This window comes from Achroia grisella, unplaced genomic scaffold (assembly GCF_030625045.1).
Source record: "Achroia grisella isolate CSIRO2021 unplaced genomic scaffold, CSIRO_AGI_Agris_v1 utg487, whole genome shotgun sequence".
NCBI classification, from domain to species: domain Eukaryota; kingdom Metazoa; phylum Arthropoda; class Insecta; order Lepidoptera; family Pyralidae; genus Achroia; species Achroia grisella.
Window position 1 is genome coordinate 18,636 of NW_026712891.1, and position 286,278 is coordinate 304,913.

Here is a 286,278-nt window from a genome sequence, read left to right on the forward strand (position 1 = left end):
TATTCCTATATATATATATATACTCGACTATACTCAATTATGCGAATTTTAAATTATGTAAATCGCAACATTATTAGAACACCTGATTAATCTTTAACTCTAAATTATAGGCAATTCAAGGACGTAGTAGACATGAATTCTTTATCGATTGATTATAAAAAAAAAGGTTAAGTAGTTATTTTTTAACGATGATTGTATATGCTTATATATTAAATAGTATTTAGTTTTAGTTTTTCTTCACCACAAAACCTATTGATGGTTACAGGTTCGACCCTGCAAATATTTATAATTATGAGCTATGGCTTTATACACACGATATACTTATATACCTACGGAATAGTAGAAAAGATGTAGAATTAAGCTTTATGTAAGAGTCAGAGCTTTCGTTTTGCTAATCTTTTCTTTCTAGCAAACTTACGAATGCGGAGTAACATTTATATTCATTTGAATGTTTGTATATGTTTGTATTATATTACGTTTATTTAAGTATTTCTATTATCCTATTAGTTGTTTGATAAGTAGGTATAATAGAAGATTCGGGACTTTTCAGTTTCGGGACTTTAATCTATGGTTATATACCATTTATTTTTTATTAATTTAAGTTTAGTAATTTTTTGCTCGATCATGTAAATAAAAGTGTAAAAAGTTAGAAAAATATATTTAGATTTCTATTTTGTTTCTTGGTGTAAGTGGTGGCGTTAGAAAGAAAATCTCAATATAAACCACTGTACCACTTTACCAAAATGTGTATTGTACATTATTATCTTCCTTCCTTTTGTGGGGAAAAAATACGTGTGCTTCCGTGTACAGTAAGACTGTGTTTGTTGATATGGCAATTATAAATCTATAAAAAATAAATCAGTAATATGTTACATTATTATTACATTTTAGACATACCTAAATGATTTAACTATATAATGGATAATCAAGCTGAATTCCTTTGGCAGTCTGGCAATTTCAATCCTAAAACAACATTCGATTAAAAAATATAACTTTTTACGATTTTTTACATGTTTAAAATTATAGTAAATTTGCCGTATTTTTCTATATGAATGCATTCTTGCATTTCAATGTCGTACCTGCGTCAAAGTATGCTGGTTATAGAACCGGCTCTATTAACTTGTGAACTGGAATTTCCACATTGGTACTATTTTGACTTAAATGTCCACAAATGTATAAACAAATGAAATAAAATTTACAACTATGCAACATGCATTAAAAAATAAGTACTTAAACCTAGTCTTTGGTACCTACATAGATATAAATAAAATTCTGTAATGGGATACAAAACTGGAAAACGTTAACTACAAAATATAATTATGTCCTCTATCGGCAAAAGTTCATGTTTTTTAAAGCAGTAGAACTTCCGTAGTAGAAGTAGAAGAGCTAAAAAAACTATGGCCAGTTTGAGTATAATTTGATATGTTTTTTTAACTTTAAATATACTAAGCATGAGAACATTCTACTTTTATAAAAACTTATTGCAAAAATGGAAATACCTAAATTAAGATATCATAAAATAGACACTAAATATATACATTATACATAGTTATAAGTGATTTATTTTAACTACTAAACAAACACACACAAACATACTGTTATCTAAAATTCCGAGAGATAATTCATGTAATATCTTTGTGGTTACAATGAGCATGAATATAATACATATAACTATTTATATGATACTCTATTGTATAACTACTAAACTAATGAAATCTTGATTTTGTATCAATCAACTAAATAGTATCTTTAATGCTATTTTTATCAATTTCCGAACGTTTTCTAAAAGTTTATGCATTATAGTTAGAAACTGTGAATAAAAATTTAGTAGACTCAATTAGAGGCCATAGTGTCTAATTTAGGTTTTGTACCTGAATTAGTTGACACACAAAGACAGTAAAATCTATTTATATACTATATTGCTATCTGAAGTACCTAATCTACCTAGTTTTAGTAGTGTGAGACTGTAATAAACATTCTGATGTACCAAGTGCCTACACAGTAATATAAATAGAAATTTATGCTTATCTGCAGTGCAATGGAAACTTTTACATCCCTACGCTGCGTAATAGCAGTTAGCAGATATAATCGTGGGGTCGACGCGGATGTCATTTCTTGCGTTAAAAGCGCACTGTACAGTAATGTACACGGAGATATTTGTGTCTTATGTGGTACAGTATTACAAATACATATATATAGACCTTCCAAGTTAAGTCTTTTTAACGTAAAATTTTTTTTTTTGCGTAGAATAACATTTATCGCGAACGTCACAGAATATTTTGTGATATTCGTGAGCTGTTTGCCTCTTGGCGATAGTTACCATTCACACGAAGAGGGTCGTTATTTTCTTTGGTTTTTTCAGTTTTATAAAAAATATTACAAAGCTAATAAATTATAATTAGTCTTTATTCTTTTATTTAAAGGTTGGGTACATGTTCAGTAATGGATATTGTCTTACCTGTGGTAAGAGTTAGCTACGAATAGTAATATTTTGTGTAATATTATTTTATCCAGTTGTAAAAACTTGATAATATTATTTTCATATTATATAGTGAATATTATTGTTTTTATTTCATTAGCATGAAAAGGGATTACGTTGTGACTGCATAAGCAGTTTTTATTATAATTATAAAATTATAATATCTGCTACTCTTATTTTACATATAGTGAAACTATTTTTTAATTGAAAGTATATACGTTCGTGACCTATCTATTTATAGTAACGTACAATAAAGTTAGAGTGGTTGTATAGTATATCACAAATCATATTTTATAACGTGTTAATAAGTTTACACTTTTCACAATATTATGTTAATACATATGCAAACTCGATAGTTTGTGGGAAACATAATTATTTTGATAGACAATGAGTTATATTTTTTGTCCTTTATTAGGATATCTATGAATGTAACTTTTATCAAATAGATATTAAATGTCTGAATTATCTGTCCTTATTTATTAATATATAACAGCTTTTCTTTACCGCATCTTTGGTATCTTGGGTAAATATAAATATGATTAATATTTTGTTTTGTATTGGCAGATAGATATCTACCGTTTGCTGTTTATATATGTATCTACACAGTTTAACTGACAGGCATCTTAATATTATATATAGTTTTATAAATGAAAATAAATAGTCTATTGGACATGATTCACTGTTTCTTTTTTTAATCTTAAATATCTCTATAATAAATTTAATTCATAATCATACAAACAGTTTAGGTATTCATAAAAATAACCGTTGGTTGGGACGTCACCTTTTTTACTTATGTCACGTATTAATGCCTCGTCAGTTTGTAATGTTCATTTTTTATTTTTAAGTATCTATCGTGGATTCGGTGTACAAAATTTTAAACCGTTAATATGTTCATTAGATCATGAGAATGACACGACTGCACAGTGACTATTTATAAGTACTTAATGGGTAGGGTGGTGACACGGGATATATAAGTATGTAAGATTGTATAACATAGTTACACTTAGATTTATAAACTCGTAAATGTTGGTATAAATAGATAAAAACTGTAAGTCTGTTAATGTTTATAGAATCATCTTAGTACTTAGTAAGTTTCCTAAATAAAAAAAAATTAAAGATGAGGTAAAGAACAAATACATTGCAGTATTAATACTTTGCAGATTATATTATATTAGAGTTGCCACGTCTTTATTTATCTCGTTATCTTATTCGTTTTATAAATTTAGTGTTTAAAAAATACTCTCGACGGCAATCTCAAATAGACGTATGTATTTCGATGTAGATAGGTACACTATCAATATTGTGGTGAACGTTACTCTGGTTGCGATCACTTTGAGTACATTTCGTATGCTTTTTGTATTTGCTTACCATAGAGTCCATGTAGGCTTAAATTACATAACTATTACTATTTTCGCTTTCAAAGTCAAGCTAATTGTTATGATGAGATTGATATTGTACATATAATACGTCTTTTACAATTAACAATACTTTGTGTAAATTACTTACTGCTAATAATCCTCTAATTTAATTCTGGCAAATAAATCGAGACTAATGACTTTCTTTTAAACAGTTATATCGGATATACCTACACCTAACAGCCTAGAACTTGTGAATGTATGTAACATGATCAACTGAGCCATACAAGCTTATCTTCCAGTTAATGATTACTTACCTCGCGACCCTCGACAATTCTCGATGACATTATGGTAGAAAGCTCAATCGAGTGTACATTAACACAAGAGGCTTACTTGAAGTATAATATAATATTTTCTATTACAAACATTAACTTATCTGTTTTATAAAATATTTTAATGAATCAACAAATATCAAATGTATCAATTTAACATAGTCATACATTTACTAAGTATGTTAAGAGGACTGGAAGAGATCTCTTTTAAAGGTTTGATCATAGCTCTAGACTGGAATAGATTATATCTATAACAAGAATATCGTAATACTCAAGCCGAAGAGAAGATAACTTAAAAGAACATTTTTGTAGACCTTTTGATGATAATTAAGTTTATTATATAACTGTAATGTCAGACAAGCTAACAGTCCACCTGATGATAAGTGGTAACCATTATCTATACTACAGTATATGCAATACTCCATGTAATACCTATGGTACCTACCATCACCCCGCATCCCTCCGGAGGGGCGACGATCTTTTGTTGTCTTTTGGCTCTTCACACATGTTAAAAAAAATTGGCCCATGATTAAATATCAAGTAAAATAACTCGTAGTTAATAAGCTGTATATATTCGTACATGTATATACATATACAATATGTATATGAAAAGTATATTCCACATACATTCACATGTACAGGGATCTGTTATACATGTACATATTCGCAAGCTCAAGTTGAGAAACTTACGGGACTCGGCAGATATAATAAAGTTGTGGTTTTGTCCAAATAGCCTTTACTTCATAATATACGAATAGCTTTAATGTGTACCCAATAACCTACACAGGACAGTAACGTGTAAATACTTTGAATATGCGAACTTGATATATACATGGATAGGCAGGGTAGTTCATACAACAACTTAGTGGGTATTTGCATATTTAAAGCTGTTTCTAACGCCGGGTTTAGGCTTAATGCTAAAATTTATAAGATCAAACTTTTGACGTAGTCGAGTACTCTAATTGTTCCTCTGATTGAAATCAATTTATGTGCATAAGACGAGTTATGAAACAGAATGAAGCATGACTTGTGGGTTAGGATCTAAATTAATGGCACTTGATTCTGTATGTCTACTCCATATCAGAACCCTAGTAGATAGGTTAAATATAATGTTTTCATTAATTAATTAATTTTTTGATTGGATATTGGACGTAACGATGACAAAATTGTATAAAATAAATATTTTTTTAATTATGCAAACCAATGAATCATAATGAAGTATCCTGGATAATAAATTCCAATGTGTAGTGTATATTAAAAGTAGCTGCGACATGAACTGATGTTATAAAGATAATAACTTTAGATAGTGTTTATCTATTGGCAATTTTGACTTTTATGGATAATGTATTCTAGTGAAATCTTGTCATTTCCTTAGCATAATGAACAATATTAAAAGGTCCGCTAAGTGTAATTGGAGCCTGAGCAGCAAAGTGCTTGGTTATGCGGCCGGATAATTACGTATAATAGGCGACTTTTGCAACACACGCGTACTCAGAATGTTTAACTCCACAAGACAGAACTTTTGAAACACTATATAATTACGATATGAAGTACATAAAACGATTAACTTAAATATTGTTATTGTATATTCTCACTAAAAAGCTAATAATAAAAGGTCATTTCGGGAAGTAGAATGTAATTGTCTTAACACGTCTATTATAAAAAATCAAATCACTATATTATATAATAATGTTAAATGATAATAATGTTTTAAATTTATTTAGATAATTAAGAAAAGAAAAAATAGAAATTTTCTATAAGGCTCGTATTTTGTCAATTGTTTAAAAAAATAATTGATAAATTGCTATCACAATCTATGCAATTAAATTGTCTTGTATTTTGTATTTAAAAATTAGGAATTTTTATAATAGTTCAAAAAAAGGCAAGACTGTTAAATTAGTAAAAATTATACTTCTAAAAATATAAAAAAAATGTCATAGGTCTGTAAAATGTATACAATCTCTAGGATGTGTAGTGGTGTTTCCTACTCAACTATAATAAAAATATAGTAAAAAAGTAAATCTTCGTTAAATACATGCCTATATTTTTCATTATACTTATATTGTTTTTGTATAATAGCATCAGTCTATTAGAGTATTAAACGAGTAGTCCGTTACTAGGGCTTTTGAATGTTTAGTACATTTAAAAGCTCTGGAAACATCCCGTCAATAATTTAGTATTTCCTGTTTAGTTATTTGCTAGAAAAATCCTAGTTTTAGGCATCGAGGCACGCCACAGTCTTCAAGGCCCTGTTGGGCGGTTTTTGCCCCTAACTTTGCCAGTGGTCAGCATTTTCATTGCCCTCGTTGTTTAGGTGACCGGAAATATTTCAACGTATTATTATTTCTGCTTCCTAGCGAGTAGTAGGTATCCTTATAAAGATTTGAGACTTTGTCACACAAAAAGAAGAAAGGAAGATATTAAAAAGATATAGATATATATACATTTACTTGGCTAATAAAATCCTAGTTGTAGCTGTGAATATGTCCATAAACGGATATTTTGCTAGTAACTCTTACCTGCCTTAATTTATGTAATCTACATTAAGCATTGACTTTTTCGTATAATCGTGAGGTAACGAGATGCTAGTGGGTTCATTTCGGATATTTCTTTAAGTACGCGGCGCATTTTATTTAAAACAATGGTGAACGTGGTCAGAATATAACAGTGGCGGCGCGGCAACTGCGACAGACATGTCTTCACCTGCCAATCAATTGCAAACTCTATATAGTTTGTTTTTAGAATGTCTTATAGGTACTGCGCTACATATTTATTGATGAGAAACGAAATTATTTTTTATTTACAATTCTTCAATTATTATAAAATTAGGAAAATAAACACATGTATTTACTCCTTTAATATAAAATTAAATAGGTACCTTTAATCAATTAGAATGTAATAAATACAAAGATTTCATCTAAAATAATTGGGTATATTACTTGTAATTAAAGATTTACAGCTACATCGCAAGATGTCACTATTAAGCTTCCGCTGTTAATAAAATTCAGTTCTTCGCTCATAGATGGCGCTGCCAGTCATATCTCCCTATCGTTGACTTAAATTTAGGTAGTTGGTTTTAGCAAATAGTTCTGATATTAATATATATAGTAGATAGATAGGTATAGTATCAATTTACACTATCGAATGTTAATTAAAGTATAATTAAGTGTTATAGAAGAAATAAAGTCAATGTTGAAATTAAATTGTATTAGGTATCATTGGCATTACAACTATTATTTAGGTAAATTATATACTATTTTTAATATATTAGGTATTACCTAACTAAATATAATTGAAATGAAAAGTAAAAAACAGTAATTAGAAAAATCAATAATAAAAAGGATAGAAGAATAAGAAAGGAGACATAATAATTCTTACCCTATCACCATACAGGAACAGATTGTTTTTGATACAATTTTATATTATTGTAAAAGAACATATATTTATAGGCAGAACCGTACTAGACTGGACTGTGTAAGTCACACCTTATTCATTAGCTTATTTATTAGCTTTATTGCTGGCGATATACAGAAAACGCATATATTATATGTATTTAAACTGTTATTATCCATGCTGGTTTATTACCAAGTATTACAATAAATCATAGAGTAAGGTCTTTGTAATGTGTCAATATAAAAATATTGTTGTTACTTACATGTGATTATTCACTAGTAAATTGAAAGTCTACATGCGTATTAGTATTAAACTAACTGGCTTAAAGTTTTCTTAGTGCTTAGATATCATATCCATCGCGTTATTGACCTTAATCTTTACAATTTATGGTCATTCAGTACATAGTACCATAAACGTTTTATTGACAGTCGTTATTTGAATCCGTGGATAAGACGCGTTTTATTGCAATTTGCTGTTTGTATTTTATTAACGCTAGTGTTGTGGATCGCTCCGGTCGTACTCGTGCCACTCTCGTTATCGGTTCGATCTCATTTGCGCTGCCGAATTCTGTAACGTTTTCGAAACCAGTTAAAAATGACAATATTACGTCACCTTTAATTTACTTGCCAATGTAAAATTTTTCCTTTCCAATTGACGCAAAAAGTAATAATGTGTGTCGTAAACATTGTAATCTCTTAGGTATAATATATATGTACTTGATTAAGAGTATTATTTATGTATATAGAGCCAGCGGATTCCTTCTTTCAGTTTGACACAATAAATATTTGCGGTTTAAAAATGTATGATATTTGATATAGCAGTCTGCCATTAATTAAATATTAGACATATAACAGGTAAATCTGTACCGAAATTTGCTACATGGTAGAAGTAAATAGTTATTAGGGAAGTAAATATTTTAATACAACACATTATATAACGGCATATTTGTTGTGATTTTTATTATACAATATACATAATTGTAATCAACAGTAATAAAGTTTCAAACATTGGATATGATTGTAAAGAGCGCACTAATGCATGCATATTGGGTTATTTGCATAGTCATTGCGAATGAGTCAGCCGCCGTCGTTATAATATAAAGATAATAATTTAGATTTTATTGTTTTTATTACATTACATCATTGTTGATAAAAGAAATGATGTTTAAACGTTTCAAATTTTAATTTCCTTTTATTACAATGTTATGAAAAGGTTTTAAAAAGGAAAGTCCACAATAACAGAGTAATATTTTCAACATCAGGTTAACGAATTTTGATGTCTTTTATTGTAAAGGATTGTTGTCATTCAGATTTTATTGAAATTAAAGTCAGTTTTTTGTGGAACAAAATATTAAATTGTATATATTTATCTTACACTCATGGCATTGAATATGTAATTATTATTGACATGTAATGCTTGTATCAGATAGATATATAATATACGACGATGATAAGTACTATAAGTACTAGTGAGGGTCAGGGAAGGGTTGGGTTGGGGGTGGGGAGGGATGCAACTGTAATAACATGGGCAGCGAGACCGCGAGTATGTACAGTCACGTTTCCATTGTTCGTGGGCGACAGATAAAAAGTTCACGGCGAACTAATAATTAGGGATCGGGAGTGAAATCGCGTACTTAACAAGAAGCTTAATTAGCGGTCATAAAATAACTCTATGTATTGCAATAGGGTTGCATTTTGCGTAGCGACATCATACTGGGAAGTTAATAGGGTTGCTTTAAGGTCCTTATTAGTAGATAGTGACATTCCAATTGAGATAATATATATAGTTTTTATACAATTGCATCCTTACAATACTTTACAATATCTTGTAATGCAATACCAGATGTTTTAAAACAGCGTCTTCGAGGTATTAAATCGGTTCTAGAGCACTTTATTATTACAATTTATCTGATTGAGTTTTTTTTGGGAATCTAGAAAAAAGGCCATGAAAATCATCAGTATTAATGAGCTAAAGAAAATCATCAGTATTAAAAGCTAAACTATTAAGATTGGATTCTTTTAACGTATCATTAATTTAAAGTAGTATATTTTTACTTAATATTAAATGTGATGTAGAACAATGTTATTAATTTGTAATATCCAAATACTTTATTTATTTTATTATTCAGTACTGAAATAATAAGTGTTAATACTTATTATATCAGTAGTTAAAATATATGTTATTGTGAAGTATGATAATAAGATAATCGTTTTATATTTAATTGTTCAGGAACGCGTTGATGTCTTTTCTATGGCAGCCCTTAATTATTAAGCAACATGCGGAATATTCTGATTGTTTTAGTCGTAACGGTAAAGTGTTTGAATCGTGGTCAACCGCACGCTGTAGAGTACTGCAGTCTTTGTTCACTGTCTGTGGTTAATTATATCAAGTATATTCGAATTACATACTTTATAAAGTATGTAATTCGAAAATAATGGTATACCATACCAGTATGATTATATAATTATATTCGTTTAATATTAATTTTGAAAATTTGTTTTTATTCCTCATCTTCTTAATAGTATAAATCTGATATGGATCGTTTCACTAACTTAAGCTTGGGCTTGTTGCCAGTCAAACGGTTTTTGTTAATAAATATATGATTCTTACGTATAGGATAATAGCTGTAACATGTGATTTCCCATACACAAACATTCGTCTTCTACATATTTCATCACCATCTATATTATTTTATTAAATAAAATATAGCCAGTCCGTACCCATCATAAATGTTCATGTTAAATTTAATTATTATCCGCCCGAAAAAGTGACAATCATATACACTTTGGCATTTATAATATTAGTATGGACAATAAAAATACTAATAAATATATTTTGTTATAAATATAATTAATGAGCTGATGTGTGTTATGTGATATAAATTAAATTCTTAAAATGTAAAGTAAAACTCGGTATAGTTCACAAGTTAATCAAGTGATTATCGTAACATATTTGAAACGATTTTATATACGTATGCATCTTCTAAAACGATAATCATCTATCATACTTTTGCCTCCAATTGTATAACGTTGTGGGAGGTGTCAATTGTAACTCTGAGCGGAGACGCTCACGCGTTGGTACTTACTACGAGAATAAGTCACGTTTGTAGCAGGTTGCTTATGTGTCAGTCCATATATATACCTATTTACTGTTGTAATACATTTGCCTGACACGTAAGCAAAACGCTTAAATCCCGTTCCGCCCTTCGTGTTAATCGAGTACGAGAATAAATCTCAGAGAATCGAGTACTGTTGGCCTGCACTTTGTCGCAATTCGTCACCGTTGCGCGGCCGCCAGGTGAAAAACCAAACGTGATTCAGTTATTACAACGCACTAAACGAAGCACTTAGACGGCTCATTAAACAAATTTATTCCATTCGATACGATTAGAATGGCTAAATCTGGTCAACTTTTAATTAATTTAAATTGTGTTTGCAAACTTATTGAGTAAATGTGATCATACAGTATGAAACTATGTAGACATTTAATAAAGTCATTGCATGGATACATTTATCAGACTCGTTTCAGTCAGCTGCAAAGCATCTGTGTAAGCAGAGGTTTAATATATACCAGTGAAATTAGAGCATGCATCTATCTATGAGGGTATCCTATATGTATTGCCATTCTGAAGGACTAAAATCGCCACATCATTTGATGGTAACATATGATGACGTGACGATCTTAGTTCTTAGACGACGGTTGCCTCGTACCATGAGGTGGGCCGTCAGCTTGTTTACCATTCCAGTTACATAAATAAAAAATGTAGGCGGAGGTGCATTGATTATATGCAAATTACAGTGATAATTATAGAAATCGACAGATAGCAGCGTCCCGGATCATTTCAGTCCGCTCTGAATAATTGCGTGACTAAATTCTCAGGCGTAGGTTCTGTATCACACTCGCAATTCATTCGCGCTGAGCCACATTCATAATTAATGATACTATATATTAGATACGAATTCGTTTTGGGTCAAAACCTTAGATCTTTTTATAGGCGCGTCGATGTAGCAGTAATTTTATGATATCGATCTATCTTAAAGTCAGGTTCTTTATGATGTTATTTTCGGTGCATTATAATTCCTTAAATTATGTTATAACAATTGATTGTAGTTGAATCCCATGTAAAATGGATGTGTTTTTTGTCTAGTCGGAACGAAATTCACTGCAGTACATTTTTATTGTAGATTTAAATCCAAATACCAGACACAGTGACTTTTTTTTTAATAAATGTAAAATAAGATATAAGCTATATATTTATTATTATGATTTCGTAAATGTAAGATGTGTATATATTTTTATACCTAAATGAAGAGCAGTAATTAGTTGATACTGTATTAGAGTTTTTTACTTCACGTGGATGGATAGACTACTATAATTAACACTGACTAATATTAAGGGTTCATACAGCGCTTCGTATAGCCAAGCCCGGTGTCGGATCGGGTCATAACTATACGACTAGACTAAGTTCCGTTTAAACCTACTATTGATTGGACACATGCCTCATTATTACTTAGCATCGTAGACGGATACATAAATAAACTGCTTACGATTCTCAATCGAAGAAATAAGCCCATGGTACTTATTTATACTCATAACGTGAGATACGATCTTTAGAAAACAGAAATCATTTTGGAATAGTTACTAAGTATAATTTATAAATCACTGGTAACTAAAAACATGCTAATTATGGTAGGTATTATTATAATTTCTTTCCAAATAACTTCTTTGGACGTTTTATCACTCTCTCACGGTCGAACTTCTAACGGCCAACACAATTTTTAATTAGCTTCCAAAATAGAGCCTCCATAAATTTTATAGCGACATGGGCGTATATGTTGTGTAGTGTTGGGCATCAGTAAGAGCCTACTGCCTGCTGCCCGTTGCCCGCTGCGTGTCCACAGTCGCCGCCGGCGCTCATTTGGGTATCACAATTTTATGATAGCATTTATGATTGATTAATCAGTCACTCCAAAATTTGATCACTTCCGCACTTACAGCCTGTGATTGCAAAACATGCCGCGTTTATTTAACTTCATCTTCCAGCATGATGAGACAGAGGTACTAGAGGTACCTATATGTCTGAGATTGCACTAAATCTATTTACAAATTTTGATGACCAATTTGTTCTATAAACATACAAGTTATATATATTCTTTATTAATTTTTCCAATTGATTAAGATCCAATTATTTAAGACGCAACAAAAAAGTAGTCATTTGGGATATATAATCAAAGGTTTCACTTGTCGCATTAAAAATATAATATAAATAATAGACTTCAAAATTCGAATAGCTTTTACTATTGGTTAGTATTGAGAAATAAAATTTGATGCCTGGAATGTTGGTTTGCTGTATGTTACACAACATTAGTAAGTAGCTGACAGATATTGTATTATTATTCATATTCAACATTAAATCAGATTAATTTAGATAGGTACTACTTATAGCACGACTTCAAACTTCTATAATGCAACTGTCATGCTAGTGGGTAAGTCATAAATAATTGAGTTCAAACAGCTCCCAAGATAAAGATCTAAGTTTGAAGAATATAAGATCGAGTATTAATACTCGAGAATACAATAGCCAGTTCAGTAAACGTATCTCGTAAGACTATAAAATATTATTACGTGATACTTAGTGTAGCACACATAAAAATTATCCATTGACCTAGTAGACCGCATACTCGTATCTTAAAAAATTGTTATCTAAAAATATCCAAACAAAATTATATTCCTGTATATTTTTTATCTGTGAAAGTTAACTACTTTCTTAACTTTTCTAAGCTCACTTGACGACACTTTTAATATCTTTTGTGACTTTTATACTTTGTCATATAATGTATGTAAGTCATAAAAACGGCATGTCCTGTCTGTATAAAAATAATATTCTTGATTTCTAAGAAATTTAGATGTGTGATATGTAGCAAATGTTAGACATCGCAGTACTCCCCATAATTTTCTTTGACCCTGAATGTCTTTTGTGGACAAAAATTACACAGTAGAGAATACGTTGATATCACTTGAGCATCTGACCGTATAATATTGCAATAGCCATTACGGACACACTGTACCATCTTCAAAGTACCTCGTAAACACGCTACACGGCTACTAGAAATGTAATTTAGCGGTACTGGGAAAGAAGTGATGTCTATCTTCAGATGAATGAAGCAGTGTTAGTACACCGTAATACATTTTTTCTGTTTAAGGTGTTCTTGAAACTTATCTCTCAATCGTGCAAGACAGTATATATAAAATATAAACATATTTTTCAGATCTCTCCGCCTTGTTACATAAAACTTTCGAAATGCGCATTCCACCGTACCAATAAATAGGAACATGCAATACCTCTATGCATTTTCGTCAGTCAATCCTGTTTATATGTATATCACCTTCAATGTTAAATTTATTACGAATGTGTAATGCTAGTATCGGTCAAAAAAATTATTTGAGTTAATAAAAAAAAATATTGAATTGAACGACGACGCATGAGACAAAAAATAGAGATACTTTAATTTTAATTTAATTGGTTCGAGCGAGAGTGACATTCGAGGCTGTCAGATTTAAGTCGTGTTCAAGGTGATAGTCTCTCTTGTGTCGAACTAAAATGGCGACCGAGTTGGCATTTAAATGCCATGCATTTTTAAATTCATACGGCGTACTCAATTAACAATTGGACTTCGATTACTTTGTCATAAACGCGTGTGTGTTTATCGACATCACCCGTTAGGAAGCTAGTTGAAGTACCTGACACTATTAGTGTGGAATTAATTTTATGATTTCTGTGAATATTATCAAGGAATAACTTATTTTATTTACGAGAAAGATTATTGTCGTTTTTATTTTATACACATCGTCCATGACACAACGTAAGTACTAATTTACTAAAGATGATAATGAAGTCTATATGCGAATTATTAATGTAATATACACTTAATCATATAATGCTGCATAAAATAATCGACTAGGTACATAAAATAATCTACTATCGAGCATGTACGAGTACTTGGACATAAAGAAAGAAGAAGAAAAAGAGGTTAGCTCTTTAGGTGTTTTTTTTTAATTTTGTATGATGAGGAGATTTTGGATGATTTTTTTAATTATGTATGAGGTAATGAAGTTAGTTCGTCTAGAGAATTTATTTTTATTGTTAAATTTTTGTCCATATAACACGATTTTTGCTAGACTTTTTTTGATAATCTAATTGACTCAATACTAAGACTTAAGGATTTCAGGTCTGATTTTGTTTCTATCATAATATGTTACTATATTTTTATTTGTTCTATTATGAAAATAATGAAATTGGTCAAAGAGTACTATGTTATTAATGGAGTCTAGTAGCCACATAGCTAGTAAAGTATCCTATCTGGTCGATCTCCACATGGTCTCCTATGCATCGTTGTTTTTACTCAGTTAATTCATATATATATAGGCTAGTAAATCCACTGGTGTCTCGCTAGAGTAAACCGCTAGTTCAAGCGGCTGTACCAGTCTATATTCGTCCATTAAAAATCTATAAAAAAGTGTTATCAAGCAATATATTTGTTATAAGTAAAGGTAACTTTGATAAGATTAGTAGTATGAATTACTATAATACTTATAACTATTTTTTTGCAATTATCTAATACCATCTATATTACAGCATTGCATAGGTACAAGTTTAATATAACAATTAAATAGATTTTTTATTCCTTGTAATTACTGTTTTCATGAAAGTTTCACTCGATCTTATTGATTTTCATTAATGCTGAAGAAAGTGGGCGTACTCATATGCAATTTAGCTTTAATAAATGTTCTCACAAAATATTAATAGGTGTGATAAATCGACATAATTATATAATTTATAATAACTTAGACGCCGGTAGCGGGTGCAATTTTATATCAATTGTGGGATGATCGCGACACATCCCGTCTTTGCCGACAATCAATTATCCACAATCCATAATCACGAACAATTAATTTTTTCTTACTGTAGTTAATAGGACCACGCTTTCGTCGCTTATTTTCTCGATAAGAGTCAAATTGACCCGCCCGCGGCCTACTCGTATGTGAACAAAACGAGCAATTTACGGCACTCGATACATTATGGTTTTTATTATTATTGTACTTTGTTGCTTATCTTGTTACAAGGGATTTCTCGAGATAATAAAATTGTAGATCGAGTAATATCTTCTTGTACTTAGGCACAGAAGATATAAGATGTGGGTAATCTAATCATTTTTATATTTACCATTCCCGTATGTTCGCTATGTTTTTACATTTTCTCAGATATTACAAGCACAGAAATCTTACTCGTACTTAATTCAGTGCATTCTAATAATAGAGAAGATGGTGCCAATTAAGTAAAGTTCTCCGAGTTGACTATAATATCAAATGATGGGGGACAACTGTTGTTATTGCTTATTGAATTATATAGTAGCTATGACTATTAGGGTCTTTGTGCATATATATTCTTTATGCGAATTAATATCGTACAAAAACCGTCGTTGTAAATATTGAAATAAAGTAAGCAAAGCAAGTAAAATAAGGCACGCATATACTGTAAAAAAGGAAGTGTTGAAGACGTTCACAATTATATTTGTTTATTTTTTCTTGTTTATTAAACAATGCATATGACACTTTAAAAATAAATGTCAGTTTCATTATTATTAATAGTTAGTTAATTATACCTGCAGTTATTGCTAATGTTTATTACATATTTATTATTATAAACTACTAAAATTTAACATAAGTTAAAATGTATATATGATTGACGTACACCCAATATTCATACACAGTTGCTTTAGGTTTAACTATCTGTAAATATTTTGTCATGACAGTTTGACTTGTCTATTACACGGTTTAGTACATTTCGCAACATAAAGGGGGTCTTTTTTGATAAATCGTCGAAAAGAAACAAAGGGCGCATAAATTTATCGTCGGCGAGTACCTTATCACGATCATGTGAACTTTCTCTGAGTGTCTGTGTAGGTACACCAACAGAGTGCAGTGGAATGTTCTGCATCACACAAGGCTTGTGCTCGTTTGCAAGTCATTACGTCAGGTTCCTGAGTTTAGGTGTTTATATATGGTTCTACCAGTATTGAAAATTAGTACCAATACTACTGCCATTATAAACGCGACATTTTGTGCGGATAGAGCGATGGTGAATTAGTGTTTGAATGCCTATCACTCTTTACGTGACGCTGTTGAAAATTTTATTGAAATTAATTACGCAGATAGATTAACTCCTAGATTAATACACAGGATATTCGTGACACGGGCCTACATATGTGTTGTCTTTGATTTAAATATTAATTTAATGTACTATTCTTCACAGTAGTTTCTATTATGTCACCATGATCATCATAATAATCCATTATCATACAAATATTGACCACAGATCATTTGTCATAGAAATGTTATTATGCTGGTGGTGACGTAGTTTAGGGTTTCATTTTAAGTTTTTTCTCTTGCATTGATTTATTTGTACTTTGATAGTCTCTTTCAACATACTTGAGATAAATGGAAGTGGTGACAGATTATATTCTTACTCATATCTATCACTCGGATATAATGATTTAAATTATATAGTAAAAATATTTACGCAATTAGTAGTTACGAACCCGGAAAATTTTGTGACATTTTTACATCCGTCGGATGTTCCTAAATATTTTGAAATCGGAACGAGACCGGAGAAACCCGGATGTCATCTATAAATTAATGAACGGTTAACTGAATAAAATTGACCGTCGAATGTACTCGTAGTACTACACAACAGGTGTGGTTCAATATAACATCTATTATAATTAATAACATAAATAATATGCTGCTGTAAACGTAACGAAATAAATAATTATTAAAAAAAATATATTGTAGTGGGTACTAAACTATCCCCATATTTTTTTTAAAAGACTAAATGTTGAATTAGAATATAATACATGTATACAATAACATCAGTCGTTATATCTACCCTGTCCTAATAGATAGTTATAGGAGAATACTGACCGTTTCGTTATTCAAATGGATATCGCACATTAAGAGCTGTCTTTCAAAGCGATTGAAATCCGAAAAGGGTTGTTATTTCTTGGGGAGACAATATCTAAACAAAGCATTCGATGACCACCGATGACCAGTACCCACGAGTGACCAGTGTGGGAAGAAACGTTCCTTGTTTTGTGAAAGCTTGACCCCTTCTTTGTTAAACTATAAGTTACCTTTCATTTTGTTAGAGGAAGGGGTCGCGTTGATGAAAAGAATAGCAGTAGGTACATTGATTGTTTATTTTTTGCGCGCTTAAAACGGTTAGGTAAAGTAATAAGAAAGATAAAAATGTTCACGAACAGATATCCCATGCATGTATTTTTCCACCTATAATTATGTGCACTCGGCATGAACTCCTCGAGATATTTTCGTGCGCACGACGTGAAGGGCTTGCACAAGAACTGTTCAGGCGATTCGGAGAACAGCAATGTGATAAATCGGACCCTCCAATTATTATTGCATTCGGTACGCGAACATACTCACTATACTTATGCCGATTATTGACCAAAATCGGTACCTGTGCTCGTTACGCCAATCATATATTGGGACTCTGACAGACATACCTGTAACTGGTGTAGGTACTCTATATGTAACATATATATAGCGGTATATTGTATATTTTGTGATATAATTTTTATTTATGTGATATTTTTTAAATGGCACTCGATTTTATTCGTCTACACCGTTTCTCTGGGTATGTGATATACCTACAAAAATTAAATAATGAGGAAAAATTTTGTTATTATGTTCCCTGTTACTTAGTAATTAATCTTTTTGAATCACGTTACTAAGTCACGTTACTTTTTGAGTTCCGTTGTTGGTAAGAATATACGGTGTTTCAAATATGACTCCCGTGACCACTCGGAAATGAACAGAATCTAGATTATTATTTACTACACTATTAAGTAAGCAGACCCCATTTGCTTAAGAACACAGCGGAATTGTTTACCTTATAGTATATACATATATTGTATACTAACTGATTCACACCAACTTTGTATGCGTCACATTTCTCCGTTTTTACAACATTTTAGTACCGGAGATTACCATACTCTTAAATTGTACCTCTATGTAATATTAGTATATATATGATATATAATATTATGTACAATATTCATACCACTTTGATTAATTTAATTTACTTGTTTGATGCATTGTATGCATTAATTAGACTTATATTAATATTTTGTAATTACTAGATTATGTATTATAACATAATCTAGTAATTACAAAAAGAGATCATTCAGATTTTAAAATTACATACAAAAATATATAGTAGAACTTGAACACATTTGTTTTCGGCTGAACACTACCTATTTCACTTTTGATTACATTGATTTAAATCCAACAATGAATATAAAGTCTTTCAGTTAAAGGTTTAATAAAAAAAATGGGTTCGTAATAAATTTTATACACAAAAATGTCGCGTAAGTAATAAAAAATAAAAATAAAATTTTAGTTAAACCAAAAAAGTTAAATTTTAAATCTATAATTCAACTAGTTGAATAATTTACACGTCTAAATTAGTTATTCATGCGCCATCGTACAATCTAAACGTGCAACTAACTAACTGTATTTAATGATCGTTATCAATGACCATTAATATAAGATAAGTGGTGTTATACTCTTTTCAAATTTGAAAGGTACCTCATTCTTTGTACCCATTATTGCGCTTAGTCGGAATTGAAACTATTAAGAGTCATATTGGAATCCCATTAGCGATTCGGTTGACTAGTTAGCGTTATTTAGCTACTTATAAAACAAACGTGACACATTATCTACGGCAATCCATCTTGTTCGAATGTGCTCTTCTAATTTTGTTGTGAGCGGCTTGTGTGGGTGTGCCGACCGGTATATATACATGTATCGTAAATATAAGGCATAATTTTGTAATTATGTAAAACGGTAAAAAAACCAAGTCTAAATCGTTTGCTATCTGTAACGCAATATAAGTTAATGGCCGTTATAATAAAACTTGGAGACGGCAAATGTTTAAAGTCGTTTTGGTTCCAATCAATTGACGTAAGTGTTCTACTTTTATCATTCAATTAAGCTTACATGATATAGATGTTACATGGACTCAGGTTTGCCGAGTGATTATGAGGATATGTACAATTATTAACTATAATTGACTATATTATATTAGGATTTTTTTTAACTGTGTCTTTGGTTCGTATGCCTTTGAGTTAGGTCACAATGTGCACTAACGCTCATGATTTGACAAACATGTAAAGAAAACTCGGGTTATTTGCTGAAAGTATGAATGTGAAGTAGTCTTAGTTAGCTTCTAGTTGAATAACAATATGTTAAATGAATAGAATAGAATAGAAAATCATTTATTCAAATAAACTTACATTGAAGCACTTTTGAATAGTCATTACATTTTTTTTAATCTACCGCTCGTTCGGAAAGCTGTCTCATCACAAGAAGAACGAGCAAGAAACTTGCGTGTTGCTCTTTTAAATAATTTTATTATTACTTTACATTTTTAAGTTTAAGAGTGTGAATACAAACCACCAATTAGCACTAATTCAATTAAATACTCAAAAAGAAAAAATATTGAATATACTATAACCAACTGGTTAAACAATTATTAAGAGGAAATCAGTCATAGTGATTAGAGCAGACCAGTCCCTACAAGCAGCACCCGTTCACGAGTATGACGGATGAGCCAGCATCACTGCGCTCGAATATTAAAGTGAACACAGACTATGTAATTTATTTTATCCAAATCCACTTAATTTTCTATGCGTAATTGAGTAACAAACATCGAACAATTCCAAAAACATTAGCATTTATAATATTATTGAGCTAACATAATTATAGCAGGTACAATAGGATAATAATATGCTAATAAGAAAAGCCCAGTAGTCTAAAATAAACTCTCTTTAATATACTTTGATTATGTATGTATATTTATCGAAGTGCATATAAGTAAGTTAAGATACTTATGACATGGTAATTACTTGGTAATCTTAATAATTACTATGTAATAGTTAATAGTAGCCAAGCTTACTCGGAAGTTGATATAGAAATAGTTACCTTTATCAGGTGCATAATATAAAGCTTAACATAACGTCTGAGATGTATCAGAATGCGAAATTATTTGCGTAGCAGGTTGTATGCATTTTTGCAATATTATTTTCTCCTCTCATCCAACTGCGATGCGCGGCAGTAGATAATAATTATTCAAACGCTTATAAAGTAATGGGCAATGACTTCCGCGGTCGTCTCCACGCCTCTATGGCTTCACTCAAATTTGACTTCTAATTGCCTCGCCACTGCCGACGTTTTATGTTTCCTTAGGCCATTATTTTAATTAATTCTTAAGCTTTTCTCACGCTGTATTATCGTAATTTGACATTAGACTTTAAAAGATTTTTCATCTTGTTAGTGATACCTATTGCTACGCAGCAGTTATTAGATAAATTATGTGTAGGTGCATTCCGTGCTGCAACTAAGTGGGATGTTGTCATGACATGCTAATCTAGACGTCCATGTTTGATTAAAAAATATGTTGTAATTAATTGTAATTTATTAAAATGGTCTCTTTAGTAGATTATTTTAATGGATGTTTTGCTGTTTTCAATTTAGGTAATTTTATTTTCGTGAGAAGTTAAGCAGAATAAAATAACTAATCCAGAGCAGTGACTAAAAGTTTAATGTCATTATTTGGGATATATTTAGTTCATTTTAAAATTGAGTATATATAAGATAGTTTCGAAGATGGGTGCCGGTCGGGACATTAAGACAGAACAAATAAAAGATAATACAATAGCATCCTGTATTAACGGTCGGCAACCCTTTACGGCATCGAACAATGAGGAAGAATCGCGATGTCACCCTTCTCTATGTGGCGAGAGAGCGCTCGCCGAGGCCCCATACAAGTCGTGTGGGGCAACCTTGCGACAGGCGACGGCGCAGTAGTGAGCGACGTCGCACCCGGACCGCACCGGCGCTAACCGCGCACTGAACCGTCGCGGACCGTCATACCAACCTGTTTCGAAACGAACCCCGCCGGACACCGGGGTAGGGTGGACCGGACATCGTATTGTGCAAAGTGACCCCTATTGGACGCGACCAAACAGTGACCGATGGGTGTCTAACAGCGTCATGCAAATCGTCATCGGTTGAAGCGGGGTTGCCCAGCTGCCCCTACGCGACTAGTTCTTGACCCGTTCTACAGGTATTTTCGATTATTGCCATTCTGTATGTTTTGTACAGCAAATATATTATTATGTTTAGTGCGATATCGTTCAGCTGATACTACGATAATGCAAAGTTTACCCTATTAGTATATTGTTTAAATATGGTATTGTATAATCCTAGTACTATATCAATTTTTTACCGACTTCCAAACTGAAGACAAGAAGTAGTAGTTCTCAATTCGGTTACATTTTTTTTGCTATATAATATACACCGATTATGTATGATTCTTTTTACAGCAGATATAAGCTATATCTCCCTACTGCGTTTACTCCATACTCTGGTTATCTGTAAGAGATTGCGTGGAATAAAGGTAGTGTTAAAAAAGTAAACAGGAAAACCTACACCGCTCGTATTCATCTCAAAGTCTAGTTAGATCTAAAACTACAACTCTACTTCTAAAAAACTACTAAGAAAGTATTAATATTACTCAGATATTAAGAATATAAACTAGTTGACAGTTTATATCTACGTATTAATCTATGAAATTTATAGGTAACTAGATCAATTTCTCAATATTACATGATATTAATGCACTATTCAAAGCCATCAATATCAATAAATTTATATCTTATATCACTTAGGAACAGGCCAGTGTGATTAATATTCTCTTCTAACCCTTATTTGTAATTCTTAAATGTTAATGTGTCACAGACTTTACTTTAATCAAGTAATTTCAGAACTTGAGTAATATCTCTGTGTGAGTGCACTGTTATCAACTGATGACTAATATTTACTTTTCTGTAACTTATAACATAATCTGAATAAATATGCTAATTGTATATGAAAATCCGAAAATATTCTGTGAAAATTACATTATAGTTACAACACAGTTACATTACATTAGTTGGTATGCAAACTTGCAAACTAGTATCTATTTATAAATATTGGACCTTAGTGCAAGTTGCATATTTATATGACATTGAAAATTTTAGTTGCGTATTAAATCGTTAAAATTATTATGGCAGAATAAAAATGGAGGTAGGTAATGGCATATCACTTAAATATTCAGAGGCTGATATACAATATAATTAAGTGGTAATATCTGTAATTTACCCATTATATATGTATTGTACTTCCGCGTTGCGTGGCACCAGCGCGCGCGCACAGTCAGCCCGCGTCAACAGATTTTATAGCGCATTTGACCGTGAGAGCTGAAGCGTGGCCGTTTTTTGCCTAATGCGTTATTTATTAAAATTTTATTATAAAACAACCTAAGTTAATTTTATAAGATGGCGACTTGTCAAAACTCCACACATTACACATAAATATTGAAGACTATGTTAGTAATGAATATGTATGTACCGGTATTCGATATATCTTGATGTATACTCGTGTCATTAGAGCTTAATAAATAATTATAAAAAAAAGGATATAGATATTACGTAAATAGTATTTTTTTAAGAATATAAGTTTGCTATACTGTAAACGCGCTGTCACGTGCTATAATGGCATTTCATAGATAAAAATTACGTATAACGATATATTTCAAATTCAGAAAATAATTTTCAATTGATGAAATAGTTGATTATTCTGTAATCCACATCTCTTTTCTTTAAGAAAATGAATTTATAAAGGTACGCTAAAAGTTCTTATTGCATATAAATAAATTTATTTATATTATAATACTGTTGTTTTGCATTGACAACATGATACCTAGAGATATACATTGTTAGTTTAGTTTACTAAATAATAAAATCCTATATTAATAGTTTAGTTTTTTTTTATTTCTGTTGCAATTATGATTAATTTAGTGTTATTGCATTATACTCTGTCAATAGCAATGAGAATCATGCAATCAAAGCAAATACGTTCATAAAAAGTTATAATGTCCTACAAATACATACCTACTCACATACTATTACAGTGCATCATTATTTATTCACACACTACCTGTATATATACGTAATCTTCCAAATTAAGAAAATAGAACGAAATTTAGAAACAGTAACCTAAAACATGTTGATGTTGTCATGAAAAAGGGCGTATCTCAAACAAAGTTTATTCATGTTAGAGACGTTTAATCTATGTATGCAGCTCGTTCGAGATCAAAGTTTAAAGAACGGGATATGCAGCTAAGACGATCGTTGTTTGTCTCTTACGCTCTATTGACATTGTAAGAAGTTGGGTTGATGCCGACAACATTATAGTATCTTATATGCATGGCAATATTATTTCGTTAACTAATAGGTATTATTTAGCCTTTTAGCATGTTGATATTGATTACTTTAATGAATTTTAATGTTCATAGTTGTCTAAGTATTCTTACTTATAATATTATTATCTCTTTTACTTTAATAGATTAATTTCCTACTTAATGGCAAATGTGGATAGTTAGATAGAGAGTTACAGTTAAAAAATGTAGTTGATATTAATATTAAGACATTCGGAACATTTTCCTTTGCTGTTAATGTTTATGGAAAAGATGACTAATTTTGATAATAAGAACTATTGTAATCTTATAGGTACGCTCCAAAAATAATCTATTTTTTATTTGATGGTATTTAATTATGTACCGAATGAAGTTCAATATTATTTGATAATGCAAGGGTTTTCATGCTTTAGTTCTTTATATTATTCCTGGTGTTTTGTATCAATAAGAAATTATAATAATGTACTACTATTTGGTAGATCATAAAGGGAGAGCCGTGACATAAAGACTATTTCATATAATGCGAAAGCTGTAGTTGTGAATATTGTTTTTACTAAAATAATGATACATTAATATTATTTTAGTAAAAATTATAAAATATTTTCAATTTATTTTTTGGTATTGTTATAATCCGCCATGTAAGTCATACTTTATAAATAAAGATATGTAATTTATAGATACAAGTAAAGTAGAAGTATCTGTTTAAAATTTAAAATTAACAGTTTTGAATGTCAATAGAATAATTATATCCAAAAACTACTTCAATAATTTTTGTTTGTCTGTCTTTTCTTGCTAATCTCTGAAAAATCCTGGACCGATTTTGACGGGACTTTCAAAATCGTAGCTAGGTAATGTTATAAGTAGTTAATACTACGTTTATATGTTTTAAAAGAAATATGCTCTAAGTTAATTATAACTTAGAGCATATTTCTTTTAAAACATAATTTATTTTAATAAAAGGAAGTTTAATTCCACGCGGACTAAATTGTCGGTAGCAGCAAATAACAAATGTTAAACATATTTACAAATATACCTACCTAAAAAGGAATATAGAATAGTTGATTTAGACATGGTGAAATACATTAAGATAACACTCAAATTACAGATAAATGAATCTTTTATTGTTTCACTTCATTCGTGACCGGACATCTTACCGAAAACTTTAAAGAAAATAAATGAAAAAAGTATAATATCGAATAGCGCTAAAATGTCACGCACGTAATATGGACAGAGACCAAAAGAGCCGCTAAAGTGCCAGATGCGTCAAGTGGTACCCATGTACCACGACATACATTAGAATAGTATTTTCGAATATCAAATATTGATTTTGGCGGCGGTCGTTGTGCAAACAATTAATGTTTATTTCTCTAAAAACATCGGCGCGCGAGCGCTCACATTTTTGTTTAGCTAATGATTGATTTTTTTATTTACTCCCTCTGTGTAGCCGTACAAAGACAATGGCAAATAAAGTCTGGAATATTTTTCTCACGGAGCACAGATCGCAATAGAACCTCCGTTATATTTTTTTATTTTTACTTTAAAACACACATGTACTTTAAGTAACGTCTGGTAGATGTAGCAGCGGTGACCGCACGGCGCGGCGACCGCGTCGCCAGAGCTCGTGTGTCACCCGTCAGATCGAATATTCGAGATAAAATTAAAACTAATGTACACTCAAAGCTTTTCACAATCACTGGCGAGGGCAATAAATAAAGCTTCGCCGAAGAACGGGAGCAATTAATATGGGCGCGCCCGTCTCACGTGAAAGTAGCAGACGTTGATCACATGTGTGTACTACCTCATACATGTTATAGTGTCTACTAGCAATAAATATTACAAACAACTATAACATACCTACTTTTATTTATATATGTGGGTGTTTATAATTCGCAATTTCAATCTAAGGACCGGACATGTACATATACTATAAATAATAATAGAAAGTTATCTAGTTGCGGTTTCTACATTTAAACCTCATCGACATTTCATACTATAAAGTTTTTAATTATTTATTACTTTAGAAATAGAATTGATTAATAAAGAATTCAAATAAATATTACGCTAAGATATTTCAATGTTACTAATTAGGTTTAGTAGGCAAGTCTATTTAACTATGAAGTTAATGTATTGTACTATGAAGTGGGATTGTAGATATTTAAAATATACTTTTAATATAAAATTTTAATATAAACTAAGTATTCTACAACTACTACAAAAATAATTAACTAGTAGTCGGAATTATACGTAGTCTAAATAGATAACATAAGTCTTGAATTGGTGAACAATAAATCATGTTATGTTTTTTTGTATTTACATGTACACGTTAGCATATGGGAGGTATCTTTTCTATGTAGCTAAACTAAGTAAACAAAAGTGATACAAATGACGCTTTCTAAAGGAAAGAAGGATCTTACTATTGATGTAGTAGTTTGTAAATTTTTACCCATCCCAAAAGTTAGGCGTTACTTATTTATATTTTATTTTACTCATGTATATTTTTATCAACGTATAAGGACGTCAGTTCTGTAACAATTTTGATGTTTTTTTGTTTTATCTCGTATAGGACATATTATTACCAACACGAAAGACCGCTATTATAATATACATAATTACAATAATCTTAACACTGTCGAAGTAGATTTCGTTTTAATATAATGTATCATCACAGTTCTTGAGAACATTACCAAAGAAATCTGTGGACGACTGCAAAAATAAAATCAATTCACTCATAATTCTTATATGTGCGAACGATAATTACGAACATTTATCTTTCGGTATGTATATAGCTGTAATTGATAATGATAATATATAATATATGTAAGTTAATCATAGACTACGTTGCAGAGGATATACCTGGACACATAAATGCCTCATAGGTATAGGTACAATTCTATCCAATTATTAGAAATTGAACTAATATTCGATTGACCTACATCAAAAGTATTTTGCGTTAGTACCACCTACGCACATATAGACGGCATATCGAAATTGGTGTGTGTATGTATAATTTGAATATGACCTCAAAGAGCGATGACGATTTCAGCCTAATATTAGGGTTGTCATTACTTAATACTTGCATTTCGAATTTATAATAAATCGAACATTAACAGTGTTTGGAGATACTAATAAATTTATTATTTAATACTTGTATTTAGCCAGATGCTATCGGTTCTGTAAATAGCAAGAGTAAAATAGACAGATAAATAGTACATCAGATTATTGCACTCGAATCTTTTTACTTATCTCATAATAAACCTGCTGTGAAGTGGAAGAACTAAAATAATTTATGGCTGTTATTGATTATTTTTTACGTAAAATATTTAATTTGGCGAGTTTTTGTGGATACAATGGTAACCCTAGATATTATACACGATCGCAGGCGGCTCTACGTATATATACGTATATACGCCCTGTCACACTTTGTAGATAATATACCGTATCTGAATGTATGCAATCATTTAATAATATATAATATATATAATAAATACAATTATGTGGACTGCGGTAAAGAAAAAGTATTAATCGTAAAGAAAAAGCTACGAAGAGAAGTGTAGGCAAACATAAGTATACTTGCATTTAATCTACAATCATAATGAATTTATTATTGAAGCCGTTAATAGTGACTACACTTTTTATATTTAATAGTTACGTGATCCTTACACAGACTTTTCAGAAAAACCTTTATACTAAAAAAAGTATTTCGACAATTCAACTTATTTTACGTTTTTATTTTGAAAAAGCATAAAGCATCTAAGATATAATTATGTAAGTGTTCATTGTATCTTAACGTAGGAGCATGTTTTTTATTAGTTAGCGTCTTCCCGAGAATCCCACGCGCGTCGTGTCAGTTTTTCTAGGTATGACGCGTGAGTGCAGTTCGGAATGCAGTCCACAATCCAATGTCTCTCGACCGCATTTGTTAAAGGATAAATACTCGAGGTCCAAAATATTTATCACATTTCAACCCACGAAATTGACATATAAACCTCTGCTGTAAATAATTCTTTGAGTATTATGAGTTTCCTAGATGTAAATCGATGTGATTTAGATCGGTAGATTTACGTGTTTAGGATGAACTGGTAGTAATACGCATGCAAGTAGGCATGCAGATATACACACAGAATGCAGTGTAGCTACGGGCTACGCGCCGTAGATCATAATCCGACGAGTATTTATTGGTGCCTGCACTTTCTAAAGCCCTGCGCCGCGCTAAAGCTGAATACTCACGAATGTCAAATGACACGCGATGTTACGCTTAAGCGGTGTATAGATACTTACTTTGTTATTTACTCCAGTGACCAACTCTGCCATATTTTGAATGTGAATAAGCTGTACTGAGTGGCAGGTGCCTGCATTAGGATTTACGCATTGCCCTTTTCTTGTAACTTAAAAGAATATTAAACATGTTTTATTTTTATACTTTGGTATTAAAAATTATATATATATGTTTTAATAAATTTTTATATTATTCATTTTATTTGTTTCAATAGGGAAGTTTTATCTTATATTTTTTATTATACATATATTAAATATCAATAAAATATACTGATAGTTAATGTATACGTGCAGTCTAAAATAAATGGATGTTTGATATTGGTTATTTATACATTTAAGTGATACACATTGCACATACAAAACTATTTAAGTTAAAAATAATTTCTATGAAAAAGTGTTTCCTTAATGATACTTATAATATGCAAATAAAATGATATTGAAACGCTCATGGGCCATTTGATATTGTGCAACTACTTAGTGGGGATATTCGAAATATTTTTTCTATTTATGTTTATTCAAGTGAAGAGTGCCTAAAATATCATGAAATCATGATATCATGATAGGAAAAGTTAGATCTAAAATTGATGACTTCCTTTTCACAATGACATTCTATTTTAAAACATGACAAGAGCCGATCTAATGAAAACAACTTCAAAAATAATAGCTCGCGTTAGCGTTGTAAATGACTCTATTTCGTTCTCATTATATAAAAAATATACGTTGATTTTATTGAACAACCGGCAGTAACACGATTAGAAAATACGTAGACACAAAGCAATAAAATTAGGAAGTTAGTATTAATTGAATTTTTATTACAGTTGCTTATAATTTAAGACTCTACAGTTCATCAACCGAACTACATACTAATAATTAATAACATTTTCGATATATTCTTTACAAAATAATTAAAGTGATTGAATGACAACAATTTGTTAAACTCTATATGTTTCTGACCCTTTATTCTAGTTAGACGCTTAATTTTTGGTAGTCTATAATAGGTGTAACTAATAATAATCTTATTATTAGCAATCACAGTATGCCGCTAAGTATTTAACGAATAGCGCTGTTAGCGTACGTCCCATCAACTAGTCTGCCTACTCATTCTTGACACTTGTTTTTCTATCGACAGTTAATTTAATTCGATGTGGCCGATTTCAAATCATTAATTACGTATACATAAGTCTTTTATACATTTCTCGGTGACGAGTATCTCATAAACATCATTAAGAAAAAAATATACAAAAGATTGAATGAATGAAAAAGTAATAATAATTAGAACGGTATATTTAAGGTGTTTAACCATTAAAGGTGTATTTATGCAATATGTAGTAAAAGATTATGTATATATATTAGATTGGATTTATATAAATAACACTATTTGTTAAACTTTATAAAATGAGTTGTTGTAACTAATAAAATGTTAAATCTGTATCTGGATCATCAACCTAATATCATTAATACGTTTTATTCTATTTATCTCTAATTTCGGTCGTTTTAGTAGGTATATATCTTTGTCTCCTATATTTTAAACATATTATTAACACACATTTGACAAACCTTTATAAGGTACCAACCGTCGAAAAAAACATCTCTATTTCTATGCATTTCATACAATTCATGAGTATTGTATGAAGTGCATAGAAATAGAGATGAGATCCAAGAAAAACACAATACTGTACTGTACTGTAGCAATACTGAATGTTTTCAAATCTTTTTTAATGTTCATCTCGCGTATTTGCTATATATATAATTTTTTCAGCACTTACCTTATAGTTGTAGTAGTATAAGACATTAAAACATGACTGAGATTGAAACAAATCTTATTAAAAGTCATGTTATTTTATGTTAATGAATAATGTTAATGATCGCTATTTTTAATAACTTGAAATTTAATAGATTGCTATCCGAAAGGCCATATGTCAAATATTTTTTTTATAATAATAAATTATAGGAGCTAATTCTATGCATTAATATATATATATATTAGTAACATCAATTTTGTACTAAGACGTGTAAATCGCAGTATGTTTTTAGAGCGTTGATGGCCGAAGGGACTATTAGTGGGGTTGCGGCACAGTGCCTACCTACCTGCGGACGCAAGGAGCGTGTGAAGTCCGGTGCACACGGGGGGTGCACTTTACAAAAGAATATTCAAATGCGCTCCTGGACGCGGCTCGCATGAATGTACATTACCCTATGACCATATTATTTTTAACATGCGAAGATAATAGCTCATCGGGGCGATTCCTAATTTTTTATCGCTTTCTTATGCGTTTCAATCCTTTGTAAAGGGCCCGCAATGCTTCAGGGTATTTGCGCAATCAGCGTATGTTGTCATTAGGGACAACATTTGCAGAGAAGAATCTATTGTTTATAATAATATTAAAATTTTTATAGTACCAACATTATCTGTGGTACCGATAATATCGGTTTATTTAAAGTGATTATAAATGTAGTCTCTAATGATAACATATGCTGGTTAAAAAATAAAAATATAGGTTCTGTAAAAATACCGGTTTTGAAGTTTTCAAATAAAACTTCTATTTGAAAACTTCAAAACCGGTATTTTTTATGCTTAATTACTTATTTATATCTTTTTATTTTTCTAAATTAACTTGTATTCTTGAATAATATCAGCAAATAGCAATAACTGTTTTTAAGTCAGTAATTTTGATAAATTCAGTTACTGTATATTATTTGTATAGATAAAACATGGTTTTATTTTTTCCATGTAAATGAAACATATAATTCTTCGTCTAAGATGTAATTATATTCCTATCGCGGTAAAGAACAATAATGAATAATAAATATTCTCAATGGCACCATCTACCACTGATGTTTATGACACTACCCTGTAATTTGGCAATCAGATTCGTAACACCACTCCTGTGCTATTGTAACCCAAGTATCGGCGCGGAACTAGCCCGCTGGGATGGAATACTCACTCTGTAATTTTGTGGTAACTCGCAGGTGTTTATTATAGTATAGGTCTACCATTATGGTGAGACTTAAATAGAAAGGATGGAACAATGACTTCGCAAATAAGTTTATCAAAATTTTGTTAAAAATGTCATTAGTTGCATTACTTAATTCATTTTATTAGTAGAACGTAATTTTTGGTAATTTATGCAGGTTATTAATTATTTTATAACATCTTTTGATAGTGTGTATTCTGCATCATTCATTTAAATAACTTTCTATGATTTCACACGGTAAGCGATGCACTGACCATTATCTCTGTGTCATTATATAAAATTGCAAGCAGTCTCTATTGTTGATTCTTCACCCCTTTCTTTATCCTGTGTCCATGAGCGTTATGGCGAGCTATGACAATATCTCACAGTCGTGACAATCGGTCCATAGGGAGATATTCATTGTTTCGCAGCATCTGAGGGTCCTGCCGAGAATTTATGCTTGCCTGTCATAACATAATGAATTTACGCATTGTGAATCAATAAAGTGATTTCATCTATAGAAGCTCTTTGTCTCTACGCGTTATAGGTTTACGTAACGTATTAGGATGTCTGTAAACAGTAACAGATAAGTGGGTACTTCCAGTTAAGACAATAGACGCACATTTATATTGTGCCAAATTGATAATAACAAAATAACATGTTATTATATTCTTACAACATTTTGCACTATGTATTAAATAACAAATGTCAAATTTAAATAGATTCAATTATTTATTTACTCGCAATCAGTAGTAATAATGTAGACAATAGTTAAATTAATGGATCAATAAATATCAAACTTATTATATTCGAGGTGCCTAATTGTATATAATAAATATGTGTATAACGAATTTAAATATAAGTCGATATTATCTATACATGTGTAAACATACGAGATCCAGCGGTAAACGCTTTTTTTTCATATATTTCGCCTACCAGCACCTCTTGTTTACACTCAATACTGTAATTTCATAATTCAAGCGTTTAAATGCATAGCTTTTCGTGAGCGTTCGTAAAAAAACGCAGAGGCTTGCTGGAGCGGCGATTACGGCCCTTAAAATAACATCGTACGTTTAAGTTAATGACAGACACACCGACAAAATGCACTTATAATTGCTTATACAAAGAGTTTTGGTGAAAAATTATCATGTATATGGTTTTACGGTGGTGTTCTCCCACGGGATGCAGGGATGCACTTAAATGCTTCCTTGGTATAGCAAATTACTTTTTCAAATACCATACTGTATTTTGCTCGGTTGTAAATATTAAGTAGATAGCTTTAAGTCAAATTAAAGTCTTTGTATAAGTTTTAATCAAACGACACCAAAAAGTATAATTATTATGACTATTTTTTATGTAAAGTTGTCCGAAATGATTTGAAATATTGTGTACTAATTTTACATCTATATACGTGTGGATTAATATACAATATCTGTGTTGAAAGTAAATTTACAATGTTCTTTATACTGAAGTGATAAGTGAACTGAAAAATGATCTACTTGATGGAAAGTGTAACCTTTGCCTATGAACAGCACCACATACTCTGTTAGCTGTTGTCGTACCACATACATTATCATTTTTGAGGCATTATGCCTGTCGTCTGTAATAACACTTTATATCTTGTTTAAAAAACGAAGTACTTTAGACATTGTGCCCCTGTTTTAAAGAGGGCGTAACCATAGTATAAAGAATAAGTGAGAAAGTGGCATTCTTTTTAAGGGATAAATGTAGAATCATAGAGCGTCCTATGGTGTACAGGCTGGCGGGACACCACTGTAGGATGAGTGTGGAGGTAGGTCAGTAAGCTCATCGTGTCGGATTAACTACTATGGTTTCCGTGGAACATTACTAGCAGTTGTATCCCCATTACTGATAATTCCGTTCCCCTAATCTTGATAGTGGCATTTATGTTTCTACTTTGTACAAAGTTTTCAAACACAAAGCCCATATTATTTTTGGTTTAGAATAATAAAGGTAATTATTGGTATTAAAGTAATTATGAAACAATATGATAGCCATATTCAAGAACTCTATTCATACGCGTGTACTCTGACCACTTAGTAATGCTGATAGACGGCCGATTCTCGCTAATTGGTGCATCTGTCAATGACACCACAAGCGGATGTCGTATTTTTATGAGGCCGCTGTTTACGTGTTTTTCATATATTCTTGCATATCTACTATTTAGTCGGCAACCAATAGGTATGGTTATAACTTATGCCTAAGATGTGATAATTAGATTTAATATTTATAAAAAATAGATCATCGTATTTTATACTTTAGACCAGGTTTACTAAAACATAATTAAATTATGTTTTGATAATTATGCTCTTTCTTGTACATATGTGTAATTTTGAATTTCATTGAAATGTTACACGAACTTTAGAGAAAAATTGTGTGTAAGTAGAACTTTTAATATTCTTTTTAACGTATTACGTATCTAGATAAGATAAAAGCATTATCATATTTATAATATGTGATGAAGCTGAAACTTCACATGTACTATTAGTTAGATTAACTTGAAAGACGTATACCCATATGAGCAGGCAGGTATTTACAGCGAGTAATAAATTCTCATAACTAGCCGGTGGTTACTAGGCAATAATCGACGTTGCCTATATTTGCATAATTGTGCACACTAAGTGTTCGTATCTACATAAAAGGCATTTGTTTTTCATGATTCCCTAATACTTATATTATACGTTGTTAATAATGCGTTTCATACATGTTTTTATATGAAGTAATAATATACAGGGATAAGTTTAGTTAGTAGTAGACATTTGTCAACATATCCATTAATATCCATTAAATAATTCGAATTGGATTTTTAAAATCTAATTCTATTGTTATATTACCAATAACCTTAGTCGAAAAACTAATAAGAATATTTAATAATAATAATTATAATAATAATTATAATCTCAGGACAATTCACACAGCGCCATCTAGACCCAAGTTAAGCTAGCTAAAGCTTGTGTTATGGGTCCTAGACAACTGATACAAATACATAGATAATTTTTTTTTTCGTAAATACATACATATTATACATAGAAAATACCCAGACCGATACAAACAATCATACTCATGAATACAAATGTTTGTGCCGTGCGAGGAATCGAACCCGCGACCATCGGTCGTAAAGCGGTATGCTAGACCGCTAGACCACCGAGGTCGTCGAATTTAGTTAAGTCGGTCGTCAGTTTAATTAATTTAAAACATTGGACACAACAAACAACAACTTAACTGGCTAAGGTTGTCATATTCCCTCATGTGGACCGTTATTTAGTTTGATGCCATTCTAGGGAAGTATTACACATAACGATGAATTTATCTAACTTACAGATAAATTCTTGCTACAACTGATTACGGTAAATGAAGTAAACCTTATCCATATTAATCGGTCGAGGTTAGGGGGCGGAAATAATAAGAAATAAATTTTCTTATTCAAATGTTAGGTATTTTATTTTATTATGCATATCGATTACACCGTTACTGCTACAAAGATATAGCTAGTCGTTGAATGAATATTTATAATGTTCTGGATTGAGATGTAAATAAATGTATAAGATCCATTAACGACTGACACTCAGACTGTTTTGCACCGGGTGTCTGTAACAAAATGCAAAACTGTAATTTTATTCGTATTTTCATTACTACAGGGTAAGTTAATATCTTAGTCCCTTATAAGGTATTTGCGTATTGAATACAAGAAAACGAAGTGCTTATGAATTTAGCGATTATTACTAATGCTATATTTATGCATGAATAATTTAAACATATGCATCTGTATTTATTGACATTAATATCTCTACAATTTCAGTTGTATTATATATTATGCACTGTTATAGTATTTGTCAGTCTTGTCTACTATCTTCGTAGGCTAAATATTTGAATTAGGTATCACATTGATTAACGAGATATCTAAATGAATATTCTTGAATATATATTATATATAATATATTATATACTATATTTTATTATTATTATATACTTGAATTGGGAAACTATACATATTTGCGACGTACCCGAATACTACTCGACATTTATTATACATATATATACTTAAATTTGAAAAGTATATATGGTTAGAAGGTAAGGTTTTAAGTTATGTATCAAATAAAAATTAAATAATATCGTGTATAGTTATAAATAAAAATATTTATATAAAAATGAACTCAATATTATACTATCTTCTCTACAAAAACTAGAATACAAAGTAGGTACCTACTGTCTTGCACGATAATCGAATCAAATTGGAATTAAATCAAAGTCATGTATAATAAATGTCAAATAATATTGTAAATACGATCTATTCAGATTTAAATGTTTGTAAATTAATCCAAAATGTAAATGAAGCTGCGATAATACTATAAAAAATAGCAGTTGGTATTGATAGTGTTTTACTTTTGAATATACCTAAGTCATTTACTTGGATAAAGGATGAAATCGAAATGACATATTTCAATCTCATCTTATTTTGGTTCCGTCGAAAGTAATTCTATAGTGTCATTGTAGGTTGATTCAATTTTAATCGCGTTATCACAGATACATTTTTAACAATTGACATGTATCTGAGTAGGAATTAGATAAATAAATACACGGTAACTAATAAAAAAGTTCTGAATCAAATATAAAAATAATTTATACAAAAGTCTTTAGATACAGTTAGAAATATCTAATACGAGAGTATAATTATTAATAATTATTGTTTGTGTGTTTAGTGACATCATGCAACAACATGCGTCAAATGAGAACGGAAGACACAAAAAAAGTGTAACTGAATACAATTTTATTACAGAGACATTTCCGTTCGATTGGATTGGAGATAATTTTTAACCACGATACTTGAGATCGGCTAATCTAATTAGATTCCAACTAGTACGACTTGTTCATAAAAACTGTTATGAAGTTGAACTTGCGGCAACTATGTGTCGCTATCTGATTGCCCTGCCGCGGCCACGTCTGTTCTCGCTCGTATTATTAGCTATGTACTTATATATTGACGAAAGCAATAACCGTGTATTTAATTCGAATATCTGAGTCCTTTATTACAAACACTGCCTTATTGGAAATAATTTTATTGTCATGTTGGACCTTGGGTTTATTGTAATAATAATATTAGTGTACGTTCAATCTGTACTTTGAATATACATTTAATAAACGTAGTATAATGTAGGTGCTATATATTTTATGTAATTTCTAGATGCATTATATTATTTGATTCTAATTTTAGTCAACAGAAGCTTATGTCCTTCTTAATGTCGCATACGCATACATATATGCATGCAAAATTAAAGAACCGTTAACACGCATAGAGGCAATAAATATACAAACTCTTTTTGTAATATTGGGACAGATTTTTATTAATATAATCTTTTTGTCGCCAAGTCACGCGACTATAAGATTATATTAATATATTTTTTTAAATTGTACCTATAAATTTTAGTGTGGTATCTGCATATGATGGTGGTGCGATGTATGGCCGGGGCCCGAGGGCGTCTGTGCCCAGTGGATAACGGTACTCAGACTGCGAGGCTGATTTATCGTGGACATCCACCGAACCTATCCGATTTGCATTTAGATAGCGCGGCGGCGGCGGCAGCGGGCGGCAGGCGGGGCGGCCGCCGACTCATTCAACTCCGCTTACTCTATCGCACGTAAATTAACTATAAAATTATGTTTATGCAAAAAAAGGTATTTGTGATAGCTTCGCATCGAAATAATGAGAGATTTAATCACCCGATCACGAGTAAAGTTTAAACAATTTGCACATCAATAAGGCCTGATAAATTTATCAATATATTAACAAAATGGACAACATATATATTAACAAAATCGTTAATATATTGTTAAATTCATCAATGCTTTACTAAGATTACAAAATATGACTCTTTACTTATTTTAAACTCGATGTGTCATTATTTTATTTGTAATATTAAGAAAATCGATTAACAAAAATATTCATTGAGATCTGCGAGGTGTATTGCGCTAAAGTGTTTTATCGAGCGAGTTACAGTAGCAGCAACAAACGAAAACCTATAATGGTAGACGATTATGTCTGAACATAATTTATTTATTTACCAGCAACCCCCGCTCTTATATAACACTGGCAAAATTAATCAAAATTTGGTAATATTCCGTGACCTTTTTAATTTTACGTGTAACTAAGGCGTTGTATATTAGAAGAATTAAAAAAATATAAATACTTATACTAGAACGTTTTATTCTTATGAAAAGAGTCTTGGCTGTGCAATAGAATGTTTCATATAATATAGCTTTTATACCTTCTACTGTCTATAGCTGTGGTATATAATTTATTTACATTTACTTATCATAGTACAAAAAGCAGATTGATAGACAATGCTATATAATTGAAGATTCTAGGAGTTTAATTAATTAAATAAGTGAATTGGATAACTACTTTAAATTTCTTGATGTAAAATTGACATCTGACAATCACAAGTATTATTTTAATCTTGTTGTAACTAACCTTATTGGATAATTTTATCTTATATATATGTATATATATAAAATTTAAAATGAAATAGGCTGTATAAAATGGCTAAGTAGGTATTTGTCTAGGACTGTTACGCAGTGCTAACGGATAGCTAGTGATGGCGGCGGCGCGCAACTATTCAGGCTGCTCGTAAATTATCGACCTCCGCAATTAGCGGCGCCGATTTGGCGCATTATGCATTTCCTACAGACTAGCTAGCAAATATACACCCTAGTAAATGGTTATTGCCATTATCGCATTAGGCCGTTGTACGTGTAAGTACATAGGCAATTTAATAAAACTTAACTCGCAAACGCCATGTGTACGCCGTTGTCAAGGTACAACGGTTCAATAACAGGTATATTATGTTTAAATATATTGTCTTGCAATGTTACTAAAATCTGTTGTACCTTGGTTATTGTTTATAAACTTTTCGAAAATTTGATAAATATAACAGTAGAAATATATTCATCGTGTATTTTTTTTTTATTAAACATTTAGTTGTTCCGTCTAAAGATGTTATCCAATGCAACAAACCTGACCACTTCAACGCGTAAAAGGAAGAAACATACGCCCCTAATTGCGAGATATCATCGAGTATCTCCTACGATATGTAAATAGTGGTCGGAGGTAATTAAAAGCTTATCTTGCGCCCTTCCATCGAGTTGCCGTTGATTGCTTCGTAAAATGATTGACATGCTATTTTAACAGTGAACCGATAATGAAAACGTTCCTGCACAGTTTAATTCATGCTTTATTTGTTGTTGACAATTACTATTTACACAAGATAATTGATCGAGTTCTCACAATTGTCAGTTCAGAAGTTGTTCGTTTTTTTTATATGTAGCGACGACGCGCCACCGCGCTGCGTCGCCGCCTCGCGCCACGCCGCCGCCGCGCCGCCGCCGCGCCGCGCCGTACGCTTCATTCTATCCACATAACACCACTCAGAACCCGTAAATCCTTTTTTTGGCACTTATTTTTTTCCACGCGATTGCAGATAAATTATTATCTTAATACGACAAATATTTACTTATTTTCACAAAGCGTATTGACTTGTCTATCTTGTATAGGTATTTCTTAATCGTTTTGTAAACTTTTTAAAACGGTTTTTCGTCTTACAGAGGAATGATGTTGTTTGAATAGCGGTTTGTACACTTTGAGGTTAGGAATTTAAAATACAACTTACCGTTGAACAAAAGATACAGTTGCTGATAGCTTTTGTCTTTGTTTTAACTTCGAAACATTTTTTAATATATCCTTTTTTTTGTTTTAATTCTAACATCTATTGTCCGATAGATCTTATCTATGCTTCTTTCTTAATTTAGATGGATTTTCTCTAAATTCTATAGCTGATTATCGGTAACAGCGTCTTTCGGGTATAATGGCTACGCGATTTAATTATAGACTATAAAATATAACATAATCGAGCATAAATCACTTATATAGATACCTGCCAGCCACAACCTGTTTCAATTCGCACGGCAGAGCATTGTGTCGCGGCAGAATGCTGCATTGTGCTCAGGCGCAGCCAGCATCGTTCCTAATTTATACCTTCATGCTTATTTACAAAAAGCCGTCAAATTCATTTTGATGTGTAACGTATCAAAGTTTTTACTATTATCCACAAAGAATAAAATTGCAAATTCATTTTATAGTATCGTATAAAGAAATGTATTTGTGCTATATGAGATTTATAGAGTATCGTCCCTTTGTTCGATCTCTGTTTTGTAAGTAAGCGCTCGTTTAGCACACAATCGAAAGCATTAACATTTCCATTGAAATGTGCGTGCTTTAAACAGTTGAAGTAGAGCCAATAAGTCGCTCATTCCAATGAAACCTTTCTGACAATGTCGCACATGGTATTTAGAGTAATTACTTTAATTTTAGAATTATTAATACCAAAAATTAAATTTACTTTTATACTTAACTTGTTAAATATACACATACGCTGACGAATAGATAGGTTTTACTAATCACTCAAATAGACTAATAATAAATAATTTTATTCATTTATTAACTGAATTTACAAATACTACACACTCAGCTCCAAATAGATTTCGGTGTCAATTATGATCAAAAATACTATAAGAAATATAAATTCTATTTTATGTAGGTAAGTGCACTACAGGAGTAACAATATTGTTGTAACTACATTTGTTTATCTTATTTATGTGAGCAATTTATATTCTCACTTTACTGTTACTAACCCACATATTATTTACTTACTTGTTAGCTAATATATTTTTAAAGACGACTGTACAAGTCTCTGGTTGTTGCTTTTCTAGTTATATAGTTTACAGTTACACTTTTTATTTTAGACTTTGTTATATATATATTGTTGAATTTGAATATTAGTTATTAGTGGGTTTAATTAAATTTTACAATTTTAAATTTCATGTTACTTACTGATTTACGGGAAGGCTACGATTTATTGAGTAACTACTCCTAATATACACGGACCACACACGAGTATACGAATTAGAAATGCCAAACAAAACGGAAATGATGCATTTATTATGGTTTTACTGAATAGAAGGCGCCGCGGGCGTTCCTTCTTTCTAAGATCGTAACTCTTCTAATAAGACACTTTACGCGAGCTTAACTAGAGCTTAATGCGTGCAACTTCGATTAAATATTTCATTTTGATTTGTTGAATGCCCAAAACAGTTGTTCGTTTCGAGTTTCGCTCGTTAAGACGATTAGTGTAATAATTTCTGTGAGATTGTGTCTTTTATATTCGAAATGTACACTATATGTCATATTACTAATATTGAGTACTTACCTATCGATTTTTTTACTGTTTTATATTAATTAAACGTAATATTTATTTATGAATGTTAAATTTAGATGAAATAATTTTAATAAAGAATTTGCATGCAATCGATAAATTTTTTCTAATACTTGTGAAGTTGTAATTCGTTGTATGTCTGCAGAATATTAGGTGATAATTAATTAGCTTCAATGACTTGGATACAGTATAAGCGACTTTGTTAATATACATAGTTTTATGATGGGCGAGGCTCAGCGCGAACACAGCTCTATGAATAGATGCGGGCGACCTTCAATATCGTTTCCATTTCCGCTGTCCACTGATGCTATATTATAAAAACAAAATAATTATGTTTTTGGAAATAACATATGTATAAGTTTGTATTGATCAAAGTAGGAAGTGTTGTTTTTCTCAAATAAGGTACCTAATGTACCTAAATGCTGTTAGTTTATACATAATTTAACATTCTATAATTAATTGTTTGTCGCATATTTTTACAAAGATATTGCGATGGTGGCGGTCTCATGGCCATTATTTATTTTTTTAAGATTTTTGTTTTGGTTAAAATAAGTATTTTTATAATGACTCTTTATTTTTTAAATAGACAGAGTTAGAAGATAAGAAGGAAGTAGACAGAAATTGTTTGTCATTCTGAAATCGGTCGGGTTCAAAGATTTTAACTAGGCTAAGAATTTATATCTATTAATAATCGTATTAATTGTAAGTTTTATTGTTCTTAAGATAATATTTAGGTAACGAAATTCGTTACTCCAAAGCAAATCAAAGTTCTAAACTGTTTTCTAATTTTAAATGCGATGACATTTTAGTGCAAAAGATTTCCATTTTTATACTCTCTTGTGTGTTTAAGTGGCTATTCATTCCGTGACGATGGCAGGGAACACGGTTCTTCTCGGGCGACAGAATACTTAACAATGAAAAATAATAGTTCATATAAACGGGAGTTCATATTTTTAACTTATTCATTGAGTCCATGTCAACCGCGCGTTTTGTGTGGTGTCACTCAACGGTCACTCAACAGTTTTTATTAGGTAGAATAAGCATCTTTTGTAAAATTTAACAGTCACATCGAGTGTCCGTTTTTACATATAGACATATGACATCTGTTATTATCGTGTTCCTTCGTGAATATGTTACCTTTTCTTATGTAATATTACAATATATTGAAGTTTGGTTTTATCTTACTAGCCGTGCCCGCCGATTCTGATGCGTCTTATTAATATTATAAACGCTAAAGTTTGTTACTCTTTCACGCAAAAACTACTGAACTAATTTAATGACTTTACAGTAATGTAACTTATGCATCATAATAACATATAGACTATGTTTTTTTTATTGAAATTAAAAGTAGGTGAAACCGCAGGCGAGCTAGTAAGTTGTATTATTGTAAAGTTTCATAAAATTTTTCCACCTTTGTGTGAAAGAGTAACAAACATCCACCCCATCCATCCATATTCACAAAATTTCGCATTTATAATATTAGTAAGTTCATGTTAAACTCAACTAGTTCCAAATAATAAAACGAGTATAAAAACAGTTGCTAAATATTTGTGCGTCTTTACTCCCTTGCTATCATGAATAACGCACGAATAAAAGATACAATATTTAATGTTGCATAATGCAAACCGACCAAAGTTATCATTATTGTTCTCAAAAGATCATTTAGTATCCATAACTGAAACCTTTTGTGTATAATTATTAGCAGTCGTTAAATTTTCATATTATTCGAACCCTACTAGTTACGCGGACAGGAGACATGACTTATTTAGTGCCCATGTTGCGTTTCCATCCTTAATCTGCGTGGGCGCATATTTCTGAGAAAACATTTCTTGTTCACTGTACGTAATGCTGCTAAGAAAACAGAAGTAATAATGTTGGCCATACTTGTATGGTGAAGAACTCCGTAAATGAATCATCGCATATGCGTTCCTCGTATGAGCACAAAAAGAGGTTTGTCGAAAATGCGCCTCGTTTAGAGTGCTCTGTACCCGCGGGTTACTGTCTGTATTCATCCCTTATTTATTTATGGTATGGAGAATGTATGAGGTATGTGTAGTTTTTGTGATGCCATAACAGAGCTCGCCCAGCGTCCAGTGCAGTACGAACCAACTCAGTAAATTCTTTAATTGACGAAATGCAGCGACACTGCATTCCAAGTTGGATCGTTAGCTTTAATGTGAGAATATAAAATGGATTAATAATTAGATACAAATTTTCACTATTGCGAAAGAAGCATTCTTATGCTTATGAGCTTAAGAAATTAGCTAATTAGTTTACAGTGCAACCTGTTTTGTAGCTACTTATTGTAGTATATGTAGGTATATTTTTTTAGAAATCTGATGAAATTCGTTCATACACAGAAACAGAATTTCTTAATGAAGTTAACTGAATATTTTTCTTAAACTAAGAGTTGCTATGTTACATTTATGAATGGCATAATATTTTGAATTACAAAATTATTCAGAAGTGGTTACATTTAAGCACTACATACGTAAGAATATTTTAATACACGTATGCAATTAAATTCACGTAATTATACTTAATGCGTGTCTACCTATGGTACCAGTAATGCTAAAGGAAAGCTTACATTTAGGTACCTATAGGTAAGATAAGTTGAGAGTTTATCAAGGCGTCCTACCATAAGCATTAGTCTGTGCGTTTATCTTTTATATGTTGCTAAAATGAAGTGGGTTGTTAATATAATATGCTCGTGTGATAGGTAGCAATTTTAATAATACGGTAATATTAATATCTTAGTGAGAAAAATAACAACCGTTAAGGCATGTTCATTTTAATATTATCTCGACGTAATGAGTCGTTAGTTGCGGTCGATACTAGTTTCTCTTATCATCGATGATAAAACATGCGTAGATTTGAGCCCCACCCTACACTTTCTCCTGCGGGTACTCACTACACCTGCCGGGTGAACGAGGTGAAGCTGTACAGCCTGTTCCGACGCTAATGCCTGATTCAATATATTCTACGGTCCGGTTCACATTTATGGATATGTAGCTACGTGAGGTTATTGCATACGAGTCAGGTTAAATACACTAACGCGAAAGTTTCCCATAAACTTATAAACAAATGTCCAAGCATTTGGAATAAACTTTTAAACGCGATAAGGAAATTTTAGACAAATATTATCTGCTGCCACTCTAGGATTTAATTAAGATATTGATAATGATACTTTGTAGCGGAGAGGCAACGACCGCAGAGGAAAGCGCGGCTGGCGGGCGCACGCAACCCTGCCAGACGTGCGTGCCGCTCCGTTACGACACCTACACCAAATTTTTCCACATGCCCGAACAGCAGATAAGCGGCGAGTGACGCCAACGTGTTATTTATTAACGAACCGAATGATCGATAGTTGGACGCGTCGCCGGACGTGGACGATGGAACGTCGCCTTTCGAAACTCGTTGCTGTAGCCGACAGCCTGATATTTTCATTGTAACTTTACAAGTAATACATATATTGGAAACACTCAGTGCGCAATGTTACCCATGTCAATATTTATGTAAATTACATTTAGGTTTGCCGACATCATTCGATAAAGATATTTTTCGGATTTCTGTGGTATATGTATAAGATAAAGTTATTTCAGTTACCACTGTAACTTCCCACATGTAGTGTAGATACAATGAAATTTAAGTATTCCTGTTATTACAGAAATATATTTGAACGGACTACTCACTTTCATAATAAAAATGTTTAAAGAACCCGTCTATCCTGGTGACCACTCGGATCAATTCCTAGTGGATTTGTCATGTGTTATAGTGTAATAAGGGTCATAATTAGTCCATAATGTATCAAAACATGAATTAAGCACCTGACCTTATGGTCACCTCTGCATTGTTTATTGGTTCTCGCCATTGTACACCGCCATTGTACACCGTTAGAGAACGCGGAATTACTATTTCATTACCCATCCACAAAATATATATTTTAATAATTATCCTAATTTGTATAAATTCTCAACAGATTATTATCTGTGACGTAATTATAAAGGTATCACAAGCCGGTAGTATGTTGCACAGCAGAGTGCGGCCATATGAGACTTAATGACGTTTACAAAAGTGATTAAATAAATTGCCAACTATTAATAATTCTTCTACGGCGATACCCGTGTAATGCGATTCACTTCTTAATACAAGGTTAATTTTTAATATACTGGATAATAGGTAAAAATTATTTCAGATAGTGCCATATGGTGTAACTATTCTCACTCTATGTAACTGTAACAGTATACAGGGAATATACTCGTATGTTAGTACCAATATGTATACAATTACAAAGATACCATTTATGTAAATTAAATCTGTGTAGTATCTTTGGTAGATAGTACAGCGAATGGTTAATCATTGCCTATGTATATGAAGCTAACTACTAAAAACACTTATGAATAAAATTAAAATAAAACAGACGAACAATTTAGTTTCACTTTCGTGAGTGTCGTCAATTTATTGTGTCACTTTTCATCAAGGGTACGCAACTCATCTGAGAAACGGTCGTGCACTGAATGGCCGTGTCGAATGCTTTGTTTGTGTAACTGAGACTCCTTCAACCCTTGCGCGGAGCTATCCGTTCCGCTCTAGCATACGTCACGTCCTCGTGACAGCTGTGTCAGATACTTTCTAATCGCTCCATTGAATAGACAACGGCAAACAAACAGTCAACGAGTAGGCAACTTGCGAAATCCTAAATAGCTCGAACAATTGACAGCGAAGAAAAGAGTAATCAATTAATTATTTATAGAGGTGCCAGCCAACAAGCGGTTTGTCAAATTGATTACGTAAATAGAGACGATGCAAGCGCACATTTAATAGTCGTATAAGCTCATAATGTAAACATGAGCTCGTATGTATACGTGTATCGGTTCGAGGCGAACGTGATAGGAAACAGTCGGAAATTCGAGGTTCAGCTGCGCAGGGCAGGTTAGACCAGTCCCGATGGCCTCGCAAGGACCCCAGCAAACCTGTTAGATTCGTTGCACGATTTTTACGTGCGCACCTACCGGAATCTCATTCACGTGGTGCACCCGCGCCGCCGCCCGGCCCCCTGCGCCACCGGCTGCCAGTTAACTCGTCAAATGACTCACGCTTCGGTTAAATGCCAGAAGCTGGCTTTTCCAGTTCTCTGATCCAATTCGCGTATTCTATTCTTATCTGGTACAAACACAGTGTAGATTTATTATATATATAGTAGTATAGCCTCCATGAAGGATCGAAATTATAAGAGGAATTGATTGGAAACTATGTAAATTAATATAAAATAATAGATATTTGAAAACTACAATAGTGATTATAGGTTTTATAAATTTAGAGAACTCATATTTAGAGAAATTTATGATAATCTATAAATTACTGTAATCAACACAGATATTCTTGCAAGTGTAATTTGATATATACTCGCAACCTTTAAAAAACAAGACCAATAAAATCAGAGCATTTATATAGTACTTGATAGAAGTACAGTATGAACTTGGGCGTCATAGTGTTGCGAATACTGCGACATCAACCAACAGAAGTGAAACTAGTGAAAATGGGCATGTACCTCCTGCATTATCTAATGCAATGTGTATTGTTAATCTATTTATTACGTAAGTCATAACTACTTCGATTTTTTATAAAAAGTAATGACCTCCCGAGACATAAACACGACCAGGAACAGGAATCAGGTAGAACTACTATCCGGTCAAACCCGTCCGACGCGTGCTTCCAACATTTTTTATTTATTTGTCTGCATGGTCGGATACCGCTGAGTGTGACGTCAGACGACCTAAACTGGTTAGTGAGGGAGCAGGGATTTGCCTTGTATCCTTCCGGTTCTGCGAGTAGTTTGGACCTGTTCTACATCAGGTTGTGAGGCAGCAAGCAATCCAGCCAGCATGACGTATGACCAATACGAAGAACTGTTATCGATCCACCCGAATAAGACTGCTTCCAACGCCTCCGCAGCGCACTGTCTCCGCCTAATAATTTCTCATTTCACTCTCGAACTGGACACCTGTCTTGCTGACTCACGCCTCTGTGTACGCAACAATTAGCAAACGTAGCGTCGCATTATGCAGACGACCGCTGGTGGGTACCATCAAAGGTCAGTATCCGTACCAAAATGGTCACGCCTAATAACTGGTTCGGAAGTTGTACTCGGTCGACTCGTAAAACTACAGGCTTGGGATACCAGTATTTTACGCTATGTTTACTCGATTGATGAACTGAATGAAAATTTATGTTTGCATTATATGCTATTTTATTTCTTGAAATGTACAACAGAGTCGCTGTGAGAAAGTGGTTCTGATTTTATTTTTAACCATAAATGTTTTGTTTTGTTAACAGGAGACGCAAAGAGGCAATGGAAGTGGGGGGAGAGTGGCGCGCATACTATTCCAGTGGGGCAGAGCATCCGCTGAGTGCAGCCACGTCGGCAGTACTCGGGGTAGCGGACGATACGCAACCCCAACCTCTGGTGACCGAGTACTACAAACTACCACCGCTGGCTCAGGACTCCCACCTCAGTTTACATAAAGAAAACCCGAAACTTATTGATGTCTGGCCGTGAGTCCAAGAATTTTGTTGATTCTTTATACATTACTATAATACTTAATAAACTACTTAAAAGTATACCTAAGTAGATTTTACTAAAATATTTTAATACTATAATTATTATTATTGCAATTTGTTAGTAATTTATTAATAGCCACGACTTCGTCCGCGTGGTATTTAACTTTATTTTTCTAAAATAAATGTAGCCTAAGTTACTCTTTATTACATCAACGACCTGCCAAAAAGCCAGCCATTGCAGAGATTAGCTGGAACAAACAGACAGACAGATAGTGAGACAAAAATTGTAAAAAATGTTATTTTGCCGTATGTGACGTATTTAGGTATATTCATATGCAAATAGTAAAAAATGGTTTCTTCAATATTACAAACAGGCACCCCAATTTCATTTATATGTATAGATAACTTCATAAAATTGAACAAGAAAACGATCCAATTATAGTTTATATCTACATCTATTATATAAAATACTTTTATCTAAAGGAACATCTAAGGGCGCCGATATAGAATAATCTGTCAAAATCAAGTGATAAATATCGTCAATATTTCTTAACATTAAACTTGAAAATAAGAAAATGATCACGGAAAATCAATTGCCGCTTCTCACGGCCGTACATCAAATCGAACATTCGTGTATCGGAGCAATTATTATTATAATCGGTGAATTTAGAGGCGCGGTGAATACAGAATGAATTCGCGTAAAATTTATATGTAAACTATGATAATAACTATGCAATCTTTGTAACGCATAGTTTTTGTACAGTTACTAGCGGGGTTGTGTTCGTTGAGTCTCACGGACGAATACACTGAGACAAGACGCCTCGTGGCTTCCGGCCCTAACGAAAGGTGTAAGAATAACAAATAATAAAAATGTTAATGTTCCACTCAATAAATCATATGTGCTCATTTGAATACCTATAGCGGGATTAAAGAAATGGGAGTTCGCAACTGCTACGCATGATGAGATTCCTTTGTACCTGCTCACAGATTTTATTTGTAAATTAACATATTTTCGCAATTTGGTTAAAGCTTGCAAAAAAATACTGTAAATATGCCAACTTTAATCATTTGACGATAGTAGTAACTGATACTATAAAAAAATATTTAACAGGAGATTATTTTGGTATTCTACTCTACAAAATTGTAATGAAGGCCTAGTTTCATAATTAATAAAAAATGCATATCTACGTATTTCATCTAATACTTCATTATTGATTAAAAAAAATAATTTCTATTTAAAAATGTTGATAGTTTCAGAAAATAAAAACTGTAACTTCTGATGACATAACTTCATACAGTTGGATGCACATTCATCTTTACTACGTATTCCCATAGAAACGTGACCCCGATCAAATTATGCTCGCTCTTTGAAAGAAGTTGTTAACAGCATCCTCTGAATAGCCGCGTAAAAGTGAGCAAACGCCGTATTACATTCTTAATACGAGGAGTGCATAATGTTAATTTGATCCTGTACGGACCGTTTACTTATATTTATGAACGTTTTATTTTATTCCACGAACACAGTTATGACGGTAACTTATTTGTAACCATAAAAATGTTAATTTTATGTATAACATTTCGAAATAAAAGTCTATAGGTATCTAAATATTCCCTATAATTGCGATGGAGTAAGTTGTTGGATGTGCACTATATATTACTGTGTAACAAAGATAACATTTGAGGTGGTAAATAAATTCCTCCTACGTAGCACCGCACACGTCGATGTCGCAGCAGAGGGTCCACGCCTGCCGGGACGCCTATTGCTCTTGCTTCATTAACGTTAGCGTTGTGGTATGCAAAGGCGCATTTGGTCTGTCATCTTTGTCACTGTTTACGGGAGTGCATAAATACAAATAGTGACAATAGACGGATGTGGATAGAAGCGGCTCACATTGACAAGGACGGCCAGGACTTGTCTCGGCTTGTTGTCGGCACGCGTCCCACGCGCCCGGTTCAACGTGCGCTGCTATTGCTCATTCATACATTCAAAATTATAACGAATGCTTAAACTCGCCCGCACCCATCAGAACGCGTCGTGTCTTCGAATGCGTTTGTATGCTAATCGTTCAGCGCCAGTGCATCGTCAGGTTTGGGGCGCTATGTTTGTTGTCTAAATCGCTCGTATTATTTGAATTGAATGCTCAATTGATGTAGGAATGAACTAGTTCCGTCCGTATAGGTCCCTTCGAGATCCGTACTCGTGGGTGTGGACGAGTTTCGTAAACGCATTGCGTAGTAAGCGGGCGCTGTTTGCCTTCTCTCCCAGACACTACGGATATAATACTAACTGATAGATACAGCGACTGAAATCATTAATAGTTGTCGGACAGTGTCGAATACTAACGTAAGGATTAGCATAGAAATGCGCTGCGGGATGCCTAGGGGAGGGCCGTGTCCTTTTGACCCTATCACTGTTCACACTTGCTACGCTAACGGTAAATCAGTTTCTCTGTAGATACCTGTGAGTACATTATACTACCTAAGTACATGATATTTAAATACTAACGTGTAACACATTATCGATTGAAATTGCATCGAATAAAGATGACAGTAAGGTTAATTTAAGATATTTGACTAATATTTATTATTTTTAAATATAAAAAAATAATTCATTAATTATCAAATCCTTGGTATTTTATATGTTACTTAAGTGAAATTGTAAATCCGCACATGATTCTTAATATTAACGTATCTTATTACAATAACTATTAAATATTAGTAGATATGAAAAATTAAAAAAACGTCATTGGCAAGTGTTAGTTTAGAGTGTATGTCGCTGGTGTCGCGGTAGTTTAACAAAAACTCAGGGAGCAGAAACCGTGTGACCCATTTAGCACTAGAACCGGTTTCTTCGTGAAGATACGTCTCCATTGTTAATGTCATCGTCGTTAATACCATTGAATTCCCTTAGAAATATCCAACCCTCTTACAAAAATATAATGCATAAAAAGATAGTAAAATCTTTTTGTCCCTGACAGTCGTGGTCATCGCGACGCAAAATATGAAATCGAGGTTTGACCATTCTTTCTTGACCATTCCTTTTTATGCGAACTGCTCATTCATTGCGCAACCGGGTCCAGTGTAGCCCTTAGAAGAAATTATACATACACAAGCTCGCGAATTATTACTTAGAGCCCTCTGATAAGTATTATTATCATTTATCCCGTGTCAGTGGGTAAATACCGGTAGATATAATTAGACTTAAGGAAAATTTAACGGAAAGTTTAATTACTTACTTAGTCATGTGTAATGGACGATCATTTTAATGACATAGACAAATGGCGAAATCGATTTCAATTAAAGTTTTTGATAATGTATTAGTTCCGTGAGAAAAGTAGTAATAAACCTACATTTAGTCGAATGATATATTCAAATAAAATGGTTGCTCACATCCGCTGCAAGCGCCTCCTTCATCTCATTTTATTGGCCGTTGATTCTAATCTATTCGTCAACCTGTGGATAACCGTCGTCGCTTTAGATTTTCTTTGCGATATCACTACGTAAGCGTTATATTTCATTCGTGTTATTTTAAAGCTTCAATCTATCACTCTATCGCTCTATATAAAAAATATTGCCGCTTTCAATGCGCACAAAACGTGTGATGTATTCATTAAATATCAATAAGACCCAATGAGTCAGTCATAATGAGATTATTACTGGCCATACTATTTCCTTTGGAATGTCATATTAATTCAATAATTTAATTATAAATGTAGAATAAACAAAATAGTGGTTAAACTGTATATTGATAAACATAATATGCAAAAAAATAGTACTTACCTAGAAAAAATCGTAATTCCTAGAATAGGTTGGCCGTAAAAATCTTAATTTTTTTTATTATATTTTCAGATGCACAAAATGTCGTATCGCAGTACGAGTACATGTATTGCCTTCGTTGTATGTTTACATTTAGTAAAATTTTTCTTTAATTTTGTCCGCGTTCTTATCGAGAAATTTAAAACTTGCACTTCAGTGATCTCTTTTGTGATTCATGAATAAATAGTTTCCATACACATTGAATATGTAGGGTTGTTGCACCCCAGTCTGACATTGTTGAGATCTCATCATCTGTGAAAGGGTGTTAAGTAAACATTGCAAATAATTATAATGGCAATTGCATCCGAGAGGTGCCCCGATTCAACTCCGATAAGAAACTGCGTATTTGCATGTAAATCGATGCATACAGTTATAGATGAGGTGCTTATTTTTACCTTTTATAACTTGCAACTGTTATGGTAATTTTCCTGCAATATGACACTGATATCAGATTAAAAGTTTTGAGAATGTTTCATGAAGAGCATGCCGCTTCTTGATTTAATATTATTGAATGCGGATTGTTAGTTATATGTATGGGATTGCTTTAGGAATGTAAATGTCAAAGACATTTGAAACATTTTATTTCCTAGTGATGTAGAAAAAATAATAATAGGTATATTGTTAAATTATATAAACAAGTATAAGTCTGTACGGTAATTAGAAAGATAAGGTAAATGGAAAAATAAAATTAAAAAATGACTATTAGTTGTATTAAAATACAAAACGGTGTCATATATAAGGTAGGTATACCTACCCCAAATATCTCCATAAAACGTTCACATGGTTTTCTAAATTAATTTGTTTATATTGTTACTAGCTACTCGCCCCGACTTCGCGCGGGTGTACATGTGTTATATATAGAAACCTTCCTCTTGAATCACTCTATCTATTAAAAAAAGCAGCTTCAAAATCCGTTGCGTAGTTTTAAAGATTTAAGCGTACATAGAGGGACAGACAGCGACAGCGACTTTGTTTTATACTATGTAATGATGTTAATTGATGTAATTGTTAGTAGGTATATCACTTGAAATGCAAATTTGTTTATGCGCAGATTGGTGGTGCCGATGATAATTACCTAATCGAGCACCCACGCCACTATCATTGTGCTAAGTTTACAAGTTGCAGTTTTACAACGCATACCGTTAGGCAACGAACATGGATAATATTTTGTAGAGCTCTTACGGGATGCTTGCTAGGAGTATTTTGTATCCTATTTTAAAACATTTTGCTCTGTGTGTAGGTGTAGTTTATGTAAAAAAAACCGTTAGTTTCGCTCGACTTCAAAGAAATTGTTCAACTTCAGCACTGTTAAATTGTATGAGCTAATGCTGTTAGCTGAGAGTTGGGATTCAGCTGTCAGCAGAGATCGCTTTGTGTCGCGTTTTTGCAGTGCCAACAATGAACGACAAGCAAACAACGTATTGTGTGTAGCGTGCACGTATGAATAACGATATCTCGCCGCCGGCGCATAGTACCGTGTAGAGTAGGTACTACCTGGATTATCAGACATCTGATTTGCATGTTATGCAATTATATATATTGAAATAACTTATATATACCCAGGATTATATGTCTTGCTGAAACGAAATTTCGTTTTTTTTAATTTGGCTTATCATAACATCTGGTATTTCACACCCGTCGCATTTCTTTTACAAATGTCTGGCTTATATAAATTCGCAATGAAGGATCTGAGAAAGAATTATAATCAGACATGCTCGGTGGAACATCCAGCTTGCGGGAGGTCGCGCGTCCCGGCCAATTCGGACGCATGAAATAGTGCCGCGCGACTCGCTTATCTAAAATAAACATCTGAGCGCCAATGAAACATGCCTTCAATTATCATAAATCGGCGCGCACTGACATCGACCGACGAAAGCCGCGCCCCGCGCCACTTGCGGAGGTGGCTGCATTCACATGCAAACAAATCAAATGACTTTAATGTACCTACCTCCCTACCTAATTGCCTATGCAAACTTTGATATTTACCGTTTTGCGATGTGAACGAACAAACTTGATATAAAACGTTCCTTTGAAAATGGTGGAATATTTCCAGCTAAAAGCGACTATATCTATTTGTTATTTATAATTTATTACTAGAAATTTATGAATAAATTGTAAACTAGCAGTAGGTATTATCAAAGTGATTTAAGTTTTGTTACAATTTATTGAGCGATATTCATAGTAGCATTCGAAATACAATAGATATTTCCGTATTTTATTAGTGTTTAGTTACATATACTATCAACTAAGTGTATATTTAAGTGTAAGTAATAAGTGAATATTTTTAGTTTAGTGTAGATCCCTATTTGTGTAAGTAGGTTTGATATATTGATTAAATAGTACCTTTTATGAAACAAGTTTTTTCGGTCTTATCGAAGCTCCATCGATCTATTAGATCGTTGATTAAGAGTACATCTTCTGTCTAGATTAATAAAAAAAAATGTTAAGTTAAGTTACACCAAAAATGTTAAGAAAAAAGATTAAAAAATGTATAGAGAACTGAATATAAGTATTGCCAAGTCTCTTAAAATTTCTACTTTCATACACTGTGAAAAGTCATATGATATCATGTAGAGCCAAGCCTGTAATTTTCTTGAATGCTCAATTATAAAATAATGAGGAATGGGTAGATGTTACTTATTAATGTGCCTACTACGTATTTACTATTATTACTGAAATGACGTACTGCTGAAATTTGTACAATTATATACCTGCATATTTAAAAATCTCATAAATTATTTTATTCATTATCTTTTTTGATCTTTTTACCTATTGTGTAGTTAGTGGAAGGTAGGTACCTGATAAAAACATGATATTTCTAAAGAAAATATCAAAAATATTTATAAATATGTATTCTGTTAAAAGTCAGCGTGAGTATTTACCTCAGTCTCCCCTATTTCATCCGTCAAGCAGCTTGTTTTGTGTACTGTTTCGGTTTTAATGTGCGATTGGATTGTGAAATTACAAGATAAAGTATCTTAGTTCTTTCCAATAGCATGAGTGGTATCACTAGTGTTACATGATAATGTGATGTCAGTAGAACTGTTCCTGTATAAAGGTACCGTTTACTGCTTATCATCTGGTGGCCCGCTAGATTGTTTGCCATTCCAATTACATAGAAAAAATAATAAATTACTAGTTATTGACTCTTTACAATAGTTATTAATACAGATAAGAAATCTGCAAATGACAGCAGGAAATTGGAATTACTCTTCATTTAGGGACCCGGTAGGGCTCGGTAGTATTATCGGTTAGTATTTTTATTATTAGTATTAAACCGGTGACTGTTTTGGAGAAACGACTGATATTTATTTTTATTGGACTGATGTTACAACTTGTATACAAGTTCGATCTCTACCTTATTGAATACTAGCTACTCACCCCGGCTTCGCACATGTACATGAATTATATATATAAACTGTTCTCTTGAATCACTCTATGTATTAAAAAACCCCACTTCAAAATCCGTTGCGTAGTTTTATAGATTTAAGCATACATAGGGATGGACAGCAAGCGACAGCGACTTTGTTTTACACTATGTAATGATGGTAATTGTGGCCTTTATCTACATGAACAGAATATCGGCACGGATAGCATAAATATAATTATATTTTGCGTAAAAGTATATCGTAACGCAACTCTGTAATATTTTTTCCTCTGAAGAATATAGGGAATGGTATAATTTCTGTTTCATAATTTGATTGTAATTATAAAGTCAATTGTTGCTTAAATAATTTATTTAGAACATTGATAAATGTTCTAAGTAAAGTAAGTAAAGTCTGTACTTCGGTACAGGCATCAAGAGAAAGCATTTGGGGTTTACCAACGTGTCACGTGAAGATGTAAATTATGTATTGGAATCAAAATTATTTCGTATTATCGTTTAGATATAAGTTTTGTAGTCGACGTCTAGGTATTTATTATTAGATGCATGTTTTTCCTCCATTCCATATTATTATGATAATGATATATTTTAATACAAATTAATAATGTTGCATTTAAAGTATGCGTTGTAAAGATATATCTATATTTATTGGTTGTTTTTTTTTGTACAAATAATATTGAGATGTTTATTCTCCACCTATAATAAACGTACATACCTATATTTATATTGGAGTGATCACTTACTTTTTTTTCTTACCTAATATATGTTATGCTATATAAATATGTAGGTACAGTTAAGGCAGTACAGGCTTAGTATATATTACTTTACATACTAAAATTAATGATATGGGAATGTAATAATTACTTAAGTATATCTGTTTGCTTAATTATTTTAGTTAATTAGATTTGTATTATTTCTATGAAATCTATAATAGGCAGTATAAATTTCTATACTTTTTTAAATTAAAAATCAAATCTAAATTACATCGATCTTGGGTTAGAGATTAAATATTATAGTTGATATATAAAGATGAATGACGAGTTTAGTCAATATATATAAAATGCATGTCTTAAAGACAATAAAGAAGAAACGTAGATAGAGTAAAATTGATAGTGTAATTGAAGACGAATTTGCGCGCGCACGACGAGGTCGGCTGTAGAAATAGGTGCGCGCGCGCAGTGTCGCCAATCACGCCTATCTCCCCTCCGCAGGGCCGGCGGTGCGCTGAAGGCGGCCAATGGCGCGCACGGGGCGGAGCTGAGCGAGCTCTCGGGCCTGCTCCACGCGGGGCTCGTGAAGCGCGAGCCTGAAGACCTGAGCCGCAAGGTGGTCGACGAGCCCGAGCCGCACGCGCTCAAGCCGCCGCGACATAAGGTGCGTCACACGTCCGCACGCCGCCGTCGCGCGCGCACGCACTCACACACTTCCCTTACCGCTCACTCATGTATTATTTATCGCGGTTAGCGTACGATGCGCCGAGCAGCGCGCTCGCGACGCACTAGCCGCGCCCGCCCGCGCCCTAATCGGCCGGTCAGTGCTGCCCGCCCAGTGTCCACCGATGCAGGGGACCCAAAAGGACCGCACTACATCCCGGAATACTTTCGCTTTACCCGCTTTTCGTGAACGTGTGACATTCGAATAATCTTAGTGTACGTGAAGCTGTGAACTGTGATTTGACGCGGCATGTACGCGTCGACGTTGAGAAGTGGACAGTTGTCGTGGGAGAACGCGTGTAACAGACGCGTGTGTCCTCAGGTGGCGGTTGGCGAGCACAGCGAGGCGGCGTCGCCGTCGCCGGTGCCATCGCGAGCCTCCTCGGCAGGCTCGCTGCTACCGGACGCTGCCATGTATGCAGCGCAAATGTTCGCGCCGCCTGGTACCCCCAGCCCCACTCCTTATGGCGACCAATATTCGCGTCAACCTGCGACCTTCACTGGAGAACCTTATTATAGAGAGTACTTTGTTGCTGATGGTTACCAGCAAAGGGCCGCGCCGCCCTATGGGGACGCTGAGTCAGCTCCGACTTCAGCCTTTGGCGATCGATATGCGGCACCTCGATATCACAGCAAGAGTGTAATCGCAGCCGCTGGTCTAACAGTTGATCTGCCATCTCCTGACAGCGGTATTGGAGCGGATGCTGTCACTCCTCGAGATCATACCACCGTTCAGCAGGTCGGTGCCACGACTACGACGGATTTGGGCGCGGGCGGGCGGGCTTCACACATTCTTATCACATACTCGTAAACACACATCATACACAATCAGCTTTATAACAGTTGCGGACAGAACGATGAACTACTTATTCACTGAAATTTCACCTATTTATTCGTGTTTTATTTACATTAATAACGATAACAAAATATACGAACATTAATCACCACATTTATTTTAAATACTAAAATAACGACGATAATATATTCTTTGATAGATTATCATAAATGCTTTAAAACCATAACAGCTGAAGCCCACCCGCGCTTACGTACGTCATTGTAACATAATTTAGAAATTACGGTTTAGTTCTTAAGCTTTAAGTAATAGTATAATTTACAATTTAATTTTGCCAATAAGTATAGCTATACCTAATTATCGTAACAAGACGCCTACTGGACTCCAACATGAAATCAGCAAAGTGCGACCTATTTTAATAATGCATCATATTAGAACACAAACGGCAATAAGTATTGGTTAAATTGCAGTTACGTAGGTAGAAGAGGCATAATGGTTAGGTTCTGTTAATTACTGCTCCATTGATGTTACTACAGACAATAGACTTCAGACACCACGCGAGACCTTCGAGCAAATACATCAACCGCCCAGCATTGACTTGAAATTTATGGGTTTACACATTAAAATAACAAATTGACATGACTGTAACCAGGTTAAAGCTAAGTGGTTTTGAAGGACAGTTTGGCTTCAGGGTGTGGCGATCACGAGCTAAACACTACAATGATCTAGTATTTAACGGTTACCTATCTACCTTTTGTTATTAAATTTATGTTAAGGTAACTATATTTATTTGCATACCTTGGAATTGCTCTTTTTGCTAATTATCAAACGTTATGTGTCATGTCATTTATTAATAATGGCTAATATGAAATCATAATGTAATTTAATTAATAGTAAGTTGTTAAACAAAGTTAACGATTTGTATTAGTTTTGTGCAATCAGCCCCAGAATTAAATACTTATGTAGTGACGTTGTTGCATTATCAATGATATTTTAATGTGAGACCATTATCATAAATTAGTGACCAATTAGACTTAATTTATGGTAGATTGTGACATAAAAATCTCTTCATTGCATTTGCTTATAGGTTCGCTCGTTATGTTTTCCTTAAATTCATTCATGTTCAATACTGCGAGCCCTTGATATTTAATTATTCTTTCCGCATCCGAAAATTTTATTCATACGAATATGTATAATTCTAATTAAAATGTGTTTACTATATAATATATAATAATAATAATAATATAACAAATAATGATAATATAAAAAAGTTTCACTTTTGAAAATTTTAATGACTATTTAGAAATTCATATCATTTCTGAAGTTCAAAGGTGTCAATGTAATTATTGAGTAAGTAAATTAAGTGCTTATTTAAATACTTACATGGCATCTTCCATTTTTCAGTTTGTTCAATAAAAGGATAACGAATTCTGATTCGTTATCCCAGTTGTTTAATACATGCTACCTACCCAGAAGGAATGTTAAATATGAAATTCTCGTAACCAATACTTAATATAAATGAGATGTAAATGTTGTGGGTCCATGTGCTATTCTTCATATACATTATCTGAATAAAAATCTAGAAAATTGACAATGTCTCATTGTTATCCCCACACAGAGCACAGGTGGGTGTATTGTCATCACTCCATAACAATATTGCAAAGAGAAGAACTGTGTTCGACACGTCATAACAAAATATTTGAAGCTTATAATACTAATAGTGTCTTATTTAGCTAGCTAAATCTACATTATAACAAAATCAATTTTCATTACTATATCTACTATTAACCCCTACTTGAAGGCATGGCCCGCCTTAGTCATATATCTTTAAAAATTTATTTGTAGGGTTTCTAGAGTAAACAAGCTCTTTTTATAAAACTTCATCCTTTATTAGAACTTCGATTCAGTAAAGCTACTATTTATATAACCATATTACATAAATTTTAACTTTAACAAATTGGATTACGTACCATAAGTAAGTATCTACAAACTAAAAATGTTGGAGTCCTGTATCCTGGGATCTTAATTTTCTTAATTTTTTGGTATACGTCGACAAAACGACAGTGTTAATGTTAGTCAATGTAAATAATTTTACAGTATGTTAACAAATAATTATGGTAGAGAAAATATGTATACACCATACAGGCAAGAGAAATCACTACAATAATCTATTTCTGTTGAAATATGTCCATGTTTATACCATTAATTTATGTTTGCGCAGTCGTTCGACTACACCGTAATCTGCCAGCAGCCCGGTGTGGCGGAAGATGGACGGGGTACACCCTCAGCTCATCATTCGCCTGCACAGCCCCCAAGGACGCGACCATGGCATGACTTTGGCAGACAGAATGACGCAGACAAGATACAAATACCTAAACTGTAAGTAAATAGATATATATAGGAGTAATGATAACGGATCAATACTTCAACATAAACTAACTATTTTATTCCATATCGTTTTAATTGCACTCATTGTATAGACGAATATTTACCGCGATTATTATAGGAAAACTCTGTAAGGTAATGTTGCTGTTACATTAATTATGGTAGTAGTTGATTTGAATTTTGGTATTAACCAATAGTAAACATAAAAACGATATTTTATATACAAACTTAAAATATAATCTAAAAAGTCGAGGTGATAAAATGAATGGTTATTTGTCAGGAGTATCTAGTTTTGTATAGAAAAACACTAAGTAAAAACTATGTGTGTGCAACTGAAGAATACAAAAACTCTTGTACCTATTTACTTTAGTAAAAATATACTTGAAAGTAAATAACTTAACCAAAATGATGCTAATATGCACTGGGTTTGGAATATTGAAGAGGTAGAGCGATTAATAAAATATTCCATTTACTACCGGATAAACTAGAACTTTAAAATTTAAAAAGAAATTTATTCTAATTGGACAGAGTAATTAGAGTACATTAAACAACACTTATTAGAAAAAGTATTTACAAAAGTAGTATAGAACTATTGAAAGTCAACTTCTTCCTTCTAGTTCCATGGTACTACTCTTATTACTACTGATAAGACATGAGACTGAGTTACGGTAGTTCTGCTTATACAAAACTTTAGAGGAAACTAAATAAACAATTATCTCAACTATGTGTAGTGTAAAATAGAAAAGGAAGTTCAGTGTTTCTTGATGATATATATTTATATAAGAGGGACTTAATCGAATATGGTTAATAAACTATTAGTAGAAGTATCTAAGTATAACTATTAGTGCGTTTTAATAGTACTTTTAATTTTATCCTATCCATTGAATAAACTACCTAACCAACTTTTAATAATTTTATTAATTAGGTAACTTAACTAAAAGTATTATTTTACTATTTATTAGACTTTTTATTATGTAGCAACTTAAGACCGCAGTAGGGACATTAAAATATATAGTGATTTAATAGTTTAATATTTATTCATGTTGATCCGGAAAATCTCCGAAAATGGCCTTTGGAATTCTATCTAATTTACATAACGTTTACGTTACATTTATTAGTTTATATGGCCGCTATATGTATTTAGTGTAAGAAAATAAAATGGGAACAAAACGCACAGTTAATTGTCGTAAATTGATAGCGTAAACATACAAAACAATTTTATCAAACCGTTTTCCTGTGTAACAATGTAATTTGTTAGTATGAGTAGCTAGGCATCAGCCAACATTTCGAGCGATTGTTTACCGACCACTTTGCACCTTCCAGGTTGTTATAACGTAGCCCTTTCTAAGTAAGATGCTTTGATCCGTACACCTATCCAAAGTAGACTTTAATCAACGCAGTTAGCGGCATTAATGAGTTAAGTACCGGATATTGTTTAGTTAGAATTTTAGTAATCTATCGAGATACCCAACAATAGTCGTAAACTCAATGTGTATCAGAATAATGATGTTGATACTGATATTTATTAAAGCATTAAATATTGTATTTAATACTTGATGGAAGTTACGTTGAAGTATTATTTATATGAAGTCTACATATTATATAAACATTCATATCCATGTCCAATACACGAACTGTTCTGGTATTATTAAACTGCATAATTAATTTATTAATTTAGACATATATTTTAGGACCGGGATATGTTTATATATGTCTTATATAGGTATGTTAAGATAATTTAGATGCACGTGAGAATTCTTATTATAACTTATCAACAACTTAAAATTTGTTTGTCATGTGTAAATACGCAATTACAAAAATAGTATTAGGTATGTATTTATTATTTAATTGTTTATGATTTATGATAATCAGAAGTAGCCCTCAAGGTTACGTAGGGCCTTCCTTAATTGAGGAAGAAGTTCATTATTTTATTATTATTAAGTACGACAAATGCAGATGTTATATGTATATGTAACAGTATATATTACAATTGCACAATTTTAAAATTTGCTTACTTATGGGAGATATAAGTTCGTTTAACTAAAGCACTATAATCGTTTTAATTATCTACATTTGGTAATGCCTGTTTATAATGGTCCACCTGATGATAAGTAATCCAATTTCCGTTGCCAATATACTAAAACGGCACTACAGATATAATGCCCACGATATCACTCATACATTGCCGATCCTAAGAATGTCATGTCCCTTATCCCAAAATTTCACTGTCTTATATCCCCTATTAGTGAAACATATTGAAACCTAGTTGTACTTATTAGTAGCCTTGGAAGTCGAAGACCGATTCAGTAAAAAAAACTTATTACAACAATACAAGAGAAAGAATTCAAAGAAGCCGGTTTCATCAATATAAATTAGTATACAATTTATAATATCCTCCTCTTTTCCTCGTGAAATTGAATCTCGTGCTCTGGTTCAATAAGTTTTAAATTAATTTCATTAACAATACGAAAATATTTTTAGTAAGTGCTAATTCTTTCTTTATATACTTTATAATTGTCGTTACTACTGAGGAATGTGTAATTGGAATTTGTTACGTTGTAAGTAATGTAGTATTTTAGTCAATAGATATCATAATATGTATAATATACAGTAGGTTATGTTCAGGCAGTTATGTTTATATTACGCGAATGTAAGGTAGTATCTGTACAACAAATGAGTCACTAATTGGCAAATGTAATTACTAGTAGGTATATAGAACGACTAACATGTATTAAACACTATTCATTTATTATTTACTTACATAAACATGGAAACTAACGGATATTACTTATGTTGTAACTCACTGTGCCGCAAATATCGATAGATATTATTTTTACAAATAAATAGTTTATTAATATATTAAACATACTTTACTGCTATTGACAATACCTAATTTAGAGATTTTACAAATTTTATATATGTGTGTGCAATACGTATACATATGTAGTTAGTTACACATTGACTCTGATAATGTAAAAGTTTAGAGTGTATGTACATTTACATATTTTTTGGAATGGTAATGGTACCGTGTGCTATCCACTCATTTAGCTTCAAAATTTATTTATTAGATAAATATATATTTGAAGCCTGTATTAGTAAACAACTTATTGCAAATACAGGGATATGGGATCTCAGTATATTTTTAAAGATTCTTTTATATTTATTATAATATATATCAACAACATACATGACATTATATATGATGAATGATCATGAATTTCTATTTTTTTACATGCAAACGTATAAAAGAGGAGCACATGTAAGTATGTATAAATAAATAATAATATCAATTACTATTCATTTTATAAAATCGTTACAGAATCGGGCAAGTTTTCATTTGAATTAGTCCATTTACAGTAGCCAGAGTCCCTAACCTAAGAAAAAGTAATTTAATTTTTGTTTTGAGAACAAGCACCAAACGTAAAATATAAGGCTGTTGACAATCGGTAGATACCTTTTGAACAAATCGTTAAAGAAACCGCGCAGGCGACACGGCGGAAGCATTCGTCGACATGATAAGTGCATTAGCATTATTATCTCCATAATTACTTGCTTGCATTTGGCCCAAATAGCTCGGTCGCGTCTACCGTCTTAAATTACCTCGATGCTGATACGCGTTCGATTACCAGCCCGGGCAGACATCACCTTCTTACGAACTCATTCCGATGCCCTCACGAATGTGTAGACTATTACTTACCGAGCAGTTAAGTATTTTACGAAGACCGCGCGATGCACCAATAGCCACTTTATTTACTCGTCGAATACTCAAAGCAGGAACGAGCTTTTAAAAGGTAGTAACTTAATCAAGTAATGTGTGCGTATGTGGTTATCACTTCGAAAACCTATTAGTTTTGACGGTACTTTCGTCTTCATCGGGAAATAGAATTTTTGAATTTATCTTTTATTGTCTATTTACTTTTTACCCTTCAAGTACGCATTTTTAGATAGGTTGTATGTAATAGATCTTTACTACTAAAATTCGAGTAGCGGTCAATTTATTTGGTTTTCTTTTTTTAGTGCTAATAAAAAAATTAATACAAATCTCTTCTATTTATGGCCTTAAAGAATTCTATTTAAGTGTTCAGTATGCGTAATTAGCAAATATTATAATAATATTCGTCTTTCATTAAACACCTTCATTTCGTCTTATTATGAAATATTAATATGTATAGCAGATGGTAATATATTTTAGGCACTTCCAGTAATCTGTTTTCATAAATAAATTAACCATAAAATACAAGTAGAGATCGCGTAGTTGTGTCAGTATGTTATTATGTGTTCAAAGGCAGACACGCCAATCAAAGCAGCGCTATTACGTTGGTTAAGCGTTCTCATTAACTTCTGTTCCCGTCTGGCCGCCTGCCATGATACCTCCCTACCCTTTATCTGCTATGAACTATCTACTCCTTGTAATCATTAACAGATAATGTACACATTCAATCTTTTTAATATAGCTAACTCGTTTTGTAAATATTTAGTATTACGTATAACTTTCTTGATTAAGTTAATATAGTTTGTCTTTGACTCCAGATTCTAAAAGATGATAGATGATTTATGAAATAAAAATATTTTTACGAGTAAGATCCTATTACCAGAACAACAAGGTGACTCATCTATATAGTTTACCTATATAGTAAATATGAATTATACATACATATGAGTACGATTAATTTTGTATGACCAACCGAATTTCAGATAGATGTCTTACGCTTAAGATGTAAAATTAACAGTCTATGTAGTATAGTTTCATTAGCAAATTATAAAGTACACAGTAACTTGGATTAGATTCTTGTAAAGAGGCAATTCTATCTGCTTTTACTCCTTGTATTCAGCACAGATTATTTTTAAGTATGGTTTGTTAGGACGATATACGAGATATCTTCGGACTGACAATGTAATATGATTGTTTTCGCGACGCGGTAACACGTTTATTATAGACCTTTATAGTCTGAAATATATTTATATATTTCAGTGTAATTGAAGAGAAACTTTAATCTACCCTGTTGTAATTATAGAAAACATTAATTTTGATATCTATTTTCACAGTAAAAATAACAACTCTACGAGTACATATATTTTCGCAAACAAAAGTAAACAATGTGCTGATTTATTGTAGTCGCTGATGTAAGTAAGGTATCATAAATGTATACAGCCAAAAATAAAATGGCTTTAGTGAAGCGACAACCTCTGAAATTCGTAAGAATATAAAGCATCGTGTCAGGCGAGACATTCGTCTCAGATACACAATGGTGCTTTCATTTCCATCATCCAATTCGATGCAACTTACGTGTGTCCATTGCCTACTTATAGCGATGTGCCACTACCACTTTTTCAATAACTTATTTTTATTTCTCAACTACCAAGATTCCCATGTGTATGGTAATTAACGTAATTATTTTTTACTACTGCATACTTTACAAATTAACAAAGCTCAAAATACTTGAGATAATTAAAACGAAAGACACGTACCTATATAGCAGACCACATATGATGTCAAGTATTTGCTCATGAATATCGTCCATGTAAAGAATACGTCAGCACCTTTAAAATATATTTTTAGTTAATTATTTATTATATAAAGGATATTATTATGTCTTTCTTATTTTTAAACTTTCGGGTTTAGTACACATTATTAATACAGTTAAACGGGTTTTTACGCGAATGTTAATTATTAATATGCCGCGTTTTTACGCAGTAGTATTAATGGATTAATATAAAAACAATTATTTCATAGACAGTTAAATATAAACACGTGCCCACTAAATAAAATCGTATTAAATAAGTTATTTAATAAATATCCAGTCATTCATTACTTCTGAAAACGATCAAGACTATCGGCAAAATTTTAAGAAAACCGTGTCTATAATGAATGCTTATAATAGGCAAATGTGTGATTGAAATCTAGATAGAGTGGCAGTCGTAGTATACTCGTGTGTTGCACATTTGACACTATTTAATTTTAAAAATAAGTTCGTAAATACTAAAAATATATAGCGCAGTAATAAGTTCAACTATCATAGAAAGTAATGTTAATAGGCATTTGCAAGGTTTTGTGCTTAGTCTGTATGGGTTTCAAACAAAGCCGGATTTATGCGCATCTAATTTGGCAGCGGTGCACGCGTCACCGCTGGACGCCAGACCTCAGCATCTTATCGCGGCATGCGTTTTTATTGTGAGCACTTTGTTGTCGCTACGTTCGAGACTTTTTGCGACTCATCAATTTCCTCGCCTGCTCGATTGATTTATTCATGAAAGGCCCTTGTCCTCACGCAGGAAGTGCCTTTTTTCGGTTGCTTCGTCGCTGAAATTTGTAATGAAGCTCATTCGAAAACAATGTGTTATTTATTTTTGAATAAGATGAACTCACGTTCTCGTCTGTAAATCTGGACTTGAATGGCCGTATATAAATTGGAAAATAATGGCTATTTTTCAGGTTGTACCAAAAGTAAACAGTTGCATATTTCAAATTCGTAATAGGCTGTAAGATAAGGACTGGTCGTCAAGAATAGTAAGTTAACAAAGGGTAGTTGATACGACAATAGAGAGCAACGTCGCAAATGTAAATTGTGCTTGGAATCACTTAGAGAGCATCAGATAGGCGTGCGCCGCTGCGACCGATCCGTCACTGTCGGTCTGCGTTTGCATTACACGGCTTTTATCTGAACGAGCTCAGTTTAAATCGCAAACATCAGCGGGGCTGTTCACCAAATTGTTTTCAATAAAGCTTAAGTAATGGTGCAACCACAAAATGTAGTTATCGATACAGGACCGCATAACTATCTGAGACTCCGGTTAAATTTATTAGCGGATTAAACATTTCATAACAATTTATAGCTTTTTATCGTGTTACATAAGTTATCATGGGGTACAATGGACCGGGTTTATAATGACTTCGCCATTTCCTACTGTAGTTTTCTCTTAGTATTTTGACGTGGGCGGTGTTGGTTGAGATCAGCGCAGAGACAAGAAGCGGTGGATTACGCGTGCAGCTGTGCTGACACGCTGCTGGCCCTGGTGCACTAGCGCGTAGCATACTTTAATATACAGCTAGACAGTGTCAATACAACGAGTCTCGGCACGCGATGACCACAAAATTAGCGGGGTTTTCCTTCCGTCCAGTCGCGAGCTCAGGAAATCACGAGAAAACACAGTTTTTCATTGCGTACTACGAACTGGATTTCCACGCCTTTATGTAACGACGCCGCTGTCAAGCTTTACTAGCAGTGCAATTAAGATTTCCACTTTTTGTGCACTTTTATTGCTTTACTTCATGGAAACTTTATTGTCGAGAACGTGTATCCGTAGATAAATATCTCAAAGAAGAAATCGCACTTTTTCTAAATGTCTCACAAACCAGCTCTAATTGTGCATTTTATTTTCTGACAAACATTAATAACAAGTCACCTACTGGGCCATTCATGATAAGTGTACGCTTTGGATGCTTATCTTCATCTAGAACACGGATAAGGTGGTGTTTACATGTCGTGTCAACATGTCATAGGTATTTGGCGTTTTCATAACAGTTACCTCTCATTTTACATTTCTATGCAGGTTTTCCCCGTACGGCTTCAAGTACCACCTGGAGACTGCGAGCAGTAGTTCACAGAGGCGCGAAGATGACAGGATCACCTACATCAACAAGGGCCAGTTCTATGGCATTACCCTAGACTACACGCATGATCCGGACAAACCTTTAAAAAATCAAACAGTCAAGGTAAGATGTTTTTGTGGTATCTCATATTATTAAACTTTACTTCATAGGATTATAAACTGTAAGTTCATATAATATCGTTATTATTATATATACAGCAGGAAGGTGTTATATTTATATTAAAACTAGAAGTTAATATGGGATCTATGTTTACTTGATTTTATAGTAGTTATTATATTGTATAATAGTATTAGGTAGAGTCAAAAATATACATGATTTATGGAGTGCCACTTATGGATTTCTGATATTGATATAAATACATAAGCGCTATTGTACAGTACGTAGAAGGTATTATTCAAAAGATTATTTATTTTTAATAATATAGTTATTCTTGGAGAAAAAGTATATATGTAAAAGTATGTAGATTTAAAAAATTTCTAACTGCATACTCATCATTGCGTTGTTCTCTGGGTGTGAGTGAAACAAAAATAATTAAATATACTATACATTTTGTACAAATTTCTATATTTCGTAACTGATTCTTAATATTGTTTGAACATGGGTTTAATATCTGGGCATAATAAACAGAAACAGTTTTTTCATTAACGCGTAATTTGTAACAAACTCTTTGAAACGTCAACTCTGCTCGTATGGTTCCTATTCTGTGTGACATTGCACGGTTTATGAATAAGCAATAAAGCCTCTGATCCATTTTAACGACATTTATTTAACATTTAATGATTAAGTTACTACAACCTGTTTTCCGAGCATCAATCGTAAAGCACGTTTGACTTCAAACGTCTCAATTTATAACCAGATGATAGTGACAAGCATACCATATCAAAATAACATCTGGGTATATATCTTTTTATTATGGCAATACCACGATTTGTTTAATATTTTTTAGAATATCATTTACGTTAGGTACTTGTATTTGATTGCCTTTTTAACACATTTATTTACTAATATATAACTTTTCAATCGAGTTGGTACATATCGTTCCACAAAAAAACTTCCATAATGACAAAATTAAATCATTATTTTAAGCAAGAATATAAAACATTATTAAATAGTTTTATTATCTTCGAAGAGAAAATTATTTAATTTGTTTTTATTTCATTTGGTGTCATTCCTCTTTTGTACCAAAAAAATATATGTAATGTAATGTTGATTATAACAAACAAATTAATGCTCTTTCTCTTTTGGTATCACTTGCATTGTATATCTACATAATATTTCTTATTCATTCCACATATGAATATACAGTCCATGAATTATTCGTCCATTCGCCCATCCTTCACAGATTGTCAACTTGATGTAGAGAATTTTAGATTCATCATATTATTTTAATAATTTACAAAATAGTTCCTATGAAATTAAAATAAAACATTTCAATAATGTATTCACACATGTCATATATTTATTCATAATTTGTAATACAGATAATTCAAAATTAGTTGAATATCTATTTCTAGCACATTACAGACATTAAAACACCGTTAGTTATATCATGTTTTCAATTAACTGTAAATAATATAATAAAAGACTTTAGTAATAAAACGCAAAGAACAACCTAGTGTATAGCGTGACACGAATACACAATTATGTATATTGTGGGAAAATATTGTTCTAGACAAAAGATTGATACAGCATTGATAGCCACGTGATGCGTGGAAATCGGAAATCCCTCTCACATTATTGTTTCTTCACAACTTCCCGGGAAAAAAGTGACAGATTATGTGGGTAATACGTTATTTTTTTCAAACTCATTGGATTTTCTAGAATAACCGGACAATCCACATTCGGTAAACATGTTATTCTTAACACTTAATTGTAATTATGTGTTAACTAATTTACAACTCGCTAGTTTTCCCGCGCAACTTTGTCTAAGTTACATTTTCACCGTTTTTGGCAATATTTTACATTATAAGTCCGCTCCTATCATTCGTAGTATAATGTTAGGTATATAGGGTTCTCGATAAATTGGCTACCAAATGTATGAATGAATATAGATCAATAGTTTTGGAATATCCAACCTTATAAACTGTATTTCTTTATAATATTACAATATAGTTCGAGCATCTACATCTAAGATCTTATAATTCTCTTATTTTCGCTAACTTGTTAGGTATTCTGTAATGTTATGAAACGTAGTCGATATTCAATAGGATGGTTTTGTTTCCTTTTTCTTGTACCCAGTTACATATTCGAACACGGTTTATCTCGATTCAATGGCTCTAGATCAGAATAATCAGAGATACAATGCGACATACGTTTGAAGGTATTATTAAGGTAGTAAGTGGGCCGCGGTTCAACACTGGCAGCCGCGGCCGGCCGGCGCGCGGTGTTCTGCGGAGCAGCGCGCGGCGATGGCGTATCGCATTCAATACTCCAGTAGGTATAAAACGCGCTTATCTCGGCGCAATCGAGTCCGCATTGTATGGCCGTGCCCGATAATTAAGACGACGCTTTTGACATTCGCCATATACGAACACAATGACCGCCCCAGGAGCCCATGCCTCCGCAGGATAATATCGCTCCCTTTAAACAATAACCCGTATTTACGGTATTATGATAAAATAATTTCGATGTGGCAAACATTGTGTTTGTATTTTATTAACAGGAATTCTTTTATGGGCTAATATGGTTAGTGATTATAATAAAGTACAATCCTGAGTCTATTGTGGTGTAGGTTACATATACTACATATGTAGGTATATTATAACATTCCACGTGAATAATGAACAACATTATTCTGTACTGCAACTTAACTGTACGCGCGTGGTTAATTAATTATATCGAATTGATTGAAAGGTGTGTTTACTTTAAAAGTGCAAATAATTGATAACTTTTTAATTGTATTCGTAAACGATTTACAAACCATGGCTGAAATATTACCCACACACGCGAATCGAATATCTTGCGTGTCAGAAAGCGGTTAAGAGATTTAAGAAATTTTGGTAAACAGAGATTGGTAGTGGGGTCTGGGCCAGACTGTGGTTTGCGTGGCAAGATTGTAATTACCATTCGGCACCGCCCTTGTTTTTCGGTGCACCTTTGCACACGTTCGTGATGTTATCGCTCACACGATCGGCACTAAGCTAAATTAACAGCTAAAATTGAGATTTTGTATCTAATTAAATAATGATGTCCTATATAAACAAAAAAGTACAGCTTTTCCCTCCATTCGTAGTCAAAAGTTCTCACGAAACAAAATTAATATTCGCATTACATTCAAATGACAAATGTAGTTTTAAAATGTTATCAAAAGATGCATTAAAAAAGTTAGTTGAATCCATTAAATAAGTTTGGTAAAAAGGATGATAAAAAAATCGATCAATCACAGAATGTAGAGGTAATTAATCATCTGGCTAGGTAAGCGGTCCTGTTACTTAATATTACACGTTTTCGAAGGGGTTGCATCTTGCAGGTCGTATGTCTTCATGCATAAAAATATAAAGTTAAGTTTTTTAATGAGATCAGCGCTATCCCTCATTAATCATTGCAAAAATATTGAGCATAATAAATGACACCGTGAAGCATCAATAAAGATATCATGAAGTTGTTAAAATATGGAAGGACTCAATTGAAAATATTTTTTGCACGTTATTCATTGCTGTTATATTTGTTTGCGGTTTCGTTTAGTTATATTAATAATTGAATTTACAGTCGATGTATAAACCTCAATTACAAAGTACCTAAATATAGGTGCTTACTAAATTGTACTGGTATGTTCAATGTTCCTCTCTCATTATCTATAACAACTTCATTGCATTTCATTTAGAAAATTGCTCACCTCAATTATCTAGTCTTTGCGGGATCTGTTGTAAAAGTACCTGAAACTAAAAGTTATTAATCTAATTAGGGGAGTTCAAAGCAACATGATGTTACCTATAAACCATAGTGACTTATGTCATATGTCAAATGATATGTAATATAATTTGGCGCTTCTGATAAACCACCACTTAGTCAACTCTATAGTTATTTGAATCATCGATTATAAACCGTATCTTGCGTGTCCAAAGTGCACCTACTCATTCAGAGCATTTTTTACACGAGTTTTTATCGCACACTGACATCATTGTGTTCACTTTCGTAGCAACGGAAACTCGCGTAACGAGACACTTCGTTATTTTTTTTTAATATTTTGCGATTTTAATGATTGCTCCCGTTTGCCTTTTTAAGGTAATCGTTAATGATGGTTTTTGCACTTTACATGTTGCGCTTGATGAGGGATTATAACGGCTGCATTCTGACTACGTGGTTCCTACAAAAGTGCACCTTTTGGCCGACATTGGCGAGTGAAGGGCTGTCATACGAGACAGAGACAATATTTCTCACGAAAAGCATTTAAGTGTAAAGAATTTTTCGCGAATAAAATTCAGATGAAAAACTTTCATGTAGATACCAAGTTTTTTTTATTATTTAATATTTTTGCCCGGATGTCGATTTTCATGTTTCCTACTTTTTTATTTACACACACATTTCATTACATTACAGGATACGTCTAAAAACAGCACAACATTTTGTCTTACTAGACTATATTAATTACACAGTTTTGTGTTGTTGTTGTTGGATACTGTATACCTAAGTAAAAGCTAAAAACATGCATTCGTATTTTTAAAAAACAAGTTACCGATCATGGTAACAATCAATCACATGTCGAGAATATGGAGATGTCTTTGATTCGGCCATTGTTATTTGCTCACTATAGTGTAAAAAGTAGGGTGAAAATAACCCTTATTCTTCTGCCCTTGTAATAAGCAAATATACATGCAAAAATAATTTAAATGCTAATCGTAAAAAGATTAAATATTAATATTAAAATAACTTTTTTATTTAAGTTATTAAAACCCAAAACGTATCTAACAATGATATGACGTACATATTGGTAATTACACGGGCACATACGGATAAAAATTATTTTCGAAATTTTGAAGAATTATTATTGTTGTTGTCTTAACATTTGCATATCAATTACTTTTCCGCATTTCTTCAATGATAACATAATATAATTATGAATACATTTTTTTGCGATTCTCTATATGGTATTTATTATCAATAACATTAGTTCCTTAATATAATGTATATGTAGAGTTTATAATAATAAAATATATGATTTTAACTTTAAAAATACTACACATTCTTTAGGAATAATTCAAGGGAACAATCAACAATAAATGCAGAAATTCAAATTATATACAATAATGATATTAATAAATTGGTTTCAATATAACTTGTAGTTATGATCTAAATAGACATGTAAGTGTACATGAATATAGATATAACATTTGAGTATTTAAAAATTGTAAGAGTATTGCGCGAAGTTCAGCTACGGCAGGGTGCGCGCGCGCCGCTCGACCGAGCATGAATTTTCCACGTTTGGTTTCAGGTTCGCATAACGCTACTCGATAACTGTTACACTTTCGAAATATTACGTATTATTCGATAATATATGAATACGTAACCACTGAAACCACGTAACTACTCGTAATTAGTCATCCCGTAACTACATATTAAGCACCAATCAATAAAATACGATCAATAACACTTTCGGGCGAATATTATCTGCTTATCTGTCTGGACGATGATAATATTAGAATTTGCGAGCTACTTATTGCCATCAGATGTGTGACGAATTGTTTATATGCTCAGTCATTTTATAATAAGTCACAGAACAACTTTCACTTATAGTTTTTATTTCTCTACAAGGGTGACAGTCAAGCTTGGACGCAAATATAGCATTATGTAATTTAAAGTCCATCATTGTCTCTCAGATATTGAAGCTGTCAGACCGCATGCGTATTTAGCGTCAGTTTTCGATAGCATCGACGAGAATCGAGAACCACCAGTAATCACAGCGGCAACATTAGGTAGTTTGAGATCCAATTATGCAATCGCTAGGCACTACCCAAGTTAGCAGCGCGCGGTGTCGCTCCAAGCACTTATTTATTATATCGGATGAGATTACAGTAATAATAAAATGTGTGACTTAATTGAAATAGCATTATTATATTATCTTCTCTAATGTAAACAAAAATGTTGCGAAGTAATTTATAGAAAAAATTACTAAGTTTGCATAATTTTGCTTATAATTTTCTTTTATATCACGTAGGTGGCAAACAAGCATACGGCCTATCTGATGGTAAACGGTTACCGTAGCCTATGGACGCCTGAAACACCAGGGGTGTCACATGCGCGATGCCGACCCTTAAGAAACCTTAATATACCTTTCTTGAAAAACCCCATGCTGTAGTCTCTCCAGAAAATCTCGGCAGGTAGTTCATTCCAGACTCTAAGTGTACGCGGGAGGAAGCTCCTCTGAAACCGCACTGTCCGAGACTAGCATGTTCCATGACCAACAGGTTCCAGCATGTGGGGATAAATTCCCTGTTGATGGCGAGCTATGCGATGGTGAAAGGTAGCCGTAGGCATCATGTTAAACAATTCATCAGAACACAGTCCGTTGCTTAGATGAGAATTTAAGGGTAGCTTTTGACAGAAACGAATTAGTTTGAAAACCGAATACATGCGAATATTAAGTTAAATTCTTATGTTATTATGATTATATAAAGTCGCTGTAGGTAAATAATATAAACAGACATCTTTATTACATAGTTATATGCAAATATCATTATTATATTAAAACGTAAGAATATAAACGCATGAGTTGCAGATCGTTCAGGCAATGTCGTTGAAGCGACATCATTAATGTACGATTGTTTCATGTCACATTATGCAGTTAGTCATTTATGGGATCGGTATTATACAAACGTTTGTGTAAAGCGTGATTGAAAGCTGCGCTATAAGCGGGAGGTACGGCAAGTTAAGCCGCATCACGCCTCGTCCGGGCCCTGCACTTTACAATCTGACATTTCCTTTCGACATTTAAGCAGATTAGTGTTACGACGCGACTTCGGATGTTAATCCGACGCCCAATGGATTGCGGGAATTGCTCCGATTTAATCGAGATTTAGCGGTCACTATATCGATTAATTCTATATTAAGTCGTGCAATCAATTCTCCAAATAGTACGACCAGCTAGCTCTAGCTTTACACGGATACAGAAAGTACGATTTTATTATTGCACAAAAATAGAGTAGACAGATTCATATATATATATAGGGACGATTTTTGTTATATCTATATAATCTAAGTTTCGAATACATGTCTTAACAATAGCAATATGCAATTAAATAAGTCCACTTAGCTGTCATTTTACATTATTGGATATTAAAACTAGTTTTTTTCTCGTATTCCATAATACTAGATTTGTCTTAGTTAATAAAAACGTAGATGAGTACAAAGTAAAGGATATTTTAACTATTAGTTGCGTACGTACACAATATTCAATTAGGGGCGGCAACTATAGCGCCGGATGCTCAGAACACTGGGCAATTTGTCCGACGGCGGATGCCGCACATCTCTAACAATCTCCCGGACCCCGCAGCTATCCAACACGTAACACGTAGGTACCTACTCATTATTTAAACATCCTACTATATATAGTTGTCTCATGTAAACAGTTAAAAGTTTAAAGATACATTAAAAGTTTAAATAGAAAACTCTAATAGAATGCTCATGGAATGACAACTGTCATCATTTTATTTACAAAGTAAAATAAAGGCTCGCTGATATATTTCTATTGATGTAAAATAAATGTCGACACGCAGATCGTAGGCAACTGCGCGCAGTTACACCCACAGTTCCGCTCAGAATTTATGTCGAAACCAGCATTCGTTGCAGAGAACATTCGCAGCAAATAACCTAGGCGTTAAAACAACTAGCACAAACAACTAGCGCACTTAACAAACAGACGTATCCGTATCAGATATAGCGTATCGAGACAGCAGGACATTACTTTTGCTATATCGATAAAGCTCAACGGTAAGTGAAATAGTTTTCCAGCACTGCAAACATAAATAATTGTCATAAAATAGATAGGGGTTGATGGATGAGTGCCACACCAGGCCCTAGGTTCAACGGTATCTCGATTAGAAGAGGCATCAATTTTCAGTGCAGTGCACTAAATGACATTCAGTCTGCACACATTATTTAACTATTGAACAATACGATAGTATCATCCTTATCTTATAGTAATTCCATTTATACCGCCGCTCATGAAAACTTATGTTTTTTGTATAGACTAGTGGCTATAGTCAGAACATGTAACCACAAAAACGCATTTTTTGATTCGTAGAACTATGTTCATCTACGTTATTTTATATTTCTTGTTCATTTGAAAATCAAGACGTACAGAAATATAATTATTATAATATCACTGGAGAATTAATACATCATCTAGCTCTAAACTAAACAAAGCTTGTGTTATAAATGTACTGATAAATGTATATTGTTTTATAAATACATGTATAGTATACATAGTAAAAATCCAGATTAATACAAACAATGATATTCGAAGCCGCAACTATTAAAGCGTTAGACTAATGAGATTGTCAAATATACTTAGTTACAATTGGAACTGTGTACATATAAACAAATTGTGTATACCTATATACATTATAAATTATTCCGTAACTAATAGTCACGCACTATTATATAAAGATTCACAAGAGCGTAACAGTAACGCATACAGATAAAATCTCAAGTAATTGTTTTGTTGATACGTTAACGACGTCATTAACTTACAATTTATGGGTAACAATAAGGCAGGTGTGTAGCGCCAAGCGAGAGCTTTCTGACAACCTCACAGCCACAGCATCAATGAGAAATAGACTTCAATATAGGAATAAAGTATGTACATGGTCTGGGACTATTATTAATTGGACTATTTGTCTCAAAATCGTATTTACAACTGCCATTGAAAAATATGTAAACTGAGTGCATTATATATGCATTTAAGTATATAATTGCTTTATAATAAAATTTGACTGCTTTAATATTGATGAGTAGAAATTACGAGAACAATTTTATTCTTGGTGTATTAAAATGTACTTGTGATAAATTGACTATCAAAAATGTAATTGAAAAATATATTATGTCGTAATTGAGATTTTGTTATTATCTACTGTTTATCTGCCGTGTACTAGGCAGCCATAAAACTAACGTTACATAAAAATGAATAATTATTTTAAGAAATTCCATTATTAGTTTATAACAAATAACTTATGGGTGATGTTATATAATGTTATCGGTGTCTATGTGCAGATTAACGATATCGGGCTGTCATATGTGGCCCAAGATACAGATCATCTGATTGCGTAGTTATACGTGAAATATATGCAATTGCTTATTTATTCAAATAGAGTGACGAAATTAATGTGGAGTGGCTGTCAGAATGTAATCGGCGAACGACACATAGCACAACACAAAGTGCCCGTAGCGTGTGTGTGACACACCAACACACGCCGCGAGAGAAAGCGTGCTTAATCAGATAACTCAGATTGTCAACCGAGCTCCTGAAATCGGGTCGAATGTCGATACACTCGATTAATTAATTGACGGTCCGAAAACTTTAAGGTAACTGGTTCAAAAAGCCAAAACCGTAGACTGGTACTTGGTACTGTTTTGATTTAAAAATTGTACATATAAATATGTATACCACGCTCGTTTTGTATTTATATAGATTTACAAAGGTATGTCTTTGTAAATATATATAAAGAATATTTAATCAATTAAGTCAAAATTCAATATTTTTTTCGGAAATAATCGTCAGCAAGATTAAATGATTACAATTGTTATGCATGTGGCTTTCCGTTTATTTCAATCCTTTCTGACACGTCAGCCTAATTAAAATATTAGCTATGGCAAGTGGCACTCCTGCTTGACTGATGGGACTTTAGTTTGAGGATATCGCTAGGGGTTCGAACCTCGGAAGGTTTGAGTGTTAAGTTATGCCTTTAGATATTCTTTCATTAACAGACATCAAAGTTTTCGACTTTAATTCAAATAGAATTAACGTAGGTAGTGTAGATATATTAGTAATAAAATTTGTATATTTAGTACTTAATTAGGTACATAAATATATCTGAAACTAGTAACTAGCAAATTAAATTATTTTAACTATGTATAGTTAAAATTAAGATTATGAATTGCACAATTATTGAAAACATTTAATATTGTTAGTTACAACAATGTATCTTGGCTTTGTTATAATACTTTATAATAGCCGTTTCATTGTTTAGTTCAATTGTAACTTCAAAATAGACACTAAATTGCCTAAACTATTAACTATAAACGAGACAATAAATTAGACAGCAAGTGTTTATGAATCATTAACGCTAATACAATAAATAAAAGTAAAGTAGGTAAGCAGGAAAGAGTAAATGTCAATTGATAATTTCGAAATTTAAGAAGTAGGTAGACATAGTCATTATAGCAAGTAACCAAACTAAAATTATTCTATAAAGTTTCGAACAAATATATATACATAGTTTGAAATTGTATATAACATGTCTTTTTATATATTTAAAATTGCCAATGACTTAATTTGACTTAAAAATATTAAATAAAAAATAACCTAAATAATCAATTTCAAAATTAACATATTTACTTGAATTGAACATATTGTTTTTACATTTACGTGAATAAAAATATGTAGATCATCATAAAATAAAAGCATCAACATCAATATGCTGACTGAGTAGATAATTTACGGAACCTAAATAGCAACTGTCTGTATAAAATAACTTCGATAGTGATATTAATTTGGGTTTACAGTTATGCATGTATTAAATATTCAAAAGATGCCTACGATCTATAGAATTCTAATAAAGCAGTAAATGTTTGTGTTTATTTACTATATAATCTATGAGTCGTTTAGGTAGAGCCAGAGTGCACCGTTACAATTTTATACATGGTTTTATCTATTAGTATGCGCGATTCCGTTGAGTTTACACGTCGTCCGATCTCCGGAGAAAGCTGGTGTCCCGCTTATTGAAATGCTGATCTATTCATCGACACAAATTACAAGTAAATACATCGATTCACAATAAAATTATTTTTTTACTATTTCGCTACGAGTCCATGCTGTACTTTTTTAACGACAATTCGAACGAATAAGTATTCATGTTAGCTAGCTTATCGTATATGTTTACATATTCATGACTGTAAGGTACCTGTGTACATAGATTATTAAATTTAAGTTGGAAACCAAAATGATAAACTGCTGTACATTTGGGTGGGCAAATACTGCGTTGCATGCAGCCGGGCTGATATTCATCCTTGTGGCAGCGACCGGAGCGCGCCTTCGCGCGTCGCGCCGATCCATCAATCCAAGGCGACGATCGGCAGTGCTTTCTCGTCGTTAGCCCTATAAGGCCAGCTTGCCACCACGCCTCGCGCAAGCCACTTCTTTTTCACTTCATTTTCTAACTCGCCGATAGAAATCGGTGTAACAACATATTTCACTTCTTTTAACCAAACGGAAATTTATGAAAGGTTTTACGGAGCTTTTTAAAAAACTATTTAAATACCTACGTATGAAATTAAGATGCCCGCTGTAACGACGTAATCGCTCTCGTTTAGTGTAATAGCTGAGAATGCGCACTGGTAATCGCGTTTTGCGTATTCGCGAAATGCTTACGGCGTAGCTGGTAGGCACTTTCGCCATTAATAGTTGGCAATAAATAATGTAGCGGCATAGTTACTGTATCTTTACCGATCATTCAAATTTTTTTCATTATACCTTTATAATATGTAACTTAACCAATTAAAATCTGTTTATTCATATACATATGTACGTTCAATGTTGTTCGATATTATTAAGGTCGCCTTTTGTACAAATTTTATGACATTTGTTCATAACAAATACATTAATATAAATTTACCTCCAAAAACAATCCACTGCATTGTATAGGATCTCCACCTTAAAAATAGAAAACCTTTATTACGCTGAGTAAACATTGAAAAATGTTTACTCAGCGTTATAAATTTATTGATTTTTATTTTTCTAAATTAGAGATTTTCCAAAATTAATGCAAATTAATAATTTTTTGTTGCCGTAAAATATATTTACTAAATTCTGGGTATGACTTTCATCTGTAAAGAATTAAGATAAAATTTACTGTAAAAATGCTAAATATTAAATTCAAAACATTTTTGTTTCAGAGTGTGGTAATGCTGATGTTCCGAGAAGAAAAATCGCCCGAGGACGAAATCAAAGCATGGCAGTTTTGGCATGGCAGACAACACTCAGTTAAACAAAGAATACTAGATGCTGGTGAGTAGAATCTGTAAATAAAATCATTAATAAGTATTTTATTGTTAGCGTCGCGTGATTTTGTGATTATTACATATTCAATGAATATAATGAGTCGTAGCTTTTTGTATGAATGTTGCGAACAGACAGTAGCGCTTGCAAGCGTTTGAGACATGATATTTACTGCACAAAAACGTAGTCGTGCTCGAGGCGACACAGTAACATGCCAGTAAAGTTGCGTGTAGAGGTGGCGGCGCAGTGCGCGGCGGTAGCAAGGGCGCGCGGCGGCGCCCGCTGGCACGCAGGACCTAATTACCGTGCTGCGAGGCAGAAAGCCACAGAGACGCACCCGCTCACCCCGCTACCCACCATTATATCTCGTTAGGACATTTGCATAAATAACGCGCACGACGTCCGCGGCCCACACCGACCGCTGTACCTATCAATCGCCCCGGCTAAATATAAACACCCGCTGAGCTACCACCTAGTCTCACCGCGCCACTTGTATCTAAATACCTTTACTGCAAGCCTCATATTACACGTACTCATAATGACATATGTAGACATTAAACAGATTGAAGATACACAGCTGAGGGCATCGTTTCCGAGAGACGAGCTTAAATAAAACGATTACTTAGTTTATCTGACACTGTGAGCTCTATGAACTCGGCGACGGAATAACAGGAAATCGTTAAAATTCGTGAGAAATCTTTTATAATACCTACTTGCTTACGGCCGATGTCTATGTAGTAGATAACAAAATAAAAACGATGTAAACTAATTTTAGTACACGGGAGTATGTATGAAGGTAAAGTATATGTCAGCTTGTCTAAAATTCTGAGAGGAGATATAAGCAATCATACAATATAGTCTCGTACGGACATAATTACTGTGATGATATCGGGGAGCGAGCTCATTACCATGTTAATTGCGCGATGAGCCTCGACATGCGCCCGCGCAATGCACCATACATTTTTACTACGAACCCAACAAAATAATTGCTTTTAATAATTGTATAAAATAGATTCTTGTAAATTAATGGTCCCTCTGATTTATTTATTAAATAATTATTTATCAATCATAAATTATCAAAGTAACTAAATTAAAATCAGGGCCAGGCGTATTAAAACATTTCATCCATCATTTTGTTGAAGTCTGGTAATAGTCATAAAATTCTGCTGGTTGGGTGTTCTTATAGCACATTTATCTCCTTATAATAACTATCATTGACATAAATAATAATAAAGTCGAAATAAATGTAAAGTAGTTTTTTGATTTAGTAACATTTAAATATGAGGATCGCATGAAGACTTCCACAAAATAGGTACCCACTTGCGTCATCGATGGAATGCTTGCTTATTAATTGCTTGGTCCGATGTAAACAGCGCTGATATATGACACTTTACACGTTCTAACATTACTTAACTGAGGCCCGTAGTATTTGTAATGAGTGACGCCGCAGCCACAAACAGTGTCTATAAATTAAATCTCAAGGAAAATAAAAACATGGAAGCCATTAATTCGCGCGGCCGGGCCAAGTTTAATGTCAAGGTTTTTTAGCTTATCTCGATGTTAGTTAAGTTTATTTCTTATTATGTTGGAGGTATTATTCAAAATTAAGTAATATCTAAACACATTATAATTTTTGTCTCATAAGTAACAATTCTAAATATAATTTGTGTTATTAAAATGTTGAATAATATCATATGTAGTACATACATTTTCCGTCATATAAATATATAAAGGGATAGTTTAATTTATAATCTTTAATCGCGTGATAAAGTTGATGGATTTTAGGTTCACTAAAAAGATAGGTGGTATGGTAATGCGCCATAAATGTATGGGACAAACTTGGAAGCAGCGTCAAGGGCGATATCGGACACCTGTATGCCGGACTGCAGGCGTGTGAAAGCATAGCGGGACGAGGGGGGAGGTCGTTCAGGAGAGGACACCAGGGGGCGGTAGAGAGGGGACGAGGGTCGCAACGCACTGCGCGCAAGCACAATGCCTTCTCCGATTACCTACATGTCTTCTTGTATCGCGTGTCTACCACTCGACGCACCAAGCCAATCCTTCTTTGCTCACGTGTTCATTCTATCGTACAATTTTCATACTATATCAGTTTTGATTTAACTGTAGAATAGACGTGTGACAATAAATTAGGTGTGTCATAATATATCTAAATAGATATAATATTTTTGTGTCTTAAAAGTATTATTTTTACGTAGAGTATGGTTTTTAACAATCGTGTTAGGTTATATTTATAACAATATCCTTAGGTGTTATTAGTAGTAACTGTATAATTATAAAATTGCCATTATACTTAGCGGATTGTAGAAAATGTTATTGGTAATAAAACAATTAAATATAAATTATTTTATTTTTCCTATAGACGATGCTACGATACCAACCACTGCGTTCTCTGTCAAAACAAACCATTTAAGTAACACAGAACTCAAAAAATTATACGTATCTATACATCCATGTCATGAAATAATACTGTCATTTTAGAATAAGATCTTATTAAACATAGAAATCTAAGAATGCCCTAAAAGAGACTACCTTCTAATTTGTTAGACCTTCAAAAATGTATTATTATTGAGTAAATTGGTGTAAATACAAGCATGAATTATATGCCCAATGTGTAGTCAAGTTTCCATTACACCCCAGGGCTTTGCCCGCGTCAATTAAGTAATTTATGTATATGCAAACATATTAACAAATTTTCACATTTATATTATGTAACAATAATAATATTATTCGATTTTCTTGAGGATAAATAACTGTCCTATCTTCCGATGAACTTAGATTCGATTCCTGCATTATACAAAGAATTTTTATATTAATAATACTATCAAACTTTGGACGGGTCGTTTTCTGATCTAGTCAAACACGTGACATTGTTTACAATTTATATACACATGTTATTTCAATACAGTTTCTAAAAACCTTTGAGTAAGTTTTCATTGTAGATTATATTTTTCTATTAGCATTGCGAGTTTACAGTTTGTATTAGTTGCGAGTATGTTAATAAGAGTGAGAATACGATGAAATTTATTATCATAAATTGGCTAGAGTAAGTTAAAACAATAACCATGTGGAGGCCGGGCGGGATGCACGTCCTCGTAAACACGTCAACGCGACGGGTTATGTGCGACCACGCGACTGCGCCCGCAGGCCGCACACATCGCGGACACACCGCTAATGTTGTTTGCCACCGCCTACGCATAGGTATCAACTTTAAAATTATATTTTCACGACGTAAATCCTAGAGTAGACAGTCACAACTGTGATGCATACAACACTTGACATGGCAGTATACTATCCTTAAATTAATACGGTTTATAATATTTCCATCATCACAGGGTTAGTCAGCAATATAATTTGACATACCTACAAAGATTTTAGTGACAGACAAATTAATATTCTCATTTTTTTTTGTATATTTATTTATTTATTTGAAACCAACAGCATACACAATACATAAAAACAGAAAGTACAAAACAATAGTATAGCTAATAATAGGTTTCACAATATCAGTAAAAAAATTTAACAAAGTGACGGACTTCACACAAAAGATAACAGGAATACATTCCGATGCTTCAGAAATGACCTAGGCCGCGTAATATGGGAGTTCATAATTCGCAGCACACGTCAGACTAGTCAGGACCGAAAGTAATTGTTATGTGTCTCTGCTACCATTACATACATTACTCTATATGATTATAATTTTACATGTTACATTTAAACGTAAAATAAGTATATTTTATACAAACTTAAACAATATATTTCAATACCCAACAAAAATAACACAAAAACAAAATTGCACTACAGTCAGAATTATCATACTATAAATCCAATTACTATGATGTCTATTCCTCAGCCATTTGTGTTATCTATTTATGATATAATAGGTAATTATTACTGATATAAGAGATCAGTTTAAGATGTGCTCGTAAACTTGCGATTTAAAATTGCATTTTGAACCGAAAAAAAGATCTACATTTTCAAAATTTTTATTGTAATTGCGTAGAATACGCACTATAGGCGCATTACTAGCATAATTGGTGGACCTTGATGGTACATGCATAAGCGGTGTATGACGTGTTCGCTTGGGAGGTGTACAGTATGCAACTCGCGCTACCAATTCAGGGCAATCTAAGTTACCGCGTACTATATCAAATAATAGGCACATTTCTGCTACAGCACGTCTTTCTTCAAGAGTAGGAATACGAAACTCCCGACAACACTCAAGATAGGAGTTAACAGGACGTCTAAAACGGTAGGCAAGATGATCAACAAATTTTTTCTGTATACGTTCAAGACGTTCCATATAAATTTCATATTGTGGTGACCATACCGGGCACGCATAATCCAAAATACTGCGAACATATGTATAGTACAGGTTTTTTAGCGTAGCTATATCGTGAAAAGGCGTAGTTACCCGCAGTACGAATCCCAAGAATTTAAAAGCCTTCGATGTTATTATATCAATATGTTGATCGAGGATCATTTTATAATCGAAATGTACACCAAGATCACGTACCTTATCTTTCCGTTCTATTGACAATGAATTAATACTGTAATTGTGTATTATAGGATTAATTTTCCTACTAAAACTGATACATTCGCATTTCTTGACATTTATTGTGATGTTATTTTTCTTATAGTAATTATTAAGAGAATTCAGGTCACTTTGAAGTTTTAAACAGTCATTGATGTCACGTATTCTGAAAAATAATATAATATATAAGCAGACTATCAATATTAAATTATTAATATAGGTAACTACCTATATTAATAATTTAATATTGATATTGTTAATTTTTTATTTTGTAATATCTGGTTTATAAACATTTAATTTTAATTGAATCCAACGTTATTAAATAGTCTGCTTATATATTATACAAAGAAAAAAATGAAAAAAAAAAATTAAATAAAACCTATTATTTTTAATACAATAGTTGCTATTAAAATGTAGGTATGATCCATAACTTTGATAACTAAACAGTATTATTTGATAATTATAATTGTCTTGGCTCTATCATATGTAATAATTTGATATTTTAATTTACACCTATATCAGGAAATATGTGTATGCGATTAGCAATTCATGTCAATTACTCACTAGCCTCCCGCGCCTGCGCTTGTCCGCTAATGTTGCCCTTATGTTCTAAATGCAATAAACAACTATAACAAAATAACACTGAATTATTTATAACCGAGGGAATTACGCCTACCAGCCGTCTCTGAGTTACCTTATATTGAGTAGCATTACAGTTATAGGTATCTATTAACAGATTTATTAACATAACTTGCAGATATCAGTTTATTTTGTTGGAATGAGAACCTTGTAGGTTAAATGATATGAACTTACATTTGGAATTTATTTAGCCTTTTACTTTTAGTACAAATTCACATACTATGCAGTGTTAGAATTTTATTAATAAAAATAAGAAACTTTAAATAGACGATTTATAATAGACCATTTTACTTTTCCGCCTTGTACTACTTCTGTATTAAGCAGTTTTGACACAAAACCACGCTTTACTTTTATTTATACAATATTACGCAATTTTTATTTATTTTGGTGTTATAGGAATTTAATTGGATACAATAACTATCAGAGACCTATCTATTTGATATTTATGTGTCTTATCCTTTAGAGTTGCTGCTTCAGCGTTTACTATCTTGCTTTTCGTATTAGAACTCTAATATAGTAATCTAAAGAATCTTGTCAATTAAGTATCCTTAATTTGTTCTGCGATTGGTTCTAAATGGATATGTACTAATTACCATAAACCTCAATCTAGAAAGGACAAAAGTGGAAACATTGCAATTGCTGATAAATCGATCCTACCATGTGATTATTCACGCCCCGCAAATAAATTTCCGTCGCCGATGACGTATTGTGCGTTGATATCTTAATCGAAATCTCCGCCGCCATTACTGCACAGTTACTCAAAGACAAGATTAATGACAGTTTGTTGTTTTGTTGCAGATACAAAGAATAGTATCGGGCTGGCCGGCTGCATCGAGGAGGTAGCGCACAATGCCATCGCTGTTTATTGGAATCCACTCGAAAGCGCCGCTAAGGTAATTGTTACTTCATCTACTATATACTTAGTACTGTATAATTGGACATTTTTATTCTGTTTTGTCAATTGAATTTCTCTTCGCTCTAGTCTTTTTATGAAATTCGTATTCTTTTTCTGTATGTTTGTGTGTTGTTAGGATCATTAATATGATTAATGCAAATAATCGAAATACTATACTTTTTTTGTAGGCTTCACGCAATATAATGACTATTGCGACGATCCGTGTGTTTTATTCTCATTATTCTCTTAAATACAGATTAGTGTAGAAATTAAATTTTGAAATGTTGAATATAATTACAACTAAATCGTAATTAATTAAATTATGTAAACAATCTAATACTTATCTATTCGATCGATTATGTTAGCTAAATGAGACACAAAGTGCCAGGCGCTGGCAGATAACTTATGTTAGGGCTGCTGCAGCAGGATCATTGAAAATTAATTAAAATATGGAATAATAGAAAGGACTGACTTTTTATAGAATTACCTGTAGGTTACCTACCTACCGTTTCTTATGACTACGATATTCAATCATCTGTGTTATTTACATATATTGTACTAATATGTGTATATAAGACAATGCAACCTGTTCAATATTCATTATCTATTTATCTGTGTTCGTCACATTATTGATAGATATTTAGGAAATTTAGTTACCTACATTGACGAGCAAAAAATACACAATTTCATAAATGAAACTTGTATTAACAAAGAAGGCGACTAGGTATATTAAAAACCATTAATCGTTAATGGCTAAAAGTGATTTGATCAACAAATTTAAATATGTCGTTGGCATATTATTGTAAGGTAGTTATCGATATCTGTAATTATTTATTGTTGGACAGCGAAACCGTAGCGGATGCGAGTCGTTTGCGACAGATAATATGCATATGGACAGTGATCGGTGGCAGTGTCGGCGGCGAGTAAAAACGCAAGGGGGTCATTTACATAGACCGCGGTAATGAGTGGTCGCCCAGCTAAGACGCGCACCGCCATGCTGTCGCCGCCTTACACATGCTAAAACACCATACGTGATTAACGTACATTCCCTGAGGCAAATCGAAAACCACCCTTTCAAATAAGGCTCTTTAAATAGTCTTCGAGAAACGGCTACTACATGGGACTATATCGTATTTATAAAACTAACTACACAGTACTATATAATAGATAGATAGATAACGATAAATTATTTATTTGTATCTTCAGTACCTTAACAAAATTAATAATGAACATGTGGTCAGTGCCATATATAGTATCTTATCTTATACAATGTATATTAAAGATTTTGTGTGCTGCACTAGTGCAAATAGGCCATCGATTACTATGTTTTAGTCCAGGAAGTAAACACTGATTTTTAGCTTCGAATTATATTCGAACTAGAAATCAGTGTTTACTAAATTTGTTTTTCTCTCAAGAACATTGCATAATACTATGTTTAAAGAGTTCTGACTATTTAATTTAATCGAGTGTATAAATAAGTATTAACGCACTCCAACTAAACAATAATAATATCGTAAGGGCTAGTTGTCTCTGCAGAAAGTAGAAAATACTTATGTATATTTTATCTAACTCTGTTGAATAAATGCGATAAAGATTGGAGCTTTTCTTAAATAGTTAGTTAAATATTGAATAGTTAAGTTACATACTGTATTATATCAGAGCAAAACTAGCTTCTTATGAGTACAAAAAAATTATAAAATCTGTGAAAACATTACCTAAAATTAATATGGATATGGATATTGATATTCGTTAATTACTAAATACACTCAATTAATAATAACTAAAGCAATTCAAACTGGGTATAAATTCCTGACAGTCCTGGCGCTTATCCTGGTAATCAGGATGTGCGTACTCTATAAAATGCCTGTGAATATTAATGAGCAATAATTTTGTAATTTCCATAGCCAGTTTTATAAATTGTCTTCGTCGAAGTACGAGAAAACATGTCAATGTCAATATTAATAATAAGTATTTTTTTTGCAGATCAACATTGCTGTGCAGTGTTTAAGTACAGACTTCAGCAGTCAAAAGGGAGTGAAGGTTGGTACTGATTCATTTTGTTTTTATTTTTTATACTTTACATGTTGCACAGAGAAAAATTTACAAAGTTAGGCTTTTATGATCCTATATGTATTTCTTAATATCTAATGGCTGAATATAGTAACCCTTCAAAAGAGATTTCTACAAGTTATAAACAATTCTAGTCAATTCGCGATAAATGAAGAGGCATGCAGCTTTTCAGTCATTATCAAAACAGTACATGTGTATGAGGGTCATGAAATCTAACCCCCGAATCAACGACTCGATGATAAAATAATGAATAAATAGGTATATATAATCGCAGCGTCATTTAATCCAAAACTAAGCAGTGCTTATACTCTGGGCACTGTAGAATTAACATATAGTTAACAACATTTTTCATAAATACGTGATATATTAAATACAATTAATATGTTGCTTTCATGTAATGTAATAAAAACTCACGTTGAAACGTTACTATATGCATTTGCAAGAACTAACTATGAACCTCAAAACATATTAACGGCTAACAAATATCGTTATGGTAAATACAGGTATTTTATAAATGTGAAACATTTATTGTAATGGTCAGGAATAATGATTAATATGTATTAAAATATGTGAGCAATTGAAGAGCAAAAGGTACATAGATTTATAATAATAATCATCTTGAGCAAATCACACAACTTTGTTATAGGTAGTACCTATAACAAAGTTGTGTGATTTGCTGACAGCTGATAGAAATGCTTAGGAACATAAATTTTCTTTTGTAAATACATAGATGTAGAATTATGATTACATTTAAATTAATTTTGATTATAGATGGATAGTCTTAATTAAGTTTACCGCAAAGTATTATGAACGTCTGATACGACATGTAAACGTCAAAGTATGAGGTCGGTAACCGTGTTGTCGCAGAGACGCGTCGATAACCACCGCACAGCGCAATACATGGGTGACTGATGCATAAATGTATGTTTTTTTTGTTAATATTAAACCTTTTTTGTCTTTTCTGAAATTGTTCAATTAAAAACAATGCAGACAAATAAGAAAGAAATATTTTATAAATGTATTACAGTGAAACATTTATTGTAATGGTCAGGAATAATGATTAATATGTATTAAAATATGTGAGCAATTGAAGAGCAAAAGGTACATAGATTTATAATAATAATCATCTTGAGCAAATCACACAACTTTGTTATAGGTAGTACCTATAACAAAGTTGTGTGATTTGCTGACAGCTGATAGAAATGCTTAGGAACATAAATTTTCTTTTGTAAATACATAGATGTAGAATTATGATTACATTTAAATTAATTTTGATTATAGATGGATAGTCTTAATTAAGTTTACCGCAAAGTATTATGAACGTCTGATACGACATGTAAACGTCAAAGTATGAGGTCGGTAACCGTGTTGTCGCAGAGACGCGTCGATAACCACCGCACAGCGCAATACATGGGTGACTGATGCATAAATGTATGTTTTTTTTGTTAATATTAAACCTTTTTTGTCTTTTCTGAAATTGTTCAATTAAAAACAATGCAGACAAATAAGAAAAAAACACATTATAGCCGTTATGCGCACCTAATATTAAGTTAGATATAATAATACTGACAGTGGAATATTAATTAACAATCGCAAACGAATGAATCGAGACCAAAATAAGAAAATTCGAATTCAAATTTGCTATTTCTGTTAATAGGTGTTTAAAAAGATATACTTCAATTTGACACGCCCAAATAATGTTAGTTAGATAACGCGCAAGCAGGCAATATTTTACAGCGCATGTAACATCAAGTGATTTCTCGAAGTGAAATCTTAAAAATGTCTATATAAATTCTCTGTAAAACCTTAAAACTGCAATGACTGTTAACTCGCACCGTACTGCTTGGTACTTGGTATTTGTTTTTTAAATTTTAAGCATTAAACGTTTAGTTCAATACTATTATACCTACACATTCAATAAACCTATATTAAATAATTGGCTAAGCGACTGAAAATTGGTGAATTAATATTGGATTGGATACGATAATTCAGTTGAACATACTACATGGCAGTAGGTAAATATTAGCGCCAGAAAAAAATTACTTTAGTGGATATGGTAGTACCACCATAATGTAGTGTTTTGTATAAGTACCAGCAGCTACTGCTGCAAAGGAAAGGGGAAGTAAGACAACGGTCACCATTATTTACATGTGATTATATTGAAAATATATTTACAGATTGTAGAAAAGAGATAATTCGGTCCCGAATGAATTGTTATTGTTCAGCCCATCAATGTCACTAGAATTCGCCACATAACTTAATTATTTTATAGGCAGTTTTGATAAATAATCAAGACATATGATTACTTAACTACATAATTAAGATCATAAGCATAATTATAATGTCTTCATCCTCAAAAGCTAGCTATACTAAGGTCTAGATGAACAATTTATGTTATATATATTCTCAAAAGCAATCCGCCTGAGTTTTAGTTGTGAAAAATGAATACTGTTAATATAAAAATAACACTATATTGAATATAAACGTAATTATTTAATTAATTTATTGTAATACATTTGTAATTTAATTTAATGTATATCACCGCTGTTTTGTGAGTCAGGCTATATTCACAGTGTACAATGTACTTTTGATATGAAACCAGTCCCCGCTATCAGGCTCTCAATTACCTATCCACTACGTGGTGACGCTGACGCCGCGCGCCGCCGCAATGCCGACCTCGAACGAACGCAATTAAGACGTTTTAACGCGATTCGATTCAGACACGTGCATATTTTCCTTATTCGTAAATTTATCGCAATTATCCCTTATGAACGTTTATTAAAACCGTTTTTTGTTATAATTCCAAGACAAGCGTAGAGTTCATGCGTGAAATTGCTTTAGTCAGAAATTTGTTGATTTGTCCATAAAATATGCATATGTATTGACTTTATGGCAGTTTCAATGAGGAAACTGTTAATATGACGGAACAGTTAAGTTTGCTATTTAAAAACAGCCAGCCTGTTGTTTCGTCCTTACACTTTATTTTTTGATAAAAAGTTACAAGCATTGATTTCATATTTTGACTTCATTCATTTATTATAAATTGTATGTGGGTCATTATTTTTTTTAACCTACATGATCTTAAAATTTTTACTCAAAATTTCCAAAAAAAAAATAGCGATTTCTAGTCAAATCTTGTATATTTTGTGATAGCTGAATGTCTATTCTATCTGAAAAAGTTGTTGGCCGCGAAGTTTACAAATTTTTATACGATTTTCGAGGCCTTAAAGCAGGATTGGGCGAATAATTGTACACCTCCGTCACAATATCTTTTATTTTTTTGTATCAAATAGTTTAACTCAGATAGCTTGCAAATTACTTTTTACAATAATAATCAAATGGTCCTTTTAGAAAACTTACAAGGCAAGACTTCTGTATATAACAATAAATATATATTTTTAATCTTATACCATTCTGTCACAATTCCAGTTTTTTAGAAGTATATTTTTGCTATAATTCAATTTTAACCACTTCTAGCACAGAAATATTAATGTCGTAGACTATATTATAGTTAACTATTTTTAATATAATTTTTCCGAAATTGTACTATTCATAAGAAAATATTAAAATGGCTATATAAATTTTAAAACCAGGAGACATATCGTGACAGAGTGGTAGAGTATGTGATAGAGTTGTTATTCTATATAATATCCGGTTATATTTTGGAATAAAACTAGTTTTAAATGAATATTTTATTTAGAATCATTTATTACTTCTTTAGAATAATTAAATATTTGACAGTATAACATTCTTACAACTGAAATACTCTCATACTAATAAAATCACATTACAGAAACTTTGGAATGATATCCGTATTAGTATAATTAAATTATAAGACTTCTAACTTGTCTCAAATAAAAAAAATGTCTAACTTGACTGAAAAATTAAAATAAAATAATAATCATCATCAACAAATAACTTTCTTCAGTCATACTTGTCCTAATCAGTCTTACTTTTCGAACACTGGCAAAAGCTCATCAAATTCAAAAAACCGTCTCTTTCCTTTTTTAACTACTTTTGGATTTGATAGAATTTTAATCAAATCCTCATACGGAACATCTAATAAGTCATTCTCCACTAATAAATAATCTTCCACAATCATCGACTGTTTTCAAGAACATCACCAGAACATCGCCTATGTGACGTATGTATATTGATCATTTAATTCACTTTTTACTTTAACGAGTACATGTACACCGTCTTCTATATTCCTATGATGAAAGGCCTTGAGGTGAAGTGTTTCTTAAGAAGTATTAGAAAAGGTCGTTGGATTAGAGGAATCTTTGCTTGCATATACATATGTGTGCAATGGCTGATCTTCCTCAGATGATTCATACATAATATCATAAAATCTTTTTCGAGGCATCCCAATTTTGTTCGTAATATCGTGAGCGACAAATCCTCCACTTCATGAATTGCAACATCTTCTTTTTCGTTAGGAAACAACTAGTCCAAAATATTGCCAACATTGGATTCTGTTTCAGGCAGAGGCTAATAAGTTTTAGAAACGACGAACAGAATTGTTCACAAAAACAACTCAGAACCCTAAAGTTTAAGATTCCACGAGTTTCTGAGAACAGTTGGTGGATTTGCATGGTTCCTTTCAGAGGTAAAATACTGCTTGGAATAGTCGATACTCCATTGTCATGTCTTCGTCTGCCACCAAAAACCATTTAATTTTGCTGGTATCTTGAATGGAGAAAAAGAATTCTAACACGTCTCCGAAATATTTTCCTATTGCTACAATAGCATCAGTTTGGCGTTTCAAAGTTCCACCAACACCATTAGCAATTCCCTTTCCATGTCCTGATTAAAAAAAATGGAAGTTTGGTATCGTTCTTTAATGACATTGGAAAGGACACTATATTTGTTTGCATTCTTCTCATTCATCTTTGCTATTGCTATCTTTTTTGGATTTTCTGTGCAAGCTGTTAATGACTTCTTTTTCGTCATAATAATATCTTGAGAAAGAAAATATGTAAATAAATTCGTAAACATTAGAAAAACACTAGATAAACTTTATATAGAAATAGTTGCCATAATAAGTACTGGCCCTGTTTCAACAGATTCTTATATTTTATGAGATAAAATAAATATTATATTCTTTGCAAGTATTTTTTACCCATCCGTCGCGTACTTTACTACTCCGTCACAATTTTATTGTGACGAAGTAGTAGCGTGACGGAGGGGTAAATCTTACTTACAAAATTATTAATATGTAAACGTTACCACAAAATACAAACGTAACAGGTTGGCATGAAAGTGTTTCTTATTACGCAAAAGTTAAATAACAAGAATTAACTGTAATTGATATATTATTGTCCAATACTTACGTGACGAAGTTGTCGCCGAATAAACACACGCACCTCCATACACAGATTCCGGGCGACTTACGCGCAATCTCTAAGTCCTAGAGAGCTTATCTCAGCAAGGGATAGGAAGGACTAAATATCCAATCGACGGCAACAAAAGCGACCCGCGTATACGCGTCGCTCGAATTAAAAAACATGTGACCGAATATACCCATTAAAACAGTCTGTAGTGAAAGACAAGACTTTAAGATTTTTCTATTTTTTTATTAGAAATGTCAAAAATTTTTAGTCAGTACAATAAAATGAACTATATCTTGTAGAATTAAAAAATACTTTTATATTTGCTACTGTCTTTATATTTTTTCGTACCATTATGAATTAAACACAGGCTCAGGTAGCGGGAGACAGCTATGATTTGTATGAAATACACCTCTGTCACGCGGATTGACGACTCTGTAACGTATTTTTTATTATAAAAATATAAATGTTTATTTATTGTGAACGTGTATAGCCGTTACATTTTTAGTACAGTACATATTGAAACAGTAATAATAAAATAATACGGATAATTTTCGATTATATTTTTTTTTAACTGATGAAGACACCTTTTTGTAGGTTAAAAAGAAGAACGACCCATGTTACATAATAAAATACATATCTATCTACATCTATTTGGGACCCATCTGAAGCTCAATATGTTTTGTGTCTCACTTTTGAGTTATTTTTTCTCTTGTATCTGTTTAATTTTATTATTAACTAAATTATCCTGAATATAATTAAGAAATACACGCATAAAATTGTCGTAGTTGTATTTATAAAAAAACATTTTCTAATTGTGATTCTATTTCTTGATTTCAGGGGTTACCTCTGCACATACAGATCGACACATTCGAAGATCCGCGTGACACGCAAATCTATCACAGAGGATACTGTCAAATCAAAGTGTTCTGCGATAAGGTATGTAAAATATTTTAATAAAGTAATAATAATAATAATTACCTACTATAGTATTGTATTTTGATATTTGTATCCAATATAATATAATACAAGACTAATATTGGATTATTCAATTCATAAATCGGCTAAACGTATAAGCAGGGATGATGTCTTCATCCCTGCAGTTTCAGTTTCAATTCTAGAAACATAATTTATTCAAATATATAGGGGAGTTAAATATGCAGTAGATAAATATAACATTTTTGCTAGTATCCTATCCTAAATGGTTTTTTTTTAAAATGATCGACTATGTATATCGCATACTTAAAATTAACCAAATAGATCCTAATGAAACTTCTAGTTATGTTTAAATTAATAAATTGCAGGGTGCCGAAAGAAAGACAAGGGATGAAGAAAGACGGGCAGCTAAAAGAAAAATGTCAGCTACAAATAGGAAGAAATTGGATGAAATTTACCATCCAGTAACGGAAAGAAGCGAGTTCTACTCGATGGCAGACTTAACGAAACCACCCGTCTTATTCAGTCCTGCTGAAGATATTGACAAGTTAGCCGGAATGGACATACAAGGATTTTATGGACATGACGAAGCGGCACTGACTGAAGCTCACCTTAAAGGTGCTTCACCATTCCTGTTACATGCAGCGAAACCTCAAGCGCCGGCGTTGAAATTCCACAATCATTTCCCACCAGACGCACCAGCGTACGTATTGATGATATTATTGTTATTAAGTAGCTAGTATAAATTGTTATTATTTATCTTCTTATCATTGAGCTGATTAATTAATTTGCTTACTGATATGCCTCCATACCGATCGTGTTATTGGTAAATACTGAGCTTAATAACTAAACGTCATGTTACATATTTTCTTTCACAGGTACAGTGTACCCGTGTCACCATACAGCGACCGCAAAGACTCTCTAGAATTAGAGGGTGTAATAGGCAAACGTGCGCGTACTTCCACTCCGCCGCTTAGCGAACGCGTCATGCTCTACGTACGCCAAGACACTGACGATGTATACACTCCCCTACACGTTGCGCCGCCAACAACGCAGGGCCTGATGCACGCTGTAAGTTGCATTCTTATACAAAACGCATGCTATTTGATACATTACATTGACCATGAGAAAATTTCTTCGAAGACGAGTCAAAGTAACGTATCAAGTGGTCCACCGCACGAAGCGGTAGCACGAGAATAACCTTGGTGATGTCGGCTAACCGCAGAGCACGAGTGAGCGAGATAACTTTGTTGTTTTCTCGGTTTCTCGTCAAACTGATGTTCGATTTTGAACGTATATTATTGTGCTATAATCTGTAAAGTAAAGAGTGGAATCGAGACGCTTCGTCTGCGCTGCGGGCGCTGGCCGCGCTATGTGCTCGGCCGCCGCCCGCGGCGCGCTGTAACCGATGTGGAGCTTCATAACCCGTCTAATACAATACACGATCATCATAACTGCATGTTGTAATTAACACCCGCGCGGCCGGCCGTGGCACCGGACACCCCTTACAATATTCGGTCGCGAAACGCAAATCTATAATTGTCCTTGCGAAACCACTAGACCGGTTACCGTACTTTCCGTTTAGACGAGACGTCTCGGTTAAAAAGGCAAAAGCCCATTGTAATCGTTTATTTTTTGCTTATTTTCAGATTGAGAATAAGTACAAAATTTCAAGTTCGGCAATTAATAATCTTTATCGAAAGAACAAGAAAGGGTAAGTGGTTTTCATTGGCCTCAAATAAGTAGTTTTGTTATTGTGAACACCGGCCGCCTCGCGTTAATGAAGAATCGCTTGTCCCGAGGGCGCGCCACTAACTTCGCAATGCTTAATGTTGGTCAGCAATCCCCATGATAATTCCGTAAATAAGTTAACTATGTTTTAAATAATCATTTAATCACCTATCCAAAACGCCTACCCGAACACTTTAATCAATACCTACCCACAATCTTAATTTGCATTAGCTAAGCACTCGCACTATTAATAAGTTGTGCACTTAATAGAAATATAATGTATTATCCATTTTAAATAATAAATTAATGTTTAGATATTATGAAATTAAATAATTAACTCTATGATATATTGTCCGTGTCTAATCATCTTGTAATATTGGTAATGGTTGCACGGTAATTCAATGGAAACTTTTTTTACAGGATTACGGCCAGAATTGATGACGAAATGTTGGCGTACTATTGTAATGAGGACCTGTTTTTGCTGGAGGTAAGGCCAGCGAGCGCTAATGAGGACGAGCCCCTCTACGACATTACGTTCGTGGAGCTGCCCCTGGAGCACTAGGGCTGCGCCCGCGCCGGCCGTCGGACGTCGGCGGCGCTTGTCACACAGTGCGCGCTAATCTCGTGTCTGTAGCACTTGTGATAACATGTGGCGAGCTCTGAACTCTTTGAGCGAACAATAAACATTCCCTTTTGACTCTTGATATGCGAAGAATATTAATTTATAAACGAGATAAGATTGTCTCAAAAAGTGTCGATCTCAGGTTGAAAATTTACTTTTAAGCGATTCCTCATCATAATAATGTCAGATCAGTTGAATGTCACAAATTCTAGCGTTGGTCGCTAATTAATTCACAAACGGTTAAGAGGGGCCATTTTGTATATATCTAATTTAGTGCCTTATGAAATTAAAGAGATATGCAACGGTCAATGGTATGATGGCAAAAGAATATAATGTATTCTGAATATAGTGATCTGTTGCTAATTATACGTATTTTAATGTGTGTGCCATTCGCTCGGTTATCATGATAGTTGTATGTAGTTATCGTTTCAACAGGTACCTTTTAATCTTGCCATGATGATAAAATAAGAAATTCTTGTCACAAAATGTAATAATTATGTAGAAATTGTTTATCTACATAAAGTTAAATCATAAAGTGCCTTCATTATTATTATTGTATCTTTAAATGTAAGTGGGTTAAGTCACTCATGCCATCCATTTGTTAAGTTTTGTATATCTACGTGTAAGTTTGATCTATAAGCTCGCTCAATTCATTCCTCTGACAAAGTTGATATTAATGTAAGCTCAACACGGTCGTAACGTCCATTACTTCAGTTAAAATCATCATTTATATTCATTTCAACACCAAAACGAGATTCATGCAACTATACAGTTACCTACTTGGTAAATTATCCATCGAGCCTTATCTTTCCAGTTAATATAATATTCTCTGATAGAAATGGAAGTATTGGACGATAATTACAACTTGAAATGAGGTATAGTCGCAGTTTACATAATGTATGTTAAATAATAGTCACATAAATATAGTCACAATAGTTGTCGATTTGAACAATATTAACATTAGCACCGTTGGGAGTGGTTTTGTGTATCTAATTTTAAGATTTTATACAAATTCTATTAAAATAATAGAATGTTACAATTTAACATTCTGATATTTTAATATAGTTTCGATACGTAAGTTATCGAGCCATGACAACAATTTAGTTTACGAAGAGTAACAGTGTCCAAGACTTGTATAAGTAAGGTTAGGTACATGATAAATAGAGCTATATACTTACTGTGAATAAAGGAGTGCAACTTTTACATAGAACTCGTTGTTAGTGTTTTTATACGCACTGACTTGTTATAAACATTATATAGTTTTTCCACCGATTTATATTCGAAATTCAGAACAAGGTTCTGCTTCTTTGAAGGGATTTGTCATAGACGAAATCGTACATGATGATCATTATTTAGTTGTGTGCCTAGTGCGGACGGTTCGATTAACTGCCATATTAAGACATAATAATTAGATTACTTAATGAATTTAGACGTAGTATTTTAAAGATAGTTTTACTTATTATGTGATTCGCATCACTAGACATCGAATTTTAATTAGAATAATGTTATCAATTTAATACGTATTTTGTATCGTTTTGTTTTTCATAACTCGGCTGCGATTGCGTTGTGACTGGGTCCGTCCTTCGCTTATTTTTATTTAAATATATCTTCCTTCAATCGGCGTAACTCCACTCGTTAACGACTATCCACTGTAGGTACCTATAAGTATTTTATTTTCTAAAATTAAATTTTAGACTTATCTGGCTGTTCATCCGAATTTAACTAACCTAAACTAAAAAGTAGCGCAGACTGTTTCTCTTTCAATAGCATAACGAACTAACAAAATTAAATTATATTTAACTAAATAGAAGTAATATATGATGAAATTACAATGTATATCTGTCTTTTTTATAATTTAGTATTGGTTTTAGTATTTATATTCGTTTTCTTGCTCTTAAATCTTATAATATCTCTCTCTATGAAATAAAGTTATATTTTTACAGATTGTACATCATTCCATAAGTTTAGTGTGAGTTTTATCGAATGAATCACCACCTAAGTCAAATGTTATAAGTTAATGCATTTCATTGCTCAAAATCTGCATTTGCCATTGCCGCGGAGCGGAATGTAACAGATTATTATTACTTATACCTACTTATACGTATTCGCATAATTATATTTATTTATGTACTTACTTATTGTAATAAATTGTGCAGCTTTAATTTTTACTTACAATGATGTTAGATCGTGATTTTGAATCTCGTCATAAGTCACAAATGTCAGTAGCAATAAATACATGCATAAATCAGGTTAGTGTGTAGTTAGGCGAATGCGTCGACGGCGTGCCGCCACGCGCCATGCCACAGCTCGCAGCAGCTCACCTGTGGCAGTGCAATGTTAACAGAGTTTACTATAGTGGTTGTGTATGTAGATAGATTGATATTCCGTGGATTTGATAGTATTTGTATGGAGTAGAGTTAGAAGCGGGGGCCGGAAGCGGAGCGGTAGCGTGGCGGGCGGCGGCGCGGCGCGTATTCGCCTCTCGGAGCTATTAGTCACACTAGTTAAAACATGCCGAAAGTGGTAGCACATTTTCGTTATTAGATTCTACTGTACTAAGTTTAAATTGAATAGATGTTACGTTATTCTTTTATATTAATATTTGTAAGTTGTCATAAATATTATTAATATAATTATTTTTATCAAAGTTTATAATCTAAATAAAAATGTTTTTCTTCAAAACGTAAAAGTTGTCTTTTTTGTCACGTACTACCCATGAGAAATTGCATATGTGGAATATAAAATCCACATCACGAAATGCTGGAAGTAAGTATATTATAATATTCACAGGTATTAAGAAGACATTAATAACTGACTTAATCAATTTATTGAAATCGTACAATAACAATAATTTCCACATATGTACACACTTAGAAGCATTAGTAAGATCACGAAAGCATCGAGGAGAGACAGATATTTGTAGTTAGTAAATAGAATATAAACATTATCAATTTCATATACATACGTACGCATCTACCTACGCACCTATAACAAATCGATTAAGTCGCTATAGTAAGTAGAAGAATTATATAATATTCCAGAGATAAAAACAGCAAGCAAGACGCGAGTTCGAAACATCTAATTTGAAGATCAGTCAATATTAAGCATATTCAACTTATAAAGTAAACATTAACTAATGAGTTAATTCATTCAATGGAAAGAATGTCATTAATGTTAAATAATTAAAATGATAATCTTTAATAATAATTAAAGTGACTAGTAAATCTAAATCTAATAAATAACAACATTTGCTAGAAACTATATACCGAATTTAATTAATTAAACAACAGATAATTATATAAATATCATAAATACCGCATATTTCATAAAAACTGAAACGTAATAATCTATTTTAACTATTGAAGTGTATTGAAATGTCATTTTCTTTCAAATCAACAAAACAGTTTGCATTATACCATAAACATATATAACTGACATCGTTGAAGTAGGTGAATTAGGCTCTTGGCGTTTTATTGAATAAGAGATTTGATTATTACATTGATTTTAATCATCAGTAGGGTTTCAATTAGGTGAAAAATAAATAAAATACAAGACAATTGAATCATTTGTTTGTTGTACGAATGAAGTAACTAAAAATATTTTACGTTTACCTATAAGAAATAATATCCGCTTTCACCAATCTATTGCATATTTTTTAGCAATTTTTAAATTAAATAAAACAGTTAAATCACGAATATAAATATGTGCCTGCTTAGGTAAATATATCACAAAATAAAAAAAATGTCGTAATACAATTCACTAGAAAAATAACACACAAACACATATAACTATAACAAGTAGGTAATAATAAAAATTATGATAAGAAATACATTATTTAGTTGTAAACAACATCTCATAATACGTCCCAAAATTGCTAATACTTAATAGAACGTCACATTTAAAAATAAAATACGAATACAGTAAAATATATACGTATTTATTTGTACGTAATTTTAGCCATAAGCTGATTGGCAAATGTTTACGCTACAACATCTATACTCCGTTTCCTTAGTTCTAAGTTTTTGCTAACAGGAATGATCATATCTATTTTATGAACAAAATCTTTGTTGCGGCAACATCTGAATATAGATTTATTGTTATTATTAGCAGCTAATTTGGATTTGAAGTTTTGCATAAACCACATCAATTGGGTACCTACCTACTAACATTGGAATTGGAGTACTGCATAATATAACATTTATGTTTAAAAACGTCCCTTAATTTTAATATTTTGGTGTATATCATCTCCAATATCTCCCTGTATGCAAATTTAAATCTGTATTTTGAACCGTTCCCCTTCGGAGCAGTTCTGCAGTGATTGCTATTGAATGAGTGGAGAGCTTTGACTGTCACTGAAATCGAGTGTGTAGTACATGTCCGTGGTGTCCAGGGTTGAAGAAGGCGGTGGGAAGGGGGCTGATGATGGCGGAGCACGTTTGTCCTGTAACCAATGATGCGGTGGCCCGGATTCAGTAACTCGAGACAATCTTGAAAGCAGCCGCGAGTACGTCTTATTTACACGACAGTGGCACGCTGTTACCTGTAAAATCATTACAAGATAAATTCACAATATCTGCTTTTTATATAAAATAAAAGTATATTGTGATCTCCTAAATAATTTAAATTCTACATTTGAGTTCATTGAATTGTCAAGGTATGTTACAGGCGCTGTGCAGTATAAGGCTACAATGCATGTACTTATATGCCACCATTCCCTTTCATTATATTTAACAATGATTAAGTTTTGAACCATTCTATTTTACCCCATTTCTACCAACTGCAAAGGAGCTTCTTTGCGAGCTGTATTTCGGTTTGATCACCAACAGCTCATAATTTAAAAAATCATAAGATAAAACATTAAAATAAAGAATAAAAACATCAGTGAAAGTAAATTCACAATAAACGTCGCCTGGCCTGTTAATAGTAGGGTAAATATAATGTAAGTTTTTCTCTTATGAAACCAGATCTGTTTGTAATAATGAGACGATAATATGCAGTGAATGTTCAAAAATTGTTAAAATTTTAAATTTTGTATACGTTTTTAGACTAAGTACTAAGAACAATTAACGACGGGCTACCGTTCCATTATCGATGATGAAAATAAAATGATGAAAAAAGGGAACATTTTAAATAATAATACAGACATATGGGAATGTACTCACAACAATTCCAACGATGGCTATAGCAGCGCCGAGCGTGCCTGCTGCGATGTATACATTGTGAAGCCTGTCGTGGTAGAGGCCGAGTGGCAGCCGCACCTCACGCACTGAACCGCCACCTCGGGGCTCCGCGCTAATGCCGCCTTCGCTACCCACCACAGACTCTAAAATGAAATCCTCTGAAAGAATATGTTTCATATATTTTTAATTCGTCGTGTCGTGGCCCTGAATACTACTACACTTGGCTAACACGAAAAAAAACTTTGCATGTCAATTTATATTTCTGATTAAATGATTCCGGTGATTGAATACCGATCGAATCAAAAATAATCTGAGTGACGGCGGTAGACACGCCCCTGCCACGTTGGATTCTGAATTACATCTTCATCTGAATCCGCGTTTCGGTTGGTATATCAGACATAGAGTCACGTGGGGCAAGTGTGCGCAGCGAGTAAGTGTACGCACTCGAAGTATTTCAAAAACGGTTTATAGGTACGAACTGATAACACCCCTCCTCATTAGCGCACAAAAGGCTATACTTAGTGCAACTTTTTCACTGTCCGCCGGTGAACCATTTTGTTTCCGTAAGTGAGTATTGTTTTTTGCTTGAATTATTGCGATTTTTGTCTTAAATGAGAGACTCATTCCTTTGTAATATATTTATATTTTGAAATTATGCTTTATACCATCGAACAGTACATTTTATGTAATATAAGCCGTGTTTAATCTTTTGGTGATGACGATTACGTAATATTGCTCAGTCTTGGTTCAATTTTATTTTGATGGTTTGGGGCAAGTGTGCGCATACGAATGTCGGGTAAGTGTGCGTATGCGAATACTTACCCCGCTCCGCTTTGGCTTTGTATTTATGATGCAATTTGTTATTTCAGAGTTTAATTATACACAAAAAATGCCTCGATTATAAAAGAAATATGCCGGATAGAAGTGTTGTCCCAGAGGAACAGCTAGAAGCTGTTAAAAGATTAATTTCGGAGGTTAGCAGCAAACGACAGTGTGGCACCCGCAATAATGAGTGTACCTTCGTCTAGGAATGAATATGTACGACTGTCATCCATCCAAGAAATGCCGAAGTTGGCCTTAGGCATTTCTTGGATGGATGACTGTGATTCAAAATCGGCGAAAGAAAGGCAAAAAGTCAATCATTGATACTGTAAGTCCTTATAAAGTAGAATTGGAAAAAAGAAAAAACAAGAGGAAGAATAAATTGCCAAAAAAGAAGATACGACTTGATCTGAAAATAAATAAAATGATGAGCAGGAATTATTTTGCCCACTGTGTGGAGAAAAATACATATTTCCACCGAATGAAGACTGGATCCAATGCAGCATCTGTAAGAGCTGGTGGCATGAACAATGCAATAACTTTGAAAAGGAAATATTTGAACTAATGTATTATTAGGTTGAGGATGTCTATTTTCTGGTTTGTCGTATGACTCTATTTACTATATGTTACATGTTGCGTACACTTACCCGCACTACTGCGCACAGTTACCCCTATACTTGGGTAAGTGTACGCATTTAAACAGTTTTGATTTTGTTGCTTTCAAAAGAATTTGTGTAAATGATATTTATTTATTTTGCGTTTAAGTTGTTGATTATTAAATATTTTATATAATAAACCTTGTTTTGTTCCAGTTAACTTCAATTATTTTATTATATGATACTTCAAACCTTAAGTGCGTACACTTGCCCCACGTGACATATGTCAAGTGCTGTGTTCACCACAATATCGACAGTTGACGATGGCTCTGGTTACCCCTGGGATGATCATATTTTTATCGTTTTAATTTAGAAAGAGATACGGCAGAAAGAGATAGATAAGAAGTACCTAAGTAGTATAAGTACAATGAGCGCATATCTTGTTTGTTGTGTACATGATGGAAACCAGCTTTATTACCCGGTCAGCAAGACCACATCGTTCATCTAGAAAATATGACACTTAATTTATGGCGAACATGCGATTTCTTTTTCTGCTTAACAAATTATATTACAGGAAACCAGTTAAATACACCTACATAGGTATAATCCTAAACTATAGTAGGTATATTTCTTAAAAGATGATTATAAAAAGTAGTTTACGTACCTAAACTATTTAAAACCATTCACACATTCTAATATACCTACTTAATTATGAATAAATTGTTATTTAAACTAATAAATAACACGATTTGATAAATTTATTATAAATTATGGTAATGGCAGTTGCGCCACAATTTCTGTCTTGGTAAGTAATTCTGATAAATAATTATTCTATTTTATATTCACAGTTGTAGTCGTAAACCAAACAGTTGTTCACTCGGCTTTATTTTTACTAAAATGGTATCTTATTCAGAACTAAGCATTACATCTCGTATGATATTAACAATTTATACTAGGTACTGAATAGCATTTATATTATTACAGTAAAGTAGTAAAAATTTTGGCGTATTTATGGAACACAATTATGCATTTACTAATTAGTTATAAATACTGTTATTACGGATTTGCAGTAGACTTTATAAAAAAAGGTACTTTCATATCCCCTATAGTCATACATATAACATAGTGCAATGATTTAATTTATTTCTCCTCTTTAACGGTCCACTGCAATAAATGTTAATATTTATATATACAGTTATTTCAGTCAATAGTGTAGATAACCAAAGAACTATTATCAGTTACGTTAGTATCAACTTAGATTAGTATCTAATATCCTGTCAAATTTTATAAACCTATATAAAACTCTGTAAACTTACTTATATTTAGAATAAACAACGGCGCGTGGCCTAGAATTTGTCCGTACAAAGTAAATTGCACAGTATTAAAGGAAATCGATAATGAGACAGTCAATAATGAGCTTGTTCATTGTTAAGTTCATGGCAATGGCTAAGCTTTGAATAACGAGCACACACAAGTAAACTAGCGAGAAATTTACTTTACTCTCAAAGAATCCTTCTAATACGCGGAATTAGGATATTTATCAACTGTCTCTAAAAAGAAGTTCTGAAATATTTTATGTACGATATGTTACGATAGAACATTGCTGAGTTTTTTACCAATTTTTCAATCATTAAGATTTATTTTCTTGTTTGCACTGTGTTTGCAAATAGCCTTATAATATTATTAAAAATAAAATTAAAAATTTGAAAATAGAAAAATGAAAATGAAAGACACGCACAGAACATCGATATTGTTTTGTTACTTTTACTGAATTTTTATATTCTTCTTCTCGAACATTCCGCGGCGTCATGTAGGTAATTAGGTAAGGTAGGTAAGTATACAAAACGATTCCATCTTAAATAGATGGAATCGTTTTGTATACGATTCCATCTATTTATTGTTTTATTATTGTATTACAAATACTGCAATATTCGTCCAACAAATATACTGGACTATTATAAATACTAATTCTGATTGTCTTAATTTTTTTAAATTATAATTATGACATACGAACCTACTTACAGAAGATACGAAAATATAAATCAAATCTAAGATAATTTCTATCCAATTCTAGTGGTGTCAATTTAAAACTACACATCTATAATCCCTTTCAGTTGAATAATGTTGAAGGACATTGAGAAAACGATTTCATTAATTATCAGTAAACTACAGTTGATACAACAAATACAAACAAAAAAGACAATAGAAGTAATATAATAATTATATAAATATTTCTTGTCCTGTATCATTCATAAACAATTATTAGCAAAAGATTTGATTGGACTTAAATATCCGTCATACATATGTGTTAAACAGCTTTATTAGACGTACCTACTTCCGTTGAAATATGATCTCAAACAATTACAGGATACAGAAGCAGGACAACTCAGTCATCCGGAATGGTCCATGTACCATAGACGTCATATGAAATAATGAAGTGATGTCCGTAGTGCTGTTCGTGTATATAGGTGACAGTAATCACATACAATCAGTTATGTTGTTAGACATTCCAATTACATAAAAAAACAATACTGAATTATTACACTGGTATAGGAATTTAAAAAATCGATACGTACCCTCGCAAAGCTTCCCCGTATATCCGGGACGACAGGAGCAGTAGAAAGAGTCAATACCGTTCCAGCACGTGCCTCCGTGAGCGCATGGATTGTTGTCGCAAGCCTAAAATTAGAACGTTTTCCTAATTGAGCACATTTATCTTACGTGTTTTAGATGTGGAATATGTACATATTATTTTGTTTCAGTTTAAATGATAATAGCCTAAAGAAATAATCTCTAATAAACATGGCTGTTAGGAGAGTTAATGACACGTAGGCAGGATAATCATTTAATTCCATGAATTTATGCGATGTCTCATAGAGCGATTACTCTTTAATTAAATTAACCTAAAACAGCCATAAACTCAACTTTAGTAATTCAGATAAGTCAGATGGAACCTATCAATAAATTTAATATTACCCATCATTCATAGCTTTAATACGATATCTATTAATATTTTCATTTTAGATTAGACCTAGATAACTAAAAAAAGAAATAGCTAGGTACTTCTTGAGAGTTGGAGGAAAAAAATATATGCTCATTATGCACTATGAAATACAGTATTAAATTTAATTATATAAAATTATAGAAAGTAAAAATTTAGAGAAAAAATTTTATTGTTTAAATTATAGTTACAGATCTTGTGGGAATATGACACTCCTCGCCGACGAAACCATGCGGACACTCGCAAGCGTAGTTGTTCCCCCGATCGAGACAATAATGGTGCTCCGGACAAGGATTCGGTGAACATAAATCCACCTTAAACAATTTATTGTAGAACTTTAGAACGTACATCGTATTGGAGCGCGGAAGGTGAGCGGTAGATTACCAGTCACGCAATCCCCTATTCGTGCCTAACAGTGGAAATAGTGACGCGTAGATAATGATATCTTCGTGTAAATGTTATTCAAAACGCCCAACCGACCCTCCCAATCGACCCACCAGCCCTTCCCAAACTACATTTCATTTTAAGACTGAACTAGGTAGGGACATTTGTCTTATAAGGAGCTTTCTCTATACTACGTACGTATAGGTATGTAGTACGTATAGATATGTTAATAATAAAAATAAACATTACATAAACTAATAATAATAAATAGTAGTAATAATACTAAATATATATGTAGGGACTAAATTATTTATGGTGTATTTAAATATTAATGGTGGTTTTAAAAAGTATGGTCGAGACATTGCCTGTAAAGAAACCTTCAATTTATAATTATTATTTACAGATAGTGTGTCGCTTTACGCATGTCTTAAAGGGATCTTTGCATTAAAATCACCATGTCCTATACAGAACAGGAACCCTAGTAATCTGTGAGATTCCTTTGTTCGCATATAATATTAGAACCTACCTACCTTGTTCAATATATACCCATTTTGAACGAAGTAGGTACTATAGTATAAAATATTAAACGCAAAGTGGAGGAGTATGTATTATTGTTTATTATTTTAACTTGGTGATAATAACGTTATTGATACAGATATAGAAACTATTCCGAGGATTATAGCAACATTTGACAGTATCAGTACCGAGTCTGCCCAACTCAGCTTGTTGAAAAAATAATATAGTAAGGTTTTATTTCATCTCCACAAAATACATAAATCTAATTTCAGATTATTTAATAGTCAGTGATAAAAATTGTGGGTATAATTTGTGGGAGTTCTGGATCCAAATTAAGCCATAGCCTGTATCTTAGACACCAAACAGTAGTATAATATAAGAATTTTGATATACTCGTATATCTACAATTATTTATGGTTTATTTTTATTTTATGTAGGTAATAGGTAATGATAACAGTATGTAATTAAATGATTATATGTAAATGATTAAAAATACATGGCGTATGTATTGTGTACTCATTTACTACGTTAGAACTGTTATAAAATGCATTAAAAAAAAAATATATAAGACCTTAAGTTGACAGGTGTTGCCGGTGTACCCGCGGCTGCAGGAGCAAGCGAACCCACCGACGCGGTCGGTGCACGTGCCACCGTTGGCACACGGCGACGACACACACTCGTTGTATTCCAGCTCGCACTGATCTCCTGTATATCCTGAGTAATATTTCTCTATTTTAATAGTGTATCTTGCAATTAAGATGCATTTTAACATATCTCAGTTCACTTCACTTTCATTTTAATTGTAACAAAATAGCTATGGAAGAAAAATCAACAAAATATTTGCTTAAAAAGGAAATTATAAAAACACAGATATAAAATTATCAAACAAAGAATCACGTTTTAAAAGATGATTGAAAATGATTTATAATAGTATTGTATGATATATATTGTAGATTAAACCACGTAACATTTTATCCAAAATATTTTAGTTGGATTAAAGTTAATTACTTTCTGATGACTCTCCATCGCATGAAATGATAAATTATTATAAGGATAACCATTGGTTGACGAAATTAAAAATTAATATTATCAAAGTTGTTAGATGCAGATTGTTAATACACTTTTTATCTATATATTACATCTGATTTAAAAGTTGGTGTCGAAATAATAAATACCATCTATGCTTGGCTTCTACAGAGCAGTGTCTCTGATCGTAGTCCACATAATAGGGATATTAATTGCCTGTACAAGGAGTCTATACTTACCATGGTAGATATTACGTAGGTATATCTCAAGTTACATGACGAATGGTTGAACCTTCAAGGAGTCAAAAGCTATAAAATTATTAAATAGACTCATTTTCTTATTTAGTCAGGTTTAACGATAGATATATATCGAAAAAAAAAAACAGAAAACTTATGTACATACATATGTTTATATGTTTATATCCATACATTATAATGCAAAATAATAAAAATGAAAATCTAAACTTAGAGTAATTTTAATTTACATGACATAAGTTTTCTGTTTTTTTTTTCAATATATCTAGTCATATATCATTCATATTGAGCTATAAAAAAATCATAATAACTTAAGTTCTAAAACATACAGTTATGTTCACGATATATATATAACCAGATAATATTATTAAATAATATATAATATGCATTTTTATATACAATGCAATGCAATTTTATTACTTCTAAAAAAATAAAGTAGAATTTAAACATCTATATTAGGGACGCCATAAGAGTAACTAAAGTTTAATCAATTAAGTAAGCACTTAATAGAGAACGGCCCCGCTTTATGTAGCTGTATAAATATAAACTATACGCTATAAAGTCAACATTGGCAGTGTAGCTAGGATTATTGTTGAAAGACAATTCCACCCGGGACATGTTTGTTTACAAGTGACACAAATTTCCTTTGCCACTGAGAAAACTGTCTTGATTAATTTGCACTTGTACAGGACTGTATAGTGCACAGTACATATACTAAGGAAGATCAAGGACGAGAAATATAGTACCGCGTGGTTGCAATTATAAATATTTTACTGTGACTAATGCTACATGTAGATAAAAAAAAATACAATAAAAATCATATACAAAATATAACCAAACTACATAAAATAATATCCAAACCACGATTTATTAAATCTTTGCAGATATTTTTGTGTTCCGCATGTCAACCCATATAGAGTATAGTTATTATACATAGCTAATGTCGAGGCCTAGTAGTTGTAAAAGTCGTGAGTTCAAATTTGGCGGACCCCAAGAACCGGTTGACTTTGGTAATGAAAACACCAATAACAATTCCCCGAAACGAGGGTTGGCGCGCCCCCTACCAGGTTGTATTCAAATATGCTCCGTGACGTCGAAAGGTAGCAATGACTCTGGACTAACAGTCGTGACGGTATATTATTATTATTTATTTAACATAAGATATCTTTAGCTTCATCAAATAAGTTTAAAAAAAAACCACTTTAAATTGCCAACTGGTTAAAGGTATCCTCTGAATGAACATGACTGAATACATGTCACGGAAAGGTAATAAAATAAAACAAGTTCGGATGCTGATTTGCTAGGATTTGGATTGGATTTCCTTTCTGTGGAATACACAGTAGGTATATTTTTTACTACATGGTGTTACGTTTTAACTTTCATGATCATTTTCTGAATATAACTTTAAGAACATAATTTATAGAAAGAAAATATATTTACCATACTTTTGATACCTAAAGAACTGTAACTATATGTGATAACTACATAACGATAACTTTTTTATTATACTATACATAAATGATAATTTATTCATAATAAATTGTTGCATTCTATTTCGTAAAATTATTTTTTATGTCATATGCTAATGACTACCAAACTGCCTTATACTTTCTGTACAACGCAACGTAATACTAGTAGAGACTGCCATCAGCTAGTAAGTCCACCATGTTTACTTACAATTTTTATTTAAGTGCAAAATAATATACTATCATATATTTTATAATTGGGGTGTATAAAGAAATGTTTCAATTAAATTTAAATACGTCATTCATTTGATATTGCACAAATTCATTACAATTTCATCGGCTTGTTCTATTTCGCAATTCCCTAATGACTCCTTATTTGTTATCGATTACAGTTCCTTTACAAATAAGTTCCCTTTTCATTAGAGAGGAAGAGATCGACGAGCGGTAGGCAGCGGCCGAGTGTTGTGGCTTGCGGGCATCCATCCAACTCCGTATCAAATAAATCATCCAGACAATTCACTAGCCAGCACTCACAAACAAGATTAAATGTTAATAAAGTAACTTAGTTTTAAACAGCTTAATGGAATAACTACGACTAAAATATTACTGTAAATTAAAACTTTACTAGTTACTTTATAGGTGTGGTAACGAATCCATTAAGTATCACTTAGTTAAGTATAAATAAATTAGGGTACAAGCCCTACGACACAGCTATGACAGTTTGCATAATACCTAAGTTGAAAATAATTTAACTCCTACACGTCCTAGATTTATGGGAGTTATAATTACTTCCATACATTATTATATGTAGAGTAGGTATGGATTAACCGGTGAAGTGCGGGTAGGATTTGTACTCTTGAGTGTTTCGTACCAATAATGTTTATAAAATACCTATTTCATTCATCAAGCAGCTTGTCTTTTAAAATGTATTTCGTTTGTAGAGTGCAGATTAGCCATACATCTTAGTCTTCTGGAATGTCAATGCGTGACTTATTATAAACTATCAACGTTTTAAATCTTATATTAAACAATATTTGTGTAAGATTGCCTATTACAGGATAGACGAATTCATAGATGACAACATCAAGTAAATAATTAGTTTATTAGCATACAACGTTATAATTTATTTTTCTCATTGCTTTCTTGATTTAATTGATTGATTTTAGAAATATGAAAGCGTAGCGGTTTTTGTATTGATTGCCGCATGCATTCTTATGTAAAATGTGAATATTATAACTATCAGATGGCAATTGTAAGTAGCTATGACGTGGTCTAGTGTTTTGAGTAGTCATGCTCACTAAAATGTCCAGACTTGTGGTGGCGCGGTGGGCTGGGTCATTGGGCTCCCTAAAATATGGTCGAGCGCAGTGATGGTTGGCTCATCCGTCATACTCGTGAACGGGTCTGCTTGTAGGGACTGATCTGCTCTAATCACTATGACTGATTTCCTCTTATTAATTATTTAACCAGTTGGTTACATATTCAATAGTTTTTCTATTTGAGTATTTAATTGAATTAGTGCTAATTGGTAGTTTGTATTCATACACTTAAACTTAAAAATGTAAAGTAATAACAAAATTATTTAAAAGAGCAACACGCAAGCTTTCCGAATGAGCGGTAGATTAAAAAAATGTAATACTGTTCAAAAGTGCTTCAATGTAAGTTTATTTGAATAAATGATTTTCTATTCTATTCTATTCTCTATTCTGTAGTATACGTAATATTTCACATCCCCACATTTTCGTGAGAATATTTAAATCTAACGCAATGTAGGGCAACCTACCGCCGTTTCCGTATTAATTTAGGTTGTTAGATAGGTAGATAGATAAAATCATTATTGATACCAGAGATTTTGTTATGGGTGTTTCCATTATCGGAAAATTATTCAGTTGTGAAGATTTCACTTACCAGGTTGACAAAAGCATTTATACGCCGGTCCATCTACGTCATTGTCAATCTGTTCGATACAGATTCCCTTAACGCAAGGATTAGATGCGCAAGCACCGCCGGCGATGGATAGTTCGCAGTGCGCACCTGTCCATCCATCGGCGCACGCACAATGGAAAGTTGTTGTTCCATTCATGGCCATACTCATACATGAACCACCATTTAAGCACGGAGTGGAATAACAGGGATCCTTCTCGCACTTTCTACCGATAAAACCTGTCGTATTAAGGAAAATCATGATTATCAGGAGTATTAGCTATTTGTATTATGAAATTTTAAATATAATTATGTCATCAACAACTACCATAACCCAGAAATATATTTGTTATAGTGTCATAACCGAAAATATATATAAAATGTTTAACCATGTTAAAAATTAAATTAAAATACACACCATATGGACAAAGGCAACGGTAGTTGGCACCACTGAGAGGCTGCGCAAGGTCGACACATATACCATTATTCAAGCAGGGTGATGGATTGCAGGCATCCCTTTCCTCGCAGTGCGGGCCCATGTAGCCCGGACAACACTGGCATTCGTACCCTTCCTACAAGCACACATTAATAACACTGTCGCCGGCTTTTTTATTATTGCTGGTATTATTCGAATAATTGAATTGCGTACCATTGAAACGTTGGTGTAACATACGCCTTTTCCAGAACAATCTTGAAATTCACCACAGTTGTCGGACTTTACAGTTACTTTTAGACGAACACACTTTGAACCCCAATTCTCAGACACAACTGCAAAAATATGCTATTAATATATTATATATAGTATTATATATTATAGTAAGAAGATGTAGCAGTCACCTATATACGAGTAGTTATCGCTGCAAAGAAAAATAGAACATACATTGGATCGCGTTAGTATCTACTCTTCGTGACACGCATATCATATGGATCCAGGGATTTCATCGCATATCTATTGTTCAATGTCAGCTATTATAGCTCAGTATCCCCCCCATATTTCTTTCGTGACGTCGGTATACCTACATAAATCTCGCACATTCTTCGCCTTGGGTTCTTAGTAGTTCTGACACTGCCAGGTTTCACGCAATTTTGAAATAGAATAAATAGAAAAGCAATTTTGTTAATATATTTCTCTTATAACTTAAATCAGCTAACTAGTTATGTAGGTACTTTTTGACGCTAAACCATTCTCTTGTACATGTGATATACGTTATACTGCTGGTTTATTTTTTAGCTTTTGGTTAGCTTCGTTGTACTTAGGCTGATTAATAATATTACGCATTACAAACTAAAACATTTGTAATCTGCCATCTCACACTAACTAGATTTGTATTTCTCTAATTATTCCAAACACACTTACTAAGAAGGCATATTAAAAATAAGAACCCACTTTTCAAGTCAAGCGGTAGTCAATCGCCATTTATGATGTTAAATTATGGACATGTCGACAGGTTGAAATGGTAGAATAAGAAAGAAGGTGTGTAGGTACATACCTATCAGTAAATTAACGCCTTCAGTCAAATCCTTATCATATAAAGTGAATAGTTTGGCACCACGCTCATCGAGCGGTGTGATGTCTAGGAGCATGCCTTCGGATACATCACAGTGTTCGTGCCCTTGTCGTGTCACCTGATACACAGATGGTTGCACAGGCGTACGATGATTACTACAACAATATTTAACTTCAGTGTAGTAAGCAGGTATATAAGTTAATTTTATTAATAAAATAATAAACATAGATATACCGCTATTGTTTTTTATATCGTCCAGTTACGCTTTGGTATATACTTTCTAATTTTTTTAAATTAGAGTCTTTTAAATATGTATCTTGTCCCAGTTTACAAGAGAAAATAAAATACATAGCAATGTTAATTCAGTATTTTAGTTAATTTTGTAAAATTAAACGAGACATTTTTTTAACTTTATTATAGTCACTGATAAGTTAATATTACAAATTATAGTAATCTGAAGCTTTACTAGTAAGTTAATATAAACTGTATTCTATAGATCAATCTAGAATATTATTACGATCTTCTATGCACTAAATTTAGTTCAAATATATCCAGTTTTTTAAGCACGTTTGTGAAAAATCATAATGTTACTCGCATAATATAGAGGCACAGTCTGTCAGACTTAAATTAGATATGTAATAAAAGCAGACTGCTACATTACAAAGCTTCTTTATAAAGACAATGATATGAGCCTTTCCATAAAGAAATAGCTTATTCAACCAACCCCGCGCCCTTTTCGAAGTGAATCTGACGCTGATGGGTCGAAGGTAATTACATTGTTCGGGTCATTTGTTAACGCGGTAAGCGCTATTTAGTGCTCACGGTTTCACTAGCAATACCTATATATTTGCCAAGGGAGATGATGCCGTTGGTAATAAAAGTACAATGTATTATAACTCTGCCAATAAAATATTTGTTAGTTTTATTATTGAAAAGTAGCATTACATTGTCTACTAATTAAAATAAATAGCACATTTCTGAATAAATAATATAATTTATATATCTATTAAAATGAAGGTATATAATTGATTGGGCTTCTGACAGGGAGTTGCTCTGTCTATATTATATTTCTAATAAGTTTGCTCCAGTACTACTTTAGGTACTTATGTACTTTACCTACTACTTTACTATTACGCGTAATATAAAATCTATATCTACTTGTAAGAAATATATTAATACTTAGTTTGAAAGAAAATATTTGAAACAAATTAAAATTTATAAATTACACTTTTAAATTTTTATTTTATTTAGCAAAATTCACATGAGTTTTAGTTATGAGTAGAGCTTATGACATTTTGTCTCAGTTTTATAGGAGGTACGAATAACTGTCGAGTTTTATAGTAATGTGATGAGACTAATTGTATTTACAAAGTCAATAGTTGTCAATAGGTCTACCACAAATAATATAATATTAAAAAAAAAGAACTTACGTCTCGTCCTCGCTCCGACTTGAATTATTGTCAAGGGTGTTATTTCTCGAATTAACTTGGTAGTTGGTATCGAGAAGTAAAGAGTCCGAAATGCGAACAATAAGTATATCTCCGCTCTGTATATCAGTGGAACCCTCCCACGATACGATAACCATGGGGCACTCCTCGTCTGATGCAATTCCACCAACGCCGTTACTGCCACTGGAGGCGCCGGTGCACTCCTCAGTCATCAGCACCGCAAAAATACAACAATTAACTACCAAGTCAAGTAAACTTAATTTAACGATTATGCATTTACACCATTTTTGATGTCTGTATCGCAATATTCGTACATAGTAATCTGCAACATAGCATTTATTTTAGTAAAATATGGTTGAGGTCGAATAATATTTTCGTGTGGTATTAGAGATGAACTGATTACTATGTACGAATATTGTGATACAGACATCAAAAATGGTAAGGCAATGTGGGATCTCAGTCTATTTATTATTAGGTGAGATATCAAATCGCACATAAAAAAATATGAAGTACCTAGATAATTTAAATTATAATCTACATAATGTTGCGGAAATTTTAAGTTAGATATGAAGGGACTAATTTGAATTATGTTACATAATGTCAAATGTGAATAAATCCTTAGCTTATAAAAATATGGATTTAATCCATTTTTTATGATAGCAGCTCTATGTAATAAATCTTTGAAATTAAAATTGAAGAAAAGCCGTTGTAAGGCTTCTTATTTTAAATAAGTAAAAAATAATGAATTGTACAATGACAATGTACACAGTATAGCCACAACTTGTATAAAGAAAAATGGAAACAAAGCCTTTTGTTGGCAAGATTCACTGGCTAACAAATGTATAAGGTATTTTAGTGTATGGACGTACATTAGATATCTGTAATAAAATGTGAATGAAAGGAAAATTTTATATTATTACATATAAATTAATTGAAATTGAAATAATTTCATAACAATTTCACACAGAATTGAGTAACATAAATATATAAATAAAAGAAAGGCGATCAATGCACTTTTACTATACATAAATAATTTATCTGAAACTTGCCACAGTGTCTTATTCAAATAAATAAGGATTGTAGACGTTTTCCTTAACAGAAGTAATGAACAGAGTTAAACCAGTGAAGCAAAAAAGCTTTTCCCTTTTTTCTCCTCGAATAAGACGATTTATGGTTTATGTATTTGACCTCGCACTGTTCTCTGTTGCTGTCACGATCAAACTTTTGCGAACAAGAATATTATGCTCGGAAATAAGGGAACATGAGAAAAGACATTGTATGAATCGGGGTTATCAAATGTTTTACATATATACCATTTTGTAGTAGGTAGTTAAACAGTTACTTTAGTACTTACTTTAAATGACTATTTTAGTCTTGCCTCATTTTATGGTTAGGTACTGTACAATATTTAACTAAATATGCATTAAATCATTATTATCTAGTTAAAGGTTTATCAATTGAGTCGTCACGCCAGATCCTTACAGAGAAAATAAACAACATTGTTCTACCTACTTAAGTAATAAACAATGAAAATTAAAATAAAAACGAATAAATATTTAAAAATCTGTAAAAATCTACAAATAAATAAGATATTAAATAATAACAAATATATAAATAAAACATATTACATATAAAAAATAAATATATGCTCTTATCTATTAATTAGAAATTAGTCTAGTGCTACGTTTTTCTTATAAACTAACGTAAAGCGTAAAGCTATTAGTATTCAGAAGCTTATTTTGTCTTAAATATCAAAAAAATACATAGGTATGGATATTAATAAACAGAATAAATAATGTAGGTACATATGCAAAACAAATTAGATAAGTATTTTTTAAATTATATAGGTATATAATTGGTGCCTTTTGACAGAAACTTAATTATAAATGACAATATTGTCTTACCGTGACAGGGAAATTGAGTTCGTGAGTCTCGTTGCCTCGCCACAGGCGAGACTTTCCTGGCAGCACTGGCAGATCGCAATCTATAGCCCCCACTCGCTCTTGAAGTCGCGCTGGTGAATGTGCCGTACTTTTAAGTGCACTAGAGTTAGTTTTTAACTTTTGCCTTCTTGCACTTTTCACTACGGCTTTTGTGCTCGCGTATACTTTAGCAGTTGAATGGCGAGCGGTAGTCGGGCGCTCAGTTGCAGGATACGCTTTTGTTATTTTGCTTTCTTTTGTTGTTAATGTAGTAGTTGTCGGTACTACAGTAGTGTCTAATGGTTTTGTACTTGTTTTTGTCTGGATAAAAACCGCTGAAAGCGGTGCTTGAGAACTTGAAGCAGTTTGAATGTCATCGTGAGCCGTCGAAGCAAGTTCGCAAAAACAGGCGGAAATTAATGACAGTATTAAGGCAGACGCCATTAGCAAAAAGCGCGAAGTTCTTATACGGCCCCTCATATTGCTTCTTAAATTACTCACCGTCTTATAACAACAAGGTTATCCTTGTTCCTAAGTTTCGCTACTTTATTTGGCACTGTTTCAATGGCAATGTTGTAATATATACCTACCGATATTTCTGGCATGTAGGTATATTTTTATAGTTATACTTAAATCTACAAAAGAAAAGTTTATTTTAGAATATTTTATTATTAAAGTACCTATATTTTAGATATTGTACGAAATATTTAATTAATCAGCAACCTTTCATAAAACTTATCTAATGCACTGCTAGTACTTTATATATATACTATACAAATATACTAAATTATACTATACAGTTTTTATACTTATACATTACAACTATATCAAAACCTTGAGATAGAAGGACTAATACGACAAAGAATGTTGATATTTAAAGGCCGTAGGCTTTTTTGCCTCCATCGTAATATAAAAAAAAACACTACTACACAGGCTAGTTTCTCAGTCCTTATAACAATAAGTTGGTATTTAATTGATTAAATTTAATATATTATTAGGTAGTAGAACATAAGTAAAATCTAAATGAAGACATATCACAGCTAATAGTCCCGACGTCTTATTATCAATGATGTAAGGGGCGGACACCTCTTGTTGAAAACATCTATAATTGGACAAGCTGTAGCAGCTCTCACCTCGAGAGGCGACCCTCTTCAAATCACAAGTACCTGCTACAGGCCTCGGATAAACTTTACCCGGCTGATTTGCATTCGACATCCATTCTCAGATAAGTTTTCAGTAGATAAACAAAACCTTTTGTTGAAATCATATGTCATGTTTTTGTCTTGTTTATTGGTGAGTCTGTTCTGAGTTTTACATTATTATGAAATCAAAATATGAAATATTACTTACGTAAGAACCGAGCAGGAAGATATTTAAATGTCCTTTCACACGATACACATAAACCTAGGACGACCTCAAGTAATTCACAAGAACGGCAATACAGTAGCTCATCTCATGCTACCACTAACCAAAATTACGTGGACTTAATCTTCTTTGCAATGACAGTAAAGTAATTCTATAGTAATTAATTTATTCGATAACTTTCCATATCTAGTATTATTTAAAACTAAATTAATGTTGTAAATGGTTATTAAATGGTTTATTATTACAGAATTTAGTAATGTTTTGGCTGGGCGGCAATGCAGTACAGGGCGGGCGGCAATATCGGCCGCAGCCTCCGCGACACTGAGGCACCCGGCCCCCGCCGCACCGCCTCTAACCTCGCGCACCCTCTATACGCCTGTATCTTTACTTAATTTTACTCCATGCCTATAATACCAACGATTTCCCTAACGTGACAGGACTAGAGGCACGACGAAACCATTCTATTACCATTGTCTCTATATTTTGGATAACTTTCAATTTCCTTAGTTAAAATGGGAGTTAGTTCTATTTGACCTTTAACAGAAATCGCTTTAGAGTAATGTCCTGCTAATTTTGTTAGCCGCCTACGTAGAATGGATACATATCTACCTACTGTATTATTGGAGGGTCTAGATTCCAATACAGAGGTGTACCCTTAGATACACAGTATGGTTGCGTGAACAACTAAAAAAACTGTACATATGAAGTCTGACCCTACCTGCCCGGCGATGTTTATTGCATTACATTCCGTTCTACTCCACAGGAATCTCGAATAACACGATCCAATATCATGGGCAGATTGGAAATAATATTTTCTTATTTCTAGAAACGACTGATGAAAATAGGGGATTATCAAATTATATGGTTGCAAAAATAATATAATCATTACAGTTTTTCACTTTTACTATTTTTTTTTAAAGCAAATCGTTACACACAAAACTGTATAGTCATACTTATATGGTGTACTGTATATATTTGTATTATAATCATTTCACATCATTACCTCTTTTCATGACAACTGGCCGCTTACAGACAAGACAGACAGGTTCCATATTTTCACCTATAAAATATTCTCACGTCATCCGTCACTCGTCTCATACAACTATAATTCTAATAATATTTTCTAGTATCGATTTCTATAATTTTCTTTAATATACATTTTATCATTAGTTGAGGGTCTATTTTATTTACATTACTATTACTACCGACCCCACACTTATATTTGAACGCTAATCTTACAATGAAATTGTAAAATCTATTCTTTTAAACAATGTAAATATGACAGATTTGAAAATTTGATATTTGTTGTAACTTACACTTCTTCTAGTCATGAAAAGGAAATGCACAGGCAATTAGATTATCTCTCGGCATTTTGCTTTAAATTTTTGCTTCCTCTTTTAATCTTTACTAAGTTCAGTTAAGGCTACGCTACTCGCCATCGAGATGAATGGACGGCAAAATGCCTCTACAATGCAATATTAAAGCTAATTGTATTTATGTTTACTTTTCACTTTTATTTGATTAAAACCATTCTATACTGTCAATATACAATTATGACACTCCTCTACATAATGTGATTTTCTCTTTCTATAATTTTCTACAAGATATGAGAATTTTTGCAATGCTTTTTCTCTTATGTAACTAATTAACTGATATAATAAATGCAGAAACTCTTAACAAAAGTAGTTGATAAAGGAAAATCCTCTCATTGAAATTTGAAACTTGTGTTTGTTTTCCCCACTAAACGATAATTAGGTACATAAAGTATTATCCTAACAAATAAAAAATAGGGTTAATATTAGTATTATGAATCTTCACTGCATTATTCTATATCCGCATTTTATATTCGTAAATTACGATTTTCAACTATACCGGATTTTTATGTTTATGCTTGGCAATAGAAATAAATGTCTGGCACTACATAGGTATGTATAAATATAAACAATGAACAACAAATTACAAATCAGATTTCATCACGCTTAGATTTGAATTTACTGTATCACCTTCAGGGTACTTCATGTAGCAATTATTTTTCTTTTTGAGGGGACAACTTGTAGACACACGCTTCTAACGGTTTAGACATAAATCTATATGTACGTTAGTATGTCATAGTAGCTGATACACCTACAATAACAGTACGTAAACCGAAATGCTAATAGAGACTGAAATGGCTTATTTATAAAATTCTACGTTCTTACTTTTATTATTCATTAGGTTGTTAATATAATTACTATAATGTTAGTTTAAGGAGAGTCGTCACGCCGTGCCTAGAAATTAATACACCTCATATAGTATGACCTAAATAATTTATTATGGGTGTAGCTGAAAGAGATAGCTGTTAATGTGGAGTCCTAAATAAAATACGGTAACAAACAACTAAAATTCCGTTTTAATTGGATGGAACTTAAATGTAATCTATGCATTTGTCTCAATAACCCACGTAGCTCCGGGATAAACCTCTGATTAAAAGCTTAAATTGTGAGATGATATGAGTGCGCATAGGAAATCCCTGCATAACAACAAAGCAAGTTCAGAATTAATGGATTTAGCTTATAGGTAAGTAGACAGATACTGTACTGTGGATTTTACCTTAGATTTCTAATTTGTAAATATCGAATAAGATAGTTTAATTAACACTGTACGAAAAGAAATATAATTGAAATTCATATTTTATTTCATTTAACTTTTAAAATAAATGCAGTATGACAATCAACATCTCAATATGTATTTGATTATAGGTACCTACATATTAATCAAAAAGTAAAGTGATTTTCTTAACGTCATCATAACGACTAGGTTCAACTAATTATCCCAAGAGTACTAACAAAATTTGAGTTTTGGTGTTTTTTTTTATACCAGACAATGATTTTCATCCCTAACAAAGTCAACTGTAGGTATATTACCAATGAACAAAACGCTATTCATAAAAATCTACTGCCATCTTTAAATGCAACGAATTAGGACATGGATCTGACCTCTTCCCTATTTGTTAATCTAAATTCTGAACTATTCATTCTGAAATTTTACTATTTTGATTATGTTTCTTTTAATATAGACAATAATCCAGATTCAATTTAATATGTCGAATGCGGAACACTTCCACGAATGCCCTTCAAAATCTGGTAAAGTCAGATAGATGACACTTATGTATGATCTAAAACTTCCTAGAGTATTTTGTCATTACTTATTTCAAATACATTTGCAATAAGTAATGACAAAATACTCTAGGTCTGTTTTGTGCATCTTTTTTGAGCTACAGCTCAAAAAAGATGCACAAAACCGACCGATATCCATCCATTTTGGATATTAGTCTAATTGTTAGACTTTTGAGCGTTGTGATTTTTTATGAATATGGACGGTAAATAAAAGGTTTATAATTTATAAATCAATTAATAAGATAAATAACAATTTCACTCCGGATTACCAGGATATATCCAAAATTGAGACGATATGTACTGAAGATATCAGCAAACAATTAATTACTGAAAAAATGTGCCTGCCCCTATTTGTTAAACTAACTATACACTATGTGATATTTCTATTACATAATGGGAATCATGACGTAACTAATGTGTCGTTTATACAGCGTTACGTATTGAATCGTTATGTGTGGAGTCCACGGAAGGGGGCGCTGTTAGCTGGCGACGTGCCAGCTCGCTGACGCGTGACAACCCTTATCTCATACGGATCACGGCCAATAGCGGTTCACTTAGTTTTATGTTGCAAAAATATAACGTTACCTAAGTTATAAAAAATATAATTGCATAAAAAAATGCAGAGGATTGCAGACAGATAGGATCGACCTTTGAATATTTCATGTAATTCTATCGATTTATACTCGCTCTGTTTGTTGATTTCGAAATGAGTTTTTCCTTTACGTGTTCTGTTTACAGTAAACTTCTGTTTGGGCTCATTGGCTCTCACGTCAGCGTTGTGATTTATCGGCCTCGATATATCAATGAAAAATACAGTTTAATATTATCACAACTTACCATGTTTAAAATTACGTATTTACTAGATATTTATATAAAACTAAAATTAATATAATATACTTATATTATAGAACAAAACAAAAGGTTGGAGTTGGATTCTTTACCCTCTTTTTTACCATTATTGTTTTTAGTAGTTACATAAAATATAAGAGCAACGAACAAATATTATGCATGGATATTCGATATCAGTGGTATGGTGGAGAAGATGAAGAAGATATCAACATAAATTTCAGCGTAGACTGTTCATTGCTAAACATCGGATTCCCTATATGTACACTGTTGAGATAGCCGCTTTTATTGACTCCTTATAGTACATTTTTATTAAAAATATACTATATATAAGTAGGTAGGTATACTTACAGTTAATATAATTAAATATTTCTAAAAGCAAATATGTTATTATAATTTTGCTTTGATGTATTTGTTTTTGTTATTGAATTTTTTAAGTATGGATTCTACATAAAAATAAAATTGGAGCGTCTGTTCGTAATATTGAAATTACCGTTTTTTACTATATGCATATGAATATAAATACGGTATATACACCAAAATAACATTTTTTTCAATTTTTGTCTGTCTGTCTGTCGGTCTGTTTGTTCAGGCTAATTTCTGAAATGGCTGGCCCGATTTTGACGGGACTTTTTTAAGCGTAGGTAGCTGATGTAATAAGGACTAACTTAGGCTACTTTTATTTTAGAAAAATAAAATATAATGCCAAGTCGCGGGAACAACTAGTATATACAAATAAATTTAATGAACTGTGATATAAGGATTCTGAATTGGTACACATATTATTGGAGAGTTAAGTCATAATAACCTTCAAAATATACAATATATACAAATATACCTGTATATAGAAATTACATTGTAGCGACAGTTGAATAATTTGTGTTAGAATTATGTTCAAGTTATTTAAGTATGTTTTATTTATTTGTTTTAATTTGAGATAATCTGAAGTAATATTATTATTAGATTTTTATAAATTAAATTTGTAACAGTAATATATAACAGGCTAAATAAATTTCAATTCATATTTGGATTCCTTTTTTTGGGATTAAAGTCTTAAATATTCAGAAATTATACGAATATATAGATGTATGATAGCTTTATTATCTTTCAATTTGTGTGGTACTTACTATATACATTGTTTTAAGTAAAGAGAATGTATAAGTACAATACAGACGAGCTACTTAACTTAAGCGAACTGGTGATCTAGATTTACATAGCCTCTGTTTCATTTTTTGCTCCGTTAATAACCGCTAAGTCATTCTTGATATAATCCTGAAAGTTTATAATTGCGTGAATTATTGCAGTTGAAAATAAAATAGTCTTGTGGAGGTAGGAAGGAGGAGGACAGAGGTCACAATATTGTCGTGGGGATATTATAACACACCAATAAATAAGGCTATCTGATACCAATAATTATATAAGTTGGTACCTTAATGTCTTAAGTAATATAGTGACTCTGTATATTCGTAAGGATTGCACCTTCATTGTGATTCCGGCATTATAAAATAATATAGCGTTCCTTCATTAAGATGTGTTCCCGTAGGATGTTATAATTTTACCAACAATATAGAAAATAAATAAAATATATACTATGCAGGTGATAAATACCACAACAAATCATATTACACCATAAAAAAAATATAAAGTAGAACAACGTTGCCCACAACATACAATGTAAACAGGTTCTGATTTTCTTTATACCTATATCATAATTGTCAACTTGTAAGTAGATAAAAGTTAATTTTATTAGAGACTACAATATTAAAGCTACAGGAAATAGCCTGGTAGGATTTCCTTGGTACATATCAAATATGACAACTTTCAAACATACTTTATATATTTTTTCCTGTAATATATTAATTATGTAATATAATATTTACATGTTTCGCAATAGAAACTTTGAATAATATTATGATTTTTATATTACATGTTGTTTCATTTCAATATTAACCCAATTTTGATAATTTGTATCTAAATATAATTTACCTGCTGAGTGGAAAGGTGCCGGTACGGCTGGTATGTGTGGGCAGGTTGAGCCAGCTTGTCCGGGTGGCAACGAAGCCGATGTGAACGTAGTGTTGACGCATAAGCGAACCGCTCGTTGCACCACTTGCAAGACAGTGGCTTGTCGCCCGTGTGAGTATATAGGTGAACCTAGAGAACATATCTATATCAAAACAAATATCCAGTGGTGATCTATAGCTAGGTGGAAATTGTACTTTCAATTATATCTCTTCATGTTTTTAAATCAGTAATTGAAATGAGCAGAAACATAATTGCGCCCGCGATTTCGTATCTGTATTTTATTTGTAAACCGACTGGAATAAAACAACAAAATTTTAAGTGAAGCTTACCACAACACATTACTTAAAATTGTACCCAAATTGGTTAAGCCTTTTAGCCTAAGAGGACTTAAACGGTTAAACAAAGAATAAAAAATTCTAACTATATATTTATATTGTCCTTAATATTGTTGCGAAAAACGAAAACGTAGTAAGTTCATTAAAATTTCATACATAGCTATTAAAATAAAAAAAAACATAAATTTGTGTTCTATTACGTTACTACCCAATAAGCTTTTACAGATACTGGTCATTTCCATGTTATTTATTATTATGTCATTTATTATATTATTTACCTTCAGAGTCTGACTTCTTTTAAAAGCTTTATGACAGTATGAGCAGACATGTCTACATTTTTCCTCGTGAACCAGCAAATGTTTCCTCAGAGTGCGTCGGCTGTTAAGGACGCGGTTACAAACTCCGCACGTGTACGATGTATCTTCATGTGTATCAATGTGAGTCTTCAGATTTGAATGTGTTTTAAATCTATGACAAATAAGGTAATAAATATTATATATGTTTAACAATATAAAGAGTATTATCTGAAATGGGGCAGTCAGATGTATTGTCAAATTTAACATTTCGCACCCAGCATTTCATACATATTTTTGTTTGTTATCAGTGTTTCCTTCATCGGAGAGTCGGTTAGAAAATATAAATTGACACACCAAGTATTTTTCTCGTGTTGACCAGATTTTAACTATAATTTCAGAATATTTCTTTTTGTATATTGCTCGAATAATATAAAAATTATTATGTTACACTTACGGCTTAAAGCACTTTCCGCACACGTAGGGTTTGTCGTCACTGTGTATAGCTCGATGTTGGCGTAATTCGCCGCTAGTGCCGCAAGCGTAGCCGCACAGATCGCATATGTAGCTTTTGATTTTGTCGTGCACCACGCGTTTGTGTGATGCAGCCGAAGATCTTGTCGTGAATCTATATATGACCAATATTGAAGATAACTTCAATATGTCTACATTACCCATTATCCGATAGTATCTATACATGGCGCGACAGGTTCGAGTTTTTAAAATAGAAATTACATACAGTAATTTGATCAAAACGTGTTTTCTTTTATTAGAAGAAATTGTCTGCTACAACAAGATGGGTACATAATATTGAGGTAAAACTACAATGCAACCTCAATATAACAAACATCAGTTCAACAAATTACTTGATATAACGAATATTTACATGTTTTCTTCCGCTTTGTCGAGGTTGTACTGCACTAGACACTGATACTTACTTCAGATCACATACATCACAATGATAAATTTTTCTTTCTTCAACTGGTATATGGGATTTCGAGTGAGATTTTAAACCATCCTTTGTATTGAACACTTTGTCACATGAATTGCAGTAGAACTTTCTTTCAGATTTTGGAATATGTCTCATTTTGTGTTTATTTAAAGCTTCTATAGTCTTCGTTATTCTAGGGCATTTGTCACAACTGAAAGAAATTGACTTTTTACCATCGTAGGTCTATATATACCTATAACATTAAAATGCCAAATGAAATAGTCTCACGTATTATTGTCGAGTGGAAAACCCGTATCTAATGGTGATGAAGCACAATTGTTAACTGAATATTTTGATCTGTTTATGCAAAGATTCCACCTATTTTGAATGAGGATGAAGCAATTACAGCGACAGGATCGAAGAGTTTACGTGTTCATATCGACGACCCTTACTCTCGAAGATGTGGAACTTGCATTCAGACCACTCAAACAAAATGTTCATAAGGTCCTGACGGCATTGCTCCTTACATTATAAAAGATTGCAAGTCGATCTTTTTAAAACCTATGTATTATGTATTTAAATTGTGTTCCAATAAATTTATTTAACCTGAAGTGTGACTTTAAACAGTGGCAGTGCTGTCTGCCTTCGGAAAATCATTCAAATCGATAGTATATTATCGCATAAGTAGCCAGTTAGTAAGTCTAAGTCTATATTTAATATTATGACTGTAAAGAATTCGTGTTCTTGATACTTTTTATTAACAGGTTTTATCTTAACATACAATACACAGAATATAAAGACAATTTCTATCTTATTTTAATAATCAAGCTGGAAATACAACTTACCTTAAAACGTTCGGATTCCTATGGTCTTGTATATGTTTATAGAGTACAGATTTAGATTTAAGTGTTATACCACAAATGCATTTTACAATCGGCATTATCTTGTGTCTTTGTGACGTATGTGACTTTAAACTGTACCAACTGGTATATTTTTTCTTACAAATATTACATGTAAAGCTGTAAATATAAAATAAAAGAAACATAAGCTAAAAATGCATAGATAGAAAACTGCATACTTCATATTTATAATACATACTCTACAAAATCACGTATTTTGAGTGAAGAGTAATTAACATTTGACGGTTTTCCAATATCTTGAGATGTGTTGTGTAACTTCCTACTCTCTAACTTGTGATCCGAAACATGCTTATAAAGTACACTCTTAGAGTTAATTACATATCCACAGATACAATTCAAATATGGTTTGCTCTTATGTATTTTCCCATAATGGACTGTCAACTCACTCCATGATTTCATTTTAACATCACACATGTCACAGTGTAATCTGTAAAACAAAAAATAAATAATGTTACATAGTTGCATTTAGTTTTCATCGATTGGTTTGTGTCCGAAATTAAAAAGTTGGCACATATAGTCTACTAGCTGTTCCCGCGACTTCGTCCGCGTGGAATGTAACTTGATCTTTTAAAATATTTGTTTCTTTCTAAAATAAATGTAGCCTATGTTACTCGTTATTACATCAGCTACCTGCCGAAAAGAGTCCCGTTAAAATCGGTCCAGCCATTCCAGAGATGAGCCGGATCAAACAGACCGACAGACAGACAGACAAAAATTGTAAAAAGTGTTATTTTGGTGCATGTACCGTATTTATATTCATATGCATGTAGTAAAAAACGATTATTTCAATATTACAAACAGACACTCCAATTTTTTTATATGTACAGATAAACTCACTTGTCATTTTAGATAGATGACATTTTTTTTAGTGATGATATTTAGTGATTTTTTAAGATTTAGTAACAGACTACAAAATTGGCAAGTGAAAGACAACTGTGTACAGTTGACATTTGGATACTGAGATGTATGTACGCATTTTTTACGCTCTATAGAGTGATGCGGTATAATAGCTATTGTTATTTACGAGAGTAAAACTCACTTGACAAAGTCATTTGCTTTTAAATAAGATTTCTTTAAAAGCTCTTTAAAATCTGCAGCATCTTCTTCACTAATTGTTTTTTTCTTAATACGTTTTCTTTTTTCTTTTTTCAGAGAGGCTAATGTAATATTATCAGGATCTTCATCAGAATCATCATTTTTGTGATCATCAAATTCAGAAAAGTCTGCTCCATCATACTCTGATATCCGAGTATCAATGTGATCTAAAATAGTTTTATAAATCAATTTCATCAATAAACATATTATAATACAAATAATAATAACCCAAAATAATACCCAGCGTCATCTAGATCCAAGCTAATCAGAGTGTTATGGGTACTATGTCTAGATTAGACCAGACTAATATAAATACCTTAATTCATTTCATGTAAATAGATACATGGTATACATAGGAAACACTCAGATTAATACAAAAAATTATAGGCATGAATACAAATGTTTGTATTGTGTGAGGAAATTGATCTTGCAACTATTGGAATTAAGGTGGTGTCTAGCCCAACAATGTATTCAAAACTATAAGGGCTATATGAATTAGATTTTCTTATAAAATTTACTATATATAACATTTTCAGATACATATTTTATTTATAAATAGACTAGAAATAGTAACTTTGTTTGTCTGTCCAAACGTAGTTCACTAGATCATTCAAACTGGTAAATAAAGGTCTATATGATTTCATTTATTGATTTATGATATAAATTATTAAGTTTACTGAAAACTTTCAAAAAAATCATTCATTCATTTTCAGCCCAAAGCAAAATTTAATATTAACCCTTTAAAAATTTAATTTTAATAGCCTATAGCCACAACATATTCTGTAAAAATACACTTGTAACTTTGGCAACCATTTCTACTCATAACAGACAAACAGACTTTGATAATTTATATTAATTATAAAGATTATTATTATTATATATAATTAGTAAAAAAAATCAAAACTTACCTAAAACAATATCTTCTGGAGTAAATTCATCTTTGACCTTTAATAAAAGAATTGATTACATTACCTTTTAAATATTTATACAGAAACATATGTTAAAAAATATTTGAATATATTACTATTACATCAATATAGTAAACTCTGATGTTGTGGCTTTAAAAAAATTAAGAAATACCAATTGAATAAAGCCTATTACTCTATAGGTGATTATTTGGCAGACAACTTTGTGTATAGTATTAATTGTTCTGACAAGGGATTTCATATTTTAAATATGTTAGACGTACATACTACATAAATACTATGTAGTATGTATGTCATATCATATTACTAAATTATTTATTTAAAGTACTAAAGTTACTAATCATATTATCATATTAAAAACAGATATTCAGTTGACTTTCTTGTCAGCTCTTCTCTACTAATGTAGCTCGCCAAATTGGATTGTAGAAAGTGATAGAAAAATTATCACGCACTTTGGTCCGATGTTAATAAATAATTATAAGTTCCATTAGTTACCATATTGACCTACAAAAGGCCAATTAAATTGATCAATTCTATTCCATTCTGATAGAATGATGATGATAATCCGAATGGTTAAATACTGTCAATACTAATAATAATACATGTACTATTTTATTAGATTCTTTTCCAAAAACATTGATGATACAACTAATTTTCAAATAATGTATAAATAATTAAGAATTAAAAGATATAAAATGAATGTGGTACATACTACTTACCTCTGACTTTATAACAGAACTGTTATAAAGGAGTGACTCATCTTCATGCTTTATGTTAAAATTGTCTAAATATATACTTTTAAGGGTATCTTGGGCCTTGTAACATTCCAAAATGAATAATTGAAATGATACTATTTTTTCTTCACAATTTAAGCATATTTTAGTCGGGAGTACATCATTTTCTACAACCTATAATAAAATTTATAATATTACAATTGAAGAAATCTTAAAACACTAATGATTATTCTAATGGCTTATATTAGTTATATGTAATTTTTCTAGTTCAGTCTCTAGATATGTTCAGTCAATGTTTCAATGCTACAATCAACTTTACTCTTCCAGTATATTTTCTCTTGAATAGGTTTAACAGTTAAAATCATATATTAACTTGTGCAACTGTGGCATTTGTATTTTAATATATGTGTAATAATTAAAAGTCTCACCTGCACTAATGTTATATGTGGGCCAGTGACCAGTTGTGAGTGAATAGATGAAGACAAAATCAGCTTACAAAGACCCTTGTTGCAAACTTATCAGAAATAACCCATTACAGAGGAAAGATGTCAAGATTGATGTAACAGACATTTACACATAGATTCATAGGCATATTGGTGGCAATAAATCAGGACAATCTACTGTTAAAAATCATTGGGAGAGAGAGATTGGCCAGAGACGGTAGTATTTACTACCAATACCAATGACAAACATTTTAACAGCTTACCTATCTCTGAAGTATATTTAGGAGGTTCTATAATAAACTATTACATTATTGTAAGACATGAATAGTATAATAATACTGAAGGTACTTACAGCTATCTGTATAAAATCTTGTATTGATTTAAATACACTCTTATTGTTTACATCCAACAAATCTTTTAATAATTCTTCTTTCTTCGCGCATAGTCTACAATGATTTATAATACTAGCCATTTTAGCACAGCGATACAAACGTAATTTTCATTAGGACATGTCTAACATACACAATAAGTCATGGATTGATTGCTGTATATTTCGTTATATATATTCACGCAACCAGTGAAAATTGAGCACATCTGCTCATATTGATTAATACAAAAAAATTAAGAACCAACAATAATAGACATCCAATAACAATTTATAACAGTAAATTAAATAATAATTACAATAATTAAAAGAATTGAACAAAGCTTCTTAATTTTTTTAACTTTGGCATTGACAGTGATGGCATTGGGCAAATAATCACTACGACGAAGAGTGGACCCTTCACATCAATACTTTCTTCTTGGATTTTTTTTTTTATTTATGAAAAATGTTGTCGTGTTGTTTGTTATGAAATTTTGAATCCTACCAAAATTAAATGAAAGGATAATCAAGTAACTAATCAATAAGTGTTACAAATTACTAATTAAATTATACAACTGTTTGTAACAGTATGTCACTTATCGTCAGTCTGTTACGTCATTTTAATTTAATTATAATTACAGTCATCCTTAACGTCAATCATATTCAAACATCATAAAAAAGAAAACCAAACTGCATAATATTCTGTCCAGTCTTCTCAATAGAATTTCGAAAAGTCAGGATTATTCAATATAATCTAGTTGTTATAATTTATTATAGTTGTTTTCGTTTGTTTCATTAGAGCTGTTATTTTTGGGTACTAGTGTATTAATATTTGATTGAGTGTAACTGAAAACTTTATGGGACATTCATGGACGGGGTCCTATAATACGCCCGCCACAACTGCAACAAACATGAAACAAAGTTAATTAGTAATTTGCGAGCAGCTGGGTACATGAGAATGTGATGAATTTTGTAATATTTTAATTATAATATATTATGCTCGTCGGTTAATATGGAGTCGCCGCTCTCAGAACCGGTGACGCCGTCGTACTATTCTGTGTTGAAACCTGCACATGAAGACAGTGGATACCACACATCATTCACACCTGATTCCACAATATGCTCAAAAAAAGTGATTAGAAGTTCGCCGATTGTTACATCAAAGATTTATATCACAGGTCAAATTCAACTTGACTACTATTCAGAGTCAAACCATCCCCTGGAGCGAAGATTACTTACTTCAAATGTTACACCTCCAAGTGAACATAGTAGAGATGTGCTAGTTAGACGTGGTGTAAAAAGATCACATCCAGAAAATGATGAAAATTTAAATGTCAATTGCAACTCTGTTGGTACTCCTACAAGTGGTATAACAGGCGAAATACAAAGATTGGACGTCAATGAGTGTAAATCGAGCAACTATTCAAGACATTGTATAACTTTTGAGCACACAAAGAATATTAGTGAACCATACAATTATGAGAACTATGCCCCAGCTTTGTCCCACCCAACAACCCCAGTGAAAAATAAATGCACTGTCAGTTGCAACTTAAGTCCATTTCGTCGTAAAAAGTTTGCTAGAAGAGTTGACTTTGTTATACACTCTCTTTCTTGTGAAAAGAAAGCTCTACAACCTGTTAAACTGAATGTAACATCTATTCAAAGACCATTGAAAGTTTTTGAAAATATACCAAACCAAAATGAAGACATAATAACTATGTTACATAAATTGAATGAACTGGTCCCAATGAGGTTAATAGTAAGTTACTTATCCAACCAAGATATATACAATTTTACTTTAGTGAGTCCTACTTGGCTGGAAGCATGGGAATTTGACATTGGAAAGAATAACATAAGTAAAAAGAGATTCATGAAGTATATGGATGCTGTAAATACGAACAGAGAGAATTGGTTAGGTGGCACAGTACCACAACTTCCTGGTTGTAATCGAGTAAGAACATTGAAGGAAATAAATGGTGACTCAACTCCTCAGGGTAGGAGCCCTCCCACATCACCAAGGACAAATAAATTTAAAAAGTTTACAAAGGTACTAAATTTTTATAATAATTACAATATTTCTACATTAAAAATGAAAGTTCAAATATTATATTTATGTCAGTCCAAAAAATAGATAAATATAAATAATGGTACTAGCTTTATGTAATGGCAATTCTTTCCTGGAATATATTGCCTGTTAATGTAGCTGTACATATGTGAAAGATTTTTCTAAAGCTGTCAAAAATGTTTTGCCATTAGAATTAAAGAAACAAAAAAAATATTTTTCTCATTATAGACAGGATCAGTAATCAGGATTTCTAAAATTTGAGATGTAGATCAGATCAACTTAATGCTATAACTATTATGCTAACCAACTTCATATCAAGGTCAAATGTGATAATTGTTAGATAATACTTTATTTGGTATTTACTAAAATATGTTTAATTTTTATTTTATAGGCAGCATCATTGGATTCACGCACACAACTCTCTTGTATTCAGTGCCAGCATCCTGCTAAGGTTACAAAAGAGGAGTCAGGTGAAGTATGGGTACAGTGTGTCAATATAACTTGCTCTTGCCAGTTTTGTGCACTCTGTAAAAGTAAAAGACATCCAGACAAAAGTTGTATACAATATGGCCTTACAGATGCTAGTCCTTCAAAAAGAAAAAGATGTCAATATTCAATCAGTTCAAAAAAAAGTAAAAAAAACTTGTCTAGATTGCTAGCATAACGATTCTCAATTTCAATTCCAGTGTAATCCAAAGACAAATGAAGATATTATTTTAAATTGAATGTTTGTATGAATTAGTATTCCATTTTGAAATAAAAATAATTTTTAATATGCCTATGGTCTGACAAAGTGCCATTACTCTATTTATATTATGAGATTTTTGCATTTAAAGTTATTTTACTATAAGTATTTACAATGTTCTCTGGTGATAAACAATTCAGTACCTCAGTCATTATCAGTTGTTACTTTGTGTGTGTTTTAATTTTAGGTGGTAATAATGCTATATAAGTATTAGGTAATGAATAAAAATGCTCAAAATAGTTTAAAATACTGATTAATTAAATTGTTGGATATAAACATAAAGACAAATTCATGATCATGCTTTCCAAGAATATTAACTATATTTATTAACAAACTCATTTTAATATTATTATGTATAATTAATGACATCACCTTGCTCCCAACAGTTTCAGTAAAGTTCTTTTAACTATAGTACTTTGGAGAGGAATCTTTAGTAACTATTTACCATTTGTACAGTTTTAGTATTTTAGAAAAAAATCCACAATACTCCGAACTATTACTCTCTATTATGCTTCTCTATAAATTTAGGAAATTTTACAAGTAAGTTCACACAACAATGTTAGGTGTTAAATTTTATATTATCTTTTTTATGAAGGGTGAATTAAAGTTCTTAAGGTAATCTCTTAATTTGCATTCCAATTGTTGTTTTTAAATTCATAATGACTTCAATTTGCGAAATTTAAAGATTTTATAATGTATTTTTTAAGTTAGTATTCTAATATCCATCCTTGACATTTTTAATATGTTAATCATTACTGTGTTCTAAACATATAGTTATAACTTACATATATACAGTGGACCCCCAGTTATCCGACAAACGTTTTTCAGGGCAGGCAGTGTCGGACCATCGAATTTGTCGGATTATAGAGTGCTGCCTAAGGGTCCCCTATAGTCCGGATTTTTTTTACAAAAGATTATCTTGTAATCCGACAAATTACAGATCCAGTGATAAGATTCTTTGTTATATATGTATGTATGTATATGCACTCTGAAGTATATTGTCAAAAAAATATTCAATAATAAATAATAGACCTTATCGGATTACAAGGGGGGCCGGATTACCGCGGGTCTACTGTATTGATAAAGCCATAATTAGCGATTTTGCGCAGTATTTAAACCACCGACAAACATTGCATTAATATTTTAAATTAATTATAATAAATAATTTAGTCATAAGTGAGAAAAAGGGGATTGTGTGACAAAGTTGAAAAATTTTTTTTATAGGATATCTAGACTTGATACTTACTGGCCACCAGCTATCTGGTTTTAGTCGGCTGTTATTATAATATAAAGAAAATTGATTGTGAAATTTGTTTTGAGGTAGTGTGTTGTTGTAGTTTGAATTGTTATGTGGATGAATAAATAAGATCTGCACTCAATTTACGTTTTCTGAGGCATCATAGAATATTGAAACGAAAACAAACGAGACCTCAAATCTAGTTTTCCATATATCCTCTATACCGTTTCCTTTCTCTAGAATTTAATAGGTATTTATTATTACTTTTATCTAATACCCAATTTTTCTGTTCTTAAAGACATTTGAAACCGGTAAGGCAAAAAGTGCAGTACAAAATGTACCACTAATGGTAACATATCAACCAATCCGAATCCGGCAAGTACCAAGAAGTCAATAGAGTACAGAAACTTGCCTTGTAGTATAGTGTTTGGCGTCAACCCGATATTATGCTGTTTTTAGAACAGAAAATAATTAGGTAATATGTGTCTGTTATTTCTATAATTCTGTGAATGTCTGGTTGGACAGTTGGGAAACGCATTTATTCCACTAACTTCAATACTTTTGTATTAGAAAAGCAAAATAATCCTTATATTTATAATTACGTATCAATGACATCCTATGTAGCTATATCCACGCTATTGAACGAACGGGGAAACCATTGAACGGATGACGAAACTTACTAAAAAGTCGTTTCGGTTTTAAACTCATATTTTGAAACTACTGTTTAGTTTAGTTTACAGGGCCTAACAAAAACTAAAATTTAACTTAGTTTTCGAACAAAAATTTAAAGAATATATTAGTTCACTCGTATGAAAGGAGAAACATATATAAGCTTGAAAATCATCCAATCTCTGCGACATACATTATAAAATAAAGATTATATTATTTTTCCAAGACTTTTAAATTAAATGATTTGAAATTTTGACAGTTTTACCTTTATAATTTTCTATTAAAACTAACTCAATAAAAGTTAAAAGCTCTCAAGAGGCTGTATTAGGCAGATAGCGACATTCCAATATTTTTTATTAATTTACATTGAATATTTATATGCAAAACTTCTGGTTTGAAGATAAGCTTTAACTATTAAAAACTACACTGTTGTTATTACCACGTTCATTACATACAAACTGTAATAGAGTAAATGCAAAGTGAAATATTATTATTTTTTTTACGAAAACGTGATGTAATTATAATCACCGATATAATTAGTCAAATCGTTAAACACTAGGCTCACTGCAAAGCTATACTATTTTTTAAAACGCTCTAAAATTTTGTACTATAAATTACTAGAGGAAATAGTGGTTATGGAATTACGTTAATTTTGTTGTACTTTGTATAATCAGAAGAAACATTGTATAAGAATTCATTAAATAAAATATGTAGTAGTATTATAAAATAGCAATTTAAAATTGCTACGTTATAAAGGAATAATACGTCTACTTAATTGTATATTTATTTTTAATCATTGTATTTATAAGGTCTTACCTATCACAATACAGTGTCTACATTGACTGCGTGTCTATTCTCGTAATGCTTCATGAATTAAAAAAATTCATGAAGCATTACGAGAATAGTCACAAAAATTTTTATGTTTTGTATTTTTTGTCGGCACAATTTTATTGCAAGTAGGTTAATTTTAATTTGCGGAATTATTAGTGTTTATTTAATGTAAATAGCAATTGCGCATAAGACTATTTGGTATCATAGATACACCACTGGGTTATTGCATTAAACATTTCTACTTGTATTGCTGAGGACATACAACATTAGCTAACATTGGAGGGGTTAGAGTTATGAATAACAGTCATAGTGTGTAACCAAGTTGCTTTAATTTAGTACAGAAAATTCAACCTAATGTAACCTACATTATTTAAAATATAAACAATGTTTGTACATAATATTACACTACACTTTACATCGATATTATTTTCGATTTAGTATGAAAAGTACCAAAATAACATAGCAATCAAACTTTCTCTCGGCGCATTTATTTACCAAGATAAAGCACTTGTGTACTCGTGGATAAACACGACGACACCAAAGAACAAAAAATAATTCAAATCATCCTCATTGTTGTTAAAAGTATGATACATTTACTTGACTTATTTAAATACTGGTTCAGTCTGAAGACAATGATTTTAATCCATGACAAATAAATACACCAAAATCTCCCAGTACATTAATTTCATTCAAGATAAATTTTTGTTTGTGACATCAATTCGAGACCTTGTAACCTGCTATGAAAGAGAACCTAATTTTAAGTCTAATTTATGTTCCGAAACTTGTTTATTCATCATCAATTTTATCGTATTTCCTTTAAATCTTTAATTTTGTAATGGTTGTACTAGTACTAAATCTAAATACTTTCGTACTCCATTGTATAAAAAAACATATACTGGTGTATAAAGATGAAGCTAAAGATTTCATCCCGAGGTAAACATTATTATCAATCTAAGAATGAAATCTTGAGCTACATTATCGACCTTACAAACTGAAGTCAGAAGTATTTTCAAATATGAAGCGTGAAATTTGTTTCAGATTTTAAATTAGACTAAATTCTATAAAACACTGCATTATATTGTAATTATTGTTTCACATTACGGTTGTACATACCATACATGTTGCGGTATGGTTCAGGTGACAGGTAACAAAATCACTAAAGGTAAAACTAATCCGTACAAAATGTAGTGAGTAGTATATTTTATATATAATGTAGGTATTTTGTACAAAAGATTTAATACTCAGATATTCAATCAATCACTATAACGTGTACTGTCACCTACACTATGCCACAACCCGCGGAGTATATATAAAATAAAAGACATACTGTTTATTATTGTATAAGAACACTGAATAACAGAGTTGTTGCTGTATGATTAATATGTTAGCAATGTACTATTTTTACTACAAGACCTATTTTGAGTTCAATTGTGTAAATTTTTTTAAATGTACGGAGAACGTAGTTGTAAAATCTGAATAATTGAATATGATTTTAATTTTATTATAAACATTGAAATTGTCCTAATAAATAGTAATTTTAAAGGCCTTTGTCTTGTTTTATTTTTTAATAATAATATACATTGTAAAATTGTTGTCTGTGTGGATAACAGCTAGTTATGACCACGTCATTTGGTCCAAGTCTGACCTTAATTTTTTCTTTGTTTGGTCGATTTGCAAAGGCCAACTACGGTCAACAGAATTAAAATACAGGCAGTCCACGACTTATGTCGTTTCAAGTTACGTCGAACATGTTTTAGACACTATTCTTCAGACATAGATACTTCAATTGTTTCGATTTACGATATAGCAGAATTCACTTATCGCGAGGTCCATGTCTGTGGTGTCGGCGAGCGGGGATTTTTTTAAATTTATTCAAGTAAACTTAATTTAAGCACTTGAATACTCATAACAATTTTTTTTATCTACTGCTCATTCGGAAAGCTATCTCATCACAAGAAGAACGAGTAACTTGTGTGTTTCTTTTTTAAATAATCCTTGTAAGTTCATATTTTACAAGACGAAACGTGTAAATACAAACTACCAACCAGCACTAAATTATGAGGGTCAAATATAAATACACTATAAATTAAATCAGTCGTAGTAATAAGAGCAGACCAATCCCTACAAGCAGCTCTCGTTCACGAGTATGATGGATGAGCCAGCGATCACTGCGATCGACCGTATTTTAGGGAGCCCAATGATCCGGCCCACCATGCCGCCACATGGCAGGACATTTTAGAGAGCATGACTACTCATTCCACTCGACCACGTCATAGCTACCTAAAATACTATGTGGTAGTTACAGTATTCGCACTTTTCATAAGGATACATGCGGCAATCTACGTTATAACATATCATGAAAGCTGTATGAAAAAGAAATTATAACGTTGTCCGCTAATAAACTTATTCTTGCTAGATATCATCTATAAATTAATCTATGCTATAATACATAATAATATATGCTTTTTTAAATAACATTTGTTTAATATAAAATTTGAATTGCCTGTCTGTCTGTCATATTTAGAGTAGATCATCTAGCTGTTTATTATAGAATCCTGCGCAATTACCCCGCACATGTTTGTTTAGTTTTCTTTCGGTCAGTTTCCCTCCTAACTATATATGTAAACATGAAAAAACATATCTGGACTTAAGTCATTTTAATTTACGACGCATATAATCTAACGTGCCGTATGTACGAGGACAGTCTGTAGTTCAAATAATAAGAGACGCAAATATTATATTATTTAGGGGTTTTTATTAAAGTGAATAACTTATTAAAGCTGTAGTAATTCGAGCTTTCATTTTATCCCGATCTTGTAGATCAATTTATAATTTGGTATTTCCTATACTTTACCTGTTCATAAACGTGGTACCATTTTATGTATACTGTACCTATATCTACCCTTTACAATGAAATGTATAAGTATGACGGAACTAAATTAGTTTCTAATAAATAATGGTCGTTGTATTTATGATCTAACATTTGCATCTAATAGAGTATTACCACTACAAAGAGTTTATAAGGCCAAATTGTCAGCTATGTAATCCATAATACATAGCAGCCATACGTATCCAATTGCATATTGTCCACATGGAGGTTACGATTTGTTAACACAGTATACTCTCTTAAATATTATTATAATATAATCTACTACCAACTACTATACATATGTACAAAAAAATCACTATCTATTTATATAATTGGATAGAATAAAATGTATTTATATTTTTAATTATTTATTACACATTTACAAATTATATTTACACTTCTATGTTTCTAGTTTCTAGCTTATTGCACCACCATTATAACTTTGAGTATTACTTGATTAGGTACCTAGTATGTAAAATTTTAAATCCAAATCGTGACAAATCTTTAGTTAGATACTAATAACAACAAGTATCTTCAATAATTTATATTAGGAAATAATTACTTTCATAAAGATTCTGTTAGGTACCTATTTTGTAAAATAATGTCATGTTTAAGTTTCCAAAAGTTAAACAAATGCAAGTGAGGCTTTATATTTTCATAATCAGCGGTGGTGACACGAATTCCGTTTTAGCTCAAATGTTGTTTTTATAGTATTTTCAGCCGAGTCCCAATACAAACTTTGGTATTTGATACGCCACTTGAGGTAATTGCATTATCATTGACATCCTGAAAAGTAATGTAAACTGTTTGAACTACTAGTAATGTTGAGGCGAATTCAAAATACAACTAATTAATCTAATATTTACAAATACTCATTATAAGTAGATATAATATTATAGAATACACATCATTGCTTTATTAAACTATTGCACAGTTTATACGATTATAATTGTTACAATTATTGGATTATGAAAATAATTGCATTAATTCTATGTTTTATTAAATAAGAGATATATTTTCCCCATTGAATTGATATTGATATTGATATTGTGCACTTCCAGAAAATGTATTAAATTATGGATAGTACCTCATTACGACATTACGCTGGATTGAACAAACTGCAAATATACCAACTCTTCATAAATATATATATAAATGATATTGATATCCGTATCAAAATTCATTGCATGGTTTAGAAAAGTGGTCAACCCATCAGACATCCCCATCAACAGCGACTTAGTTTTATACTGTTTAAATAAATGTTTTTTTTTTCATCTATATAACTAAACTAAGAATTGTAGATGTTATAGGTACTTATACTCTAAAGCTACTTGCAGATAGATTGTGAGGTAAATATAAATACTATTGTACCAACCTTATTCTAAGCGTGCAGGTAGTTTCAAAATTTAGTTCCATCACCATTTATACTTGCTGTACACTAGGTATAGGTCTGTATTAAACAAGATTATAAATTAAATAGAGTTTGTTCATATATTGTCAGAGACTTTACAAAACTAAGCATAATAATAAATGAATATAGCAAGAAAAATCTGAACAATACCAAGTTATTAATGACACAAAATCTGTGATTATGGATTGTGTTATCCATAATTACAGATTTTATACTTCAAAACAATAAACCAATTTGAATTTTTCTTGATTCTACGACTTTAGCAAGTTGTCAAAAATAAGTATTTAAATGAACTAAGTTCAATATTTTTTTAGCGCAAATAATTATTGTAGATAGATGTCTATATATGTTTGCTCAAACAATTTATGCACAGCCTCTAATTTAATATTATTGACAGTCTAAGAAGAAGTTAGTAAGGTAGTAAAGGTATATCTATTTCATTCTTTGCAAGTAAGTAATCTTTCTCCCTACCCCTAAAGTAAGTATATAACTCAATTAAACATTATAATTAAGTGTGTACAAAATAAAACAAACACCAATACATCAGTACCTAATATGAAGACATATGGAGGTTTTAAGATTATGTCTCAATAAAAAACTTATTCAAACATAATGTTTACATTGTTTGTAAGTAGCACCACAACCAGTATATGACTCTACCGCTCTATGACATGACTCTTATTATACTTTGATATTAGAATCATAAAGCGCTAGACTTGGCATAAATATTAGATACAAATTTCGTCTTCAGCGTTTTCTCACTATATTAAAAACGATGAGGGTAAATATAATTAAATGTACCAACATAGATATACCACCATTGATGGAAATTAGTATGTTCATTACTACATAGGAATAAAGCAATTAATACAGCTTTTTACAAGGCGTATGTTATCCAATTGTTGTAACTGCTTGATGCAACTCACGAGACAGATAATCCATTGTAGAACCAGGCGCGCCAGGTCTGGGGTGCTGGTGAGGTACCATCAATGCGTGCTTCTATATGTCCGCACAACGCTCGGCGGTCGTGCGAGCGTCCAGAGCGCGCATCGCAAATTAGCCGTTTGCGACACTCACCATCGCATATCCCACGTCTAGGACTGTTCTTCCAGTAATGCCTACAAAAATTAAGTGTGATAATTACTGTAGCATTCCAACTGGAAGCTTACTAATGCTTATATTATCATATTAATAATGAATATTAAAATTGATCGAATATTCCGTTATGAACTGGTTTTTCTTTTGCCTATAAAGAGTTACATAATGAAATCCGCGAGTAATATAAATTATATTCCACGAGTATAGTGCAGTACTGAGGAATACTGAGCTATGTAGTTGATCATAATAAGTTTGTCTTCAAAAATATTCAAGTCTAAAACAAAATATTTATAAAATGCCGAATAGAGCACAAGTTTTTAATTATTTTGATTAGGTACTGTCTTTTGATGACTTTACATAAACGGGAAAGAATAATTGCAAATTGATATTACTTGTGATATAAGTTAAAAACTGTTTCCTGAGCAGTCATCTCGTCTATAAACTTATCCCAGTCCTGCGGTCGGAGAGCCGGCATAGAATACGCTGACCTCGCTGAGTACAACTTGTACCAGATCGGATAACCAAATTGATTTGCTTCTTTTAAGTTCATAATCCAAGTTTCATGGTCTACCACTTGCTGAAATAAATGCATATTTACAAGATGTGTCAATGAAATTTTAGTAATACCTAGTAATTAATAATGACGCTTATGTTACTATCTTCTCATAGTAAGTACGTACTCTTAATATAAATTAAAAATATAAGTAACCCAACTTATATGGCTATAAACAAGAAGAATTTATATACATGTGTATGTAATTAGAAGTATATTTTGGTTAAAGAGTCAATCTTTAACCAAAATATACTTCTAATTATATAAATTCTTTAAAATTAGGGCAAAATCATTATTGATGGGCAGCTATAAATTTACAACAGCAAAAAAATACTTTACATTCTGTGGTTGCAATATTGCTCTAAAGTCTACTCTCTCAATGTGTTTATATTAGTTTGATTGTTTATAGTTCGATTGTATTACTGTCATAGCCTAGTTTATTAATTACATAGTTTAACTCACTCTTGTTGTTGCATCATGATCACCATCCACATAATATATTCGATATCCTAGATTCAAATCGTAATAAGGAGATACGGATGGGCCCACGTAAGCTATGTTAGTGGCTCTGCCTGAAAACATCAAATTATATAAAGAATATCAATTAATCAATAACATTTAATTCATTTTTATTTTCTTTTGGAGGTATTTAATAGCCATTAGATAGTTAAGAGATCTACTCACCGAGATCGTTCGGATCGTAAAATACTTCGAATTCGTCAAAATGGGTGTGCCCGAAAAATTGTGCCGTTATTGTTGATTCGTATCTATTAATAATAGCGTAATAATTACGACTCCAAACTTTCAGGCAGTCTGAGTGTCCAGGGGGGATGTGGCCAATAATATGAACCTTTTCACCACTGAATTCGGCTGATTGCAATTCGTATATTAACCATTGCAGTTCAGTGGCGGGGTCGGTGCTGTTCATTAACAACCACCTGAAAAAGCGAATTCGCTAGAAATTAATCATTAGGCCACTGGCTTACTTGCGAACAGCCTTTAAAGACATAGAATTATTATCAGATCAATGTTATCACGAAATAATATAGTCAACTAGGTCATTAAGTGGATGACCAAATCATTTAATAATACCAGTTCTATTATTTTGTTTCAAGGTAAACGGTAAACAGTGGCATTTAATAATGCACCGAATTATCAGAATCAACTATACTAATAGTCGAACCTTTATTTCTCATGCAATAGTAGAAATAATCATTATTGAAATAAACTTAATACGAGAATAATAAATAAGTAGGGATTGATGGTAGAAGGGTGACAATTTTGGGTTATATGTACTAATAATTTTTTTTGGGGTGTGCCGCCCTTATCACTTATGGGTATGAAAAATATTATACGTCCTATTCTCAGACCTATTGAGTATAATATACACAAAATTTCATAAGAATCTGTTAAGCCGTTTCGGAGGAGTTTTGTTACCATCACTCTGATACAAGAATTGAAGATATACACATTAATATTAGAAGATATACACACGTTGTTTAAGCTAATACAAGGTTTACCAAAGCCAATATGAATTTACCGGAGGAAGGGGATTGTTAGCAATGTGAACTCATGACTCCATTACTATCAATGTATCATGTCAGGTTGACCTCCACGCGGTCCCCCTGGAAACCATCATGATAAATTGCTGGTGAATTTGTCACGATGGGCTAACTGACCTGACCTCATGTTCATTTTATCATCCTCCACTGGTGCCCCCCAGCGTAAACCGATAGCGCAGGCGGGAGCACCATTCCATTATCAAACATAAGAAATATATATATAAGTTTACCAGTTTTTATTGTTGCAATAGTTCATATTGACCGATATAATCCGGAATCCGGGTCGCACCAGCACCGAGTAGAAGGCTCCGCGACGCACTGTATAAGAGACGCCGGCAGGCAACCAACGTCGCCACTGCGCATCCAACTCATTGTACAGCCAGGCTATACTCGATTCCGGAGACGAGATGTATGGTGGTGGAAAACTGCAATCACAATTTTGGTAGAATTAAAGAATAGAATAGATAAATAAAGCCATAAAACACAATAATTGAAACCACCATGTACGTGTATACTTATTTTATACACGCATGCAAAACATTTTTATGTTTATTATTTGGTTATCTAACCAACTGACAATATTATACTAAGCTAACTTGTGTAGGTATACAGCAACATACCCTGTTTTATTTCAGAAGTGAAATCAACTTCATACTGTCCTTGAATAAAATAGTTACTTTGTGGTATGGGATATACATAATACCTGTGATAATATATACATGGAATAATATATACTTTTCATAAGGTAAAATAATGGCGTAGAATACAAAGTAGGTATATCTCTCAACCTCTGTCTCCATTTATTAGTGTCTATTTAATAAATTCATTGAATAATATAATTCGTACAATTATTGTATGTATCTATAGGTTTAATTTCCCAGATATTACTCTATATAACATTCATAGGTATACATGAGTCAGAGATAATGTGTATGGGTATTCGCATTCATATTACATAATATAATAAAAATAGCCGTTATCTATATTTTGGATCACTAAATAACAAAACGGATGTGCACCTATATGAATATTATATACCAATCAGTAACCAACATCCGCTGATTTTCACTAGATAATCAAACAACATTCATTGAAATATTACGAAAATAACCGAATATTGTTCATAATAATAATTTTTTATACTTTTACAGGTAGCTTGATGGTTGTACCTGTTTACTGGTGAAGATTCATGGTTGCCCAGTGCAGGGAAAATTGGAACTCCGGGGAACATATCCGACATTTGCGCCACAGTTTCTTGGAGGACCTTAAGGTTTTCTTCTTTCGTTTGATTCCAGACATCGTGTGGTGGAAGATCTCCCGTCCATAATATGTAATCAATGTCCTGAAATATTTGAAATCAGTACATAAATCGCGAATGTAATCCATATAGGACAGTTAGAGGTATTTTTAACTGAAAGAAGCTGTAGTTTTGCGTGTAAGATAGGTACTCGATACCTATACTCATATGTCTATCGTTATCGAACTAGACTCTGTAGACCTTTGTGTCACCTATTTGACACGCTAAGCAGTTTGCTTTTGAAACCTAGCCTGGTTGAAGAAATAAAACAATTGCGTGCATGTCTTGCGATTTCTAATGTTTAAGCTTATTTTATACTAACTATTTCCTGCGATTTCGTCTGCACAAACTTTCGTCTCCTACTTCAACCCCTAGAAGAATATGTTTTTAGATAAAAGGTAACTGTCCTTTTAAATACAATCTAGCTTCACGTTAAATTTCATCAGGATCCGTTCACACGTTTAGTCGATAAAACGTATATTAACACTCTTTTTTACCTTATATATAGATAGACAGACAGACGGACACACTTTAGTTTCTTCATTTTATTAGTTAGTACTTATGGACTATTATAATAGCTACCTAACATTTTTTATTATAATTACCATCATCAAAAAGTGGTTAGCTATAAAATCTTAATGATCATATAACTGTCCATATTTTGATAATTAATAATTAAGTATTCAGGTTAAGTATTCAGTTAATTTAGTGATAACAATATAATAAGTAAGTATTATACCTATTGTATTGATAGGTTTGTATAAACAATTAGTCATCTATATGACCAATATACTTAAATACTGACTTATGTAGACGTATTAATTTATTATTTTTTTACACAATATAACTTCTTTGTTAGCCAGTTGATTTGTTAATAATAAATAATAATTAATTAATGGGATGATTTCTAAATTGTTTTTATCTATATGATACATATTGATATGTATCATATAGATACATATGTGGCGTACAACATAACGCGTTTTCAATCCAAGCATAGAATATTATGAAGTTATAAGAGAAAATTAAAAAAACAGAAATGCTCTTTTAACATAAACTGTAGATTCACGCTTTATAATTATATACCTAGGATGACGATAGATAAGAGATATCGTTAGATGCTACTAAGTTATTGTACTATCTGCCGTCATATTAATTAGATTTTTTTTAAATTAATTATATAATACAGGCATATCAGAGTGTTGTCTCACCGAGCAATAATCCATAAAAAATAAGGGAAAAAAGAAGACAGCGATCTTACTGTGTGTGTATCAGCAATATGTTTCAACATGTGGTCAATGGTTCGTTTGGGTGTATCACATTTACGGTAATCTCCCCAGCGGCCGGCTCCGCTGGCCGGTGTTAGCACTGGACCGCTCGATGCACGGCAGCAGAGCGGTTCGTTGCATTCTGCGTTGGCACCTGCAACATACGTAAAAACCTGTGTTTTATTTCCAAGGGTGAGACATGACAGTGAAACTATTGGGCATGATACTACAGTTCTCCAGAATGGAAAAACATAAATGTTCGTGTTGCTGTTCATGCATATAAGAGACGGTTGCCACTTACAAGTCTTTTGTTTACTATTCTAGTTATATAAATAAAATTTTTTCTATCGATTATTTTCATTAATCAGTAATATTTCAAATATATTATTATGAAATGAGTGTCTAAATCTATTATTACCCATAATACAGATTACAAATATAAGAATACCTACCTATATTGATTTTACTTTCTTAATTTAGATGTAAATATGTCGTGTATAATAAAATATATACGACACATACATGCAGGTACGCAAACACAATACATTAAAAACTATTAACATACCTTCGGCATAGTAAGGATCAAAGTGCGTGTCAGAAATTTGTAAGACTTTGAATGTTGGTGCTTTGTCAACAGGAATATCAAGTGAACGCGTAGATGGCTTCGGCACTGGTGGAAAAGACACTTCCCATTCATGGTATGGGTTGTAAACGTCACCGCAAGCATCTCCTATTACAAAACTGCATATTTCATTGGGACCTATAGTAATACGTTTTAACACGTATACAACTTCACTCTAAAATCAGAAAAGATAATTTCTGTAAATAATAAACAATGTAATATATACTAAAAGTATTTGAGATAAAGAGTTCTTACCCCAAAAAGTCGCGTTACACCTTCACAAACACGGGTGGATTGAATATTCAAAGATACACAAAACTGATAGATCATTTTTGTAATTTCATCCTTGCTTTTCCCTGCTTTGATATAATGTTGCAGAAGGCCGGCTCCGGCTTTGCATGCTGTACAAGAGACTTTAGACATTACAGAGTGTTCTACTTCATAATAAACTTGTTTTAAATTGAGCAATTTCAAAGCTTTTTCCACAAATAGAGGCAAGTTAGTACTCTTGTCATTGTCCCATAGTAATCGTGAATAATTTCTTTTCAGTGCAGCCATATGAGCGATTAATTCGGTTTCGTTGGCTGAAGGAGGCAGTTTGTGAGTGAAGTTGGATGGCACAAAGAATGGCTCTTCGTTTCGTGGTGTTATTGTCCAATTCCATTCGTCTACAGGTGGGTTCCATTTTATTAAAGCTTTGCTATCTCTTGTTTGTTGAAAAAATATAGGACTACCTGAAAGTATAAGGCAGTTTTAATATAAGATAATATTACATAGTTGCACATTTAAATATTTAGGGAAGTTATTAAATAATATTAATATATTATTATTCTATTATATAGAATGATATCTAAAAAAGTTAATTAGAAGATGATCAGGTATACCTAACATTTTTGTGTGCAGGAAAGCATGTGTTGATGTCGGAACTCCATTGATTGATATGTACCTACTAATTATTGTTACTTACATAAATGTAACAAAATTACTTAATTTACTCATACATACACTTGTATGTATGAGTTGTATACGACACATAAGTATATTTCATTTTAGAATTATGAATTTATCTGCTAAAATCTTAACTCTTTCCCTATATTATAATATAATATGAATGAATAGACGATCTTGACTAGAAAACAAAATAATTAATTATTAAACAATTATTCAAAATAGCAACACGCAAGTTTCTTGCTTGTTCTTATGATGAGTATGATGAGTAGCTTTCCAGTATGATTGAACGAACGGTAGATTAAAAAGATAACTATTCTAAAATGCTTAGATAAAGTTTATTTAAATAAATTATTTCTATTCTAATTAATTACCTGATACCAAGACTGCTATGGCGACAGTAATCAATATATGCAGAAGCCATGATATTCTAATAATCATAACTGAAAAGTGCAGAAGGAGGAAGCGTCTGTAACAAAATAAGGCTATATCAATTTAAAATAATTAAATAAATAAAATTGGGTAAACATTGACTACTAGATATGCATTGATTTCGGTGGTCTAGTTTAATACATCAACTTACTTCCAATGGCCAAGGGTTCGATTCCCCGCATTATGATGGCATTTGTATTCATGAGAATGATTGTTTTGTATTGATCTGGATGATTTCTATGTAACGTATTTACAAAAAAAAATGTATTTCAGTATTTCTATCTGTTGACTAGTACCCATTATACAATTTGAGTTTAATTTGGGAATTTGGCACTCTCTTTCAGGTTGATGCAACTAAGTACTTTACTACAAATAATTATGTGGACGACAAAAATGTGTGTACCTAATCGATCATATCTAGCTGTATAGCATCGCCGACGTGACTGGATAGATTCACTCACGTAATCGTGGACGATTATTTTATTAATTTTATAATCATAATAATATATGTACATTATTACTACTAATATATGGATATTATATTATGAAGAACATTTGCATCATCCTATCACTTTTATTTAAATAATTTTCGTAACATTATCAATAGTTACACATTTAATATACAAAAATATTGTGATTTTGTTCATCGTAATACTATGTATAAATAAATAGAATAAATATATTAATATTATATGTCTATATCCTATATATATGTTGTTATTATTGCGTAATCCATTAACAGTAGCATTGTGTTATTATCTGTACGATGTAGTTATATTATATTCCTTTTTCCGCTAATAACTACGAATCATATTAAAATATAATAATTAAGTATGTGACCATATTAAAATAAAATTACTTACATACATAGTTACTTATGAGATGTTTTTCAAGCAATTTTCTTGTAGATACCTATTAGATATTTGCCTAAACTCTATAATAATTATCTATTTCTCATAGAGTTACCATTTAATTTGTAATCGACCACCAACTTAAACCAGGGCTTAGTCATTACGTTTCAAGATTAGACATAAATAAGCAATAAAACATACTTGAGAAGACCCTGATTACTGGCAATAAACGTGGTAAATACATATTTTAGAAATTATTATATGTAAGTACTTCCATTATTAGGATAATGTGAGTAACGTAATAAAACTTATGGGATATTTACTAGCATTTATCATTTTATTTATTGGATAATATAGGATCCATAAATTATCCAAAAATATGGGTATTAGATATATAATAAAAGATTTAATCATTTTCTACTAAACTTTCGAATCACAGGAACATGTAGAAAATCCTCAGTGAAAGTAGGTTAAGCGGACGATGGGCGACTTGTTAATATTATAACATAAAACCTCGTAACGATTTATAATATAGTTTTGTTATTATTATAACATAGTTATGTAACTCGTTAAATTATTATAGCCAGTTGATGTCCAATATATTATGTGGTCTCTCTTTAACATTTCAAACAAGTTGTTTACCTACCTATTTACGAGTAATAAATAATAATATACAAAAAATAGGTATCAAAATATTTACGCCAAGTTATGACAGAGAATACCAAATATCAAATACGGAAATACCTGTATCCTTATGAGGTTTTCTTGCTTTCTCCACTATCGTAACGAGAATACCTGCTATATAGGTACTTTACATGTCGGCACAGTATCTTTACTTTTATATCAGCCAAAGCACAATCTATTATATTTTATCTCGATAATGTAATTTAAACACCCTTGGTTACATAAATCCTTCCCCATTTGTGAAAGTTATGACAAATATATCTATTAACTGAAAAATATCTCTGTATATACGGACACATAAATTTGACAAAACTAGCTAAATTTCGTTGGAAAATATAAGTGATTTACGCTTCTTGTGTTCCGTTTCTTCGATCACAAATTACGACTTCCTTGGAATAAAAATATCGCAGTCTTACTTTATAGGCGAGGTAAATAACAGTAAAAAACATAATAGAATTAAAAGACTGCTTTACCAACGATCTCCATATTCTTTGATAGAGTTGATGGAGATCGTTGGTAAGGTAGTCTACTAGTGGTTAGCATAATATCTATATGACCATGTAGGTAGCTCTGAATGATATCTTGCGAAAGCGCCCATGACACTAAAAGTGGAAACTCCTATCGAAGTTGCTATGCTCCGTATAGCAACTTCTATTTTGCATGTTCAACGAGACACAATAATTCACAGTGTGAAACCGAATTGCATATATTTATGAATCAGCAGATTTTACTGGCGGCAGCAGTACGCGGACGTGGGCTGCCACTTTCTCCGCGCTTCATTGACTTTGTTGGAAAGTGACGGTGGTATCGCACACGACGCGTTTACTTATCGTAACTTGGCACCAACAATGAAATTACTTAATGTATCTTTTTATCGTCGTAAATTGATTACGACTCTAGAATATATTTAATATGAAGTCATAAATGTCATACATAAAAAAGTTATATGTTAATATCATACTAGCAAACATAAGTTAGGTGAAATCATACATTATTAGATACTATATTCTTATTAATACAGTACCGTGGAGTTTCTTTCTAATGTACATGACGATACGAAGTGTATTGTTGTTGTGTCATGACAAAATTATAAACTGTAATAATACTGCACTAATTTAATAGTATTTATTTATTATTTATTAAAACTTTAATGCACATAATTGAATGTACATATGGCGGACTTAACACCATGCGGCATTACCTACCAGTCAACCATGGGTGGTGCAGAGAATAATTGTTGGAGGTGCAAATTTAAAAAAAATATTTAAAACGATACACATAAAAATATATATATAAATAAATAACTTACTTTATTATATATATACTTACATAAACCATACATAAATACATATTTAATAATCTGACAATGAAATATCATAGTATTACTATTATCATAACAATAGTATTGTTATTGTTAATTACAATAAAATTGAAGATTTGTCAACGCGCATTAAATGATGCATCGTATCGCTTACAGAAAGCAATAAGTAATTTATTTTTATACTAGCTGTACACGCGACTTCGTCCGCGCGGAATTAACTTCATTTTTTACAATAAAAGTATAACCTAAGTTACTCCTTATCAGTTACCTGCTAAAAAAAAGTCCCGTCAAAATAGGTCCAGCTATTTCAGAGATTAGCCGGAACAAATAGACAGACAAAAATTGTAATTCATATGCACGTAGTAAAAAACTATTATTTCACTATTACAAACAGACACTCCAATTTTATTTATGTGTATAATTAAATATGTCATACGTCCTAAGTTCGTTATTATTTATTTATTTGTACGTTAATTTCTGATTTGAATATGTGTTAAAATTGCATCGAAATACATTATATGATAGATAGATAAACGCCATAGTGTATTGACTAATAAAATTATTATATGGTACATATTAATTAGATATGTCGTATTAATATATGTATTCGAAGATACTACTTTAATTACAATCTATGTCTCAGTGTTATAAAAATAAATATAATTACATGTATTTTATAATATCAGTGTAAAATGTTATTATGTTTAAAAAAACATGAGTCAGTACGTAGGTACGCAAGCTAATGTTTTAAAGCTAAAATAAGTAGGTAATAAATAATATCTCAGGACAATTTACATAGCGACGTCTGTGTAGTCTCAAGCTAAGCACAAGCTCTGCTTGTGTTACTGACATCTTATATAAATACATAGATATTTTTTGTTGTAAATACATACATATAGTACATAGAAAACACTCAGACCGATATAAACGATCAGACTCATGAATACAAATGTTTGTACCGTGCGAGGAATAGAATCCACGATCCTCGGAAGTAAGGAGGTGAGCTAATACCTACTCTAGACCACGGAGACTGTCATAATAAAAAAGTAGAATTGATGATGACCATACTGAACCATACTAACCATACTGAAGATAGCCGCTGTGCCCGCGGTTTCGCCCGCGTTAAATTTCAATATAAAATATAGGCTATGTGTTATTCTGATGCATAAGTTATATTACTGTAAAGTTTCATCAAAATCAGTTTCGTAGTTTTTGCATGAAAGAGTAACAACCACCCATACACCCAAACTTTCGTGTTTATAATATTATTAAGGTAGATAATACTGATACCCAATGCCAGTTATTTCGTATTTTGCAGTATACAAATAATTAAATGATAAATAGGAACGCCATTTTTTATATTGAATATCAGTCTCTTTATGGAACTCGCAAGGTCATTGAAACTATACACTACCAACTTGGGACGTTGAACTCACCTATAAATAAAACTGTATTTCATCTATATAACTTACATAAATTATGTTTTTATCTAAAGTAGGTAAAAGCTATTTAACAAGTCGCTGTCCATCTGTTATCGTCTGTTTGTCTTATTATTTTTTCTAAACTGTTGTAGAAAAGTGATTGCTAGATTGGTGACAAATGACCCCATTACTAATATTGTACCCTCTGAGTTCAACCGTCATAATGTCCCCCTTAGATACCATCATAGTTTATTCGATATAAATTTTAAACGAGGGGCCAATTAATCAGACTTTATCCTCGTTAGAGATGTTTCACCATAGTATAACGGCAGCGTAGGTGACGTCAGAATTCTCTCATCATCTACGTAAAAAACAGTAACAGTAATTTTGTTACGGTTGTCTAAAAATGTATTTATTATAAAATGTTTACTGTGTTGTCTGGAAGAGATTGCTTATACTATAAGAGCGCATTTTATACCTTATTATTTTTATTTATATTCTTTATAATTTACTTCTGGTGCAATAAAGAGTAAAAAATAAATAAAACATCTCTGTATATAAAGTATCAAATCAGTAATAAAATGCAAAGAAAGCCTAAGCGACGACCGCACTCCAATCTTTCTACTTTTGACTTTCTGTGAATCCAAGTTCGTGCCAAATAAAGTCGATGTCTTTTAATCCAGCCGGAGCAGGTTGCAGCTCTCTTATTTATTTTCATGCCACGTTTTTTCTAGATAGACACCGGTGAACCGAGTGCTGATGGTTATGTCAAAATAACACGTGCTTATGGATTTAGATTTACATTCAATAGTCCGTTAAACTGGCCAGTTACTCAATGTGCACGCGAGAGGAGTATTTATATCAATAATGAGTAAACGTAGCTATGTGGAGATACACCGTTTTAAGAATAATAAAGAAGTAAATTTAAATTATTAGTGCCGTGATAGACATTCAACCGAGCATGAGTCAAGGATTAACATGTCCGGACCACTTTCATCTGAACACCTTTCTGACCGCCAGGTAATCACTGTCATATCCACTTTCACTGTTACCAATTGTCTTTTTCATGGTCATTATTCGTCCGTTCCAGAGGTTACTTTATAGTTGTGAGTATACAGACAATACACGTACCTAATACAAAGACAAAGCGAACATTATACGGTTACCTTCCATGTTTTATGAACTTAAAAGTCATGAAGAATTCGTCGTATAAATTAAATTACTTTCTGTCTGTTTATATCTTGATTTTATTATTCATATTTATTCTTTGACCCGCGCAACATCGTCTGCATCACATTTACATGACATTCATCATTATATTTCGCCCAAATTTACATAATATCTTTTAAAATTATAGCCTACGTGTTATTATGATGTATAAGCTGTATTACTGTAAAGTTTCATCACGTCATTTGTTATAATATCATATATATATATATATATACTTGCGTATATATATATATATATATATATATATATACGCAAGTAAATACATAGTTGACCAGTGCACCTATCGATAGTTCTGTTATATTTTTTCATTTAACATTCTATAGACTACTAAACTACTAAACAAGGAAAACACGATTGCTAATCGTACTAATACAAAGAAAATCATTGCTCTACAACTAAGTGAGGTACGATACATATCTACATTGCTCAATTGGTTAATCGACATCGTTATTACATAATAATGTTGTTGATTAGAAATACAAATTAATTAGACAATGTTGTTTTTTAATTGAAATAAAAACAACCGTTATCAAAGTACTAATTTAAAAAAGATTATGGTAAACAAGGAATGAGATAATTTATAGTAGCTACATCATCGCATAAATATATTTCTTAGACCTAATTTAATTGTTCTTTTACAAATATAAAGTTACCTATGGATTTTAAATGATTAACGATTACATATATATTTTTTACTTCTTGTTTACATGTATATTAAGAGGCAAATGAAAGTACTATAAATAATTAAAAATGTACATTTAAAAAAAAGATTACTTTACAAGCATCGAAAACTTAAATTCTTTTAAATAATAAAATGACATTCTCTTTATGATACATCTATGTAAGTTTTTTTTTATTAAATTTATTCAAGGACGCGCCAGCCTTTTACTTTCTGGAGAAGAGTCCTTGCTCGGATCCAGACAGCCTTTACGTAAACTTTCATTTGGTTCATCGAACTCACTTTCACCTACCGATAACATTCCTATTGTGAACATTGGAATGCACTTCCATCATAACTTTTAGGAAGTCTTATGAAAGCTATTCAAATAAATACTATATTGTTTAAACAATCCTATTAAGTTACGTGACAACTACACCTACATACTTTGAATTATTATTTAGCTTTATAAATTAGAAATAAAATTAAAACTGTATTATTAGAACGTTATTTCTAAATAATATTTTAATATTAGGTACATTGAATTCCTTAAACGGTAGCGCCGCCTTAAAAATTTAAACAGAGTCGCTTCAATCGTAACTATTAAAGATGAATATGAGAAATATGATTAGTGTTTAAAATAATAACTGATTATTTGATATGAATTTGTTGTAATAGAGAACAAGATGTAGCTTAAAATATATTTTAGTATACGCACATAATTTTATTTAACATGTTGGTCCAATCATATATGTTTCATAATAATTGTATCATAATATTTAAAAAAATAATATATATTAGATAAATAAATTACCTGCCTAGTTAGGCGTTCAAACGCAAATGAAGAGGCAGAAGCAATAGTGCTTCTGCACTGTGAATTCTGCAATGTGAATAAGTGTATAAAAGATCGAGTAGATGCTACAAGTTTAAGACCACAAGTTTCTTTTTATTTCAGGAATTACTATTAACGATACTCATTGTCAGAGTCATAGACCTAGCTAAAAAAGATTTCCTATTTTAATAATTTATGGAAGTAGGTTATACCGATTATGAATTCAATACTCAATCACGTGTTAATCATTAACAAGTACATTCAAATAATAACCCTTATCCGTAGATAAATGAATGAATGTTTATTTATTTTTCCACATATCTACATATTATAATACTAATAATACGAAAATCTGGCAATGATGATGTTATTAGATAGTGTTATATTCCTCTAGTGGACTCTTATCTATATATCTAGATATATATCTTACGCCTTCATTGTGTGAGATTACATACAATGAAGAAAGTTCTTATACTACCTTCAGTTATTTACCTCAGTTTCACAATTGCAGATCTTAAATACTATTTTAACGTGAATTTAAGGAAATATTTTCAAAAAAGAAGAATTATTCTAAATTTCCAGTTTCTAGATCGATTGAGTTGAACATTTTTATACTTTGTTATCGTTATTAATAACTTAAATTTAAAAAACAGGATATTGATAATCACTTACACTCATTAGTAATTATAAATAAAATAATGTTATAAAGACAATATAATGAAGGATAATGAACATCGCTGTTCAATCCAACCGTGAACTGATTAGTCGTAAGTTAATTGATTGATTACTTGTAGTAAATGCTGGTCGCAGTAAATGTACTCGGTGCATTGCAAGTACCATACAACCTTTTCTTTCGAGCTATTTTCTCAATTTAAAAGGAAGAATCATAACACCGTAATAACGAAGATGGGTTTGGAATAGATTTAAATTTTTATTAATAGAAGGCTAAATTAAAAAAAAAATTTGCTTTTACCGACCTATCGAGGGTTGGGATCGAGGTATCTTTTTTAATATCACATATACATTCTATTTATGATCAATCGACTTCTACGTATTTTTAAAATAATATGTAAAATGTCACAGATATAATAATTTTAAGAAAACAGTCACTCTATGTAATTATATATAAAATTACAAAAATAATACACATATCACATGATAATTGGCAGGGGAGGGAAAAGTTCCCCACTGCCCATAGCTAAGAATTATAAATTTATAACAGTCCGATAATTAAACTGGAGCCATGTTTCAATAAATCAAAATTGAGTAATCTTTAATGTACCTATAGTCTCTGATATGCGTATCGCATTCGCAATTGATGATCAGTTGGGGGCATGACTGGTCACTGAATGTGTGAAGATTTTTCTCATTTGCTATTCAGTATACGACTCGCACTGGCCATGCTATCTATAGTGGTGTATAAATAGTTGTCTCCGGCCTGGACGCCGGGAAAACATGTACATTGATTTTAACTGATAAAATAATTGCACATACCATATTGTGAGAACCCGTATTACATAATTTCTAATAAGTAAGTATACTCGTACACATCTCAAGCCAGTAGACACATGGTATTACAGGTAAGTGTGTTGATCATTTATATTTGATTTGCGTGTCTTGGGAAAACCAATTTGAAAGTATCTTTTCAAACAATTATTTTTACGATCATAAAATTAATTTTATTAATCTGACGTCATTTTATTTATCATGCAATGATACCTAATAGACCTAATAGAAATAGTTACGATATATTTGTTATAAGCTGCTCGTTAATTATAATAATGTAGTATTTGAATTAAAAACAATATATATGGCTATATAATAGCCATAAACTGAGTTAAAGCTGTTAGTTTTAGTGAAATACCTATATTCTCTGATTAATTACAGTAAATCAAAATACTCACATAGAAGTTGTGATGATATTTAAGACAACACATAACAAAAAAAAACTATTAAATTAGTAACGACGCAGAAGTAATTTACCACATGAATGATAACTAAGCTGTATAACGAAGTTAATATTAAATCAGACTTCAATTGACCTCTGTGGCCCGGCGTCTCTGATAACTACAAGAGTTTTACTTATGTTTTTTTTAGTTGATACTATTCGAGTAAAGTAAACAATTCTTTTTTAATATATATTATCTTATATATAGTAGCAGCAAAATAAGTATTTATTTTTGTGTCATACATAGTAGTGACTTTGCCAATAGCGATCGCATTATCACCTGGAGAGCCCCAAATAAAAGTGGAAAGTATAAGCTTAGCGTTAATTTTTCTCATGTAAAATATCTTTGACATAAACTTTCATACATTATATGTATTTGTCTTTGCTACTTGTGTCTAAATTAAGAATAAAGTAATTATTTTTATTAATTTTGAAAATGTTATTAATTTGGAACGAAAGGACATGAAAAAGCTTTAAACAAATAATTAATTAATTGACTGATAATAATAACTTCTTGTACCTATTCCAATTTTAGAAGTCATTGTACTCTACTATAATCTACATTTGCAATGTTTGTCAAAGTGGTTGTGGAAATAACAGTATATCGTAACTAATAATTTCCATAATTTCAATACAGTTAACCTGCTTATAATTATACTGCTCAATCAGTTTGTACCTATTAGGTAGGTTTAAGATACAAATCACACTATTATATAATAATAGGTTGACTAGACATTTCAAATAACATTATGAATGAGGGGTACCCGACTACTAGGGGAGCTCTATTGTATTATGTGATATCCTTGGTGATATCCAAGTGTTCATGTAAGAACTACCTGTGATGAAAACTAGTGAATGAAAACGACGGTTATATTTTATCAGGTACTCGTAAAATTTATTCTTATTTCAATTAATTAATACAAAACAGTATAAAAGAGCCAAAAGCAGTACCCAATATGTCTAGTAAAAATAGTAAATTTTTCTTTTTAGAAAACGATATCGATAGTATCCACAAATCATCATAAAACAAATACCCATATAATTCATATTAAATATGGCTTTTACATGAAATATTAATTATAAATAGATTCATTGACTCCATTTTCAGATATTATCACTTTTATTGTTATCCTAAGTACCTTAAAAATATGACTCAACCTACCTATATATAAATACCTACCTAAATATTTACTCATAACATTACCTAATAAATGAAATACTGAAGCCTTACCTAATAAATGATACACTGTACTGCATTGCTTGTATCTCATATACTCGTACTTACCTACATTTTAATGTTGGCCGTCTGTAATACACTCTACTATTATAGATGTGGAAATACTTAATTCACCCTTAATATTAGCAATATTATTAACAAGTAGGGTAATTTGTTCAACTTAAAAATTCCTAAAATAGGCATTAAAATATAAATAATATTTTAATGAAATTAATATGGAACTAACGCAAGACATTAAACCGTCATCATTTACAAGAATAACTATCGCAATCCTTTGAATTTTACGAAGGACCATAAATACATAATAATGCTGTCATATTGAGAGCGTCTCCTTTTTCCAGAGTATTTTTTAAATTGATAGGTATTAACTATTAATTATTATTAAGATTTTATTACGGACTCGATTACGTAACATATTTTTTTTTAAATATAAGGTTGAATACTTAGTACGAAAAAAAAGTTTATGTTCGTAGCACCATCAGGTCATCTGTATGGTCTCATAATATTGATTTGTCGCCAGATTACCATACGGGTGTAATATTTTTGCTCTAATGGATAGCAGTACAGTAGTAAGAACCTAGTTGTATCCTGTGCCTGTGGAAGTTATAAATCTAAAGTATTAAAGATAGGTCATCTTGAACATCAGGCTATATATACTAAATGACATAAAACATTATATATAAATATGTGAACTTCATTACCTTGCCTAAGCTAATACGGTTACGCTGGCTGAGTCACAGTGGAAGATGTTGAATAAAGACGAGGTCAGATCAATTTACCCTATATGGTGAATTCATTAGGAATTGACCTGGTCAAAATCTAGGATTCTTGATGATAATGACTCAGTTACTTTGGTAGATCGACTTCTCTAACGTTGGCTACCACTAGTATATTTAGTGAAGTAAATAATAATATCCAACACGACTATTAAACTCATGCAATTCAAAAGAGACAGAATACAGAACACTTCAGAAGTACCTATTCTTAATTTGATAAAATAACAATCGGATCCAGACATTACTTATGCAACCTGCCTTCCACTGCATTCAGAATTATCGTGATTATTCCAATGCATAATAAATAACTAGATTAAATTCAAAATTAAAAATTGTAATTACAATAGAATTACACAAAAGAGATAACTGTATGTGTCAGTTACAATAGCAATACTAACAGTGCATACTAACGGTACGAAATCCATTAAATACAATAGAAACAAAGCAAATTGTTGTAACTAACTGCAAAGTGTACCAGGTAATTAGTTAAATTTGTACATACATTATTATATAATGTTAATAGTAAGTTATAATATCACTGGCTATTAAACGTCTGTAGTTTACGATTGTAGAGTAGGGAACAAACAATTTATTTGTGATAATTTCAGCGTTATTGATATAAAAATTAAACCTGAATAAACCTAACATCTCTCATGTACCAGTACCTATAAAATAACAAAATGATATTCTACTTCGTTTATTGACCTATGTAAAAACTTCTTTACATAAGTATACGACTTATCGTATACAAACTTATCATAATATACGGGAATGATATTTTCCAAAATACAATATAAATTCATTAAATACACACACAATGGAATAATATGTCTAAAAATCTAATAGAATATAATTACATTTCATATTATGTAAGTAAATAAACACCTAATGAATGATATATTTAATAGTTTATTTAGTAGATATTATAAATAATTCTTCGTTTACTGAACAATAAAGGTGCAGTAAAAATTTACAGGCCGGTATTAAACAAAATATTAGAGAATAAACTAACCAAACAAGAAATTAACTTAGTAGAGAAAATTATTAAAAAGTTTTGCGCGATACTTTCGCCATTTCAGAATTAGTTTTGATTAAATATTTGGAATAATTTATTCTCATATCATTCTAATACATTATTATTAGTAGAATAATATACGTATACTCGCTCGTTGTACTAGATACTATTCGCTTTGTATGTTGTGTTGTTATTAAGTTTATCTCGATGTATGTCGTAAGCAGTCGTCTGACTTAGAATTTTGTACTAAAGCCTATACCGAGAATGAATATCATCACATTACTGAATTTAGGACAGCTGTTTGTATGCGACAGAGGTGCATAGTACATATATGAAATCACTTATGATTCCAGGCACATCAAGATTCGCCGTTAACCTCGTTCGGGTCAACAGAAGAAAGTAAGTAGTAGTTATAATACACGCTGTAAATTAGAGTAGGTTTATATTTATTACACTATTTTTCTTATTACTTTCGACACATATGTATATACATATATTTGACATCTAAAATAGAACAATATCACTTAACGCACTTCTGGTATAGTATGTAAGATATCAGTTCCTTACCCACTGTGCCTTGATTATATATTTTTATATTTAATATAAATTCGTTTTATACTACTAGAGTATACATTTACAATACATTTGCTAAATATATAAAGGACTGAACTTCTTATTGTTGTAAGAAAGGTAATGCAATTAATGAGCTTCATACATTAAAAATACATGTACATACTGGTATGCGATTTTATACATAATATCTATATATGTGATGTTTCACGATATATCAGTAAATTGACAATCTGTATATTTACAAAATGTTGATATTTAATCCTGTATCTGTGTGATAGTAGGCGTAAATAATATAACCGGTTTAGTTTCACATCGCCGGATAAGACTCTTTTTATTTTATTTCAAAGTGTAGCGTTCCACCGATCAACTTTTTGCAGTGTATCCAGTGGCAAGTCATTGTAGAGTTAAGTAAACTAAGATGCAGCTCTTAATATAAAAAGTTACTCCTATTATATTGGTTTTATTAGTACAATAACAACATTTTATTAAATTATTGTTAGAATTATATCTAATTTGTCTTGCTCTGGGCCACAGCTTGACGTTATAGATTTGACCTTACGAATATGTTTATGATAGAGACTAAATATGAATGATTCTGTACCTGGCACCGACTATTTGAATGCATATTTTTATTTCTCACGTCATGAATTTGTTAGAATTCGATAGAAAATAACAAAACGAATATCGGTAGAAGGAATATCTACGTTTCTTTTCACTTCAGTCAACATATGACATAACAAGTATTATCTTACATATACATACATATCATAGGTTGTATTCATGTTAGAAAATAAAACGAAAGATTTTTAGATAATAAGTGAATATTTTTATATATTCTAAATAAAAAGTAAATATGTATAGTAAATACATATTTTTATTATTAGAAGTGAAAAAATATTCACTTATTATTTAAAAATAAATAACGTTTAAATGGTCTTCGTAAATAAAGACCATTCTAACGTACCTACCTATATTTAGCAAAATTTTACATAGATGATAATAATATATTTTATTTCTAATAATATCTATATAAAATATTCACGTCATGGTTTATTTTGCGATTTTGATTAAAAATATTCTTATCACGCAACCGTGTGACATACTACGTAAGTACACATAATTATTAGTTAAGTAGGAATTTGTCGAAATATCCATCTAAAGATTCCCAGGCAAAGCCGTAAAAATACTAGTCTTAATGTGATCAGTTAGATAAGACTAAAAATTTTGATTTCTAAATAATTCGCATAAATGAATGGTTGAAACGAGAAAGTTGAATAATAACTAGTTCCGTCATCAACCTATATATACGTAGTGGTGGTGCATACCTAGATTAGTGCAATGCAACAATATAATATGTACTTGCGTCCAAGATTCTGAAAATAAGCAAAAAAATATTTTAAACCTTAAATTTCTTCACATTCACCGTAAGGGCCTGTTCTTGGTCCACTTTTATTCTTTGTTTATTCCCTTCAATTTTGCTAAATCGGACAGATGTAGTACAGTATTTACTGTTTACAGAATATTTTTTTTAATGGACAGGCTGAAATTATTACGATATAACTAGGGCATTTATGTTTCATATTATATGATTTTTAGTCACATTGATATCAAATATATAAATATGCATTAAACCATAGAAAATATATAATTAATATATAATTACATATATCGATAATGCGTCAGCAATTCAATGTCCATTACAATATACTGGATATCGTACGTCTTGTAATTATAGATTCTACTATTTTTCTCGGATGGAGAATCACGTGATAATACGTGTAATTCTACAGCTTATAATGTAGGTACTTATATCAATACTGCTAAATTAGTTTGATTTAATTACTTTCTTAGTGCATTAAACCCTTATAAATTATTATTATGTGCTAAAGCAATTTATATTAACAAGAGTTACAAAAATGTACCATTCTTACAATTTAACGGATGGACATTATATATGGGACGTTAATAGAGACTTAAACAAAAACTTTTTCTAAGGTAAGATAAACCTTAGCAAAATATAATTTAATAGATACCTACAAATAACTTTTGAAGGAATTGTGATAAAATTTTAATGAGACACCGAATGATATTCTGTTCATATACCTACCTCTGTAGGTAAGTATATGAACAGAATATCCTTCGGTCTATATTTCTATTGTTATTAAATGATTATTTATGTCAGTTATATACTGATACCTACTCCTAAATAAGCAAATTATTATATTGACAAACCAATATTAACGAAAACATTAATTGTGTTACCAGTTCTTATTAATTGAATAAGTCAGCGGAACTGAACTGGAAAAATTACAAGAATCAACAATCCTATCACCTGTGAAGTATGTTTTTTTAGTTTAATTTCGCTTTAACACACACATTATACTTTTGAAGTGTATCGTAATGTAATTATTTTAAGGTAATATTTCAATATTACCTTAAAATAATTTTTATTTGTAAAAATGCCACTATGTTAAAGGACACAGTACTAAAGTGTTTACATAACAGTATACGTAACTGTAAATCATCATCATTAAATACACCTACAAAACAGAATTACCCTACGGTTAGTGTATAAGTCATAAGATACCCGACGCGATGTCTCGTTACTTTTCATGAGCTTGTTAACAATTTTTATTTTCAAGACATATACACAAACATAATAAAAATGTAACTGGACTCTATCTGTACGCAGATTATTATGATAAAAACTACTTTTGGAGAACTTTAGCGAAGAAATAAAAATGGAAACTGTTATTATTAAAATTTTAGTCTTTGTTTGTCTGTGCATTTACGTGCACTAATCTTAGAAATGGCTAAACCGATTTAGTTGTGAATTTCACTGATGTATGCATTACAATAAGCTTTATTTAAAATATTGTTTACAAATAACAAAATATATGTATACAAACTCATAGGCTCTACTAGTACCTTTAAAATAAAATAAATAAATAACCTAGAAATAGACACCTTTGCCATCTATATACAGGAATTATTTACTGACGATAGAGGTTTTGCCATAATATTCTTATGCTTAAATTAAAACAACTATATGTATGTATTATTTTTATAGTAATCCATGAGCGCTTGCCTTTTTTAGCTATTAGATATAATATAGTGATTCCGATTTTTGGAAATTGTATAGACTTGATTGCATTCTGGCAAATCTTCCATTTTCACGTCAGATCATTTATGGTGTACGTAGTGAACACCAAGAACTATACTTTATTCGTTTAAATTAAAAACCATGATTCACTCATTAAACATCATAGGGAGATTCATTCCTTTCAGCCAACTCCATATAATTATATTAAGTATGTTTTATAGTTTAGTAGAAAATACAGTAGTTTTTATTGCGGTATACTTCCTAATAAGTATGCAAGTGTAAAGTAGAATACAATCGCAGTAAAAACGATGAGAACCTGAGTAATTTTCACTTTTCAGATAGCTACGTGTAGCTGGTAACAAGTAGAGATAACTTGTCACATGAGTTATAAATTATTAACCCAAGTGGTAGATGGGTATTCGTTGTATACTGAACGCTCTCTCTGCGGACAGCACGTAAGTAATTTTTGCAAACTTGTTTTTAATTCATGCAGTCGTTATACTTTATGACCAACTGACACTCCTTACTCTTAAAATATGTTGTACAATTTGATATGTTTATTTAATGTATTACTTTTGAACATACAAAATAGCATATTACATAGTGAAATCAAATATCTACCGCTATTGTCTTAGGATAATATCTTATGACATTTAATATCAACAACAGAGTAATGCAGTAGGCATTAATGTAGATATAGTAAGATAATAGTAAGAAGAAATTAAGTTAATATAAATCTGACGTTTGCGCGTTTGTTTGACAACCGCGAGTTTTGAAAAAGGTAAACTACTTTTCAAGTTGTTTTAAGTAGTTCACGCAGGATATGTTATAAGTAGACATATCTCCAATTAACTGCAGTTTTAGATATAAGTAAGCTGCTAAATGTAGAGATTTTCATTTATTATTCTTAATCAAAGTATTTGCACATTAGTATTAATCAATTTGTAGGTAATAGATGGTGCAATATACTGTTGTTACTTATATAAGATTAAAACAAATATTAATTTCTACATTATGTCATAGGTAATCAAAGTAAACGGCTTGCATTTTATATTAGTTGTACTGTTTGTAAAAATGTCACGGCTCAACAAATTATTCGAAATGTGATACCTATATTTCAGTCAATAAATCGGACAATCTAACAGTCCGACGCTGATTGGTGTCGATACTGTGCGAAGTGGGACACCTGACTTTCTGACCTACAGACGCTCTTCACGATACTTCGGTTACAAAATTGTGTAAACAAAGAACTTCAATTTCTAACTAATAAATAAAACAAATAATGTATATTTTCAATATCGCAATTTAAAATCCTTACCTTATAGAAATATAAATAATCTGTTCCTCATTAAGGTTGTCCAAAAGCCAAGAAATCGTATTACGGTTACTGTGCAAATAACAACATTTCACTAGTCTTCTTTGTTACCGAACAAAAATCGCTGCATTCACATTCCTATTAATTATTTTTAAGAGAAACTGCGCTATCACTGTTCTTACGCGCATTTAGATCGTAATAGACAAGAACACTAATCTGTGTACTGAGTCCGACGTCTGTTCCAACGGAGCGAGTGACCACAACCGCACGCGGCGCGCGCAGTGAGAGTTGTGCCTTCATCCATTCCATCCACTCCCAGTGGCGTGTCGCAGCGACCGAGGAAAGCGAGGGCTGTATCCGCGAGATGCTGCACCTTGCACGTGTATCCTCATGACGCAGTACAGTACATATGGCGCGATGCGCTGTAGTTAAGGATCATGGTGACAATGCTAGCCGCGCTTTCCGCCGAGGAAAATTAACTTCTTTAACACAGTCCTCTTAATAAATCATGTACAGAACAATAGATTACATAAAGTTTAATTGTTTTGATGAGCAACTCTGACTTTCATAACAAAGAAAGTGTCTTTATGTGATGATAGTAATTCGTATAATTAATATTTTAGTCTTTTATCGTCTGTTACTGCTCTTTACATAATTTACGTGCACTTATCTAAATCTATTAATATTAAATTGTAATATTTTCTTATAGTTTTTGTTAATGTAAATGAACCAACTCTATATGGTACAAATAAATATAATACGAGGCTGGTTTTTAAATTTGGGATGATATTACATTTACTTGATTACTTAATTAATTTACTGCACTTATCTAAATCTATTAGATTATCTCTATGTAGATTTAACTCTGACATTTTCATAACTTATAAGAAATGTGTTTTAGAAAATACAACTTACAACTATTAAAAACATTACAATATATGTAAAAGGTGTGTTTTTGTTTACTTATCGTTAGAAATATTTTATAGTATTGTATCTTATAGATATTTTTTACCGACTTGTCTATACTTGGGAGTCCACAGAATTACTGTACCTACCTATTGAGAGTTTTTGTTTACATTACTTTTGGTATTTCATAAGGAGTTTAACTATATAGACATTACTATATAGTTATTAAATATTTTGTATTTGCTTAGTTTTAATTAGGTACCTTGCGTGTAAGTACAATTGCTACAAGTACTATTAACTAGTGTATATTAAAAACAGCAGATGTTCATACGGTTGGTCGCCAGCATAAAAACAATGTTACTCATGAGTGAGCACAGACCATTACCTACCGCTGGTGCACCACACGTTACCAACCCCATAGTATAGTTTTGTCCCTTACTTACAAGTCCATTGAGGTATTATCTCATCACTGTCCCACGTTGATAACCTATTCGGGGTGCTGGTGTTGGCTGGTAAGTTGTTTAGACGTTGTCCGCGGCAACGGTAGCACGATAAAAGGCACGCGGCTGCGGAGCAAACAGACGTGCACGGTAGCTTCCATTTGACAATACTTTCTTTTAATTACCATTTCTCCATACTAGAACGGTAGTATTAAAATCAAGTGCAAACATCATTAACATGTAAGTTTAAGTTTATTGATTTAACAGTAGAAAACACCCTTAATATCAGCTGATCACGTAAAGTAGAACTGAGTTTTTCACTCGACCTAGAAAATGTACTTGACCTGCCCCTGCATTTATATTTCTATTAATAGAAAAATTAATCCTTCTATGACGACCCATTTATTTAATAAAAACATGTAACATTTTTATCTATAAAGGGCATAAACTGGTCAGTAATTAAATATACTCGTAATATGCTATTATTATGTGAACATTAAAATTTTAATAATCAATCAATAGTAATTTAATCTTACAAATAACTTTATTTCATTACATAACTCTTTAAAGAGTTAGGTGTAGGTATAATTTAATTACTTTCTCCAAAATTTTTACAGTTGGTCTATATATTTTTTATAGAATCTATTACCGTACTTTGATTCAATAAATATTATATAAAATATATTAATAATATTTATAATTAATTTAACATTATTACTCAGTCCATTCACATATCAAATAATATATAAAAATAAAATCACATATAAAATATTTCATACAAGGAAATGCTTTACTTACTGTTTTTCCTGTTTGGACAAAAATATGTATGTTTAGTATTTTGTTTTGCATTATTTTACAGCATGTTTTTGTCGAAAGATATTACATACTTTCGTAACTATAGTAACTGTATGATCGGTTGGTATCGTTTGTCGAAGTTAATTAGGTACTTTGAAAATTTACACTGCGCCGGATGATTAAATTACTACTCCCCTCATGGATACGAAGAAACGGGGGAAATTATTGTTTTGTATTAATACGTATGTGATATATATATATATTAGAAGCTATAGGTACTAAACGACATTTGCCTATTATGTTGATGCAAACGAAATAATTTGTTAGTAGAGCAAATTAAAATAAAATTTATCAAATGTATTTAGATATTTTCTTCTCTCAATTTAATATAATAATATCTATAATATGTTTAATAATCGCCCTCAATTTATTGGAATATTTATATAGAGTTTAACATTTACGGTTAAAATTTGCTAATTATAAGCTTTCCTAATATTGATACATCAATAACTTATACTAATATTAACTTTTTACAATACTAAACAAATATAGCATTGTGAAAAATAGTCGATATATAAATTAATTATTGTACCTCATTTATTCTCTACTTAATAGTACCACAACTTAGATGAAAAGATAGAACTTAAAGAGAATTAATTGTATTTTCTTATTTTAACAAAGACCATATGAACATGGTATTATTAAAAAAATATTTATTGAACAATTTCTAAACGTTTCGGTATTTGGATTACCTTATTTTACTTTTAGCAATGACCTAAACACAATTATTTATTTTTGGTTTATTATTTCAGATGTTGGAAGACGTGTAACGGAATGGAGATATTTCAATCAACATAATGACATTATCAAATAATAATAAGCAAGATTTAACCATAAAGACTGATATCCATGATGGATCTACTAACTTGGATTCATTGTACTGTTCGCATCTTTGGTCAAACAGTAATTTACGTAGAGCCATTTTAAATGCACCTTGTGGAGATAATAATGTAATTAAATATTGTTACACATGTAAAGGAAAAGTTAGAAAATATGAGATAAAACTTCCAAGTGATAATTTTGTTCCAAATAATCATTCTACACCAAACGGGAAAATAATTAATGGCACTGATTATCCTATAGGAGAGTTATTGGAAAATTCCCTTTGTGAACGACCTCAGATTTATGGATCTAGTGATAAAAATATTAAAAGCCCTGAAAGATGTGCTGACATAGAAACTATAAATTCTGATATTAATGACTGCATTCCGTCAATATCTAGCCAGATTGATTCCAGCTTCCGACAAAAATTTACTTCATATGAAATGCGTTCCAATGAAAATAATCGAAGAAGATTAAGAAAAAGTCTAAGAGGCATTGAATGTATCGTGAATTTTTCTTTGACTGATAGTCCTGTGAAGAAACGTACTCAGATACAGGCATGCTCAATAAGTGTGATGATTGTAGCAATTGTAGTCATAAGTTTTGTTTTAGTAAATTTTACTACACCTAATTTTACTCGTGCAACCAAAGTAATTAGTACAATCGTAGTGCCAACAAAACAAAATGAATCGCAAAATAGTTCTTTATCTACAACAATTATTTATACTGGTGTACCTTTACTGACGGATGAGAGTACGACAGCATATCCTACAACTCTAGAACCTTTTGTTCACAGTACTGAAAACATATCATTAATGTCTAGTATCATATCAAAGATACGTAAAAATATTAGAACATATCCTAAAGATTATAAAGAACGTAATGCTTATAAAGCAAAAGACATTATAAATAGAGATTTATCTGAAAAGTTTTGTTCGTGCCAAACTAACGAAGTCTGTATGTTGGATGAAAATAGTGGAAAATCGATTTGTAAACAATCGATTGATATCGATGATCCCACAGGTGAATAAAGACTATTATTAAAATTAATACCTTCGTAATTCTACAATTTTTGTGTCTAATGATATACAAATATACTATTGTAGGTTGTGGAGGATTATGTGCCTTGGAAACAGAAGCTTGTCAATTAGTGGATAAGATGCGCGGGGTACGAGTGTGTCGTCTTCTAACGCTGGTAACCTGTTCTTCACAAGAGTGGCGATGTCGTAATGGTTTATGCGTGAGAGCAGAAGCACGCTGCGATGGTTCCATACAATGCTACGATCGCTCTGATGAAATGCATTGTGGTAAGACATAATATATCTATGTAGGTAGGACTATTAATTACATAGTAGGAAAATGGTACATTTATTGATTCATTTTTACTGAAATAGAAATACTTATAATTTAATTGCAAACGTTGCAAAGTACCTGCCACCTTAATTTGTTGTTGACGATTTTCAGATTGTGATTTGACTAAACAGTTCCGATGCGGGCATTCCATATCTTGTTTTCCAAATACAAAACTATGTGATGGGATTATTGATTGCTGGGATGGATTTGATGAAGTCAATTGCACCATCGGTAATTATTTTATCCATCAATTATTTTGAAGACAATAATATCTGTCTGTAAAATTATTACTGTATCCAAGTAGTCACATGCTTAAGTTTTTTTTAGATAATTTGCATAATTTTATTACAACAATATTCATGGACAACAAACTTAATAATGGAAGTAAATGGTCCATATACCGTTTAGTATGAACTGGGTTACGAGTGTGCTCGCTTCATCGACGACACAACCTCGCTTAAACCTAACGGGGCATCCTATACCTACTTCCACCTCTTTATTTATTTATTGATATATGTACCATTTAAAACAACTTATTTACGAGGATAATAAAATAATCATAAATTATAACGTAACTAAAGTTCACCTTCCTACGCATTTTAAGTTTTATTCTTCTGCTCAGATAGGTATATAGCCATAGTCATAGGATACATAATATATTAGTTACTCATAAATAATTTAAAACAAATAGAGCACGGCTCTATTCTGGTTTCGGGGTGAGGTATCAGTACATACATTTTTTTACCGATTCTTAGATGTTGGTTGACCTTATATTCTTAGACATATCAAGAATAACCGACCTATGGTAACAACTAGTTTATTCAAAACTATTTAGGATACATATGTGTACATTTTGCATAAACAACAAGTGTATTTTCTTCCAGAGTGTCCGAAAGATCAGTTTACGTGCACTGATGGACAATGTATTTTATCATCAAGATTCTGCGATGGTTTCATGGACTGTGAAGATGGCAGTGACGAACCCAATGGCTGTGACGGTGGCTGTAGCGCCCATGAACTTTCTTGTGTGAACCAACGCTGCGTACCTCATATGGTCCGCTGTGACGGCCATGACGACTGCGGTGATGCTACGGACGAATTGCATTGTTCCTAACATAGAATAATAATATATGCTTGTATAACAAATGGTACATTGACATGGGCATTGCCACGTATGAACCCTCATGAATCATAAGTATCGAAGGCCTAAATTTATCTGAAAAGAGTCTATTCGCTGGACGCAAACAAAACGCAGCTGCAATTCTTTCAACAATATCCTGACTACCTCCATGAAAATAGTACTGAGTACCTAAATATGATAAATAAGTATATAGATAGATTTTTCATCACCAAAAAACATTTTTTTAGTTACGTGATAAAAGTTAGTAAATATACCTATACTTATAAGTTAAATTTTTAATTGACATATACCTTACCCACACTATACTTAAAATGTAAAAATACTGAATAACTACCTACTCGCTTAGGCCATGCTTCTTTCGCAGTTGCGCATCCATGCTTCTTTCGCAGCATGTACAGTCGACACAGGTCAGAGAGCTTTGTCACATTGAAAATATTAATAATACATAAGTGAAACTCAAACAGCATTAGGTAAGTAAGTAATAAAAATTTAAATTACCAGACAATTGAGAACACAAACAAGTGTATAAGTATTACTTAGATACTTAGGTACATGACGCTAATTTGCCAATCAATACATAAAGAATAAATATAGGTAGATATTAATAGAACTAAAGTATATTAAAAGTGGATGAAATAGAGATATTAATTAAAAACCTTAAAAAATATAATATAATAACTAAAATATATTATTAAAAGGAGTCCCTCCCAGCAAAGTTTTGAAGATACTGGCAGCGTTCCCCCTTTGAATTGCTATACTAATCCTTTGTCCGAGTTAGCTGCCAGCTCTTCGGTCTTCAGTGATGTCGAGTAACCTTTTTGCTAATATTAATTTGAGTATGTGCTGATTAATGCAGGAATCAAGAATATCTTGAAATGATGTGTAGAAGGTCCTATAGGTATACTTATAAGATTGTTTTTAAAAATAAATATATCTTGTATGAATTGTGTGTAAGAGTCGAAGTTAACGCTCTAAAGGTCTAGTTCTGTAATGGGACATAGGATTATAGGATAGAGATAGTACTCTCACTCAACACTCGGCAATATTTCATTTGTCTAAGTCTCCTCTTAACTCTGTATTGATGTCAGTCTGCATCAAAGAGTAAAGTAAGAATACCAGAGGGTCTATATTAAGATTACACGTTGAGTATCTGCATTATTCATATGCCCTTGAAGCACAATATCAAATAAACGTCATACTTATGGATTAGTATAAAAATTACACGTGAATTCAAAAATTCCAAATACGTTTAGGTAGTAAAAATACAACATTATTTTAAATAATTACTTTGTTATCATTTATCAGAATCTTCTTAGTTACGGCGCAAATTAGAGAATATTAGGTACATGGATATACACGATCTGTATACCACGAACACCTACCCTATTTGTAGACATGATCAATGAAAAAACTATTCTATTAACTAATAACATCATCATATATCATTAAAATGCACAGATTTCTTTAGATGCAATTGAGATCATAAACAAACCACCAAAACTAAATGGCCCACCGCCCACATTTATTAGGTATATAGCTACCTAGATTACAATGAAATGGTCACCGTTTCATTGTAATCTAGCCTGTTATATATATTCATTGTACCCTGCAAGCTAACAATATAGGCGATGTGATTTAAAAAAATCTTTTGTAAATATTGAATTGTAACTAACGAAAAAAGAAAACATAAAAAAGAATTGGAAACTTATAAATAAACAAGGTACGAACCTTCGTCTGTGACTGTAAATAATAAATAATACAAAAAACAGTCTAGGGAGGCTGCCGGGGCCAGGGCTATGGTAGCAATAGTGGCGGTTTTTGTCGACTGATGACGACTGCATACTACATCAACATCACGAAACCAATTAATTTAAAATACTTACATAGATAAGAGCGGAACGGAGTATCCATTAAAAATAAAAAAAAATACATGGACCTACCTACATAGGTTAATCACTTCCGTATATGCATAAAGTTAGTATACCTATTATGCTTCAGAAGCTGGATTAGGTACTTTTAAATTTGGAGCCCTTTTAGATCCGCTTAAAAAAGAAAATATTAAATGTTTTTTAAGTTGGCAACTCTGCAATCTTTTTTTAATATAATTTACGGCGCCAGATTCCTTGCATTTTAAACAATAATACATTAAATTTGGTGGAACATTGTTAATTTTCTAGTTATGATTGATCACTTCGTTCTCAATGCAATCTGTTTCTTACTACAATATTTAAAGCAAAGCGTTATTATTAGGACAATAGATATAATGCTTAATGACGTTACGTAATGCAACTACAGTTATATACTTCCAATTTAATTATCTCTTTTTCCCAATAATTGAATTCTATACAAATACTATACTACACATACTGCGCGTAATTAAATAAAAGGTCTATTAATAATGAGAAGTATAATTAAAATTTTTTAGTCTGGATTGTATTTCACATTCTCCATTTTCCCACTTTAACAATTATAGCTGGCAATACCGGCTTACTTTCTCGCAATACTCGCATTCTCATCGAATCGTCTTCTATTTTTTAATTTCTTTTGGTTGACTTTCTTTTTACGTTTAATTTATGTCTGTATTAATTCAGACACAGCTGAATTTCATAAAGTGAAACAGGACTACGAAATTTTAGTTGAAACTAGTTATTTGTTCTATACTACTTAACCATGGCAGATAGTGATGATGAGTATGATCGGAAACGACGCGATAAATTTCGTGGCGAAAGAGGAGCGGCTGAGGGCAGTAGCTATCGCAGCAGTGATCGTCGTGAAGAAAGAAGTAGAGGTCGCGAAGATTGGTCTGATAGGTAATTTCTACATACTTTAACAATGCAGTAACATCAAGATAACAGTTTAATCATAAAATAAATTTTTATTACTCTTACAGATCCCAGCCATTACCTTTTGAAACTCCTAAAACCCATTCCCAAGCCTCCAAACCTACAAAACGTTCTGTAGCAATAACTGTAAGGTACTGAATTGATTGTCTATTTAAAGCAATATTGTACATGAACTACTTTTAGTCTTAATTTTAGTGAAATTATTACAAATAAAGTACAACAGATCTCACTTTTAATAGTCTTACTTATGTATACTTACTAATTTATAAATTCCTAAATATAAAATCTTGGCTTACTGTGAGGAGTTAGAATTATCATAACAAATACCATTTACTTGCAACATAAGCACAGAAAATAAAGACAAGGCAATAAAGAATTTTCATTTCATTGAACACTTTTCATTATGTTATAATACCAGAAATGTTTCCAACATTCTGCCCTCTTTTTATTATGGAAAAAAATATTCCTGTAGTGAATGTGTTAATCCTTTTTTAAAATGTATTTAAATGTTCCTGTATTTTGTAAGTGTGATTTGGACTATAGAGGAAATTAAATGATTTATTCATTATTAATTTAATTTTCTTTTTTATTAATTTGTAAATATTTAGAAATTAGAAAAAACATTAGTCATCATCATTATAGCATACTGTAGTTTTTAATGTACTTAATGACTTGCAATTCCAACCTAATGAACAATTACCTAATTACATATCAAAGTGAGACTTGCTAATGTCAATTTTTATGTATAAAATCTTTTTAAGACCTCGTGGCGGACGATCCGGGCCTGACTATAGAGACTATCGAGGTGGAGCTGGTGCTAGCCGTGGTTATTCACCAGTTAGAGGAGAAGGGCCACCAAGCAAACGTATTAGACCTGATTGGCCTATAGAAGACAGAAGATATGGAGGCATGCCACATGATTCATATGGTTCATATGGTTGGGCACATGATCACTTTGGACCACATCCAGCTCACCAAGGGTATGGTCAACCAATGCCACCAGTGCCAGCCAGGTGTGTTAATAGCTTTTACTAAATATGCAATTTTTTATTTACTTGATCACCTGCCACATTTTCCATATTGTTTATTTCATATATCACACATTCCCAAAATAAAATATATGTATGATACTAAATTTGACTAAGTGATTATGTAGATAGAGAGATTTTAGAAGGAATAAAAGATTTATAAAATACAATAAAATTTATCTATATATATAATATATAGATAAATTTATATATTTGAAATCTTTACTTCATATCTCACTTATAGTAACATTAACTAGGAACTAAGTTCATTGAGGTAATGATATTTCCTAAAAGAACTTACATCAGTTCTTTTAGTTGTATAAATTAATATTCACTAAAATTTTAGTATAAAATTATTTCATCATTAAGTAATTAAATTTTTTTTTTCTATTAATAGAGAGAATGTGCTACCAATGGGACCTGCTGATGGTCCACCTACCATGATGTCATTTAAGGCATTCTTGGCTGCTCAAGATGATTCTATTACTGTTGAAGATGCTATTAAGAAATATAATGAATACAAGCTTGAATTTAGGAGGCAGCAGCTTAATGAATTCTTTGTTGCTCATAAAGATGAAGAGTGGTATGTTTCATTAAACCATTATATTTTTATAACAAAAGTTCTTTGCTTTCATATTAATGTATTATTGTTATATCAAAGTTAATTTTTACCCCAAAAAGCTACTACAAAATATCATTGGGACCATACATAAGTCTACTTTTCATTTTAAAAAGAATCATCTGAATTATTCCAAATTGACATATGACACATAATATGCACTCGAAAAATGTATATATTGTAAAATGCAGTTAAAAATAAGAAGCCCCTACTTAAAATTATTAAAAATGTTTGGGTCACATCAAACTTTAATATTGCTGTACTTAATTCCAAAGAATAAGTCCTTCAATCTGATTGCTATTTATTACAATTTGCTGCTGTTTAAATAAATCTAACTAAACTTACAGCCATTGGATGAACTCTTACAGTAGTCACTCCATTTTTGTACTATATTGTTATTTATAAGTATATTTGTTTAGATTTCTTTAAACATGTCACGCAAATCTTAACAGTTAACCTTTTTTCCCTACAGTCTACAGTGTAATCGTGTGGAACGTTGTGCTGGACAACATTAAGAAAATTTATTACTACTTTATACAAATGATAAATGTGTGTAGCTAGTTATTCTCGCGTTGACCAGTAGCGCGCAATGCTACAGGTTTCGTTACAGTTAGGGGTAGGGCTTACGTATTCCACATGTGTGGAACAGGTGAGATTATGACGATTTTTTAAATTATTGTAAGACATTTTAGTTCTTATAAGTTGATCAAGACTTCTGGATGCCAGTCAGGTGGTTTATTTTATTAACTGTTTAAGACTGTTTTTCACATTTTACAGAAGGTTAAGTAATCATAATCATCACTGATTTCAAAAATTGTACCACAATCAAGGCATGTAAATAAATAATTTATACAAAGTACATTTTTACTCCCTAATTTTAATTTGTCAGGAATGTAATGTTCTCTCTATAATACATTAATAAAACATGTGAAAATACAGTCTTTTAATATTAGCTGTTGGTAGATTGAATAGTGTATTTTTTATAATAAATAAAGTACATACACATATAGCATATATAAACATAAATTTTATTGTTTGGTAGGTTCAAGATAAAATATCATCCTGAGGAATCTGTGAAAAGAAAAGAAGAACAACTAGGTGCCTTGAAGGTAGATAGTTTGTAATAAAATTGTATATTATCTTGTATTTATATATATATATAAACAGTAGTGCAATCCAAATATTTAACAAAAACAATAAATTTCCAGAATCGCCTCAATGTGTTTCTTGAATTGCTAGATCAAGGAGAATTAGATAAAGTAACAGTTGATGTTGACAAGTCTGAAAAGTTGATAAGGCTTCTTGACACTGTAGTCATCAAGTTGGAAGGAGGTACTGAGGAAGATCTTAAAGCATTAGATGAACCACCACCCCAGGAAACCACTAATACTGCTGCTACTGATAAGACAGGTATATAATTACTGTACACTTATTGCATTCAAACTTGTTTACTTACTTTCTGATTTCGACCTATTATGGTGTAATTAAATATTTTAGATAAAGGGGACGCCGACAAACCTGTTGTTATAGATGTGGATGCTGTAAAAGTAAAAGACGAGAAAGAAGATGAAGAAAAAAAGGAAAAGGTATATACTATATATTTTTATCTACATATCTGTACATTGAGAAAATAAATATTATCAGTGTATTATGAATGAAATCTAATATTGCAATATATTATATCTAAATAACAATACATTAATTCTCTTTTGGTCACAATTATACCTATATTGTCAATTGTGTGTGGTGGTTATGTTATTTATGAATAATAAGAAAACCGAAATTTATTACACATTTGTCAAATAGATCACAATGCTTAAGGTTTTTAATGTACATGATATATTGTAGAATTGTTTTGAATATGAGATTTGCTAGGGTTAAATTTATTTTGTTAAGTTAAACAAAGAATGACATTGATTACAGGAGAAGCCTGATTCGAGCCCTAAACCTACAGCTCCATTAACAATGGACATTGATCCGCAGTTACTCCAATTACAAGAACAGGCAAAATTGTTCTCCCGCATTAATTCTGTAACAGGGGAACCCGAACCTGAGCCTGAAGAAAAAGAGCCACGTAAGTATTGAAAATTTAAACTGGGAAATTAAAACGTCGAACGACGTTTAAAAATAGACGAAATATAGAATACGAAAGCGACGAAATATAGAACAGAGATAGTAGAAGAGTTGTATGGTATTTTTTATATTATTGTCTATTGCCCCAATATCTTAAAGGTCTTTGGTGTATATGCCTGATATATATATGTTTGCAAACATGCTTTACACTTAATTTTTTTTATTTAATTTGATAATTTAACATAATATACATAACTACTGTCACGGTTTTTATCCAGAGTTTGAGGCATTGGCAATTTCTGACTTCATCAATAAGTAACATTAGAAATTTTTACATGTGTAAGAATAATTATTCTTCTTTTTCCCTGTCCTAAACTTACCCGGAGGTGATTACTATTTTGGGATTAGGCCACCCATAATTCTATAATTTTATTTACATTATAAACTCTGTCTCTGCACTTGCACTTTTTTTTTAATATTTTAAATTACTATAAGTATCTCTGAGCAGAACAATTTATTAAATTTCTTGGTCCAACAATTCAGACTAATCAGTGCAGTGTCATTGCAAGTATGGCTATAATGCTACAGTTTATTTTCAAGTCTATTGTTTAATTTTAGCACCACCAGGATCATCATCAAGCTCATCATCCTCTAGTTCATCATCATCCAGCTCTGAAGACGAGGATGAACCTAAAATTCGGCGCAAATCCAAGTCTAAATCTAAAACACCAGATAAATCACCAAAGCAAAAAGAAAAGTCGCCGAGTGTAGAAAAAATTATAGAACCCAATGAGAATGATAAAGTTAAGGAGAAAAGTGCTGATGAAAAGTCAGAATCTGCAATTGAACCTGCTGTTGAAAAGAAAGAAACCAGGGCTCTACATAAAACTACTTCAATTTTCTTAAGAAACTTAGCTCCTACCATTACTAAAGCGGAAGTGGAAGCCGTAAGTATTATTATGATGCAATAATATGTCGAAGTTATTAATGGCTGATCACATGTCTCATACGTAATGTTTGTTGTTCAGATGTGCAAGCGTTATGGCGGTTTCTTACGTGTGGCCTTAGCCGATCCACTTCCGGAGCGGCGCTGGTTTCGACGTGGCTGGGTAACTTTCCGTCGTGAAGTCAACATTAAAGATATATGCTGGAACCTCAATAACATAAGGGTAACCATATTTAACTTTTCGTCTCATCATTTATCTTATATATAAAATTTTCGTGTCACAGTTTTCGTTCCCATACTCCTCCGAAACGGCTTGACCGATTCTCATGAAATTTTGTGAGCGTATTGAGTAGGTCTGAGAATCGGCCAACATCTATTTTTTCATCCCCCTAAATGTTAGGGGTAGTCCATTCCTAAATTTTTTATTTTTATTTTAAGGCAAAAAACGTTTGCCGGGACAGCTAGTAATATTATAAGGATTTAATATGTAAAACTTAGTATAGAAATAAAGGCTTTTTATTTATTTTGATCATTGTATATGTGTAGCTACGCGAATGCGAGTTGGGCGCGATCGTAAACCGCGACCTGCAGCGTCGCATCCGCGCTGTTTCGGGCGTGACGCTGGAGCGTGGCGTGCTGAGGGCGGACGCCCGGCTGGCCGCACGGCTCGCGCACTCGCTCGACTCCCGCTCGCGACTCTGGGGAGAGGAACCCACCAACGGCGACTCGCAGCAAAACTCGCAGGTGATCACCTCACCATTCCTCCTGTTTCAATTTTCTTGTAACCAGTGGTTGCCCAGTACTCGACATTCGACCACCATTAATTTAACATTCAGTAAGGACATGTAAAATACATTATTTTTTTATTAATTTCAGACCTTCAGCTTAAATTCGAAAAATCCAGTACTTCACAAAATAACTGAACACTTGATTGAAGAAGCGTCAACTGAGGAGGAGGAGTTATTAGGGCTCGAGGCTTCATCAGATTCATCGGCACAAGAGCAAGCGGACCCTGAGCTGGTGCGTGTGTTGGATCGCCTCGTGCTGTATCTACGAATCGTGCACTCAGTAGATTATTACAATCACTGTGAATATCCATACGAAGACGAAATGCCCAATCGCTGTGGTATCATGCACGCTCGGTCAGGACCACCTGCCAATAAGGTAATAAGTAGTCTTATCATTTTCCAAAACTAATAAATAATTAGTTTTCTTTTTCATATTAATTTATTTTCTCGTTTCTTCCAGCCAAGTCAACAAGAGGTTCAAGATTACATCAAAGCATTTGAAGGGAAAATGTCTGCATTTTTGCAAGATATTAAACCTCTTTCTGATGAGGAATTGCAAAAACTTGGTATTAAGGTAATTTGTTTTGTTGCAATCCAATTGAATAAAATAATTAAACGTTACATTCCTGTAGTTGTTTTCTGTATTTTTTTCTCTTGTTTAGGACCCTGATGCAGAAGTTGAGAAGTTTATACAAGCCAATTCTCAAGAACTGTCCAAGGATAAATGGTTGTGTCCTTTGAGCGGCAAGAAGTTCAAAGGCCCTGATTTCATTAGAAAACATATTTTCAATAAACACGCTGAAAAGGTAAGATATATTGAGTGCGGTACCTCACCTGCGGTACACATTATTGGTAAATCTTATAAAAAACAACAATAACCTAAGACCATTATCAATTAATTGACGCCGTGGTGAAGGTAGTACTTAACACACCCAAATATATTTGATTATATTTGATACTAACGTGACAAAGGGGTGATCATACCTCATATCTCTGATTTAGTAAATATATTGGTTTTCTTATCGGTTTTTTTACACTGTAGTGTCTGTTAGAAATTTAATTGTCATAATATTTTACAGTTTTCCATCTCTTCTGGAGGTATAATGTCATGGTGTTTTGCTCTCTCACATAGTTTTGGTAATGAAAATAAAGTCTTCTTAATGATTCGTGTATATTTTTTATACAATACAGTTTTTCATAGACAAAAAAAAAAAAATTAAAACTGGAGAATAGTGTTGACAGCGTATAAAATGGAACATGCCCCCGGACGTTGAAAGCTTGCCTTTCAACAAGAAGTGTCGATCAGAGGGCAAATCTTGCTGAATGATTACACGCCATTAGAAGTCTTCACATCTGCAACGCGAAAGCCATCGGTCCCGGGATAAACTGCAACAATGCGGCCCATTTTCCATCTTAAGGGAGGCAAATTGTCCTCCTTCACAACCACCAATCTATTCAGCTGTAAATCTGGTTCCTTAGATACCACCTTTGCTGTAGTTCACTGACATATTCCTTAGACCATCTGGCCCAAAAATGTTGGCGTAGTTGTTCTAGTCTTTGAAATCGATTTAGATGTGTTAAATGCCTTTATGATACTGGAAGTGCAGTTACGGTGTTCCTATCAGAAAGTGGGCTGGCGTAAGCGGAGACAAATCATTTGGATCATCTGAGAGACGAACCATCAGAATTGCTTCAATTTGAGTAAGGACTGTGATCAATTCCTCGAATGTTAAATTACAATTGAATACTCTATATAAATGATGCTTAATTGCTTTTTTAAAATGAGGAGAATAAGGGGGACATAAATGAAAAGAGAAATTAGCCAAACCATCACAAAATAATAAAAGTAGTGCCATTATCAGAGAAAATGTCCGTAGGTTTTCCTCTACGTGAAATAAATCGACGTAATGCACATAAGAAACTATTGCTGGTTAAATCACCTACTAGTTCAATATGAATAGCCTTCGTTTTAAAGCAAACAAAAATTGCGATATATACCTTGACAATTTTACATCCACGGCCTTGACGGCTTGCAGATGAGATAGGCCCTGCATAATCTATGCCTACACATTCGAATGGACGACCTGGAGTTATACGTGATTCAGGTAAGTTTCCCATAAGGGGGGATACGGTTTTCCCTTTCATACGTGTACACCTTATACATTGATAATATGAGATTTAGCCAAATACGACCTTTTATTGGCCAATAAGCCTCCCTAATAGACGCTAACAATAGCTGTGGACCGGCGTGCGCTTAATATCTCTCTTGACACAAATGATTAATATTATCCATGAATATGTTAAATTTGTTTAATTGGCTCTTTAAAGGTAAGGTTTGTGTTTGCAAGAGAGTTATATATTCTGGAATAGATTCTATTTGAGCAATTTTAATTATTAGATTTAATGCAATTTCTTCTGATGGATTAAGATGAGTAGTTTTTGGCTTTAATTTTCTGCAGCCGTTAATAAATCTAAGTGCATATGCTACAGCGCGTTTCAAGCGCAATACATTTGAAAAACGACTAAAATCGATTAACTTGTAATTGTCAAACTTGGTGATATGTAAATTTTATCGGGAAGTTGCGAACATTATTACTGAGACTCCTCCTGCTTTAAAAAAGGGGCCCAGACCACCACAGGTATTGTCACTAGCCTTGACACCGCGAGAGATATCAGGATTTTTGTAGTGGGTACATGTCGCCAGACACTGTGCTCGGTATTACAACTCGATTGCGGACAAACGGTTGTAGTTTATAACATTTTAAGCCAAGTCAGTCCAAAAAAACGTTTAACATTTATAGGGATGACATTATTTTTAATTAGACGGCACAGAGCTCAAGTCTGGGGATCGTAGTTGGCTTTATTGGAGCGACCTTGCTCTTGGCTAAGAGCAACTTCACCAAAACATCACCCTGTTTGTTCTTTTTATATAAAGACAAGCACCATAGGCACATTGGGATGCGTCGGAAAAACAATGAATCTCAATAAGTGAATATGAATCACAAACAACCAGGCGTGGGATATAAATATTATTTAATGTTGCGTATAAATTTATGCCAGTGAGAAATATCAAACGGAACCAGTTCATCCCATGACAATTTATGCAACCACAGATGCTGCATCCAAGTTTTTAGAGATATGATGAAATCAGACCCATGGGATCGAATACCTGGGCGATTACTGAGCTTGGTGTGAATAGTAATTTTGAAGTACAAGTTATCAATCATGTCTTGCTGGGTTCAAATCCCATATTCAAATTAAGAGACGAGTTAGACTGGTCCGGAATAACAAGCTGAGACCCATTGGATTTCCACTTACGCAGTATAACCATTCCCGCGGATGCCAGCTCTGCCGTGATAGCTTTCTTTATATTTAAGGCCTCCTGGTTGGAATCAGATCCCGTTAATAAGTCATCAACATAGAAGTCATGAATAATAATTTCAGACACTTTTTTATCGTTGCAGTCAAGGCCAATTTGTTTTAAACATCTAGTAGCTAGATAACTGGCACTTGAGCAACCATAAGTGACAGTGTTGAGTTGATAGGCTTTTACAAAGATTCCTCGCGCGCCTGTCATCAGGGTGAACAATCACCTGCCGATACATTTTTTCTACATCAGCAGCTAACACATATTTATAAAATCGAAGTAAAATAGAGAGCAGGTCGTCTTGGACTGTTGGTCCTACCATTTGAATCTGATTCGCCATTTTGTTCTAAGACTAGTAGTGGTGCTGTTTGCGTTCAACACCCCATGATGAGGAATAAAATAAGATGTAGAATCAATATTTAATTTGCACTCGGTCATGTGAGAGAATGATATTCTGACAAGAATGCAACATAGCTATCTCGAAAGGCTGGCTGGGTTTTTCTAATGAATGCAAGCACCGTTTTGCTCGCTGAAATGAGTTACCTAATACCTTATGAGACTGTTTTGTTAAGAATTCTAACACAGAATCGTCCATTTGGAAGACGGATTGTATTTTTTACTCATGTTCTTCTGAATTTGAACCTACATCCTCCAACTGCCAAAATTTTGATAATAGACTCTGAACATCATTATTTTCAATATTGCTATGAGTACTTGTATATGTTGTGAGGTTTTAAGAGAAGACTCCTGTCCATTATAAAGGGGTTGTCGCGTTCCCATAGAGAACGGTTTTTTCATTCCTAAACTTATTTTTGTGATCCGAGTAATTCCCAGAATATATTACTACCAATTATCATGTCTACTGCAGACGCCTTATAAAACTGTGGATCAGCGAGGGCAATATCATCAGGTATTTTTATGTGTGAAACATTAACAGAGCGGCAAGGTATGTCATCTGTTATAGATGGCAATACATAACAGAGAAGATGTTTCGAATAGTTCTCATTCAAAGAGTTAATTAGGACTCTGCACATTTTTCTCGTAGTGGTTTGAGTTTTATTAATGCCAAATATTGGTTTATCAATATTGATATATTCTAAATTTAATGAGTTACATAATTTCTCAGATAATACAAGATGAACTGGCACCTAAAAACTTGACAATGTGGGGATTACATAATAATCATTTATACTACAGTTGAAATATCTTGATTTACTTCTAAAGATGTATCAGCACAATAAGAAGTTTGTAGATCCTTGCCCATTATTACCCGAAGAAGCTGATTCCAATAGGTTAGACTCATAGTTCTCGCAGCATTACCCGCATTTGGTAAAATATTTGCATTTGTTCGTTTAAATTCTGATACATGAATTAAGGTGTTATGCTTATGCATAATTTACACCCATTTTTTTTACAACGATTTGAATAATGTCCAGGACGCAAACAGTTGTCTTTATTTGTGGAATTACAATCTTTGTATTAAAAGAATACAAAGTGAACAATTTATTATTGTTATGCTCTACAGAGAGAAACGTAGGAGACATGTGGTTTGCAACATTAAACACAAAAGATCCGCGCGGTCCCTAATAAATTCCAAGAAAACAATCAGTTTTATCATTTTTGTTTAATTGAATTATTCGGAATGTTTTATGATCTAATTTAGTCATGATATGAATGAGAAGAGTGTCCCATTGTCACCACATAGACTTTTATTCAGCTGGTCAATTGCTTAAGACTAACCGAAGACTCATTTTTAAAGATTCAACGACAAAATGTTTTTATCTATATCTGATGATGAATAAAAACAAATTTTTGTAATAACTGCAGCTGAACCTTCCAGAGAGGCTCGGAGATAATGGAACTTATTAATTTCATCCATATTATCGTTTTTTATTTTTATTATTGTAGGTAATTTAACCAGCTGATGGTTGTTTATTATTATGTAACTTTTATATATTGTTGAATATTTTGTGATTGTTTCAACAAGACATTCTAATTTTAATTGCACCTCATCATATTGATTATACAAAGATTCAATCTTACCTATTCTTAGCTGCAATTCATGTACCTGTTGGTGGCTTAATGTATCTCTCAAGTCATTGATGTATTTAGCAAACAGTTAAGTCCCTTGAAACTAGCTCTTTTCTTAATAAGTTCCTTTTCTTCCCTTTCTGACATTTTGGGGTTCTCTGGTAATATTTTCTTTACGTTTAAAATACTCTGAAGGATTGGTATACAAATATTCAGTATAGGTACAATATACAATAGGAACATAATCGTGACGTTTAATAAAACTCGTTGGTATGACAAAACACTATATAAGCTTAAATGCTACAATATTTTACTTGTGCATATATAATTATCTTATTTTTGTAATTACACAAACTGTCAAATAAAATTACAATTGAATACTAGAATTTTAAACAAATAACGTAATTTGAGGTTATCAATGTGCCGGTTTATAACACCACTGAATAAGCGAAGGAAACCTGTTCGTTAATTATGACAGACAAACCTTGTTTCTGCTTATTTTTAAATTTAAATTGATATTCACTAGACAATCGAGGCAATTCCATTAATTCAGGAGTTTTTTCAATGATTCATTTTTTGTCACAACACTAGTGTTTTTTATTTCATCAAATACTGACAACACAGTAAACGTCAGTTCATAAGCGACGGTTACGATCACTATCAGACGAGCGTGTTCACCGACAGCGCGTATCTCTCTTGACACGTCTAATTAAAAATACGACTATATATGCGCGTGTGTCAAATACATGATAGTGTTTATAAGTGCGCATAATTTTCGTAAAAAAGTGTACAAAATTTGTGATCCACGTATTAATATAACGATATTTTATTTCGAATTCGATGATGTCGCATATTGCATTAATATAGTATTGCTGTCAGCTATGCAACATAATAAACATGTAGCGGCTCCATTATTAGGTGAACTCAATGTTCCTGTAGTATTTATTTATAATGTTTACTAAATAGGTGGACGAGGTGCGTCGCGAGGTGTCGTACTTCAACGCGTACGTGCGCGACGTGCGCCGGCCGCAGCAGCCCGAGCCCGCGCCGCGCCACGCGCCGCCCGCCGCGCACGCGCACCACGCACCGCCGCCCGCGCCCGCGCCGTCAGTACACTACACACCACCTCTATATATGAGGGCACGCGGTTGTTGTAATGTGGACTAATAGCCCCAATGTGTACCATGTCAGGTTCATCTACACTTGGTTCGCCCTGGAAACTATCGTGATAAGTTCATGGTGAATTTACCATGACGGGCTGACGTTACGCTTATAAACATTCGAGACCTCATAGCCCATCATGAATTTATCTCCATGAAGTTTCCAGCGGGAACACGTGGAGGTCAACCCGACCTGGTGAATTTACTATGATGGTCTGACCTCGAGCTCATCTTATCATCCTCCCAGCCTCTCCCAGAGTAAACCGTTAGCGCAGGCGAGTGCACCTTTCGATTATCATCCATAAGAGAATCCTTATAAATAACTGGTTGTTCAGGCAGGCTATTACTAGTTATGCATTTTAGTAATAATTTATATAAAATTTGTACATATCTCCCACCTCTCACATTATATAAGCTAGGTATTTGAAAGCAAATTGAGAAAATATGTGTTCGCCTCCGAACGAGGCGAAACACATGTAACAATGTGAGTGTAGATTCACCAACGGTCAGAATTTGATCACTAATGGAGAAAGTGATGATGCTCCAGTAATGATTGTCATGCAGCATTAGACAAAATAATATAAATTATTAAGCAGTATGAAGTTTGTTTTTGAAGTAAAAATGCCACTACTGATAGACACATCGACAATCATTTAAAGTTATGCTATAGGTTGTAAGTACTTAGGTTTATATTGTATTGCGACAGATACGGCGGCGGAGCAGGTGTGGGCCCGCCGGCTGGTCGATGGGGCTGGGGCGGCTGGGCGCCGGCGCCGCCAGCGCCCTACGCTCCAAGACACCCGCGCTTCTCGAGACCCAGGTGAATGCTCCACACATTACACAATCTTCCATCAGATTCTTTAAACCTTGATACACATATTGTAATACAGATATAATACATATATATAGACTACAAAAATAAAATTAAACAAAAGACACAAAGTATGTACCATGACACACATTCCAACCTGGCCTATTCTGAAAAGTTTTATTTACACTCTAGTGTTCTCCGCGATTTTACCGCCGTGTGTATTTGTAGACGCCATTTGTTATTTTATTAATCATTGTAGTTGCTCTGTTTAAAACGAAACGTCTTCAGCCATATTTACATAAATTAACGCCGACAGTTTTCTACTATATTACGATATAATTATATGTACAGACAAAGATAATACAGAAGATTAAACAAACATACAATTGAATTTTGTCCACATTTATATATCATAATAACAGACAAACACCTCTATTTGAACAATGCAGCGAATTATGATAGTTTGTTACAAACTACACATCTTCATATCTGACTTTTATTACAAAGTCCATGCGTCAACAGAACATTCCATTCGTAAGACAAAGCTAACTATATTCAGATACGTAACTTCCTTCTTAGTATATATAGCTAACAGATAAAGCTTGAAGTTCATAAACGCTTAAGTATTTGAAAGGCGCGACATTCACTAACCTTGTGAGTCACAATATTAGCTCACTGTCCCTTAACAATAATATTATTTCTACACTACTTTATCAGTATATAGCTTTGAAAAATGTATAAAGAAATTATTGTTTTAATTCAATATCGTACATAATTTAACAAGTATGATGACTGTCTTTCAACATGTTTCTTTTTCTAACTATATTTAAAAGCGGCATGTTATTTGCTTTGATTGTTCTTTTCCACCATTTTGTAATATACATTGTATATTTTTTGGCCGTCTCTTTGCCTAATATTATAAGTTATATGATTATTATACCAGAAAAATCGTGCACATTTGAAACAACTTTCTTGCAGAATGAACTTGTGTATGTTGCGACCCTTCCTGCTTATTTTTATCTCACTATGAATTAGTCGCATATCAAAATTTTTATTCTGATCGGAAGTCATTATTGCATGGACAAAATATTACAATAATAATTATGGATATAGATAATAAAATTTAATCATGTAAATATTTGGTTACTTGTTTAATAAGAAAGCTTTGCATTATTTAAATACCTATCAAAAATATATTGAACTAAACCAAAACTTTAGAAAAATTATTACCACTTATATCTAATATGATTGACGGCTGGAAAATTAACCAGTAATCAGTTTATGCATGACTTCAGTGTTTTCACTGTATTAGTTCTATTCATGTGACTACACAAATAGAACTTAACTTAGCCGAATATGGTTTGTTATGCATGCATGGATTTACAGGTATGGTATGACTAACGATATTCTGATACAAGTAAATGCAAGTAACTTACTTACTCGATAGTTTAATTTCGATAACAAGTTATGTTGGAATCTTGCTCTCAGTATCTCAGTATCAGTACAGTGTCGAAATGAAAGTATTGTACTTGGATCGAATGTTCCTTGCTTTTAAGGGACTCGATAAATAAAGCGAAACTTAATCACCTTGTGCTGTACCTGATGACATCAATAAAAAGGGAGTTGAAAACTCATAATGATATGAAATACTGCATTATTTTGTATTAATATATATATAATTATATAAATTATGTAATTATTAAAATGTATCGATGTGTGCAAGTATCGATAGCTTATTGTTATCAGAACATCCTTAGGTGCGAATCGTTATATAATTAGTAATAACACAAAAATAACACACTATAACACAATCTACCTCTCTTTATTGCATTCTATGAACAATCAAACCAATTTATTAACTATTATTTAATTGTATGTCGTAGTCAAATATTTTGTATCCATAAAAAATTAATAAATATGGGTTTAACATAATACATATTTATTTACATATAATAATACATATCATTTAAAGACGATATAGTATGAGTTTATAGAGAATTGAATGTAATTTAATCTTAATAATATGTTGATAATAACTAACACCAATATGGAATTGTTGATTTGCATGTGAGTGAACATTACACTTACGGCATCAATTTAAATTTGTTTACAGATACAGATTAAAATTGATGCCGTGTGTGAGTGATTTAGATACATACATTACTTGGTATGAGTATATACTATTTTAATCATATATTTGAATTAATTTCAATGAATGATTACTGAGATATAAGAAATAATTTGCAGGGAAAATGTGGATCGCTCGCGGCCTATAATTGCATACAACGATCTTGACTTCCCGGACAGTGGTGACATATTCTAAAGTGACGTACAGCCATGACTATGACTTTCTATACAAGAACAGAAATGTATAAGTTATACATTCCATCAGTTAATGATTTTATTATATTGTTGTAAGTCATAATTATTAATTGCAAACAAACACATAAAATTTGTATTGATTAAAGTGTAATAAGTATATCTTGATTCTAAGCATTTCTGTTTATATACAATGTACTTTATTATTAAATTTACATAACGGACATAATTACATTTTTTTGTAATTAATTATATTGATGTGATCAACTCCATAATGCTTATGTTTTTAAGTATGTTGTATTTATGAACATTGTATTCTCAATGTATGTTTGATGACATTTTTATAAATATAAATATTTTTTTTATATTATATCTTCAAAAACTATTGTATGAGAAGTTACAATAAACTGTCCATAAATGTGTCGTATTACGTCAATGGTTCTTTTATTTCTCTTAACCTAAATGCACCTTATTTACGTAACGTCAACTCCCGGGAAGCTGAGATTCATTGGGGCCTAATAAAACGTGTCAAATGAGCATGAGTAGTGTATATTTGAATCACTTTGTCTATGTTTGGCAATAGGCGAGACGCTGTTAACAAAAGATTAATTGTTAAAGGGGCGGTGGACAGGATTTCCGCCCGGTCATACACTACCGCGACCTGGATGCGCCGCGCGATCCTGACGAGTTCGTATAACATGGAATCTAGTGTGGACAACTTGCTAAAGGACCTCGTAGAATTCTAACCACGTAATATATAGTGACAACTTATAATGTCGGGCTGTTTGAATTTGCCTTCTCAGAGTGTATTCTAATAATATACAATACATTATATTGACTATTCGTATTTCACTGTTCTGCGCCTATAATAATATTCTAAAGAATATTAAATTGTATGTTTGTGTGTTTTGGTATGATGTTCTATGGAACTAAGACAATACTATAAATTATTCGAAGAAATAAAGTCACAAACATTTTGTGTCATTCTCAAATATAACGGGAAACTGCTAAACTTACTCTACCAGATCTGTTATAATAAAAACTAACCATCATTTGTATAGTAAAACTGTATAGTTACCCCCTTAAGGTAATGTATGAATGAATAAATTACCTTAAGGCGGTAATTTTTACTATACAGAGTACATACGTACCTGTATGTGGTCTATGGTATAAATACAATATTAAGCTGTAACCTAGGTTTTATGAGCCTAATAAACAATAGGTAGGTATAACATGCAGATTGAGAATAGTCTATACGTCGATAATCAATTTATTTATTATCGTTAGCAAATAATGGTTAGGTGGTAAAATGACAATAAATAAATGATTAGATGACATAATGCTGGTAAACGAAGCAGCAATAGATAGGATTAACTCTCAACGGTGACTACTGGAGCAACAAAAACGCTCCTTTTTTGTTATGTGGTAGGTGGATGTATTTCTATCATGACATAATCATGAATTACTAATGAAATTAACAGTTAAACATCATGAACATTTATATGGTACACGAGTCTATTATTAAGAATGAACTATTTGTCAGTAAAATATTACATATAAAGCGTCAAATGCAATCTGTACTAATATTGTAAAGAGAAAGTGCGGATTTTGTAATAACAAAATAGTTATCCCTTGTATCACTGCACCCATTTGAGAAATCTTTCATTTTGTTAAATTTATATATTAACTATTTTTGCCACCAGAAGTAAATTAGAAGGAACATAAATTAGAGTAATAAGACAAAAAAGGCCATCCTATCGCAAATATAATTAATTTAAGAGTGGGATAGGTCATATATTAGAGTATTTATAAAGTTAAAAGCACCCGGGGATTCCGGGGCAGGCCACTAGTTTTAATATAATTAGATATATATGCGTGCTCAATGAATGTTGGTGCGTTCTGCCCTAATGGTTTAATACCCTAATTGATAGACTAGTTTAAATCTAGATGAAGCAAAATATCTGTTTTAAATTTATTTAAGATAAAGCAACCACTGACAATGGACCAAATTAATCAGAATATCAGCTAGTTTACCCTTGCCGTGAATTAAATATTCTCTGCAAAATGTGTCTATATAAAATATTACAATAAAACGTCCACAGTTCCTCTAACTATCTCACAATTTGATTTATAAGGATAATCATTTTATGTTTAGATATTTTTGCAAACTATTTAGGTATTATTTATTACACTTCTCTATAATACTGACATATAAAGGAAAATACACTTACTTATCTTAAGAATACACCGTTATTATAGTTCATGATTATACGATGATTTGCATATTTTGATACAGAGCTATCAAATATGCAAGTTACAAATCGATATATTCGCTTGCTAGCTGATAGCTTGTAATATTAACCGCAAAGTAACGATTCTCAGTAAACATCTTGCCCTTTCTAATAGCGTTCAAGTACAAAATAACGTTTTGTTTACAGCCTTCGTAAGATTCTTTGAATTTAATCATAAAATGCGAAAACCATTGATGCGTTTTTGTAATCTTGTTTTAATTTTACGATCAGAACAGATGTTATCTTTAGGAAGGATCTTAATCTTGATTTATATAGAACGATGTTAAAACGTATTATATTTTTTGTGTATAATATATATTGTACGCGTTGTATTCATTATTATGCGTATTTAAGTAGGTATAGATATATTTACTACTAGCTGTACCCGCGATTTCGTCCGCGTGGAATTGGAGCTACCTGCCAAAAAAAGTCCCGTCAAAATCGGTCCAGCCATTCAGAGAATAGTTGGAACAAACCGACAGACAGACAAAAATTGTAAAAAATCTTATTTTGGTGTATGTACCGTATTTATATTCATATGCATGTAGTAAAAAACGGTTATTTAAATATTACAAACAGAAACTCCAATTTTATTTATATGTACCTATAGATTAACTATATTTAAATATTCATCCAAAACACTGTAAATTGCATAGGATAACATAATAGTACCATATACAGTAAATATTATTAGATATTTATTACATAAAGATATTTATACTAAATCTGATGACCTATTTATCTGTGTTAGGTAAACTTAGATATAGGTTTGCCCTATATCTAAGTTTACCTAACTTACCTCAGGATTGCCTATCAATTGCTTTCTGTTTTTACCCAATGATTAGCTGATAGAGAATCCCATATAGCATTAGGCTCGGGCATTATACGACTTTATAAATGCAATAATAAAGAATAAATAAATAAAAATGTGGTTATAACATTACCAAACTAATCAATTATTAAAAACATTCGTAACGGAATTTATACACTATAATAATTATATTAATGAATACTTTTGAATAGGCATATTTTTTATTCTATAGCTCATTCCGAAGTCAGATTCAGCTAAGAAAAATGTGCAAGTAACATTTTTCTTGCCAGTCGTTCTTCTAAACAAATATGATTTTAATTTTGAAATGTAATGTACAATCAAATAAACAAAGGTTAATATAAATAGATATATAAAATGTAAATGCACTGTCAAAAACTGCGAAGTTAAGTTATAATTTGAACAAGGTAAACTGTTTTATAACCTTCACCTCTGGATTAGTCTAAGCTGCACTGTATAGCGAGTACTTCTCCGGTATCCATCGTTTTTTGTAGCATTAACTTATATATTTCCTTTGTTTTGTATAATGATGTATTATAATTTTTTATACAGTTCGTTTTCCTCTTATTTACCTACTAGTAGGTACATGTACCTATAACATTAATATTGACTAGTAGTATAGTTAATAAGGGGTTTACTTAACTGTAGGTCTATGTACCATATGGAGACCATATTAAAATGTCGTTTAAATAAAAACGTGACAGCAAACAAAACAACCGCCTATAAATACCTTACAATATAATAATTGTATTTCGGATCGCATCTTATTACACCTTTTATAATACTTGAAAATGAGTATATATATTCTTCACAATCTCTTAGAAACACAAAGTGTGTAGAGAATTTATTATAAGCACGGTGTAAGCAAAGTCACCCGGATGTCGACATGGGAATAATACACACGCCAGCGCTTGCGGTCTCACGTCACGACGCGCCTTCACGAACACGAACTGTCATCGGGGTTACACCTCCTTGTATGATATATGCCACCCAATTATATCAAAGTAGGTATACCGTATAATACTCTAATCCTTTTCTTATGGATGAATACAAAATAGTACATTCACCTGCACTAGCCGGTTATACGCTGGGGGGATACTAGTGGAGAATGAAGTCGAGAAAGTTAGCCCATCATTGCGAAATCACCAGGAATTTACCGCGATAGTTACCAGGGAAGACCATGTTAAGGTCAACCTAAGAATATTTATTATACCCACCATCGAAACATTGGGGTAGATAATGCGCATTACTAACTAATCTATGGGGATCCGATAATTTTATATTTGAATGATACTACAGATCATATTTTATGATGTAAAGCCATTCACATCAGAAATGCTTGTAAAAAGTAGAGCACAGTATTTGTATCTAGTATAAACATGTTTCAATTTTCGTATGTTATAGTCGGGAACAATTTCCTTGAAAGCCTTGTTAACAAACCTATTATACACTGTATAAATGTAAAAATAGTTGTTTGTAATAACCATATACATTTAACTATCTTTTTATTTAGATATATATAGTGTAGTAATATCTAATAAAAACATCGAAATTTTGCCCAACATTCCTTATTAAACGACCTTACCCTTAAAGAACAGTTTTTGGAAATACCCATGAGAACAGAAAATAAATCTTTAGAATGTTTAGTATGGTTATGAGGAGGCTGCGCTATAAATATTACCTACTATAGGTAGTTAGATGAACTGGGGAATAAAAAGTAAAAACTTTCGTGCTATATTATATATGTGTCGATGCAAAAGGAAACCTCCACATAGTGAAATGGAACTTTGACAAACTTTATGCTCCTGTAGCGTATTTAGAAATCAAAACATGACCGTAGTATTTTTCTTTTAGTAAAATCTATTAGCGTAATGACAATAGTTTTAAAATTATACTCTAAGTATTTACATTTAAATAAAATTTCAACTTTAGATGGTCAGTACCGTAAATTAGCAATTAACAAAAAATATTATTTAATTCCACAATTCAAGTTTCTAGATCTAATTATAGATTCGAAAAGAAGTTAAGTACGAGAAACGGGAATGGCAGATCCATTGCACGAATGTAATATCCCATCTTTTCGAATTTATATCTGATATCTAGGGAAGTACCTATTTAAATATTTTGAACTTGATTTTCGAATCATGATATCTACTCAAAAGACTACTGCTTTTATCCATACTAACGTTAATTCAATATTATTTAGATACACGCAAAAACTATACCTATTGTATTCCATTCTGAAGCCATTAGATTATTTAAGATCAACACAATAAATACACCTCAGCGTTAATTTATTTGTAATTTTAACTCGGATATTCATAAACGGAAACACATAAATATGTACCTACGTAATTTTAATCCTCGGAACGCTCAACAGAGCGAAACCTTAATTAAGAATATGTTAGAAATTGTTCTTATTCAATTATTTTAATGATTGAATCGCTTTCGTGGGGAATATGACTGCATTGGCTTTTTTTCTCAAACTAGGTATATCAATAAGTAAATATATTTTGACCGCTGATTGGAAAGTTTTAGCCGATGCCTATGTCTATGAACTGAGTACCTATATTAGAGATATCAAATATACCTACTGTGTAATACGGGACTTAGAGGATTTATGGTCGAGCGCAGTGATGGCTGGCTCATCCGTCATACTCGTGAACGGGTGCTGCTTGTAGGGACTGGTCTGCTCTAATCACTGACTGATTTCCTCTTATTAATTGTTTAACCAGTTGGTTATATATTCAATATTTTTTCTATTTCAGTATATAATTGAATTAGTGCTAATTGGTGGTTTGTATTCACACACTTAAACTTAAAAATGTAAAGTAATAATAAAATTATTTAAAAGAGCAACACGCAAGTTTCTTGCTCGTTCTTCTTGTGATGAGACAACTTTCCGAATGAGCGGTGGATTAAAAAAAATCTAATGACTATTCAAAAGTGCTTCAATGTAAGTTTATTTGAATAAATGATTTTCTATTCTATTCTATTCTTAAGCTTTAGATTCCTGTAGTAGTATTATTTTTGTCTGCGAATCAAGTAATTTCAATAGTAATTATCTTTTAAGCTGTGCAGTAGGTTTGCTAATATTTGCTAATATTTCTGGTAGATAAAAAATTCTAAATATTATTTAGGTAGGTACCTACTATAAGAACTTGGATGCTTAGTCTTTACGACTCAGGCATGTATTTTAGGTTATTTATTTTTTAATTACAAACATTTCACTTATTTTCAGATTTGGAGGTACTAATTATTATATATAGTATAATAACAACATTTCCAACACTATAAAACTTCATAGTGTCGCATTCAACGTTTTTCCCCACGGACTTACAGATCATAAACACCACTCGGGATAATTCAGATGTAACGACGACGACGTAATTTTTGAGAGTACATGCACTCATACATCTAACTCAATTAAATATTCATCGAGCAGATATATACTGTTCAAATGAATACGGGAAACAGCACTGCCTACGCGAGCACAACCACAGATTCGCAGTAACCAGCAACAGGTTTTTGTTATATTACAGACAAGTGTCTATTTGTGTTTTGCTTTATAAAGGCCTCAGATTGCAGATCAACAATATTGTAGTTCGGGAGCTTCGTTAAGATGGAGCTCGTATGTGCCATAGTGTTGACCTTTGTTACGGTAGTGAGTGGGGTCCCGCATGGCTATGGTGCTCTTGAGGGTGCCGGTGCAGCAGCTAAAGGTTAGAATATATATATGTTTTGTACAATATTGTACTCAATCATTATAATACATATTCTGTCATTAATATTATGTTAGGTGTATATTCCAATTTCAAATTTTTGTACAGTTTAGTACCTACTGTAAACTAGGAAGAGGTATTGGGATCGAGAGATAGTCGGAAATATTTACTGCTCAAATAAGTGGGCACGAGTGAACTAGTTATTTGCAATGCTGTTACTATTATCTAAAACATAAAAGAAAATAACTTAACTAACTTTTTAAATAACTACTAGCTGTGCCCTCGACTAAAGAAAAAATATTTAATAATATAACCAAAAACATGAGGAATAATAATAACTATTTTCAATACAAATAACAAATCTTCAATCTATTCATTTTAGCCCCTTAAGGGTAACAGTTTTACAAACTTTGATTGTCACATTTATTTTATTTATTTCAAATCAAAGCATAAAAAATAGGTTTCAAACTTCTAGCTTTAAAAATGGCAATACCTCCATACAAACTTTCAACTGCCCTTTCAACCATACAAACCTTTTTTCGCATTTATAATAGTAGTAAGGATTATATGTAATAATATTAAAATCACTTGAAGTCGATAATGTATTCCTATACTAAACAAAAACACTTGGCACAACTTTATCCAATCACCATCACATAACCATCCCAGTTTGGGAGGGACTGTTATGCTTTCAGGCTGTCTATCCCACTGTCCCCAGCCAGAGTCTAAATGTCCCGCAAACATTAATACATGAATAGAACGCTTGCAAACTTATAAAACAAGAAGGATGCTTATGAATTACAAAATACAAAGCAAGAACATGCGTACAACATTAATATGTTGATTAATTATAAAGATAATTGATTGCTATATTGTTTAACTGCCTCGGAGAAGTAGCGCTTTGGCCTTTATTCCGATGGTCGCAGGTACAATTGTCGCACGATTTAAACATTTCTAACTATGAGTATACTTGTTTATATTATTCTGAGCGTTGTCAACAAAAAATATCTATTTCTATCAATTTAGAACCCATTTGCTTTGCTTAGTTTGGGTTGGCATGACCCTGTATGAATTACCCTGGGCTATTATTATTCTTCTCATGTTCTTCTATTAAGCATTCCACTCTGATAAAAAATAAATTGTCACGTTAGTTGTAGGATGTACCTTATAATAAAAACAATTAATAATAAACTTAGCAATTCTAGACTAATTTATCATGAATTAGGAAAAAATACCATATGGTAGGTACTACATAGATAGGTTATATATATACCTACATATATACATTAATCTAGAATATGATTTATATTCTTATCAGATTTCTGTCACATATTTACATTACACCTGTTTATACACAAATGCAATAGTCAGAAATCTCTAATATGTTTTAATAGTAACAAATCTTTAGAATTCTTTAAAAAAGCGAATATATATATATTTTTCAGCAGAGGCACACGCCGCAGCAGGTGCTTTTAGCGGCCTGGGAGGGTTACCAATTAGCATACCAAATGGAGCCGGATTTTCTGGAAGTTTCTCAAAGTCGTCATCATCTAGCTTTGCTTCATCAAGTGCAAGTGCTAGTTCTGGTGCATTTAGCTTCAGTGGTTCCAGTACAGGCAATCTAAATCGAGTGGGAGCAAATAATTTTGGTACATCCAGTAACGGAGGTTGCGCTTCAGGAGGTTGTAAATATGGCCCAGAAGGTGTTAACGATAATTCTCAATCGTACAATATAGCAAGTGCCGGTGCTGCATCTCAAGCAGGTGCTGTAACTGGATTCTCTGATAATTCGAAAATTAATAATCAGCGACCTTGTGCAGGCGACTGTTCTAATCTTAAACCATCGGACTGTAAAGGGTCTGGATGCAATGATTTTTCTGGTCCATCAAGTAATTGCGCTTTAGGTGGATGTGGAGGCGATTTTCCTTTGGATACTTCTTCACATAATAATGGGCCCAGCAACTCAGTAATTGGTACTTCTCATGCTAATGATAATACAAATTGTGTAAATGGAAAATGTGGAATAAATGTTGAAATTGATAGTAAGCCCGAATTAGAATTCAATGTAAATAAATGTACCTCTGGAAAATGTGGTCCAAAGACAGAAACGACCTTATCATCAAGTACACCCATATTGGAAACAGTATCATCCACTGGGAATGACGGCTCTAATGATATATTAGTAGGCACTACTGGACCTTTGTCTCCTAAATTGCAACCGGAATCAAGCTATCAATCTCCCATTTATGGCGAAACAGCTATTTCAACGTCTATTCCGATCTCAAAACCCACATCTAATACAGTCCCTAGTTCACCTACTCAAAATAAGTATCCTACCGCATCTGAAAGTCCAACGTCATCTAGTTATACTATACCTGCAGGTCATTTATTAACTCCTAAACTAGAACCTGCTTGCACATCTCCTAATTGTCAGCCAGAAAATAGTAAACCTGGATATAACTATTTAACACCAACTAGTTCAGGAAGTGACAAACCCATAAACCACGTATATCCGAATAACCTGTTGAAAGAAACAAACTCCCCTACCACATTCAGTAATAACTCACCATATACAAACAATATAGGGTTGAAAGGCCCTACATCTTGTGTTTCTGGAAATTGCGGTAATTATCCACCAGGTCGACCAACAGGAATTAGCGATTCAGAAACACAAGCTCCAAAAGATTCTTTGAATGCCAATCACAGGATTCCATCGGTTATTCCGAGTTATATTCAAAATGGTCCAGAAAGTTGTTCGTCAGGAAATTGTGGCACGCAACCTAAACCTGAAAATATTCCTAGTAATCCGTTTATACAACCTACAGAAAACAGTCCTTCTGGTTCTAAATATCCAGCAGTAACTTGTGGTTCAGGAAATTGTGGAAATTATCCTCATTCAACTCCTTCCTATTTTCAAGGAATTTCTCCCAGTAATCCACAAAATTGCATATCAGGTAAATGTAGTTCCTATCCTTCACCGATATCTACAGAATACAAAATCCCAGCACAGAATTACAATAACCCCGCTGGACCTGCGAATTGCATATCTGGAAATTGCAATAGTTATCCATCCACACAGTACTCTGAATATCCAAATAATAATCAAGGTAATTTTCCTAATGCGCCAGTGAACTGTGCATCAGGAAAATGTAATAACCCTTCTAATACAGGATCAGAAATTATTCCTACTCCTACACAAAATTGCATATCAGGAAAGTGTCAGACTATTCCTTCCAAAACAAATGTAGATTCAAACATTCAAGGATTTAGTAATCCTTTAAGCTCTTTAGGACCCTTGACAACTATTCCGGCAAATTGTGCTTCAGGTAATTGCGGTAATTCTCCTATCCCAACTATTAATACGGGTAATAAAATACCGTATTTTGATAGAACTTTACCTGGTAATGTAGAAAACTGTGCTTCTGGAAATTGCGGTTCTAATCCACCTAATACGGGATTTAGCCAAAGCCTTCCTAATAATGTTTCCTCAAATGACTCACAAGAATCTTTCCCTGCATTTGTACCATTACAACCTAATCAGTCACCACAATATAATAATCCAAGTAATAAACCAACGTACGGATTGCATTCTAATAATGGGGCATCTCCGAATAACGATGTCTCATCAATATCCCACTCGATATCCCCAAATCTGAATTTGAATGAAACGATCCCTAGTTCTCAGAAAGGTCCAGCATATACGGGTGGCTTTGGTGGACCTCCAGGATTACTGAAACCTAATAATTTTGACCTCCCACTTCCGGGAGGTTTTGTGCCCACACCTGTAGATAATACAAATAAACCTGAATCAGTATCAAATAAACCAGCATCTTGTTCATCTTCGGGATCTTGTATTACCCAATCCAATCTCGGAGGTTCAACAAATAATAATATTTCACCAGAACATTCTATTTCTACACCTTCTCACTATGACCAAGGTCATCATTCTACGGGAATTAATTCTGCTGCCGCCGCTACGGCTAATGCAGTAGCTTATTCAGGTGGATTTGGTGGTCCACCAGGTTTCTTAAAACCTTATGATGATGGTAAAATTGGTGATGGAAGTGTGACTAAGCCACAGTTTGGTACCAATAATAAAGAAACACTGTCATCTTATGATAACAAAATAAATGGTGCTAGCGGTTTAAGCCACGGTTTTATAACTCAAGCTGGTTCTTTTGCTGGAGCATCTGCGGGATCTTTTGGTAATAGTAATAATAATAAAGAAAATCATGGTTGTAGAGGAGGGTGTGATTCCACAGGTAGTGGTGGATACACTAGTAACTTGGGTTTTAATGGGAACAGTGGATTTGGGTTATCTAAGTATGGACTGTCGGAAGGTCTACATGGAATTTCAAATACAGCTGCCGCAGCATCAAAGAGTGCTGCCGGTGTATTGAGTGGTGCTAACGCAGGTTCATTTGGAACTGCAGGGAGCTTCGCTAGTAGTTCAGCTTCCGCTCACGCGTCATCTGGATTTGCGACTAAAGGAGGTAAGTTATTTAGATATTAATAATAATTTGGCCATTAGATATTTTATATCGTGTAATCCCGTGACTATAATTCTCAAAATAATACCCTCACTTCTGCTCATTTAATGCTGTTCATTTTGCTTGGAAAGCTGAGATCAAGTACTTACATTATGCACTTAGAACACATTCAATTTAAAGATTACCGATTCGTGTCATTTCGGCTAAGTCCAGTACGTATAATTAATTTAAGGATCTAAATTCATCAAAAACAACCATAACTGCATAAAGTATGTAGTAAGTCATACATCAAAAACTGCTCAGCTAGTAGGCCACAGGTTGAATTAAATAAATATGGGAATACTACATCCACACTACTATTATAAATGCGATAATTTGTATGTCTATCTGTCTGTTATCAGACCTTATCAGAATTAACGGCTGAATGAATCTGAATGAAATTCGACTTGAATGTAAATTGTATCGGTAATTGTATATGCTTTCCAACACTAACAGAATTTTCAAAATAGGACCTGTAGAACCAGAGATTATCTTAACACATAAACTTAATCTCATTATAATATTTAAACAATAATATAGATTAGATATGTATGTCATGCTAAGTTTTATTAAACTATTTTCATTTTGTTTCAGGTTACGGAAGATAATAATTTTATTAAAACTACGTATTAGTACTTTAAAGATAAATATTAACTGTATTAAAAGTGAACAAGACTTATTAATGTAAATGAAGTAGAAAAGATTTATTATATATAATGTGATATTATTTACTAATACCTATGTTAGATATCGTTTTGGTATTATTAGATATAACTTCGATTAAGGATATTTATAATAGAGCGTTCCGTCGGTCTGTGTTCTTTTACTTAATGTTTGATACAAAACTTGATTGTTTTTCATTTTGACGCACTGTACAGGATTAGCGGTCCATTGACATATTCGAGTATGTACGAGTACGCATAGATGCATTTGTACATTTGTATATGACGCTGACCGTACTTACTCGAGGTTGAGTAAATACTCAGTATTCGTTTATTTTCACTGAGTATTTACCAACCACTGAATACACGTGTGAATCATAATTCCTGTGGACGAACACAAATATAAACGATATGGGCTTACACTGATAAAGCATTGGTAAGGTCTAAAACATCCACGGTGTTGATGTTGTATATTTTTCTTATTAATATTTGAAATACACTCTTCGGAACGCGCTCTAAAATATTTAAAGAAATTAAATAGTTTAATGTTGTGGATGTATTATTTTATTTTACATTAATATAATGTATTCATCACATAAACCATATTATACCAGTTAAGGATGTAAGGTATAATAACCTTACATGCATAAAAATCTAAATATCCTTAACATATATTAACTTACAAGTTTACGAAATAATATTTAGGTAATGAACACAATTCAAGATGACTCTACATGTTCCCAAATTTCTTTGTTATCTTGGTATTTTGTACCTTAAAATCTAAGTAGGCAGTAGGTAGTTTATATGTCACGAACAATGCCTACGGAAAAAAGCTCCATATACCTAATGATTATTTTTATGTTCCCTTAATTATGCGCATATTATTTGTATAGGTACGATAATTATTTATATATTACATTACCAGTAATTACTAAGAAGTTAATACAATACCAACAACTATTTTAGAATACTCACTAATTAATATAAAACATACCTATTAAACTGATTACTCTCATTAGAGTTGACCTTCTACCTTACTATAACTAGCATATCCTCATAACATATAAATCTAAAAGCTGTCTCATACATCTCATGATACGATCATCCACATCTCACATTGTTCACGACCCAGCTGTTTACGGATGCTATGCGAATAAATAATTCATAAATGGAAGAGAACAATCGAATATACTAAGCGTAGGTATTACTTACATGTATGCGTTCGTCATGAAACAACCCAAACAACTACAGATGTTAATTTGATGACATTATTTCTATTTTAATAATAAATACCTTTCTGTACACATATTTCTGCTTTGTCTGCATAAAATACCTACAATGATAAATTCCTATTGATAGAGAATGTTATACAGCCTAAATCCATTCTAGATAAAAGCGCTATCAAACACTAACAGAATTTTACAATTCTAAGAAAATCAGTTGTTCTTGACTTTAGGCCATTCAACCAAATCATTCCATTAATTAACTAACCTAGTAGTAGGTGATACGTCCTATATATATATTCCCTCATCTGTTATTCGATAATGACAACGTTTATATCTTAGCTAATATGTCGATTTAGAAATCGCACATAGGTTGCTGTGCTAAATCGTGGACCTAATCTGCCAAATAATATATACTTTAATTTTCCTTTTTCCATATCTCATTCAATAGTGATCAAAATCAAGGATAAGTCGACAAAATATTACAGAAAGAACTGAAAAAAACATAGATCATTATTAAAAACCCATGATAATAATATACCTGAAATAAAAATAAAAAATATGTGTTTAAATTCAGGGATTGCTGTTAAAACATTTTATCTATATTTATGTAGGTATGTGTGAATGTACAACTAAAATTTAAAAAAATAAGACTGGTAAGCAACATATATATATATCATACATACATACATCTAAATAGTAAAAAGAAGGATACTTATTAGTAGTCGTTCGGAATTTAAAAACTAAATTTTGCTTTTTATTTGCGTTAACAATGGTGATTGTTTTATTTAGATTTTAGAAAAAAGGATATGTTACAAATCTTGTAATAGATTTGTATGACTGTACCAATATAATGGCTATTATCACGTACACAATAAAGAACCCAGATAGAGAAGTTATTTCTGGTACATACTTACTTTTTTTATATAACGATGGTGGCAAACAAGCATAAGGCCCATCGGATAGCAACAAATTGAGAAATAGTTATCCAGCTAACGTAACCTTTTATTACGCCCTTGATTACTCATATTAATAATAAGTTAAAGTTTATTCCCAAAATAAAGTAATGAGTCGAGAAGATGCGTATGCTAGCAATACGGGATCGAAACTCTATCGGTTTCAAAAAATATTTAACATCGGCTTAGAATAGTCGTAACAAGCACTTAAAGAACATGGCCAATAAAAATAAAAATTCTGCAAAGAATAAATTGTATAATAATATAATTTACTTTTTAATTAATTACCTACCTTAATTGAATAGTGACACATTTTGTCTATATCTGTGATGAAAGCAGTCTCATACTATATACTTATATATAAAAAGTCGTTCAAAAGAATAATTTCATACGGATTAAGTGTCTCTCAAATTAAAATATTAAATTAATCAGTCAAGCTATGAACTTGAATAAAAAAGTTGTCAAACAATTTACCTATGGTTTTATTTACTACCTTCTACCTGTCTGGATTCTAAATAGGCAATAGGTTCTTCAAAGACAATTATTAATGTTCCACTATTATGATCGAATAAAAAAACAGGTAGTTTGAAATTATTTATCAAATGGATCGCCAATTGATAAATACTTTGGGAAACACACCGTGAGTCATGTTCACAAAAACTAACAATACAACCAGTTTACATACAAGTGATATACGCTCGTACCTTTCATATATATAGGTACTGCCAAGCCAAGCGAACAGTTAGGTAAATTCTTTTATTTATTTATAATAATATTAATCTTATTTCAATTATCTCCACAAATAAACTGGGTAGGTATTTCAATCCTGACTGATAGGTATTAGTAGAAAAACAAAAGAGAACGTGACGCATTTGTTACAATATTAACCTGACAGGGCACGAATAGCTGGCAGCTGACAAAGAGACCACTAGTTACTAGAGTTTCTCACAAAATAGGGACTCGTAGTCCCATTTCTACTTATGTAGATACCATCTGATGAAGCTTTATACCTTCCTAGGAAACAATTGTGTTTCAATTGTAACAAAATTGCTTAACTACGCAACTCTCAGCCGATCATTTTCCACTAAAAGCCCTTCAGGATATAACATTAATGTAGGCGTGTTCAAACACAAAAAATACAGTGTTTAAGAATGTCATTTATGATTTATTTAAAAAAAAAAAGAAATGTAATTTTTTATAATTGACATACGTATCTTTAATATTCGGTCCTCATAGTAAGATTTGTCAGCAAGGCCACTCACAGTAAGCCATGCCCTACTCTAAAAAAGGAAGTATGAATGGAGTTTATTGAAGCTGAGTAATATCGCGTGCACCGATCCTCGCCCACTCATGTCAATAAAGGACTGTCAGGGCCGCACTATCATATCATAGAATATCTATGTCTAACACTATTTATATACAAGTACTTACTATTAATATACTTAAGTAAGTTACACATGATTTGTGGCAGGTTTTGATTACTGTAGCTATTGCGATAGGTTTTACTTTTCCTAAAGAGGACAGAACAAAGTTAGTATGGAACTAAAAGAGGTTTTTTTTTAATTAGTAATAATTGCAAAAAATAATGCAGAATCAAATCAAATCAGTATATCTAACAGTTAGTTAACAGTTGTTTGAAAATTATAACTGTGATAAACTACAGCCTAACTCAATATTATATATTGTTTGCGTCACACACAACAAAATTGAAGTAATGTTTAGGTTTCACTACAAACATTAAATCGTAAAGCCATTGCTAATGGTTATGTTTAAGGTTTTTCAAGCGTTTCTGTTTTTTTACGGATTGTCAAAAAAATAAACGCGTTAAATTTGTTAATAATTCAATTATATATTCCGTGTCTAATCGTCAGTCATTAAATAATCAAGATTTTTTAGGTATATAAAAACTTATACAGTATTTTACGATGCAAACATAATCAACATTGTAAATTAAAAGCTTCTATATATACCTATACATATTTAACACAGTTTATATAAATTAGTTAACCACATCTAAACAGATTCATGTTACAATTAAATAATTTTACTGCAGTTTAACGTCGTTTATTTATGTAATTTTATTCTACAATCATTATCTTGCACGTGACACTTACATGCACGAGATGCAGCATGCATGTATATTATTGACTTATATCAATATTGGAATTCATCTCGCGTCACGTGTTTACCTTATAAATAAAGCTCTTATTCTATAATTAATAACTCTGATCACATCATACAACACCGTCTAGTCCCAAAGTATATACATACCAGTTTCAATATGTATTTGTGTAAAATCTACTAAATGTGTAATATATAAATTACTCTTGATATAGTGCAGGCAAAATAGCTATTCATAAAAAAATCTAAATACACCAGCGTTATCTAATCGGAACCTGAGCAGATGTTTTACCAGGTCTAGACTTTGTCTAAAGCCGTCTGCGTAGGTACTTCTATATCAGAAATAGAAATAGAAATAGAAATAATCTTTATTCAAATAAACTCATTACAAGCACTTTTGAATAGTCATATATTGATTCTACCACTCATTCGGAATGCAGATTCATCACAAGAAGAATGAGCAAGAAACTTGTGTGTTGCTCTTTTTAATAGATGTTTTTTTTTTATATAAATAATTACAGTGTAACAAGTAAGAGGCATGCGACAATCAACGTCGCTACGCACTCATTATTAGTGTAATCAGATAATATTGTCAGTGCTATGTATTTAAAATTTTTCTACTGAGCAATTTTATAGTAAGCTTTTTGCAAAGGAAGTGTTTTATTTGACATTTAAATCCAGATTTATAACAGACTCTGGTATTTTATTGTAAAACCTTTTGTCTAAAGCCAAACGACATTTAGGTAAAATCTACGTAAGCGTAGTGCAATCACTAACTCTTTTGAAACTGTCTATATTCTTCCTGGCATACATGATATTTTCATAAATATATTGAGAAATATCATCATATTTCAGCCACCATGCAATTTGTTTTATAACCTGTGGTCCGGTTGAAGGGTAAGACAATTATTGTAACACGCAATTCTGAGACACGCTGTATAACTTTATTCTTTTGCCTATTTCCGGATATAAAGTAAATCAAAATGAAGTTTTTTTGGCGGATTTTTGTATGTGGAATTGCAATGGCAATATGTTGTGTACCTACCAAGAGATTACCAAGAATTAAAAATAAACATCTAGCCAAGTATTAAACAAAGACAAATTAATTGCATTATATGAAGAACAAAAATTAATTTGTTAAACAAATTATAAATGCATTTATAAAATTGAAGCAATACGTCTTTCACTCTTTCAACTGTATCTATTATACAATAGTTTTAAGATATAAATAGTTTACATAAAATCTACTTTCAAATTATTATTTTGTTTAAAATAAACTTACTCGCTATGCAATGGTGCTGGTCATATATAAATGCGACTACTGCTATTTGCCATTCCAATTACCTACTCAATAACTGATAATATGAAGGAACTAAAATTACAAGTTAAGTGAAATGACATCTTAGTCTTCCGGAATGGCAATGGAAACGCATGATATGGTTATGGGCGGCACATGATAATGTGATGTTACTAGTAGTGTCATGATATATATAAACGACGGTTACCATTGATCATAAGGTGGATGTCAGCTTGTTTGTCATTCCAATTCTATAAAAATACAAAAATTATACGTTACAGGTTTTAACTAATATAATTTAACTAAAAACCTTTTCTACAACTATGAACATATTTATTTTGACTTCTTTCTTATTAGCATTGTACAATAACAAAAACACATTGTCTATAATTTATATAATGTCCAAACCTGGTAGGTATTTAATTTAATTAAATTAATTTAATTCATGACATACAAACCGTTCTTTGTCAAGTTGGCCTCGTGACCGATGGATCCACGTGATGTTTATTATTGTCATCTGTCAAACGCCTCTCTATTCTGGGTATAATCTGTAACTCTGTAACTGTCTGTAATGGGCAAGTTAATATCAGATGACTTTACTTTATCGCCCACCTCACCTTTCCACCATTACATAATACTTACGTCTCTGATTCTGTACGTTTTTGTAGTTATATATATACGGGATTTTGTCCAAACATAGAATTGTGACATTTCACAATTCTTTAAACTTCACCATATTTTTTTTTCATATGTCTATAAATTATCTATTTATTATCTGCGGTTTACCTCGCTTATACCGAATTTATTTGTTATTTTTCGAGCTAAATAGTAGCATACATTCTTCTTCATATCAATGGCATTGAACAGCGTTAAGTTATTTCATTAAAACGAGAAGATTATTATAATTTTAGTTAGCATTAGTGCAGGCAAAATCGCTATTCATAAACAAAATCTAATTTTACGTAACAAAATAATAGAAAAATTACCCGCACCAAGTCTGCACGCTGATAAAAGATATTCTTTGACTTCAAGAATGGTACGTCATCCATATGGAGTATACATATACCATGGACGGTACAATACATTGACGTACCGTAAATGTATTTCTCTAGATATAAAATAAAAGACAACCGAATAAAACACATTTTGGAAACTTCTACATGCTCTTTTTATGTATAATATATATTGTACGTAGTATTTAATTTAAGTATCATGTATCGTATTAATTATGTAATTAATTTCAATCAGACTATGGTTTGAATATCACAATCTTATCGGACCTTATTTCCATGTAAGGATCAGGAGCATTTCAAACTTTTAAGACTGTGACATGTAAAAAATGCGTGTACATTAATAAGTGACTACCTTGTATTTTTATTACTCCGTCCATCACTCCTTAATACTCATTAAACTTCTGTTAATATCACAAACATTGTAATTATCATGTTTCATATTCGAATAATTATTTTTAAATAGTCTGACGTATTACTTCCTGTTCTACAGCAATCGATGTGGGGTAGTATATTATATACATAGGTATATAACAGTATTTGTCAGAAACTTAGAATTTATTTTTCTTTACTGAGATATGTACATATTATGATAACCTCGATAATGGTGCAATGGATCGTTCAATGTCAGTAGACTTTATTTTCATATATTATTGAACATAACTCAAGATTTGTTGCACAAAACAGATTCGACTTCAATTGTGACAAAACTAGTACGGACCTAACATCTGAACTGAAGAAATAATAAAAAATCTATATCGATACTGAATTACTGAAAATATCGTGAAACATATTAGTGCTGCATGTTGCAGATGATTTTTTCCACGAGTAGCTGGATTTTTGCAGTTTGTTGACATAAAGCACAGTTAATTATAGATGTGCGTTGCATTTTCCTTGACCGAACCAATCTATTGCGTACGACGCACATTTATAGAATTTTTCAGATATTTCTGGGTTGTTATACAATTGTAACCTTTGCCGTTTACTATAATTAATCACAATCACAAAATTATCATAAAACAGAAGCTCAATCTATGTCAACACGAACTTCGAGTCTCAAGTTGTTTGTTGCTGTGACATGAGGCTTGACCCAAGTTGACTACTTTCCCTATTACTAATCAATTTCAAACTTATTATTGTGTTTTGTCAGATCAAGAGATAAAATTAAGAGGAAAAATACTGTAATTTTTTATACATATAGATATTTATTTGCTATTTATAATATTATGTAAACGCGCTGGTACCGATTCATCAACTTTGGAGAGAATTTACTACTTTTAGTCAATAGTGTTATATCTTACTAGTCCCAGTCTTGCAATATACTTATCGCAAGACTGGGACAGTGCATAAGGCTTTGGCTAAGTCTTATTAGATGTTGAATACATTTGGAATCTTAAATAAACATTCTAGTAGCCAGATTTTGTGTAATTTCAATGAGTATATCTTACTATTAGTTTATTTTGAAGACTCTAGCAAGGATTGTAGGTACATCTGAACTCCCTTTCCGAATTCTAAATGCGTTACATTTTTATATTGTATAAAGGAAGTACAAATAATAATGGAGCATTCTGGTCATCTGTTAGTAAACAGCCACTCGCTGCTCATGAACTTTTGCAACACCAAAAATATCACATGTTCATAGCCGATCCTTGTGACATAAATACCTCAAGTCGCTGTACACAATAATTTCTCTGTCACATATCACTCTAGAAACCGGAATACAACACGCAAGCATGACATGGCTACAGAATATAGGTGAGCCAGAGATACCCAAGTATGTGACTTTAATACTACTATAAATATATAATCTACAATCATAATAGTCTTTGTTTGTATCAGGGCAATAAGTTGATAGATGATAAGTTGATAGGCAATGCAAACCTTTGAGTAGCCGAAGTTTAAAAGCATGTTTTCGGTATCCTAGCACAATCAAATGTTATATATATAATAAATCATTATTAAGTTTGATAATAGGTAATGCTATATTCTATACTTGACATTTTTATATTCTCGATAAAAAAATCGATAATTATGTAGTTTTTTTAGCGATGACCTCGGTGGTCAAGTGGTCTTGCACACCGCTTTACGACCGATGGTCGCGGATTCGATTCCTCGCACGGCACAAACATTTGTATTCATGAAGTATAATTGTTTGTATTTTCTGTGTATAATATAAATGTATTTACAAAAAAAATCTATGTATATGCATCAGTTATCTAGTACCCATAACACAAGCTTCAGCTAGCTTAACTTGGGTCTAGTTGGCGCTATGTGAATTGTGGCGCTGTTATATGTGAAAATAACGGGATATTGTCTATTTGTAACAATTTCTCTCTTAATTATATTACGGTTTAACCATTTTGCAGTATTTTTACTACTAGTTTTCTTCACTATAATAATTGAGTACAAACCCTCACCATTTTTCAGACTCATAAAAAAAAAAGATTGGATATAGCCATACATAGTTATCTGTGATATAGCTAATAGCATTATTGTAATTTATGTATGTATATAATCAAACTTTATCAAGAAAAGGCCATTTAATCTAAGTTTGGTTGGGTTTCGCAAGTAAGTAAATATTTGGTACTCATTTAAGAAATATCTGATGATATGTTGACGAAATAATCAAATCGTAATGCATTTCATTCGTTTTTTTTTACTTAAGAACAAATGGAACTTAAACGGAATTTTTCACTTTTCAAAAATTGTTAGAGGCGCTGAAATATCTATACATCTAACTGTTCAGAATAAAGAAATGCTTTATGAGCGGGCAGGCACAGTAGGGTTAATTTCATAAACGATTGAACGTACTTATTCCTAAAAATTCATCCAAGTGAATGCACTCTTATAATTGTACCTACATTCGTGATATTGCCGTGTAATGTAAACAAAATTATTATAGTGAGTAAAATAGGTGCTTTTAGTGAGGATAAAGTCGTGCCGTACTGATATGGAAAATTATATAAACGCTCAATGAGTATAATCTTTCAAAGCCCCAGTACAGATTTTAGCATTTAGTAGAAAAACACAATATAATGTGCTTATTTTAACCTGATATTCTTGTGTTGTCTTTAGAAGGTAGATTAGAATTCTTTGAACTTAGTGAGACTTTGATAGTATCTAGATTACTCACCTTATTAAGTTTATATAGTAAGAAATTACTCAGTAGGTATTTTCTCAACGTATTTATACCAATTATCTTTAATTTATTTCCGCAGTACTCTTTGTCATTATAATAGACGATAAATATAATCTTCTTACAATTACTCAGGCTAATAGATACTGGCCATAACTAGTAGACTCCTTTTATTGTGTAAATATGTTTCTACTCATAAAAATGGCATGCTCTAGAACTTCAGAATTTGTGGTGGTACAGCGATTAATATAAAACAAGGTTTAAAATTTATACTTGAGAAATGTTGGTATTTTACGACAATCTACAAATTTCAATACTTAGGAAACCAGTAATATCGTGGTATGGTTTTATGTCCTTTTTTTGTTTCCAAACCTATGTCTGTCATTTTCAGATATATCACTACCGTGCTCGCCCAATTTTAAGAATTTACTGATTGTTAACAGTGATAGTAATTTTAAATAGTGTTTAGCAGCACTATTTTTCTTTCCTAGTAGATATACCCGAATTATTGACTTATGACCCGGATGTAGGTTTAAGGGTCTTGCCAACGTATGTCATGTACTCACATTCACCGCCTTTTGTTTCTCACGCTGTCTAGCCAAATCTGGTAGACGTCTGCTATTGCACCTTTAGACACACTTTTTTGTATAGAACTTACTGCAGTACTGGACAGACCTAGATTTTATAGAAGATTGCAAAGAGATTTCGTTGGTACTTGTCGCTCCCACTTATATCGCATATAAATTGAATACATAGCCATATTTAATTAATTTGTTTATTGGATAGGTCATATTATATAATGTAGATCATTCATGTAAGAGCCAGAAAATATGTTCTAGCCCTCTTCAGTATAAAAAAATCTCACAATATTAATTATAATAATTTCAGGACAATTCACACAGCGCCATCTAGATCCAAATTAAGCTAGCTAAAGCTTGTGTTATGGGTTCTAGACAACTGATACAAATACATATATTTTTTTCGTAAATACATAAATATTATACATAGAAAACAACCAGACCGATAAAAACAATCATACTCATGAATACAAATGTTTGTGCCGTGCGAGGAATCGAACCCGCGACCATCCGACGTCAAGTCGTGTGCTAGACCGCTACACCACCGAGACCGTCAAATATTACGATATTACTATTCTTCTGTCTGATACTAATTTAGAAATTGGTTATTTTTGGGTTCTTATCTATTTTGTTCAAAAGAATAGATTCCGTGAGTATCATATAAAGTAGATACTATAAAGCTCACAACTCTACGCATAGTTGGGTAACGTTTCGCAAAACGCTCCTGAGTTCGGCGACAATACCGTGACACTGTGACAAACCGCGTCGAAAGACAAACACTTGTTATCTTATGAATAATGCCGATTATGTTAGGTAAACATACACGTACGCGTTCAATGCATTTTTCACAAAATTTTATCATTCACAGCGTGTGTGAATTTTGTTAGTATTTAGCATGTTCCATTTGTTTACTATCGACAAATTATGGAACGGTTGTTGGGGTAATTGCAAAACGTTTCGATTTCTACATTTGCGAAATTAAATGGTTACATTTTACTTTTTATGTCCTATACCAATAATTTAACCTGTTAGATTTTCATCAACGTAAGTATCTATGTATGAAAATGCACGTAGATATTACAACAATTAATTTTTCAGTAGGTACTACCTACTAATATATACAATAGAAAAAAGGGATTTTTAATAAATTGACTTGATGACCTTATTGCTTGCAATGACCATGTCAGGTTGATCTCCACGCGGGTCTCTCTGGAATCAATTGTGATAAATTGCTGGTGAATTTGTCACGATGGGCTAACGGAACTAACCTCGTAGGGAATTGTTAGTAATGTGGATAGCTGACCATATTGTTAGCAATGTACAATGTCAGATTGACGTTCACCAGGGTTCACCTGGAAACTACAATGATAAAATCCTGGTGAATTTGTCGCGATGGGCTAATTGCCCTGGCCTGTGTCAATCCCATCATTCTCCACTGATGCTCTAAGCTAGCGTAAACTATTGGTGCACCATTCCATTGTAATACATTTAAAAAAATAGAATATATATATATACGATAGAATTTTTATGATGTACGGAGGCTGTAAAATGTTGGAGTCGTTTCTGTTATAAGTATATGAGTCGAAATACATTTATTTTAGTAAAATGTATGCAAAAGTATATTATATAGCTGTTTAGGTAGGTAATCTTTCTTCAGCCAGCAATCATAGATTATCATTTTAAACTTGTATTGTTTAAATAACAATTTTTATTTATTTCTTTTAAAATAGTATATTTATTATTTTGACACACAAAAACAAAGTGTGAAATTATCCTTGTATTGCATACCTATCTAAATATATAAATGCTAATTCGGCTATTCGACTACCATTGTCACATTGAGCAAATGAATAGGATGCCATTACTTAGTAGACGTCGTCCTGCATATAGTATGCAAATTTGAAACACCCTGTTCGTGCATTTAGCGGCTGATGTAGCACGAATCACCTAGTTGTCGCGCCTATTGTCCACATGCGGCCGGCCGCTGGGTGAGCCCCTACTTCACATTACCTCACACTTTCAATATTGGGTTACGAGAATTTTACTTCAAGGTCCTCTTTTGGGAGTAAATAGAGGTGGTATAAATGCGAAGACGAGCAACAATGGCACACAGTTGAGGTTCAGTAGTTCGCATGAAAATGAATGCGTTCGCCATTTTAGTTTTGTGCAGTGTTGTGGGTATGTGCAGTGATAATATTTATTTTATTGGAAAAATTAAATGATCATTAATTAGTTTTTTTATTTATATAATGTTTCAACTTATTTTTAATTATGCTTACAATTAAATATACTTATATGTATTTTTGTTTTAAAACTATTTTTAATATAATGAAATTTGCTGAGTTAAAAAATATTAAACATTAGAACTTAATAATAATTAATAAAAACACAAAAAGTAATAAAGTTCAGTAATACATAACAATATAATTAATTTACCTTTCAGGTAGTACTGTAAGCTACTACACGCAGACACAGAGAGTAGCTCCCTATAACATTGGACCAAATGACCCCTACGTAACAGATGTCAATCGCAACTTTGTGCCTGAGCCATCGCAACGCCTATTTTTTGGTGGACAGGGTAGTAATCAAGTTGGCGGTACAGGATTATGGGCGATGATAACAAATAAATTTCCATTTTTAGGAAACATGTTTGGTCGCATGGAATTACCACCACAAGGAGGTTTCAGTCAATACAACGATTTGTCTGCTCAATATGGTGTACCCACTAGGTTTGAGCCTCAGTATTACCAAGCGCAGCAGTTTGCCCGACAGTTCCCTGCACAAATTGGTCAGAATTTCGTTCCGTTTAATCGCGACGTTGCTTTGACTGATGACGCTGTAATAGTGACTCCACCTCACGTACCAATAGCACCACAACCGGCACCAGTACCAGTCCCCGCACCTATACCAGTTCCTGCACCAGCACCCTTGCCGCAACCGGACCAGGGATACCAATACAACAAGCCGCAGTACAGACTTGAATTACCCCACAAGTAAACTAAACCTGCTATATATATAGTAGTTTATAAATATTTTACGGAGGATCTATACTTATTTATCAATACTGACATGTTTATTGACTATTCCCATCACTACCGATATACGTATTTGGAATACGAGATGTAAAAAAGTGCAGATAATAGTTTGTATCGCATGCACAATGCATCGTTATTTTTTATGCGAACTGTCTGCTGTAGACTTGCAACAACCAAATGGTGTCAGATGAAACTGATTTCTATGTAGTAGTAAAACAATAGACAAAATTCAAGGGTAATTTTCTTTGTTTCACATAAAATTATTTATAAGAAACCGCAATGTAAAAGTACCTAAGTTAACAATTGTTTTGACTTGAATTAATGGTTTTGTACATTTTTCTATAAATAAATGATAATTTTCCAGTTCTTTTTTAACAATGATCAGTTCCTTCTTGATATATGGATTTAAATTACGGGTTGTAGTATAATATTTAACTTAAAATATCTTTTGTACACTTTTGTACACTTTATACCCCTATAATGGCTCTCTCAAAGTACCTTACTTACAAATTTTGTATTATTAACAAAATTATTTATTGTCAATATTAATTATAATTTAATTATAATAAAAAACACAATAATAAGTTATGTCTTTTGTTGCGCTCTTCTCCATCCTGCCAATGAATCTATTAATTATATGTAAGTCACATATAAGGTATATGTAAGGTACAAATTAAATACTTCTACAAACTTTATCTTTCATTCATCATTAATTATATAGTTTGTAAATAGTATGTTACACTATTAACATATATAATACTGAAAATGGGTACCTAACCTAATGGTATAAATTCATATTAAAGTGATATAGCTTCCTTAATTACAATTTCATTACGGATTAATTACATAATTAATAATTAACATCCGGATGAAAGTGGCTCCCACCCTTAACAGGCTACAAAGGAACCAGTAGTATACCTTAATATTTTCCGAGGCCTTGTAAAGTGCGAAGAACTGTGTGGTTTTGTTCATATATCACACACCTCATTAAAAAGGTATACAAAGAAGATTCAAAAGAATTGTACAAATAATTTATAATTAGATAAACAATTAGTATAGGAAGAATCATATTGCGACTGTATCAGTCGCAATATGATTCTTCCTATCCTCGATCAGATCCTATCAATTATTTGCCATATCCTTAATCACTCCGTAATAACTAGTGTTTATCCTAAAATCTGGAAAGAAGGCAAATAACAAAAAAGGCCAACCAGATTTCCGTCCCATCTGTATTCTAATTTTTTCCAAAGTCCTTGAACCTTGATTCACAAAATTCACCTCGTTCCTTAACAAAAACAACCTAATAAATCCTCTTCAGTCTGGTTTCCGACCTGGTCACAGTACAACAACTGCTCTCGTTGAAACTGACGATATATATTGGAAAAAGTCACTATCGTCAGTAGTTTAATGTAGATTTTTATCCTCAGGAATTGCTACGCTCTCTTAAAAAGTAGTTGAATGGTTTACAAATGCAGCAAATCCGCATTGATGATACATTTTATTTGTGATATTCAGATTTATTTAGAATTGTACAAATAATTTATAATTAGATAAACAATTAGTATAATAACACTATTATGAAATATAAGATACCATATTTTCGTCACATTATTTTTTAATTATTTAAGGTTTATTTAGCTTATCAAATTGTAGCTATCTAATTATAATAAAATTAATATGTCAACTTTTGGAAAGAAATTTAATTTGCAATGTAAATTGTGTACCTATATTTTATAACACCTTGGTAAATAAATAACAAGCGTAAATTATTCATATAATGTCAGACAATAAATCTTAATCACATGTACATAATCAGGAAGGTAGGCATCCATTTACACACCATATATTATTATTTCATAAGTATAAACTATGTGGTTAAAAAAAACAATAATTATGATATGTATATATTATGTATATATATGTGTGTGTATATTTTATATATAATGGGTAATGAGATGTATATGTATTAATTGACTCATTTAGTTAACAGATGCTTACTGGTTGCTATTTAATAACAACCTATATTATAATTATTTTGGAATCAAGACCAACAGAGGAGTTGGAACAATAAAGTGTTTTTCATTCATACATTATAATAACACTATTATGAAATATAAGATACCATATTTTCGTCACATTATTTTTTAATTATTTAAGGTTTATTTAGACCGGTCCTAATTATAATAAAAGATATGCAACTTTTGGAAAGAAATTTAATTTGCGTGTCTGACCTATATTTTAAAACTGCAAGGAAAACATATAACAGATTGTAGGTAGGCATCCATTTACACACCATATATTATTATTTCATAAGTATAAACTATGTGGTTAAAAAAAACAATAATTATGATACCTATAATTACGATATATTGTGGTGCCAAAATGGGTAATGAGATGATATGTATTAATTGACTCATTTAGTTAACAGATGCTTACTGGTTGTAATAACAACCTAGGAATCAAGACCAACAGAGGAGTTGGGGCTGATTGACCTCGCGCCATAGACCGGTCCAGACTGCCGACGTGTCTGACCAAAACTGCAAGGAAAACAACAGATTGTATAATGAATTTAGCAAAAAGCAGATTAACCATCAGGTGGTACATAGGTAGGTATGTCATATATGTACTGTGTTTTGTCAACTATTATATTTTTTAAATGTGTAATGAAATTGTAAAATCGTGACGAGGTTAAAAATATCTGTTTCTATGTACCTAAAGGGTTCACGCAAAAACGGCTTAGGAATTAGGATGACTTTTTCACAGAATTTGTTGTCAAATATGTTTCAATATATATGCTGTAAAGAGATTAATTAATTATTTTTGTCTATATTTTGCAATACGTCGCCTCTATTAGATATTGTTGTACACGTGTTTTTTTTTTGTTACGTGCATTTCCATATATTGTTAGTCTGCGTTAATTTACGTACAGACGCGTCTAAAAGTCGCACACACAAGTAATATATAGGAAGTTAAAATCTGAAGGGATTAATTAAAAAAATATAAATAGTGGAAAGGGTACATTTACGAAAAAAGGTAATCTACAAACGAGACCGTTCCGGTAATTAGAAAAAGTACATATTTCCGTCTCTACGAACAAACAGTGTACAAATATGTATGGGAAATCATAAAAAGTTTTAAGGTTCCGTAGCCATTTGACGAAGACAGAATTATTTAATTTTTGCCTATATATCAGAATAATGATGAATGATTATGGCTGTGTAACTTGATATGATGCCTTTATAAATAAATATGAAATAGTTTTCTTACAATTAAACCATGTTTCTTTTGTTAAAACATCCATACTTAATATATAAATGTGAATGTGTTTATCTCTCTTTCCGTTTGTTGCCTTTCCACGACCAAAAGGGCTCAATGGATTTCAATGAAATTTGTTATGAAGATCAACTGTACTATGAGGACAGTCATACGATATCTTTTATGTGTATAAAACACCAAAGAAGAGTTGAAATATGATATGAAATATTGTGCAGATTAAGTCGCAGGCACAAATAACATAATATTACATATCGCAGATAAGTGCCAGTGTTTTATAAAACCAAATGTGAAAATGCGAAAACTTAGAGTTCAAAATTTTTACTTACATGCTGGGATGGACGTACTGCATTTAATTTTAAACTTTCGTGTTTAATATACATTATTTAAATTATTAACCGGGTCTTAACACGAATAATTTTATGGCAAATAAAGGTATTTACCTCTCTCGACGTTTCGACTAGGTTGCACTAGCCGTGGTCACGAGCTGACTGGAGTAACAGCGATGTCAATGTAGATAGGTGACAGCAGTTTTTTCTTCATCTACCGTCACTAGATTGTTTAACGAAAGTTCGCGACACACAGCACTCACGGTATCCGTACACTTATTGACTATTGATGCTACTGAACTTTGCTTGAATTTATTTATGACTGGATTCCACGCAGATGATAATTTTAAGTCATCCTCTCTGTTGAAATTGGGATATTTTTTAATTTCAATCGCCTCCCGGACCATTCGTGGGTAATAGTGGCGATCAGTAGAGAGGACCTTAGGCGCATGTAGTTCAATCCAGTGATTTGTTCCTGCGTTCAGTAGATGATCGGCAATCGCTGATTTGTGTGGTTGTCGATTTTTAACCGCTGCGATATGCTCTTTGACTCTCTCGGCTATTGATCGTTTTGTTTGGCCAATATAAGAGCTACCACAACTACAGTCAATTTTGTAGACACCTGGAGCTTCGTAAGGTAGCTTATCCTTTGGTGAACGTAAATTGTTCGTTACTTTTGAGGGCGGATAATATACAGTCTTAATGGAGTATTTATTTAGTGCTGTTCCAATTTTGTCCGTTATTCCTCTTAAGTAAGTCATGTACGCTGGCTGTCTGTTCACTTCCGGTTTTTTAGCTTTTGTTACGCGCTTATTTTGCCTTCTACTCTTTATGTAACCATTTTTCTTAAATACCTTTATTTGCCATAAAATTATTCGTGTTAAGACCCGGTTAATAATTTAAATAATGTACTGCATTTAAATCAAATTTCAGATTAACTTATATATCGCTATTTATCTTAATTAATAAAATAAGTACATACAGCAAGTTTTCTAAGCAAACATTAATCAGATTTATTAATATTGTCTTAATTTATTTATTAATTATAATTGTTATTGTACTCGAGATTTTAAGCGTTGATATAAACATGAACGCCCCTGATGGCGTTCACGTTTGCGGTCACTAAAGTAGCCTCCAAAAAATTAAGTGTGCTCAGTATGACGCGGTATTTTAAGGTGGCCCCTTGTTTACAAGGTTCAGATCCGACCGCATATGGAATACTATTCTCATGTCTGAACGGAAGCACCACAATACCAGTTGCTTCCATTTGACCGCATTCACCAGTCAGCAGCCAGAACCATTGGTAATCAACGTCTTTGTGACAGTCTCAACCCAATGGCTTAGCGGCGAGACATTTCATTTCTGTGCATTTTCTACAGCATATATCTCGTAGAGTGTTCTGTTCCTCAGAGCACTTTCCGTGGTAAATGCTATTTAGACTAATATCAGCTGCTGAATTTCATCAGCGCAGTACCAGCCAGAAACTAAAACACCATCCCGATCATCTGGTGTTGCAGGTGCGCATGGGCGGCGGTAATCACTTACTCGTAACATTAGGTGAACCGAAAGCTCGTTTATCCCCTATTCTATAAAAAAATATCACTTGTTCTCTAATAGTATCCCATAAAAATCACTCTACTGGTTCTTGCTGATACTTCAGAATAAGCAATTCACTATTACATATATAATAAATATTTTACATCCCTAGTTGCTATACTTAGCATGTAAGTATGTATTTTAATAACTTTTATGTTTTACTGAGGTAGACTTTTAATCTGTCTGTGTGTGGAGATACCTCAACATTACATATTTCAGCCGCCAAGTACGATGCGTTGTAAACTATATTTCGGTTGAGGTGAGGAGGTAATACAGATAAATTACAGAATAAGAAGTATGACATCTTAGACCACCAAAACAGCAATGTATGATACTACTATCACATGACAACGTGATATCCCTAGTCCTGTTCATATTTATAGGCAAAGGTTAGTACTTAGCATCAGACGGACCTACCGGATCTTATTTGCCATTTCTATTCAATAAAAGTAAAAGTACACAAACCATATCAAATATAATTGTCATGACCAAAATAAATTTCGTTTGGTCATAGGCGTAGTCGAAGAGCCATTTTAATATGTACATAATAAAAAATGTTAAGTAGTTTTCTTAAATATAAATATTCATCCATAATTACTGAACCTGCTAATTTGTAATATATGTTTACATAGAAAAAACAGATATAAACGAAAAAATCTATTTAACAACTTATATAACCTCGTGAGTTCAGAAGTCAAAGATGTCTGTACCAAGAACAACGGCATGACTTCTTCGTTGGATACCTATTTTAATTAGTAATATTATTACAATTGTATGCTTTGTATTTAAAATTGTAGAACAATTAAAACTTGAAGTTTCATTGTAATATTAATTAATTTATATGTATATGTCACTATATTGTTTTCGTTAAGCATTTGATAAATTTAAACTTATATTGATTACTAACATAATTATCACAATGATTATAAATGTCCATACCATAGTCGCTTAAACCATAAATAATAATGTATACGTATCTTTTGTTTAAGGTTATAAATATTTAAGGAACCTTATAAGATAGTGTTCGACGCTTTGGTTATTGTATTTTTTTAACGACGTTAATACCTACACCATTGTATAAAGTACTAACCTCCATACAATATATTCAGCACTAATTGAATTAATTTACATGCTAATTAATTGGAATTAGAATACCATAGATAACTATATACAGTATCCATAGGTCTCAGGTACTAATTAGGTAAATAGTTAATATCTGGAGAGAAGAAATATTACTATTTTTTCTATACATTATTTGTTTCGTGTGATCATAAACATTTGATATCGGTAAATTTAACCTGATTTACATCAACTAATAACTGTATCCTCTTGTACCGACCTTTAAAAAGGAAATATCAGGGATCTTCGACATCAATATTTCAGGATTTTGCAAACCAGTTCTGGCCCTAGGGTACTGTCAACACGTCTTCTCCATACACATCGGTTAATTTATTTCTGGTTTGAACAGTATTTTTACGTTTTCTATAGTAAAAAAGCAAAATATGACGAAAATGCTGCTTGTTGCTCTCCATGTTTAATAGGGCTCCAACCAAATAGGTACAACTGCGTAGAATTAATTGAAATTTTTCTCACAGTAGACCTGCTATATCAGCTCTCAATAAATACAATGATTATGCACCAGAAGTGTAAAGTTGAGTTCCAAAAAGAACAATTAAATCCTCTGTCGGGATAAATGAAATTACTGTTCCACAACCTAATACTGAATCATCATAAACAATTCACAAAAAACCATTAAGGCTAGAATATCCAGTAATTCTACAATAAACCTGTGCTCACACTATCAGGTTCAACCTGGCGGTCCATTATGACGACGCTGTTTGATAACATTTTGGAAGCAAAACCTAGAGCAAAAACCGCCCCATAGGCCCTGAACCCTTCTGTGGCGTGCCTCAATGCCTAAAGATGGAATTTCTCAAAGTAATTAATTAGCAGGACACACTAAATACGGGCTGAAAATGCCAGTAATTGTACATTAAAAGCTATAATAACAGGGAAATCGAATCTATACTCCAATAGACTAATTCTATTGAGTAAAAACAAAATATACATACATCATTGGTTACTGCAAATTAAATAAACACATGATAAATTTAGGCCAGTGTGAACAAAAATTTACAGAATGGAAGAGGAAACGTCACTAGTAGTCACTACACATTCTTTCTGGTTGTAGGCCGCTCACGCATAAATAAATATCACCTTTGGAAAGTACACACCCTATTCCAAAGAGATAAAAACCAGCGCTCCTAAGAATATCCTTCAATTTTGCGAACTATAAAAAGGGCAAGCATAATAGATAGGTCTATAGGTCACAAATACTGTAGTATTGATAAATTCAAATTTCAAAATATTTTCAATAAAAATAACATCCCTAGAGAGTAGAAATCATTCTTTATACTTTTTTAAGGACTGAGGGGAGTCTTCAGTCCAATGAAACTTTTGAAGTTCCCAAAGGAAAAGAGATGCGGAATTAGAATATATAATAGCAGTCGGGACTGTTCAATTGGTCCCATCGGAACTGTCATGCTGATAAAGTGTTGCCAAGATATTAAGTGATGTTATTGAAATTGCAAACAAGCTGACGGCCTACATAATAGTAGCCTTCGCCTATAAATATTAATTGTATAGAGATCACATTATCAGGTTTCGAGATTATCACAAACAAAGAAACAGACGCAGATGGGAAATTTGTTTTATATATATGTAAGTATAGATATATCTATAGTTATTGATATTTCTCTGCTACTTAGGCAATATATTATTTTCCAGTATTAATAAATATTTGATTTAAAATAATGGACTCATTAACAAGTATGTCACGTTTATTAGAACTAAATTATTAATTATAATAAATATTATATCTTCCGGCAGTTACACGGCGTGTAGCGCAGAAGCAGGAGCTCGCGAGGCGCGCAACTGATGGAAAATGAATTCAGGATGGTTGGAGCCGACACCACGTTGTTAGTCTAATAATACCTCGCTGCAACTAATGCCTGTGGAATAAACAAATTTATGTTAGTTATGTTGCTCATATTAATACCAGGTAGGTATATTAATATTACACTAATTTCAATAAATAAATTATACATAATATATAAAATTAGCTGCCCGCGCAACTGCATCACACTTACAGGACAATTATCATTATATTTGATCAAAAATATTTGTTTTTTTTTTAATAAAAGTATCTTATGTTCATTCGAATATCTCCAAGAACACGTGTACACAATTTCATAATGAATTTTCATTATTTTTCATAATTTCAAAATTCGGTTCTGTAGTTTGTGCGTGAAAGCATAACAATCATCCCTACTTTCACATTTATAATATTATATATATTAAAGATTAACATTAAGATGGATTTAGATAACATGACCTCTAAAAAGTAAAGAAAAAAGCTACAAAGAGTCAAGTGTTCTTACAGAAATTCACATCTATAGAAAAGACATCAACGCATTAATACGACATGACAATACAATTCTGAAAAATTCTGTCCAAATGATTATTCTTTGTTAATTATTACTGTTAAGTTGTTCGTACCTATTAGAAGATTAACTAGAAATTTTAAGGAAAGTGGAAATTATATGTTATTTCTAGTTTGATTTTGAGATGAAATTAAAATTGTAAATTTGAACCGACGAAATAAACATTGATTCAAGTACATAAATAAATATCATTCTGAGTGTTTACCGACAAACAAAAACCTACGGTTTTCGGGTTTAGCTATATAGAAAATTGTAACGGACGTCTTATCTTTCGTCTTACCTCTTCAGGCTTAACAAAATATACTAATGGTACGTTATTGAAACATTCACTCCTAGTAACACTGCTCTAACAAGATAGTGAAATTACACAATAAGTATTTCATATATTGTATGGTTGCCTATGTACAGTCTCTCATAGATTTATATAACCTAACATCTAAAGTCACAAATATATGCAATTACTTAAGAGTATGTATATTATAATATGAGTGAAATGAGATCTAATTAATAATTTTAGATAAAGGAGAAACCTTTTTAAATATGATTCAATATTTCATTATATAAAATTATGAAATTTAATTTTGAAAACATTCGTACCTATTTTCAGAAGATTATCTATATATTTTTTTTTATTATTAGATATATTTAGAAATAGAATACCTTAATATGTTTGGATTCGATCCCGAAAACATGCTCAATGACGGTAGTCCCCATCCACCGGAACCTGAACTGGTACGGGCATTTGCATTCGTGTTCACATTATCACCTCCTGAAGTATTAAAAAAAAATTAAAAATTATTAGTTTAAATTACGATAATCGCGCCATGTACGAGGAGAAGGAATGGAAGATTGTAGCCTATCGGGATGTACCGTAGGTTACGTAACTACGTTAATATTCTAATATATCATCAGAGTACTAGACTCTAAGCGAAATGTGGTCATTACCAGAAATGTCTTTTTTGACAAGAGGTGTTCTAAATAGATAGATATTAAAAATATATTCAGAAATATGTGGGAATGTTTAAGTGTTACGCTCGCCACGAGTTCGAACAGTTTACAATGCATTTACCTACTAGGGAATAACAGTCCACGGAGGAACAACAGACGGAATGTATGTAGATACCTATGTGTCTGTATCTGTGTTGTAGCCTACATTCGTCCTTCTATCTTCACGTTAAACATTCAGCCGTGAAAAGTTAATAAACGACATTTATCATATGTCTGTATAGCCATAAATATATACTTGCATTATAAGATAGAATAATATATCTACAAACTTTAATTAAAAATTTGACAGGCATTCAAATTGTTAATTAGATAGCAAACATTTTATGTAGATCGCTTGTAGATTAACGGTATGTGTAATACATTTCGATCAGTCTGATATGAGGCTGAGAAAGTGGCCACAAATAGATCAATATTTTTTTATTGACTGTGTGTAAACTTAGTTAACTGGTGCCAGTGAGATAGGAACCGTTAGATGAACGGAGCGGCACCGCCGGCGGCGGCTGTGCGAACACTCGCCTCTTCGAACGTGACCACAATGTTCATTAAGTGCTTGCTTACATTACTTACACACTTACACTGCTCCACATGCATTATTCTACGGTGTACAAAGTTATCGCATACCATAGATGGGACACAGGTCGCATATATGTATATTCTTTTTAAATAGACAAATTTGAGTAATTTCTGACTAGAAAACTTTACGCTTGTTTTACATGTAATTCCTCATAACATATTGAATTAAACAAGAGTTTTTATATCGATGTGGTGAATTTTAAATTGAATTATTATTATTATCGAACTTCACAGTATTATTACTACTGATAATAATACCTTATGTATATATTAATAGTCCATTTTAATTAGGTTTATATACAATTATATCTCATTATTACTAAATACATGTCGTTAAATAAATATGAAAACCAATACGTTTATCATTATCTACTCACACTTATGATTTCGTCTTACTTTTTTATACTTACCTATACTTTATATACTTATATGTGTTCGAACAAAATCTTCAGCTGATATAATGTTAGTATTAATCATAATTAATTAAAAGTAATAAGAGAATTCGTGACTATTGCAAAGAGGCAAAGGCATGAATAACGGACTTCCGTAATCAAATTAATATAACCATTGAAATTGGTTAACTATTTACTCCTAAGGATTTGATTACATTGACCTTCATTCTGTATATATCATAATAACTAAGTGTTGTATATTATAAGATAGTACGCAGTATCAACTCCGCAAAAGGACTTGAGAAAGGAGCGGAGATAAGGAATATAGAGTCACGTGGGGTAAGTGTGCGCAGCGAGTAAGTGTACGCACTCGAAGTATTTCAAAAACGGTTTATAGGTCGATAACCCTCCTCATTAGCGCACAAAAGGCTATACTTAGTGCAACTTTTTCACTGTTGAACCATTTTGTCGTAAGTGAGTATTGTTTTTGCTTGAATTATTGCGATTTTTGTCTTAAATGAGAGACTCATTCCTTTGTAATATATTTATATTTTGAAATTATGCTTTATACCATTGAACAGTACATTTTATGTAATATAAGCTGTGTTTAATCTTTTGGTGATGACGATTACATAATATTGCTCAGTTCTGGTTAATTTTATTTTGATGTATTGGGGCAAGTGTTACGAATGCATTAGCTTTGGCTTTGTATTTATGATGCAATTTGTTATTTCAGAGTTTAATTATACATAAAAAATGCCTCGATTATAAAATAGAAGTGTTGTCACAGAGGAACAGCTAGAAGCTGTTAAAAGATTAATTTCGGAGGTTAGCAGCAAACGACAGTGTGGCACCCGCAATAATGAGTGTACCTTCGTCTAGGAATGAATATGTACAACTGTCATCCATCCAAGAAATGCCGAAGTTGGCCTTAGGCATTTCTTGGAGGGATGACTGTGATTCAAAATCGGCGAAAGAAAGGCAAAAAGTCAATCATTGATACTGTAAGTCCTTATAAAGTAGAATTGGAAAAAAGAAAAAACAAGAGGAAGAATAAATTGCCAAAAAAGAAGATACGACTTGATCTGAAAATAAATAAAATGATGCGTCACTGTGTGTAGTATATACCGAATGAAAACTGGATCCAATACAGCATCTGTAGGAGCTGGTGGCATGAACAATGCAATAACTTTGAAAAGGACATGAACTGATGTATTATTAGGTTGATGTCTATTTTCTGGTTTGTCGTATGAGTCTGACTCTATTTACTATATGTTACATGTTGTAATTAAAATGCGCACACTTACCCCTATATTAAGTGTGCGCTTTAAACAGTTTTGATTTTGTTGATTTCCAAAGAATTTGTGTAAATGATAATTATTTATTTTGCGTTTAAGTTGTTGATTATTAAATATTTTATATAATAAACCTTGTTTTGTTCCAGTTAACTTCAAATATTTTATTATATGATACTTCAAACCTTAAGTGCGTACACTTGCCCCACGTGACTCTAGGCTAAATCCGTCGATACCCGTTTGAATGTGATCCATCGAAGAATCTATGAAAGATACATAAAAAAGTGTTTATAAAAACTTACGTGAATCAGATTTTGCTTCAGCATTAGCATTGGCGTTGGAATCAGCGCCGCCATGCGCAGTCTGAGAGAGCGTCGTATAATGTCCTTCTATTTAAATACAAGGAACATAGAACTGAAAGTTGTAATTAAAATAATATTACAATATTGTATGAATTCTTTTAATCAAACAAGTTATATCATTTAAATACAAGAACAGCAATACGAAAATCACGTTATCATGTGACATTCATGACACATTGACATTGTGATACCATTCATGAGTTGTCATTCCAGAGGACTACGATGTGACTACATACCGTCCCTACTACCAAAGCACAGCTTACAAAGTTAGCAGTTTAGCCCCTGAAACCTTTGAGATAGCCGCAGATTACTTTTAACAAAGTCTACTCTGGATACAAATTTACATTTGTATTATCAATACGGTCACTCCTTGATTGGCTTGTCTTGTTATTCTTATATAAATTAATTTTATATCCATATCAGTTATTGACTGAAAGTTCTTATTAAAGCTGTATATATAGCTAACTAATCTATCAGTTTCCTTGTGTTATCATATACTTAGGTATATTTTTAAGATGAGTTAAATTTGTAGGGTTTCGACTCGCTATTAAAGAAAGAATTAATTTTATATGATTATATGCACACCAAAACTACATGCCTTTAATTTTATTCTTCATACAATATGGGATATCCTGAACATATCGTCACTCAAACCGTCATCAAAGTATGATAAGTAACTACTTACAGAACTTTAAAAGAAGTTTTTCTATTAATAATGGTAAAGAAATAATAAAATATTAAAGTAACATAGGCATGTAAACATGAAGGTAACATGTATGCTTTAAGTAATTCACGTATACCTACTTATGGAAAAAAACTTGCACGATTTACGAAGAAGGTTTAGTCAGCAAAAAGATCTGAGATCATCATAATCACGATAGCGAAGGTATATATGTATGTCTATAGATATCAATACTATTAAAAATGACGTCAGTATCGTGATCATCGCAAATTTACCTATTCAAAATCATCTGTAATTTAGAGAATTTTAACATTAATAACACTTAATCGAACACGCGACAAGGTCGTTGCTTTGTCTTGGTAGTGTCTTACATGTTATGGTGGTCTTACTAACAATTGGGCATTATACATAATATAATCGACCTAGGATATTTGACATGTTATTAATGCAGTTATCTAACAAATATTCTATCGCTAAGAGGTACTGTATTATTATTTCTATTTCAGGCTATATACCCCTATAAGTGCATCATTAATTCCGAAATTTGCCATGACTTAAGTACTCAAATAATGATTTGTCACTGGTGTCCTGCGTAACGTATACCTACATTAACTAGATTAAAGATTACTTGAAGAGCAACTGAGAAATATTACTCTTCTTTCTCTTCTCTTTCTCTATTATTCTTCTTAGAAAGCTATAAAAGAAACAAACATATCTTAGAAATTGTTAATGTAAGGCAGGTTGTGAGGCTGAATTTACCTCTGACAGAGACCTCTTCCAAGTATCTCAGTGTCGGTAACATAGGCAGAAATAAGTGGATCGGCATTTTCAGCGATTAAAATTAACTACACTATGATGTCATTTGCCTAATTGTTAACATAGCATCAGTGGATAATACCGTTTATTACCACGGACGATAGGTGGTCAGTCAATGGACCAATTCACTGTGCAAGTGACTAAATTCCTTATTTAACCAACTTCAAAAGGTTAATAATATTTATAAATATTTTGTTTTGTTTATATGGCACACGATATAGACATATTGACGATTGTTTTTAAAATGAGTATTTAATCCTATAGTAATTTTGTTACGATATTATTAGTTTTTTTTAAATTATCCGTGTAATGTGCCTACATCGTAATAAAAAAAAACATGAATATTTTTAAATAACCCCTCCGGTTCTGTTCACAAAAACAGAATGACACATCCACAGACCGTGCCCAATCAATTATATACTTGTCCACGAAAATAAGACTTGATGAGGAATTGCTAAAAATATAAAGTCTCAGGAATGCGACTCGACAGAGACCATAGTAAAAACCAAGGGGCACTAACCTGCCACAGCCATGGTCACGACGGCCAGGAGCAGTACGAATGTGGCGCTCTGCATGTTGACAACAAGCTTTCACGAATGCTACTCTGGAACTGGTTTCCGATCGTACGTACTCGGCTATTTATGCAACTTAACACGAGCGATCTCATGGCGGTCCATACAGCTACATCTATGCGAAAGCTTGTACATACTTTATATTATATGTAACGGTTTTTGGGTGGTGCCAAAAACGAAACCACGGTCAAAATAAATATTAAAAAATATATAAATTTTGTTATAATAGATATACCTATGTGTATAAAACATCATTTATAGATTATTAAGCTCGGTTTAGGTAGATAATAGGTACTTACAGTTAATTGTAATTATAGTTTGATAATACGTATAATACTCCAATATACAGTATATGCTCTAATTTTCTCCGAACAAACTCCCTCACTTGAACTTGTGGCCTGCGAGCCAAAATTGTAGCCCTGTATAATTGCTTTTAATGACCTACATTTTGTACAACTATACCTAATAAGCAGTAGATAACATGTTAAAATAAAATCCTTATTGTAGTAATTAATTTACCACGAATCCTTACGAAAACGGTATTCAACCAACCGTCACAAGCGTGGCGTACCAAAAGTAGACAAATCGTATCATGCATACTACATCTGGGCGTACCTTAACTCCGACAAAGGATTCCCGTGGGTGGCGCATGGTGGGAACTATCCGAAGTCCCGTAGGTGCGCGTAAATATTCCCCATATGCCAATTGGAGTGGATTTGTTTAACGGAGCCACGAGGCCAGGATCGACGAAGACTAGCAATATTGCCGCATGGCCATAATACGCAGTAGAATACCGAGGTGCTTTCTACTCAGAAAAATCCCACAGTGCTCGTTCGTCAACCCGCACACATATGGGTTTTTTGTTAAACATTTTGGGCTCGTAATAACAAGCTTCCGATGGTCACAAGTTCAATTCTTCGCATGGTGCCAACATTTGTATTCATAAGTACACATGATTGTGTAACGGTCTGTTTTTTATGTATGTATTTACAAAATAATGTGTTTGAGTATTTGTAGCTTAGTAGTTGTTGTTGTCTAGTACCATAACAAAATTTCTACTTAGCATTGGAATAGATGGCGCTGTAAGAATTGACCAGGATTATTATTATTATACTTATACTGATATTTAGACCCAGTCTTCTTCAATAGATCTCTTTCGTAAATCTTCATTATCATACATCAAATTTTAAAATGTGAAATTAGGTTTTGCAACAGCTTACAATGATCAATACATAAACATTAAAAAAATCAACATTTCGATGCGTGAAAGAGTAACAAATATCCGTCATCCATCCATGCACACACACAAAGTTCTAAATTGGACCCGCGATAAACCGCCCCCCCTTGTAATCCGACATGGTCTATTTTTTTCAAAATCTTCGATAATGTATGTTTGGATAAATTTGAACAAGTTTGAACTTGTACGCATCACCACTGTTGTACTCGACGCGTAGATTATTGTTTTGATTATGATTGCTTAGTTTGAATTTGACTACTTACATGTGATGAAGATAGCGGTGTAGTGTCACATGCTACACTGCACCGCTATCTTCATTATTAGCATATAATGTGTATATAATGAAGTAAGATTTATACTTCAGAGTGCATATATAACATTATTCCAAGGATTATGATTACAAGGTATACTCTTTTGTAAAAAATTCCGGACCATTGGGGACTCCTTAGGCCCCCTCTATAAATTCGATTGTTCGACACTGCCCTGCAAAACGATTGTCGGATAACCGGGGGTCCACTGTATTAATATTAGCAAGATGTAGACAACAAAAATTTAATTCCATCTTTATTATTAATGTTATTGCTTAATAATAAAGATGGACCTTGTCCGCAATTAAAGAAAATCACTATCGTCCAATTTTTATGATATGATCAATGCCGTAATTTGAGAATATTTTATACATTAAATATTTGCAAAATTTAAATATCTAATTTTCTTATAGTAAAGATAACAATAGATAATATTGATAAGAATAATAAACCCAAAATTTGGACTTACAAAATTTATTTAGAAATAATAACATCAAGCTTTTACAATTGACAATCTCCATGAAAATTATATAATAATTTATGAGCAGAATTCACAGTAGGAAGAATAATGTCATTATGCATTGTTTGTTTCACATTATACAACAACATTGTAGGTATTCAATCTCATAATGTATCTTAAATAAAATTTAATAAATTCTCTGCTTTAATGATATAGCAAAGACTGTTATGAAGTATAATAATCTCTGACATAGGTTAAAGTTATTTAAAACATTCAGTAAAAAATATATTACTCAATGAGCACCAAATAATTTTTAAATTAGTTGAAATTATATATAAAAAAACAGTTAAGTAAAAATATAGAAATTTCCACAAATAATCTATAAAAATAAATCTGTACTGGAATTCATACAATAAATATTTATTCAAAACTTAAAATGCAAACACAAAATGGAATTTTCATCGTTTAATGTGTATGAACACACAGTATTTCATAATTCTTATTCAATATATTCATATAAACAACATTTTCTTTATTAAACCTAGAGTCCTTGTTATTTTTACACTTTAGGAGATATTTTACAACCCTGTATCCACTATAACGTTTAATGACGATAGCATGTTTCGCAGTCTGAATCAATGTTGATTTATCATTATAAAACCATGTTTTAAGTTGTAAATATTATAAAAATTTCTACACCATAATTTTGTTCACAAGCTTCTTTTCATCATTTTAGGCTACTACAAACAAAAAACTATGACATAGTTTCCAGTTTCATCCTTAAGTTTTATTGTGACATAACACAATATAACTGTGTATATACAATTTAAATTACAGATAAATGCCAGCCAACAGTCTGTCAACGCATTTTGTGCTTCAACAATCATTGATGGTAAGACTCGAGGAAGAAAATAAGATTTAATAGTGGAAAGTCTCAGTGAGATATGAGATGAAAACAACCTAACATGATTAGCTTAGAGTCAAATTAATGTAGCTGAATGTGCGCCCTCCCTCACTTGGCCTTAGCAGCGGCGGCAGCAGCCGCCTGTCGCTGTCGTAGCGTCTTGTTTGTATTCTGATCCACTTCGGGCAGGTCCGACTCTTCATTCACGACTTTTCTTACTGACAGATAGACATACCAATATTAGGATAATGTAAATTTATACTGATAAAGACTCCGGAGCTTATGCACCATTTTATATTGAAACATTATACGAGTTATATAAACTACATATTTTGTTGATATACAAGAAACAATTTTTATAACCACCCGGGCGGGCCGGTACCTATTTATAACCCTATCAGATAACAGATTTTGAATATAAATAGGTTTCGCTCTTTCCGCGTGATGTTCTAAACACGTATTTAGGGTTACATATTGGTTGAATAGATCTAAAATTTTAAGAAGAAAAATTCTTTATATCACATTTAAAATACTTGGTATATAATTATATGTAGAGTGTTACTCTACATCTCTTTATATATGTATAGTAAATACTATGTAGATTGGTATTGCAATCACACAAAATATACACAATATTTATAATTAAATATCAGGAGTAGGTAATTATTTGCGAGATTAATATCAATTATATTACTGGAAATATACTAAAAATATTATAGTGTATGCAAATCTAAAAAGTTTATATGTATATATATAATAATCTCAATTATATTCATACACATACTCATCATTCATAGGTAAATACAAATATGTACCTTTCTCTTTTTTAGGTTTCTCTTTCTTCTCTTTTTTAGGCTTACTCTGTGCAGCCTGACTTGACTCTTCTCTCTGTTTTATCGCATCAGATATGAAATTGTACATTAAGTACACCTGAAAATAATTTCGTGTAATTAATGTGAACCTTTAATGAGAAATTATTCCGTATCTTGTGACAGATAAAATTGCGCCAACCATAAAATTGTTATCTTCTGTCAAAAGATATTAAAGGATTGAACCATGAGCATTTATGTTTCCCTGATAAAGATAATAGTATTTAGAATATGTGTTTTTATCTGTGAGTTTGTGTACGTTAATCTCAGAAAGAGTTTAATGAAATGAAATGTGATTTTCATTAATGTAATGTATATAGCAAGCTTCTCATTAATTATGTTTCAGTGTTTATTTAATTTCAATAATTGGTACACAAAAAAAGGATTTCATGTGTACGAAGTCACAAGCACATCTAGTATACAATTGAAAAGCGTATCTTACTTGGAATGAAACCAGAAGAGAGAGTGCACCGACGCGAAGCAGCAACGGCGCGGCACCGGCGAGTCCGAAGTAAAACGTTAGCACTCCCAACACCAGCGAGCACAAACGCACACTCACAAACACGCTGCCATTCACCAAGCTTACAACTGAAATGTTAAATTAATATATTATAGTCTGTTTTTTAAACTCATACTAAATTGACATACGAAATTTTATTTGTTTACTGTAAAATCTCTTGATTTATTATCATCATTATGGGATGAATTCACTGTTAATAAGCACAGTAAATTTGTCTAATAATAATGTAAAATTTTCAAATGTTATTGAAATATCACCAATATATCACCAGCTGTATTGGGGTAGTTAGTACAAATTCTAATTTAAATTCTGTCTTGTAGTATTAGTTTTAAAGAGGAAATCTCTAATTAAATATTCAATTTATGCATGCTGTCAACTGACAGAAATAGTAATGGACCAGAAGAATAAGAATGAAAGAAAAGTATATGTTCCTTTAAATAGGAGTTAGCTCACATTTATCTAAAAAGTCTTCCCGCTCCCCTCTGAGAATGGTGTTTAGACGATGAATGTGTGCCACAAATTCCGCCAATGAGTGCAATACCACTAAAGATACTCCCACTCGCTGGAACCTATAATGTGCAAAGGTAATTAATAGTATGCAATATATATTTTTTCCATACACATAAATATCCTACACTATACTCAATGCCTAATTATATACGAAAATAGTAATTATTAAATGAAATCATCAAATGAAAAATAGTTCACAATTACAACTCAGTTTTCATTCAAAGGATTTTTTACTACAAAATAATTTTTAATCATAAAATAGATTTCTAATCATAAAATAGATTTCTAATTATAAAATAGAATGAATAGAAATAGTTTAACATCAGTAATTTTCAGAATAATTAAATATTATAATTTTGTTATAATCCTTTTAAGTATTATTTTGGCCAATATAGTCATGAACAGAAAATTCATATTACAAGTTAGTCTATGCATGTCTACTTACTTGAACCCATAAGCCAAAGCTATAAAAGCAAAGGCTCCTGCAGCATGCCTGATACGACCTGCCCACTCATCTTTCTTAATGCGCTGAAAGTATAACTCGGGGATGGTGTGTATCCAGTAAGCAGCTTGGACAATCCACCATAGCTTCAGCAAGAAACTCATAGGGTGATCAGGATAACCTAAACATTACAAACAATGGTTTATACTTATGGATAGACATATACTATATTTATAGTACATAAATTAATTAAAATATCAAATATATATTCAAGCAAAGTTTACACAGGTGTAACAAAATAATTTCATTGCGAAGTACATTGTTTCAAGACAACCTTGGTAATGGAGATAATTATGTATGAATTGGCATTTAAGAACATTTGTATAAAAAGCAATCGTAATAATCTTAATAGGCAATAATCATCTATATATCTGTGAGGGTATGATACCTCCATCTCTGTTTCAGACTGCAGTTTGTATTGTAAATTGTATTATGGTTAATGGGTGTATACTGCAGTATACAGATGCATGACATCTTAAGTCTTCTGGAATGGCAATACACTACAGATACCACAGATATCCTATGTCAGTTGTGCTATTCATGTATATATGTGGCTGGCACCATTTATCATCAGCTTTGACATTACAATTACATATAAAAACAATAATAATACTCACGGTCCCACAATTGTGATATGTTGAAAATGAACCCTTCCCGTAGGATAGCATCACCTCCCCAGAGCAGAGTTACCAGGTGGAAAACAACCAACTGCCCAGATTCATTCAGAGCGCTCAGTCTTGATTTTGAAAGGTGGAATTTCTTTGATATTTTCTGAAATATTTTTCTATATTTTATAAGACAAATAAATAATAATAATAATAATAATAGCAGATTTATTTAAAAGTAAGTTAATAGTAGTTGCCTGGTCTTATTGCCTAATCAAGCTTGCTGAATAAAAAAAGTGGCTAAAATAGAATAGAATAGAATAGAAAATCATTTATTCAAATAAACTTACATTGAAGCACTTTTGAATAGTCATTACATTTTTTTTAATCTACCGCTCATTCGGAAAGCTGTCTCATCACAAGAAGAACGAGCAAGAAACTTGCGTGTTGCTCTTTTAAATAATTTTATTATTACTTTACATTTTTAAGTTTAAGTGTGTGAATACAAACCACCAATTAGCACTAATTCAATTAAATACTCAAAAAGAAAAAATATTGAATACATAACCAACTGGTTAAACAATTAATACGAGGAAATCAGTCATAGTGATTAGAGCAGACCAGTCCCTACAAGCAGCACCCGTTCACGAGTATGACGTATGAGCCAGCCATCACTGCGCTCGACCATATTTTAGGGAGCCCAATGACCCGGCCCACCACGCCGCCACAAGTCTGGACATTTCAGTGAGCATGACTACTCAAAACACTAGACCACGTCAAAGCTACTCACAATTGCCATCTGATAGTTATAGTATTCACATTTTACATAAGAATGCAATTAATACAAAAACCGCTACGCTTTCATATTTCTAAAATCAATCAATTAAATCAAGAAAGCAATAAGAAAATAAAATTATAACGTTGTATGCTAATAAACTAATTATTTACTTGATATGTTGTCATCTATGAATTCGTCTATCCTGTAATAGGCTTTCTTACATAAAAATTGTTTAATATAAGATTTGAATTGCCTCTCTGTCAGATTTAATGCAGATTCTGGCAGTTTATTATAAAATCTTATGCAATTACCATAGAATGAATTACTGATTTTGTGCAGACGGCATTTAGGTAAAATAAGCTTATTTATATTGCGTAATATGTATATTTCTACATGTGAACAACTTAAAACAACACACTCAATACAACCTAGCAATATGCTCCCAAGAAAGTAAGTTAAGTCCAAAACTATTGAAACACACAAATTAATGTTCATATTGTAAAATAATATAAGTTTAACATACACACAGAACTTTCAACACTAGAACTTTGTAAATGCTAGTGCAATACAGAATATAGGCCTATTTTGTTGTGACATATTAAAGTGAATACTTACATCTAAGAAATACTCTTGCAGAATTGCATGCATCACAATACAGACAAGTGAGTAAAAGAATACTGCACACGCATCTTTCCATCCAGCTTCATAGAAAAAGGGTTCCCCTTTCGGAGATTCTCGTGTTGGTTCGACGCCACTGACGTTATGATGAAGACTGATGAATAAACTTGCTATTGGACTTGTCGACTATATTGAAACAAGGAAATTTCATTATTAATTCACTCGATATTTGTACCAGTAGGACAAAATAACAATATAATTTGGTCTACGTGGCATTCTTTGAATACGTACCTGTACCATCAGTCCGACCAAAAACAACATAACTACACATGAAACTATGTCGGCATGGTTCTGAATTACGAAGTCATGACTAAAAATTGGAGGGTTCTTGTTAGATTTCCTTCCAATTGCAGGTTTTACACCCATTATCCCGGCAATAACCTATATCTGAAAGTTTATTACTAGTTATTACAGGAATTCCTGATCAAAATGTGTGTTTTATAAATTAGGAACCATTAATAATTAATATTAAAAAATAAAAAACAATAAAAAATCGCACCAATTCAAAGTCAATAAGAATTTTAAATTAAAACAAAATATTTCTGACAAAACACTGAACGACGTGACACTTTCACTGCTACGCGGTCAAACGTCAAAACCCCCCACTTGGACCATAATGCCCGCCACCCCGAATGAAAGCTGCGTTTGTTGTTGTGTTGGCAACCGGAAATGCCAACAAACATTATATTATTTTTAAACAACATATATATTTAAACAAAATCATAGACTGTTGATAAATTACTTTTGTCCAAAATACGTTTATGAAAATTGGAACATTTTTTTACAGAAAAGTAATAATTAGCTTAGTTTTTTTTATTAACATACAGGCAATAATATTCTAATCAAGAGACATTGGCTGAATCAATGCAATAGTAAAAAATAAGTTCTTGACATTTATTGACTAATTTATATTTCGTAAGTAATCCTTTTGTTACGAAAAAATATTTATAATTCACATGTGAAATATCGTTGAATCTTATTTTCAAGGTCTTATTTTGATTCTTATACTGGCAACTGTGCGAAAGGGACATAATCTCTTATCGCCGGATCTCATTTTTAGTATGGATTTTGTTTCCAACTATATGGAATAAAAAAAATAAAATGGTATTCCTTTTTCACAAAACTTTGCTTCAAATAATTTCTGCATTCACTCTAATTAGTTGATTTGGTTATGTGAATGAATGGTGCACCGCTATTTTTAACAGTATTGGTACACTGGTAGGTCACAGTGAAGGATAAAAAAATTATAGCCCATCATGGAGAATTCACCAAACATTTCCTGAGGAAACCTCGTGAAGTAACCAGACCTGTCACATTGCTAGCAATGAGCCAATTAATTCCCATTAAAGACAATCCCCTATATTCCATTGTCATACTTATTACATAATAATGGCAGCTTCGGTGGTCTAACAGTTTATCACACCGCCTTACTTCTGATGGATGCGGGTTTGATTCCTCGCGCGGTACTTTAATTTGTATTTATGTGTATGATTGTTTGCATTGGTCTAGGTATTTTCTATATATCATTACATAGTATAAAACAAAGTCACTGTCGCTGTATGATCGTCTCTATGTATTGTAAAATCTTTAAAACTACACAACGGATTTTGAAGTGGTTTTTTAAACAGATAGAGTGATTCAAGAGGAAGGTTTATATGTAATACATGTACAACTGTGCGAAACCGGGCTAGCTAGTATATAATATATTTAAAAGAAAAACGATGTATTTATATCAGTTGTATGATATCTACAATACAATCTCTACTTAACTTGGTACTAGATGGCGCTGTGTTCTCTGCTTAGATGTAATATCTAATATAATAAATATATAAAATCTGTGTACAGCCCATTATATATACTGTATATATATATAGTATAATTATATATACTATACATAATTGACGGTAGAATTAAAATTACTAATTACTCATTGCTTTGCGGTAAATACATACAAATAGCCAAACATATTACATTTGTAAGACATTTCAACTAGGGTTCATGATTTCTCGAGCTTTTCAATTTCTCGGGTCTCGAGAATTCTCGAGGTCAATTTCTCGGGTCTTCTCGGGTTGTCGAGAAATTTACATTTACGTACGTTTTCTCATATTATTTGGTTCCAATAACGTCAAAAAATTCAGTGGTCATTTCCAAATTTATACAGCTATTTACTTTGGGTCACTCACAGCATACAAAATGAAAAAACTTAAAGTATCGCGTTATTTACGAGTACGAGTTCCGCTGTGACGCCAGTGCTACACGGTGCTAAACGGCTCGAAGTATTAATGATGTATATGGCAGTGGTCTCGCAAAAGAAAACACGTGCATTTTTAGTTCCAACGTATTCGTTCTGGAAATTTCGACCTGCAAAGCAATCTCCGTGGGCGGCCGGAATCCAAGGTTGATAATGAAGAATTGAAGGCTATTGTGGAAGCGGATCCATCGCAAACCCGTTCGAGTTAGCTGCAGTCGTTGTTACTGACAAAACTGTTTTAATCCTTTAGCAAATTGGGAAGGTGAAAAAGCTTGATAAGTGGGTCCCTCATGAATTCAATGGAGTACATCGACAAACGCGCGTAGCCTGCTGCGTTATATTAATCAATCGGCATAATAATGAAGGGATTTTAAATCAAATAATTTCCTGTGATGGAAAGTGAATCTTGTACGATAATCGGAAACGCTCATTGGAATAGCTAAACCGAACAAACCAAATCCTGCCCCAAGCGAAAATTGGCTCAAAAAATGTTACTTGTAAACCTTTGGTGGACTATTTCCGGTGTTGTTCACTTCGGCTTTCTTAAATCTGGCCAGACGATTACGGCAAATGTGTATTGTCAGCAATTGAGAAACCATGATGGAAAAGCTAGCTGCTAAACAACCGAGGCTGGTCAATCGCCAAGAACGCTTGACCACATACTGCACAACAGACAGTTACCAAATTAGAAGAGCTTCAATTGGAATGTCTAAGACAACTACCGTACTTCCCGGACCTTGCTCCAATAGATTACCATTTTTTTGGAAATTTGGATAACTTCTTGCAAGGGAAAAAATTAAACTTCGATGGGGCAGTCCAAAGTGCAAAAACAAAAGGCAAAAGTGCATAAATAGAAATGGTACATACTTTGATTAAATAAATATATTATATTTTGAAAAAAATACTTCAGGTTATTCCCTTACAAAACGCAAATTTCAATTTTTTAGGACCTAATTATTCAGACTTATATTTATAATGACAGCACCATTTTTGGCTGCTTATTTAGAAAAAAAACAACGTAAACAAAAATAGTTTCTATAAAATAAAAAAATAACATGAAAGAAAACAAAAACGTTAATATCTTAAATTACTGCGCCGCCACGCAACAAAACAAAGGGCAATTTAATTTCTATATAGGTACATGATTTCTCGAGTTCTCGACTTTTCTCGAGCTTGATTTCCCGGGAACAAAACCTATGAATTTCCCGTGAAATGAACCCTAATTTCAACCTTTCGGCTTGAAAGGAGATTATCAGGAATTTCACTTCATTCTCGTTATCAACAATAATCTTTCTAAAGAATAAATAAAAAAATAGTAGTAAGGCAACATAATGTTTATTTCCGCAATTTGTATAATATATTATATAAAAAATATATATAAAAATCGTATGTATACATGAAATAAATACATTTTCAATACCTGTTTATAAATAAATGTCAGAATTTTTACATTTGCTAGAAAATAATTTATAATATTTATGTAAGCTACATTTGCTGCCTGCATACGAAATAAGACATAATTTTTTCATATTAAACATCTATAATACTATACATGACACCTAATTAATATAAAAACCTAAGATAATAAATTAGTTTAATAGGTAATACAGTCTAAATAGCTAATATTAATTCACCATTGTTTACCTACATATTTTATATTTTTCTTATATATTTTAAAAGAAATGTATGCATTATGTCTATTACTTAAAGTAAACATCTTTCTATAGCCCCTAGTTTTTTTTATTAATTTTATATTTTTCACCCCCGTGTTATGTAGTCTAACATGCTAATAATTTAATGTCACGAATTAAAAATATAATGAAATAACATTACACTATACTGCCAATTTGTTTTTAACCAGCAATGGCACTTTACACACTTTTGTTTGTTGAAGTTAGTTAATTTATAGTCAATTTTACATGCAAATCTAGGCTAAATATAGTAATCTGTAATCTGTATTTACTGTACAGCTAAATGTATGTTGTGTAAATTGTATAATTATTTAGAAATTGTTTCTTTGCAATATCAAAAAATATACTTATAAGAAATAAATTGCTTTGCATGTGAATAGATTAATAATATTCTAAATATAAGCCACAGATCATTTTCCATTGAGTATTTATATAACATTATCGGAATCGATTTCGCCTTGTTCAACCGTCATGTACAAGCCCTCTTCTTGGTATGTGGAATCGTGTTTGGCGAGGATACGCAGCAACGGACGAAGCTTCATCCACCATTGCTGCTTGGCAATTCTTTGTCTGTAAAAATATATTACTGTAGTAATGTGTATCATCAGATATAAGAAAGAATAAAAGCTACTGTGATTATAATGGACAGAACAGAGGTAAGATTCGCTAGTATTATCAATATATGAATAACAAGAATATTGATAAATCAATTCAAGGGAACTAACATACAATAAAATAGTATACATTCACAACTGTTATTCCAGACTAGTATTCATCACTTTGTTAACTTTCGTTCTCTATCGTCGGATCTCGGATTAATTTGGCTTATTATTATTGGAAGAATCAGTTAGAAATATAAATTAACACAATTTTCTGTCGGTAAGAATTGAACTCACCAGTGTAAAGGATAGTACTAGCCTATTGCTACGACTCTAGAAGAATTAAGCTTTATATATTATAGATAACACCGAAAATTACGGTCATGCACTAGCGAAGTCGTAAGCAATCAAATTAGGTTGAATTTCAGGTTAATACAGAGTTACATATAAAAAAGAAATCGAGAATAAAAGCAATCATACGCAAAGTTAGTCTGGGTTTTGAGTTCTTCGAGAGGTGTGAATTTGTATTGCCGTTTGACAACACCCAGCAAGCAGGCAGATTCGGGCGTATTGGCCGGACCCTTCTGTAATGTTTCAACAAGCCAATGAAGGCACTTTGCCGCCAATTTGGTGCCCATATTGCGGTCGAAGGGCGATGGTGAACCACCTTGCTGCATGTGACCTGTAATTGACATTACATGTTGCATAAGAGCATTTTTTTTGTAAAACAATGTTTTTAAATTAACACAATCAGTTGACAACACAATTGACTACACCACCTGGAGTAACAGTAGCCTTATTATTTAAAAATCAATGTATATTATAATGTAAAAACATCATTAATGAAGTACAATACCCCAGTAGTTCATTCTAAACTGATTGAACTAATGTTTATTCTGAATTATTAAATAAATTTATTTATTTACATGCAAAAGGACTTTTGGTTCTTCACGGCGAACAAAAACAATTCTATATATGTATATATAAACAATATAGTTAATTATTCTGCTATTCTATATGGTTTAAATTTTATTTATTTAGACTTTTCATATTTTGTTTGTGTGATATCTCTCGAGAGAATGATTAAACGAATATCAACAAAATATTGAAGTTTTATTAAAATTGTTCGTACAAATTTGTCGTAGGGTTTCCATAATTCGTATGTATTTTTGACTCTATAGTACACCCGTATGAAGAAAACAACTCATATAATTGCTTTAACTGAAGAAAGAAAAACTATTACACTGATATTTTTAAATTGTTATTATAATGACTATGTCGCGGAAACATCTAGTATTATCTGACCGACGTATAAACATATGGTTAACGATTACACATAAAAAATAATGTTTTTAATATTCATAATCTCAAATTAACCCTGTAATATGTTCAAGGTATATTTTAAAGTTCTAATCATTTACATTTTTATAATCCCAACATATGGGTTTATCTATTACGATAATAGAGATAAAAATGAAAGAGTCCATTATTTGTGCCACTTTATCCGTATCATGTGTATACTCACCGAATTTTATCAAATTTTATACGACTCCCTATATATTATTGGCACATAAGGGACAAATTAGGCTCCACCATAAACGAGTGAATTCACATAGACTGAATTAAGTGGTAGTGAACGTGTTAACGTGTTTCATTTAATAAGAATGTAATTCCATACTATTTCATTTAAGGATACAAATTTTATTGAAATATTAATAGGTATACAGTATAATATATACTGTAAAATAATATTTATATCAAAACGTTGATTAAACTTTCCTGAGTATGTATATGTATAATTATAGTTGAATTGATAATTGGAATGTCTGTCTTTAATGAATTTGAATAATGTCCTATAAAGTAGTAGGCGAATAATAGGCGGTTGCATACAGCTGAGTTAAAAATGGTAAAACTAAAAAAACATTAGCAGAGAGAAGTTAAATTGTCATGCCATGAGTTTCTTCATTAGGATATAAAGTGTATAAATTAAAAGTGAATCAAAATTTTCTTTTGAAACAATTTCTTACGCAAACTCTCAGAGTTTATTTTACTGAAAATGCGTAATTTTAATAAGGTGCAATTCATTAAGTTTTAGGTTTCTTTCTTTAAATATAGAATGAGAAAATTTGACGCCAGTCAGCTTCTTGGAATTGTCAACTTACCTAGTACATTCATTCTGGCTGTGAATAATCCCTTGCCCTCTTCAGAGTACAAGCGGTATATGAAGTCTGTGTTGTAATTATCATTGGCCTTCTCATTCCTCAAAATAAGTCCCCGCTGTATACCGCCAGTCATCTTCGACGCCATGTGATACAGATCCTGCTGTAAATCTTGGATTGAAAACTTTTCTTCATATATGTATGCTGCGTCAGCGCCTCCAGCTAAACCTGAACAAATACACGTATTTTATATATACCTATAATCATACGATACAATAAACTTGAAGCAAATATAATGTTTCACAAATTGTATACCTGCTAAAGTAGCCAAATAACCACAGTACCCTCCCATAGTTTCAATAACGAAAACACGACGTTTAGTTCCCTGTAACAGACGCAAATAAAATAATAATGAGACTTATTTTTTTTGTAATGTAAAAAAAATTGCCTTCTGCACTCCATCTCTATATAAACTATCACTTTTTTAGGCGTACACTACTGACAGTGGTCGTGGTTTTTAGAATGGCATCAGCGTATTCTTTTCGTTGACCTCCTTGGTAACAGAGCACTTCGCAATTTATTTGTCTTTCTCGCATTCTATTCTATTTCTTTTTGCCAAGCCAAGCAAAAAGGTGAAATAACACTACTATATGCCCAAGCTGGACATTGACTTCTTTAAGACATTTTTTTAAGCTTGGAAATACTTTACTACAAGCAGTGGCACTCAATGAGGAAGTAGCCATTATTATTGAAATAGACGTGATTGGTATCGATGGAATTCTTCATAGTTTTGCAAACGTTTTAAAAAACAGATGAGTTTTCAAAAATGTTTAATCAATTTTTAAAAAGTTATATATACATGTTAAAATGAAATAATGCGTTTAGAAAAGTAATGTTTATATATTTATTCATTTTGGTACTTAATTACACTTTAATCAGTGCTAATATGGGGCTCAATGTTTTCAAAATGCTTTCATAGATGGCATTGTCGTCATTTGTATGAATAAATGTCTTTTTTATATTTTCCAATAATAAGCACTTAATATATTATTATTGTAAATTAAACATATAAAAAATTTTTAAGTAAATTAAAAATAGCCGAACAACAAATAATACTATTTCCAATAATACTTATGTATGAAGTGTTGTCATATTAAAAATAAATACATGTATTATCGATTTTTTTTTATAATCGATAACAGGATTTTATTACAGCGCATTATTCGATGATGCTTTTAATGAGTCGTTGTGAACAGTAAATTTTCATTATTATGTATTATAGCAGTGTTGTTTCAAAGAACGGAATATAGTAGTACATTATTAGTGTCGTTGGTTATTTACATTTGTACTGAATAATCGATTACATAATAATTTAAAATATCGAGTACGAATCGTAGCTGTCTTCGAATACTGGCAACTGGTAAGATTAAAATAGTATTTAAAAAAGAGAGAAATCGATAACTCGAATACCATAAAGTTGATTTTCCTTTCTCATTAATATATCATAGCAGTTTGTTTTTAACGTGCGTATGACTCTGTGGTATGATGTTTATTTTATACACACAAACATTTCATTCAAAAATTATCTTTTAGAGAAAATAGTACATACATTTCTTTCATACATCTCATACATTTAAAAAATTATATTTTAATGTAGGTACATACATTTCATACAAAAAATATATGTCAATAAATGTATGTGACGTCAAAAATTATCTTTTAATGTAGGTACTCAAGTCTGTCTTAGTGGTATTCAATTCAATGCTAATTATCTAATTCTATTATGACAAAACCTAATACATTAAGAAAACAGGCCAGTTTAAAAAAAAACATTACAAATTACTATTATCGTTCATAAAAAAGTATAAACAAGAACATACCTGGGCAGACTGCCGGATTCGGTCGCAAATTTCAGTAATCTCGTTGAGAGCGGTATCAGCGCCAAGAGAGAAATCGGTGCCGGGTACATTGTTGCTGATCGTAGAGGGAATGATCACCAACGGGATGCAGAACTCGGCGAACTGGCTTCGGGATTCGTATAGTTCTAAACCAGCTTGATAAGCCTAAAGTTTAACAATAATAAATATTCATTTACTACAAATATGAATGCACAAATATTCTAAAATCAATAAAAAGAAGTAATAATTGTGTTCCTCACACCTCAGTGTTCATTCTATGACATATATTTAATGACAATTTTAACTTTTTGCATAGGTTCAGAATTTTGGCTATTGTATTATAGAATTTCCGGCATGTATGCAAAAAGTTCAAATTACTCATGTTTTAATATAATTAAAATTTTAAAGACGCTAACAGCGTTGGGGAAATGGGTATTGTTAGAAATGTGGACTGATGACCCCATTTCTAGCTATGCACCATGTCAGATTGACCATGCGGTTTCACCTGGAAACCTTCGTAATAAATTCCTGGTGTACTTGTCCCGATGGACTAACTTACTTGAGCTCATGTTCATCTTATCATCTTCTACTGGTGCCCCGCCAGCGTAAACTGTTAACGCAGGCGGGCACAGTATATCATTATCATCCATAAAAAAAAACAGCCCACCTGATAGAAAATGTTGACTGTCGCCTATACATATAAATGAATATATCCACATAATGTGTACTACATTTCGTGGATGATTGCATATAATATCCATCACATATTGCTATTCTTAATATGGATATTCCGGAATATGCCATATGTACCCACGTAATCCTATAGAATACGTATTTGGTCGATACTGAAAAGTTCCAAATACCAGGCTAACATCGCGGGATGGAATTGTACTTAATATGGGAGCCTACGTTTGGAATGCTTAGTTTAGATTTTTATATATAAAAGTGCTGAAAATGAAATATATTTGCAGAAACCTCAAAGCCACCAATAATGAGGAGTCCTTGAATATTGAACTGCTTGATGCGTGCAGCTATTTCTTTCTTCTTGTCTCCTGGTAATGTTCGTTTCGTGCCTAAGAATGCTCCGCCTTGAGCGACCCAACCAGTTACATCAGACCTGATAAATATAACAATTTGAATGACCCAGACGTTCCCAGAAATATATTTAAATCACGTAGATAATAAACAATATTAAATATGATTGTTAATACTTAAATACTAGAGATATGTAAAATTATCGATAAAAAATAAAGTGTTACACAATGCATAAAGAACAAAAATCTTAATGATATCTACGAGTAATAACCTAAACTACCATAAGAAGGTCTAGACATTCTAAGAAATATTTATAAATTCTATTATATGAATAGTGTTAAATATGATTATTAACACTTCAGTACTATAGATATGTAAAATGACCGATAAAAACAGATAGTGTTAACAATGCATAACAAAGCACTACTTTAAAAGCAATGAAGTGCAATAGAAAATTCACTCGCACACAATGACGATAAAGAGGTATTTTAATTATTGAAGTATTTAGTACAGTTCGATATATAATAGGTACTTCATGAATGCCTTACAGATTTTTTTTGTACTACGATGGTGGCAAACAAGCATACGGCCCATCTGATGGTAAATGGTTACCGTAGCCTATGGACACCTGAAACACCAGGGGTATCATTTGCGCATTGCCGACCCTTAAAAACCTTATTAGATATATTTAAGTATACCTATAGATATAAGATGTATATGTATACTGAAAAAGCATTGGAGACAGTGAACAAAGTATAATAGCTTATGTAGGTGTCTCTGTCTATATCATGTTATGTCTACAGTCAAACTGCAAATTAACGGTTCACATCAAATAATATGATCCGTTCAGCCATATAACCATGAGCCAAAAGCCAAAAATATGACTGTCTGTCAAATCTATAGACAGTCACTGTTTTGCACAAACATTCATCCCCTATTCATATACCAGCTTTCGAGACAGAAGTTAGCCCGTCTTCATATGCTGCGATCTATCTTCACTTCAAAGATCATTAGGATCCGTCCATTTAGTCATAATAAGATATACAGACAGACAGGCACACTTTTGGAATTTATACTATTACAATATATTTATTCCTTACCAATCCATCTTGACAATGTTGCCGCTGACTAATCCCTCGATGCCATCATGTATACCCAGCACGGTGTCGCCGCGGTAGATGCAGTTTCGTACGAACGAGCGCACTGCTGCGTTCATACCGCATGCAGGCGCTCCAACGTGCATCACCGCCAATGTATAGCCCTCCTGGGTTATATAAAGTAAAGTAAAACGGCAGCATTTCTTTCTCAAATCTATATAGCGCGAAATAAAAAATAATTTTTGATATTTTATCTTTTTTTAATTGGGAAAATAATAAAAAGTTGTACATTGTTAATTCAGTTTTATTTATTTTTTTGTTTATTATAATTGAGACGACTCCTTATTGAGACAAGGTTACATCAGTTCATTATATATTGCATCAAAATCTATTCTTCAAGGTTTGTTCTCAATTAGTAAAATAATAAAAAGTTTATTATTATATATTTCATAAATCACGTGACCACGTATGGTTGCAGTTTGTATATAAGGATATTTTTTATTACATATTTCGATTCTAATTAATAATACTGATAATTATTCTAATTTATAATTAAAAATAACGGAAGTAAGTATGTCACAGCATTAAAACGTCGTTCACTATTACCCAGAAGATAAAGGTCATATTACATTAATAAAAAGTATTGTAAAAACACACCAATTTTTTTGTATAATACTGATTACTTTTCGTAAACATGTTTTTATAATTGTATAAAACCTATAACACAGCAATAACAGTCTTATCAATTTTTTATTTATATGTTATATATATTTTATTGATATATTTTAACTACTTACGGAAGGCTTTCCGGATTCGTCGAAGGCTTCTTTTGGCGGCTTCAATCGAGTTAACATCTTGTAGGTTTCCAAATTACGAGCAAAACTGCGCCCGCGCAATTGCACTGCTAAATCCCAGTTTTTATCTGCCATAGCCTAATATAACATTCATTAATAGTGTTACAAATTGCATATATATATATATCATAACAGACTTGAAAACTAAAACATTCTGCTAAAAAATTGTAGTCATGTTATTAAATTAATTCGCTTAAATTATTAATAATTTATACAGAATGGGTTAGATTTCATCTAAATTCGTTAGATATATAACTTAAGTTTTACAACAAATAATAAATGACATCTACGTTTTTTTTGTTTCTATTAATAAGATATAATTTATAATAATCGATAATAGGGGTAATCTGTAATTTGTTTACTTGAGCAACAGCTTTAGTGCGTCGCACACATTCCATAAGCGGCAGCCGCACGGCTTGATTGCCATCAAGGGACACCACACAAGGTTCAGTTTCTGGAGTTGCTTCCATCAGTGCCATTACTGCCTCAGCACCCATACGACAACCCTGAAATAGAATTAGTATTAGGTACATTACATTTGTATAATAATTACTAAAACCCCGTAGCAACGATTGTACCCGTATTAGGTTTCATAAAAAATAAATGTATAAAACATTATCTCAATCTTTGAAGTGAGCAAATCTGCAGGTTGATATATAGTGCGATCGTTATTGTTTTTAAATCGATATGAAACCGATATACTTATATGAAACCGATATTTATTGCTTGTGACTTCTAAAGACATTATCAAAATACAATTAGGCTCTATGTACATCTGTAATAACTATTGTAATTAACCCTTTCATGTCCTACTCATTACATATACGGTTTAGTTATTTTTTCTGCAAGCATGCGTTTTTTTTATCTTATTTTTTAACTTTCGAAACTGTTGAAACGTCAGGAGAAGTTTGAAGACCCGAAATAGTATATTAATAATATTATTCCTTTGTTTTATTAGTACTATGCCATTATATTTGTAGTCTGATACTATTATTAAAATTCAATATGATGAGAGGAAAATATATAAAATGTTTCTCGCCAGGACATTGAAGAAACCAAACACTACATTCAATTGTACAGTGTGGCCCATAAGTCACTTTACATTTTGAAAATTAAATAACTTTTTTACTATTAATATATTTCTTTTTCTCTTTTCAGAATTAAACAATATAATCCCTGGAAAATTTTATCATGGATAAGTTTACAATAGAACAACGAGTGAAGATAATTGAATTTTACTTTGAAAATGGATGGTCAATTGTTGCAACGCAAAGTTCGTATATGCGCCATTTTAATGTTCGACATCCCCCTAGTAGGGCTGCAATAAGGAACTTAGTGAAGCGTTTTCAACAGCATGGCTCTGTAAGTGATAGGACTAGAAGTGGACGATGTCTTTCAGTACGTACACGTGAAAGTACTGAAGCTGTGAGCCGTAGCATTGAAGAAAACCCAACCATATCCACTCGAAGGCGTTGTCAAGAACTTAGCATCTCACGGAGTTCTCTGCAGCGCATTCAAAGAGACTTGCACATGTACCCTTACAAGGTTCAAATAGTGCAATTTTTAAAACCAGCAGACTTTCAGAAATTAGTAAATTATGCTGTCAGGTTTCAGAGAGCTTGTCGAACATTAAAATGGCGCATATACGATCTTTGCGTTGCAACAATTGACCATCCATTTTCAAAGTAAAATTCAATTATGTTCACTCGCTGTTCTGTTGTTAACTTATCCATGATAAAAATTTCCAGGGATTATATTTTTTAATTCTGAAAAGAGAAAAAAATATATATTAATAGAAAAAAAGTTATTTAATTTTCAAAATGTAAAGTGACTTCTGGGCCACCCTGTGTGAGAACAAGTACCTATTTACTATTCGTCTGCAGGATTCAAGATATTCTGTTTGTTGCTAACGTACTGGCCGCATACTGTTATAGTGCTTATATTGTATATATTTTAATATTAAGAATCTTATATATTTTTGTGTATAAAAAGTGTCTAATAAAGAATTTTAACAGTGCTACAAGTTAAATGCAAATCGTTACAGCATACTGACAGACAAAAATGGTTATGTTTACATTTCCTATATTAGTAATTAGGTGTACTAAACTATTTAAGTCATGATATCTTTATAGAATCCAAGCCTCTATCACAAATTATCAATTTCGCTAGGGTTGTGCCTTAAGTATAAAGTAGATAAAATTAAAGGTTTGATAACAGAATAATCAGCTTTAAACAAACCGCAACATGATTAATTAGTATGATTTAGTATTCGCCACTGAAGTTTCTATGTTACCGCAATCAACATGAGAGATCTATAAAACTCCAAAAAGAAGGATTTAGAATATTAAACTAATCGTATATTATTATACCAATTTAAAAAAAAAATTAAAGCCGTTAGTACTAATTATTATGTAGTTTCATTATTTACATAAACATAAAGGTCAGTTCAGTTTATTTATTTTATTGGCCCCGTGACCTTATTATCAAAATTATTTAATTAGACACATTTTTTTGGATATGTAATTACATGACGACTGTTATAAATTTGTTATGACTGGTAATCTGTCCAAATGTTAATATCTCATACACGATATACATATGGAGAATACCCGAATACTTGAACATAGTTCAAGTTCTACAGGTACATGGCACAAGAGCGTGCGCGTGATTACTCGTGGATGGACATACATCTGCATACGCCGTGGTCTGTTTGACATATTGTGGGAAAATGGGATATATTTTTTATGTAATCTTCCTTAATACACTTATTGTTGGTGAGGGTCTATTTTATTGTATATTGCTACCGACCCCACAACTATATGCGTATTTTGTTATCCAGGAACATATTATGCAATTAGTATTTGTTGCATTGTTCTGCAATGTTGCAAAACACATTGAGCATTATATGCTGTAACTCAATTGTATCCTTATAAACTTATTTACACAAATATTTAAATCTAATTAAAGTAACATTATTTCTTTATATTTTTTTCTAGATGTGACAACCCTATTATTAATAGTTATAAATTTCGAGCCAGAGATAAGCTTGAACTCTGTACGGAAATTTTCCCATTTGACCATTAATTTTATTTTATTAACTGTTACAATTACAGGCAATTAACGGATTTTGTTTAGATAAAATAATTTCGAGATTGATATTTATTTATATTTTAGAGATCAAAAAATCTTTCGATTGGGTTATGATGTAGGAAAATTATATCTGTAATTTGTATCACCGTATAATTCAAACTATTGCCACTAGGAACACAAAATAAGAAAAATATGGTAGTTTTATGGTAATAAACCCTTTATGTAATTTATTTCCATAAAGGTATAGAATACACAAAGTTTATGTCAAATTATAAAGTAAATCTTTATATTTTTTTTATTTAATTTTTTGCGCAATTGAATAGACTTTCATGATGAGTTATTGGCCAGTCGAGCCATGGCATCTGTAAATGAATTTGTCAAATTATGTTGTCAACTGTTGTTAGATTGAATTTGTTTAAAAAGTAAATTCTTAGCAACAATAATAATTATATGATATGTGGTATATGTGGACTTCTTATTTTTCAATATGACCACCCAGAGAGAAGTATGAGCAAAAACTCGATTATTGCTTTTTTTAGACACCATTTATATTATTTACTTTCTCGACTTTTATGTCTCGAATTTTGTGGAACTAAAAATTACACACTAACAATATAATATGATATGGACATGTAAATTAGAGTTGGAAAATTTAGGGAAGCCGTAATTATAAACGATATATAATTTATTATTGCATATCCTTACCAGAATTCTATCAAAAGCAGAGGGAGATCCTCCACGCTGCACATGACCTAGGACCGTGATGCGTGTGTCTTGTTGCAGATTATCCACTACCACCTTCTTCACCAGTTCAGCTGTTATGGGCTTTCCTTCACGATCGATAGCTCCTTCCGCCACGATGATGATATTCAACCGTTGACCAGATTTCCTCTCCTAAATAATATATAATAAAAATAATTAGCAGTCAACATTATATAACAAGATCATGTAGATAGAACATGCAAATTATTTCTTCTACCTAACCCAAACTTTAAGAAGGAAATAGTAATTGGTTGCCTACACTCGGAACAATCAGGTAAATTTGCCACTATGGGCTAAGTGACTTGATTTTGTTATCTTTCACTGAGTGGTGATACCGAATCTGCTCTTTATGTAAAGGACAATAAAGGTTTTTAATGTTAATTTAACAATGTGGGAGATAGAGCGCTTAGATTAATAGAGAAAAAGGGTTAGTGCTTGGAAAAGAGTACAGTATAGAGAAACTTTGCAAACGTGAATATAAACATGAAAGTAAATGTTACATAAAATTGTAATTGTATGCAAGTCTGAAGATAACATAACGAATGAATCATAAATTGAGCAATGCAAGATTAATTAAAAAAGTTAGTGTGAGGTACATGCTAATGTTGTACAAACACGTACGTGTAAATAATTCCGGTTGAAAAGATGTATTTAATTCGAATTTCGAATAATGCAGGTAATGAGATCGAGACTTTTCATTATGATCAAATAAAATATACATTTATCTAATTGAAAAGTCTTCGGAACCAGCGTACATGTACGAGATGCAGATGTAGATTCGAATATATTATGAAAGTAGAAAAAGAAAGAGGTAAGCACTATTGCTTACCTCTTTCTTTTTGAATGACTGAGTCTCATGTACATTATGCCTATGCATAATGTACATGAGACTCAGTCATTCAGTTCTTTTTGCCTATTTCTTAGAGGGATACGTATGAAAATAGAATATTATTTTTATCTAGTTTCATACACATACATACCTGACACTAAGAAAACACATACAAAATTATAGTACAGAAAAACTTTCAATTACAATTTATAATTAGTATAGGCAAGAACCAAAACGATAAAAATAATACAAACAACACACAGTTAACGTAGTTCTGAGTATGCAGCAAAATCCATATCACCAGACTTCACAAATTCCACATTCAATGTGTGCATAATTTAAGTATATAAAATGTGGAGTATTTCGGCCCCATATAAATTTTAACTACCAATATTTTCCCAAAGACAAATGATGTGTTAAAGTATATTACAGTCAACCATGCATACCTGTTGCAACTGTTTACATAGCTTTTCAACCCAATTATTGGGAACAGGGTCCTCAGGAATGAAAACTTGGTCTGCCTCGCTCGCCAGAGCAGCCACTAATGCCAGATAACTGCAACAAGCGTGACCCCCACATAATGGAACATGCACATGTCGCTTCCATGTTTAGTTCAAAGCAATAGTGAAAAATGTAGCCAAATGACGAACAGTTTCACTGGAATTTTTTAAATTGTCTATAATATCAATGAAATTTGCCATTGCAAAATAGTGAAATGGTAAGTTAATATTTAGTGATGCTGCTCCCATATGATAAGGTAAAATCCTTGCCTCAATTAGTTTTTCACACAACTTTTGGTTCCAATTGAGGGGCGCTGGATCTTCACAAATAAAACTATAAGTAGCATCCGTACATAATGCGGTGTAAACTGCAAGAAAACTAAAAGGATATTTGAATTATAGGATGTAGAAGAGAGAGTGAGTAGAAAGTGGTGCATACTGGGTTTGAGCAAACAAAAAGGGAAGGTGTCATTCTTAAATAAATGAGCTTGCCTGTTCTAACTTATCACAGAGTTTATCTTTCCAGTCAACTGAAGGTGGTGCTTCAGGAATAAAAACAAAATCCGCTTCAGATGCCAGGGCTGTGACCACAGCTAGATATCTAAATCAATAAGTTTGGATTAACTTTTAATAATTGTTTTATTGACTTGTTTCCTACAATTGTCACCTCATAATAAAGTTACCAACAACAAAAGCATTTATACTTTTTAAAGCAATAACAGCATATAAATGACTATTTACCCGCAGTGTCTTCCCATGACCTCCATAATGAATGTCCTTTGATGGGAGTATGCTGTGCTTACAATAGCATCTATGGCTTCAATGATACGATGCAGAGCAGAGTCAGTTCCTATTGTCATATCTGTACCACAAAAATCATTGTCAATAGATCCTACCTGAAAATAATAAAAATGTTTGAATTATTTATTATTCAATAAACCCTATTATAATAAATATTTACATTCATTATTTAACTTTTAAGTTAGTCACTTTTATTTCGATTCTGTCTAACACAATATAATTACTACTTGTTTAGATTATTTTTCCAAAAGTACTAGTGAAATTTTATTTATCATTTACACTACTTATATTTAAAATAATATATTCACATGGAAACTTCATTATTTCTCAGACAAGAATAATATTGTAAATATTCAGTTATTACCATTCCTGCAATATGCAAGTGCTTATACTTTTCTCTTTGATCTTTAGTAATTTTATTGGTTTTAAGTAACTCATCAAGCAGACTTGACCATTCCTGTCTGAAGAGATTAGCACCAGTGAGTGAACCATCGCCTCCAATTACTACTAAATTCGTAATACCACGAGTCACTAGATTATAAGCAGCTTTCAGACGGCCTTCTCTTTCTCTAAAAAAATAATTAAAATTTAACAGACAACACCATGACAGTATACTAAGATATAGGACATTACTATACAAAATTTTCCTTAATAATTTAAATAAATACTTAGCTGTTACTGTACCTAAGACAAACATTATTTATTTTAAATACTAGTTTTTAAATTAAAATGTTTTATAATATCATATGAACATACTTGAAGTCCATGCACCGAGCTGATCCAATAATCGTACCACCTTTGTGAATGATAGAGCTTACTGAAGACCAGTTTGCTTCTTCAATATTATCACCACCATCCACCATGCCCTGGTAACCCTCCCGAATAAAGTATACCTTACATCCCAAGTAAATACCCATACGCACTACGGAACGTACTGCAGCATTCATGCCTTGGGAATCACCACCGCTTGTAAATACAGCGAGGCCCTTCCCCTTATGGGACCCTCTTTCTATGAATTTCTGTGTTGTCCCGTCCATTATTAGGCAAAAAAGTTCCTGGACAACTTAAAAAATTTAAACACAATCTTTTTTAAGTAACACTGCACCAGTTTAGTAATCTCTTACTAAAGACAAGAATTTTAATATCTCATAGCACTCCGTAACCATTTAAAAATTACGTCTATTAGCTACTGCAATAAATTATAAAATACTGAATTCAAACCTATCGCACACTTTATCAAGGTGACCTTTGTAGTTTGTTTGTTGATGTCAGAAACAAAAGTGACAGCTATGTTTTGTCAGATGTCATTAATGACATTCAAAGTAAGCAACGACTACGGCACAGAATATTATTTATAGCTTACACTCTATTTCACTCTAACATCTGTGCTTACTTATTCCATCCAAGTCTCGTATTTTCTTATTTTTAATATTGTTTTATTTACAATTTTACAATCCTGTAATTAGTGAATCTTGAATGTAAGTAAATTGCTTTAATAAGAACAGCTATGGTTCTTTCGTAATATAAAAAAATATAGGGTTGAGTGAGTAATTTTTTTACGAAATTTGTGTATTGTTTTAGAATGCAGTTCTCATCTTGAAACAACAAAATAAATAGAAACATGTCTGCGGAATCTGATATGGAATATTCGGACAACGATGGTGATGACTACGATTACTACGGTGGGCAAGATGACTGTGACATGGAAACTATTGATAGAAGTAAATCAGATCCCGAATATTTTTTATTTTCTTGTCTAAAAGTAGAAGAAGTAGAAAAATTATTAAATGAATCGATTGAATTGCTCAGCAATAGCCTTCAAATAACGCCTTCACTTGCCAAGGTATTGTATGCATATTATTAAAATTACCTAACCCTAAATTAATTCCTTCATTGTTGTTTATTAATAATATTGTTATAGGTGATGTTGCATGCTTATGGATGGAATGCTCAAGAAATCATAAATAAGTATAAGGAAAATGCAAATGAGGTATTGACATACAGTCGTGTAAAACCTAGACTATCTCAGGCCCAGGTGAACAACTCACGAACAAACTGTGCTGTTTGTGCAAATTCTCCACTCATACACAAGTACAGTGCATTAGCTTGTGGCCATTACTTCTGCAATGAATGCTGGGCTATGCATTTTGAAGTGCAAATAATGCAAGGTATAAACAACAATTAAAATTATAATAGTAATAATCATCTACAATTATTATTATTAATCTCCTACTATTTTAAAATAATAGAAATGAGGACATTATGGTCTACCAAGCTACTTCATAGAGTACAAATACAGATGTACATATTCACATTGTTATTTTTATTTTGATTTTCTATGAGATGAACACTTATAGATCTACATCAATTAGTTCGAGTTTTATTTTTAAAATTTTCAAGGATACTGCTGTCATTTTTTTTCATTGTTTTTCCATCTAAACTGATGAATGATGCTATAAATTGATGTGTTCAATCACAAATATCTGTATAATGTTTTTAATTATGTGTTTCTTTTAAATTAGATTTTTAACTGAAATAGATTATATCTAGTAGACATAATTCATATTGTGAAGCACTTAATTTAATACCATGGCTTTGGAAAATAATAAATTTCTATTTTAGGTGTATCAAATACTATACAATGTATGGCTCAAGATTGTGAAGTGAGAGCACCTGAAGACTTTGTATTGTCACATGTTACTAAGCCGACTTTAAGAGAACGCTATCAACAATTTATGTTCAAAGACCATGTAAAGTCCCATCCACAACTCCGATTTTGTCCGGGTCCAAACTGTCAGGTGAATTTCATAATTTTTTTTATTTATACCAAGTGAAATGTGGCCATGTTAAGTACTGCGTACACCATGATATTGACATTATACATTGCCTTTGACTGTCACATCTCAAATTTTAACACACATTTATGTGGAATAAATATTTAAGTCTATTTTCTCGGTTTGAATATTCAATTGAATTAGTGCTAGATGGTTGTTTGTTCAACACACTTCAACTTAAAAATGTAAAGTAACAAGAAAATTATTTTAAAAAGCAAACACAAGTGTCCTACTCATTCTTCTTGTTATGAGCCAGCTTTCCAAATAAGTGATAGATTTAAAAAAAATGTAATGACTATTCAAAAGTACTTCAGTGTGAGTTTATTTGAATAAATTATTTTCTATTATATTCTAAGTTAAAATACTTATTTAATGTACTGTACTTCAAAACTATTGTTCTTATACAGCTTATGTGACAATCATAAATATTTTCAATTTTAAGTGGATATTCCAAGCTTGGACTCGTGAGGGGGCTCGTCGTGTGGAGTGTCGAGGATGTGAGCTAATCACTTGTTTTTCATGTGGAGCACCTCACCATGCACCTACAGACTGTTCCACTATTCGCCGTTGGCTTACTAAATGTGCTGATGATTCTGAAACTGCTAACTACATAAGTGCTCATACAAAGGTTGTTATATATTTATAAGATTATTAAAATGAAAATTGCAATTATAAAGTTAAGTGTCTCATCTTCTAATGTCTAATAAAAGCTTTATATAAAGTAACTTATATACTCTATAACATTAATATAGTAAGTAAATCTTAGAAATACTTATAATAACTGGTGGTTATTTTTGAGTATTTCTAAGACTTGTTTAGTATCCATACTAAAACCATAGGGTAATATTCTCTATATTACCCTAAAACTTGTACTTAGTTTAAGAAAAATTGTATTATAAGGCACTTAAAAATTTGTTTTATTTTCAGGACTGCCCAAAGTGCCAGATATGTATAGAAAAAAATGGGGGCTGCAATCATATGCAGTGTGGTGCATGCAGACATGATTTCTGTTGGGTTTGTTCAGGTGACTGGAAAACCCATGGATCTGAGTATTATGAATGTAGCAGATACAAGGAGGATCCAAATTTAGCTAATGATAGTCAGCATGCCCAGGTAAATGCATGATCTTGTTAAGGGATTACAAAATAATATCTTATAATTATGTTATAAGTGTATTTAATTATAATTTAAAAGATGAAATGGAATATTTTTCAAATTAATAGAAATATTTATACATGAATGCAATGTCAATGTTGCCAATGCTCAATGATTTCACATCAGTAAACATCTTATGTAGTTATATCATAAATATTGTATGTAGATTCCCTGAAACTAAAGATTTATATATGTATGTATATAACTTTCTTATAAATCTGTTGCTGCGCCTGACTGTCTGTCTGCAGTATAGTTTTGGCATATTGAGTTCATTGTTTTCAAATAATTTATTCTTATTATGTATTCAGCATCAGAGTAATAAAAGCATTAAAATATATTAAAATACCTTGAATAACATATACAGTAATCTTTTATTTATATTTTGTAAGGATATTAAATCTTGTGGTTAATTTTCAGGCAAGAGAAGCTCTTAAGAAATACTTGCATTACTATGAGAGATGGGAGAACCATGCAAGGTCATTAAAATTAGAAGAGCAAACATTAGCAAATCTTAAGAGTCGTATAAATCAAAAGGTACTATGACTTATTATTTTAGGATATTAATAGTTACTTATATGATGAGATTTTAGCAGATAAAAGCAGTATTATTTTTTAAAACACAAAGTTAAACCTTTATAGCGCTGTATTACCTCCTTTATACCTCACTCAGGGCCATTGTACTTTTATTACGAGTACTTAGGACTGAATTTTGCTTATTGAGCATGTAATGTCATCTCATTGAGTTTTTATTTTACCAGTATGTCAAATAACAAAAACACCAATTGAATATAGGTACATGAAAAATAAATATATTTTTAGTTATTTCTTGTAGGTAAAAGTCTAATATTTTGCAAGAATCGCTTCTATGCAGATAAATTTAAGCTAAACTTTTAATAAGTGCAAAATATGATCCAGATTGTTAAAGCCTTTTCTGAGATACATGAAATATGTAATTCTATAAGAATTATCCATTACAAATATGATAAAATAAATCTTTTTACATTGTTTTCATTATAATTTACTCAACTTCTACAACATTTATGATTATATTAAAAATTAAAAATTTTAATTCATAGGTGATGGCTGGTGAAGGAACTTGGATAGACTGGCAATATCTGTGGGATGCAGCAAGACTTTTAAAACGCTGTAGATATACTCTTCAGTACACTTATCCCTATGCTTATTATATGGAAGTGGGTCCTAGAAAAGAACTGTTTGAGTATCAGCAGGTTTGTATACTTTATAATTTAGGCTAGTGAGGGAAGTTACCTTAGAACTTATCAATTTAGGATAGTAACAGTGGCATACAGGTAAATAACAGAGCATAACCAATAAACAATATATGATTATATATTTTTTATCAGTTACCACCAAAATAAACTACGTAAAAACGCATTGATAAATGTAAATTCCAACTCAAAACAACCACTCATTATGAAGACTAGCCACATTTTGTTTCAAATATTCATACAGACTTCGCCTGTCATACAGATAGTCTGTACACCGACCCAAACCTCTTTCTAACTCTCTATGTTTCGCTTTTAATTTTTCATTAAAACAGCTTACACATGTGCTGTGATCGGACTCGAATCATTAGATACATTGAGTTAAAATTAAAATGCTCATATTATGACAAAGTCTTTGGTACTGTTCAAATCAATATATATGTGTGAGTTGTTCATCGCGGAAAAACAACGTGACACCTAATTTATATATAAAAATTGCGTGTCACGTTGTTTTTCCGCGATGAACAACTAAACTACCGAACCGATTGCAAAATTTAATTTGCACATTGTGTGCAATTTGATCCAACTTTAAAGATATCCTATCTAACATCTTTAGCTTACATCTCAATTGATAGTCGTAATATTATTATATTTATTCTAGAACCTTAGCGACAGCATCGCGTGGTCTGGTTTGCTATTAAATTATAAAGCTGTAATATGCAGTAATATTTTAAAATCAATTATGAAAGTCAGTATGTTTTATTGTGTTTTACATTTTAACGATTTAGTCTGTCATATAGAATTTGAAATACATAATAAATAATAGACCATGTCGGGTTACAAGGGGAGCCGGATAACCGCGGGTCCACTGTATTATTAAATAAATATTATTATAAATTAGAATTGGAGAACTGTCGTGATGGTATATTTCTTTATAATAAATAAGTATTAAGAATGAGTTATGGCCAGTGGATCACTCATCGTTTGCGTGTGATTAGGTAATTTAATCACATATATATTTGTACATTGAAACTATCAATAATTAGTATGGAAAAAGTGTTAATTGGATATCCGTATGTCACCTTATGACCTTAGATATTGATTTACTGTCGTTGTAAACAGTATAATGTTTATATCAAAGTTTTTCTTTGTTGTTTATTTTGTGAGTTGTAATGAATTCTTTATAATAATCATGTTGTGCATAAAACGCTAAATTCGCCGATTATGAATGCCTTATTACACATAAACGACTTTGAACACTGTAGATACCCATTAATTTGCATTTTTTTACTGTTCATGTAGAAGTACATCTGTATTTTTATAGCCGGACTTTGTCTTTCCGTTGTAAATAGTTGGACATTATGCATAAGCTTAAATTGAGGTACAAATATTTTGATGGTAGGTATAAAGTGACTATATTTTTTACAGAAATCACACCATTGTTACCAAAATACCTAAAGGAATGTATTGAAAAAAAGAAATTCAGATTTTGTTTTGTTTTCAGAAATTGTACCGTTAAGGTAATCTAAGTATTTACTTAGAGTACTTTTTTCACGAGATGACAATTGCGATCATTGTTAGTTAATATTAATATTATGTGAAATTGTATGTTATATTTTAGGCTCAACTCGAAGCAGAAATCGAAAATTTATCCTGGAAAGTGGAAAGAGCGGAGACGACAGATCGTGGCGATTTAGAAAATCAGATGGATATTGCAGAAAAAAGACGAACGACTTTACTTAAAGATTTTCTAGAATTTAACACAAGTAGCGCCTCCAGTAGTAGTACTAAGGTGTAAATGAATTTAATAATTGCATTTCAATACTTAGTTAATACACAATAAGGGTTGCACCTTTGTGAAATATGTATTTGTAAGAGCTAGATCTTTTGTTCTGCCAAAGTATATTTATTACATTATCATAAATTTGCAATAAAATAGATAATATTTATTCCGATTTTTCTTGCATAAATGTAAGCTAGGACAATGGCGATAGTAGATTTCATCCTAGCCTGTATTTATCTAATCATAATCATGTCACGAATCTTACCTAATCAATCTGTTCACGCATATACCTAACTATTTCAAGCTACCTCAACAATTTGATTCCAAAAAAATCTGCAGTACCACGTAATATGGAATTGATCATATATTGCATATATCCATTTGAAATGAAATTTATGTAATACAGACATCAGTGCAAATATATCGCCTTCCATTTATGGTTATAAATAGAAATCGGATTCACTGAATTAATACTGCCATTGCCATTAATCTTAAGTGTTTATCTTTGATAGACATTGTTCAGGAATTCTAATCGAACTAAAAATTATGGTATTTTATTGGCTAGGGTTTGGATGTGAATCGTTGATAATTGCGATCACCCCCTTCCATTGCATTGATCTCTTCAGCGTAATGAATGTTGATATAAATAATGAAATGAAATGATAATATTTTTTCATATGACAATGAAATACTGCTCTCATTTGTTGTATGTGTACTCGGTATATGTTGGTCTGAATTAATATTCATCTTAGGATTCACTTGTGCCCCGCTGATACACTGGTCGCACATATATATGCATTCTCAAAAAACATTAGGCTGGTAGACGTTCGTCTATGTGGAATATAGAAAATACCATCTACGCCAACCACCGCGATCAATAAATAAGCAGAGACTTACTTAGGAATATGTATTTTTAGGACCATGTCTTATGGAAAGTGTATAATATGAATGTGGATGGATGTAAAGGGAGGGGACGCCCTAAGAAAAGATGGATGGATTGTGTGAAAGATGATATGAATAAAAGAAGAGTATGTTTAGATATGACGACTGATAGAGAGCAGTGGAAGAGAATGACATACTGCGCCGACCCCAAATAATGGGATAAAGGCAAGGCAATGATGATGTATTTTTAGCGAGGTAGACTTTGTACATAATCAATGAATAGGTAAATCTGGCTCATCTATTTCAACAGCAAAGTACTTTGCTCTGCAGACATGTTTCGGTTGAATGGTGAAATTACAGTTTACGCACGCATAAGCTATTGGCCTCCTGAATGGCAACGCCTAAGTAGTTCAGTAGAGGGGTTGTTAGTGATGAAGACTAGTGAACGCATTGCTAGCAATGTTTTTTAAAGAAGGGAGGGCACAGCAAGATGTATTTCGATACATCTTGCTCGACTTGGGGCGGCCCGAACTGGCGTAGTACCTCCACCAAGCGGAAAACCACAGCCAAACAGTGCTGTACTTGCACTACACAACAGCACTGTGTTCTTGTGGTGAGTAAGGTGACCAGAGCCCCATGGGGATGGGTTGTGCTGGTATTGGTGGACCTGTGTGTCCAACAGTGCCTCGGGATTGCATAGGCGCGACGTGGTGGCGCGGCGTTCAGGGAGACCCGATGAAACGGCTAACCGCTGGCCGCCCGCAGGTTGTTGGGTTCTCGAGCCCAGGGATTACATAATCTCCGCCCTGGGAGGCTGTGCATAATCCCTGGTGTAGTAGTCGTGCCGGAGGAGGAGACCGGAGTGGACCCGGCTGCTACACCAGTGGGGGGACCGGGGGCCCTTCCGGCCGCCGTGCCACTGAACCTTGTGGGAGTCCTTTCCATACTACTCTAGATGAGATTCCAGTGTCATCAGAATTTATAATAATAGTTCTTTCAGTAAGAATATTAATTATAAAAGTTGACAGTCTAACTGGAATATGTAATATATCAAGTTTCTGCTTAAGTATTGGCAAATAAACATTATCATAAGCAGATTCTATGTCTAAAAAGGTTGCAAGTACAGAGTCATTTCTAGAAAAGGCTAAACGAATATCCGTTATAAACAAACTTAAACTATCAAGAGTACATTTCCCTCTTCTAAAGCCATATTGACTATCTGATAAATAGTGGTTACTTTCAGTATACCATTCCAGACGGTTTTTGATCAGATGTTCTGACAGTTTAAGCAGAACTGAAGATAGCGCTAAAGGACGGTAGGATGCAATGTCAGATGGAGTTTTGTTAGGTTTTAGAATGGGGATTATATTTTGAGTCTTCCATAAAGCAGGAATATTACCAGATATCATATTTGAGTTAATGATATCTAAGAAATAGGAGAGAGATGTACTATCTAAGTGTGAAAAAAAAGAATATGGTATTCCATCTTCTCCAGGTGCAGAATCTTTAACTTTTGTAAGTGGGAGTACTTACAAAAGTTAAGCTCTGGTAACGACAATGGAGCATTTAATTTAGAGAAATTATCTATATCAGAGGTAATTACAACTTTATGCAACAAAACTTTTTCAGGAACTGAGGGAGGGGCTAACTTGTCTAGGAAACATTCAACCATATGAGGAGGAAGTACATTTGATTTAGAATCGCGGAATGCACTTATCTTCTACTAACTAAATCTTCTTATATTACTCCAGACTATAGATGCATTCACATTGGGAGAAATAGATGAACAGAATTTCTTCCAACCTGTTAATTTCTTATTTCTTAACAATTTACGGGTAGTTCTGGATATAATACAGAAGATATCAAAGTTTTCCAATGTAGAGTGTAAATTGTATTGTTTTTCAGCATTTTTTCTTTTCCTGATAGCTTCAGTACATTCACTGTCCCACCATGGTGGTGAAGGTATTGTATTCTTAGAAGATTTTTTAGGAAAAACTTCATTAGCAGCCTGTATTAATACTTTAGTGAAAGCATTAGAGCAAATGGTTTCAGTGCCTTGAGTAATAATAGGCAGTGATGAGATTTTAGATGCAATGACGTTATTGAAAGTATCCCAATCAGCATTATTTAGCTTATATTTCATCCTTGATTCATATTTTGGTAGTGGTTTATCAATAAAAGGAAAAGAAATAATAAGAGGGAAATTCACTCACAGGGAGGACACTTCCAAATGTGTTCCAAATTCCAATCCTTCATTAGGTGGAGTACGACGTGTAGGTTGGCCAGTATTTAATACACACAGGTTAAGGGTATCTAATATTTCTAAAACTTGGTGGCCATATGAATTGTTTGTTGTACTACCCCAGGACTGATGTTGTAAATTTAAATCTCCTAGTATTAATAAAGGTTTGGGAAGGGCAGAAAGAATATTATTAAGTTCATTAAAAATAGAAGTTGATGGTTGAGGTATATATAAAGATACATAACAATGTTGTTAACTTGGACAGCTAATATGGAAAAATTACTGCTATGATCAATAGGTATATGTGAATAAGGAACTAAATGTTGGACGAGTATAGCGACACCACCATACCCATCTGTCCTATCTTCTCTGAGACAAGCATAACCCGGTACCTTAAAAGTAGATATGGGTTTCAGCCATGTCTCCTGAAGGGCACAAATAATAGGTTTATTTTTATTGAAAATATGAAATAATTCACTTTTTTTATTGATAATACTACGACAATTCCACTGGAGAACTTTGGCCAATGGAGCCATTGTTGTTGAAGATTTGAAGAAGAGCACTAAATAGAGAAGCAGCGTTGGATGGTACAATAGAATTAGACTCGGTCAGCAATTTAATTAAAGCCATGATTAATTCTGTAAATTGATTTGGTAAATTCTGATCAGCTACAGATTTATAACCGCAGCCATCTGCAGGAGTAGGAGGATTATAATCTTTTATTAATTGCTTATGCATGTTTACATCATAACCATATGATAATTTTGGAGGTTGAAGGGGTTCTTGTACAATGGTTTCTTTACATGACCTATTGATTATATTAGAAGATAGAGTATTTTGGGGTTTAGTATTATTTAAATGTTCCGCAGTAGTTTTAACTGTGTCAGCATACGATTTTGTTACAGGACCATGCAATTTGCTGGCTTCTGCATAAGATATACAGCTTTTAGCCATAGTTTCTTTTATTGCTTTTTGTCTCAATAGTTCCGGGCAGTTTTTACAGTTAGCTTGATGATCACCAAGACATAGACAGCAGCAGAAGTCTTCTTGCTGCGTACAGTTTTCACCTGAATGTCCTTTACTACATTTATAGCACCGTGGTGTAGAACGGCATTGATCCTTAACATGACCATATCGACAACAGTTATAACATTGTATTGTTGGGTATATGTAAATATCACACGTTTAGGAAGTATTTGACCATCAAAAGTTATAATAACAGTTTCTGTGTCAACAAATATGGATCACCATTAATGATATTCTTACGTCTAATCCTTCTAACTTTAAGTATTTCTCCACAGCCAAGTGGGACAGAAATGTTACTTATTACCTCTTCAGGGGACCAGTTTGAGGGAACACCCTTAATAATTCCTATTCTAGTAAAATTAAAAGAGGGGACAAATGCTTTATAGTTCTGTTGTTTTAAACGGTCACAGTCAATGAAGGAATTGGCATCAATAAAATTAGAGAATGACAAAGCTAGTCTATTCCTACCAATTTTTTTCAAGCTACCATTCAAAACATTTTTATAAGCACAAGTTTTTAAGAGGCGACCAAAGGCAATCGGGTGTACAGTAATTCTGTCATCCGGCGAAGACTGCTCCTTTTGGATATGGACTACATAAGGTGCCGCATCACCTGATTGATAATAAAGCTACTGATGGTCGTAACTGACTTGAACCAGCATTATCCATTTTATCCTCATTATTTGCACATGTCACAGGAGGTTGCTCGACCTTATTCTCATTATCCTCTACATGTCTATCATATTTGTACATGTATTAGAAGAAGGTTGATCACCTTCATTTACAACAGCGCATTGACAAGTGTTCTCTTGATTTTTAGAGTTTCCTTTAGAACCGCGATTTCTTCTTCGCTTTTTGTTACAGTGTTTACACACATGAGTAGCAGATATACGTTTTCGTTTAACTTTCAAATTCTCCACTAGGGTAAAAGAGCAATCAGTATCCACGGAGTCATTTTCATTATTGCTAATACTTACGTATTGGCCCACCTGAGGGCCTGTGCTCCCAGGATCCTCAGGAGGGTCCATATATAAATTAAATAATTATGACTTACCTATGTTACAGATACTATAATTACACTAGTAAACAAATAAAATATATATAAAAGAGTGAAAATATCTATAATATATAACTTAACTGATCACTATTAAATTTTTATTTAATTCTTAACAAAAAAAACACGACCACCAAATTCTATGTTTCCCGCCTTTTTTCTTTTTACTTTTTGATTTACACTTTGATTGTGACAAAGATGAAAGGTGGTGGGTAGGTAGAAAAATAATTTGAATAAAAGTATGAAATAAATTTATAACGACTATATTACATTATCATAAGACTTGCACTGAGCAAGTAATCACTACGCCTTTTGATTTATGCCCCATTGTACAGTAATTACAATATAGGAAAATATAAAATAAAAACTAATATTGACTTATAAGCTGAAAGGGTATGCACTGCCCTTTAGAATACATATAGCGAGCAGATTAATTGGACGAATAAGTTTGTTTGATATCTACCGTATGACAACCCTCATACAGATATGAGATTTTCCGTGTAACAACTTGCTAGTTTGTACGAAATTTTAAACCAAGAAATGTGTCAAAATACTAGAAGGATTTTGTGCCAAATTAACCCAATATAACAGTTTAACGACTTGTAATACGAGCAAATTTTTTAAAGGTTGGCAACTCTGTGGACCGTAGACAATTATAGTGAGCCTTAGAGGAAGGGGGATGGAGTTAAAATATCGTGGCATGGGTATATAAACACAAATGGTCTAATCGTGTAAATTCATGTAGTCAACAAAATGGCTACTACGAATGATTCAAAGGCGCCATTGCGCCAAGTAAAAAGAGTACAATTTGGTATATTATCTCCAGATGAAATCGTAAGTTTAAATTTTAATGCTAATGTTATTTCAGGATTTATAATTGTTGTCTTCATTGCAACTAATAATGTTTCAAGTGTTGCGTTGTCTTTTGACTTACAAGTTTATCTTTAAAAATAAAGACGATTATGACGAAGTTTACATATATAATTATTGTAATTATTATTTTTGTAATTAATACAAAATGTAATAATAATGAGAACAAACGTTAATCACAAAACAGGAAAATAATGTATGGTTTTGTTGCACAATATTTTCACTTTGGTATTTTAAGAGATAAGAAAGTAAGCAATAGTAATATTAGGAATTCATTATCTACAACTACAATAAAAACAGACTGAAATGAGTCATTGAGTAGACATATATTATGAAAGTAAGGAAAACACATTAAATACAAAATGAAAAATATTAAATAGTACCTACTTATAGACTCATTATTTTTTCTTTTGGATTTCATAATGTATAGCCAGCTATTTATTTGTAGGATATTGTTGTGTCAAGATATTGTTTCTATGTTATTGTCTGCCCATAGTCTTTATTACTGTAACCACCCTACCCGACATAGACTAAAATATTGTTCATGTATATTTAGGCAATAGTCACCACTTACTATGAGATGGGCTATTCGATTGTTGTTGCTAGATATACATTACTCCTATAAGCAGTAGGTGTTTGCTTGAATTCTATAATAATAGAAATAATGTTTCCAGCGACGTATGTCAGTCACAGAAGGGGGAATACGCTTTCCCGAAACAATGGAAGGTGGAAGACCCAAGCTTGGAGGTCTTATGGATCCACGACAAGGGGTGATAGACAGGAGTTCCAGATGCCAGACTTGTGCTGGAAACATGACAGAATGCCCTGGACACTTTGGACATATTGATCTGGCAAAGCCAGTATTTCATATAGGTTTTATAACAAAGACAATAAAAATATTAAGATGTGTTTGTTTCTACTGTTCAAAATTGCTTGTTAGCCCGGTAAGATTACTTACAATTGTTAATGTATCATGAAAATATATGGAACATATTCTTACTTATGTTTTCAAATTGCAGACTAATCCAAAAATAAAAGAAGTTGTTATGAAATCAAAAGGACAACCTCGTAAAAGGTTGACATATGTCTATGACTTGTGTAAAGGTAAAAATATTTGTGAAGGAGGTGAAGATATGGATATAGGCAAGGAAGGGGAAGAAGGCAAAAGAGGTTCTGGACATGGGGGATGTGGTCACTATCAGCCATCCATCAGGCGGCAAGGATTAGATCTTACAGCTGAGTGGAAGCATGCTAATGAAGATACACAAGAAAAAAAAATTACTATCACAGCAGAAAGAGTGTGGGAAATTCTTAAGCATATCACAGGTAACTTATTTATTTCAACTAACATTTCAGATTTAGAGTAATACATTTAGAATTATAATATTTAAAATAGATAATTATTATTATATACTCACTAAAATACATATTTTTCGAAGCACAAATCACACTGGCCAGAATGACATCTACTGACTCTTTTTTATAAAATACCCACTTTAGTACATAACATATCTTTCCCCCGAGATTGGTAAACATTTACACAAGACAATTTACATTCACTTTTATATTTCATTGTCCATGCACATTTTGTTAACACTTAAATAACTAATTACTAGGCTATTGATTTTTTTTTTTTTTTTTATTACAATGGTCCGTGAGTTATCAATTCAAAGAGTCATTAATTGTTATCCCTCCTTTATGCATCTGGTTAATGTGTCTCAATAACAACCTTCCATTCCATTGTACCAAGGTTCTGATGTTCTTTTGTTAAGTATATTTTTTACTGTCTGCACTGTACGTTCAGCTTGCCCATTCAATGATGGATGATAAAGAGGTACATATATCTGTCTAATTCCACAGCTCTTAAGATATTTCTGAAATTCCAAAATAAAACTTCGACCATTGTCACTTACAATAGAATCAGGTAAACCTTGTTCAGCAAAAATATATCTTAATTCTCGAATCAATGTAGCACTGCTAAGATCATTTACTATTTTAACTTCTGGCCACTTAGAGTAGGCATCTATGAGTATTAAAAAAGATTTACCCTGTACCTAAAGGTCCAGCGTAATCATAATGTACTCTTGACCAGGCCTTATCTGGTTTCAACTACTGATGAGTAACTGGAGCAGGCATGTTCCTATTTTTTATGAGCAAACATTACAGTTTTTTATCATCTCTTCAATTTATTTATCCATACATGCCCACCAAAAATAACTTCTAGCTATAGCTTTACTAATAACTATACCATCATGGTTCCGGTGCAATTCTTCCAATATATAAGAGCACATTTTCTCTGGCACCACCACTCTATTTCCCCACAGTATACAGTCACTATGTACAGATAATTCCTCTCTAATTTTCATAAACATTTTATAGTCTGTATGTACCTTAGAAGACCATCCATTCCTTATACAATATAATATTTTACTTAAAACTTTATCTTTTCTCGTAAGTTTTGCTACATCTTTAGCTGTAAATTCTAGTTCCATTGGCGTCTCTTCAATTAATAAAACTCCTGAATATTCATTTTCTATGGTTGATTCTTCTGCTGGTCACCGACTTAATGCATCAGCATTTCCTATCTTCCTGCCTTCTATATATTGAATCTCGTAATCATATGAGTTCAATAAAAGTGCCCACCTCAGCATTCTGGGTGATATAATTGTAGGAATTGGTTTTCCTGGTCCAAAAATTCCTAACAGTGGTCTATGATCTGTTTTAGTTATCACTTTCCGTCCATTTATGTGGAATTGGATTTTCTTCAAACCAAAAACAATAGCAGCTGCTTCTTTATCAATCTGAGCATAGTTTCGCTCATGGCTATTCATAGTACGTGATGCAAACACCATACGATTGTTCATTTCCTGTTCTAGAACAGCACCAAGTCCGTACTGAGAAGCATCACAAGATATAATTAATTTCTTGGTGCCATCATAGTGAACCAGCGTATCTTCATTGGATAACATTGTTATCAATTTTGTAAAAGCAGTGTGTTGTTCTTTGTTCCATTTCCATTTGGAGCCTTTCTCTAATAATGGTTCAGCAATGGTTGCCTTATGAGGTAAAAACCTATCATAAAAATTAAGAAGTCCTAGAAATGCCAGTAATTCCTTAATATTTTTTGGTGCAGGTGTCTTCTCAATGCAATCAATTTTCAATTCAATTAAATAACCTAAAAACTTGCCAAATGTTTGGTCAAGTTTGCCCGTCAATCAATCAAGCACCGCTATCAAAGACAGGATATAAACGTCAATGTAGTAATTGCCTTGGCTTTGAGGAAGAAATAATCCTTTACGATACTGACTGCAAACAAACATTTTTCTTTATTCACTCTTAGACCAATTTTTTGTAACCTCTGTAACACCATCTCCAGTCTTACATTGTGTATATTGATAACCTTACCAGAAATAACGATATCATCTAACAGAACAGCTATTCCTGTTATTCCTGCCTGTAATGAAGTCATCAGCCTTTGAAAAATACCAGGACAAGCTTTAACACCGAAGGCCAACCACTTTACATTGTATAATCCTTTAGGTTTATTTACTGTAAGCAAGCTGGCTGTGTTATTATCAATAGTCACCTGTGTGTATGCTGCTTCAAATCAATTTTTGAGAATATTACTCGCCCCTGAAGCTGCACAAAAGCTTCATTAAGTGTAGGTAAAGGGTATGTATCTGTATTTGTAGCTGCATTCACTGTGGACCGATAATCTCCACACAAACATACCTGACCATTTTTAATACTGGGACTATCAGAGTAGCCAGTTCAGAATGTGTAGTAGGTTCTAATACCTCCTCCTGAACCAGTCTGTCTATTTCTTTAAATACTCTTTCTCTAATTGCAAATGGAATGGGTCTACTTTTAAGGAACTTTGGTACAGAACCCTCTTTTGGTGTAATATTCACTACTGGCCCAGTGTATTTGCCTAAACCATATTTGCCTAAACCAGGCTCAAAAATCTGTTTGTATCTATAAAACAATTGTGTTGTCTGTCCCTTATTAAAATCCATTGATTTAACATTATTTAATCCTTCTATACTTATACCCAATTGTGCAAACCAGTTCCTGCCAATTAGGCTTGAACCACTACCTTTTGTAATTAATATATTCAAACAAACAAATAATTTTACTTATTTGTTTATATTTTACATGGACTTTCGTCTGACCTAATAATACTAATTTACCTTCTGTGTAAGATTTTAATGCAATATCTGTTAATTCTAGTTTAGGTAATTTACCCTTCCATATTTGTTTGGCTGTTATCTCATTTATAATTGTATATGGGCAACCTGAATCTACTTCCATCGGTAATTCCATTCTATTAAGGAATACTCTAATCACAAAAGGATCCACTTTGTCTTGTCTAATGCTGTTGATTCCCACTTCATATAACCCATTACATTCTGAATTATACTTCTTACCTTGGCTGGACTTCAATAAACAGGCTGCCTCTATATGACCAATTTTCCCACAATGATGGCATTTAGTCCAGCGTTCCCTACCTAGACCCTACATTTACCCTTATGTGGTGTCCCACAACGAAAACAGGTTGACATATTCTCATTATTCTTATTTGTGCTCTGAGAAGACATTCTCTGACTCACCCGTACTTTGTTAATATCCATTGGCACTATTCTATCGAGTACTGGAGTATTTGTACTACATGGTGTGATAATATTTGTATCAAAATTTGCAGTTTCCTGTGATAATACTGTGTCACAAGCTTGTTTAAATGTTAATTGCCTTTGTTGCAGCAGTTTCCTCCGAATATCTTTATCTAATATTCCACACACCAATCTATCTCTCAAAGTACGATCTAAATCAGTGAAATTACAACCTATACTTAATTTACGTAATTGAGCAATATAATTTTTTATCATTTCACCTTCCTCTTGATTTCTTGTGTGAAATTTATACGATTCTACAATTTCATTAGGTTTCAGATGAAAATGATTATTCAAAATGCCCACAATAAAAGAGAAAGTCACATCACTTATTTTACTTGGAGATATCAAAGAAATGATTAAATCATATAATTCAGGGCCACAGACCGCCAATATATTCGCTTTTTTCTTTGTATCTTCTTCAATTTCACTAGCTTGGAAGCAAAAACATAACCTTTCTATATATTTTTGTCAACACCCATGTGCTATACCAAACTCGTTAAATTTTATGCCCATTATTGTTATTTATGTAATTAGTTAGACAATAATCACTTTATTGCACTTTTCCGCTATTTTTTCTCGTCGCCTCACTAAAACACGTATTTTTCGAAGTACAAATCACACTGGCTAGAATGACATCTACTGACTCTTTTTTACAAAGTACCCACTTTAGTACATAACAATTATGATAAGTGATAGAAATCACAAACTAGATAGTGGTGTGTCACTTGTTCTGAGTTATTATTACTATAAATATTTTACATTTGTCTTTAAATGTAAATCCATTTTTATCTTTCTCATTTTTTACTGTATAAATATAAAATGTATTTTAAATAATTTTGATATAAGATTTATAGCTATTGCAAATACAATTGCATAAATCCTTTAATAAATATTTTGTTCCAGATGAAGAATCCTTCATATTAGGTATGGATCCCAAATTTGCTAGACCTGACTGGATGATAGTCACAGTATTGCCTGTACCACCATTGTCAGTAAGACCTGCTGTAGTTATGTTTGGTGCTGCCAAAAATCAAGATGATTTAACTCACAAACTTTCTGACATTATAAAAGCTAATAATGAGTTAATGAGAAATGAACAGTCAGGAGCAGCTGCTCACGTGCTTGCTGTAAATATCAGAATGCTACAGTTTCATGTTGCCACATTTGTGGATAATGACATGCCTGGTATGCCAAAGTAAGTTGTTTTAATTGAAAAAATTAGAAACAACAGTGGAATGTTGAAATGTATGTACATCGGCACATGTAAACCCTATTTATTTAAATACATATTATTAAAATTGTAACTGTGTTGCAGTATGCAAAATATACAAATGAATTCACAAAACAAAAAATATTGGGTATTTGTCTGATGTGTTTGTTCAACACTATTTGTTGTGAAACAAATAGTGTTGAATTTCCTTTAAATTACTAAAGTAATATTATTTTGTGAATTTCAGAGCTATGCAGAAGTCTGGTAAACCACTTAAAGCTATCAAAGCAAGGCTGAAAGGAAAAGAAGGTAGAATCAGAGGGAACCTTATGGGAAAACGTGTGGATTTCTCAGCTCGTACTGTCATTACACCAGATCCAAATTTGCGTATTGATCAAGTTGGTGTACCGCGATCTATTGCACAAAATTTAACATTCCCTGAATTAGTCACTCCTTTTAATATTGACAGAATGCAGGAACTTGTAAGGAGAGGGAATGCACAGTATCCTGGAGCTAAATATATAGTCAGAGATAATGGAGAAAGAATAGATTTGAGATTTCATCCCAAACCATCTGATTTACACTTGCAATATGGTTATAAAGTAGAAAGACATTTACGAGATGATGATTTAGTTATTTTCAACCGGCAACCGACACTACATAAAATGAGTATGATGGGACATAGAGTCAAAGTATTACCATGGTCAACATTTCGCATGAATTTGAGCTGTACATCTCCATACAATGCTGATTTTGATGGAGATGAAATGAATTTACATGTACCACAATCTATGGAAACGCGTGCTGAGGTGGAAAATATTCACATTACACCCAGACAGATCATTACTCCACAAGCCAATAAACCTGTTATGGGTATTGTACAAGATACTTTAACAGCTGTTAGAAAAATGACAAAACGAGACGTATTTTTAACAAAAGAACAAGTAATGAACTTATTGATGTTTCTTCCTACATGGGATGGTAAAATTCCACAACCCTGCATTTTAAAACCACAACCTTTATGGACTGGGAAACAAATATTTACATTAATTATTCCTGGCAATGTAAATATGATCAGAACCCATTCTACACATCCCGATGAAGAAGATGATGGGCCTTATAAATGGATTTCTCCAGGAGACACTAAAGTCGTTGTGGAGCATGGAGAGCTTTTAATGGGCATCTTATGTAAGAAATCTTTGGGTGCTTCAGCTGGTTCTCTGCTACATATTTGCATGTTGGAGTTAGGGCATGAAGTTGCGGGCCGATTTTACGGTAACATTCAAACAGTAATCAACAATTGGCTTTTATTAGAGGGACATTCTATTGGTATTGGTGACACTATTGCTGATCCACAAACATATCAAGAGATTCAGCGTGCAATTGTAAAAGCGAAAGATGATGTCATAGAGGTAATCCAGAAAGCCCACAACATGGAGCTAGAACCTACACCTGGTAATACACTTAGACAAACATTCGAAAATCAAGTAAATCGTATATTAAATGACGCTCGTGACAAAACTGGTGGTTCAGCTAAAAAATCCTTAACAGAATATAACAACCTGAAGGCTATGGTAGTAGCTGGTTCTAAAGGTTCAAATATTAATATTTCACAAGTCATTGCTTGTGTAGGTCAACAGAATGTTGAAGGTAAACGAATTCCATTTGGATTCCGCAAAAGAACATTGCCACATTTTATCAAGGATGATTATGGTCCAGAATCAAGAGGATTTGTAGAAAATTCTTATCTTGCTGGATTGACACCTTCTGAGTTTTATTTTCATGCTATGGGAGGTCGTGAGGGTCTTATCGATACTGCTGTGAAAACTGCAGAAACTGGGTATATCCAGCGTCGTTTAATAAAGGCCATGGAGTCTGTAATGGTCCATTATGATGGGACAGTTCGTAATTCAGTTGGACAACTTATTCAGTTAAGGTATGGCGAGGATGGATTAGCTGGTGAAACAGTAGAGTTCCAAAATTTACCTACAGTGAAATTATCTAACAAGGCCTTTGAAAAGAAATTCAAATTTGATCCATCTAATGAAAGATATCTAAAGCGAATATTCAATGAAGACATCATTAAAGAATTAACAGAGTCTGGTTATGTTATTGCTGACCTTGAAAGTGAATGGGAACAATTATCTAAAGACAGAGAGATACTTCGTCAGATTTTCCCAAGTGGCGAGTCTAAAGTTGTGTTACCTTGTAACTTTAAACGGATGATTTGGAATGTGCAAAAGATTTTCCATATAAATAAGAGAATGCCAACAGATTTAAGTCCTATAAAAGTTATACAAGGTGTAAAAGACCTCCTTAGAAAGTGTGTGATTGTAGCAGGAGAAGATCGTTTATCTAAACAAGCTAATGAAAATGCAACATTGTTGTTTCAATGTTTGGTCAGGTCTACCTTATGCACCAAATTCGTATCTGAGGAATATAGACTGTCTAGTGAAGCCTTTGAATGGTTGATAGGAGAAATTGAAACACGTTTCCAACAAGCTCAAGTAAATCCAGGTGAAATGGTTGGTGCATTAGCTGCTCAGTCTCTTGGCGAACCTGCTACACAGATGACATTGAACACTTTCCACTTTGCTGGAGTGTCATCTAAAAATGTAACTCTTGGTGTGCCACGTCTAAAAGAAATTATTAACATTTCTAAAAAACCGAAAGCACCATCTTTAACTGTGTTTTTGACAGGTGGTGCTGCTAGAGATGCTGAGAAAGCTAAAAATGTTCTCTGTCGATTAGAGCATACCACTTTAAGGAAGGTAACTGCTAATACCGCTATTTACTATGACCCTGAACCTCAAAATACTGTTATTGCTGAAGATCAAGAATTTGTGAATGTATATTACGAAATGCCTGATTTTGATCCTACGAAAATATCACCGTGGTTGTTACGTATTGAGTTAGATCGCAAGAGGATGACTGATAAGAAACTCACTATGGAACAAATAGCAGAAAAAATTAATGCTGGATTTGGAGATGATTTAAATTGTATATTCAATGATGATAATGCTGAAAAGCTTGTATTACGTATAAGAATTATGAATAATGAAGAAAACAAATTCCAAGACAATGATGAAGAAACTGTAGACAAAATGGAAGATGATATGTTTTTAAGATGCATAGAGGCCAACATGTTGTCAGATATGACACTACAAGGCATAGAGGCTATAGCAAAGGTGTACATGCATCTACCTCAAACAGAAGCAAAGAAACGCATCATAATTACAGAACAAGGAGAATTTAAAGCTATTGCTGAATGGTTATTGGAAACTGATGGTACTTCTTTGATGAAAGTGCTTTCGGAACGTGACGTTGATCCAATTAGAACCTTTAGTAACGATATTTGTGAAATATTCCAAGTATTAGGTATTGAAGCTGTACGTAAATCAGTTGAAAAGGAAATGAATGCTGTTTTGCAATTCTATGGATTATACGTGAACTACCGTCATCTCGCCTTGCTTTGTGATGTCATGACTGCTAAGGGTCATCTCATGGCTATTACACGCCACGGCATCAATAGACAAGATACTGGTGCTTTGATGAGATGTTCATTCGAAGAAACAGTAGACGTGTTGTTGGACGCTGCAAGTCACGCGGAAGTTGATCCTATGAGAGGCGTATCGGAGAACATTATTATGGGACAATTGCCCAGAATGGGAACTGGTAAGCCATTATTTAATAACAATAATAACCCAATTCTCACAGCGACATGTAGTACCAAAGTTAACAGACCTTTAAAGCCTTTAAACAGCACTCTGTCCCCATGACACTGAACCGTTCGATCACTGAGTCTGTCAAACAATATTGTTATATTAGTTGTTATATTATGTAACATATACCTATACTGCAAGCTTTGCCCTTTGTTCATGTCACGACTGGTATGTAATAAATGAGCTTATGATCCTTATCCTTCTCTTTCTACTGATTAAGCGATTGTGAACAAACAACCTCATTTTTGTGTTTATAAGTTCAGATAGGATTGTCATTTATTAATGAACCGTGTTTTTCAGGATGTTTCGATTTACTACTTGACGCTGAGAAATGTAAACATGGAATGGAGATGGGAGGTCTTGGAGTTGGAATGGGCGTTGGTGGCGGAATGTATTTCGGTGTCGGTACTCCTTCAATGACGCCCCTTATGACTCCATGGTCTACACAGAACACACCCGGATATGGTAGCAGTGTGTGGTCTCCAGGTCAAGGTAAAATGTTTATTTTTTAGCATAAAACTTGATGATATGATTTTTTAAAATATGTTTATTTATATCATGTATATGTAATAAATAACCAAAATAATCAAAGAATAAAATAATATTTTATGTATTTTTCCATTTTGTATTAATAATTTTATAATCATTATTTACAGTTGGCAGCAGTATGACGCCTGGTGGTCCATCATTCTCACCTTCTGGAGCATCAGATGCATCTGGTTTGTCACCAGCATACAGTGCGTGGTCTCCTCAACCTGGATCTCCTGGTTCTCCTGGTCCACCATTGTCACCTTATGCTTCTCCGGCAGGAGCGTCGCCATCTTATTCACCTACTAGTCCACTATATGCCCCTGCTTCTCCCAGTCTCACGCCGTCATCATCTCAATATCCTCCTTCTCCTTCTTACTCTCCTACATCTCCGAACTATTCTCCTACTTCACCCATATATTCGCCAACTTCTCCAAGTTACTCTCCTACATCACCTGGGTATTCGCCTACATCTCCTTCCTATTCACCTACATCACCGAGTTATTCGCCGACGTCTCCTAGTTACTCACCTACGAGTCCCGCATATTCTCCAACTTCCCCAAGTTATTCACCTACTTCGCCCAGTTATTCACCAACAAGTCCGTCATATTCACCGACTAGCCCATCATATTCTCCTACGAGTCCGGCGTATTCCCCAACATCGCCTGGTTACTCGCCGACATCACCAAGCTACTCTCCAACTAGCCCAGTTTATAGCCCAGCTTCTCATAGCTACTCCCCATCTTCACCAAATTACACACCGACATCCCCTGCCTATTCGCCAACAAGCCCTTCGTACTCACCCACATCGCCAGCATATTCTCCAACTTCTCCCAACTACTCACCATCATCTCCGAAATATACTCCAACGTCGCCGAATTATTCACCAACATCGCCGTCACTTTCTGGTGGCAGTCCTACTTATTCGCCTACAAGCCCGCAATATTCTCCTACAAGTCCTCAATATTCTCCTACTAGTCCAGCATATTCACCGTCTTCACCACAACACCCTGGAAGTATGCGGTACACATCGTCTTCACCAAATTATTCTCCGTCATCTCCGAACTATTCACCTTCATCGCCTGGCTATTCTCCATCATCGACGAAGTATTCTCCTACATCTCTGACTTATACACCGACATCTCCTAACTATTCACCTTCTTCTCCCGCGTATTCTCCGAACTCGGGTGCTCCTTCAACGTATTCTCCTAACTCTCCAACATATTCTCCGACTTCGCCCATCTATGACGATAGTGATGATTAAATATCGTTTTCATATACTACTTTTTTACTACGTATATTACTTTTGGACTATAAAACATTTTTGTATGAATACGTTAATAAATTACATAACGTATACACAAACGGTGTTAATTCAAATATTATATTCTGAAATGATTTGAAACCATTTTTAATTTAATAATAGTTAGTTATTATATTTTTGTTATTAAAAGTGTCTTTGCTTTTTGGAGTAAGCAATATATAATATAATTGTGAATCTTGGAGTATCCCTATTTTTTATAGATTGAAGTGAGTAAGGTGATTCAAACCAGATTTAATTAGATATTAAGGAGACATGTCTTATTATTATTTTAAAATAAAATAGAAATATATAAAAAAATCCAAAATGAATTTTATTTACCCTTTCCCTTCTATCCTTTCACCTTGGCATTGTACACATAGTTACTTATATGTGGGTTGATTCATAATATAACACGCAATACAAATGAATACATGAAATATGTGTTTCTCTAAAATGTGTCTTATGTCTTTGTCGAGCGTACATAAAATAGCATTAATGGGACATAATATTATATAATACTACCTACTGTTCAATCAATTCGTGATTACAATTGTATACGATAAACTAGAGTACTGTGATTATGTTCAAATTCCTATATGTTTGTAATATATGTTTCAAAGCTTCCTGCATTTTTTTATTGGTGAATAGAAATAGAGATATTTATACAAATAAACTCAATAAACTTATGGATAGTGTTTTTTATTCTAGTATTCATTCGGAACGCAAACTCAGCACAAGAAATATGAGCGAGAAACTTACGTGTTGCTCTTTTATATAAATGTGTTTAGTAAATTTACGTTAACTACTAGTTAACGTAAATTTAGGAGGCATTTCTATGTGGATGAGATATTCAACATAGAAACCGCTATGTATTAATTATTTCTGCAATCCAATCATAGTTCAAAACAAGTAGTAGTAGGTAGTAGGATATAGTATGGAAGCGTAACCTGCATGCTACGCGATACTACGTATTGCGTACCAGTTTAGTTCAGATTTTGTACTATGAGAAATGTCACATTATTTTCGTTTTAAAAGTTACAAATATGCCTTAGGGTGCTAATTTGGAGTGCAAATATAGTAGCGGAACTAAAAAGGTGTGATATCTTACCCTCGGTATGTAGGTATACTATTTCACATTGTTATCATTAAAAAAAATTTTAATTATTACGTTCAATAAAATTAAAAAAGGAAATGATTGTTGATACTGCTGCTGTGTATGTAATAATGAATAAATGTACTTTTCAACTAAAACATATGTCTATTTTTATTTACGTCACATACCCTACTCTATACTTACATGAAAATGAAAACGGCAATCGCTAGTTTTAGGGCGATGCGCCATGGCGCCGATAGAAAAAACAGCGCAAGTGGTTATTTTTATTTATCTGGAATATCTTACTATACTGCGTACAAAATCCTTACTTCCTTTTTTTTATTGGGTTGTTTGGGCTATTGTCAGATACCTGCACCTGTAGCACTGCTACCTATGTACATAGATCTATTGTGCTCGCCCTTTTTTAAAGTTCGCTACCTAGACCCGTCAGGGACAAGAATTGAAGGATATTCTTAGGAGCGATGGTTTTTATCTCCTCGGGAAAGAAGAAAGAAGAACTTTCCAAGGGAGATATTTTGTTTATGCATGAGTGTCCCAGAACCACATAGGATGTGTAGTGGCGTTTCCTTTCAGTTTGGCAGAATCTGTAGATTTTTGTCGTGCATAGGCCTAGGTAAGCCATGCTTATTCAACTTGCAGTGTCCTGTGAGGGCCCTATTCATCATACATTTGTTGTTTTACTCAATAACAGTAGTCTATTGGAGTATTTGTTCGAGTAGCCCAATATTAGGGCTTTTGAACGTGTTAATCCTGGCATTTCTTGCCAGTGATTCAGTGCTTCTCGTTTGGTTATTAATTTGAGTGTCCCAGTTTTAGGCAATGAGGCACACCACAGAAGGGTTCGGGACTCAGTTGGGCGGTTTTTGCTCCTAACTTAGCGCGATGGTCGGCATTTTCATTGCCTACGATGTTTGAGTGCCCGGGGACCTATCTCAGTATAATATTATTTCTGCTTCCTACTTCATTTAGTAACAAGATCGGATTTCGTATGAGTGAAGTGCTAGTAGAGCAGCTTGACTGTCAGAATAAATGTATATGTTCTGAGTGATGTAGTTTAGGCCTAGAATTACTTCCAGACATCTAATTAAGGCGTAAGTTTCTACCTGAAAGATTGAGGCGTATTTTCCTAAGCCTATGTAGTTGCAGATTTTGAGTTTTACACCACATATTCCACATCCTACATCATCTCCTATTTTGGACCCGTCTGTAAACCAAACTAGGTCCTGCTCTGAGTGAGTCGAGTCTTACTTCCTTACTAATATTACAGATAATACTAATATTACAAATGCGAAAGTAACTCTGTATGTCTGTCTCGCTTTCATGTCAAAACTACTGAACTGATATAAATGAAATTTGGTACACGGGTAGCCTAGATCCTGAGAATGGATATATATCTACTTATTTACAAGAGGGATCGAGACTCCGACTTCGTCTATTTAGGATAGAAATAGAAGTACTTACCGTACTTCTATTTCTATCTCTTCTACAGCTAAGCAGCTTTCAGTGTAAGATTGTGAAAAATTATAGCGCATGGAGACAACAACTCCTAGTTCTCGGAAATAGTAAATCTTAGATAGAAAGAAGTCATCACTGCTAATAATGTACCACAGCAGGCCGACCTCCAAGCAGCTCCTGGACACCATCATGGTTACTACCCACGATAGGCTAGCAGACCTTATTTCATGCTCACCCCAGTGTACGGGGTGCTTCATGTATTATAGGAATAGAGCTGATAGTTACTACTTTTCATTAGGTGTGCCGTTAACTTGTCTGCCATTACATTTTAACAAAAAGTGACAAAATATGTTTTGTAGTTTGTAGTGTGATCAATAGAACTGCAGATTTGACGTATTGTTCTATTAGTTAAATCTGCAGTTCTATTTATCACACTACAAACTACAAAATATATACTTTGTCATTTTTTGACTAAGTAATACCTACCGTTACAACTGTCAATAAAATCGATTAAAATAGAAAAGTTTACGCGATATAGTATGCAACCAATCTACACATTCCGCGAGAGCAACTGTTCGTAAATAATGAACCCAAACAAAACATTCCAATACAAAACATTTAAAATAATTAATTGTAACTGCAATGCAATTCAGTGTTTCCAGAAAATAACAATGTTGTTGGTCTACCTTAATTTTTGTCTTTCAATAAAATTACTATTTAATGAATTAAACAGATTTTAGTTATTATAATTTTTATTTATAAATACGTACATTTTTATAATGTAAAATAAAAAAAAATGTTATAGATAATTCTTAACATTCACAATGTAAATGTAAAGGAATTACTTGTAAAGAATATAAATTTTGAATGTCCATTTACTTCATTTCCAGGAGTCATAGGTTTGCAGGTCCCAAGATAGGCATTGTGTAACGATATTGGTGCCAAAAAATTTGGATTTTGTAACAAGTGTTATTCTTCGCACCAACAATTGACGTTCCAAAAGCTTCCGCAATGGCCACCTTTGTATCCACGGCGCTTGCACTCAGCGTTGCAGTCGGAGGTGTAATTGGTGGCACCCCAAACGCAGCTACCAATAAGTTTGTCCGCTTGAACTCCATTTTGCGGTGATGAAATAATGACTAAACATGACAGGCAGACCAACAGCAAAATAGTCTGGTAACTTTTGGCCATTTTAGTAGAAATATTTTTTTCTGTTATGCTAAACTTTATGTCCTTTATGCTCAAAGCAACAACTTCAACTGTCTGTCGTTCCAACATCCTCCCTATATATATCTCTTGGAAACTGTTAATTGAAATAAAAATGTTCCAGTTAGATATAATTATTATCTATATTAACAAACAAGGAAAACCCGTTTCGATGATACATACTCATACCCGAGTCTGGTCTTTGTTTTGATTTTCCTCTAAGGTTTTACCCGTATAACCTACCTGACCCACTGAGATTATGAGTAAGTTTTCCTGTACCGAATATTTGTAGGACTTTTATACTTTTATTTCTAAATATATATATATATATATATATATATATATATATCTTCATATGGGTTTAGATTCCACAGTGTCTAAAACAAAACCATATACATATTTATTCTTGTCTGTGTATCTATTTGTGTGTCATCGCCATAACTTTTGCAAGATACTTATAGATAATTATGTTTGACGGCCTCGGCCCAGCGATTCAGCACATCGCCTTACTTACGATGGTCGCCAGTACGATTTCTCGCACAGGACTAACATTTGTATTTTTGAGTGTGTTTGTTTGTATCGGTCTGGCTGTTTTATATATGTATAATGTGTAATTGTTGTTTGTACTCAAATAATATATATCTATATAATTGTATCAGATATCTAGTACCCATAATACAAGTTGGAGGTAGCTTAACTTGGGTCTAGATGGCGCTGTTTGAATTGTTCAAAGATTATAATAATTATTAATTATATATATTACTGTGCATCTGTCTGTGCTAACGGTATACTGTGGTAGGGGTATGGAAAAAGATAGGAAAGCAGGTCAGTAATTCCATCGTAGCGAATTCTCCAAAAATTAATCATGATGGTTTCTAAGTAGGACTGAGTGGAGTCAAGCTGACGTGGTTCAGCGCTAGCAATGGGACCACAAGACCACTTTTACAAATCCCTTTCAAAAATAGTTATTAGATCATTATATGGGAGGAGGTTTTGAGGCTAGACTTTTCTTTAAAAGTAACTTCAGAAAGGAAGAAGATTCTCGAGTAGGTAGGTATATTCTTGTGCTCATTTTAGGTATACAATACCTGATGTTTAAATTGTTTTTACCTATTTGCGTAAGAGGTAGTAACCTAATTTGACCAGACTAAACGATATTTATTGTGAAATAAAATCTTATGATAATAGTCTTCAATGAAGCGCGATACTGTCAAATCTTAATGTCAATATTTATGTTACTTTATCCTCCTAATTTTTTTTTTATCTTTGAACTAAGTTCGCTTACCCGATAAATGTTTATATTTTTAAAACATATCATTATTAAGTAGGTGTACAACGATTTGAGATTCCATTGGTAAGAATATTTTTTTGCTTGGTAGGTACAACAAGGAAAATATTCATTATAATAATAATGACAAATATGTGAGTCGGGTTCAATGCCGGTTCTGTGCGTTGTGGATAACTAAATAAATATTATTTTAAATTAAATATGCACGCTGCGGAGTTGCCCCTTAACGACAAAGGTCTTTGAAAAATTAAGTTTGGTGTATTGTAAGTTTATTTTTTATAAGATTATTTGTTTGTTAAATTAAATTTCGATACTTTTTATTATTATTAATAATTCTATTAATAAAAATTTTTAGCTCCACTATTTATTATTCACATGCAGGACATTTTGTCATATTATTATACCTACGTTCCACTGAACATCGAGGAATGTAACCTTAACCTTATCTAACGCACCTAAGTACGAGTTATTAAAATAAAAAAAAAATGCTTACCTTAATCGGTTTTTTTTTTGCGAACAACATTTTTTTTGTATACACAGGTATATAAGTATATTTTTTATGTAATATTATTGCTATTATTACACACAATATTACAATTTTATTGCGTATGTTTTCCCTTGTTATAATTAGGTATGTAGATACAACTTTAATATTCTCAAAAAATATAACCGTCTGTTATATATGTACAACACTCCAAACATCACGTCATTATGCATTTTGGGTATATTCCAATGCTCATATAATGTCACTTTTAAGGACTAAGGTGTTATCAACTTTCAAATAGGAACACTGCTAATATAACTACTTGGTGGCAACAAACAACCTCGGTAACAAAATAGTTCATTGTTAGTAATCTTAACGTAGTAGTTAATTGTATTTTTAATTATGACCTCCTGTTATTAGTATATTCTATACTAGCTGCGCCCGCGATTTCGTCCGCGTATTATAGTGACCTTGACCAAATATAGAAAAAATGTTAAATAATCTAAATCAAAATGCTAAAACAAATATAAAAAATTGATAGGTGTTTTTATGTTTCTTTGTTACGACTGTTTTAGGAAATGTGATAGTTAGAGGTATTGTCAATAACGACAATATAAAGAACGCAACACATGCCAAAGTGTCAACGTACCTTCGTCTCTCGGATTATTGTTTGATTTGTTATCGGTGTTTCCTTCATCGGAGTGTTCACCAGGAATATAATTTGACAGACAAGTTGTGTTTAGTGTCGGCCTGATTTGATATCAGGATCTTTTGTTTGTAATTTGTGTTATATTTAATTTGGGCGCACGCTTAATACTAGGTACATTTTGTATTACACGTTTAGCGTCTATATTGTTACCGCTATTATTTATGTTTGTGTTTGTAATGTAGCAGCAGCAGGAAAGGAGATGAAGTGATAAGTCCAATGATTGCTATTTAGATTATGTATATTAACAAAATATTTACAATGAATATATATACAAGAAAGGCGATTCGGTCTCGAATGACAAGCTTGTTATTCTTCTTGCCCCATCGTAACTAGGCAACGGTGTTGCCGCACGATGATAGTAGATTCGCCACACACGCAATATTCCCTTAGGAGGAATAAAATTGGAAACATTATCCTATGTTTAAAATAAAGGACATGAATATTCATATAACTTATAAATTAATGCCGTTTTTATCATCCTGTGAATATATATACGCAAAAAATAGATTACTTAAAGCTAGGAAAAGGAACGGGAAGTTTGTTGTCCTTTGTATTCAGAATAGAAACAATGTCTGTTCCTTTTTTGTTGCTGAAAAAATATTTCTAATAGATGTAAACCTATTCATTATTTTTAATAAAACTATCAGCAATGAAATTGTACATGATAGGTAGGTAGATACCTAAACTGTAATAGTAACAGACAGCTGCATACACAGTGGAACGGTTTTTCCCAAGAAGAGAATCTATAATAGATGTTTATGTATACCTATTCATTATATTGTACTCGTCTGTATTTGTAGCTTTTATAGTACCAATATACCACGTACATAACTACTAATTATTCTCAGTTGGCCGAGTTATAATAGATACAGCATCATAAAACATGAAGTACTAACTTTAATATGGAGCGCTATCATCAATAGAACTATGTTGATTTATGTCAAGAGGACAAATAAATCTGAAACACATTGTTCAGTTCGAGTTAATACCTTCATGTTTACTCACATGTACTTGTTAATTACACACTTTACTTTAATGAAGATAAATTTTATCTTCCTAATACACAAATTAAGATTGTGTCTTACTAGTGCAAAATATTTGTTTAATTTTTGGGGTCGTCCTTTGTACAACCATGATATATTGAGTGACTTTTTATTCTATAACATAAATAAAATTATTGTTTTATAGTCTGAAAATATATTAGCAGCGTCCTGGACTAGTGCTCAGTAAAGCACTCTGGTCCAGTTGATCGTTACATTTCTATAATGTTACCATCTATCTATCTATATCTATTATCTATCAATTATGATAAACAAATTTGACTTTCCAGTCCGGATGTTTAAAAATCCAACTTGCATGAGACAATTTCAAGTACACCTACATGAATATTTATATATTATGCGTACAGAAACATATGTATATCTATTACATATAAATAAAATTGGAGTGTCTGTTTGAAACAATGGAATAATAATTTTTTACTACATGGATATAAATACGGTACATATACCAAAAAATATTTTTTACAATTTTTGTCTGTCTGGCGGGTGGTACGGGGGTGAAACTCAGCAGCTGGTATTAATCCGAACAATTCCTCAGAACACTCTCCGTGATATATGCGGTAGAAAATGCACAGAGATGCAATATCTCGCCGCAAAGCCAATGGGTCGAGTCTGTCACATAGACGTTGATTACCAATGATTCTGGCTGCTCGGTTCTGAATGCGGTCAAATGGAAGTAGCTGGTATTGTGGTACTCCCACCCAGAGATGAGAATAGTATTCCATATGCAGCCGGATCTGAGCCTTGTATGCGAGCGATGGGTCGCCGTGAAATACCGTCTCAGTCTACTGAGCACACCAAGCTTTTTTGAGGCTATTTTAGCCTTGTCCTCCAAATGACCGCAAAACTGAACGTCACAGGATATATCAACGCCAAGGATCTCGAGATTTGGCTTCACATCAAGGAGAGTGTCTTGAAACTGAGGAGATACGATAAATTTTAGGATTCTTTTTAGCGGTAAACGCGCAAACTTGTGTCTTCTTGGGATTGAATTGAACACAATTTTCCTGACCCCAAACCGAAACTTGATAGAGTGAACTTTCGATTTCAGACACAAGTTTGTTCCGGTACTCTATAACTTTTGCCTGCGACATATTAGCATGGCCGCTGTACAAGGCATCTCCGGTACTGTCATCCAATGATTGCAGATGAGAGATGCATTGCAATGAATGTTATTGATTTGTAACATGTCATTGATATGCAGAAGGAACAAAGTCGGAGATAGCACAGCCTTTTGGAACACCAGCATTCACAAAGTGTGAGTCGGAGCAAGCACCATCGACGACCATCTTGATGCTCCGGTCAGCGAGAAAGCTGGCGACCCATTTGCATAACTTCGCAGGCAGCCCGAAGGATGGTAGCTTTGAAAGAAGATCTTTGTGCCAAACCTGATTAAAGGCCTTCGCAATATCCAGACTAACAGATAGGGCCTCCCCCTTATTCTCAATAGCCTCTGCCCATCGATGTGTCAAATACACTAGAAGATCACCAGCTGACCGACCCTGGCGAAAGCCATACTGACGATCAGAAATCAATTGGTTCACTTCTAGGTATCGTAGGAGTTGACAGTAAACAATCGACTCCATGGTCTTTGAGAATAACAAGGTGATGGCTATGGGCCTATAGTTAGCTGAATCTGAGCGATCTCCCTTCTTAGGGATCGGATGAACCAAAGCCGTCTTCCAAAGTTTCGGGACTACACCTGTAGAGTAACAGTACCGGAAAAGACTCGTTAGTACCAGAGCCAACTTAGACGTAAGACGCACACGTCCTGAGCACAATAGCAGGTATACCGTTAGGCCCACTCGACTTGTGGATATCTAGAGAGAAAAGAGACTTACGTACTAGCTTTTGGATAAATTTTACCTCTGGTATAAAAGTCTCACACCGCGAGATGACCGGCGGTGATTGCTCCCTATCGTCCAGTGTCGAGTTGGATGCAAAAAGAGATCCAAGGAGATCGGCCTTCTCTTTAGCATGTTGGGCCAACGAGTTATCCTCTCTGCGCAGTAGAAAAGATGGCTGACAGAAATTTCCCTGAACAGTTCTGGCAAGAGACCAAAAAGCCTGGGATCTAGATGGAAGACTGTTCAGTCTCTTACCAATTCTGCTGTGTGCTCCGACTTTGCTGTGGCTATAACTCTTTTGAAGGACATGGAAGCGGAGTTATACTTCCTTTTATGGGCACTGGTATCTGGATCACTTGATTCCACAGCTGCAATCCAGGCACGGAAGCATTCCTGCTTATGGCGAGACGCCGATCTACAGGATCCGCCATACCAGGACTGAGATCTACCACCGACAGGTAACTGGGAATTTGGAATAAACATCTCCATTCCCTGAAGTACTACATCGGTGACAGATTCAGCTATTACATCAGGATCGTCCAGTGTGAAGCAAACTCGCCCCCATGGGTAAGATGCAAAAAAACTTCGCATCTCATCCCAATCTGCCGACTTAAAATGCTAAACACGACGTCGACCAGTAGATCGCGGCAAAGAAGGACGCGTGTGAGGCACTTCACTCCGTATCAGAAAATGATCAGAGGATCCCAATGGGGCTTCCACAGAGATCTGATATCCGTCCGGATGAGAAGTCAGCAGAAGGTCCAATAGTGAAGGTATATGGTCAACAACATCAGGAATTCGCGTAGGCGAGGATACCAGTTGCGTCAAACCATACGCCAAAGCAAAGCCATGAACAGATCTCCCCGCATAGTCGGTGGTACGTGAACCGAGCCATTCATAGTAACAAG

The 286,278-nt window shown here is 32.4% G+C and overlaps 14 protein-coding genes across 25 annotated transcripts; 8 read left to right on the forward strand and 6 right to left on the reverse strand.

Annotated features, from left to right (window-relative positions):
• Positions 1-21,490: 21,490 nt before the first annotated feature.
• LOC131845828 (protein grainyhead-like) lies at positions 21,491-96,687 on the forward strand. Of its 3 annotated transcripts, XM_059194955.1 has the most exons (14): positions 21,510-21,762; positions 46,787-47,005; positions 55,424-55,586; positions 55,968-56,384; positions 58,660-58,817; positions 66,375-66,537; positions 78,544-78,655; positions 84,636-84,730; positions 86,716-86,772; positions 92,973-93,071; positions 93,437-93,771; positions 93,947-94,139; positions 94,718-94,782; positions 95,220-96,687. In XM_059194955.1, exons 2-14 carry the CDS (start codon positions 46,803-46,805, stop codon positions 95,359-95,361), a joined length of 2,202 nt encoding a protein of 733 aa, XP_059050938.1. In that variant the 5' UTR covers positions 21,510-21,762; positions 46,787-46,802; the 3' UTR covers positions 95,362-96,687. The 3 variants fall into 3 exon arrangements, with proteins under 3 accessions (XP_059050939.1, XP_059050938.1, XP_059050940.1); XM_059194956.1 differs by lacking the exon at positions 94,718-94,782 and having other exon boundaries at positions 21,491-21,762; positions 95,220-95,333; XM_059194957.1 differs by lacking the exon at positions 55,968-56,384 and having other exon boundaries at positions 21,516-21,762.
• Positions 96,688-98,725: 2,038 nt separating this feature from the next.
• On the reverse strand, positions 98,726-117,004 carry LOC131845811 (neurogenic locus Notch protein). The gene is made up of 12 exons (XM_059194935.1): positions 116,818-117,004; positions 115,451-116,102; positions 113,528-113,758; positions 112,080-112,252; positions 111,239-111,357; positions 111,008-111,161; positions 110,575-110,829; positions 106,492-106,634; positions 105,212-105,334; positions 104,596-104,698; positions 100,584-100,759; positions 98,726-99,961 (listed from the first exon to the last, which is right to left on the reverse strand). The coding sequence occupies exons 2-12, from the start codon at positions 115,945-115,947 to the stop codon at positions 99,743-99,745; spliced, it is 2,193 nt and encodes a 730-aa protein (XP_059050918.1). The 5' UTR covers positions 115,948-116,102; positions 116,818-117,004; the 3' UTR covers positions 98,726-99,742.
• Positions 117,005-121,925: 4,921 nt separating this feature from the next.
• LOC131845909 (zinc finger protein 626-like) lies at positions 121,926-129,261 on the reverse strand. Its single transcript, XM_059195064.1, has 11 exons — positions 128,888-129,261; positions 128,078-128,266; positions 127,341-127,377; positions 126,377-126,599; positions 125,516-125,764; positions 125,263-125,436; positions 124,425-124,628; positions 123,944-124,114; positions 123,472-123,661; positions 122,820-122,987; positions 121,926-122,105 (listed from the first exon to the last, which is right to left on the reverse strand). Exons 1-11 carry the CDS (start codon positions 129,005-129,007, stop codon positions 122,043-122,045), a joined length of 1,788 nt encoding a protein of 595 aa, XP_059051047.1. The 5' UTR covers positions 129,008-129,261; the 3' UTR covers positions 121,926-122,042.
• Positions 129,262-129,579: 318 nt separating this feature from the next.
• On the forward strand, positions 129,580-134,465 carry LOC131845910 (uncharacterized). Its single transcript, XM_059195065.1, has 2 exons — positions 129,580-130,946; positions 131,356-134,465. The coding sequence occupies exons 1-2, from the start codon at positions 129,912-129,914 to the stop codon at positions 131,626-131,628; spliced, it is 1,308 nt and encodes a 435-aa protein (XP_059051048.1). The 5' UTR covers positions 129,580-129,911; the 3' UTR covers positions 131,629-134,465.
• Positions 134,466-137,910: 3,445 nt separating this feature from the next.
• Positions 137,911-163,968, reverse strand: LOC131845792 (sphingomyelin phosphodiesterase). Of its 3 annotated transcripts, XM_059194890.1 has the most exons (13): positions 163,474-163,968; positions 146,449-146,543; positions 145,382-145,860; positions 145,070-145,301; positions 144,498-144,658; positions 143,109-143,281; positions 142,170-142,364; positions 141,062-141,315; positions 140,840-140,949; positions 140,217-140,401; positions 139,653-139,844; positions 138,691-138,765; positions 137,911-138,101 (listed from the first exon to the last, which is right to left on the reverse strand). In XM_059194890.1, the coding sequence occupies exons 2-12, from the start codon at positions 146,513-146,515 to the stop codon at positions 138,738-138,740; spliced, it is 2,076 nt and encodes a 691-aa protein (XP_059050873.1). In that variant the 5' UTR covers positions 146,516-146,543; positions 163,474-163,968; the 3' UTR covers positions 137,911-138,101; positions 138,691-138,737. The 3 variants fall into 3 exon arrangements, with proteins under 3 accessions (XP_059050873.1, XP_059050871.1, XP_059050872.1); XM_059194888.1 differs by lacking the exon at positions 138,691-138,765 and having other exon boundaries at positions 163,474-163,962; XM_059194889.1 differs by lacking the exons at positions 138,691-138,765; positions 163,474-163,968 and adding an exon at positions 155,408-155,468.
• On the forward strand, positions 154,941-169,011 carry LOC131845793 (uncharacterized). 4 transcript variants are annotated; one of them, XM_059194892.1, is made up of 7 exons: positions 154,941-155,083; positions 158,833-158,878; positions 162,494-162,610; positions 166,424-167,516; positions 167,600-167,800; positions 167,958-168,077; positions 168,731-169,011. In XM_059194892.1, exons 4-7 carry the CDS (start codon positions 166,469-166,471, stop codon positions 168,958-168,960), a joined length of 1,599 nt encoding a protein of 532 aa, XP_059050875.1. In that variant the 5' UTR covers positions 154,941-155,083; positions 158,833-158,878; positions 162,494-162,610; positions 166,424-166,468; the 3' UTR covers positions 168,961-169,011. The 4 variants fall into 4 exon arrangements, with proteins under 4 accessions (XP_059050875.1, XP_059050876.1, XP_059050877.1 ...); XM_059194893.1 differs by having other exon boundaries at positions 154,950-155,034; XM_059194894.1 differs by lacking the exons at positions 154,941-155,083; positions 158,833-158,878; positions 162,494-162,610 and adding an exon at positions 164,638-164,888.
• Positions 169,012-171,473: 2,462 nt separating this feature from the next.
• Positions 171,474-187,795, forward strand: LOC131845883 (serrate RNA effector molecule homolog). The gene is made up of 16 exons (XM_059195032.1): positions 171,474-171,797; positions 172,592-172,843; positions 173,256-173,441; positions 174,520-174,586; positions 174,686-174,887; positions 174,975-175,063; positions 175,401-175,551; positions 176,169-176,497; positions 176,579-176,719; positions 177,043-177,240; positions 177,373-177,660; positions 177,745-177,858; positions 177,947-178,090; positions 183,649-183,773; positions 184,549-184,662; positions 187,591-187,795. The coding sequence occupies exons 1-16, from the start codon at positions 171,658-171,660 to the stop codon at positions 187,667-187,669; spliced, it is 2,619 nt and encodes an 872-aa protein (XP_059051015.1). The 5' UTR covers positions 171,474-171,657; the 3' UTR covers positions 187,670-187,795.
• Positions 187,796-193,681: 5,886 nt separating this feature from the next.
• On the forward strand, positions 193,682-199,170 carry LOC131846010 (mucin-19-like). 2 transcript variants are annotated; one of them, XM_059195210.1, is made up of 3 exons: positions 193,682-193,814; positions 195,260-198,307; positions 198,938-199,170. In XM_059195210.1, exons 1-3 carry the CDS (start codon positions 193,715-193,717, stop codon positions 198,949-198,951), a joined length of 3,162 nt encoding a protein of 1,053 aa, XP_059051193.1. In that variant the 5' UTR covers positions 193,682-193,714; the 3' UTR covers positions 198,952-199,170. The 2 variants fall into 2 exon arrangements, with proteins under 2 accessions (XP_059051193.1, XP_059051194.1); XM_059195211.1 differs by having other exon boundaries at positions 195,263-198,307.
• A 12,122-nt stretch (positions 199,171-211,292) lies between these two features.
• On the forward strand, positions 211,293-212,814 carry LOC131846011 (uncharacterized). The gene is made up of 2 exons (XM_059195212.1): positions 211,293-211,504; positions 211,770-212,814. Exons 1-2 carry the CDS (start codon positions 211,459-211,461, stop codon positions 212,321-212,323), a joined length of 600 nt encoding a protein of 199 aa, XP_059051195.1. The 5' UTR covers positions 211,293-211,458; the 3' UTR covers positions 212,324-212,814.
• A 1,999-nt stretch (positions 212,815-214,813) lies between these two features.
• On the reverse strand, positions 214,814-227,190 carry LOC131845917 (uncharacterized). The gene is made up of 5 exons (XM_059195077.1): positions 227,062-227,190; positions 226,711-226,877; positions 224,644-224,719; positions 221,723-221,836; positions 214,814-214,898 (listed from the first exon to the last, which is right to left on the reverse strand). The coding sequence occupies exons 2-5, from the start codon at positions 226,763-226,765 to the stop codon at positions 214,814-214,816; spliced, it is 330 nt and encodes a 109-aa protein (XP_059051060.1). The 5' UTR covers positions 226,766-226,877; positions 227,062-227,190.
• Positions 227,191-228,984: 1,794 nt separating this feature from the next.
• Positions 228,985-234,743, reverse strand: LOC131845896 (translocating chain-associated membrane protein 1). The gene is made up of 9 exons (XM_059195047.1): positions 234,633-234,743; positions 234,365-234,520; positions 234,071-234,259; positions 232,690-232,843; positions 232,016-232,193; positions 231,514-231,629; positions 230,983-231,128; positions 230,487-230,601; positions 228,985-229,889 (listed from the first exon to the last, which is right to left on the reverse strand). Exons 2-9 carry the CDS (start codon positions 234,497-234,499, stop codon positions 229,780-229,782), a joined length of 1,143 nt encoding a protein of 380 aa, XP_059051030.1. The 5' UTR covers positions 234,500-234,520; positions 234,633-234,743; the 3' UTR covers positions 228,985-229,779.
• A 3,050-nt stretch (positions 234,744-237,793) lies between these two features.
• Positions 237,794-252,955, reverse strand: LOC131845838 (ATP-dependent 6-phosphofructokinase). 3 transcript variants are annotated; one of them, XM_059194971.1, is made up of 14 exons: positions 252,456-252,955; positions 252,064-252,268; positions 251,640-251,794; positions 250,845-250,953; positions 249,513-249,701; positions 246,080-246,223; positions 245,661-245,795; positions 244,867-245,030; positions 243,707-243,848; positions 242,714-242,896; positions 241,149-241,218; positions 240,837-241,061; positions 239,155-239,356; positions 237,794-238,645 (listed from the first exon to the last, which is right to left on the reverse strand). In XM_059194971.1, exons 1-14 carry the CDS (start codon positions 252,734-252,736, stop codon positions 238,504-238,506), a joined length of 2,346 nt encoding a protein of 781 aa, XP_059050954.1. In that variant the 5' UTR covers positions 252,737-252,955; the 3' UTR covers positions 237,794-238,503. The 3 variants fall into 3 exon arrangements, with proteins under 3 accessions (XP_059050954.1, XP_059050956.1, XP_059050955.1); XM_059194973.1 differs by lacking the exon at positions 250,845-250,953 and adding an exon at positions 251,169-251,277; XM_059194972.1 differs by lacking the exon at positions 250,845-250,953 and adding an exon at positions 251,391-251,499.
• A 124-nt stretch (positions 252,956-253,079) lies between these two features.
• LOC131845889 (potential E3 ubiquitin-protein ligase ariadne-2) lies at positions 253,080-258,844 on the forward strand. Of its 2 annotated transcripts, none has more exons than XM_059195040.1 (9): positions 253,080-253,177; positions 253,281-253,542; positions 253,621-253,867; positions 254,322-254,497; positions 254,976-255,161; positions 255,461-255,646; positions 256,106-256,222; positions 256,765-256,917; positions 258,536-258,844. In XM_059195040.1, exons 2-9 carry the CDS (start codon positions 253,321-253,323, stop codon positions 258,710-258,712), a joined length of 1,464 nt encoding a protein of 487 aa, XP_059051023.1. In that variant the 5' UTR covers positions 253,080-253,177; positions 253,281-253,320; the 3' UTR covers positions 258,713-258,844. The 2 variants fall into 2 exon arrangements, with proteins under 2 accessions (XP_059051023.1, XP_059051024.1); XM_059195041.1 differs by having other exon boundaries at positions 253,281-253,420.
• A 5,747-nt stretch (positions 258,845-264,591) lies between these two features.
• LOC131846070 (DNA-directed RNA polymerase II subunit RPB1) lies at positions 264,592-276,521 on the forward strand. Its single transcript, XM_059195293.1, has 7 exons — positions 264,592-264,734; positions 265,445-265,714; positions 265,790-266,096; positions 270,347-270,638; positions 270,901-274,328; positions 274,676-274,867; positions 275,032-276,521. Exons 1-7 carry the CDS (start codon positions 264,654-264,656, stop codon positions 276,165-276,167), a joined length of 5,706 nt encoding a protein of 1,901 aa, XP_059051276.1. The 5' UTR covers positions 264,592-264,653; the 3' UTR covers positions 276,168-276,521.
• The last annotated feature ends 9,757 nt before the right edge of the window (positions 276,522-286,278 follow it).

Bases quoted from the DNA above. Each gene is read 5' to 3' on its own strand.
- LOC131845828 (XM_059194955.1), top strand. From the start codon at position 46,803: ATGGAAGTGGGGGGAGAGTGGCGCGCATACTATTCCAGTGGGGCAGAG. The intron at 78,656-84,635 runs GTGAGTAGAATC...GTTTTGTTGCAG, and splicing joins ACAAAGAATACTAGATGCTG to ATACAAAGAATAGTATCGGG. The intron at 93,072-93,436 runs GTATGTAAAATA...AATAAATTGCAG, and splicing joins TCAAAGTGTTCTGCGATAAG to GGTGCCGAAAGAAAGACAAG.
- LOC131845811 (XM_059194935.1), bottom strand. From the start codon at position 115,947: ATGAGGGGCCGTATAAGAACTTCGCGCTTTTTGCTAATGGCGTCTGCC. The intron at 111,162-111,238 runs GTACGCAATTCA...GTGTGCTTGTAG, and splicing joins GTTACACCAACGTTTCAATG to GAAGGGTACGAATGCCAGTG. The intron at 105,335-106,491 runs GTCTTATATATT...AAATTGTTTAAG, and splicing joins GCAACACCTGTCAACTTAAG to GTGGATTTATGTTCACCGAA.
- LOC131845909 (XM_059195064.1), bottom strand. From the start codon at position 129,007: ATGGCTAGTATTATAAATCATTGTAGACTATGCGCGAAGAAAGAAGAA. The intron at 127,378-128,077 runs GTAAGTAGTATG...CTTTTATTAAAG, and splicing joins GTTCTGTTATAAAGTCAGAG to GTCAAAGATGAATTTACTCC. The intron at 124,629-125,262 runs GTAAGTTGTATT...AATTTCTTTCAG, and splicing joins AGGAATCCGAACGTTTTAAG to TTGTGACAAATGCCCTAGAA.
- LOC131845910 (XM_059195065.1), top strand. From the start codon at position 129,912: ATGGAGTCGCCGCTCTCAGAACCGGTGACGCCGTCGTACTATTCTGTG. The intron at 130,947-131,355 runs GTACTAAATTTT...TTTATTTTATAG, and splicing joins AATTTAAAAAGTTTACAAAG to GCAGCATCATTGGATTCACG.
- LOC131845792 (XM_059194888.1), bottom strand. From the start codon at position 146,515: ATGATTATTAGAATATCATGGCTTCTGCATATATTGATTACTGTCGCC. The intron at 141,316-142,169 runs GTAAACTTATAT...TCGCTTTTTCAG, and splicing joins TATTGCAACAATAAAAACTG to GTGGTTGTTAATGAACAGCA. The intron at 140,402-140,839 runs GTGAGTTAAACT...CATTTATTTCAG, and splicing joins ATCATGATGCAACAACAAGA to CAAGTGGTAGACCATGAAAC.
- LOC131845793 (XM_059194892.1), top strand. From the start codon at position 166,469: ATGACATTATCAAATAATAATAAGCAAGATTTAACCATAAAGACTGAT. The intron at 167,517-167,599 runs GTGAATAAAGAC...ATACTATTGTAG, and splicing joins TGATATCGATGATCCCACAG to GTTGTGGAGGATTATGTGCC. The intron at 168,078-168,730 runs GTAATTATTTTA...ATTTTCTTCCAG, and splicing joins TGAAGTCAATTGCACCATCG to AGTGTCCGAAAGATCAGTTT.
- LOC131845883 (XM_059195032.1), top strand. From the start codon at position 171,658: ATGGCAGATAGTGATGATGAGTATGATCGGAAACGACGCGATAAATTT. The intron at 173,442-174,519 runs GTATGTTTCATT...ATTGTTTGGTAG, and splicing joins GCTCATAAAGATGAAGAGTG to GTTCAAGATAAAATATCATC. The intron at 174,587-174,685 runs GTAGATAGTTTG...ATAAATTTCCAG, and splicing joins AACAACTAGGTGCCTTGAAG to AATCGCCTCAATGTGTTTCT.
- LOC131846010 (XM_059195210.1), top strand. From the start codon at position 193,715: ATGGAGCTCGTATGTGCCATAGTGTTGACCTTTGTTACGGTAGTGAGT. The intron at 193,815-195,259 runs GTTAGAATATAT...TATATTTTTCAG, and splicing joins TGCCGGTGCAGCAGCTAAAG to CAGAGGCACACGCCGCAGCA.
- LOC131846011 (XM_059195212.1), top strand. From the start codon at position 211,459: ATGAAAATGAATGCGTTCGCCATTTTAGTTTTGTGCAGTGTTGTGG. The intron at 211,505-211,769 runs GTATGTGCAGTG...TTTACCTTTCAG, and splicing joins AGTTTTGTGCAGTGTTGTGG to GTAGTACTGTAAGCTACTAC.
- LOC131845917 (XM_059195077.1), bottom strand. From the start codon at position 226,765: ATGCAGAGCGCCACATTCGTACTGCTCCTGGCCGTCGTGACCATGGCT. The intron at 224,720-226,710 runs GTTAGTGCCCCT...GTATTTAAATAG, and splicing joins CGTGACCATGGCTGTGGCAG to AAGGACATTATACGACGCTC. The intron at 221,837-224,643 runs ATCTGATTCACG...TTTTTTTAATAC, and splicing joins AATGCTAATGCTGAAGCAAA to TTCAGGAGGTGATAATGTGA.
- LOC131845896 (XM_059195047.1), bottom strand. From the start codon at position 234,499: ATGGGTGTAAAACCTGCAATTGGAAGGAAATCTAACAAGAACCCTCCA. The intron at 234,260-234,364 runs GTACGTATTCAA...GTTTCAATATAG, and splicing joins TGGTCGGACTGATGGTACAG to TCGACAAGTCCAATAGCAAG. The intron at 232,194-232,689 runs GTGAGTATTATT...TGTAATGTTTAG, and splicing joins CATATCACAATTGTGGGACC to GTTATCCTGATCACCCTATG.
- LOC131845838 (XM_059194971.1), bottom strand. From the start codon at position 252,736: ATGGACGGGACAACACAGAAATTCATAGAAAGAGGGTCCCATAAGGGG. The intron at 252,269-252,455 runs GTATGTTCATAT...TTATTTTTTTAG, and splicing joins GCTCGGTGCATGGACTTCAA to AGAAAGAGAAGGCCGTCTGA. The intron at 241,219-242,713 runs GTATGTTCTTGT...CGTCTGTTACAG, and splicing joins GAATCCGGCAGTCTGCCCAG to GGAACTAAACGTCGTGTTTT.
- LOC131845889 (XM_059195040.1), top strand. From the start codon at position 253,321: ATGTCTGCGGAATCTGATATGGAATATTCGGACAACGATGGTGATGAC. The intron at 253,868-254,321 runs GTATAAACAACA...TTTCTATTTTAG, and splicing joins TGAAGTGCAAATAATGCAAG to GTGTATCAAATACTATACAA. The intron at 256,918-258,535 runs GTTTGTATACTT...GTTATATTTTAG, and splicing joins AACTGTTTGAGTATCAGCAG to GCTCAACTCGAAGCAGAAAT.
- LOC131846070 (XM_059195293.1), top strand. From the start codon at position 264,654: ATGGCTACTACGAATGATTCAAAGGCGCCATTGCGCCAAGTAAAAAGA. The intron at 274,329-274,675 runs GTAAGCCATTAT...CGTGTTTTTCAG, and splicing joins ATTGCCCAGAATGGGAACTG to GATGTTTCGATTTACTACTT. The intron at 274,868-275,031 runs GTAAAATGTTTA...CATTATTTACAG, and splicing joins TGTGTGGTCTCCAGGTCAAG to TTGGCAGCAGTATGACGCCT.